At 43.7% G+C, this 288,358-nt stretch overlaps 6 protein-coding genes, 3 long non-coding RNA genes, 1 other non-coding gene and 1 pseudogene across 20 annotated transcripts; 4 read left to right on the forward strand and 7 right to left on the reverse strand.

Moving 5' to 3' along the window:
• The first annotated feature begins 1,283 nt into the window (after positions 1–1,283).
• Positions 1,284–27,846, forward strand: Sack1a (scaffolding CK1 anchoring protein A). 2 transcript variants are annotated; one of them, XM_048457336.3, is made up of 4 exons: positions 1,288–2,294; positions 10,908–11,075; positions 12,984–13,108; positions 26,468–27,846. In XM_048457336.3, the coding sequence occupies exons 1-4, from the start codon at positions 1,815–1,817 to the stop codon at positions 27,003–27,005; spliced, it is 1,311 nt and encodes a 436-aa protein (XP_048313293.2). In that variant the 5' UTR covers positions 1,288–1,814; the 3' UTR covers positions 27,006–27,846. The 2 variants fall into 2 exon arrangements, with proteins under 2 accessions (XP_085535090.2, XP_048313293.2); XM_085678964.2 differs by lacking the exon at positions 10,908–11,075 and having other exon boundaries at positions 1,284–2,294.
• Positions 12,627–27,289, reverse strand: LOC125415162 (uncharacterized). The gene is made up of 2 exons (XR_007236541.3): positions 27,165–27,289; positions 12,627–15,495 (listed from the first exon to the last, which is right to left on the reverse strand). It is a non-coding gene; the product is annotated as an uncharacterized LOC125415162 (long non-coding RNA).
• Positions 27,847–42,198: 14,352 nt separating the features above from the next.
• C19H8orf76 (chromosome 19 C8orf76 homolog) lies at positions 42,199–60,451 on the reverse strand. Of its 4 annotated transcripts, XM_085678961.2 has the most exons (7): positions 60,219–60,448; positions 59,232–59,315; positions 58,276–58,371; positions 57,322–57,465; positions 53,513–53,964; positions 49,596–49,728; positions 42,199–42,509 (listed from the first exon to the last, which is right to left on the reverse strand). In XM_085678961.2, exons 1-7 carry the CDS (start codon positions 60,333–60,335, stop codon positions 42,312–42,314), a joined length of 1,224 nt encoding a protein of 407 aa, XP_085535087.2. In that variant the 5' UTR covers positions 60,336–60,448; the 3' UTR covers positions 42,199–42,311. The 4 variants fall into 4 exon arrangements, with proteins under 4 accessions (XP_085535087.2, XP_085535088.2, XP_048313221.3 ...); XM_085678962.2 differs by lacking the exon at positions 57,322–57,465 and having other exon boundaries at positions 60,219–60,451; XM_048457264.3 differs by lacking the exon at positions 59,232–59,315 and having other exon boundaries at positions 60,219–60,446.
• Positions 60,452–74,723: 14,272 nt separating this feature from the next.
• Positions 74,724–106,662, reverse strand: Zhx1 (zinc fingers and homeoboxes 1). 3 transcript variants are annotated; one of them, XM_048457088.3, is made up of 4 exons: positions 106,387–106,662; positions 97,600–97,713; positions 80,035–82,914; positions 74,724–76,520 (listed from the first exon to the last, which is right to left on the reverse strand). In XM_048457088.3, exon 3 carries the CDS (start codon positions 82,693–82,695, stop codon positions 80,038–80,040), a length of 2,658 nt encoding a protein of 885 aa, XP_048313045.1. In that variant the 5' UTR covers positions 82,696–82,914; positions 97,600–97,713; positions 106,387–106,662; the 3' UTR covers positions 74,724–76,520; positions 80,035–80,037. The 3 variants fall into 3 exon arrangements, with proteins under 3 accessions (XP_048313045.1, XP_085535086.1, XP_048313049.1); XM_085678960.2 differs by lacking the exon at positions 106,387–106,662 and adding an exon at positions 87,501–87,649; XM_048457092.3 differs by lacking the exon at positions 106,387–106,662 and adding an exon at positions 96,866–96,962.
• Positions 76,889–77,025, reverse strand: LOC125415287 (small nucleolar RNA SNORA40; annotated as a pseudogene).
• Positions 106,663–111,451: 4,789 nt separating the features above from the next.
• On the reverse strand, positions 111,452–112,909 carry LOC148118908 (uncharacterized). Its single transcript, XR_015735561.1, has 3 exons — positions 112,706–112,909; positions 112,168–112,293; positions 111,452–111,716 (listed from the first exon to the last, which is right to left on the reverse strand). It is a non-coding gene; the product is annotated as an uncharacterized LOC148118908 (long non-coding RNA).
• Positions 112,910–125,335: 12,426 nt separating this feature from the next.
• Atad2 (ATPase family AAA domain containing 2) lies at positions 125,336–169,797 on the reverse strand. Its single transcript, XM_048457099.3, has 28 exons — positions 169,515–169,797; positions 165,053–165,204; positions 162,378–162,427; positions 160,731–160,896; positions 160,148–160,250; positions 159,867–159,954; positions 158,297–158,443; positions 157,112–157,229; positions 153,062–153,166; positions 151,019–151,127; positions 150,568–150,683; positions 149,292–149,466; positions 147,724–147,812; positions 142,093–142,252; positions 140,822–140,912; positions 139,198–139,512; positions 138,978–139,110; positions 137,966–138,152; positions 137,172–137,357; positions 134,538–134,673; positions 132,840–133,036; positions 131,980–132,139; positions 129,926–130,048; positions 129,676–129,819; positions 128,455–128,823; positions 127,489–127,622; positions 126,822–126,950; positions 125,336–125,910 (listed from the first exon to the last, which is right to left on the reverse strand). Exons 1-28 carry the CDS (start codon positions 169,674–169,676, stop codon positions 125,866–125,868), a joined length of 4,089 nt encoding a protein of 1,362 aa, XP_048313056.3. The 5' UTR covers positions 169,677–169,797; the 3' UTR covers positions 125,336–125,865.
• A 6,732-nt stretch (positions 169,798–176,529) lies between these two features.
• Ntaq1 (N-terminal glutamine amidase 1) lies at positions 176,530–191,632 on the forward strand. 5 transcript variants are annotated; one of them, XM_048457209.3, is made up of 6 exons: positions 176,541–176,760; positions 183,756–183,855; positions 185,488–185,538; positions 188,877–189,025; positions 189,949–190,073; positions 190,864–191,632. In XM_048457209.3, the coding sequence occupies exons 1-6, from the start codon at positions 176,672–176,674 to the stop codon at positions 190,971–190,973; spliced, it is 624 nt and encodes a 207-aa protein (XP_048313166.1). In that variant the 5' UTR covers positions 176,541–176,671; the 3' UTR covers positions 190,974–191,632. The 5 variants fall into 5 exon arrangements, with proteins under 5 accessions (XP_048313169.1, XP_048313167.1, XP_048313166.1 ...); XM_048457211.3 differs by lacking the exon at positions 176,541–176,760 and adding an exon at positions 176,875–177,007; XM_085678959.2 differs by lacking the exon at positions 176,541–176,760 and adding an exon at positions 178,371–178,390.
• On the forward strand, positions 181,143–181,270 carry LOC125415288 (small nucleolar RNA SNORA11). The gene has a single exon (XR_007236603.2). It is a non-coding gene; the product is annotated as a small nucleolar RNA SNORA11 (small nucleolar RNA).
• Positions 191,633–210,956: 19,324 nt separating the features above from the next.
• Positions 210,957–251,654, reverse strand: Fbxo32 (F-box protein 32). The gene is made up of 9 exons (XM_048457200.3): positions 251,520–251,654; positions 244,980–245,092; positions 244,029–244,078; positions 243,045–243,137; positions 228,048–228,141; positions 227,059–227,243; positions 219,635–219,817; positions 218,018–218,161; positions 210,957–216,775 (listed from the first exon to the last, which is right to left on the reverse strand). Exons 1-9 carry the CDS (start codon positions 251,633–251,635, stop codon positions 216,686–216,688), a joined length of 1,068 nt encoding a protein of 355 aa, XP_048313157.2. The 5' UTR covers positions 251,636–251,654; the 3' UTR covers positions 210,957–216,685.
• On the forward strand, positions 250,465–252,839 carry LOC146891097 (uncharacterized). The gene is made up of 2 exons (XR_014998043.2): positions 250,465–250,699; positions 251,561–252,839. It is a non-coding gene; the product is annotated as an uncharacterized LOC146891097 (long non-coding RNA).
• The last annotated feature ends 35,519 nt before the right edge of the window (positions 252,840–288,358 follow it).

Consider the following 288,358-nt stretch of genomic DNA (forward strand, 5'->3'; position numbering starts at 1 on the left):
AGATAACGGTGGGAGGGGACATGAGAGGGACCCAGGAGTCAGAAAGAGGGAGACGGTTATGATGGGAAAGAGAAACAAGTCCACTTCCAGGAGCAAGAAGGGAGATGGCAGAAAGCCAAGGAGGGATTAGTGGGTTTGTCCTCAGGAGACAGGGACGGAGGGAAGAGAGAAGCTGAAACAAAGGGAGGCGTGTCTGGACTGTGAATTGGACTCTTTCGCTGTCTGTCCTAAGAGGAAAAAAATTCCTTTTAAAATTGTTTTTCTTGTCTCTGGATTGGACTCTGATTTAAACATGTGGCTGTCCTGCTGGACCAAGCCACCTGGGCCACTTTTCTACAGTCCTAGGTTCCTGGGTCTGTCTTCCTCCAGAGAGAAGCAATGCCGAAGAGGCGCCGGCTCTTCCCCTCATTCCAACTCCTCAACATAAACACACGATTGGAGTTTCCTGGCACAGGTCCTCAGCAGGTATTGCCAGAGCCTGGCACTGTCCTCCAGTGTCACCACTCCCACAGTTACATTTTCCTGTCACTGCCTGCCACTTCGTCATCACAGGGTTGCACTTAGTGGACTCTCAGGCTGGTGGGGTGCCGGGGTAAACCCGGGCAGGCTTGAGAGACCCTCCATCACTGATAGATGACAGGCAGGCCGGGTGCCAGGGTAAACCCGGGCGTGAGAGACCCTCAGTCACGGTTAGACAACAGGCAGGCCGGTAAGACACTTCGGACCCCTCAGCCTCCAGGTAGGAAAGCAGAGATGTGACCCTATCTTAACACACAGAGAACCGAGCCCTAGGTGTGTTCTATCATGTCCAGGAACCCCAGATGGCCACAACAGTGACCTACGAGTTAACCTGTCCAAGACAAGTGTCCTTCCCTTCTGTTTAATTCCCCGTCCCTCTCCACATTGGCTCTCTGGAGTTCCCTTCCAAGCAAGACACCTTTGCCCTAGCCCTCCTCTTAGCCCATTTCCTGTAGAACCCAATCTGAGAAAGGCAGGCTTCCAGCTGTTCCTTCCATCCCTCCACTGGCCTGGATCTGGTCTCGAGAGAAAGCACAGGTTACTTCTGCAGAGGTCACAGAGTTCATTCGCAAATGAATCCCTGCCTCCGGTCACGGGTTCCCAGGCCAGGAAGTAGCTTGAACAGCAACCATACTTCCCAAAGGTCAGCTTGAGCCCCGGACTTGGAAACTCTTTGCAGACTGAGAAAACAGGATAATGGCAAATTCTAGACAAAGAGACATCAAGAAGGGAACATGCACGGGAAGGAGGGGTTTTTGTTGCCCTTATATGAACCCATCAGAGTTTGAGCCGAGAAGCCAACAGGGAACCAGAGCACAGTGATCCTGGCTCCTGTCTATCCCTTGGGCTGGTGGCGTTGGGGGTCCGGGGTGAGGGAGGAGCAGTTCCTCACTGTAACAAAGGCCCGAGGGACTCCAGGCTCTCAGAGTTGTGCAACTAAGTGGGAAAGCCTGCTCAGCCTGCGGCTGAAGCGGAGGAAATATCCCGTGGTTGATTGTGCCAAGGCGGCGACTGATCCAGCCCCTAGCCTGCGGGCAGGGCGGTGACCCTCCGAGATAAGCCAATCCCTGGGCTGCAGGTGAGGATCCTGGAGAAGCCTTGTTGGGGCAGAGGGAATCAGTTCTCCAAATAGGCAAGAGGTGAGGAAGGGATTCTGCAGGCCAGTATGGGAAGGAAGCCCGGAGCTTCCTAGAAATACCTAGAGCCCGGTCCCTCCCTGGTATTGTCTGCCATTCTCCCTACATCCTGAAGAGCTCCAGGGCTGGCCTCCCCCAGCGACTGAGGGACACAGCAGCATGAGCCGGTCAAGGCATGTGGGCAAGATCCGGAAACGTCTGGAAGATGTCAAGAACCAGTGGATCCGGCCAGCCAGAGCTGACTTTAGCGACAATGAGAGTGCCCGGCTGGCCACAGACGCCCTCTTGGATGGGGGTCCTGAGGCTTATTGGCACACTCTCAACCAAGAAGGAGAGGTAGACTTCCTGTCCTCGGCGGAGGCCCAGTACATCCAGGCCCAGGCCAAGGAGCCCCCCAGTGGCCCAGATCCAGCAGGAGGGGCTGAGGCAGGTTCCAAAGGACCTGACTCCTGCTCTGTACAGTCCGGCACCTACTTCCCCGTGGCTTCGGAAGGCAGCGAACCGGCTCTGCTGCACAACTGGACCTTGGCTGAGAAGCCCTACCTGAGGGAAAAGTCCAGCGCCACCGTGTACTTCCAAACGGACAAGCACAACAACATCAGAGATTTGGTCCGCCGCTGCATCTCCCGGGCCAGCCAGGTACCCACGCCGAGCTGGTGTCTGCTTGGCCATGGGCGGGGAACAGGGCTGGTAGAACAGGGTGAGGGGCTGCGTCCTGTTCTCGCGGGTTTGCCCCTGGAGCCCAGACCCCTGATCCCTGTTACAGCCTAGATCCTAGGCCATTGAGCCCATCCCTGGCACTACAATCTCCTGTGTGGGAAGAGTAAGTTTCTTTGCCTGCTCTGGTCTCACCACCTGTCGCTCAACCCTAAGTCCAGTCCGCTGCAGATTCTGCGGTCTCTGGCCTCCGGCTTCAGAGCTCTGTACACGCTACCTGGTGCCTCACCCTCCTTGCTTTTCATTTGGTTCATGCTACTCTTAGCTCCGGGCTCCCAAATGAAGGGTGGAGGTACTTCATGAGGGTATACCCTTGTCCTACCCCCCCCCACCTCTGTTTAGACCTGGCTGCCCACGAGTGACATGTGGCCCTTGTTTTTGTTTGTTTTGTTTTGCTTTGCTTTGTTTTTTCAAGACAGGGTTTCTCTGTGGCCTTGTGGCCCCTGTACCAGGCGGCGCTAAAGGGAAAAAAAAGAAAGAAAGAAAAGAAAAGGTGTGTGAAGAGGGTCAGAGAAACTTTCCCTTTTGCCAGAGGGCCATTGTTTTAATAAGACAGTGAGGTAGACTCAGAAAATTCCTTCAGAACAAGGACCCAGTTGATAGGACTCCAGGCATCAGTGGAGATGGGGCAGGAGGTCCCAGTGCCCCTGGGCACTCACGCCTGCAGTGGCCGCCCCTGCCGACTGAGGATTGGGTAGAGGGGCTCACTTTCTGGTATCTCTTCTTTTCCACAGGGTTGTGGGTGCCCGCCCTACTCCTTCCTGAAACTGCAGGGCAGAAAATCTGTCATCCAGGGTTGGGGGGTGTGGCTCTGTGGTAGAGTGGTTGTTTAGCATATACGAGGTCCTGAGTTTAATGGATCCCCAGTATCACTGGTGGGGGAGGAAGCAATCATATTGTCTTGTTGTTCTGTTTTGTTTTTCAAGGTTTCTCAGTGCAGCCTTGGTTGTCCTGGAACTTGTTCTGTAGGCCAGGCTGGCCTCAAACTCAGAGAGATCTGCCTGCTCTATCTCTCTCTCTCTCTCTCCCTTCTCTCCCTTGCTACCCTTGCCCCCACTGTGTTAGTCTCTGTCTCATAAAGCATACACTGACATTTGTGCTCACTTGTGGCTGTGGTCCTGGGCTCATGCCAGGATCCCCTCCCAGGCTCAACACTGTGAAGTCTTAAAGTTCTGGGGAAAGTCACCAAGGCTGAGGGCCTGGAGGGTTGTGAGGGAAACAGAGTTCTGGAAAATTAAATGGCAGTGGGTGGAGCCACTGTGTGGCAGAACTACTTGGAGACTGTATTTCATGACATGGGGGCATCGGCAGTTGACAGGTGGGTGTTGGGAACCTGGGAAGCCTAGGGCTGCTCTGTGACACCTCAGGCAAGTGCTTTGACCTCTTGGGGCTCAGCACCATGCTGAACTGAGATCCCTTTGGCCTGTCGCTGAGTGTGCTGCCTCTGGTCTCTTGGTGACTGCTGGTGCTCTCCTAAGGGAGGGACTTGTGTGCAGGGAATCCTTGGCCTCAGCACCGGCTTCAGGGCCAGTGTAGCACCCTGGAAAGAAACCACAGCTCACTGGAAAACACAGCTCTCTGTCTGAGTCTCGCTACACCCTTCCTTCCTTCTTCCTGCCTGACAGAATCTCTGCCTTCTGAGGCCCAAGCCCCACTAATGTTCTTTGTATGACACTGCACGTTGTGGATCTTAGGAAACTTGAAAATCATCCCAAAGTGTGGACTTTCAGGTCCACTTAATTGGTCAAGAGGCCTGGATTCTCTGGAGTGAGTGACTGTGACCTCTTTGGCTGGGTTCTCCTAAATGTCCTGTTGGCCTACGACTTCCTAGGCTTTGGTCAACTTATTGCCTTCCTGTGGTTGCTTTTGTGATACCCTTCACACATGCAAAGCTCTTGTGAGCACACGAGCACACATTCCAACACACACACACACACGAAAGCTCAGGGGTAGCCTGTTCCCGCAGAGATGGATAGATCACACACAAGAGAGAGAGAGAGAAAGAGAGAGAAAGAGAGAGAGAGAGGAAGGAGGAGGAGGAGGAAGAGGAAGAAGAAGAAGAAGAAGAAGAAGAAGAAGAAGAAGAAGAAGAAGAAGAAGAAGAAGAAGAAGAAGGTGGCTCAGAGGTGGCCTGTTCCCACAGAGATGATGGCAGACATGGATAGATCACACACACATAGAAATACACACACACACACACACACACACAGAGAGAGAGAGAGAGAGAGAGAGAGAGAGAGAGAAGGCTCAGGGGTGACCTGTTCCCACAGAGGTGATGGCAGAGATGGATGGATGATGGACAGGCTATCATAGAAACAGACTAAGAACAGGGAAGAAAACTGGGCTTGGGTTCTGCCATCTCCTGTAACTGCAGCCCCGAGAGGAAAGGGAGACAGGCTGAGGCACATCCCACTCTAGAGCATTCCCCATCCTAAGAATCAGGACCCGCCCTCCTTCCTTCCCTTTCTGCCGGATTCCTTCACTCTACCCAGCGTGGTGCAGCAGAGCAAAGCTGAACTCTCCTTGCCTTGGGGAAGTCCCTGTCAACTGCCTCCCGCTGTGGGAGAGGACTGGAGTATGCCACGGGTCAAGCGGCAGGTGGGGCTCAGCCTGTTTGGGAGACAATGACTAAGGCAGGGTGCTGAGAAGAGGTGGCCTCTGAGCGTCAAAGGCTGAGTAGCAGTTTTCCAGGAGAGAAGGAAGGGAGAATTCCAGGCAGAGAGAAGTTAGGTGCAAAGGTCAGGAGGGTCAGAGGGTGTGTGTGTGTCCTGGAGGTGGGGAGATCTCAAGGAGTTGGGAAGAGACAAGGATGAAGGCTGCAAGGCCCAAAACTGTGTTGTGCCTTGTTGGGCCGAAGAGTGAGAATAGTAATTCCCAGGCTGGGTCACAAGTCTCTGAGGGACCCTGGGGACTTTGCAGCAGTTCTGTAATGCTCTGTCCTTTCTAAGTACTTACCTGTGTGAAAAAAAATAGGATTTATTTTTTTCCCTGCTGTAGAATCTCATGTAGTTTCTGATGGACCTGTTTCTACCCTGCAAGCACCAGGATGACAGGCGGGTACCACCACACCCAGTTCATGCACTGCTAGGAATCGAACGCAGGTCTTCGTGCACGCTAGGCAATCCCTCTATCAATGGAGCGACACCTTAATCCCACCCCCGAAAGATTATTTTCCATGCTTCTACTCACAGGGCTGGGCAGCAGGCTGAGGCAGGGGATTGGAGACGCTACGGGGCTTTGGAGGCATTCATAGATCAGCAAAAATGTGGAGCATCAGGGCTGGGGGCTGCTTAGCGCGTGTGAGGTCCTCGCTGGGGTTTGCTTAGCGCGTGTGAGGTCCTCGCGTTGGCCCCCAGCAATGCACACAAACATACAATATATGAAGAGCAAGATCATGCTGCTTGAAAATAGTTATTTCCTGAAACCTGTTGTTTAAAAATAGTTTTTGTTTGTTTGGTTGGTTGGGTTTTTTGTTGTTGTTGTTGTTTTGTTTTGTTTTTTGGTTTTGTTTTTTTTTTTTTGAGACACGGTTTCTCTGTAGCTTTAGAGCCTGTCCTGGAACTAGCTCCTGTAGACCAGGCTGGCCTCGAACTCACAGAGATCCGCCTGCCTCTGCCTCCCGAGTGCTGGGATTAAAGGTGTGAGCCACCGCTGCCAGGAAGAAGACACTCTGTGTAAGTTCAGGGCCAGCAGATAAACTGAGGCAGAGATAAAATAGGGTTGTGTTTCCGACGGGAAAACAGAACTGGAATGTTTCTTTTAATTCTAGACTATTCCTTCCTTACCCCTCCGTCCCTCAGGCTATCACTGATGTGCACAAACAGACAGCTGGACAAAAGGAGATTCAGAGTCCTGGTGGGCATGGACCAGGATGAGGACACAGGTTTCCAGAATGAGGTGTGGGTAGCTCTGATTACATCCCAGCCCTGTGGTTGTGAAAAGCTGCCTGCACCCATGGCTCCTCCCTGGGAAGCTGGGGGACTGGTCAAGTTGAGGAAGTCACATGAGACAAACCTTTGGCTAATAGTAGATGCTCAGCGAACCTTTGCTGTTGTTAGTGATCTGTTAAAGGCATGCTCACTGAAAGAGCCTAGAAAAGTCAGAGCGCAGAGCGGTGCTGAGGGTCCCCAGTGCCTATCTGCAACCAGCTCTGACCTCACCATCATCACCTCCCAGCCCTGCCCTTCTACGGGTGAAGTATTTCCAGCCTGAGAATCTCCCAGAGCCAAGAATTGGAGTCCACACTGTTTGGAGCAGGCACTGCGTCGTGTGACTTGTATACATACCTTCCATGTCTTCAATGATGCAGGTTTCTGGAGCCAACTTGCAAGGCTTTGCTTGCAACACATCCTCCTCCTTTAGCATGGGCTGCACAAGGGGCTTCCTTCTCTTTTCTGCTAACCTCATGGAGCCATAATGATCCATCTGGCATTGAGAACCAAAACATAGCCACTTGTTCCAGTTCTTTTGGTTTATGCCATAGATGAGCAGGCATTAATTTTAACCCTCTTCTCTAACCTGGATTAAAGCAGCATCCTTGCATGAGGCTTTTCTAACGTTGCCTATACCTCCTTGCCAACTATACATTTGGAATAAGAACAATACTTTAACCTTATGTTAAAACACCTATCTTTCTCTTTGTTTTTGCTGTTATCTTCATTACTGGGCTTGTTAGACCCACCTGGCATGGTGGCTACTTTTCTTGATTGAGCTGTGTTTTGTGGGTAAGGAACTGAGGTCCAGAAAGGTTGGGTGGCTTGTTCAGGCTGTACAGAAACTGACGACATGATCACTCCGTGCTATGGGAAGGCTTTATTGTAGACGTAAGAAGGAGAAGAGCCAGATGCATCCAGAAGAATCCAGAGCAGAGGGAGGAAGTAAACTGAACGATGCCAGCAGACTGACCATGGAGAGAGGAGGGAGAATAGAGCGAGCATAGTGAGACTACTAGCAAGGGCAGGAGCTTTGCACAGTGAGAGAAGCTGAGTCTAAGAAGGTTGAGTAGCTTGGGGGAGAGAAGGGCCGGGAGACCGGTGAAGGCCCTTTTAAATGTCTAACAAGTACCTGTGCTCGTGTGCTCGAGTAGAGGCGGGGGGAGCCTGGGGGCTAGCATGGACCTTGATATGAGATTGGTGCCAGAGGTAATTGTTAATTGGAGAGCTGTGTGTCCCCGTTGCTGGAGGTAAGGGAAATGGCTCTTTTTGATAGGTAGGAACAGGCTTCACAGAGTCCCGAGGAACGCTGGCTTTTAACCGACTGCCAGGAATCCTCCTACAGCCCAGCTCAAGCTCAGTTCTGGATATTTGGACTGCCTTTTGGAGTCTGGGGAAATTAGAGTTTCCTTTGGACCTGACAGACTAACGCTGATAGTTTCCAGCAGGTCCTCTCCGTGTGTGGACCCTCTGTTACTTTCCAGGGCTACCAGAACAGCTTGCAGCAGAGTTGGTGGCTTAGAGCAACGGGAAATTATTTTCTCACAGTTCTGGAAGCCAAAAGGTGGGTGGCACCTGCTGGGCCAGGCTTTCTCCAGACTCTGGGAAGGATCCTTGCTCACTGCACCCAGTCTCCGGAGGCTCCAGGCCTCTGATTACCCAGCTCAGATCTTGGCCTCTGTCTTCACACAGCCTCTTCCTCTTCTGCTTGCTTCTCTCCTCTGCTGTCTTTTATGTGGGCACAGGGCCTATGCAGCCCAGGCTGTCCCAGGCCCTGTGACCTTCCTGCCGCAGCTAAAACGCCCAGTCTTGTCACCCCACATTCTCTGTTACGTCTTGGCATTGAATCTAGGGCCCCCTGAGTAATCTAGGAAGAACTCTCCTTGATATTTCTCACTTCATTCCATCTGTGAAGACTTTTTAGCAAATAAGGTCTCAATTTGTGTGTGTGTGTGTGTGTGTGTGTGTGTGTGTCTGTGTGTACACACCCATACATTTTTTGGGGGGTTGGGGAGGAACCATAGTTCAATCCACTCCACCATCTTCAGTGACACCTCCCCACCCCAGCCACCATATAGGGAATTTAAAAATAGTAATTCAAGCCAGTTACTGGCCTCAAATTAATCCTGCTGGAAGCCCATTCCAACAGGAAGCAAATAAAATAAGCCCAGATGTTGTACAGCCCCGTTTTAGGAAGCGTCCACAGCACAAATCAAGATGCTTTGTTTTATAAATGAGTCCCTTCTGTCCCTTTCTCACCAGCACTGTCTCAGAGGGACATCTCTGCCACCCTCAAAAGGGTGTGCTCTCTTCTGTCTGTGCCTTTGAAAGGCAGTGTTTATCTCACGGCAGAGAAAGAAGACCCTGGCCATTTGGGCTCTTCTACGTTTAGTTTACAGACTTCTGTCTGTGTGACACCAGCCACAGTTCTAATGGATTCTGAGCCTCATTGCTCAAGAGCAAGTTCTCCATTGCCCCTTCTCTGGCACAGATACCCACATCAGCTAAGTAGTCATCCCCACACAGGGCCCAGTCACCTCCTTGGCTCACTAATGAGATGACGTATTCTCTTTCTCTGCTACCTCCCAGTTGTGGATGCTTTCAAAACAAACAACAGAAAACCCATCGTCACAGGGCACACTGACACAGGCTTGTAATCCCAGCCCTTGGAGGCTGATGTGGAAAGACTGCAAGTCAGTGCTTGCCTTGGCTGCATGGTGGGACTCAAAGCAAGATGAAATAAAGAACACACACACACACACCCATACGATGTTTATGTGTATTGTGGGTAAGACAATGAAACAACATTGTTATGACTATGTTAGTTACTTGGCTCAACACTCTGACAAAATACCTAATAGAAACCAGTCCGAAACGTTCTACGACTTCCCCAAGCTCACCCCAACCTGGCATATGAGCCTGTGGGGGACAATTCCCTGGCAAACAGCAACACCTAATGTTGAAGAAGAAGCTCTCCGTACCCTGCTGTCATGACTACCAGTTTGGCTTAATCTGTCTGTGACGTTCACCAGACAGTCATCGTGGAAGATGAGGATTGGGGTTATTTTGCTTTTTCTTTTTTTCACTTTGTTTATTGCTAACACATTTGTTGACCACTTATTATTCAGCGACCTTATTCAGATCACACAGGTGCCACTGTGTCTTGCAGTTTTAACACCATCATCAGGATTATCTTTTTAAATGGCTTCCTAATAATGGAATTGCCACTACACCGCAACTTAGGTATTAGGAAGAAGTCCAACAAAGGAGAAGATCTGTTGTCATCCTTTGTGGAAAGGTCAGAGGTAGCTTGGCACAGAGGTATACCCCTGTGATCCCAACCTCAGGAGCTGAGACAGGATGACGGATTTGGCTTCAGGTATGGCTGGAAGCAGGTGTTTGGGTGCTACCGAGGATCCATGCCCACTACCTGGTCTTGCTTTCTCCCGGCTGGCTTCATTTTCATGCATGCTTCCCACAGGAGGCCATACACTGAATACCAGAGTCTGTAGTGTGCCAGCTCCGAATTAAAGCAAGTAAGCAGGGGAGCAAACAAATAAATAAATCCCTCCTTTCCTCAAGGGCTCCAACAAAAGACCAAGACCAGCGTTCATTAGAACAGTGGATGGCGTGACCATCTCTGGACCCCCCTCTGATCAGGAAGGGATGTGGTCCTCTCATTGCTCCGGCCTTGGTCTCAGGTTCTGCCCATGACCAGTGATTACCAGCAGCTCCGTTCAAATTGCATTGGTAGAGAGTAGAGAGGGAAGGTGATCCCTTCATGTCTAATTGGGGTGCTGTTGACAGAAGGAGGAGGAATGGGAATTTGGCAGGCAGGGACCCTTCCATCATATCCTTTGTGGGACGTTTCAGGAAAGTTCTAAAGAGACTGACGATGCAGAGGCTTCTGGGAGACCAAGATTCCTTCATCCCATTGGGGCAGCTCTCTCTGATCTAGTTTAAGTATGGTTCTTCCACATGGGATTGTGTTGTGTATGAAGTGAGGACTCTGGGGGAAGGGGAGCACTTAGGGGACAGTGAGATCGCTCAGCAGGTAAAGAGGGTTGCTGCCGAGCCAAGGAATTGGGAACCACGTAATAGATGGAGAGAATCAACTTAACAAGTTGTCTACATACACACAGTGGCACACTTGTGTACACACATAGCAAGCGAGCAAGCAAGTGAGAGAGAGAAGGAAGGAGAAACAGAAATAAAGGAAATCATAAAGAGATTAAGAACATTTAAAAAGCAGTGGTCATATGTGCCGTCTACCTCCAAATGGTTGAGACTACTCGATGTTCTTCTTTGTCTCCTCTAAGCCTGTTAAGTTGCTGGTTTGGTTTTCTTTCACCTCCCTCCTCCCCTCCCAGCTTTTCCCCTCAGCACTTCTCGCTCCAGCATAAGCACAGAGACATGTGCCTAGGTCGGTGTGATGGGGCCAAGATGGGGCAGGACCTCCACTTAGGCTCGCCCTTCCCCTTCCTCTGATCCTGCCAGTCAGACCCTCCCCTATTCCCTCCCCACTCCCCGACTCCGGCTCCCTGAGACCCTGATAGTGCTGGCCTGACCTCTCTGGTAACGGAGTCCTCTCTCCCTGGCCCAGGTCCTGGCCATCCTGATGGATGTCTTCACAGACGTGGAGATCTTCTGTGACATCCTAGAGGCAGCCAACAAGCGAGGGGTATTCGTCTGTGTGCTGCTGGACCAGGGAGGGCTGAGGCTCTTCCAGGAGATGTGTGACAAAGTCCAGATCTCTGATACTCATCTCAAGGTAGGGGCTCAGTGACAGTTCTAACGGATGCCCTGTGTCCATCAGATAGAACGGTGGCAGCTCACGCCCCATCTCCATATCTCAAGAAGGCTTACTTCTTGCTCAAATTTCTACATAGACCAACCAGTCCTCTTTGGTCTTATACTCTCTTCTAAGGTGTATGGGGTTGAGAAAGAGGACTGGAGACTTCTGAAGGCTATTATTAGGCCCTGACCTGGATGAGGTGTTCATCATTTCTATCTATAATCCTTTGTCCTGGAAGGAATGGATGTATAGGGCCTGAGATGTTTCAGGGCACCATGACTACCCAGGAAAGAGGCTACATTTTTCTCTCTTCCTCTCAGCTTCAGAAACAAAGTTTATATGCCTCATAGCACAGGGCAACCCCAAGGACCAGGAGGATGTGTCTTGAACTCCCTGATCCCAACAGAAAGTTGATGCTCTTAGTTTAACTAGATCTTCCTCTAGGTACACACATACATACTTCCCTCTTCTGGCAGGAGAAACACAGAGATAAGAATTTAATTAGTCATGCAAATTTGGGAGCATTGAATCGAAGTCAAAAGAAAACCCAGCCATAACTTTCATGAATAGATCTGGCTGAACAGCCAAAGGATGATCGTCTGGGTTCCTTTTATATCCCCCTCTCAACTCAAACACATCAGCCTCCAAAATACCGCCCCCACCATACACACACTGCCTGGGAGGCAACTTAGTTCAGGGATTCCTCCTGATGTCACTGTCTACAACCAGAGTTTGCCTGACCTTCCCTGCGCCTCTACTCCTTAACAAAAGGTCATTATAATAGACTGAGAGTCCATGCAGGCCTTGCCATCATGGACCGCACCTGCAGAGCAGTGCCTATGTCCTCTTGCCGCTAAGATGCTGGGAGGAGCTTCTAGAGGCACTGGAGTGCTCTTCCTGGAGATTGGAGGCCATGGACAGGCATTGGTGGGGTCCTGGCAGTATTCCACAACCCTTGGCCATAAACCTAAAGGAAATTCCCACGCACTCCCTGCTTTGATGTTTATAAAGTCTTCCATGGGGTCCAGCTGAGGCATGGACACCAGATACTGCCAGGAAGATAAGATACAGAGTTAAGATTGAGGTCGTGAACACACCTTTTCCCCAAATGGTCCAGGGTCCACGGTGGCCTTCACAATACTGCTTCCTCTTGCTATACTAGGCCAGCTCTCTGGCCAGCTTAGTAAGGAACTCAGGCCACTAAAGCCACCTATGGACTTGCTCCTTGATAATTCAAACCTTTTGTGGTCCATGAAGGCCTACACTAGTGCTCCTTGGTCATCAAACCTCATCTTTCTTTTATTTGCTTTCTTATTTCTTGTTGGAATTCTACCGTTTCCCCCCCAGTTACCATCTATTGCCAGAGCAAAGGCGGGGGGGGGGACTTAGAAAACTAGGCCAACAAAAAATGTAAATAATACAAAATCTCTCCAAGCTTAGATAAAATCTTGGTGAACATCCTTCCAATTTCCTATGCAAATTGTCTCGGCGTGTTTGGGTTGCTATAGCAGACTGTCGTAGACTGGGTGGCCGAGAAACAACTGAGATTTATTTCTCACCGTTCTGGAGGCAGAGAAATCTAAGATCAAGATGTCTACAAATTCAGTGTTTGGTGAGGCTCTCCGCCTTGTTTGTAAATGCCTGTCTTGCCGTGTCTTCTTCATATGGCGTACAGAATGGGGAACTCTCCAATCTGTTACACGGGGCACTAATCCCTTTACGAGGCTCCACCTTTAGGAGCCAATTACGTCCCAAAGGCCGTGGAATCACTGCATTGGAGATTAGGTTTCAACATAGAATGGGGGGGGCATGTTCCATCATAGCCCAGATGTTTATCAATAAACACACAGATAATAAATGTCACCTCTGCTTTGCCTCCAACAGAACATTTCTATCCGGAGTGTGGAAGGGGAGGTGTATTGTGCCAAGTCAGGCAGGAAATTTGCCGGCCAAATCCAAGAGAAATTCATCATCTCAGACTGGAGATTTGTCTTATCCGGATCATACAGGTGAGTGCTGGTTTCAGCCGCTATCACGGCTTACTGGCAGAGAGGGGCTGAGTGGTGCCAACTGGACCCCAACTGCTCCCAGGGTATATATCTTCTCCCTGTCCTGGAGTTCATCAAATAAATGGAGTGAGAAGCGAGAAATGGGGCTCCTCCCTGGTCCTGAAACCAGACACAGAATTCTCTTTTTACCTCGCGAGTCTCTTAGGAATTGTTATAAAGTCGTGGATTTGTTGTGTGACATGATCCGTTTTGCTTTTATTTTTTTTACGTTGTATATGTGAGTGCATGCGCATGTGTATCACGGAGGGGGGGGCTATTTATAGAGGCCAGAGATTGCTTTGTCTTCTTCCTGGCTCTCCCCCTGATCTTCTGAGACAGGGTCTCTCACCATGGTTACATTGGCCCACCAGGAAGTTCCAGGAAGCTTCCTGACTTTATCTTCCCTTGGTTGGTTTACTGACACATGGGACCACACTTGGCTTTTCCACATGGGCGCTAGGGACCCTAAATGAGGCCCGCATTGCTTACACAGTAGGCTCTTCACGAACTGAACCATCTCCCTGTCCTCTAACCTTTTATGATTTCAGTGTAAGCAATGTATTGAGATTTATTGATTCACACACAGTTCACCTCCTTGAATGTGCTGTGTGGTTCTCCTTAGCTTGTTTACAGTGTTGCTTAGCCATCGTCACCACAGTCAATTACGGTCACAAGATGCCCTTTCTATTGGCAGTCGCCGCCTTGTTCCTTCAGCACTGTTGGTTCCCTAGGCAACCACAGATCTACTTCCTGTTTCAGTGACTTGGTCTCACCTAGACTTTTTGTATGAAAAATTATATATATACATGAGGCCTCCTGTGACAGGTTTCTTTCACTCAGCATAGTGTTTTTGTTTGGTTGTTTGTTTGTTTGTTTGTTTTCGAGACAGAGTTTCTCTGTAGCTTTGGCGCCTGTCTTGGAGCTAGGTTTTATAGACCAGGCTGGACTCGAACTCACAGAGATCTGCCTGCTTCTGCCTCCTGAGTGCTGGGATTAAAGGCGTGCGCCACCACTGCCAGGCTCAGATTATACTTTTTATGGTATTGATGTCACTAATATTTGCATAGCATCTCAATCTACTTGTGTAGTTATAACAAAAATGCCATAGGCTGGGTAGCATATGAATACTATAAATTAGTCCTGAAGGCTGGGAAGCCCAGGGTAAAACTAGTAGCCAACCTAGTGCCCAACAAAGGCCTATTTCCTGGCTCTCAGACATTGTCTTTTTATAAGCAGTCCTTGATACCTGTCATCTAGGCAAAACCCCAAAAGATCAGAAACTGATTTTTTTACTGAGAAGACCTTGGAGTACCACCCTGAAGATCTGTGTTCCATCTCATCTTCAGCCAGCAGATTGTAGAGCAAAGGGGAGCAAAGTCCGTCACTCACAGTTAGTCTTGCCCGTCTGACAGAGGGTCTGCCCTCTGGACAAGTGGTCCACCTTGTCTCTGAGATTCTGCCTCTTCTCACCCGGATCTCTCTATGGAGTAGGAGGGAAGGCTCCCAGATATCAAGGCCACTAAGACTTTTATTCCGCTTGGGCCTGGTGTTTAGTACTTAGATTGAAAGTTAACTCAGGAACAACATATTAGCAGGGTGTAGCTGCTAAGCTGCAGGTAGGTTCCTTCCTACACAGCGAAGCATAAATGTGCTTTTGTAATACATACTAGGAAATGCCCATAGCATTTTTACTAAGAAAAATTGTTCACACCACCCCCACCCTCCACACATACACATCAGCAAAAGGGATGAGGGAGTTCTCTGGAGTCTTTTTTGTAAAGGCTCGCCTCTATTGGTTACTGAGTAAGCTCCCTGTAGTCATTTTTGTAGGGACACACCTCTGTTGGTTCCTGAGCAAACTCCCTGTAGTTTGTGTTTGTTTTCTTCTTTGTTTGTTTTGCTTTGGTAAGGGCACGCCTCTATTGATTACTGAGCAAGCCGTTTGTAGTCATTGCTGTAGGGACACGCCCGCCATTGGTTACTTTCCTTGTCTGTATGTGTAACATCTGGTGGGTAGGTTCATCAACTCTCTTGCTGCTGGGACCCAACACGAAGACGCTTAAGTGAGAGGAGGTTTGTTCTGGCTCATAGTCAAGGGAAGATAGAGCTGCAGGGGCTTGAGGCATCTGGTCACAGTGCATGCAGAGCCCAGAAGCAGAGAGTTATGAATGCTGACAGCTGGCCTTCTCCTTTTTCTGTAGCCCAGGAACATAACGGCACCACCATAGTTAAGGTGGACCGTCCCACCTCCATTAACCTCGTTCAGTTAACGCCTCCCAGGCTTGACCACGGTCTTGTCTCTTGTGGGATTCACCGTCCTGTCAAGCTAACATTAGCCTCCATGGGGTCTGGAAGGAGATAGATGCTCATGTTAAAAGCAGGGCAGGGATGTAATCCCTTAATGGCTGACTCCTCCCCCCAGCAACTGCCTTTCTTTCTTGGCCCCAATTTCTAAAGGTTCCACAACCTCCCAAAATAATGCCACCATCTGGGGGACCAGAATTCCAACAGAAGAGCCCCTGGAAGGCATTTCAGATTCAAACCATGACAGGCATTTAATCTCATGAGTGCTCCACCCTGGAGAACCAATCACTGTCTGACACCCCGCTCCTCCACTCCAGTCTCATTAAGGGTTGGAGTTTTTAACTTGTGAATTTGGGAGAGACATCAACACCGAGTTCTAACACAAACCTCCCTTTTCCCAGATCCTTTGTATTAGCCAGCGTTCTTACAGCGAACTATCAGAGGCTACTGTGAAACCAATCAGGAGCCGCGCTGTGTTGTTAAGGGGCCACACTGTTAGACGCTGTTATTAAGGCTACGTCTCTTACAAGAATAAGTTTCTGCTTCCTAAACCTAATGTATCCTGCAAACAATGTGTGACTCCATGACGTATGGCCGCCCCTTGCTAAAAACTCCTGCACCTGTGAGATATGAGTGCCCTTTCACCTAACAAAAATGTGTCTACCCAGAAACCTTCCTGATGCCCCTTCCATGTGATGTGGTCTTGCTCTTAGCTACTCCACAGGCGGTAGCCTGGAGTCCTGCATCCCCCCCCGCCACCCCCCAGCACTATTCTGTCCAGGTGCTAACAGCCAATTATCCTAGGCAGCTGTTCTCTATCAATCCTAACCCTTCCCCTGAAAGGAACTTCAAAACCCAGCCTGGCTTTGGGAGAGGCAGCTGGCCGGCCAACTCTAAATACAGCTTGCTTGCTTTCATCAGACAATCATGGAATTGGTTTCGTTTTGGTTTTTGTTTTTTTTTTTTTCCAGGTCTAACTTTATACAAAGAAAAGTTGTCTTTGGTTCGCAGTTTGGGAAGGTTAGCCTGGCCTCTGGTGAAGGTGGTACAGGATAACTGGGGTGTGAGGGGAAGCCAACGCTCACGTCAGAAACCTAGGCGAGAACCAGAGGAAAGGCAGAGTCACGCTGGGTTTTTGATCACTATTTTATTCGTGTAGAAGGTCCTTTTGCTTCTGTGCATGTCTGTGTACCACATGGTGCCCGGTGCCTGGAGAGGCCAGAAGGGCATCAGATCCCCTGAACTGGAGTTAAAGATGGCTGTGAGCCATCATGTGGTCCTCTGGGAAAGCGTCCAGTGCCATTTCTCCAGCTTGCCCACGATGCCTTTTAAGGGCATAGCTCCCAGTTATCTAAGGTTCTCTACTTAAGCCCCACCTCCTGTAGTTTGTTTACCTAGGGAGGTGAACTATCAGTCTGGGGAACAGGCCTTAATGCATGCGTCTTTGGCAGACATATCCAAACTATAGCACCATTATGTTCAAACTTTCTGTTTTGTCAAAATAGGACAGTTGCCCCTGTTAGAAAAATATGCCTAAAGTAAGGAAGGCATCTGTAGTTGGGTTCTTTATTCCAACTATTATTATTATTACATTAAAATTCACGTAACATGAAATTAATCATTTCAAAATGTTGAATTCAGTGGCAGTTATTAGAGTCACAACCCTGCACAATCATCACCATTTAGTTATGAAATTTTTTCATCACCCCCCCAACAAAACTCCGTACCCCTTAAGAAGTCACTCTCATTTTCCTTCCTCCCCACCCCTAGAGGCCACCAGGCTGTGCTTTGCATGAATTTACTTCTCTAGGCATTTTATAGATGAGCCAGGCACTATGTGGTATTTTGTGACTGGATTTTATTTAATACAGTGTTTGGGGGATTCTACCAGCTGTGACGTGCCTCGGTGTGTCACCCCTCTTAGAGCTGAGCAGTGTTCCACCGTGTGGATGGATCACAGCTTGCTCAACCATTCGCCCTCTACAGGGATGTCCCTGTCCCCAGCATCTAACTGCAGAAGGTCTGGAAATCTCACCCAGGTCCTTTCCTTTTCCAGCCGGGGCTCTGTGTCCGTGGAAGCAGAGGTGATTTAGCTAATGGCTGAAGAGCTGACAGTTACTCTAACCTGATATAGAAATAGAGCACACCAATAAAATGTGCCTTCTAGAACCCATCAGCAGCTCTCCTTCCGCATGACCAGTTATTGCAGGGATGATGAAGAAGATGGCCTCCAAAGCATTGTGTCCCACCAGGGTTCCCTCGCTGGGGGAGAGGCAGGATGAAGCTGTGGTACCAGAGAAGGGTCTCACCTCCCAGGAAGTTTTGATTATTTATCTCACTATTGAGTCATCTGTGTAAGCAAGGGCACAGGGGAAACCCCTGAACTATACCACTCTGTGGATAGAAAGAAGGGTTTATTGGGTCAAACTGCCAAGACTGTCTCTCCTTGCATGTGTGTGTGTGTGTGTGTGTGTGTGTGTGTGTGTGTGTGTGTTCGCAGGTGTTAGGGGAGTTGGGTACAGTCCAGCATCTCCTGGGAGGTGGCATGGAGACTTGGATCTATTGCAGGCTTGCTTGAGTTCATTGCTGGAGATCATTGTCGGCAGGGCACAGACAAGGGAAGTAATGACTTTTCCCAACAGACACCAGCTTCCCACGGTTTCTGGGGAATGCTGAGTTTAGGTTTTGTTGATCTGCTAGCAGTCCTCTGTTTGCCCAGACAGAGTACAGCCTAAGCTGAACTCAGACCTTCAGGGGTTGCCGCTGTCACCAGTATCACTGTTCGGGGGGCCCTCTTTGGACCTAACAATCTACATACTTCTCGGATTTTGTTTCATCTTTTCTATAAAATGTCACCACGACTAGCAAAAGAAGTGAGAAGAAACTAAGAATTTTTTCTCGCCCCAGTTCTGACTAGAACTGTAAGTAAATTCACCTCCCTTTGCTAATTCCTGTCTGCTGGTTTTCTTTCGCTATGACTGCAAGGCACAGACCTCAGATTCCAGACTCTGCTAGCCGGTTTGGGAGAACCGGTCAGGAGTGTGTATTCCTCGCTGGCCCGTCAACCCTGCAGTTGGAGTCCTCGGGATTTCCAGCGGCTGCTGGGATCCTGGAATGTCCCCTTCCCAGTGCAGTGCTGGTTGTGTATAAGTGCGTCTCGTGGATAAACTGGTTAAGGAAAAGGCTCTTCTTTTTCTGACTTGCTCTTCATTTGGAAAAACTCTTTGGTTTTGTAGTTTGTAAACTCTCACGGTCTGTCCTTTCTCTGTGCAGTCGGCACTCATTTGTGAAGAGGTTCAAGAGGACCCAGGGACACTTGGAATGTTTACCGCGTAGGGGCCTCTTCTGTTTCATTTGAAAACTGTGCAGTAAAGATTGCACGCCTAGACCTTTGCAGCACTTGGTTCTACGTGTGATCTATCTGTTGTTGTGGAATAAAGATTCCGCATCTGGGCCTTAAGTAGCAGTGTGGACAATCTCCCTTGGATTGTAGGGTATTCATTTGAGCTATTTTCCATTTTGAGTCTATAAGCTTTGTACCTGGCTGGGGCCGGATCTGAGCAGACAGTGAGTTCTGGGTTGATTAACAGATAGCCACTGACAAAAACTTGGCCTACCCTTCACATTCCTGAGAGTCACTTAATAACCTAAGGATACTTTCTTATTTTATTAATTAATTTTTTTCATTTATTTTACATCCCAACCACAGTTTCCCCTCCCTCTTCTCCTCCCATTCCCTCCCCCTGCCTCCGCTCTGCTTCCCCATCCACTCCTCCTCTGTTCAGAAAGGGGCAGGCCTCCCATAGGTGTCAACAAAGCATAGCATATCAAGTTGAGGTAGGACTAAGCCCCTCCCCTTGTATTAAGACTGAGGGAGGTGGCCCAGTATGAGGAATAGGTTCCTGAAAGCCAGCCAAAGCATTAGGGACAGTCCCTGTTCCCACTATTAGGAGTCCCACAAGCAGACCAAGCTGCATAACTGTCACACACATGTCGAGAGCCTAGGTCTGTCCCACGCAGGCTCCCCAGTTGTTGGTCCAGAGTCTCTGAGCTCCTATGAGTCCGGGTTAGTTGTTTCTGTGGGTTCCCTTGGGAGACCCTTTCTTTTTACATTTCTTCTTTAGAGATCATTTTTGGCATGCTGAATTTAGGTAATTTTATGTGTTGGTCTGATATGCTTTTCGCTATGATGATTGAGAAAGGCAAAGTTCTGGTGCCTTCGAAGCGGTCCTGTTGGGAGACAGGATGCTCTCTGCCCGCTCCTGGTGACTCTAGCTGACTGGAGCTGTGGCATTGCTGTCGGATTTCTGACCCCAGACGGAGTGGCCTCACGAGGAATCTCATCAGGAGAGCCTGTGTCAGTCCTGGATGCAAGGGGCTTCAATATCTTGCTGCACACAAGGGCCTAGTCAGCTACTCTACACCCCTGGGTGTAAGGATGTCGGGAGACACCTAAAGAGGGGCATTTAGCGTATGATGGCGCTCTGGAAAGAAGTGCCCACCAAGCAGCATAGCTTATTGACCCAAAATATTTTCCTACCACCGATTTCTTCAACTATCCTGAGACCCCAACCAAAAGGAGCTCAAGACAGCTAAACTTAAATCTAAGGCCATATTTGCTGAAAATATTAACTAGCCTCCTCCAGACGCTGTGTTTCTTTACTCTTCATATTACTGAAGTTGCTATTCTTTTTTATTTATTTTAAATTTTTTCTAAACAATCTTTTTTATTTAACATACCAATTCCAGTTCCCCCTCCCTCCCCTCCTCCCACTCCTGCTACCCCACCCCCACCCATTTCTCAGAGAAGGTAAGGCTTCCCACAGAGAGTCAACAAATTCTGTCACATCACATGAAGGCAGGACCAAGGCCTTCCCCCTGTATCTAGACTAAGTAAGATATCCCTTCAAAGGGAATGGGTTCCAAAAATTCAGTTCAGGCACCAGTGATAAATCCAGGACCTGTTGCCAGTGCCCCCTCACACTGCCCAAGTCACACATAAAGTTGCTATTCTTGGTATATCCTATTTAAAATGTTTTTGCATCTATGTGTAGGCATTTTTGCATCATTTTTAGACTGTAGTTAGGATGTTAAATAATTTTACAAGCTACTCCCTCAGAATGTCTGTCTTCCTGTTTCTGTTTCTTCTGCCATCTCTTCTAAACACCGGTTTTCCAGGGCCTCTTCCATCTACCACAAGCTCGAGAAAGGATCTAGGAGCATTGTCCTAGGAAATGTGCGTGACGAGATCAAAAATAAAACCAAACAAAAATAGATGCTGTTGCTAAAGGGGCTGAGAGACTCTTAACTAAAGGAGATCAGACTGGGCCTGTGCCGTCCTGTGCCGTGCTGGGCCACCGCCTTTAGTGTCAAGGGAAACACAATCTCCTCTGATCTTCAGCTTCTCAAAATGTGGACCATTTCATCCTCTAATCCCCGAACTGGCACTGTGTTCCTTCTGAACTAAGTAGGCTTAATCTTCTGTGTCACACCTTCCCTCAGAGGAAGGAGCACTTGCGCTTGCTGGCTCATGTTCCTGCTCTGTGCGCTCCCCTCTCGGCTGCTTCCTCAGCCACGCAAAACGGAACAAGGCTCCATTAGGTTGTTGGGAAGATCAAGCACATGACAAGCGCGGATACTTAACTGCCTGACGGGGCTGCACAAAAAGGTTTGTTGAAGACGTTGGTATTAGGGCAGCCATGATGACTCAGCAGGTAAAGACACGTTTCACATACTCCTGATGACCTCAGTTCTGTTTCTGGAACTCTGAGAATTGGCCCCTGACCTCCATACAGTGCTGTCTGTGGTATGCAGAGGCACACACATACATGTCAGCACACACACACACACACACACACACACACACACACACACACTTTTTTATTTAAATGACTGTGATGATAGATGTAGTGGCTCATGCATTGCTGTAATCCCAGCACCCAGAGTGCTGAGGCAGGAGAATTGCTATGAGTTCTGGGCAGCGTGGGCTACAGAGTGAGACCCTGCCTCAAAACAAAAACAAACTGGCACGTGCATTCTCATGTTCTGTGTCTCATGTTCTGTGCTGGCCTTAGCTCCAGGTGGGGTTCATTTGCAAAGTGAGCTTGTCTCCTCAGCCCAGCACACCTAGGTCTCCCATACGGAGTGATCTGACCTCTCTAATGGGTTCTGCTGAGTAAGAAAAAGGCTGTGATTATTATGAGCACACTAACTGAATGACTTGTAGAGCATTATTCCAGGAGGCAAGGCCCCTTCTTGCGCCTCATCCCTTCTTGGGGCTTGCCGGAAGAAAGTACCAGAGAGCATGGCCAGGTTTCCCAAGGCAACACTGGACATACGTCCACTGGACCTAACGCTAAGAGCTCTTTCCTAGTGCCAGTCTGGGGAAGGGCAGAGTCAGGCTGTTTACTCTGAACCTGTTTGGGCTGTAGAGCAGAGGGCGGGGTGAGAAGCAGGGCGAATGTGGAGGTCCCCGGGAGTTTCTGGGAACCAGGCTTAACTGCTCTGCATTGGTTGGAGCTGTGGGCTTGATGGAGTGAGCAGGGTCAGATGAGAATCCAGGTAAGGTTGCTTCGGTTTGGGACACTCGGACTGAACCCAGGGTGTCGTGCGCGCGCTAACCAAACACTCTACCGCTGAGCTATATCTGCAGCGTTCTTTTTACCTTTTATTTATTTTTTTTATGTTTTTGGTTTTTTGAGACAGGGTTTCTCTGTAGCTTTGGAGCCTGTCCTGGAATTAGCTCTTGTAGACCAGACTGGCCTCAAATTTACAGAGATTCACCTGCCTTTGCCTCTCGAGTGCTGGAATTAAAGGCGTGCGCCACCACCGCCCGGCTTTACTTTTTATTTTCATACAAGATCAAAATTAACTGCTCAGTCTAGCCTTGAACGGTCTTCCTTCCTTCCTCGGCCTCCGAAGGAGCTGAGATGAAAGGCCCGTGAAACCAGGTAAGGTTTTAACAAACACTAAAAACCGTGAACTACTTTTGATTTAGAGAATGGCTTTGTACAGTGTCTGGGATTTTCTCCTCAAGATGAACTTTGGCCACTTATTGCCCAACAGCCGTTCTCCTGGGTATATAGCAAGAGAAACTTGTTCCCGTGTACGTGGGAGACACACATGTGAAGGCTGAGATAGTACTGTGGATGACGGGGCAACCCAGTGCCTACCTAATCGGTGAACCAGCCAACGGGGCAGTATGCAACAGTCAAAAAGGCACAGCAAGACACAACAGTGTGGACACATCCTAGCAATGTAATACTAAAAGAAAAATCCTAGAAGATTGCATATATGTTTAAAAACAACTAAATATTTACTTTTAAGAATAAATAGATGTGGGGGCTGGAGAGATGGCTCAGAGGTTAAGAGCATTGCCTGCTCTTCCAAAGGTCCTGAGTTCAATTCCCAGCAACCACATGGTGGCTCACAACCATCTGTAATGGGGTCTGGTGCCCTCTTCTGGCCTGCAGGCATACACACAGACAGAATATTGTATACATAATAAATAAATAAATATTTTTTAAAAAATTAAAAAAAAAAGAATAAATAGATGTATATAACATTATTCTAACTATGGACTAAGAAAGCAGGGTTTGGTGGTATGGTTTGAATCCAAAATGCCCCCCACACACACAACAGGCTGCTGTTTTGGACACTGATTCCCTAAGGTATTGGTGCTGTTTGGGAGGGTTATGGAAGCCGTAGGGGGTGGGGCCTAGGTGGTAGAACTGGTCTAACTGAGGTTCGCCTTTGAAGGTTCTGGCCTGGCCCTGGCCCCAGCTCTGGCTGGCTTTCTCTGCCTCCTAGTCCACCATCATATGAGCATCCGCCACAAGTTCCAGCCTCCGTGAACACAGCGGTGCCTTCCCTGTGACACACTAACATCCTTGGCACCGTGAGCAAAACCAAAGCTTTGTCCCCGGAGCTGTTTCTAACCGTTTTGGTCACAGCGATGAAACAGAAATTAACACGGATGCTGTACACAGGACACATTCCACTGACCTTTTCCTAGCTCAGGACCCTATGCCGAGGCTGCTGGGAGGGCCATGCCACTGAGTGTGGGTTATGAGTCAGAGCCTAGGCTGGTGAGACGGCTCAGTGGCCTAATGACCTGAGTTCTGTCCCCAAAAACCAACCAGTGGAAAGAGAGAACCAGCTCCTGAAAGTTGTCCTGTGACCATCACATGTGTGCTGTAGCAGGTCCCCGCCTGCACTCGTATATGTATCATACACACATGCACAATAATAATAAATAAACAAGATTGTAAAGGCAGTGAGTGTTCGCTTCCACAGTGCTGATAACATCGTGTAAAACAGGAGAAGAAATAGATGCGTGAATTAAATGGGCCCTTAATAGGCCAGGAAGGAGAGTGGACTACCGGACAAAGATTAGGAAGCTTTGCCTTCAGGGCCGAGACTCAGCAGACAGAAGAGGTCATTCCTTCCCCTGGGCTTAGTCAGAGAAGTGTAGGAGCCCAGTGAACAGGGAGCAGAGTGTGCAGGGACACACGGGGGATGGAGGGGCAAGATGGGCCTAAAACAGCCTCTGAGTTGCTACCCTTATGGGAGCTGAACGATCCTTTTACAGGGGTCACATATCAGGCATCCTATATATCAGATATTTACATTATGATTCATAACAGTAGAAAATTATAGTTACAAAGTAGCAATGAAAATAATTTTATGGGGGGGGGGGGTAGTGTCACCACAGCATGAGGAACTGTATTAAAAGGGTCGCTGCGTTAGGAAGGTTGAGAGCCGCTGGCCTGAGAAGTTCCTAGGGCGTCATTGGGCTTGTTTTGTGGAATGAGGTACACACCTATGTGTCTCGATCTTGTCTGATTCCAAACAGCACTGCAAGATTGGTTTCTCAGTCTAAGCCAAGCCTGGTTGTTCACCTCCTCCCCTGCGCTCACCCTCAGAGGCTGACATCTCCAGCTGTGGGTGCTTCTGGGTGGGAGGAGAGGTTTAAGCAAAGCATCCCGATTGTTCCAAAGATTATCCTGGCTTGTGTGAGCCTGTTCACGGTACAGGGAAACGCAGCTGGGGTCTGGGGCCAAGGCTGGGCAGCAAGGCAGGCAAGCAGAAGGCTGGGAGCAGAGGCCCTTCCTTGGAAGCCTCTCTCTCCTCAGCTCTGGCACTGCCACACCTTGGGGACTCTGGCTTTTTCTGACTATCCCCCTGCACTGTTCCCTACCCTAGGGATGGCCCCTTTGAGAAAGTAGCCTTCTCTTGACAGGCCATCTCTCCTGCCCTCAGCTTCTTAGGAAATCGAAAAGGTTTTCCATCCAAGGTCGAAAAGCATTTGCTAAAATAAGAGAATCATAAAAATAAGGCATGAGTACTTCGAGTATTTTGCTTCCACTTCAAACCCCTAAAGCGGGAGCCAAGACCTGTCTGCAAAGGTGGCCGTCCCTGGATGTCCGGGTGAATTTCTTTCATAAACTGCAGCTGTAGTTTCTCAGGTTCCTGTGGGCTCACCCTGCCTTCCACTGTGCACTGTTCCGGAGCAAAATGGGCTAAGTCTTCATTCAAGAGCATTCGTTGTTTGTTTTTGTTTGGTGGGGTCTTGTTGTATAGCCCAGCTAGCCTGGAACTGCACCCTCCCTCTTCATCGTCGCTGAGATAAAAGGCCAGTGCCACCTCTCTGGGCCTGAGGGGCAGTTAGGTTCTCATGGGAACACATCAGGTACACCCAACATTCGGGGCCCCTTTTTGCCTGTTTGGGGAGCTATTTTCCTAGCTGATGTCTGTTGGTAGGAAGCAGGTGCCTCATCTTACAGATGGGAACACTGAAGGCCCCCAATACTGGCTCCACCAGGTGACCCCTCCGAGCAGAATGGAGGTAGAGAGGACTCAGATCATGCTCAGCCATTTTCTTTCTTTTTTTTTAATTAATTTTATTGAGCTCTACATTTTTCTCTGCTCCCCTTTCCTTCGCCCTCCCCTTAACCCTCTCCCATGGCCCCATGCTCCCAATTTACTCAGGAGATCTTGTCTTTTTCTACTTCCCATGTAGATTAGATCCATGTATGTCTCTCTTAGGGTCCTCATTGTTGTCTAGGTTCTCTGGGATTGTGATTTCTAGGCTGGTTTTCTTTGCTTTGTGTTTAAAAACAACTTATGAGTACATGTGATAATTGTCTTTCTGGGTCTGGGTTACCTCACTCGAAATAATGTTTTCTAGTTCTATCCATTTGCCTGCAAATTTCAGGATGTCATTATTTTTTTCTGCTATGTAGTACTCCATTGTATAAATGTACCACATTTTCCTTATCCATTCTTCAGTCGAGGGGCATTTAGGTTGTTTCCAGGTTCTGACTATGATAAACAATGCTGTTATGAACATAGTTGAGCATGTGTCCTTGTGGCACAGTTGAGCATCCTTTGGATATATACCCAAAAGTGGTATTACTGAGTCTTGAGGAAGGTTGTTTCCTGATTTTCTGAGAAATTGCCATACAAATATTCAAAAGGGCTGTACCAGCTTGCACTCCCACCAGCAATGGAGGAGTGTTCCCTTTACCACACATCCTCTCCAGCATAAGTTGTCATCAGTGTTTTTGATCTTGGCCATTCTTATAGGTGTAAAATGGAATCACAGAGTTGTTTTGATGTGCATTTCTCATTCAGCCATTTTCTAACCCTTGAGGGGTAGTGATCTCTCTCTCTCTCTCTCTCTCTCTCTCTCTCTGTGTGTGTGTGTGTGTGTGTGTGTGTGTGTGTGTGTGTATGTGTGTATGGATAGCTCATTGAGTAGATGTGTTGGGGGCATTAGGAACCTTGAAGCCAAAGACTGATTCTGACACCTCAGTGACTCTTTTGCAAGCATGTCCTGGTCTCTGGGTCTCAGTGCTGCCATTTGCAAAAAGGAAGACAAAGCTATGCAGGGTTTACAAAACCAATTTTCAGAGCTTCTGCTCGGTTGAAATGTGCCTGTTTGAGCAGTGGCCACGGTGACCGGCTCACGCCAATCCAACACTGATGCCGTGATTCTGTCTCCTCCCCCTCCAGTTTCTCTTGGCTCTGTGGACACGTGCACAGGAGCATCCTCTCCAAGTTCACCGGCCAGGCAGTGGAGCTGTTTGATGAAGAGTTCCGACGCCTCTATGCCTCCTCCAAGCCTGTGATGGGCCTGAAGTCCCCGAGGCTAGTGGCCCCGCTCCAGCCCAGCAAGGGTCCGGGAGCCTCCAATGGTCGCCTCAGTGGAAGCAGCGGCTCTGCCAGTGACCGCACCTCTTCTAACCCCTTCAGTAGCCTGTCAGCCGGCAGCAATCCCCTCAACCACAGTCTGTCCATATCCTCAGGGCCGGCCAGCCCCCTGACCCCCATCGCACCTGTGGCTCCAAGGCTTCAACCCTATCACGGTCCCCGGAGAGCCATGGCCCCACAGGCCTTATTGGTCCCCATGAGGCCCTATGAAGGATCACCTGTTCCCTACAGCACCTTCATGGCCTATAGGCCCACGCGGTTGCAGCTGCAGCAGCTCGGCCTGGTACCCAGGGCTATTCACCCCTGGGGGCCTCTTCTACAGGCCTTGCCTCATTTTTGAAGGGTCCTTTCCCCTCATCGACTTCCTGGTGGGGGGGGGTGAGAATTAGGCACTGCTAAATTTTCTGATGCAAAGGCTGTGCCTTAGCAACCAATAGGATTGAGCCTGATCCCCTATGAGCTAAAAGCACTGGTTGGGGAGAGGGGGATTATTACCTACCTCTAAATATTCCCAGGTCTGAGACCATCCACTTGACAAACTGTATCAGCTCCTTGGTTTTCCTCAGTAGGCCTAGATAACCAGCCCCTTCTAGAAGATTCCAGGGAGGCAGTCGAGAGCCCTCAATGACAAAATGTGACTGAGAACCCCTGTCTTCTAGAGGTCATCCTGGACTTTGAATATTGATGTCGACATAAAGCAAACATGGGTAGATGTTTGATCAAAGGGGCCACTCCCCCAAAGACCCAGAGAGGGAAGATGAACAAGCATGAGAACATTCTGGATGTTTCTGGTAGGAAATGCCCCTCCCTGTTAAATGTCTTAAAGCTGGAGTTCCCCGGACCTGATGGATTAGTAATGAGACCCCAGAAACTGTCTGTGATTATGAGGGGCTCTCTGAAGCTACAGCCAGCAGGAATGGAACAACCTGATTCCAGAAGGCTTTTTAACAGACTCTGATTCTTGCGTAAGAGAACCCTGGCCCGGAAGGCCTGGAAGCCTGGGCTGGCTGCAGGGACTTGAGTTGTCATGGCTACGTATGGCCTTCAGCAGGGCCCCGGGCAGCCTTGGATAACTTCTCAAAGGTTCAGCTGGCCCAGGGCAAGCGCCTGCCTCTAGCTCTGGAGTCTCTGCTTATTCTGTTGATACCCTGAGAAATAAATGTGGAACCCTCTCAAGGCCACCATTAGTTCCTTCCTAAAGAATGTGACCGATGTACACCTCTACTGGGGTAGCTGAGGGGAGGGAGGAGATGCGTTTACAAGATAAGCCCCAGGCTAGTCCAGCCAAAAGAAGGCAGGAACCTGGGACCTTGATCACACACACACACACACACACACACACACTCCTGCTAGTCATAACCCATCACAGCAAAACCCTGGGCTTTACTGACAAGGGCTTAGCAGCCCTAGGAATAGACCCCTCTTTCCTCCTGTACCCTATTCCTGACAGCTATAGCGCACTCATTTCCAACCCATCCATCCCTCTGCTCTTATTTACCAACACTCCTGCCAAAGGAGGGCCACTCTGGTTTCTTTCCAATTCTGTTCCCACCCTCCCTTTACTTTGTTCTCTCTTAGTTCCAACAATTGAAAAAAAAAAAGGAAAAAAAAAGAAAACTCGTATTTGAATTCTGATTTTTTTTCAAGACAGATTTCTCTGTGTAACAGTTCTTGCTGTCCTGGAACTCATTTTGTAGATCAAGCTGACCTCAAACTCACAGAGATCTTCCTGCCTCTGTCTACCAAGTGCTGGGATTAAAGGCATGTGCCACCACTGCCTGGCAGATTCTGATTTTTTTTTATATACACAGAATATGAAGGTTTATTTCAAAAAAGACTGTTTTTTTTAGTTATATATGTAGTGTGTGTATGTGTGTGTGTGTGCACACGCGCGTGTGTGTGCGTGTACATGCACAGAGGACATGTGTGGTGGTCAGGTCTTTTTTTCCACCATGTGGGGCCCAGGGATCAAAGACAGGCCTTCAGGGTTGGTGGCAAGTTCCTCTTAACTCTCTGAACCATCTTACCAGGTAGCCCCAAGGCTGCTGTTACCCTCCTGACATTCGGGTGAATATAGAATTACCAGGCCTGGATGAGTTCTAAACTGAATTTCACAGTTGACTAAGAAAGTTAAAATGAGAGAAAGCTCACGGGGTAACAAAAACTCCTGGAGTCTTCCTTCTAAGGCCTGCTGATGTATGCTGGAAAGAACTCAGCCCTGGAGAAAGAAGAACCTTCCAGCTCCTGGCCACTCCTAGCCAGAAGTTTCCCTGTGCTCTGCCTCTATGTCAGGCTATTCAAAATGTACAACATCTGCTCTGTTGAGCCCTCATAGTTGGTGACAACCTGCTGCCTGGGAGGTAGGGCCAGCCTTGCTCTGATTAGTGGCATGGCAGAGCCTGTAGTTTCAACCGGAAGGACTTGGAAGGTTGAAGCCCTCCTCTGCCTGCTTCGCGTCTGCGGCAACAACGATCCACAGAACACACACACACACACACACACACACACACACACACCCCACCACCCCCACCCCCGCCCAGTCCCACCACCTGCCTTGCAATGGAGAGATAACATCAAGGAACAAGCCTATGTTATTTAAGCGACTGGGAGGTACGAAGTTTCTTTTATATCACAGTCCAGTTTAACCTGACCAATAAGACCTCTGAGACCCCTGGCTTGATGGAGAGACATTCTCTGGGGGTGGTTTGAGCTCCCTTCTAGAGACCTGACTCCCAGCACTGACCAACCAAAGTTTTCAGCGCCTGGCAGCGGATGATGGAAAATCAGATCCAGAATACTACATCTAAATTTCAAGTCTTGCCAAAAGCGCGATATCAGAGCTGCGGCTCTTGGCCACAAGGAGCAGAGGGAGGAGCTGAATCCCCAGCTGAATTCTATTCAGAGAGCTTGGGATCTGAGTCGGCAGTGGGCTAACAGCTGGGGAAAGAGCAACACTAGCTTGCCACCTCCCACCAGCAGACTTGACAGGGAAGCAGAGACAAAGACAGTCTCTTCAGGAACTCGGTCTTGCCCCCTGATCACGTGGTCAGTCATATTTTATAAATATTTTTAGCTATTCTTTGACAATTTCAAACATGTAAACAATGCAACTTGATCATACATGCTCCAGTCACCAGCTCCCAGGAACTACTGAGTCCATATGGTGCTGCTGGCCGGTTGGAATGTTGGCTATTCTTGCCGGCTTGATCTTAGGTCTTGTGCAAGTAAGCATAGCTACAGTGAGTCTGTGGGTGAGATTGGTCATGCTGTGCCCAGAAGACGGCATTTCACAATGCTTCTCCCTATCCTCTGGCTCTGCCTCCTCTCCCATAACGTTCCCTGAGTCTTGCAGTGTGTGTGTGTGTGTGTGTGTGTGTGTGTGTGTGTGTGTGTGTGTGTTGATGTAAATGTCCCATTTAAGGATGAGCACTCAACAGTAATTTATTCTCATGAGTCTCTGCCTTTACTGGTGACCATGGCAAAGAGGCAGAGAGAAGTTTCCCTAGCCAAGACTGACTTGTGAATACAAACACCAACAGTCACAATGCCATTAGACAACATGACAATAGCAAACAAGAGTAGGCTCCCCCTAAGGCCTATGGTCTCTCCAGTCATGATCTCGATAAAGTTTACGGTACCAGGTATGAATTCCGTCCTGTGGAGCAGCCTTCAAATCCTGATGGCTCAAAAGCTGTTGGTTACCCCCATAACCTTTGTGCCGCTATTGTACCAGTGGGCACATCTCTCCTGGCAGGCTGATAGAATAGGATTAGGGGTTGTCTGCCGGTGTAACGTTAATGTTTTTTCTCCCCACCCCTCACCCCTGCAACCTTCACAACACCTTGCAGCTCAGTGATAGCTAGCCATCAGGAAGGAAGTCTTCAGGTCAGCTTAAGCTTGATTCTTCTGTATCGTAAAGCCAAAGCATGTTGTGTCATAAGCAATAAGGTCTTACCATCTAGTTCTGGTAGGCAACCAAGAGCAATGGCGATAAACCTATACTTTTGGGGGAGGCTCTGGGGCCTCTCTGGACAACAACTTCTAGGGAGGCATCCTACTCCTGGCACTGAGATTTTCTCAGACATATTTCTGAACCTTGTGCCTGAACCCCTCTCATGACCCCTCTTGCGTTCTTTCTTTCTCCAAATGTCTGGACACAGTGACCCTTGGAACCCTGAGTGGAGCCCGTATTTGCTGGTACAAATCCTGTCTGTACTCCTCTAGAAGCTGAGGTAACTCAACATGCAGGACACTGACAGTGTGCACATGCTAAGGTATTACTAATATGCACGTACAGCTTTCATACTGAAATACCAATATGGTTTTATAGCGTGGAATACAAAGGCGCACATACCCATCCGTCCCCTACCGCTTTCATGCTATATTTAGTTCTACTTGGGGTTATAATCCTTTCTGGGTCTCCTTCCCTAGGGCCTGCTTGTTGGAGCACTCCTTAAATGGTAGTCTCTACTGCAGAGTGAAGTTCAACAATGGTACCTGGACATCCTTCATGGGCACAGCTCTCTGCCCTGAGAGCCCAGGATTAGTAGGAAGGACCTACCCATGAAGACCACCAGAAATTCCAGAAGAAAATGAAAAGAACGGCAGGATTTTTTAGTTGTAGCGGGTCCTACAGAAGGCGGTGCGTCCCCCATGAGAAGGCCCTCACTGACTGGGCACGTTGGCGGCTAATGACCACATGCTTCTAGAATCTTCTCTCCTTGACAGTGTCTGTTGCAATCATTGGTCTTCATACAACGCTGACCTTGTATTGCTCCATCTACACTGTAAGAGCCCACAGACCAAGAGTGTCTCTGCAGCCCTGACAGGCCAGCAGCAATGCCCTGTCTAGTCCACAGGTTGTCAAGCTTCCTCAGTCGAGTGCTGGTGGGAAGATTTCCTCCAGCAGGGCCATGGCAGCCCCAAGACTGCCTCAACGGGTCAGGAAGAAGGAGCTCCCACCTTGGTGTGACTTCACAGCTTGCCCTGCTGGCCTGTCGCCAAAGCAGCTTCTTCAAATGCTTCGTTTTCTGGACTGGACCCAAGAAGCTGTCGGACACAGAGGAACTGTCAGTCAGTTTCTCAGCTTCCTCCTCGAGAGTGTCTGTGTGTCAGAAAAACTGTTATTCGGAATGTAAACACTGCAGACACACGCAGACAAGCGAAGATACAAGCCCTCTTCGCCGTCATTCAATGTGTCCTAAGGTAAATTGTGCTCCTCACAGCCCTCGGCCGTCCTCCCTCTGCAGAGCTGGGGAAGATGGCCGGGCAGTGTTGAGCAGTGTACAGACAGAAGTCCTGTGTGGATGGCTATAGCACAGTGGTACCGTGCGTGCACAGGGCTGAGGGCGGCCTCTTCACGGTCTTCCCCCAAGATGGGAGAGAGAGTCTCTGCCTAGTGGCCTTTGCTTGGGAACAGATTTCTAGATGTTCCCACTGAAATAGGTACCTGTGAAGATGCCCAGGCTCCCTGCAATCCAGTCTCCTGGCTCCCCTGAGCAGCACCATCCAGGCCTCTCCATTGAGTGTTGAGAAAAAAGCCAGGCAAACACTGGAAGCAAGGGAAGTGCTACACGCCAAGTCAAAAGGGCACGTGAGGAACCCACGGTGTTGACGACAATGTCCTCTCACCGGACTAGAAGCCACTGTGATGTAAATATCGCTGACCGGGCAACCTCAACAGCAAGCGATTTATTTTCTTCCAGTTCTGAAGTCTGAGATCAAGTGCCACCCGAATTGGACCCCCAGTGGCCTCACTCCTTTGCGGAAGACTCTGGTCCTTCTGCAAACACCTGCGTCGGTGGAGCTTGGTCCTCAACTTGGATGGAAAGACACCAAGGAGACTGGTAAAGGCCTCTGGTGATGTCTGTGAGGGCTTCGTGGGTGGTTCCGTGAAGGCTGTGATCAGCCAGTGATCGAATCCACCGAAGAATCCGGACTTCGAGAAGATTACTGAGAGGTGATGGAAGTCAGTCTTGTTGGACAAAGGAGGCGCATGGAAATGTGGGGGTGTAAGGGCGGTACCCCCAGTAGTCCCAGGAACTTGAATACTTGGTCCACACTTGGTGGCACTGTTTGGGAGGCTTAGGAAGTGTGGCCTTGTTGGAGGAAGTATGTCACCAGGAGTGGGCTTTGAGAGCTCAAAGGCCTTGCATCATTCCTGGCATGCGCTCTGCTTCCTGCTTGAGTCTAAGATGTGAGCTCCCCCCCCCCCCCCCGCTCTGTTTCAGGTGCCCCAGCTACCCTCCTTTTCCTCCATCGCCATGGCTCCTCAGCCTCTGGAACCATAAACCCAAGTGAACTCTTTGTCCTCTAAGTTACCTCGGCCATGGTGTTTTCCCACAGGCCTAGAAAAGGAACTAATATGGGGGACATGTCTTTAAAAGAATGCCTTGCCTGAGTCTCAGCCCCCGCCCCTCTTTCTCTCTCTTTCCCATAAGGTGAGCAGTTCTGCTCTGTCTCACCATGGTGTTCTGCCTCACAGAAACAACAGAACTAGCTTACTACAGGCTGTAACCTCTGAAACCCAAAATACATTCTTTCTCCCTTAAGGCTTTTTTTAAAAAGGCTTTTTGTCATTCATAGCTACAAAAAAAAAAAACCCACAAGATTACTTCAACATGCCTGTCCCTAAATGCCCTTCTAAGTATACTAGTCAAATTGGAAAGAGTGGGAAGAGCTGGGTGCCAAGATGATAAGGGGTTGGCTCAAAAAGGTTAATTTTATGTGTTGACATGACTAGATTGTGGGATACACAGATGTTTGGTAAGACATTATTCTGGATGTTTCTGGTTGGGATTAACTCCTCGACTTAGAAAAGTAGGTTTCCCCCCTCAGTGTGGGTAGGCCTCATCTTGTCCGCTGAAGCCAAAAGCAATAAAAAGATCACCCTTGAGCAGCCAAGAGAGAACTCTGGTGGCCTTCAACCTAAAGCATCACTTTTTCTTTTTAACCTGACCTAAAACCGTTCCTTGGCCATGAGCCTGTGGCGTGCATCCAGAAGCTACACTGTTAGCTCTCACTGGCAGAGGATCCTGAAGGTCTTGGCACTCACTAGTCCCCTTGATCACATGACTTGGTGTTTTATTAGCTAGTCATTCTTTCTGTCTCTGTCACCCTCTCCCCCTCGCTCCCCTCTTGCCTATTGGTTCTGTTTCTCTGGAGAATCTTGACTAATTTTAACTAGATTAACTGGCAGATTTTTATACTGTGGATTTAAAGGTCCTACCTCTAAGCAGTCGTGTTTTGAGGCACTAGGGGTTAGGGCCTTACAGCAGGAATGTGGGGGCATACCACTTAGACCCTAACAGATCGGCCTCTTATGGAGGTTCAGGTGCCAGAGGAGGCCTGACTCATCTACCCCAAGGCAAGTGTAACATGAGTGGCCTACTTGTTTGTTGGGGTTTTCTGTCCTGCTCGGTTCCCACCGCTGTTTAGCCCCAAAGAAAAATCACACAAAGATCTCTATAAGTTATAAAGCTGATTGGCCCATTAGGTCAGGCTTCTTACTGGCTAACTCTCACATCTTGATTAACCCATTTTTCTGATCTATTTTAGCCATGTGGCTCAGTATCTTTTTCAGTGGGACAGGTCACATCCTGCTGCTTCAGTGATCTGGGCAGGAGTGGCAGGAATCAGCTTCCTCCTCCCCAGAATTCTTCTGCTCTCTTTGCATCATTTCCATTTCCTGTCTGGTTTTCCGACCTACACCTCCTGCCTGGCCAATCAGCGTTTATTTAAAACATGATTGACAAAATAAAGACAATTCTTCCGTACCAGCAAGGATGTGGAGTAAGGGAAACATTCCTCCTTTGTTGGTGGGAGAGCAAACTTGCACAATCACTATGGAAATCAATATGGTGGTTCCTCAGAAAATTGGGAATTGATCTACCTCAAGATTCCCACTCTTGGGCATATACCCAAAGGATGCTCCATCCTACCACAAAGACACTTGCTCAACTATGTTCATAGCAGCATTATTTATAATAGCCAGAACCTGGAAACAGCCTAGACGTCCCTCAATCAAAGAAAATGTGGTACATTTACACAGTGGAGTATTACTCCACAGTTTAATGACATCATGAAATTTGAAGGCAAATGGATGGAACTAGAAAAAAATTATTCTGAGAGAGGTAACCCAGACCCAGAAAGACAAACACAGTATGTACTCACCTATAGCTGGATATTAGCTGTTAAGTAATTGATAACCATGCTTGCTGTAAAATAATCCTCTTGTACACTGTAAAAATTTGTCACTCAAATTGGTTTAGTGAAACGCTGATTGGCCAGTAGCCAGGCAGGAAGTGTAGGCAGGGAAACTAATTTAAGGATGATGGGAAAGAGAAGGGCAGAGTCATGAGTCACCAGCCAGATGCAGAGAGAGCAGGAGATGAACGTACCATGCTAATAAAGGAATAGCCGCATGACAGAGTGTGGAATCCATAAGGAATATGGGCTAACAAACTGTACGAGCTAGTCAGTAATATGCCTGAGCTATAACTGAGCATTCATAATTAATATAAGCCTCTGTGGGGTAATTTGGGAAGTGACTGACAAGTTTTAGGGAACAGGTGGTCAGGATAGGGAATGATCTATTCTGCATGCTATAATCCACAGACTCAGACCTAGACAAAGAGGGCTCTAAGAGGAATGCATGGATCTGCTTGGGAAGGGGACATGGAATAGATTTTGTGAGTGGACTGGGGCAGGGGATGAGACCAGGAGGGATCAGGTTGAAGGGGAATGGAGTGAGAGAGTACTAGGCCAGGCGACTGGAATGGGAGGGCATTGAGGAGGAGGTGTAGTGTGGAAATCCAGGCAGTAGAAACTCCCAGGAGGCTATGGGGGTGACCCAGGATTCCTACTATTGGAGGATTTGGAGCCTAAGCCCATGCTCAGTGACCATCAAGGCTTCCAGGAGAGGGACTGGGACACCAACCGAGCCACAAAACCTGACCTACAACCTGTCCCCCATGCAAGAGGTCCTAAGGCAGTGGAGACACAGAATGTGGGAGCAGCCAACCAATAACTGGTCAGATTTGAGGTCCACACCATGAACCCATGCCGGACACTGCCTGGATGGTTGGATAGCCTAGAGATCTTTGATAGAAAAAAAAATCAGCAAAATGACTCCTAATGATATTCTGCTTTATTCGTAGATCAGTGCCTAGCCCAATCGTCAGCAATCTCAGGATTAGAGAAGCTAAGGCAGAAAGGTCAAATTCACCAGCCTGTGCTACATAGCAAGTTCCAGGCCAGCTTAGGCCATATAGCAAGACCCTGTCTGAAAAAACCAAAGCAAGGGCTAGAGAGATGGCTCAGAGGCTAAGAACACTGGTTGTTCTTCCAGAGGTCCTGAGTTCAATTCAATTCACAGCAACCACATGGTGGCTCATGACCATCTATAGTGAGATCTGGTGCCCTCTTCTGGCTTACAGACAGAACACTATATACGTAATAAATAATCCAATCTTAAAAAAAAAAAAAAAGCAAAGGATTACTCCTGGCAGCTATTCCTCCGATACACGTTGGTCCGGAAACTGAAGGAAGGACCCAGGACTGTTCTAGAAATCCATGACTTCCTAGTCTGGGGCAGGGATACCTGTCAAAGGGCAGAGCCAAGAGTGCCATTCTGGGACTCCTCACTGTAATAGCAACTCAGAGACTCAAGGAGGAAATCATCTCCTACCTGGATGTTCTATCCCATGCTCTGAGGGCCTGATGCCTGCGTTTAGTCTCCAGGAGACAGAAACATGTTCTTGTCAGTATGTTGGCATCAAGATCCTGGAACTGCCACGCTTGTGTTTCCCGAGCTTTCTTAGTCTGAGGGAGACAGGGCTGGACTTGAGGAAACACAGGCCGTGAGGTATAAAAATGAGAGTCCAGCCCCAGTTTAGGCAGGAAGACCCTGCCAGACAGTGGGCACAGACCTGGGAAAGAGTCCGGCTGTATTCTAAGTTTGGTGGGAAACTTCTAGAGACTGACAAAATCTACAACTCTCTAGGACCTTGAGGCCCTTTGGGCAGCTGGACTTTACCTCCACTTTCCTCAGTGTGGACATTCATGTCTGGGCCCAGAAAACATGCATCTCTTGAAGTTCAAAGACCATTTAATATTTGGAAGGTAAACTACATTAAGCAGCTGGAGTGATTACTTTTCTTATTTCGGTGACAAAGTCTGTTACAAAAACAGCTTAGAAGGAAAGACTTACTCTAGTTCACAGATTGAAGCACAGTCCATCCTAATGGGGACGGCTTGGTGGGGGAGCATGAAGCAGCTGGTCACGTGGCATCCGCAGTTAAGAAGCAGAGAGAGATGGATGCTGTCTCCTTTATACTCAGTCAGGGAGCCCCCCAAGCCATAGGACGGGGCTGCCTGTAGGCGGGGGTTTTTTGTTGGGATCTTGATCAGCTCTGTTCTTCCAGCCACATTCCAAGTAATCATTCAGAGACTTAGTATGAATTATAAATACTTGGTCAATAGCTCAGGCTTATTACTAACTAGCTTCTATAACTTAAATTAACCCATTTCTATTAATCTATGTGCTGCCCCAAAGCTCATGGCTTTTACCTCTCCAGGATGTCATGTTTCTTTTCTGTCTGTCTGGTGACTCCTCTGACTTCCCACTTCTTCCCAGCATTCTCTCTGTTCCAAAAAACCTACCTAGCTATCGACCAATCAGTTTTGGTTTTTAGACAAGGTTTCTCTGTAGCTTTGGAGCCTGTCCTGGAACTAGCTCTTGTAGCCCAGGCTGGCCTCGAACTCACAGATATCTGCCTGCCTCTGCCTCCCGAGTGCTGGGATTAAAGGCGTGTGTCGCCACTACCACCTGGCTGGTCAATCAGCTTTTTAATAACGATGAGAGCAATATATATTTACAATGTGCAAAGATTGTTCCACACAACTGCCTACGTTCAAGGCGGGGCATACCTCAAGTAAACCTTACTAGAAACATGGGCAGACATGCCCAAGATTTGTTTCCAAGGTTCAGATTGACAATCAATGCTCATAATTACAGCATTACACTGCAAAGACTCTTGCTCAACCATGTTCATAGCGACTTTCTTCATAGTATCCAGAAACTGGAAACAGCCTAGAGGTCCCTCATCCAAAGGGACAACCCTAAACTAGCCCTGCCCCTGTCCAAAACCTCCCATAGCCACTGCTTCAGAATCAGGTCAGACTTAGCCTGGTGTTGACAATTTACAGTGTGGAGCTGGCTCAACTGTCCCGACACCTCAGCACCCACCTTTCCTTCCCACCAATCCGGCTGGCACCTTTCCTTCCCACCAATCCGGCTGGCCAGCCTTCCTTTCCCCCAGGCCTCTCCTCTTCCGTACCTCAGCTGAGGGTTCCGATGCCGCTGTCTCTCATTGCCCACTGAGCCTGCTACATTTTTTCCCTTCTTCCAAAATCCAGCTCAGACATTCTCCTCCCAGAACCTTCAATGAAAGCTGCAGCCTCCTCTGTTTCTGCCCTATCCAGACCCTCCGTCCTCTCCTCCATTCTTCCTGATGGGATACTCACAAATGCTGGGAACGTCTTTGACACTGGTGGCCTGACTCTGCAGGGACTGGCTTCTGACTTTCAATCCCACCGTACCTCGGGTGGCCTTTTCCAGGGGCTGACACTCTAGCAAGGCAGCAGCGGGGAAGCTGGGCTTCACCATAAAGGGCAAACAAAAGAGTGTTTTATTTACTCTTATGCTCTGCCTAGGAATAATTCCAGAGTGCATTGTTGATTCTAGTTCCCATGGGCACTGGGAAAAGCACGGGGCACTGTAACATTGGAACATGGGCCTGGAAAATGTAGGGTTTGGGAACACTTTGAGATCCTTAGGAAGAAAACAAGGGTTGTGTGTAGGATCATAGGGGAGAATGTTCCCAGTAGAGGCAACTGGATGGGCAGAGAGCTAGGAATTGGGGGGGGGGTCTTAGAGAACCCAGGAATGCGAACAAGAGCCCCAGAGCTAGTACCAAGGGGAGCAGAGGGAGCTGGGGTGCAAGCTATGTGCAAGGTCACTATATAGGACTTCATGGCCTTCCTGACAACTTTGATAATGACTTCTGTGAGATGCTAGCTTCAGTTTGAAGCTTGCAGATGGATAAGAAGGTAAGAAGACATTTCCCAGCTCAAACAACCAGTGTTAGGGAGGTCAGTCCTCAGAGTCGGTATAGGACGCTCCCAGACACCAAATCTCAGCACCAAGGAGACTTACTACCCAGGAAAGGGCAAGCAGGGGGTCAGAGGAGCCTACAAAGGCAGATGGCAGGCAGTAGCAACAGCAAACAGGTGTTTTTTGCTTTTTTTTAAAGCAAAAAGCAGGGAGTCTGTGTTAGGAAGGGTGAGTTGGTAAATCCTGATTGGACAAATTAGCCAAACAGTGAATTTCGTTTATTTACTTTCTCTTAAGATTTATTTTGTTTATGCACATTGGTGTCTTGTCTGCAAGTGTGCCTGTGTGAGTGTCAGATCCCCTGAAACCGGAGTTACAAACAATTGTGAGCTGGCACGTGGGTGCTGGGAATTGAACCCTGGCCTTCTGGAAGAGCAGCCAGTGCTCTTAGCTACCGAACCATCTCTCCGGCTCCAAACAGTGAATTTTGATTGTTGGACTTTGATATTTGTCTCAAGAATGAGTCAGTGGCCAAATAATGGAATGGACCATGGAGGCTGGCTTTAGGAACGTAATCTAATGGTTTCAGTAAGGGACAAAGCATGTATGCCATGCTCGGCCAACTAGCATCCTTCCACCAGTTCCGAGTCCCATCTGGGAGAACGGACTGAAGTGAGGACATCTAAGCGTACCAGAGGTCAGTGACAGTTAGTCCTCATTGCCAGCCTGACAGAATTTGGAATCCCCGAGGTTACACACCCTTGGGTGTGTCTGAGGGGGCTGGCTTTCCAAGAGAAGTTTAACTGAGGAGGGGAACAGGTGGTAACTGTGTTCTGCACCATCACGGGGTGGATGGAGACAGGGAACTGAGCACACACCCCGTCTCTCTGCTTCCTTCCTGGCCGCCTCCCACTCCAGCCCCCAGACCTCCACTGCCATGGTGGACTGTGTTCTCCAACTCAGAGCCCAAATGAACCTTTCCCACTTTCAAGGCTTCTGGTCAGGTATTTGATTACCATAAGTAACCAACTCTTTGTCCCGCCCTAGCTGGAGAGGAGTCACACATGCAGCAGCTACACACTCCCTTCAAGGGATTCATACATTGGCAAGAGGGTGGAGGTGTGTGAACAGACAGCGGCGGGGCCCCTGTGGCTGCAGCGTCATCGTCCGACTCAGTACCTTCCCCATCCGTGCTGGAAATGATCGTGGTAACTCGGGTGATGAAACCCAGGTACCCTGGCCTCCTCATGCCTCACCCATCCTCAGTGACAGCTGAAGCTTTGGAGCTGGATGAGTCTGGTTCTCACACCAACACCCCACTGCCAGGAAGGTGCGGTGGGAGTAAGCTGTTCACAAGATGTCATGGAAACCACCAGGCCACCGGATGTAGGAGGGAGGTCTGGGAGGGGGAGCCAAAGAGTGAAGGCTTGAAGTACAGGTGAAGCTGACAGGGACCAGGGTGGGGTTGGAGCCTAGGTCTGGGGGAGAACAGGAAGCATTCCTAGGAAACCCCGGCATACAAGGCAAGAGGATTCGGCTACAGAAAGAGAAATAGCTGGGTACTGAAATTGCTTCAGCCCTGTACCAGATCTAAGGGACATTAGCTTTAGTGCAAACCCAAAGTATCAGCAATCCTTCAAAGTGATTTTTTTAGTAAAATGCCCGGCATTCTTCCCTGGGGACAGAAGTGTGAACTAGGAAGTCTCTCGCTTTACAAAATGTTGGTTCTATCATAGAAAACAGTCATGAAAATAACGAACAGAGGCTGGAGAGATGGCTCAGTGGTTAAGAACACTGACTGCTCTTCCAGAGGACCCGGGCTTAATTCCCAGCAACCACATGGCAGGTCACAACTGTCTGTAATTCTAGTTCCAGGAGACCCAACACTCACGGCAAAACACCAATGAATGTAAAATATAAATAAATAAATATTTTTAAAAAAGAAAGAAAATAACGAACAGTAAGGGACTAGCAAGGGAGGTCAAAAAAAAGAGGGGATCCTAGCATCATTTGGGGATCAGGAAGACTTATAGGAAACCAAACCTGTGAACTGGCTACCTGCGGAAGATGGAGAGGGGTCCATCGGAAGGGTAAAGGAATCGAGGACAGGAAAGCTCCAAGCAGCCACACCTACACTCGGAGGGGCATGGCAGACGGTGATCCACTGCTAGACCTCCAACTCCAGCCCGTGTCTCCCCAGAATCATACAATGAGTGACGCACAGTAAGCGCTCAATAAGCGATGGCGGAATGGGTGCCCCTTACTTAACTGTCTTTAGAACTGCAGTGCCTGTTAATCGTATGGTCTTTTGTTTCCCCACTGAGAGACTAAACTTGAACTTGCGGGTCATGCTGACCACTCCACTGAGAGTCCCTTGTCTGTCTGGGAAAGGAAGAGCGAAGGTGCAGCCAGTCAGAAGGATGGGAGGGAAGCCTGGGGCCTGCACCTGGGGGCTGGAATCAGCACTCCACTGAAGTCTGCATAAAAGACAGCACGGGGCGAGGGTTACCTTATCACAGCCACTAGAAAAGAGCGACTCCACCCTGGATAATCCCTTGAATGAGAAAATGACCCTTTGTAAATGCCGACAATTTTAGGAACTGTAAGGGTATGACAGAGAGCCAAGCTGCTCACGCATCCTAGCAACCTGGACTTCCTACACCCAGGGTTCTCCTGGAGGACAAGCCGGTTACGTGACTTACAGTAACGCACATTCACAGTGTGACAGGAAGCATTCCTGTGTGCCCACAACCTCTTTAGGACCTGGAGGCAAAAGTAGCTGACACAAATGTGCCCAGGCTCATCCTGCCTACTGGGCCCTGAGTGATGGGATCCGGTCTGACTCAAGGGCATCCTGTCTTCTGTCAGCATCCAGGAAGTCAGCAAGGCAAAGAGCCTTCACAGCTCTTGACACACCCTGTTTACTCTTCCATTTCAGTGTTCTGGGTCATTTCTAAGGGATGCACCCGAGCTAGATTCTTGCAGTATAGTAATAGACTAAGACACCTAAAGAGCCTCCTGCTAGGGCCCGCGTATGAAATCCCCAGAGTCACTGCTGAGGTCTTGGAGAGGCAATAGACACTTTAGGGGGTGGGTCCTGGCTGGAGGAAGTAGGCTCCTGCGGGCACATCCTTGAGGGCTGTGTTGTTCCAGGCTCTCCTCTGTCTCCCTCTGCTTCCTGGCCACCGTGGCTGAGCCCGGTCCTCACTGTGCTGGACAGAAACCTTTGAAGCCATCAGTCACACCCAACCCTCACTTAAAGTCTGACAGCAGCAGCAAGAAGAGCTAGCCCAATCCCGTATCACTCTCCCAAGAGCTGCCTACTAAGTTGGCAGAGACAAAGACAGTCCTTGAGGGTATTAAAAACACGAAAATAAATAATGAAACTGAAAACAGTTGCAATCACCTGGGAGAGAGGTTTTTATAAACAATATAAAATCGTCTTTATTTCAGTTTTCCATGATTACACAGATCTCCCTAAAGTAAACAAGGACAGTACGGCGCACGATGTTTGGGTCCTGCCGTGCTTTTCTAAGCCGTGATCTGTAGCTCTGCGTGGCACTGATTTTCCAAGGGGCAGAAACGGTCTTTGATTTTTCCAAACCACTTGTCTTCAAATTCTTTGGAGGATGCAATCACCAAGGCAGCCAGGGCTGCAGGGCCAACACACTTCACCTCTGAATGAACTTCGTCTTTTAGTTTTTCTGGGACAATATCTTCCCCCATAGCCTGGAATAAGAGAGGAGGGGGTGAGAGTACCCAGTTAAAGGGGCAGCAGACACAGAACGAGAGATTATTTACCAGTTGTTTCCACACTCACCCTCCCCGGTAATCAAATCCCTGCATCCTCCGGTGGCAGCTGCCTCACCTGGGCTCCTGGGAGCATTGATTCAACCCTTTCATGTCAGACTGCTCTGTGGCAGAGCACCTGTGGGCTTCTCCCTCCTGGTCAGAGGCTGAGACTGAAAAGCTAGCGAGAGAGCTTAGGGTATGGTGTGAGTCTGGATCTCCTCTGTGTTCTCCCAAAGAAGTCAAAGGCAGCAAAGAATCAAGCAACAAGACACTATGTACACCTCTCACTGACCACAGTCAAGGCTCTCTAGAGCCTTAGCACACTTCTGATAAAGGTACACTACTGCTCCCTCCTGGTCACAATCGAACTGCAGGGACACACTCAAACCCTGGATTCCGGCCTAGTGTCTCTTTGAAGAGTGTCTAGAGAGCCTTCATGTATTAAGTGACCCTTTGGCAATGACGGTGATCAGAATGAAGTCCTGACAACTGCCACACTATCCAAAATGAGCATTTACACAGCCTCCAGCAGGGACGCTCACTGTACCAGGAACTGGAGACACTAACATAAGGCTCTGCCAACCTTGAGATCTCATGTGGCCATGAAAACCGCAAGTACAGCCAAAGAATGGCTCTTCGTAAACTACATGTTTGTGTGTGCACATGTGTGCATATGTGTGTGGTATATGGCTGCGTGTGCATGTGTGTGTGAGCATATGCACCCTTGCTTGTGCGTGGCAAATTCAAATAAAGAATTCTGCTGCCACTCTCGGCCTTCACTCCCTGGAGGCAGCCTCTAACTGAGCCTGGCTGTTCTGGCTAGGCTGGCTGGCCAGGAGGCTCTCAGAACCACCTTCTCGTTTCCCAATGCTAGAGTTAATGCATTTGCAAACATGCTTGGTTTACGTGGGGATTCGAACTCAGGCCCTCCTGCTTGTGTTATAGCTCTTCTCTGCCAAGCCACCTCCCTAGCCCCAAATAACACATTTTGGAGGTAATTGCCAATGAGATACTGTGTTTATTTATTAAATTTATTTACTAATTCTGAGGGTTTTTTTTTTATTACTTCAATGCCTCTGAAATCATGAGCTGATATGTCACATTATAAATGGCATAATCTTTCTCTTCCAGTGGCTGATCATAATGATGTCTCTCACAAGTGACATCTCTTGGATTTGATGAAAGTCAGTTTTTAATTATTTAAAGACAGGGTCTCTCTATTTTGTCCTGGCTGGCCTCAAACTCACTCTGTAGACCAGAAAAGTCCTGAACTCACAGAGATCCACCTGTCTCTGCCTCCCATATGCTGGAATTAAAGGAATGTAAAAGCAGGCCTAGTCTTAAAAGCATTATTGTTAGCCAGGCATGGAGGCCAGTCTGGTCTACAGAGTAAGTTCCAGGACAGTCTGGTCTACACAGAGAAACTCTGTCTCAAAAAACCAAAAGCAAGAGGAGAGAAAAAAAAAAGTCCAGCTTGAGTTCCTGTCTTGACTTCCTTTGATGACAGCAATATAGAAGTGTAAGCTGAATAAGCCCTTTCCTCCCCAAGTTGCTCTGGTCATGGGGTTTCCTCACAGCAGTCACTCTAAGGCACTTACCCTCCAAATCTTATTTTAATAACTATTTTCAAAAAGAATACAGGCAATCACATCCACTTAGACTTCAATGACAGTGCTTTCATTAATTAGGGTTACAGTTACCAACTACTATGGGAAGTGTATTTATTTCCTAGCTATAGAAACAAATTATAAAAGCCTCCATTTAAATCTGTGTGTTCACATGGGTGCACGTGTGAACATGTGAAGAAGAGACGTCAACCCTGAGTGTCATTCATCGGGCACCTCTGTCTGGGTTTTTAGACAAAGTCTCTCACTTGGCCTAGAAGCCACCTCAGGGCATGCTAGTTGGCAAGCTCCAAGGGTCCGCCTGCCTCTGCCTCCCAGTACAGGCACCACCACACCCACCTATTGTTTTTTTAATGTGTATTCTGGGAATGAGATAGGAAGAATGCAAAGAGAGAAAGAAGGAGAGAAGGAAGAAAAGCCAGGCACGCGGACATGCATCTGTAGATCTGACTGCTCTGGAGGCTGAGGCAGGAAGATCCCTGACCCCTGGACAGCACAGGTTGTCAGGTGACGTCACACAGCAACAAGAAGAGGAATAACACCTGGCAACGACAACAAATACACAGTGTTTCTTAAAGGAACAATGTCAGATGCACACAGGTGGAGGGAAGCACTCTCATGGGAGAAGCACTGATGTTGAGCTGAGGGCCAAGTAGACAGGTGTCCACAGCTACTCTAACTAGCGGACCAGTGTCCACGGCTACTCTAACTAGCGGACCGGTGTCCACGGCTACTCTAACTAGCGGACCGGTGTCCACGGCTACTCTAACTAGCGGACCGGTGTCCACGGCTACTCTAACTAGCGGACCGGTGTCCACGGCTACTCTAACTAACGGACCGGTGTCCACGGCTACTCTAACTAGCGGACCGGTGTCCACGGCTACTCTAACTAGCGGACCGGTGTCCACGGCTACTCTAACTAGCGGACCGGTGTCCACGGCTACTCTAACTAGCGGACCGGTGTCCACGGCTACTCTAACTAGCGGACCGGTGTCCACGGCTACTCTAACTAGCGGACCGGTGTCCACGGCTACTCTAACTAGCGGACCGGTGTCCACGGCTACTCTAACTAACGGACCGGTGTCCACGGCTACTCTAACTAGCGGACAGGTGTCCACGGCTACTCTAACTAGCGGACAGGTGTCCACGGCTACTCTAACTAGCGGACCGGTGTCCACGGCTACTCTAACTAGCGGACCGGTGTCCACGGCTACTCTAACTAGCGGACAGGTGTCCATGGCTACTCTAACTAGCAGACAGGTGTCCACGGCTACTCTAACTAGTGGACAGGTGTCCATGGCTACTCTAACTAGCGGACAGGTGTCCACAGCTACTCTAACTAGCGGACAGGTGTCCACGGCTACTCTAACTAGTGGACAGGTGTCCATGGCTACTCTAACTAGCGGACAGGTGTCCACGGCTACTCTAACTAGCGGACAGGTGTCCATGGCTACTCTAACTAGCGGACCGGTGTCCATAGCTACTCTAACTAGCGGACAGGTGTCCATGGCTACTCTAACTAGCGGACAGGTGTCCATAGCTACTCTAACTAGCGGACAGGTGTCCATGGCTACTCTAACTAGCGGACAGGTGTCTATAGCTACTCTAACTAGCAGACAGGTGTCCATGGCTACTCTAACTAGCGGACAGGTGTCCATGGCTACTCTAACTAGCGGACAGGTGTCCATGGCTACTCTAACTAGCGGACCAGTGTCCATGGCTACTCTAACTAGCGGACAGGTGTCCATAGCTACTCTAACTAGCGGACAGGTGTCCATGGCTACTCTAACTAGCGGACAGGTGTCCATAGCTACTCTAACTAGCGGACAGGTGTCCATGGCTACTATAACTAGCGGACCAGTGTCCATGGCTACTCTAACTAGCGGACCGGTGTCCACGGCTACTCTAACTAGCGGACAGGTGTCCATAGCTACTCTAACTAGCGGACAGGTGTCCATAGCTACTCTAACTAGCGGACAGGTGTCCATAGCTACTCTAACTAGCGGACAGGTGTCCACGGCTACTCTAACTAGCGGACAGGTGTCCACGGCTACTCTAACTAGCGGACAGGTGTCCATGGCTACTCTAACTAGCGGACAGGTGTCCATAGCTACTCTAACTAGCGGACAGGTGTCCATGGCTACTCTAACTAGAGGACAGATGTCTATAGCTACTCTAACTAGCAGACAGGTGTCCATGGCTACTCTAACTAGCGGACCAGTGTCCATGGCTACTCTAACTAGCGGACAGGTGTCCATAGCTACTCTAACTAGCGGACAGGTGTCCATGGCTACTCTAACTAGCGGACAGGTGTCCATAGCTACTCTAACTAGCGGACAGGTGTCCATGGCTACTCTAACTAGCGGACCAGTGTCCATGGCTACTCTAACTAGCGGACCGGTGTCCACGGCTACTCTAACTAGCGGACAGGTGTCCATAGCTACTCTAACTAGCGGACAGGTGTCCATAGCTACTCTAACTAGCGGACAGGTGTCCATAGCTACTCTAACTAGCGGACCAGTGTCCATGGCTACTCTAACTAGCGGACCGGTGTCCACGGATACTCTAACTAGCGGACAGGTGTCCATAGCTACTCTAACTAGCGGACAGGTGTCCATGGCTACTCTAACTAGCGGACAGGTGTCCATAGCTACTCTAACTAGCAGACAGGTGTCCACAGCTACTCTAACTAGCGGACAGGTGTCCACAGCTACTCTAACTAGTGTCCGCGGCTACTCTAACTAGCGGACAGGTGTCCACAGCTACTCTAACTAGCGGACCGGTGTCTACGGCTACTCTAACTAGCAGACAGGTGTCCACGGCTACTCTAACTAGCGGACAGGTGTCCACGGCTACTCTAACTAGCGGACCGGTGTCCACGGCTACTCTAACTAGCAGACAGGTGTCCAAGGCTACTCTAACTAGCGGACAGGTGTCCACGGCTACTCTAACTAGCGGACAGGTGTTCATGGCTACTCTAACTAGCGGACAGGTGTCCATGGCTACTCTAACTAGCGGACAGATGTCCATGGCTACTCTAACTAGCGGACAGGTGTCCACGGCTACTCTAACTAGCGGACAGGTGTCCATGGCTACTCTAACTAGTAGACAGGTGTCCACGGCTACTCTAACTAGTGGACAGGTGTCCATAGCTACTCTAACTAGCGGACAGGTGTCCATGGCTACTCTAACTAGCGGACAGGTGTCCATGGCTACTCTAACTAGCGGACAGGTGTCCATGGCTACTCTAACTAGTGGACAGGTGTCCATGGCTACTCTAACTAGTAGACAGGTGTCCACGGCTACTCTAACTAACGGACAGGTGTCCACGGCTACTCTAACTAGTGGACAGGTGTCCATAGCTACTCTAACTAGTGGACAGGTGTCCATAGCTACTCTAACTAGCGGACAGGTGTCCATGGCTACTCTAACTAGTGGACAGGTGTCCATAGCTACTCTAACTAGTAGACAGGTGTCCATAGCTACTCTAACTAGTAGACAGGTGTTCATGGCTACTCTAACTAGCGGACAGGTGTCCATAGCTACTCTAACTAGTGGACAGGTGTCCATAGCTACTCTAACTAGCGGACAGGTGTCCACAGCTACTCTAACTAGTGGAGAGGTGTCCATGGCTACTCTAACTAGTGGACAGGTTTCCATGGCTACTCTAACTAGCGGACAGGTGTCCATGGCTACTCTAACTAGCAGACAGGTGTCCATAGCTACTCTAACTAGCGGACAGGTGTCCATGGCTACTCTAACTAGCGGACAGGTGTCCATAGCTACTCTAACTAGCGGACAGGTGTCCACAGCTACTCTAACTAGTGGACAGGTGTCCATAGCTACTCTAACTAGTAGACAGGTGTTCATGGCTACTCTAACTAGCGGACAGGTGTCCATGGCTACTCTAACTAGTGGACAGGTGTCCATAGCTACTCTAACTAGCGGACAGGTGTCCACAGCTACTCTAACTAGTAGACAGGTGTCCATGGCTACTCTAACTAGCGGACAGGTGTCCACAGCTACTCTAACTAGTAGACAGGTGTCCATGGCTACTCTAACTAACGGACAGGTGTCCATGGCTACTCTACCTAGCAGACAGGTGTCCATGGCTACTCTAACTAGCGGACAGGTGTCCATGGCTACTCTAACTAGTGGACAGGTGTCCATAGCTACTCTAACTAGCGGACAGGTGTCCACAGCTACTCTAACTAGTAGACAGGTGTCCATGGCTACTCTAACTAGCGGACAGGTGTCCACAGCTACTCTAACTAGTAGACAGGTGTCCATGGCTACTCTAACTAGAGGACAGATGTCTATAGCTACTCTAACTAGCAGACCAGTGTTCATGGCTACTCTAACTAGCGGACAGGTGTCCACAGTTACTCTAACTAGCGGACCAGTGTCCATGGCTACTCTTACTAGCGGACCAGTGTCCGTACCTGTGCAGTTTTATATGCCTTCCCTCCACTCATCCTAACAGCCAGTCAAGAGGGGCAGAACTGGAGTTGAGGCTTAGAGAGGCTGTGGCTCTCTGAGGTTATAACAGTGACAGACTGTGTGGGCCAGATGTGAAAAGTGTTTTCTCTGCTCTGTCTACCCTGTCACTTCCTGGATGTTTACAGAGAAATGAAAATGTCACTTTTCAGCCCCTGTCGGCCCTTTCTAAAGCTGGCTTTTGTAGAGAAAGCTGTTGAAGGATGCATTGGAAGACTATGTGCTCAAGCGCTCCTGCTTCCTTTCCGTACACTCGACAGTGTCTGGTCCCAAGAAACCCCAGACAGATGGCTAACATGTCACTTAGGATGCTCAAGTGGACAGGCGCTAATGTGACGTGAGATGTCCTTCTGTATATTTGTTGCTTTTACTGGCTAACGAATAAAGCTTCTTTGACCTATGGCAGGGCAGAATATAGCCAGGATGGAAGAGATATATAGAGAAAGAGTAGGCAGAGTCAAAGAGACACCAGGTAGCTGCCGAAGGAGACAGACACTATGTACCTGCCCGAGAAGCAAGAGATAACAAGCCTTGTGGTAAAATATAAAATAATAGAAATGGGTTCATTTAAGATGTAAGAGTTAGTTAATAAGAAGCCTGAGCTAATAGACCAAATTGTGTTGTAATTAATATAGTTTCTGTGTGCTTATTTGGGTCTAGGCGGCTGGGAAACAAGTGAGCAGTCTCCATTTACACTAATGAACGTTGGCAAGAACAAGAAAAGAGATACACAGCAGGGGAATGATGATAAAGGGCCACTTGGATGACTCGGGCAACCCAAAGGCACACAATGAAGGGACACCGAAGTCCTCCAGGAGGAGATGAGGTCTGGACCTGCTCTGGTGTGGGAACAGCGCAAGTCAGCACAAGGCTCTGCTCTGCATAGACCCAGGATACGCACCTCTTCCATCAACAGCAAAGCATCTGCAGGGAAGTTGAGCTTCTTCACTTTCTCTGCAATTTCCTGCTGAGTCCTCAGGTTCCTCTCCAAAGCAAATGACATTTGCTGAGACTGGGTGAGCTGAAGCAAGAGCCTGAAAAACCAGAAAGTCTCGGCGTAAGAGGCTCTGCCATAGGGCAGCAGAGTCAGGCACTCGGCATCTGTGAGTCTGCACGCTGCACTAGGACCATCCCCGAGTCCCTAGACTTCAACTCTGAATAAGCTGCCTCCCTTTACATCTTATTCTAAAACAAAGGACTAGAACTCAAGGGACTGGGGCAAATCTCAAGTCTGAGGGTAGCAGAGTCCACAGTGAGTCTTTATCTCAAAAACAGTAAGGAAAGTCGGCAGGCAGGCAGGCAGCTGAAAGCAAAAACAACTGAGAAAAGCTTTCTGTCCTGGATCTGTTCCCAGATGCTGACATCTCTGACTCCACGGAAACTGAACCCCAAGGACTACTTAGCTTCGCTGGCACACCTGAATACCAAAACAGGACCAAACCTCTGACAACCACTTCACAACGGCCTTACTATGGATGTCCCCAGGGATCCTAACCTGGTCTCTTCAGCCATTCATCCCTTCTTCAGAGCTCAACTCCCCATTCTAATGAGGAGCTCGGGCTGGATGTTCCACGGGCACCCAGGTTTCAGTACATCAAGATGAAGTCATTCTTCCTTGAACCCTGATCTGCCCTGCCTACCCTTTTGTATGCTCCATCTCAGCAAATAGCATCCAAGCCACCTCTGCACCCATGGCACTCTTGGGAGTCTCCTCCTCCCCATCCCCATGCTTCCCATATAGTCGCTGGTCGCCAAGTTCCATCTGTTCTGTAATGACACTGTGTTCTACTGCTATTACCACTGCACTAGTCCAGGTCAGATCCCGTCACTGATGACCACTGCCTCTCCACTACTGTCCAAAGTCCCAAATGGCCACTTCTAGCCCCCCCCACCCCCACCTCTGCTCACACTCCAATTCAAAGCTTATGAATACTCGCTGGGCCTTCAAGAACAGGACTGAATCTTAATGACACCTAAGCCAGGGTGGCAGCGCATGGCATGGCCTTTGCACTGGAAAGGCTGAAGACGAAGGCATCCAAGCTCCGGGACAACCTTGACTACCCGGTGAGCCTCAAAATCAACCAAGGAACAAAATGGGAAAAGTCTTAAGCTAATAAAAACCAAACACAATGAAAATGCTTAATAGCTAGCATTCACCAACAGCTAGCATTCACCAATAGCTAGCATTCACCAACAGCTAGCATTCACCAATAGCTAGCAGCATTCACCAATTCCTTGCTTCAGACCTGGCACTGCACTAGGTACACTAGATAACTTTAATTCCACACCCTCAAGAAGCAGGCATTTCCACCGTTCCTCCTCCTGTCAAGATGAGGAACATGTGGCCCAGAGTTTATGTAATTTGTACAAGGCCAGACAGCTGGCCAGCAGAATAGTCAGGCTCACGGGGTCAGGATCATAGGGAGAGGCAATTATTTGAAAGGATTAAGACATGTGGCCTTGTTGGAGTAGATATGGCTTTATTGGAAGAATTGTGTCACTGGGGGTGGGTTCTGAGGTTTTGGAAATCCAAGCAGGCCCAGGGTCTCTCTCTTTCTCCTGCTCAGAATGTAGAACTCTGAGCTCTCTCCAGCACCACGTCTGCCTGTGTGCCGCCATGCTTCCCGCCATGATAATGGACCAAACCTCTGACCCTGTAAGAGTTGCGTGCTCATGGTATCTTTTCAAGGGTGATAGAACCCTAAGACATCGCCAGCCATGTGACTGCTCCTCTAAGTCTCCTAGCTGAGCTTTTCTCTGTCTCACAAGAGCAACCCCTTCCTCACCTGAGAAACAGCTCATGGGGGACCACGACAGCACCGGGACCCACGGACTGCACAGGTGCGGGGCTGTGGGGCCAGAAACCGATCCCAACATGCAGCCCAGAGAGTCAGGGGGAGCAGGATGAAAGAACTGCACAGTGCACCCCGTGCTTGGCGGCCGGCTGCTGAGCACTCCTCCCCAGGAACAGTCAGAGGAGCACAGCCCTGGAAAAGGCTGGTTCTTCCCTCCGGCTGGTCTCCGTGGTATTCTGCTTACACCAGGACGCAGCCCTCAGCAGCTGTGTGCCAGTCACGGGCTACATGTATAATTTCCTCAACACAGTGACTGAAGCAAGGAAAGAGACTCTTGGTTTGGTTTTATTGTTTTGCTTTGCTTTGTTTTTTTTTTTAAAACCATCTTTATGAACCTTGCACCAAGAACCTTGCACCAAGCAGGTGCCTGGCATATGTGCTTCTGAACAAAAGTGGCATAGTCACTAGGCATGGTGGCACTCATCTTTGATTCCGGCCCTTGGGAGGCAGAGGCAGTAGATCTTTACGAATTTGAGGCTAGCCTGGTCTACACAAGTGAGGCTTGTCAAGTCTACATAGTGAGACTCTGTGCACAAAACAAAGAACAAAAGTGACAGTCAATGATAATTAGGCATCTGCTAATTTTTTTCTAATTCTTAGTTAAATGGATTCTCCAGAATTAAGCAAAAACATCTGTGCTCACCAGTGTCTGCTTCTTCACTGACAAATCACAGTCCTGGTCAAAGACGTTCCTTCTTCCCTTTCTCTCAAATCCATATATTGGAAGGATCCCAAGTAGTTGGTGTCCCCAGAAGCTAGCACAGGAAGGCTCTGTGGCATGAACTAAGCACTAAGCACTATGTACTGTGCACCAAGCACTGTGTGCTCATTATTAACACTGAGTGCAAGAGCAGGCTTTCTTCAGATTTTTGCCAGACACAAACAAGAAAGCCCTTCTGTAGAAACGACTCTTTCCCTCTGAAATGTGTGCATTTTAATTGCTCATCACAGACTTTGTTTCCAATCTTAACACTCTATCTGGAGTAACAACAAGAGCTGTATTTTATTTGCTTTTTGTTTCTTTTAAGACAGGGCACTGACCACTGGGCAACATCTGCCTCCTGCCTCCACCACCTCCCGACGCTCCTGGGGTGGCACTGGCTGTTTTCCCTGTGCTGACTCCCATCACATGGGACTGGGGTTTCCAATCTACAAGTGCAGGGGAAGGTTTCTTCAGTGACCACCGCCTTAGTTTTTCAGAGGTCTAACCTGTCCTCCCTCAAGCCCCCAACTATGAGACTTTGTTCAGTTGAGTCGGGGTCTCACTACATAGTTCAGGCTGGCTTTAAACTCATGATCCTCCTGGCTCAGGCTCCCAAGTGCTGGAATTTCAAGTCTATACCAATAGTATTATGAAATGTTTTAACATTTATTTGTGTACTATTGTGGCTTAGTATTCATTTCCCCAATGGTGGAGCTTTCTTGTAACAACAGAACATTAGAAACCATCATGTCAGCTTCTTAATCACTGTAATAGAGTAGTGCGTATCATGAATGTCCAAGTATCTTTGGGGCATCTAAGTTCAGAGTGCTTCAGATATATGCCAGATAGGTCATATGGTAGCTTTATTTTTGGCTTTTGTTTTAGGGTAGATTTGTTTGTTTGTTTGAGACAGGGTCTCTCTTCATAGCCCCAGCTGTCCTGAAACTCTCGATATAGACCAGGCTGACCTCAAACTCACAGAGATCTACCTGTTTCTGCCTCCCGAATGCTGGGATTAAAGGCAAGCACACCAGGCTCCTGCTTGGTTTTATTATATTATTTTTGGAACCCCACACTGATTTCTAAGTGGCTGCTCTAGTCTAAATGCTCACCAGCCTTGTATGGGATTCCTCATTCCCTACATACCAAGGATGCCAACCTTAAAAATTAACTTAAACAAACAAGTCTTTCCTCCCTTCAAACAAAACCCACCCTTCTCCAACCGTATCCTGTGTGCTGACGTAGTCTTTCTTGGCTTACCTGGTGCGAATCAGAGAGGCGCATGCTTTCACCCGAGCCTCCATCCAAGCTGCCTCTCTCCGTTGTGCCAGACAGTTCTGCGTATTCTTTGGAGACTTTTCAGCCTTCTTTTCAGCCTTACAGTCACTTGCTTCCACAGAAAGCACTGCACTCTCAGGCAAGGGTGCTGGGAAGCACAAAAGACGGCCTGTTCCAGAGTGCACAGTGGAGGAAGCCATGGCTTTGTTACTCGAGGGGTCACTTGTCTGTCCCCAAGATGACGTACACAGGTCTGGCCCTGGACTCAGGTATGCCTCTGCCAATCTCCACCAGCCCCAAGGGTTCAGGGGATGCAGGGAAATCAATTTTTGTAGGCACAGAATTGTCTTCTCCAAACTCTGCAAACTGGAAAAAACAGCCAAGTGGAGATAGAGCACCGTGGTGAGATGGTCCGTGTTGGTTGCTTTATTTTCCTAAGAAAAGGAACAAAAACTCTTAACTACAAAATGTTTTCATATAAAAACGAAAGCACCTAAAAGCCCAAGTTGCATGTTATAAATTGGAAGTTCTTAAGTGCTAAATGGGCCAAGTGAACTTAATATTTCCACAGACTTTGTGTTTTAAACCATAACCTAGGGCCAGTAACAGGGCTCAGCAGATAAAGGTATCTGCAGCCAAATCTAATAAAATGAGCTTGATCCCTCAAACATACATGGTGGAAAAGAAAACAGACTCCATATGAACGCTGTGACTAGCTGGCACATGCACAAATGTGCACACATGTACACACAAATATCAAACCATAAGCCTAGAAAACGATTCAGCAAATGGTCTCCAGAAACTCCTAGATACCTGTCCTAAGGTTTCTATTGCTGTGAAGGGACACCATGACCATGGAAACTCTTATAAAGGAAAACATTTCATTGATGTTGGCTTATAGTTCAGAGGTTTAGTCCATTATCGTCATAGTGGGTGATAGAGCGGCATGCAGGCAGACAAGGTGCTGGAGAAGAAGCTGGAAGTTCTACATCTTGATCCGCAAACAGCAGAAGCAACTCTGAGCGTAGCTTAAGCATAGGAGACCTCAAAGCCCACTCCCACAGTGACACACTTCCTCCAACAAGGCCACACCTCCTAATAGTGCCACTCCCTGTGGGGGCCATTTTCTTTCAAACCCAGTGCCATAACGCAGCAACACATGTGTAAGTGGCCTGACAATGCTCAACACCAAAAATATAAACGCCACGGATTGTTCAACTCTCACCGTAGTCCTGCTCTGGTTATCTGGCGTCGGGCTGACGAGGGCTGAACTTGTGATGCTCAGTCACAGCACTTGGAGCATCTAAGGACAGTTCTAGACTGTACTACTTAGGTGGAGAAGACCTCATAAGCTGGCTTCCTATATGGAGAAATGGGAAAAGAGAGCCTGCTAGCAACTCTGCCCCACATTTGCCTTGGCTGCCAGAAGAGGCCGTCATATCAGTGACCCCCTCCATCGCGTCACACAGCCTCACTGCAGCCCAGAGACACAGAGCCAGTGGCCACGGAGAGCGGACTCTGAAACCACACGCTGAGCACATCACTCCTGCTGAGTCATGTCTGCTACAGTGATGAGGTCTGATGTGGACTTTCTTACTAGGTACTGGTCTAATGGTTTCATTTTAACATTTCAGGGTTTTTAAACCCCAAGGTAATTTCCTTGAGGATTTGAAGAAATCCCATCCGTATCTTTGACTTGGCTTGAGACTTCTTACTCAGGACAACTCTGAAGCTCTCAGCTTGTTACTGAACCCAAATGCCTTCCCTGCTGACCATGGCAGCAGGAGGTGCTCCGCTTCCTTCTGACTTCCTTTCAGAGTCTCCTCCAGAGCCATCATCTCTCACCTACCCTGCCATACAGCAAATGCCCTGTGGGTTACAGAAAAGGGTCCACTTTTTCCAAGTTAGTCAGCAGAGAGCAGACGGCAGAGTGAAACTACCTTCGACCTGATGTGAGATCTAAGGGAAGGCCAGCCTGTCCAGGTCACATTCCTGCACAGAACCAAACCGAGTGTCAGAGGCCAAACTACCCAGTCCGCGCTCCACAGGAAACACTACCGCAGGAAGTGGAAGCCGGCTGAGTTCTAGGAGCATTCCTATGCTGAGAGGGAAGCTACGAAACAGACCCACCTAACTTATTTGGTGACACCAGCCTGCCTTGCTTTAACTACTTCTATTGCTTACGGTTTTCCCTTCCTTGAAGGGCCACTAAGAGCCCTGGGTTCAATCCTGAGTTACGGTATACGTCTAGCACAGATGTTACCTAACTGCTGAACAATGATTCTAAAGTCAGGCTGTGCCTTTCTGAGCTGGCTTAGTGTGTGAAGGTGCCTGCTGCCAAGCCTGAGTTCAACCCTGGCAATCACACGGTAGAAGGACAGACTAATTCCCTCCAGTTGTCAACCCCTGGCAATCACACGGTAGAAGGACAGACTAACTAATTCCTTCCAGTTGTCTTCTGACCTCCTCTAAGTAAATAAACAACATGGAAAAACAGTATTTTAATTATGCCCTTTATTTTATTTGTAATAAGAACATGTTTGAACAATCTCCTTCAGCTCCTGTCTATAATGCACTCTATTATTCAAACTACGTTGCCACTGGGAAGGCAGCTGTATGTTAGCGTGAAGTAGGTGCCACACACAGGCCGTGATCCCCCCACAGACACACTTTTTTAAACAGGGTACGTATGTATATATGTGTAGCCTAGACTGACTGGCCTTGAACTTGTGATGCTCCTATCACAACCTTCTGAGTGTTGCAATTACAAACACTCATCAGTATTCTGGGCTCTAGACTATGATTTAGATAACATGATTAATAAAGTTTACTGGTGTGGTAATCTGAATATAATTGGCCCCCTAACCCCAAAGGGAGGGCACTACTGGGGAGTGCGGCCCTGCTGGAGGAAGTGTGTCACGCAGAGGCGGGCTTTGAGGTCTCTCCTGCTCAGGCTTTACTCAGTGAGACCCTCAGACAACCTCCTGTTGCCTCCAAGACATAGGACTCTTGGCTCCTTCTCCAGCACATGTCCGCCTGCACGCTGCCATGCTCCCAGCCGTGATGATAATGGACTGAACCTCTGAACCGTAAACAAGCCACCCAATGAAATGTTTTCCTTTACAAGAGGAAAACATTTGCCGTGGTCATGGTGTCTCTTCAGAGCAATAGAAACCCTATCTAAGACAACTGGTATGCTAAACCAATAAGGGTTTGATGGCATAGTAGGTATGTCCCTCTTTGTACATTAAATTCCATCTGAATGTGTTTCAGGGATTAAAACTTGAACAATGGGAACTAGAGACGATTCAGTGGTTAAGAGCTCTTGTTGCTCTTGCAGAGGACCCAGGTTTGGTTCCCAGTACCCACACTGCGTAGCTTACAACCAGCTGTACTCCAGCTCCCGGGGGATCCAGTGTCTCTAGGCTCCTCAGTACCTGCCCTCCATGTTCATACCCCACACTTGAACCCCAACACATATATAAACACATAATTAAAATTTAAAATATACCTTTGAAAAAAATCTAAAAAAAACTCACTCATAATCCTACCACTCTGAGTATATATGCCTCATAAAAATAAAATTTATAAAAATAAGATTTCTAAGCAATAATTCTCATCTTAGCAAAGGAAGAATATTCCAAGCACATCTATTATTGAAGCTCTGAGCTTCAGGTCAGGAATGACACTGCTGATAGTTTCCTTCTGTAATCCCAGCTCTCAATTCTGCTTTTAGCAGGAAGTTTGCTTTTCAGGGAGTAAAGGACGCTGATGTCCCCGGAGACACTCACCAAGTTTGCTGCAATCTCCAGCGCTTCCTGGTGTCTCCCCAGGTGAGCCAGACACCGAGCCTGGCCTTCCTGGACATCCCTTTTCATGGCAAAATTGGTAGATGGCAACTGTTCAGAGATGCTGGAGTATTCCCGCAGAGCTTTCTGGCAATTATTAGAAGAAAGAAGGGAAGGATAAAGAGGGTGGGGAGAGAATCTAGTGCAGAGATGACCGTTCCCTGTGCAGAAAGTATTATAACCGACCCCTCCAATGACCTACGGGAGACCTAAGTGTTTCAACCAGGACTATTGTTTTTCTAAAAGGCAGAGACAGAATGGCTACGGGACATAATGTCTACAACTATGGTAAGTATCACAGTATTAGAGCTAGTACATTATAGAGGCAAACAGAATAGGTGTTGAGTCCTGGATTGACTGGGACACGTGTGTGTGTGTGTGTGTGTGTGTGTGTGTGTATAGGTTAATTAATCTGAACATGAACTCACGGGGATCCACCTGCCTCTGCCTCCACCTCCCAAGCATTGTGACTGAAGGCATATACCACAAGGCCCAGTTATATACCTTATTAATATTTACATAATATGAAATGGGACATATATGTGAAGCACTCTGGAATCCAATTGCTCATTCTTCCCTTTTCCTGTACATTTTGGGGTATTCTGTCCCTGTGACGCACTGGAGGGTCACACATGAGTCCATATAAAGCCTGGGGAAGCAGACAGATAGGAACTCCCAATATTTTTTGGTTGGAATTATAAAAAAAAAAAAAACATAGTATGGACCCCATAGAAAAGACCAAGACTTAGGCTCCTAAGATCATCTACAGGCATCACGGAAGACTAACTCCCTCTCCACGGAGCACACTCCGACCTTGGCACATGCTCGTTACACGTGCGATTTAGTAGAACAAGCACCCATCACAACCATCGTAGTCTGGCGTGTGTTGACTCCCACCTCGTATTCCCGTCGTCGGTAGGCCAGGTCCCCTCTAAATTTCTTGAGAGTGAGAACTTCGGAGTCATCGCCACTCTCCATCTCTCCATTAAACCACTAGAAATCAAGAAGATGGCGTTTATGAGGAAGAGCGAAGCTAGGCTTTTCCACTTCGTGATCAAAAGCAACTCCCATAATACAACTATTAACTGCCAAGGACAGATTGCTTCAGGATGAGACTCAAGAGAAGACAGTGGACACAGAGTGGCTATATTTTATTTGGTTTTTGGAACAGGGTCTCATTATCTGCACCCCAAGTGTTGAGATTACAGACATGACCACACAGACCAAATGGCAGGCAGTTGTATGTGCAGTATATGTGTGTGTGCAGGTGTGTGGATGCTCTGCCTGGGTGGTGGAAGGGCCAGAAATCAATGCCATTTGTCTTTCTCCATCAGTCTCCATCTTATTATTTCAAGACAGGGTCTCTCACTGAACCTGGAGCCTGCCATTTGGCTAGACTGGCTGCCAGCAAGCCCCAGGATGCTCCTGTCTCCACTTTCCAGGACCGGTTGCCATACTCAGTTTTTCACACGGGTACCCAGGTCTGCAGGCTTCATATCAAACACTGCCCACTGAGCCCCGCCCCCCCCAGCCACCAATGACAATCTTAAGGATGGCTCGACTTTTTAAAAACATTTTTTAATTTATTATATATGTGAGGTTAGATCCATGCCACAGTGCACTTGTGGAGGTCAGGACACTCTTTGCTGAAGTCGGTTCTATCCTTCTATCGTGTGGGTTCTGGTGACAGAAGTTGGGAGAAAAGAAAAAAGAAATAAAGAAAAGGAAAAAAAGCACACACATTTTCAACCACATCCTGTATGGTGCCAAAGACTTTTAAAGTGTTATCTGGGGCTGGAGAGATGGCTCAGCTGTTAAAGGCTAGGCTCACAACCAAAAATATAAAGTGTTACCTGTTTTCTTTTAGAGGAACGAAGTGAAAAGGGACTGGCAATCCTGTGCACAAGCCACGCGAGGTTGTGGTTATGGCGACGGTGCTGTGGTGAAAACGTCACACTGGCACACAGAGAATCCAAGCAAAGGAAAGAGGGGTCTGGGCACCCCAGACAGACTCGGGAGAATCTCAAGACCTGCCTCTAAGAACGCTTCCCTCTTCTGGTTTAAACCCCCTACATATAAAGTGAGTCTGAGATTTAACTCCCAGAGAAATAAAACAAAAAAGGACGAAATGCATTCTGTATGCCCAAAGAAGCGTCTCCTACTCCATTTTACAACAAAACCCGCTGAGGCTGAAGAAAGTCTGTCTCTAAATTCTGTTGACTCAAATGTAGTTAGCACATTCTGATGGCTTGGCTGTATTTCTAAAACACTTCACTAAGTACCAAGACTCATCACAAGCTTGCTAAATTAGTTTCTCTCCTTCTCCGAGTCATCACGGTAGGGAAAACTTGGTTCTGTTCTTCAAACACCGTGTGACTCAAGCAAGACAAGATATTTGAACCACAGTTAGCTTCAGCACTCAGAAACTATCGAGTCGCGTACTGCTTTTAACTAGCCAGTCCCAACTTCTTAACAATAATATAGAAACCTCCATCCCATTTTCATTACCCTACTAGGAAACGATGGAACAAAACCGGCTTTAAATTATTTTATTTTTCCAAGCAGCCAGCTGGCCTGCAAGAATGCGCAGTTGATCACCTGGGCGGGGCTGGAGGCAGTGAGCTGTTGTGGGGCACTAGCCGGGGCCGGCCAGCGGGACGTACTGGCCAGGGGAGAGGGGGGAAGGGGAGCAAAGGGGGGAGGCGCAGAAACCACGAGGCTGGGAGAGCGAGGCGGCCGTGCTTACAAGCCCCGGCTCCAGGGCGGCTAGACAGTGACGGTGGCTGGCCTCGCCGCAGACAGGCTCCGGTGCGGGGCGGCAAGGAGGCCAGCCGTCTCACCTGCGGCTCGCAGAGCTTGGCGCCGTAGGGCGCGGGCGGCTCGGGCCGCCGTTCCGGCCTCTGCTCGAACACTGAGTCCTCAAATTCGCCGCCGAGCACCCAGCAACCGGCCTCCATCGCGTGTGCACGCAGCCAGGCCCAGGAAGGAGATGACACCTAAAGCGGCCCCCAGGTTCCAAAATGCGACGCAGGAGCCAGGCACCGAGACGATGTGGTGCTTAGAGCGGCGCTGGCACGCAGCCCGCCCAGAAGCGGTGGGCTGTCGGCCAGAGCGTAGAATTCTGGGAGTAGTAGTCTTTCAGCGGCCGCGCATAGTGTTGTTATCCCAAACTGGAGCAGAAATTATTACCGGACTCTCGGGCTTCTAGAAGCACACAACAAAGGCTTTGACTTTTCCGTGTCGGGAGCTGGATAGAATACTCTCCCTGCGTACCTCGAAAAGTCGGGGTCCCTAAGGGAGCCGGTTAACTTGTTAAGGGCCAGTTTTAAACACTGGCTGTATTCTCATTGTGTTACCCGCCCCCACCCCCATTTTATTTTGTATTTTCTGTCTTCTCCCAATAACAACTGCGAAAAAGGCAGTGATTCCTGTTTTGTAAGCGAAAATATTGGACTTGAAGAGATCATGTAAACGAGCTGTCTCTAGAGACCAGAACTCCTCACGTGCTTATAAAAAATTAGACATGGAAATTTAGACTCAATCAGACTAGCAGAATTTTGAGACTTTCAACAAACAGCTTGACTCTAGAAAGTAAAGGCTGTGGAAAAACCACTAATGCAGAGCCGGTTATGAAGCTTTTTGTTTTTCCTGGCTCTTGATCCTCTTCCACCATTTGTCTTGCAGGGTTCTTTCTCTTATGGACAACCTAAGCCACCTCCCTCAGTTTTGAAATCCATCTGCTCATAACACACAATGTGGAACCTAGCTTCGTATTCAACAGCCTCATTGGAAGACTCCACTTAGGCAGCTTCCAGGCGGTAGCTACTACTGATGGATTCATCCAGGGGAAGTCCATTTTTAACAGCGGGGGGGGGGGGGGGAGTGTTATTTTGTTTTCTCATCAGAAATGCAATACTCCATATTAAGAAAAATTTGGATTTGGATACTGTGAAAAAAAATAAAATAAATTCATAATACTATCACGAAGGGGGGAAATGAGATCCTAAAAAGAGTGAGAGATTTGCCCTAATTCTGGTATGCATCTTAGAAGGCAATACACAGTACTGAAGGCTGCAAGAACCTTGTGTGTCTGGCTTCACGATCCTTGTCTCACTAGCTGTTCAGCCCAGTATGTAAAATGGGTATTGATTAAAATAAGGCTCATAAAGCTTGTCAGGTGGCCAGAGAGTAACATGTATTCATTCAAAATCCCTGCTTCAGGAGAGCCTAGAAACAGAGCAAAGGAGGCAAGGGGATTTCTTGTAGTCTTTTCTTTATGAAAGCTGTTTGTTCTCAGAATTTCTTCCCTCCTGCTCTGAAGCCAGCTAGCTCTAGCCTCCTGTCCAGCAACTACCTGAGCTAGCTTGTGCTGAGAAGGCAGCAAGTTGTTTTAGGGTTACATGTGGGTGATAGCATCTGTGGTATGGTCTATCTGGACACTGTGAATATATATTGTTCTTACTGGTTGATAAAGATGCTTCAGTGTGTGGCAAGGCAAGATAGAGCCAGGAGGAGAAATCCAAGCAGAGACACAGGAGAAGAAGGGCGGAGTCTGGGAGATGACCGCCAGCCATGGAGGAAATAAGACAATGAGAAAATGAGGTAAAGCCAGAGGCCAAGGGGAGATACACAGATTAACAGAAATGGCTTAATTTAAATGTCAGAGCTAACTAGTAATAAGCCTGAGCCATTGGCCAAGCATTTATAATTAATGTTAAGTCTCTGAGCGGTTATTTAAGAACTGGTAGGTGGGAAAGAAACCGCAAGTTACAAATAGCACCCCATTTAAAGAGAGAGAAACCTGTGATTACAGATAGTTCTTTGCCCTTTGGAATCAAGATTCCTGGGCTCAGTAGTTTCCAACTTTTTGCCACTAAGAACCTCCTTGGCTACTTAAGTCCCACAACCATGGCAGATTTGTGTACAAAATAAAGCTATGTTTATTGACTAATAATTGCTTCCCTTTCCGTTGAAAAACTAAACCCAAATCCTAACAGCCAGACCAAACTTCTAACCAGCTTGAGTCTACCAGCATTGCCTTGGTGTATGATAGAATTTCGGTCAAAAGTGAGAATGTAGTTGTTAGGACCTTGAGAAGCCTGATAGACAGCAAACTAATTAGAATTAGGAATTTTCTGATAATACAGTTTGAATCCCCTACTGCAGTTTGTTGCAAGATATTTGATTACACTATGTAAAGATATGTCACTGCGATTGGTTTAATAAAAAGCTAAGTGATCAATAAGAAGGTAGGAGGTATAGGTGGGACTTCTAGATAGAGAGAGCTCTGGGAGGAAGAAAGGCAGAGTCACCAGCCAGACACCGAGGAAGCAGGACATGTATACGGGGAAAAGCTATGAGCTACATAACAGCAATTAGATCAATAGAAATGTTTTAATTTAAGTTTTAAGAGCTAGTTAGAAACAAGCCTAAGCGAAGGCTGAGCTTTAGTAATTAGTAAGAAGTCTCTATGTCATTATTTGGGAGCTGGCTGGTGGGACTGAGAAAGGACTCACTACAGCAGTTGAGGAGCCAGGGTCTGGGAACCTGAGTTGCAAAACACTGCCTCACGTGATAAGCCCAAGATAGTAAATCAATAAAACATGAGGGCATCAGACACTGTAACAGTTAAATCTATGCATGTCACAACCATAAAATTATTTTCAATGATACTTCATAACTTTAATCTTGCGACTGTTATGAATCATAATGTAAATATTTTTGGAGATACTGGATTATCAAAGGGGTTGAGGCCCACAGGTTGAGAATCACTAGGTTAGAGAGTAAACAGGATTTCTACAACTATCAAACTGAGTGGCTGTGATTTTTAAAAACTGTTCCTATAGCTTAATAGCTATAAAAATCTTATTTTTGATTGAGGTGCCTGCTTGAGTTGCTCATCACAAGGCAGCTGCCCCGTTTCCAGGCAACACTCTGCCCTATTATCTCCCCACTGTGGCACTCCATGCACTGTAGACAGTGGGAGGGTTGGACACTGTCTTTCTTCACCCTTAGAAACCTAGCTCCCATATAAGGCCTTGGCCAGAGCAGTTTAATCAATGCCTGCTAAACGGATGGGTGATTGTAAATGAGGGGCAGTAAGGAAGGCAGGAAAAGTCTTCTCACCTGTGGCTCTCGTGATGGTGTCCTACCTGTGATCTGGGGAGAAGAGAGCCAGTGTTTCCCTACAAAAGTGCTCCCCGGTCTAGACCATGAGTCTACCCTGCTTGTACCCCATGACCTTAAGTGAACCCTGCTCTCCAGCCTTCTGTTCTCAATAGGCCTATCATAGTCAACCCTCAGTCTTTCCCTTCTCTTGCAACCCTCCTTGTCCTAACCGGGTACCAACTCACCATTTCCTTTATTAGGAAGCCACCCTACCCCCAGTGTCCTTTAGCTGTCTGATTGGTTCCAAGAATCCTTTCCTGACCTCCCCTTCTCTCAGCCTGACTCCCATTGCCATCCAGGTTCATGCACCACCACATCCAGGGCACTTTGCATTTCCAAAGGTTGGGGTTGAGGCTTTTGTTTGTTCGTTGTTTGTTTTGTTTTGTCTAATGCTCACTTGTCAGTCACCCACAGTAGACCAGGAGCTCATTTAGGCCCCAACTAGGTCACTCACATCTATGTCTGCAGCATAGTCAAAAGGTATGTTACTTTGGAGAAGAGGTTTTGCTTTTGTTTCCACGGGAAATGAGAGACTGTGGATTCATTCTTGGTTACGAAAAATAAGGTTTGATTGAAGAAGACCCCCTGAAAAGTCTCTAGTGGGAGCAGATGGCCCAGATGATCCAATGTTTCAGAGCACTTCTGCTGCAGTTTCCTCTGAGTTCTACATCCAGAAGAACCTCAAGACTGCAGGCCGAGATGATCCAGCCTCACAGAATACTCCAGTCAGGACTTGACCATAATCCTAAATTTTCTTTAGGTACCCATAATGTTATCAGCACCCCAAATCAGAAGAAAGTAAGTAGCCTAGAAAACTAAGCCTACATTCCCAAAAAATGGATTATAGATATTTGTCTTTGTTTGTTTAGAGTATTGGTTACAGTTTTTTATTGATAATGCTCAGAGAAAAAAACTAAACAAAGTAGATTAGATTCAGAGTTCTTGTTTTGAAAAGTGAAAAAGGGAAAGTGCTGTGGGACAATGGTCTTGCACCCTGTAAAGATTTGTCACTCATTTTGGGTTTTTTTGGCTAGTAGCCAGGCAGGAAGTATAGGCGGGATGACCAGACTAGGAGAATTCTGGGACGAGGAAAGGCTCAGTCTACAGTCACCAGCCAGATGGAGAGGAAGCAAGATGAGAATGCCCCACTGAGTAAGGTACCAAGCCACATGGCTAAACATAGATAAGAATTATGGATTAATTTAAGTTGTAAGAGCTAGTTAATAATAAGCCTGAACTAACAAGCCAATCAGTTTATAATTAATATAAGCCTTTGTGTGTTTTGTTGGAACTGAACAGCTGTGGGACCAGGCAGAACAGAAACTTCCATCTACAAATGGCACCCAATGTGGGATGATAGAAGTATTTTTCTTAATTTGCCAAATGTAAATTGACTAAATATAGTAACTATAATTTTTGCTTAATGACTGTTTTGTATATGTAATTTTACTAAGTTAAAGTTAAAGCCTTACTTTTAAATTAGACAGAAAAGGAGAGAAGATGTAGGATGTCCTTTTGTATATGTCTTGCTTTTATTGGTTGATGAATAAAGATTTTTGGCCAATGGCTTAGCAGAGTAAAGCCAGGCAGGAAATTATATATACGCACACACACATGCACTTACGCATACACACACACACACACACACACACACTCACACACACGAGAGAAAGAAGGCAGAAGAGAAAGAAGGCAGAGTCAGGCAGAGTCAAACAAATGCTATGTAGCTGCCAAAGGAGAAGGATGCCAGAACCTTACCAGTAAGCCACAGCTCTTGTGGCAATACACAGATTAATAGAAATGGGTTAATTTAAGATATGAGAGCTAGCTAGGAACATGCCTGAGCCATTGGCCAAACAGTGTTATAATAGTTTTTATGTGATTATTCGGGTTTGGGTGACCAGGAAACAAACGTGCAATCTCTGTTTACATATATCATATATATTATTCTTGCTTCCATGTAAGTTCTACTTTAGGAAGAGACAAATAATAATTAGTCTGTGTTCTCAGTGCGTGGCCTTGCCTCCTAGATACAGAAAATGCAGAAAAACCCTCATTATAAATTATTAGATATGTCTATTCTAACTGCCGGGATTTATAAAAGATCCATTTACTTTATATAACCTGAAATTTTGACTAAAAAGCAGTGGGTGTTATTTGAAAGTGTTTTTTTAAAAACTACCAACTTTTAAAGTCTTGGGACAGATGATTAGTCAAGACAAAATATCACAAAGGCTGAGAGTGTAACATGAGGGGGCTGGCTTGTTTGTGTCTGGCCCCCAGCTATTTAGTCCCAGAGAAAAATCACACTGAGATCTCTATAAGTTATAAAGCTGATTGGTCCTTTAGGTCAGGCTTCTTACTGGCTAACTCTCACATCTTGATTAACCCATTTTTCTGATCTATGTTAGCCATGTGGCTCAGTACCTTTTTCAGCTGGCAGATCACATCCTGTTGCTTCGGTGATCTGGGCAGGAGTGGGAGGAATCAACTTCTTCCTCCCCAGAATTCTCCTGCTCTCCTTGCATCATTTCCACTTCCTGTCTGGTTTCCCCGCCTACACCTCCTGCCCGACCAATCAGCGTTTATTTAAAACATGATTGACAGAATACAGACAATTCCCCCGCACCACTTCCCCCTCTTTTCTTTTTTTTTTAAAAAAAAAAAAAAGGAAAATATCCATAGTCCATTTTTTGGGAATGTGGGTGTAGTATTCCAGGCTACTTCCTGCTGGTTGGGGGCTCTGATAATCTTATGGGAACCTAAAGAAAATTTAGAGTTATAATCAAGTCCTGACTGGAGTATCCTGGGAGTCTTGGTCATCTCATGCAGCAGTCTTGAATCTGTTCTGGATTTGTAGAATTTAGACATCTGTGCCATCTGTTCCTACTGGAGATTGCTCAGGTGGTCTCCCTTGGTCAAAGATGATTTTTCTTAACCCTGAATAAATCCAGAGCCTCTCATTTTCTCTGGAAACAAAAGCAAAATCTCTTCTCTAATGTAACATACCTTTTGACTTCAATTTTGAAGCCAAGGTATTTTCAAAATACCTATCTTGGATTAATTCTGAAGCATTTATAAGCAAGTATCTTTTAGCAGCTGTTGCTCCTTCATCAGCATTCAAACAATTTAAAGTATCAAGATTCTCCATGTATTTTCCATCTTTACGTGACTTTATTTTAACCTCTATTTCTTTTATTTTCACTTTTAACTTTTGGCTTTTTGAGACAGGTTCTCTGCATATCTTTGTCCTGGAATAACTCTGTAGACCAGGCTATCTTTGAACTCGCAGAGATATGTCTGTCTCTGCCTCCTAGGCTACCCGTTCTTTCTTTCTTTCTTTTTTTTTTTTAACTCTGAGAACCCTTAGCCTGTATATATTTTTAACACAATGTAAGCCATTTAGAGGTTTTCTTACTCTTTGAATCTCTCTTTACTGTATATCTCTCTTTTTCTGACCACATGGGCCTTTAATTTGCTAAGGAATATGGAGAAAACAATAGTCAAAAGCTCTTAAGGCATTTCAAGGTCCTTGCCAGGAAGCAAGCTGCAACAGTGTTTCCATAGTCTGGACTGCTTGCTTGAAAGAGTCAGAATTTTCCCTGGCAGGATGGCCCAGAAAGCTGGCATTTTAAAACAGCGTAGCTTTTTTCCTGCTATGACTGAAAACTGAAATGCTTTACTCTAGTCTTTCCCAAGCTTTTTCAGGCTTTCTGTCGATGCAGTTATCCATGTGGGCACCATTATATAACATGGGGGGGCTGTTTATTATTTGGGTTTTCTGTGCCTCCCAGTACCCCACAGCTGTTTAGTCCCAGAGAAAATCAACCACAGAGGACTCAGTAAGTTATAAAGCTGATTGGCCCTTTAGGTCAGGCTTCTTACTGGCTAACTCTCACATCTTGATTAACCCATTTTTCTGATCTATGTTAGCCATGTGGCTCAGTACCTTTTTCAGCTGGCAGATCACATCCTGCTGCTTCAGTGATCTGGGCAGGAGTGGGAGGAATCAACTTCTTCCTCTCCAGAATTCTCCTGCTCTCCTTGCAACATTTCCACTTCCTGTCTGGTTTCCCCGCCTACACCTCCTGCCCGGCCAATCAGCGATTATTTAAAACATGATTGACAGAATACAGACAATTCTCCCGCACCATGAGAGGAAGGAACGGCATAGATTCTTTGTAAATTCAAAAGTTCTTGTGCATTTGGGAGATGTGGGAAAGCTATGCATATGCCCCAAGCAAGATGTGTGTACAGAAAAGACACAGGAGGTAAGCTCTTCATCTGGGTGGTTCTAGCTTAGTCCAAGCCTGGCTAAGTGTCAGAGTGTTCCAGAATGCTCAAAGACTGGGGTATTTTTGGCCTTTTATTTTCCCCTTCATGTCTTCTTTCATAATTTTAAAATAAATTTTATTTTAAGCATTATTATATAAAAACACATTGAGAGAAAATTTCCCTTTCTTTCTGGTTTTTTTTTCTCCTTTTTTTAAATCAGTGTTTCTTTCCCTAATAGATGCGTGCCTGGAATTTGCTCTGTGGTCCAATCTGACCTTACCCTCTTGCTTCTACCTCCTAAGTGCTGGTGTAAGTAGAGCATGCCCATAAACAGAACACCTCTCTGTTCTGTCTTTAAACATGGTATTAGAGGTTACAGCCAAAGTAATTAGACAAGTAGAGTAAATTAGAGGCACTAAACTGAAAAGATCTATTCACAGATGACAGAATCCTTTGTGTAGAAAAAAGTCCAATAAGCCCACAAGAAAGCGGGTAGATCTAATAAATAAACTGGGTAAGATGCAACTTACCACATCAAACAAAAATGACTTGCATAATTCCAGGAGCTGGAAAGATAATGTACCATTGTAATAGTGTACTGCTTCTGCACAGGATCCTAGCTCAATTACCAAAACCCAGAGTGGGTGGTTCAGTTGGCACCCAGACTCACATGTACATTTGCACACACACACACACACACACACACACACACACACACACACACTAAACTAAACTAAAAGGGAAAGCAATCCCATTAATATCAAGATCTAACAGAATAAAATATATAGGAGTAAGTCAAAAGTGAAAGACTTTCACACTAAAAACTATAAAACATTCCTGAAAGAAATTTAGTAAGACCAAATACATAGAATGGCAAATATCCTGTGTGCAGACAGGAAGCCCCAACATCATTAGCATGTTATTGCTACTCAAAGAAATCTATAGAATCAGCATAATCTCTATCAACTGTTCAACCATCTGTTTTAAAATGGAGAAGTCAGTTCTCAAATTTACATGGAATTGCAAAGGGAGCTAAAAAGAACTCCAATCCCCAAAGAAAAAAATTTAAATTTATTTACTAATCTTCTATGTGTGAGGGGTCACAAATAAAGGTCCAAGAAAAACTCGGTCCTCTCTTTCTACCATGTGGCTCTGGGGATCAAACTTAGGAAATGAGGACTTGCAGCAAGTGCCTTTATCCATGAGCCATCCCCACCAGCCCACAAACAAAAATCACAGAAAAGACAATTGCTAGACTTGTACTCCTGATTTCAAAACTTATTACAAATCTACAAAAATTTAAGTGGTTCAAGGCTAGTATAAGGCCAGAAATATATACCAACAGGATAGCATTAAAAGTCCAGAAAAGAAGCCCTTCAAGAATATAATCAATTAATATTTGACAAGGGTGCAAAGTTCGTTCAATGGGGGAAAAACGGTAGCTTCAACAGACAGTTCTGAGACAACTAGATTATCATTTGCAAAAGAAATAAGTTAGAAATAGCAGAGCAAACTGGATCTCTATATGTACAAGAATTAGAGTCATAACTCACTCTGCAGGCAAGCACACACTCACAGACACAGACAGACACACACAAATTCAAATGTATCAGACCTTAATTTGGAGGAAGGAGATGGCTCAGCTGTTAATGGTTTTGAAACATGAGTACCTAAGTTTGTCCTCCAGCACTAGGTTAAATAAATATTTTTATTTAATTTTTAAAAAGTAACCAGGTACAGCAACAGTAGCTTGATATCACAGCACTGGGGAGGCAAAGTTAGACGGATTCCAGGGCCTTGCTGGCCAGCCAATCTAGACCAATTATTGAACTTGAGGTTCAGTAAGACCCCTCTCAAGAGGTAAGCTGGAGGTCTGACAAGAATGCATAAGTAACAGGTACTTGCTACCAAAACTGACCTGAGTTCAATCCCCAGGCCCCACATGGTGGAAGGAGAGAATCGGTGCCTGCAAGTTGTCCTTTGACTTCCACGAGTGCGCTGCAGTTTATGCACTCATGAGCAAATTAAACACGCAGGAAATACTAAAATAAAAGTGTTTAATGTGGACCGTGACTGAAGAAGACATCTCCACACACAACACATGAACAAATACACACATACACACAACAGCTCTAAAACTCTGAGACTGTAGAGAGACAACTTCAAGATAGACAAATAGGCGCAAACTTTCTGGAAAGGTGGGTGGTCCACACCTTTAATCCCAGCACTCAGGAGGCAGAGGTAAGTGGATCTCTGTAGGTTCAATGCCAGCCTGATCTACAAAGTGAGTTAGGGCAACCAGGACTGTTACAGTGAAGCCCTGTCTCAAAAACCAAACAAACAAACAAACAAAAGAGTTCCATTATCAAAGGATGTAAAGAATGTATAATCTCAAGAACTGATGGGCTTGCATGGAGATCAAACGCAGCTTCAGGGCACAAGAAAACCATCAGAACAAGAGACAGCTTACAGAATAGGTGAAAATCTTTGCAAATCATACATCTGACAGAGAATTGATACCTAGAATCTACAGATTCCAAAAGCTAAACAAACAACATATTCACTCATCAGATAAATATAAATAAAAACATTGAGACTCTTGTTTCATCTCTGCCGAAAAGGCTATTATCAATAAAACAAGAGGGACTGAAGAGATGGGTCAGTGGTTAGGATCACTGGCTTCTCTTACAGAGAACCTGGGTTTGATGCCCAGCACTCAAGTGACAGAAGACAACTGTCTATAATTCCAGTTCCTGACCATTGGCCTCCAGGGGCACTGAGCACTGGTGTGGTGCATTTACATAGATGCAGACAAAACACGCCTGTATTTGTTTATTTATTTTGTTTCATTTTTCATGACATGGCTTCTCTGTATAGCCCTTTCTGTCCTGGAACTTGATTTATAGACCAGGCTGGCCTCCAACTCAGAGATTTGCCTGCCTTTGTTCCTGAGTGCTGGGATTAAATGTGTGCACCACCAAGCCGAGTTCGCCCACACATAAGAAGAAAAGGAGGAGGAGAAAGAGGAGGAGGAAGAAGAAGAAGAATTGAGGAAGATGCCTGAGGTATACAACACAAGTAAATAATTTTTTGAAAGAAAGAACAACAAATGCTTATGAGGTCATGGGGAAAGAAACCCTTTCTATACTGCTAGTGTGAATACAAATCGGTTCAGTCAATATGGAAATCATTAGGGAAGTTCCTTACAAAGCCTAACTGTTTGGTCCGCTAGATGGCTCAGAGAAGTGCGTGCTGTGCACAGGGGACTGACAACCCAAGGTTGATCCCTAATTCCACGAAGTGGCAGCGAAGAACAACTCCTAAGAGTTGTCCTCTTACCTATACACATGCATGCCATGGCGCGCACACACCTGCACTTACACACACACACACACACACACACACTCAGAGGGAGGGGAGATGGAGAGATGGGGGTTAAAAATATATTAACTGCCATGAACCATTCCTGGGTATACCCAGAGAAATCTAAGTTAGCACACCACAGAACACCATGTTTATTGACATTCCATTCACAACAGCCAAGTTGTGCAACCAGCCTGGATGGCCATTGACAGATGAACCATTAAAAATGTGACATATATACTACTCAGCTGTAGAGAAGAATAAAATTCTGTCATTTTCAGGAAAATAGGTAGAACTTGAGATCTTCATGTTAGGCAAAACAAGCTAGACTCAAACTAATACTGCACATTTCTCTCATAAGCAGAATCTAGTTTTAACACAAATACATATATAACATGAATGAGGGAGGGGCCTCAAGTGGGAAGGAGGAGATCTAAAAGGAGAGGAAAGAGAACAAGAGAGGATAAGGAGGGAACACAAAATATCATAGATTGTCTGATGTGTAATAGAGATTTAAATATACACGTGACATGAAAAGTGAAAAAGGACTGTGTGTGGGGAGAGGTAAAGCAAGAAGTGGGGAAGAATATGAGTGATGGACAAATACGAGCAAGGTATAATGATAGATACATATGGAAATGTCATAACGGGGCTAGCAAGATGGTTCAACCGGAGGCGGTGCTTGCTGCCAAGCCTGATGACTGAGTTCAACCCATGGGACCCACAGATCAGAAGGAAAGAACTGGTTCCTAAAAGGTGTCCTCTGACTGCTATACATGCACCAATGCGTACACTAGATAAACAAATAAATGAATAAGAATGCCATAATTAAAGCCATTGTTTTATATGCTATACTTTTAAGAGAAAATTATGATTTAAAAAAAGAAAAATAGTGGGGTTGGACACCTTACTCCATAACATATACAAAACTAACTAGGAATGGTTTAAGAACCTAAATACAAGACCCAAAAATCATAAAACACTTAAGAAAAATATATGGATTGATATTGGCTTTTATACATGTTAAAAGCATGAACAATAATAAATTGAAAATGAGACTCACAAAAATTTTAAATCTGTGCATTATCAATAAAAACTACAACCCAACACAAAGGGAAAATTACATCTGATTCTCACTATTCTCAATGGTGATGTTCCACAAAAGCACATTAGAATTACTGAATAGGGGTTGGAGAGATGACCCAATAGTTAAGAGCATGTACTACTCTTTAGACAACCTGAGTTCAGTTCCCAGTACCCACAACTGCCTTTAGCTCCAGCTCCAGGAAATCTAATGCTCTGACCTCTTAGGAGACCTGCATGTGTGTGTACTCTGTGTACCAACACAGAGACATACATATGCATAATAAAAAATTAATAAAAACCAATCTTAAAAGAGAATACTAAACAAGAAGATGTGGTGATGCATGCATTTGACCTTGAGAAGTAGGGGCAAGGAGGATGAAGAATTCAAGTCATCCTTGGCTATGCAGTAAGTTGAAAGCCAGCCTGAGCTACATGAAACACTGTTTCAAAATCAAATCAGAAAACAAAATACAAGCTTCTGACCCTTCCATATTTTCATCAGTCTCTAAACTTGTTGTATGTATTTCTGTTAAAGACACCTTAGTTAACATACAGTATTGATTAATTAACACTGGAAGAATGGCTAGCAGCATGGTAGCTTCCGCTGGAATTAAGCTTAGCTAGCATGCACTCCACCACATGACACAAGGCAGGCTTACTGCATTTACTAGGCAGCACTCCAGCATTACATTCAGGAACTATTCTAAACAATAAAATTACCAGCAAAATGTGCAAGTATACTAAGCCTAACATGACACTACAGAAAGGCTGTTTCTTTGCACTAAGAGTTGACTTAGCTGACCTCAGCTGGGAATGTGCTCACAGACAACTCAGATGTTTTGCTATTCTGTACACATAGACGAAGAGCCACACGCGTGCACTGAGTATTGAGTTAGGGTTTGCTAATAAATTTTAATGGGTAGGAGCATCTGCATATACGGCATCCACAAATAATGAGGACTGGCTATATTTGCAAACTATCTCAGATAAGACTTTATTTTTTTTTAAATATTTATTTATTTATTATGTATACAATATTCTGTCTGTGTATATGCCTGCTGGCCAGAAGAGGGCACCAGATCTCATTACAGATGGTTGTGAGCCACCATGTGGTTGCTGGGAATTGAACTCAGGACCTTTGGAAGAGTAGGCAATGCTCTTAACCTCTGAGCCATTTCTCCAGCCCTCAGATAAGACTTTAAATGGCAGATTATACAAAGCATTTCTAGAACAAAAAGGTAAACCAATTAAAAAACTGGGCAAAGGACGTGAACAGACATTTACCAAAAAAGGTATACAAGTGGTTGTCATCACACGAAAAGATGATGTCACTATGGAAATGTCAATCAAAAGCACAATGCTATACTTCACATCCAAGGTGACTATCAGACTATCATTTTGTTCCCTACTTCATGTCAACTATGTAATACTTTTAGTGGCTGAAGGTAACAGGTATTGGAAAAAATGTGAGAAAGTAGATTCCTTCTATATTGCTGTTGATGTGTAAAATGCTTAAGATGCTGGGGAAAACATTTTAGTGCTGTGTAAATGAGTTGGTGATTGCTCAGAAAGTTAAGCAGATATAATGCTAGGTATGGGGCCACACTCCTGTAACCCTAGCACACAAAATGAGGAAACAATAGAATTTCGGGTTCTAAGCCAGCCTGAGCAATGCAATGAGTTGGAGACCAATCTGGAATGGGCTTAATTTTTTTTTTTTTTAAATTAAGCATAGGCTGGGCAGTGGTGGCGCATGTCTTTAATCCCAGCACTCGGGAGACAGAGGTAGGAGGATCTCTATGAGTTTGAGGCCAGCCTGGTCTACAAGAGCTAGTTCCAGGACAGGCACCAAAAACTCCAGAGAAACCTGTCTCAAAAATTCAAAAAAAAAATAAGCATAGAATTTATCATATAATTCAAAGTACTACTCCAAGATGTATATCTGAACAAACTGAAAACAGGACTCAAAGGTCAGAATTCATTGCAACATTATTCGCAATAACGTGAAGGCAAAAACAACCCAAGCATACATCAACAGATGATAGCCAAAAGTTAGTGCACAATTCAGCCATCAAAAGGAAATGTTATGATATATGCCACAACATAGATGACCTTAAAAACATTATGCTAAGGGAAATAAGGCAGACACAGAAGAAAACCCTGTGTATTTCCACTCACTTGGAATATCAAGTATAGGCAAAGTCATAGAGCAGGAAGTAGAGCAGAGGTCATCAGGAGCTGAGGATGTGGAGTTATTGCTTAATGGTTACAAATCTCTGTATGGGGTGATGAAAAGGTTTTGGAAATAACACTGATGTTGTGTAACACTGTGAATATAATTTAGTGCCATTAAACTGTACACTTAAAATTATAACAGCAAATTCTGTGCATATTTTACTACATTTTTTAAAACACTAGCTCAACAAAATTGAAAAAAAATCACTCAAAACTGCTTATTATTGCTAACTTTTATTTTGTATTCAAGGACACAGTCAACCAGGAAAGAAAGGCTCTTTTGCGTTGTCAAATAAATGTTTAAAAACTAGCAAACATCAGAGCAGACTTCCATCTAGCCTGCCAGAGAGATGGGAAATCATGGTGTTATTTGCAGCTATACAAAGTTAGTACAGCACAAAAGAAACATAATGTAAATATATTCAAATCCTTCATCTCCAATCCTTGACATTTTAAGGATTGGATCTTGAGAACAGTGAAATTATACTGTCAAATAAAACTCAGACCACATTAGCAATGGTTTTAAAAAGGAAGCAATTTAATCATTATAACACAGAGTATTTAAGAAGTGTTTAGATGTGTAAAAGAAAAACAGCTTAGTGCATTCAACTGTTACAGTCCTTACATCACTTCTTTTTTAAAAAAGTTAACAGTAGTATGAAAAAAGCCACCCACAAAGCCTGCTGTCTGAGTGAAGAAATCAGCAAATTGCAGCATTTGGGAATTGCTAATAAAGCTATAGTTAAAAAATAAAAAGTTTATAAAAATGAAAGCAGCATGCATATTCAAGGCTTTTTCATAACAGTTTCATTAGCTGACAAACATTTAACCAAGAGCTTAGTATTTATTATTCATTAAATTAGAAAACAAACTGGCCAAACCTACCACATGTGATCATTCAAAAATATATTTTTTGAAGTCCAATCTAATTAAACTGACTGCTCTGTGAGGAAAGCACATTTTGAAAGGTGGTCCTATGATCACAGAAGAAAGGGGCCTTTTCCAACATGAATGGCAGCACCGTCTTCAATTACAAGTCAGTAGGAACCGAGTCCCCTGATACAGCAGGCACCATTAACATCCCGATTCTTACAGGAAAAGCTAATTTTTAACTCATTAGGATCAGTTCAGAATTTTTTTTTGTTGTTGTTCACTGAAATCGTTACACAAGGTAGAATCTCATGGAAAGATAATCTTGCAAAATCTGTTCTGCACCTGTCTGGCATTGCGGACCCGCACACCCGGAAGAACGCACTGCATGTATTCGACGGTGGGACTGTCCCACATGTTTGGAACAGTATTTGGCGTTTCTTCCCCATTAAGTTCTTTTTCCCTTTGGGCTGATGCTGACAGAAAGCAGTCACAATACTGCAAGTGGAAAGAGTGATTTATCAGAGTGTTTAGAGGAGCGTGCAGTCACGAAGGACAGCAAGTCTTCCTGTTCCAACATAATACTCCAGGATGTTTTTACACTGCAAACTGGACAAGCCTATTACAACTTTTAATTTTGGTGTAGGACCTGATAAATAAGACACATAAGTAAACAACGGTGTGGCTCCCCCTCCCATTTCTAAGAACTTTTACTCTGAAAATGTTTGGTCACTCAAAGCTGTGAGCTTAATCACATGTCCAAGAAAACGGGCAACACTGCCTACTTCACACAGCTGTAAGCTGGACTACAAGTGAGGACAAGCTCTAGTGGTCATTAACCCCTTAGAAAGTCAAAGATTCACAAAGTTTCCATCCTAGCAGAATAAAAACGGACTGTATTAAAATCTCACTTTTTACAAGTTGTTTTTAATTAGCGTTCTATTTACATTGCAGACCTTCCCCCGACTGCAGCAGTTTGACTTTGGCACGACATCAAGTTCCATTTCTTTTGGACATTGGATCCTGTTTTGAGAGTATGTATGCCCCAAAGTACGCATTTTCAGTGTCATCAAGGATTGGGCCCATTCACAGTAATTCAGACATCTTGAGCTGAAGAGCTTATTCTCCTTCGGAACTTTAAGTAGCTATAAAAGAAAAAAAAACAACAACAAAAACAAAACCCTGAAACTTTTGCTTTTAGAATAAAAATAGGCAGTTAGCCACAAATACATTTCGCATCCTCTTTAACAGTGAGGTCACTTACCACACACACCTCACAGTGCAATGTGTGTAAACCATTTGTATGTCCTAAATGTGCCACATTTGCTTTTACACATACGCCTTTCTGTAATCATTTATAAAATTATTAGTAGGAAGATATTTATTGTCAGTATTTGTAACATGAAATCCAAAGATGATCTATAATATTTGTTTGTACACAAGACTAGCATGTGAAAAAGATATATGTATATGCATATATATACATATTTCATGTTCTGCAGTATCTTTTTATCATATTCCTTCGTGTATTTATCAAAGTTCATATTAAGCAATGAGTTCTGGGTTGTAAAAGGGGAATTATTTTTGTACCTGTCTTTTGTGGCTTTGCCCAGTTGTAATGACTATTTGGGGAAGGTTCAGGTAAGCACTTTTGTAAGTTGAACCACATTTTGTTTTTTGTTTGTTTGTTTGTTTTTTATATTTATTTATTTATTATGTATACAATATTCTGTCTGTGTGTATGCCTGCAGGCCAGAAGAGGGCACCAGACCCCATTACGGATGGTTGAGATCCACCATGTGGTTGCTGGGAATTGAACTCAGGACCTTTGGAAGAGCAGGCAATGCTCTTAACCTCTGAGCCATCTCTCCAGCTCTTGAACCACATTTTAAACAAAACTTTTAAGAGGAAACCTATGCTGAATACTTTGGCAAGTGTTTTTTAAATGAATTATACCATGCTGATTAATGTTTTTATAATTTTATACTTCCAAGTATTTCTTAAATTGTGTATATGGATGTATGCTGTGCACATGTTCATGTGAGGGGTGCACATGCCCCATGCATATGTGCCAGCTGTTGGTAGGTGTCGCGGTGTTCCTCAGCTGCTTTTCATCTTAGTTTCAGTGACAGGCTCTCTCAGTAAAGCCAACAGAGCTCTGATTCAGCTACCCTGGCTGGCCAGTAAACTCCAGGGACCCACCTTTTTCCACCCTCTCTCCTAAGTGCTGGGGTTACAAGGGCCAGCTTCTGCACCCATAGATAGGTATTGGGAGTCTGAACTCAGGAAAACACTTTACCACTGATCCACTTTCCCAGCCCTGATATATATATATATATTTATATTTAAATATAAATATATTTTTATATTTATATAAATATATTTGCTTTAAATATATATATATATTTAAAGCAAAGGATACATATACCACACACAATATAAACTTTTGAAAAAAAAGTTTCACGTGAACTTTATGACCATAATTAGTATCCATAATCATGTTACTATATAATTGAAGGTCAGATCCAAGTAACCTGTATGGAAAAGCTCACCTACTTTTAGACAATTACAACTCCCCAGAAAATGACTGCAAAGGCTGCAACAACAATTCACTGCAGCAACAAATTTGCTGATTTAATCTTGGCTGAGTACACATTCTTGTGTTTAGCAATAAAAAAAAAGCCTGTTACAAATATTCTATGCATCTAGGTCAGAACAAAGCCTGTCCAGAAGTCTTCTGACACGAGGAAGTGGAGGACTGGGTTTCAGGGTAAAGCTACAAAACGCTTGAGCTTCCTATGACCTAAAATGATGACACAATGTTCTATGATCTGCAATGAGACTTACACTGTGATGTAAATGAGTGGAGCTCAGTTCTTCTTCCCTTCTGTCTTAAGAGTGTTAGTGAGAAGAAAGCTAGAGAGAAAACTGTTAGCAATAGGACTAGTGTGTAGCCTTTATTAAGGCCTCTATAAACAATTGCTAAAATAAACAAATCAGGAAGATGCCACTCGGGAATTAAGAAAATACTGTATAGAATAAGAGAGCATGCAAGTAGGTTAGAGAGAAAATAAGTAACTATGCTCATATACAAAATAAAGTCTACACTTCCTTTCCTCCCTCAGTATTTGAGAACACTACAGTAATTTCTGACAAGACACTATTTGAGCTACAAAGAGACAAACACAAGCATTTCATGACAACTACATTGTTTTCAAAACAGTGTGCTTTTATTCTGGAATACTCCCAAAACAAAGAACAGAAAAGAATAAAACGATGTTCTTGAATTCCACAAGAATAAAGAATTGAAGTCCCTGGCTGAGAATGCATGAACAATCCCCCAGTTCAAACCCCACTATGGGAAACTTAAATAGAAAGAACTGAAGTCCTAACTTCAGGTAACTGCTTGCAAATACAGTACATTTTAAATTTAATCTTTAATCTATTAAGGAACATGCCAACACTTTTGCAATTTAAACCATATTTGTTTGCACTTTTAAGAAGACTACAGAGATTTTATATTGCTTTAAGAGAGGGCCTTGCTATGTAGCCCAGGCTAGCCTCAAACTTGAACTCCATTTCTTAATGTTAGGATTATGAAAATATGGAGCCACATCCAGCAGGAAATTTAATTTCTTTAAAACCAAACATAGTACTTATAGATATTTTGGGTGAGTGAGTTAATTTATATCAAATAGCAAATCTGTTTTCTGCCTTTTGATCTTTATGAAAAAGAATTTATATTGTGGCTGCTCAAAAACAGATGCCACTGAAGCGCACACGAGTTTACACAGGACCTAGAACAGGAAGACCTTTGTCTTTTAAGAGAAAAAGATACCAAGTGTATAACAGATCTTAAACTCCAGCTGAAAGGCTGTTAATGTTTAGGGCAATGGAGAAAAAAAGCACCTACTTTTATTCAGGTTTTCTAAAACCCATCTGTCCTTGTGCCTGTGGTCGCTCCCTCAGTACACCTGTCCTCTTTGTTTTTTTTTTATTGTCCCCTTACACAGGCAAAAATGAAGCATTAGTAGAAAGAAGGTTACAAGAAATACCTTTATTATCTTTAGTGTTTGTTTCCCATTTCCCTTCTTACTTCCTTTCAAAACAAACTAAAATGTTTTGTATGAAAAATAAATAATTAAAGGGACATTAAGACATTAAAACCTGTATAATACAATTACCAAGCTACATATCATAATAATACATGTCAGGACTAGTGGCACCTAATCTCATTAGGAAAAAAAAGTTTAGTGAAAAAATTAGTAGAAATGAAGATGAGGGCTAGGGAGATGGCTCAGGTCACTAAAGTACTTTTATAAAGCATAAGAATCTGAGTTCAGATCCAAGAACCCTCATAGGAGTCATGCACAGCAGTGTACACCTGTATTCCTAGCTCAGATGAAGAGGGAGGTGGATTCTTAGAGCTCCCTGGCCACACAGTATTGCTAAATCAGTGAGCTTCAGGTTCAGAGAGGGATGCTATCCAAAAATATATAGAGGAAAATAGAGGAAGACTCTGGCCTACACACACACACACTTGCATGTACACACACATATGCACATATATAACACACACAAGTGAAGATGACTGAACCAATAAGGTGGCTGTTAAAATATATGTATGACTGATGATGAATACAAAGTCTAAACACTTACATTTCAGTCATCTGATTTAGAAAGCTTCCGCTTCACATGCCGTGGGGGTTCCCAAGTGTCACTATCATCTGTCTCTTCTTCATCTTCTTCCTGATCATCAATAACTTCTTCTTCCTCCTCATTTTCCTCAAATAATTCTATACCTAACTCAGATCTTCTCTGTCTTTCTGCAAACCACTCTCTGACCTGCTCATAGCCCATGTGTGATCTGTTGACAAGTTCATCAAGGTCTTGCTCATTAAGAAATTTGTGCTTCAGGTAATAATCCTTAAGTATTGCCGTTCCAGTTTTAAACTTTATGAGTGTTGGTACCCTGTCCCAGGTGTTCATTCTTTTGCCTCCTCTAGGTCTCCCACGTGGTCTGCCTCTGCCCCGTCCTTTGGGTCTGCCTCTCCCTCTTTTCCTAAGGGAAGAAAGACCATTCAAACTACTTGAATTGGAGCTTTGATAGTAGTAGTACCATTTCAAGTTTCCATTCTTCCAAGCATAACGGGTGTCCCCAAACCAACTAACTATGTCTGTTCTGGCAAGCCCACTTTCCTCAGCCAACTTGTCATACTCTTCTGGTGATGGCCACTGTGTTCGGACAAATGCACTTTTAAGCATGTGCAGTTGCTCTGGTGTTTTCTTACATATCTTGCCTGTACCTCCCGACTTAGGTGCAACTGCTTCATCTGCAGGCGAGTTTTCTCCAGGCTCCTCTTTGGAACTCCCTACATTACTTTCTCCGGGCTCTTCTTTGGAACTCCCTACATTACTTTCATCTACTTCTTTTTTCTCAGCCTTTAAAGCTTTTGTTTTCTTCTTCTCTGTAAACCAAGCATCAATTTCTCTTCTAGTAAGTTTGGTTTGCGCTCTTAACCTATTTAATTCTTCATCTGTAAGCACAGAACTGTTGAGAAAACTTGCTTGAAGGACACGAAGTTGCTCTGCAGTTTTCTCCTTAAACTTCTGGGGAGCAAAGTCAGGAAAGGGATTCCAGGATTGTTTTGGCTGTGTAGTAACTGCAGCTGGGGGTTCTGGGGTTTCATCACTGGAGTCTATAATGATAGTGGCAGAGGAGTCATTATTGAGATGTAAGCACTGATTACTCTTTGAATTTCTCTGGTTGTACCTTGTATCACTAAACCATTTTTTAATCTCGCCTTTAGTAAGGCCTGTTATTTTCATGAGCCTAATGATTTCTGAGTCGTGGGGAAACTGGTTTTTAAGATAGCTAACTTTCAGTTCTGCCAGTTGTTCTTTAGTCTTTTTGGCTCGAATACCAAATGAATCTGGGTTCACTAGTGCAGCCTCAGGTCTGACACTTGGCGATGCTGGAACTGCTGCTGTGGCTGCTTTTGTTTCTGTAGCAGGCTGAGCAGCAGGTACTTGACTCTTTTGTACATTTGTTTGATTTGGAACCCCTGCCACTGTCAGGGCGATAGGTGCTGTTACTGGCAAGGTGTTTGCTCCAGCTACTTGAGTAAGAACCAGACCTGGCTGACCAACTATTTGGCATGTCTGTAAAATAGACGGTAACCCATTGTTCCCTGTGGAAATGTGTGTAGGAATAACAGTTATGGTCTGAGGTACAGTATGTACTGTTCCATTGAATTGTTTCCTCCTTGCCTCCTCTACTTCTTCAGGAGTCCAACTAACACCATGCTTTAAACGTTGGGCTGAAAACCAGATCTTGATCTGTTCCTCTGTATATTTTGCTTGAGCAGAAAGAACTGTAATTTCTGACATTGTAGGATAAGGGAATTTGTTGTAGGTATTGAGTAGAAGGGGATTGTTATCCAATGCAGCATTGTAGGTAGGAATGCTATTAACAGGGATTAAGACTTTAGGAACCAAGTTCGAATTCTGCTGAGCAGACACTGCAGTGATCACCTGTGCTAACCCAGGAAGAACAGCGGAGGGCGTCACTACTGTGCTAGCAGGATTGGGATGCACTCTGCTGATGGTGGAAGTACTTGTATTGGATTCTGGAGCTGAAGAAGTCGCACTTTCTACATTTTCTTCCCGGCTTACTTTTACGCCATTCTCTTTCTCGTCAGGGGTGTCCTCCGCTGAGTTATGATGGACTGTAATCCGTTTGTTTTCTACCTTATTTTTCATCATTTTCATGATGGGAGTTTTACTGATGGAGATTCCCGAAGAAGAAACATCTATGGATTCTCCATGCTCTGAATTCTCCTCTTTAACAAAACTACCATCAAAAGTCAGATCATTTATTGTTTGTTCAAAGATTGTCTGGTTATTACGCTTCACCATAGTCAGCTTAAAATTTTCTTCTCCTGGGTGGTATTTCAGATTATGCTCAGAAAGTGCATCATACCTTTTGGTAAGAAAATTGCATTCAACACAAACATAGGATGAATTCAGGACAACATTAGGATGCTCTGAATCTACATGGAAAGTAAACATATTTAGATCTGGAGTTTGAAAAGTACAATATTTACATTCATAGCCCCCTTCCACTTTTTTATTTTGCTGATTGTCAGAATCCACAGACTCATAAACTTCTTCATCACTGGAGACACTCTCTGCTTTAGCATTCTCTACGGGGGTAAGGACAGGAGGACCTTCATCCAAATCTGATATCAACTCAAGGTCTGGATCCTGATCACTGGCAAGGACCATGCAAGGTGTTGTTGATTTTCGTCTGCTTGACATTTTGATTTTAGGGGGTAAAGATCAGTGGTGATTTAAAAGCACTGGGGCTTAAAACTGGAATCCTTCATTTGAAAACAGTGGCTTCTGGCTCTTCAAGTCCACTTTTGTGCTCCGCAAGTCTCATTAGTAGCATTTCCATGGTGCAATCAAGTAAAAAGCTTAGTTGGCAGATAAAACACTGCTGAGCTGTTGAAATGTGTGAAGCACAACTCCAACCACCTACATCGGAATAAATTTAAAATGAGTGACTATGATTTGAATAAATTTATGTTACTATATGTACTTAGGCTGTGGCATAAGTCAGTTATACAGATCTACACTGTAAATCAGGGATCAGGAAAAAAGGGCTCTGAGAATCTTAACAGATGTCTGTCTCCAAGCCAACACATTGAAGACCATGTGATACTTACGGGTCAAACCCAAGTGTGTTTATTTGACTCCTTCAGTCAGCTAGATGGTAGAAAACTGGAGAAGGAGCCTTCTCCGGAAGCACACCGTTACCAGTGTAAAGTGCCCCTGCTAACAAGGAAGGAACTGTACAGGCAGCTACAGTGGCATCTATACAAATTAAAACCATCGACTAGGTCTTCTTCCTACTCGCCTGTTTGGGCTCAATGCTGACAGAAGAGAGCTGAAGTTCCTTAAGGCGTATGCATTTCCCTTCACTCTCTGGCCCCAACCTCACTTTTCTGCTTCATCTCTTGCCATCTTCTTCCTTTTTCCCATGTCCTTGGGAAATGATGGTCATTCCAGGAACACCTGATGTACTTTCACGATTTTACTCAGGCTGTTCTCAATTCCAGGACACTTGTTTGTACACTTGGTGTAATGTCTTCCTGCATTGTAAATCACCTCTTCTATTTATTTCCAGTCTATTGCTAACTACATTGCCCCAGACCCCTGCTACCATTTCTTTTCCACTCCCTATCTATATCTGCATCTCTGTGGTCTCCTTATTAGTGATACTGTGTCCTGTTCTTTTTTTCTCCCCAGTAACAACTTTGTTATGATAAAGGTCTCCAAAACTCTATACAAAGCAAAAGACCTCAGTATCTTCAATTTAACACTTTCTCAGCTGAGCTGCTCTGGTTGACCTCTCATTCATGTTTGACTGACAGTGCAAACAAGAAGTCAGTACTGAAGCAGGTCATCACAGTCGATTAACCTGAACTGGTAGGAATAGGAAAGGAGTTCCAGAGAACCTAACTGGGCTAGAGCATATAGTATAGTCAATAACCGCTGCAACTCACAATATGATGCTTGAAAATCACTGAATTTTATATTGAAATAGGTGGAGCTCATAGTATGTGAATTATAGCTCAATAAACCTTTAAATGCTTTATTTTATTTTATCTTATTTTATTTTTGTTTTTCAAGACAGGGTTTCTCTGGCTGTCCCAGAACTTACTCTGTAGACCAGGCTGGCCTTGAACTCAAAGATCTGCCTGCCTCTCACTCCCAAGTGAGAGTGGGATTAAAGGTGTGTGCCATCACTTCATGGCTATAAACCTTTAAATTAAAAAAAATTCTAATAAACTTGCAATCAAAATATTTAAAGTAAAATTTAAGTAAAAAAGGTTTATGTGTTTCTGAAGTCTAAACCAAATTCAAATAAATACAATTAGTGGTTATACTTATTTGCCACCAGAATTTCAAGTGATTTTCATATATTAGCATCATCCTGTCATAGCTGAAGGAAAAGGAGTCCACTTCAAAGACCTTATAAGAAAGTATGCTGATAATAATTTTCAGGAAACGAAGCTGTATGCCCTGATTTGAAGGTGTTAAGACTTCTTACATCTGATCATTCAGAAACGAACTACACATTCATTGGACAGATACAAGCAGCACATTAAAAATTTGTATTAAAGATCCCTAACAACGAGCATTAACTTAGTTATACATAGTATTAACAGTCCAAATCTCCACTCTTAAAAATTAAATCATGGGGGCTAGAGACATGGCTCAGAGAACTGGCTGCTCTTCAAGAGGTATTGAGTTCAATTCCCAGCAACCACATGGTGGCTCACAACCATCCATGATCTGGTGCCCTCTTCTGACATGGAGGCACACATGCAGGTAGAACACTGTATACATAATAAATAAATAAATAAATAAATGTAAAAAAATTAAATCATGGGCTGGAGAGATGGCTCAGTGGTTAAGAGTACTGATTGTTCTTCCAGAGGACCCAAGTTCAATACCCAGCATCCACATGGTGGTTCAAGACCAACTGTAACTACAGTTCCAGAGGATCCAATGTCCTCTTCTGGTTTCTGTGGACACTGCATGCATGTAGTGCACAAATATCCATGTAGGCAAAACAACAATATGTATAAAATAAATAAATCTAAGAAAATGGGAAAAAATTGCAAGAAATTGTATAGATACGGAGGTCATTATGTTAAATAATGTAAAATAAGCTAGAGCAACTGCATATTTTCTCTCATATGTAGAATCAGGCTTTAAAGTGTTGTGAGTACATGTATGTATATACACATATATGAAAACAGACCGTACACATATATAAGGCTATGTAGGTTGTCATGAAATGTCATGAATGTTGGTGTGTCATGAAAGTATAATGGAAACCATGAGCAGAAAGAAACGATTCTTAAGGGAAAGAAGGAAAGAGGGGGTGGTGGGGTATGTGTAGCAGGAAAGCATTAGGGAAGACTGTCTGGAGATAGGAGACCAACAAGAGGGCGTTATGGGGAAAGCACAGTGAGAGCTGGGTATGAATAAGAACAAACTATAATAACCTGTAGAGATGGAGAGATGGCTCAGAGGTTAAGAGCATTGCCTGCTCTTCCAAAGGTCCTGAGTTCAATTCCCAGCAACCACATGGTGGCTCACAACCATCTGTAATGGGGTCTAGTGTCCTCTTCTGGCCTGCAGGCATACACGCAGAAAGAATATTGTATACATAATAAACAAATAAAGAACATGTATGTATGAAAGTACCATTTTAAAATGTGTTTTCCTATAAAACTCTTTATTTGTAAGAGATTATAAAGAAATCTCTGAAATTCAAACTATTTAGCTCTTATAAACTAGTATCTCCTAACCAAATAGTAATCATCGGTATTTCAAGCTGTCAATCACACAGTTATTTGACAGCTGTTTATCATTAAAAATGGGATTCTCATGGTGAATGACAACAATGAGACTCTGGGTTCAATCTCCAGAACCAGAAAAAAGAGAAGCAGCAGCAGTTGCCAAGTGGAAGAGCAATGCATCAACATGAGGATACTGCAGAAGGGCAGGGAGTGAGCTACCTTGTGACTTCATTCTCCTGTCGCAGAAAGAGGCTGGGATGAACTAACAGCTGGAAATCAAAGACAAAGAGGTTTATTTTCTGAAAGCAGTAGCTGTCAAAATTGAAGTTTTAAGGAAAGGAGCCCTTTCTTCAAACAAAATTACTCTAAGAAACCAAAATGTAAGTCAAATTCTGTTTATTAATGTACAAAACTAAATATCATCATATAAAGTGAAATAATCAATCTCAGAAAGACAAATATCCCCATGTTTTATATTCTTTGTGGGTGCTAAGTTTTATACAGAAACATAAAATTTATTTAATTTAAATAAGACATAGAATAGAAGCAAAACTAATTGGGAGATTGGATGGGAATAGCAGGAGGTGGGGTTGAGAAAGAACAGGAGGGTTGAACATGGTCAAAACACTTGGTAAACAAATATGAAAATGTCTTTTTAAATATATTGCCATATACAATGAGTATATGTCAATAAATACATTTCAGTCAGGCAGTGGTGGCGCACGCCTTTAATCCCAGCATTTGGGAGGCAGAGGCAGGTGGATCTCTGTGAGTTTGAGGCCAGCCTGGTCTACAAGAGCTAGTTCCAGAACAGACTCCAAAGCTACAGAGAAACCCTGTCTTGGAAAAAAAAAAAACATTAAAAAAAATACATTTTAAGGCGAGAAACAGAGTAGCTGGCTGACTGAAGGAGACAGAGGCTAAACTACTCCTGACTTAAATAGTCCAGGATCCCAGGATCCCACTTCTATCTCTGAAGGGTTCTAAGAGGTATTTGAAAATCTATGTCTTACAAACTTGAAACACTTTCAAAACAATGTATCAATTTCATCCAAATCATCTCTTTATGCCACTACTGTGCATGTTATCTGAAGACAATCGAGAGTGAATTCAGTGTGACTTTCAGTTAGCTGAAGAAGGCAGACCAAAGGGAGGCTGACATTGGAAGGCCAAAAGTTTGAGGCCAGCCTGAGCAATTCAGCAAAACTGATTAAAAATAAAGTGTCAACTAAACAAAGTGAGGGTGGGTAAGACTTGCTCTCAGTGGTAAGAGCACTCACCTAGCCCACAGGAGAAGGGAGAAGCAGAACCCAGGGAATCTAGGGGTAGAAGCAAAGCAGTAGTCAGAAGAGCCGCAGGAGAGCCTGAGTAGCCCAGGCCCCTTTACCTTTCTGACTCTTCAGAAAAAGATTCAACTTTTGGGGTTAATGTCTTTTTTTTTTTTAAGGTTTACTTATTTTCATGCTTCATTGGTGTTTTGCCTGCAAATATGTCTGTGTGAGGATGTCAAATTCAGCTGCCAGGTGAGTGCTGAGAACTGAACCCGGGTCCTCTGGAAGAGCAGCTAGTGCTCTTAACCACTGAGCCATCTCCCAGCTCTTAACTTCATATTTTTTTAATCTTATATAGCACATAATAAGAATATGCTATCAAATTTTTACTTTTACTTCTTTTTCTATCAACTCACTAATTCAGATTGGTAAGTAAAAATTTAAGCAGATCGAAACAAATTTTACTTATCCTTACATTTAGAATACGTGCACTCGTAGACATCCGGAGACAATTTGCAGGAGTTGATGCTCTCCTCCCACTGTGTGGGATACAGGGACCAATTCAGACCATCGGGCTTGGCAGCAAGCACTTTTACCCAATGAGTCATCTTGCCAGTTCTAGATCTAAACAAATTTTATAAGCTTAAGGACTTTTACTAAAGTCGTGAAAAATATATTTATGCTAGGTTATAATCTAGTAATCTATATCAAAGTTGTACTCTTGCCTCTGAAAATATTGACCTTAGAAACATATATAATTTAGTTGGGCAGTGGAGGCACACGCCTTTAATCCCAGCACTCGGGGGGGGGGGGGGGGGGGGGCAGAGGCAGGCAGATCTCTGTGAGTTCAAGGCCAGCCTGGTCTACAGAGCAAGTTTCAGGACAGGAGCCAAAGCTACAGAGAAACCCTGTCTTGACAAACAAACAAACAAACAAAAATCTACAGAGTGAGTTCCAGGGCAGCCAGGACTGTTACACAAAGAAACTCTGTCTCAAAAAAAACAAAACAAACAAACAAACTACAATTCAATTCAAGTTACTAAAAAGAAAGGTTAAAGAGAGAGAAAGAGAGAGAGAGAGAGAGAGAGAGAGAGAGAGAGAGAGACTGAAGAATTGGCTTAGTCATTAAGACTACTTGCTGACTTCCAGAGGACCCAAGTTTGATTCCCAACTTGAGCCATATTAGGTGGCTCACAACAATCAGTAACTTCAACTCTTCAGTTCAGACTAAGAAGGTTGTGTTTGGGAATATGTGTATCTATACATGTATACTTAGAAGCATGTGAAAATTGAATGAAATTTATGCCCTGGCAATGCTGAAGCATGCATGGGAAGCCTGTATATAGCAGTTCTGTTGAAGTTGTCATATTGGGTTTCATGGTTGATGAGGATGACTGACCAGGTCTCTTCCTCAAGAGGGCACCAGCTCTCATTACAGATGGTTGTGAACCAACACGAGGTTGCTGGGAATTGAACCCAGGACCTTTGGAAGATCAGGCAGTGCTCTTAATTGCTGAGGCATCTCTCCATGTAGCAACAATTAAAAGAAAGACCATGAATTTGAAAGAAAGCAAAAAGGGGCATGTGGGAGGTTTTGGAGAGAGTTAAGAGAGGGGAGAAATGATGTAATTATATCATAAACTCAAAAATAAAAATGGGGGGGAAGCTCACATTGTTCCCAGTTCACATCTGTCTCATGACTGTGGGTCAGATGTAAGCTACTGCTCTAGAACAATACATGCCTGCTTGTACCACCCGCCCCCTGCCATGACGGTCATGGACTTTCACCCCTGGAACTGAGTAAGGATTCAGCTCAGCATGCTGGCACAAACTTATAAATTAAAAATTTGTTTTTAGTGTATCTGGTGTTTGTATGGTTTTCATACTAATGATGGCATGATGGTCCCTGGAAGGTCATGCCTGAATACCACTGGAAGGACCTCCAGGGGAACATGTGCCTGACAAGAGTGTAGCAGGCTGGTTCATCTTGTCTTTTGTTGTTGTTGCTGTGGTTGTTGTTGTTCATGCTCTGTGATACAAGTGTATCTGTCAACTTTACTACTTCTAGAATTAACTAAAATATAAAGTGGAAAAAAAAACCAACTTGCTTTTATAAATTGATTTGGTCATGGTGTTTTATCCCAACAATACAAAAGTAACTAGACAGTTGTTAAGAAAATATGAGAATCCCTACTCCCCCCAAAGATTCAAGATTTGGTCAGATGATTCAAATCTGCACCTGAATTTAACAGAAATTCTAAACAGAATTTCTAAAGAAGAAAGTCATACACAGATTAATAAATTCATAAAGCTATGTATTTCTTCAAAAATTTTATTTAATAATATGTGGAATGTCAACCATGTGCCAGGTACTGTGCATGCACTAGGGATGTAGAGGTGACCAAGACAGACTGCCTCTGTTCAGTCATTAGCAGTGTAGTAAGGAAAACTGACAGTCAAACATTACTTGGAATAGGGATTTTTCTTTTGGTTTTTTTTTTAGATTTATTTATTTTTGTACACAGTGTTCTGTCTGCACATATGCCTGCAGGTCAGAAGAGGGCATCAGATGATTGTAAACCACCATGTGGGTACTGGGAATTGAACTCAGGTCCTCTGGAAGACAGTCAGTGCTCTTAACCACTGAGCCATCTCTCCAACCCCAACTTGAAATAATTCTGATCAACAACAAGAGAATAAGCAGGAACTATATAAAAGCACAGCACAGGAGTCTACCTCTAGGGAAATAGGAATAGCCTTTCTCAAAGACAAACAGTAAGAGTTTCTTCACAGCTCATCTACAGTAAGAGTTTAACTGATACTATCTTTCAGTCTCTCAAAAAAGCTTTTAGACAGGGCTGGAGAGATGGCTCAGAGGATAAGAGCACTGGCCACACCTCCAAAGGTTCTGAGTTCAATTCCTAGCAACCCCATGGTAGTTCACAACCATCTGTAATGAGATATGGTGCCCTCTTCTGGCCTGCAGGGACATATGCAGGCAGATCACTGTATACTTAATAAAAACAAATAAATCTTTAAAAAAAAAAAAAGCAGAGCGGGAGGGGATTGGGAGAAGGGAAGGAAGTGTAAATAATTGAATGGAAAAATAAAAATTTTAAAAAAGCATATTATAATTTTTTTCTTTTTGAAAGTAACTTAGCTGATAAGATACAAATTGAATTAAAAGTCAGGAATAAAAATCACTACTATGAAGCCAGGTGCATGCATGTAATCCCTGCACTTGAGAATCAGGAGTTCAATGTCATCCTCTGCTACAGTTTGTAACATGTGACTTGTGGTGGTTTGAAAGAAAGTGGCCCCCAAATTGAGGGGCACTATTAGGAGGTGTAGCCTTGTTGGAGTAGGTCTTGTTGGAGGAATGTATCACTGTGGAGGTGGGCTTTGAAGTCTCATATATGTTCAAGTCATGCCCAATGAGACTATTCACATCCTGTTGTCTGCAAGATGTAGCACTCTCAGCCACCTCTCCAGCACCATGTCTGCCTGTATGCTACCATGTCCCACCATGATGGTAACGAACTGAACCTCTGAACTGTAAGCGAACCACCACAATGAAATGTTTTTCTTTATAGGAGTTGCCATGGTTGCTGAGCATTGATGGGACATGCCTTTAATCCCAGGACTTGGGAGGCAGAGACAGGCCTGTGAGTTTAAGATATGGTTGTATCTTAGGGTTTCTATTACTGTGATGAGACATCATGACCACTTTTTTTTAAAAAAAAATATTAAATAGGTGGAGAGATCGGTCAGTGGATAAAGCACTTGCCACAGGAACATGAAAACCAGAGTTCAGATCACTGGAAACCCCAAAAGGTGGGTAGGCAAGGAGGCCCACCTGAAATCCCAGCATTACATATATACACAAAATGTTATTACAATAGTATGGTACCAATTAATCTCTGATGTCATTACATGCAATGATACTGACACAGAAAAACTGCTATAGAGAAATCACTATATTAGTGAAATACCTCCTCCTCTGTTTGGAGTTCAGCTAAAAGTGGCTCCAAACCAATCTCAGAGCCTTGTACTACTTACTATGGAAAGTAGTTAGAGGTCAGCTTCATTGGGCCCTACAACACTGGGCCCTAAAACACAGTAAAAAGTATCTAAAAATATCAAGCACTATATGTACAATTACTTTTGGAAACTGTTTCCAGTTCATAGAGCCAAAGAGAAACAGTTTTTAAAAGCTGTTCAAATCAGTTGTTATACTGCTATTAAAAAATGATAACAGCAAGGCACATGGAATTTTATCCAAATGATGTTTTTTAATCTAAATGAAATTTACATTATATTAATTATAATTAAGAAAATATATACTTTTGGACAAAGACTATATGAAAATATTTAAAAATGAGCTTTTCATGTTACAGGTGGAATGTTTATGATATTTATATATTTTCCTTAATATTGTTCGATATTGTTTTTCTATAAAATATAACAAATAATAGTTTTAAGGACTTAAAATTGCAAACAGAAAGTAATTTATTTTATGTTTGTGTTAGTTCTGACCTAGTATCAACTAAATAAGCAAGTTTTTTATTGAAGCAGGGTCTTGCTACAAAAGACTGGCAAAAAACGTAAAATCCCTCTGCCTTAGCCACCTGACCTCACTTCACATTGAGCACTAAGATTATAGGGCATGACAAGTTCAAGCTGGAAACAATTTCTCTTTTTATTTTTAAGGCAAAAAAAAGTTACACAAAGTTTTTCAAGAGGTAGAAGGAATCAACCCCCCATCACGTATATTCAGGTATATTTTAGGACATTTTTTTTTATCTAGTTCTAAAAGCCCTCAAAATCACCCATATTATCTAGGATGTAGATCTGGCCAAGCCAGTTTCTATCTGCATCCTGGCTCCTTGAGGGTAAGATGCTTCTCAACCAACTCATGATTCTGAACTCACTGAAATAATTACAAAAACGTTTCTCTACAGAAAGACTCAACAAAAGCAAAATGTGTTTCATCACAGCATAAAAATGCCAGGAGTTCTTATACAAGAAAGAATGTGTTTTCTACATTCTTTCCACTATATCTCTAGGAACCAACAAAGAGAATATTAAGAGCTCAGAAATGTTTATAAACTTGTTTTTTAAAAAAAAAGTCTTTAAGGGGATAGAGAAGTAACTCAATTGGTAGAATGCTTGCCAAGTGGTGCGGGAGAATTGTTTGTATTCTGTCAATCATGTTTTAAATAAATGCTGATTGGTCAGGCAGGAGGTGTAGGTGGGAAAACCAGACAGGAAGTGGAAACGATGCAAGGAGAGCAGGAGAATTCTGGGGAGGAGGAAGCTGATTCCTCCCACTCCTGCCCAGACCACCGAAGCAGCAGGATGTGAGCTGCCCCACTGAAAAAGGTACTGAGCCACATGGCTAACATAGATCAGAAAAATGGGTTTATCAAGATGAGAGCATTAGCTAATAAGAAGCCTGACCTAAAGGGCCAATCAGCTTTATAACTTATAGAGATCTTTGTGTGATTTCCTCTGAGACTAAACAGCTGGGGGGCCTGGCGAGACAGAAAACACAAACAAGCAGGTCCCCTCATGTTACAGCCAAGCATGCGTCAAATCCTGAATTGGCTTCCCAGACAGGTATAGTGGCATGCACCTGTAATCCCAGCACTCTGGAAATAGGTGAAGATTATAAACTCAAGGTCATCCCTGCCCTCAAAAGAAGCCCGGATACAAGAGACCCTGTCTCGTGTTTGGGGAGGTATCTGGAGAGATGGCTAAGCAACTAAGTGCACTGGTGCTCTTCCAAAGGTCCTGGGTCTATGTAGTGCCCACACAGTGACTCACAGCATCTGTAACTCCCTTTTAGCACATCTAGGACCCTCTTCTAGTTTCTATGGGTACCAGGCATGAAAGTGGTAGGCAACATACATACATATAGACAAAACAATCATACACATAAAAAATGTAAAAGCCTTTAATATGTGTGCACATTTCACTTTGAATGCTCACTTATACAAAAACATTGAATACACTGTGTTTTGCAAGTGTAATTTGAACTGAGAAACATGTCTTCTGCTCTGTAAAAAAACTAACATGACATAATACAGTTTCAAAATATTAAAAAGTAAGGTTTTTTTCACATAGAAAGTGGGTAGATTTGGGATGGAGAGATGGCTCAGAGTTTAAAATCTCTAGTTGCTCTTCTAGAGAACCCATGTTTGGTTCCCAGAACCCACATGGAAACTCACAAACATCTGTACTTCAGTTCCAGGGGATCCAATGTCCTCCTCTGGCCTCCACAGGCACCAGATGCACACACAGTGTAAAAACATACATGTAGAAAAAAATACTCATATTCATTAAATAAAAATAAATATTAAAAAATTTAACTAAACTAAAATTAACCAAATGTAAAATTTAACTAAATTCTGTGCTTCTAATAAAAACGTTAAATGTTCTTAAAATGTTTATAAATTAGACAAAGTCATAGCTGCACTGAATTCCCAATTTTTTTTGTCTTGTATTTCAAACTAAATGGTTAACAGATAATATAGTATGATGGCCTACTTAGTCACAAAAGGTATTATTTTGGTAAGATTATATATGAATAAAAAATATTTTATATCAAATATGGGTGAAATAAAAATATATTTTAGAAGATGGTATGGTTTGTTATCATTCAAATTATTATTCAAATTAATTTTTATCTAGCATCTATTAAATAAACAAATTATAACTAAATAATAAATTTATTATTTGTATTTAGTTTTTATTATTATATTTATCTTATACAATAAATATTTATGTTCATTTATTATTTACAACTAAATAATAGATTCTTTAGTAATATTTAATAATTTTAATAATATTTAATAATTATTTAATAAATAATAAAGTCTTTTTAAACTTTCTTTAAAGATTTTATTTATTTTTATGTACATTGGTATTATGTACATATGGTATACATATATATCAATGCGAAGGTGCTAGATTCACTGGAATTAGAGTGGCAGACAGTTGTGAGCTGCCATGTTGGGAATTGAACCTGGGTTTTCTGAAACAGTAGCCAGTGCTCTTAACTGCTGAGCCATCTCTCCAGCCCAATAAAACTGTCTTAAGTAAAATTATATGCACTAGAAATCCTTTGAAATTTTCATTCATATCGATTTCCAGGAAAATTCTCTATGTTCCACTTAGTTTTACCTTTTTTTCTCTGAGTCAGACAGAACTCTATTTGGCTAGCTAAAAAGATATACTTCCACATGTTTTACTTTCACATTCAAAGTAAAAATTACAAATCTGGTAAGATTACAAAATGTTTAAAACAATATACAAAGAATAATGGGATCCAGTTAAGACAAAAGGTATCCACCGTACTTAAACAAGAAAGACAAACAGACCTGCAGAAAGGTATCATGGCTTTCATATATTTAAAGTGGTTTCCCATTTAAAATGTAAACATATAAATAGTCCAATTCTTAAAAATATTATATCACGAATTTGACAACACAAATGTGTAACAATCTGGGGTAGTTTGAATGTAACTGGCCTCCATAAGCTTCTGTTGAGGTAGGGATGGCCTTGTTGGAGGAGGTCTGTCACAGTAGGGGTGGGCCTTAAAGTTTCCTATGCTTTCTTTGCTCAGTGTCCTGTTTCCTTCTGATCAAGATATAGCCAGCACCATGTCTGCCTGAAGGCTGCCATTCTTCCTGCCATGATAATAATGGACTGAAACTCTGAAACTCTAAGCTGCTACCTCAATTAAATGTTTTCATTTATAAGAGCTGCCGTAGTCATGGTTTCTCTTCATAGCAATAGAAACCCTAAGATACAATTCAAAAAATTTTAATATTACTGGCAGTTAGAATCATTACCAAGAAGATAAATCTCAAGAAAATGTCAAAACCAAAAGGAGCTTTTGGTTTAAATACTTTTAAAGTATTAAAGTGACTACTAGAAAGACAGAAATGGATAGGACACAAGTGAAGGCTAATTTCAGAGGGTCCCTTTGCTAATGCTTATGAAGGTTGAAAGGCAAGAAACTCTCATTGCTACCTGGTTTTGTTTAAACGGAGAATGGACCTTAATGACATTGAAGACTAAAGAATACAAGTTGGACAGGGTCCTGCTAGAAAGCTCTGCCCAGACTGGCCAAGAAAACTCTCTCTAGGACATAACAGCCCAGTTTGCATCTGCCGGCTGGGAGGTAGGGAGGTGTGCTACACTGAGTGACATAAAATGGCTCTACATGAAAACTGACTTGTTGATAGTGTGTGAATGTGACCAAAAGTGCTTGTCTGCTGTAGAGTTTTCCTAGTATTTGCAAGAAGGTGGCTGTATCTTTCACACAAGAATGCTATCCTTAGATCTGAGAAAGGCAACTTTTTTAAATTATTTATTTATATTTTATGCACATTGGTGTTTTGCCATGAGTGTTGGGTCTCCTGGAACTAGAATTACAGACAGTTGTGAGTTGCCATGTGGGTGCTGGGAATTGAACCCGGGTCCTCTGGAAGAACAGTCAGTGCTCTTAACCACTGAGCCATCTCCCCAGCCCCGAGAAAGGCAACTTTTAAGAAGCTGGAAAATCATTCATCTGTCCATGATAGTCCCTGTTTATAAAATAAGGCAACTATTACCTATTTCACTGAGGATATGTTTATTTGACTTTAAAAAAAATATTTAAAATAACACTGAACAACTATACTAAACTATTTCAAGCATATAGTATATAATCCAATGTTTCCTGTAAAAGCCAAAATTAGATAAAATATATTAGAATGTAAAGTACAGTCAAATAATTAAAAATTAGTACAGTTAATATAAATAAATGTACAATGTCTAATTTGCATAATTATAATTCACTATTATCAGTGGCCTAAATATTTACAATATATTTTCAGGTATTTATGTCTTAAAGTTATTTTTTAATTGCATTTCTTTTTTTTTTAAAGATTTATTTTATACTCATTGGTGTTTTGCCTTCAAGTATGTTTGTGTGAGGGTGTCAGATCCTCTGGAACTGGAGTCACAGACAGTTGTAAGATGCCACGTGGGTGTAGGAACTTGAACTCAGGTCTTCTGGAAGAGCAGCTATTGCTCTTAACTGCCTTAATTACATTTCTTTACTTTCAGTCTGTGAGCATGTGTGCCACAGAAATATGTCAATGTCAAAGGACAACTTGCAAGAGTGGTCCTCTCCTTCTACAGTGTGGGTCTCTGAGATCAAACTCAGGTCATCAGGCTTTACAAGTGACTGAGCCATTTCACTGACCTTGAATTTTTGTTTCGTTTTGGTTTTTGTTTTAAGGCAGGTCTCACTATGTAATCCTGGCAGGCCTGGAATTTGCTTTGTAGAACAGGCTGGTCTCAAACACAAGAGATTCCCTTTGTCTGTGCCTCCCAAACTCTGGGATTAAAGGCACCATGCCTGGTTATCTTTTTAAATATAGACAACAGAGTAGTAAAATATTTAGATCGATTTCCCCACATTAAAGGTCCTTCTCTGATGATGCTCCTTTGTCTTTGTACTACATTATTAGAGCATCTGGTGTAATGCCTGACATATGGCAGATTTTGGAAAATATTGGTTGAAAAATAAATTGTAAATACCCTAAATAAGATGTGTTATGAGGGACTACAGAGACGGTTCAGCGGTTAAGAGCACTTGCTCTTCTTGCAGAAGCCTCAGGTTAGGTTCTTATCATTCATGGCAAGGAGCTCACAACCACCTGTAACTTCACTTCCAGGGGATATGTCACCCTCTCCTGGGCTGCACAGGCCTGCACACACATAGTGCACTTATATACTCAGGCACGCGCACACACACACAAAATTAATCTTCAAAAAATAACTTACGGGACTGGAGAGATGGCTCAGCAGTTACGATCACCTGACTGCTCTTCCAGAGGTCCTGAGTTCAATTCCCAGTAACCACATGGTGGCTCACAACCATCTATAATGGGATCAAATTTCTTCTGGTGTGCATAAAGACAGAACACTCATATACATAAAATACATGAATAAATAAGTTTTTAATACAATTTTTCTCATTTTACATAACTATCCCCATTCCTACTCCCTCCCCTCCTCTAGAAGATTAATAAATGCTCTTTTTTTGGTTGGGGGGAATTTGGGACAGACTATGTTGCCCTGGCTGACCTAGAACTCTTTGTAGATCAGTTTGACCTTGAACTCACAGAGCTCTGCCTGCCTCTGCCTCCCAAGTGCTGGGATTAAAGGCGAGTGCCACCACGCCCGGCTACAGTAAGTGACCACTGAGCCACTCTCTAGTCCTCAGCTGTTATTTTAAGGAAAGTGATAGATAGATAGATAGATAGATAGATAGATAGATAGATAGATAGATAGATAGATAGATAGATAGAGACTGACTCTTTTTTTAAAGATTGTGTATATATGTGTAGACACACACACACACACACACACTCTCCCAGAGGTAAAAAGAAGGCATAAGATCCCCTGGAATCTGGAGGAGAGGCAGCTTTGTAAACATTAGCAAATACAGTATTGTGAACTCTTCAGTGAGTACATCTATACTGGGGCTTTGCCATCCCTGAATAATGAATACATACCTGCCATAGCTTCCTCAGAATTTTGTTCATTAAAGCGGAAGGTTATCCCTTCAAATGAGGTACTTGGCTCAGGCCATCATCACAGATAGTCCCAAAGTAGCTAGCAGTCTTCTCCTACAAAGAAAAATATACTATTACTTTATTTTTCTAGATATTACTTAGACTTATTAACTATTACAGTTTAGGTCTAGGTTTTTTTCTTTAGGTGTTTTAATTCTGGAGGAAGACATTTCCTCATAAAAATTAATATAAATACATATATATGCACATGCATATATATAAATGCTGAAATCAATATTGATAAGAAACACAATTTTTTAAAGGTGCTTTAAAAATTTATTTAAACAGAACTCGGTAACTATTATATTATTTTAATAAAATTCCAAAATTCTTGTGACAAGATTAGTGACAGAAGCAGCATGAAAGGAAGAGGACTTATTTTGGCTCAGTTTTACGGTGGCGAAGGAATATCAGCATCCATGGCTACAGGCACATGAAGAGATTTGCTCACACATCCATAAACCCAGAAAAGTTCAGGAAGGCTGGCTGGGCTACATAAAAGCCAGAGACCCACTTCCTCCAGTTAGGCCCTATCTACTAAAGGTTCCACAACCTCTCAGAATAGCACTACCCCAAGTGTTCAAATCCATGAGCCTAATAGGACATCTTTAAGTCATATGAGTTTTTAATTAGAAAGTTGCTACAAAATAGCATTTCAGGTGTTGTCAAGTATTAGTATTGTAAAATCAAATAATCAGAATTAGCCAGGCAGGTGGTGCACATCTTTAATCCTAGCACTTGAGAGGCAGAGACAGGTCAGCCTGGTCTACAAAGTGAGTTCCAGGACAGCCAGAGCTGTAACACAAAGAAACCCTGTCTCAAAAAACCAAAACAAACAAATAAATAAAAACTTGAATTGCCCCTCATGGTAGTGCATGGCTTAAACCCCAGCACTTGGGAAGCAGAGGCAGTCGGACCTCTATGAGTCCAAGGGCAGCTGAATCTACATAACGATTTCTAGGTTATTCAGTTACTTAGTGAGAGACCTTGTCACATACAAAGAAATATTTTAATTTATCATTCTCTGAAAATTCAAACTAATCTCTAAAAATGTTTGGTCTATTTCCAAGAGTACCTAATTCACTTGGAAACTTTTAATAAAAACTACAACTGCTTCTTTTATTAGAATAACAGAAGTACTTTTGAGGGTGGAAATTTTTTTTTGCTGTTCTTAAAGCAGTTACTCTAAAACACAGAAAAACAGAAAATCATATTTTATTTTCTCAAATACCTTCTTATTCCTGCTAATGTTATATACAAGCTTATAAAGAGTCTTCTTAAGAAATAATAGCTGGGCCGTGGTGGTGCACGCTTTTAATCCCAGGACTCTGAAGGCAGAGGTAGGCGGATCTCTGTGAGTTTGAGGCCAACTTGGTTTAGAGAGCAAGTTTCAGGACAGAGCCAAAGCTACAGTGAAACCCTGTCTCGACAAACAAACAAAAATCTACAGAGTTCCAGGGCAGCCAGGGCTGTTATACAGAAAAGCCCTGTCTCGAAAAACCAAAACAATAATAATGGTAATGATAATAACGTAAATATATTAAAACATCCACTTTTTTGTTTTGTTTTAATTTTTTCAGACAGGGTTTCTCTGTGTAACAGTTCTGGATGTTCTGGGACTCACTCTGTAGACCAGGTTGGCCTTGAACTCACTAAGATCCACCTGCCTCTACCTCCCAAGTGATGGGATTAATGGTGTGCACCACCACAGCCCACAAAACACCTACTTGTAAAACTCCTAAATTGAGTAAAAGCTTAGACCAAATAACTTCACTACTTTCATGAAACGTAAAAGAGCATTTTCCTGGCAGACCTAGTGAAGCACTGTATTCTCTCTGTAGTTTAGGTCCCTACGATTTTGTTTTCTAGAATTCCCATATTTAGCTACTCCCTAACATCCATCTATAGGACAGGGACTAGAAAATAGAAAACAGCTGCCAAAGAGGGAGGTCATCTTCAAAAGTGAATTATTAATACTGTAAGAAATTGGTAACCAAGTGAAGTTCATTCTTAAATCACATCGAAAGGGCAAGATGTTCTACTGAACGAGAGCCTCTTGAGCTGCCAAGACACATGAGGGCACAGAGCAACAGAGGCACAACAGATGAGTGTTTTGATTCTTCTGAATGAAAACCACATTTGTCTGATGCCATTCTAGTTCCCATACAGAAATTCCTTGAAGACATTTCTCTCTAATTCAGAGTATGTTTTTAAATTTAGGGTGAGTGTGTTTCAGAAAATAAAGAGCTCCACCACATATATTATATAATAAAAAAGAATACGCTGTTCTGGCAGTAGATATAAAGACCTAAGAGTCTGGGCTCTGGAACAAGTGGGATGCAAATCCCAACACTGTCACTCACTACCTGCTCGGTTTTAGACAAGCGGCTCTGCCTGTCGGTGCCTCGGCCTCCTCATCCATTCAGTGGAGCAAATGATAGTGCTTTGCAAACCAGGCTGTTGTGAGGATTGGAGAAGAAATAGGCTTAGTTTATAGACCATTTTCTGGTACTGGTAAGACCACAATGAAGTTTGTTTGGATTTTATTGAGGTATCACTGACAAGTTATATGATGAAGCTTTTGTTTAAAATTGGATCAGTGCTATTAAATTATAAAATATTTTTAAAATCTAGGTAATAATAATAGTATGCTGTACTCCCCATTTATATTCCTGATATATTAATACAAGTTTGTTTTAAGTAGACAAACAATATGCAATATGTCACAACTCAACTCCCTATACAGGTACATAAATAATGTTATGGTAATGAGAAGAAATTGTAAGTACCTAATTTTTACACTCCCACATACAATTCAAGCCCAGTGAAGTGGTTTGGGTTTTGTGGGGTGGGGGTGGGGTAGCAGAGTTGTTGTGTAGCCCTGGCTGTCTTGGATCTCTGTAGACCAGGCTGGTCTGGAATTCACAAAGATCCGCCTGCCTCTGCCTCCTGAGTGCCGGATTAAGGGTCTGCTCCACAGTCACCTGGTCAGTATAACAACCTTTTTCACAAAAATTAGGCTGTGAAAGGATTTAGGACAGCAGGAAGGCATAATTATGAATGAATATCTACAAACAAATCAAAGCTTCCTAATCCTTTCCATAACAATCGAAAAGGAGAAAGAAATACATATTTAGGAAGAGGAAAATGGGGAGTTAAATCATGTAATAAATATTAAGTCACTCTAAACTAATGACAGCTATTATTTACTACTTAACTTATTTGGGAGGATGCCATTGCCATGTGCAGAGGTCAGCTTCTGGGAGTCTGCTCCCCTCCCACCATGTAGGCTCGGGGATAAAATCTGGTTTGGCTTTACAGCAAGTGTCTTTACCAACTGAGCCTTTATTTTAAATTATATATATATATATATATATATATATATATATATATATATGTACTGTTTAATGCTGTATTTTAAAAAATGAGCCCTGATATGAATTTTTAAAATTCTAAGTCTAAAAACTGAAAATTAAAACACTATAAAATAATTTGGTCAGGGATGCAGTTACTAGAGCACTCAGCATACACAAAGCCTTGGATTCAATCCCCAGCACAGCATAAACTGGGCCTTACAGAACACAACTGTAACCCTAGAATTTTTAGAAAGGGGAACCAGGAAGATCAGTTTAACGTCCTCCTTGGCTACATATGGAGCTTGAGGCCAGGTTGGGCTACATGACACCAGAAAGAAAAAGAAAGAAAGGAAGGAAGGAAGGAAGGAAGGAAGGAAGGAAGGAAGGAAGGAAGGAAAGAGAGAGAAGGAAAGAAAGAAAAAATAAATAAAAATAAAAAAAGGTATTCAAACTTTAGCCATATATCTTTAATTTCAACACTCAGGAGGTAGGACTGGAAGTCCCAGGCCAGCCTGAGCTACATAGCAAGGCTATGTCTTTAAAACACACAGAAATAAACCAGGCGGTGATGGCGTACACCTTTAATCATACTACTTGGGAGGCAGAGGCAGGTGGATTTCTGTGAGTTTGAGGCCAGCCTAGTCTACAAGAGCTAGTTTCAGGACAGCTAGGACTGTTACAAAGAGAAACCCCATCTCGAAAAACAAAAACAAAACAAACAACAACAACAACAAAAAAAACCACACACAGAGAAATAAACATTTATTCAGCTAACTTCCTTGAGCAAACTTCATTCTGAAATAGCCCATATATATTTGTTTCCTAAAATTTATCGTTGTAAAATTTATCATTAGGCCAAAGGTACATATCAATTAAATAGTTTTGTGTGTGTCTGTGTGTGTATGTGTCTTCATGACTCTTAAATATATTAAAGAATACTGATGATATGGAGCTGAAGAGATGGCTTGGCAGTTGGGAGTACTGGCTGTTCTTCCTGAGGACCTGGGTTCAGTTCCCAGCACCCACATGGCAGCTCACAACTGCCTGTGACTCCAGTTCCAGGATATCTGACACCGTCACAACAATGTACATAAAACAAAATTAAATAAATTACTTTTTAAAAAGAATATTGATTATATAAAATGTCAGGATTAACTACCTTTTAAGAACAAAATCTGAGCCAGTTATGGTAGTACACATCTGGAATCCCAGCATTTATTGAGGAAAGTTGGAGACAAGTTTGAGTTACATTGTAATTTTTTAAAATTTATTTACTTTTAAAATTATGTGCATTGGTGTTTTGCCTTGGGTATTGGGTCCCCTGAAACTGGAGTTACGGATAGTTGTGAGCTACCATGTGGGTGCTGGGAACTGAACCTGGGTCTTCTAGAAGAGCAATAAGTGCTCTTAACTGCTGAGCCATCTCTCCAGCCCCTACATTGTAATTTTAAAGTTCTCCTGAGTCCTGAGTTAATACAATGAGACCACTCAAAAAGTAAAAAACTAAAATAAACAAATAAAATTTAATGAGCAAAACCCGGTAAGCACATAAACTTTTTGTATATTTATATAAAAGTCTTATAAAATATAGATTTCCAAAATGTAAACTTAAATGTACATTTTGATTCATATATAAGTCATCAACTTTATTCAGGCAAATCTGGTTTTTTATGACTAGGATATATCAGAGCAACAAGGATACAAAGATATTAGAGTGATATTACAAAAACACTAGCTGTTATTTAAGAGCCAGTATCAAAGCTCTAAAAGTAAATATAATTTAAATTACTTTTAAGATTGCACAGGATAAATTTAAAGAACTTTATTTTTGGAAAAATTAAAAGTAAATATGCTTTGATAATGTAAAGAGTTATAGTGATTGTTTTATGTATAATAGGGCTGGGAAGATGGCTGTGTTGGTAAAGTGCTTCCTGCACAAGTATGAACATCCGCCTTCCATCCCCAGCACCTCTATAAAAAGCCAGGCACTATAAGGTACACCACAGTCCCAGCGCTGGAGGGCAACAAGGGATCCCTGTGGTTTGTTGGTCAGTCAGCATAGCCAATTCAGCAAGCTTCAGGTTCAATGAAATACTATATCTCAAAAAATAAAGTAGAGAGTGTCTGAGAAAGACATCCAATGTTGACCTGTAGCTTCTACATGCACCTACATACAAATGCATGCACACACACAAATATGGGTAATACTGGCTATTATCCTAAATAATAAATACAACTATCCAAGCATCCTCCTGAATAATTGCATTAACTACAATGCTTACTTAAAACTAGATCAGTACTGAACTTTCAACATGTTTAAGATTCAAAGAAGCAGGGTCTTAGGAACCCAAATCTACAATGGTAAAAAATAAAAGAGCTATTTCCTCAAATGCATTTGTGATCAATTTAATTATTTTAATAGGATTTTCATTTAAGTATTAAACCATAACTTGGAGTAAAGTAAATCTCAACTATAACATCTTCCATTCGATGTAAAAAAAAAAATACAATGTGGGGACTAAGCACATTTTTTACTAAGAAACAGAGTAAAAGGGAATGCTTGGGCTGGAGCAAGGGCTCAGCAGTTAGGAGCACTGACTTCTTTTCCAAAGGATCCCCAAGACCCACATGGTGGGTCACATCTATCTGTAACTCCAGTTCCAAGGGATCCAACGCCCTCTTCTGGCCTCTGAGGGCACTGCACACCATCATGCACAGACACATGTAGGCAAAACACCCAAACATAAACAATACAGTAATTTTTAAAAAAGAGTGCATGACAATAAAAAGCAAAATATTTCATTATATCACCTTTCCATCTGAATGTGAATTAAACAAAATAGGAAAACTCTGAAACAAGCCTCCGCTTCTACACTATTAACTACGTTAGTGAAAAGCAGAGTGCTGCTCCTTCCAAGCAAAAGCAAGAACCATGAAAGGCGAAACCATTGTGACATCTTTCATGTCCTACCCTCCCACCCAGCGAAAAGCAAGCTCAGCTGTGAGTGAGACGAAACTACTGATGAGCATCTTCCATGCAGACACATTTATGTTTTCAGCCTTAGCATATTTTCAAACCATCTGGCATCTATGCCTCTCTGGTTTGCCAGACTAATCTGTTCAGAACTGAGTAGAACACTAGAGCTGTATGCACTGCGGAGAAACCAAGGAAGAGCACACAGTTAGAGGACTGTTCCGGATGCTGGGCCATAAGCTAGTTATACTCGACCTGTATCTTTAAAACATTTCCACCGAAAACATTAAGCTCTTTTGAATACAAGAACGGCTCAGGACATCTGTATGAATCATAACTGTCATCAGCTTTCCAAGTCACTAGGGTTGATTTTTTTATCATTTTAATCTAAGCAGCCAAACGAAACATATATTATATGTATATGTATATATATATATATATATAATCTAAGGGCCAGCGAGGTGGCTCCATAGGTAAAAGCATTTGCCATCAAGCCTGACAACTTGAGTCTGGTCCTCAGAACCTACACAGTGCGTGGAGAGGCAATTCCTGAAAGTTGTCCTCTGACCTCCACATGCATACAGTAGGATGGGTACACAACTGCAGCACATGGACGCAGACAATAATAAATGTACATTATTAGTATCTAAGCTTAGCTGAAATGGTGGTACACACTTGCAATCCCAGCATTGAGGAGGCAGAGGCAAGAGGACTGCCATGATTTCAAGGCCAGTCTAGGCTATGTTTCGAAACGTGGTGCAAAATCGAAGATAATACATTTTACCTTGCCTAAAATTGGTCTGCATACCCTTAAAATACTTGGAGGAAGGGGAGAGAAACCAAGAGAACAAATGTTCATGGATGTCCTTTTCCTTATATGCCCTGTTACCAAACTACTGTAGTTGGCAGCACTCACCCTTCACTAAATCTGGAATCAGAATCGCTTCTTTAGAACTTGAAATCTACGTGCCAAAAGCCCTGTTAGAACAAACTTTTAGCAGTCCCCATTACCAGTTTAAAATAATGACTATTTCAGGGCAATTTTATAAAGAAACAGATAATTACTACTGCACACAAATTAAAGCTTTAGTGCAAAGATTGAGATACACTGACAAGCACCACAAACAAAAATGTGTACGTATATCACCCCGCAACACGCACCTATTCTTCCTGGGGGAGGACGGGCTCTTAAGGGTTTTCATTGGCTATCACACTGACCTCTGAGAGAACTGCTTCTTCGAGTTACATGGAATCCCACCCTAATCACGTCACAAATTTTCAATCAGTCTTATAATTTCCTCCTAAATAGTATCCCTTCCCGGTTTTGTTTGTTTTTGTCTTTTAAAGAAGGTCTGGGAACAGAAAAGTGCTGTGGTATTTATTCTACTCCAGCCCTGCTTCTTCCCTATGTCGAGTTTCCCAATTGCTTTTCCCAGAGGTTTGATCCCTAAACTAAGGACAGCAAACAGAATCTTTTCCTTGGGTTTTGCTCGCTCCTTCCTGGTACCCTTGGAGTACCGAAACAAAGAATTGCAAGCCCCTTCACTTGGAACTTCGGTGTGAATACACCGGGAAGAGCTTCTGTCAGGGCTTGGCTTCCCACCATCAGACCCCAAGTTCTTTTTATTTCCTCTTCCTAGCCATCCATCTCCCTCAAGGTATCAGCACATCGAACTCCCTTTAAGACCCACGGCTTGGAGATTCCTCTGGGCCATCAGCCTCCATCCCCGGCCCAGTTCATGCACTCCCCGTACCTCTACAGAAAGAGACAGTGTGTTTCCGCCCTCTTTAATTAACTTCTCCCCTAAAATCCTGGTCTTCCTCAAAATCGCGCTATACTTCTTAGGGATGCAACTCGGAGTCTCCCCGGCTGAGGTTTCCCGAGGCTCCGACCCCAAAGCCAGCGCACTCCGGTCCAGCAGGAGACCCTCTGCTGACTCTGCCGAGGGGCTGCGCCGCGTCCCCAACGAGGTGGCCCCGCGCCTCCGGAGGCCGAAACCGGAGTTAGGGTCCGCCGTCCCAGAGGCGTCCTCCCCCAGGGAGACTGGCACCCCAGCCCCTCAGCACCCCCAAGTTACTCACTGCTCTCCCAAACCCCCCGCCCCGAGCTTCGTACTCGCTCTGACACTCCCGGGAGCTCCCGGGAGCTGCGAAGCTGTCGGCCGCGGGCGCCTCCCCGCTGCGGGGCAGGCCCGGTCCTCCGGGTCCGATGCCGCGCGCCCCAACGCTGTGGGCTGGGTCTATGGGGCGGGGGTGGGGGGGTCTCTGCCCCGGGGCTGCCCGTCCCGTGCCAGCGCCCGCGCTTCTCGGCTTCCCCAGACGCCACGAGCTCCGGCTCGGCTTCCACCCGCGGCCCCGCGCCCGCGGCCCCAGTACCCAGCCGGCTCGCGCAGCTACCTGCAGGGGCCGCCGCGCCTCAGCGCCTCGCCGCCGCCATCTTGCATTTCAGAGCGACTGCACTTTTCAGGGAGTCAACTCTGACCTGTGAACCCTAACCCCGGAACCACTCGGAGGGCCCTCGGGCGGGGGGTCCCCCACGGAGCTCTGTGGCCCGGCAGGAGCAAGACGCTCTCGAGCCAGGGTGCGAGGGATACTCTCGTTCCTGAGCCTCCTGGGACCGCAAGGAGGAGCCAGCCGAGGCGGGGCAAGCCGGCTCCCCACTCGAGGACTTCGCCGCTCCTCTGGGATGCGACCCAGGCCGCTCCCCCCCAGAGCCCGGCGCTGCGGGAGGTGTGCGCCGTCCCGCCCTCTGTCAGCAAGAGCCACGCCCCCTGTCAGGAGGGACCACGCCTCTGTCCCAAGAAGTCACGCCCAGCCAGGCGAGGCCCCGCCTTCTGGCCTCTCGCGGCCCCGCCCCTCGCAGGCAATTGCTCCGCCCGTTGTCGTCAGCAGCTGGCTCCCGCCTCCCGCGACCTCCTGTCACTTTCTTCCATTGAAACTGCCTTGGCCTTCCGAAACCCCGGGAACCCGACTCCCAAGACCCCGCCCCCTAGATACCACTCCCACTATCGCTCTCTCCGCCCCCCCTTGGGCGTGCCCTCTGCATTCCAGCCGCGCCCCTCCCGCTGTCAACAGTCCCGCGCTCCTGTCAGCTGCGGCTCCACCTCTTCTCGCCCGAGTCCAGCAGGAGCCTCAGCTCCAGCTTCGGACAGGAAAAGTTGAGTGTGGCCCCGCTTGGAGCCTCCCGCCTCTGCCTCCTGTCGCAGTCCCACGTCCTCCTGCTGCGAGCCGCTCACTGACGCCGAGCTCTCGGTGGGCACCAGCCCTACAGCGTGGCCAGCTGAGGCTCTCATCATCTTCCCCACCTCCTCTTCTCTTCATTGTTACAATGATTATACAAATGAAGGCAAAAAGAAACCACGTACTCAGAGTGTATTCACGGCCCGGTCATAAGAGAACTCTTTGGCGCCTGGATGTTTAGTTCCCACCCTCATCCCAATCATGGACCCCTTTGTGCTTTGTTAGCAGAACTCCACCAAGCCACACCAATCCTAAAATCTGCAATCTGCAGTTGTTTGAAGGGAAGGCCTGGCTGCTCAAATCGACGTGCACAGTATTTAGTTGCTCCCTAATTCTAAAACTTGCTACACCGAGACTTAATGATCTCACCAGTTGAGGTACTCAAGTCTGTCCTACCCTAAAGCAATTTAACGGCACTTTAGCTTCTTGGAACTAAATTCAGAATGTAAACTACTTATAGAAATGACTTAAGAAATCAATGTAATTTTTAATAAGAACAAAAATAGGAAGTAGTTTATATATACTCCACAATGTGTTTAAATGCTCTTATCCATAATAAGAAAAATACAAGACAAAAAGTCTCTCTCTCTCTTTCTCTCTCTCTCTCTCTCTCTCTCTCTCACACACACACACACACACACACACACACACACACACACAGAGTTTGTGCTCACCCAGAGACAGTTCCAGGTCCACTGAGAATCCCAGCTCAGTATTTAACTCCGAGCGAAGAAATATTTCAAATATAGAAATTCATTCTTTTGTTCACGCATTCAACCACTGCCTTTTTGAGCACCACATGTGCGGAGCACTGTAGGAGACGTGAAGCTGAGTTAGGCCATCCAGTTGTCCTCTGGTACCTAAAAGGGGCTGTTCCAGAACCTTCCAGGATACCAAAATCGAGGGTTTGTTCAAGCCCCTTAGATAAACAATTGTGGCATTTGCATAAAATCCGTGCGTGTGCCCCCGTGTCGCTTACATCATCTCTACTACACGATGTCAATGCCAGGCAAAGTGCTGCCCTGCTGTAACAGGTTAGCATACCGTGACAAGGAGAAAAGTCGGTGCAGTCAGCAGAGATGCAGCATTTTTCCGGAACATTTTGGATCCACAGTTGGTTGAATCGTAGATATGGAAACCATGGATCCGGAAGGCTGTGTTCTGGCTTCCAGGCGCTCACAGACTAGACGCTAAGCACAAACATGCTCATAAAACACATCAAAGTGAAAAGCGAGAAGAGGGAGAAACAGAGGCGGTGGAGACATATGGTCTTCACCTCTCTTCCCTAATCCCCCCTCCCCGTTCTCCTTTTTAGCACCAATTTATAGTCTCCGTCTTTCTCTCTAAAGTAGTCAGCCTGCTTCATTCCCTGAAGCCAACAGCCCAGAAGCCTCCCAATTTAAGGTCACTCCCACCGGGCACTTCTGTCCAGGGAAACAATTTCAATGGCACAGTGCTGGGAACAGTATCCCTGGCTGAAGTGCTGCCAATTATCTGGCACCCGTGCACAAAGCAAGACTGTTACCAGCACTTAGGGAAAAAAAAAGGTTGCAGACTTAAGCAATATGCATATATGTTTCCATAGCAGATTGTGCCAGCCCACATAAATCTGTCTAGAGACGATGCTTACAGAGTAACTTGTTTTTATTAAAATAAACTCATTTATAAAAATTGTAAATATGACGGATTTTAACAGCTGCGCAGCTCCAGAAGTAAGTTTTACCCATGGGTTGGCACAGTGAGAAGTCTGGAGCTTTTATGCATAAGCCTGGCAGTTTGTCATACACAGAGTGGCATGACGAAACTTCAGGGCTGTTAGAGATGAGAAGTCATTCAGGGGGTTTTGAAAGTACAGCCCCCTTTGCTCTTCATAGCCTCTGCCACCTTTGGAACAGTGGCGACAGTGTTAGTAGGAAATAAAGCACTCTGAATAAAAAGTGGCAAGTACCCGGCTGATCTCGAAGAGCAGGCTTCCAGCCGCTCTGTTGGTAGACGCTTCCTTCTGTTGTTCCTTTCTTTCTTTCTTCTCTTTGTGAAAAAGCCGTTTTTCAAACATGATACCATGAAACAGGCCAAAAAGACATCAAACTAAGATATTTTAAACATTTGACTACAGTTAGGGCAGTCTGAGAAATTTGCCTTCGCAAAAATGTCCTACAATTCTCTGATGGCTAGTTCAGAAGGTGAACAAAATTGGTCATGCTGAATGTTGCTCCCCCGAACACACTTTCAAATAGGCCAACTCCTTCAACTGCATGTTCTGGGTAAATAATAAGCCTATGATAAAGCAGTAGAAATAAGCAGACCTGAAAAACAAAACAGGAGTGGTTTTTTTGGTTTTTTTTGTTTTGTTTTGAGACAGGGTCAGTGGTCTGGGAACTCATTAGGTAGATTAGGCTGGCCTTGAACTCACAGAGGTCAGTCTAACTCTGCCTCCTGAGTGCTGGGATTAAAGGTGTGTGCCACCACACCTGGCTTGAAAAACAGCAACTTTTTTTTTAAAGATTTATTTATTTATTTATACAGTGTTCTGTCTGCATGTATGTCTACAGGCCAGAGGAGGGCACCAGATCTCATTACAGATGGTTGTGAGCCACCATGTGGTTGCTGGGAATTGAACTAGGGACCTTTGGAAGAACAGCCAGTGCTCTTAACCTCTGAGCCATCTCCCCAGCCTCCAGCAACTTTTTAAAAAATCTGTGGAAATATGCATGACTACTGAAAAAAGAAACTAAACTACACATCATTCAATATGGTGTTAGAGCTTCTTCCTGGACCTGGTAATTAAAGGTCAGAAAATAAACTTTCATCCTGTCTTCCTGAAGTGTAGTGTGTGTGTGTGTGTGTGTGTGTGTGTGTGTGTGTGTGTGTGTCTATGTGTGTGTGTGTGTGTGTGTGTGTGTCTGTGTGTGTGTGTCTATGTGTGTGTGTGTGTGTGTGTCTAAAATCTTAGAGCTAGGCATAGTAGTTCATGCCTGTGATTCTAGCCTGGTCTACAATGTAAGCTGTAGCTTCCAGGCCAGACCAGACCATGTCTTAAAAAGAACCAAAATTTTAAAAGCTTAAGACACAGATAGCCTTAGGGAAACAATACAATTAGGAACTAGGAAATACAATGATTCTCTGTTTCAAAGTCTTAGCAGAGGATGCCAAGTAGCAGTTCTTAAATTTTAGGGTACATGAATATGATTAGGACACTTTACTTAAAAAAAAAAAATAGGTGGTCATACCTGTTATTCCTTTTGATCTCTGGTCCCTTTAAGGGGCAAGCCACGCCCACTCCCAGCGACTTCTGACCTCTCGTTGCCATCTTGGCCTCTTTCTTTTCTGTCTCTTGGAGTGTGCACATGTGTTTCTGTCTTTCTCTCTCCCTTTCTTTCTGTTTCTGTCTTTCTTTCTTTCCCTCTCCTTCTCCTTCTCCCTCTCCCTTTCTCTCTCTCTCTCTCTCTCTCTCTCTCTCTCTCTCTCTCTCTCTCTCTCTTTCTCTCTCTCTGTCCCCCTTCCCTTTTCCTCCATAACCCCCTGAATAAATATTTCAATTTCATTCTACATGTCCATGTCTCTATCTCCTACCTGCCTGCCATGTGCCTGCCTGCCCACAGCCAGCCACTCTCCCAGGATGCACTCCCGCTGGCCGCCTGTTCACATGGTCCCTGGGGATCTTGCAGGGACCCACAGCTGTCTCTGCCGGACTAGTGGCTGCTCTGCGAGCCTGCCAGGGTCATGTCAGCATTTTTAAAGGAATATTAATACCCACCCCACTCCTGGTACAAAATGAAAATTTAATGGGACTCAGATGAGGTTGTGAATTTGCTTTTGACATGCAGCTGTGGTAACATATAATTAAACTAAGACTTCATGTTAATAAATATTGGTCTAGGGGCTAGAGAGAGAACTCAGTGGTTAAGAGTACCTACTTGCTGGGGCTGGAGAGATGGCTCACTGGTTAAGAGCACTGACTGTTCTTCCAGAGGTTCTGAGTTCAATTTCCAGCAACCACATGGTGGCTCATAGCCATCTATAATGAGATCTGGTGCCCTCTCCTGGCATGCAAGCATCCATGGAAGGAATGTGGTATACATAATAAACAAATAAATATTAAAAAAAAAAAGAGTACCTACTGCTTATCCCAAGCCAGCAGGATACGAACGGGGTCCCTGATAAACCTAGTGGAGAGGAATGAAAGGAGACAAGAAACACGAGAAATGACAGCAAGACAGGATTTCTGATCAAGCCGTCTAGTTTATTATTTCCTTAGAAGCTGTTATGTAGCAAACGGGCAAAGGGGGGAAGGGAAAGGTGTCAGGAGGAAGGAAAGGGTGTCAGGAAGCTCAGGTCTGCTGGAATTCAGGTCCAGAGACATCCCCAGCTGATAAGTAAATACTGAGGGTCTGTGATTATTGACGAACAAAGGAAAATGCTAATGAGTTCTGGAGCCTGGATCCTGCAGGTCCAGGAGATAAGATGCCAGGTTGATTTCCTAGACCCTACAGAGGGGAGAGGTAAACATTTTTCTTAACTTGTGAGCTTAAGATGGCTGTGAACAAAATGCAGATCTCAAAATACAGGTCTTTGCTTCCAGCAACTGTTCTTCCAAAGGACCTGAGCTCAATTCTCAGCACCCATCTGGTGACTCAAAATCATCTGGAGATATCTTCTTCTAGCCTCCATCGGCACCAGGCATACACGTGGTGTACAGATATCATGCATGCAAAACACTCATACACATAAAATAATAATGATAACAATAAAAGAAATGTTGGTCTAAATGCTCATGATTAACAGAAAACTGTGTTCTAAAAGAAACACCTGAAGAATATAAGATACAGAAAGTCCCCATCTCTGAGTAGAAAAACCCATCCCTAAAATTGTCGGTGATGAGGGGGTCAACATGGGAAAGGAAACTCTACTTGTTGCCAAGAACTTTCAAACACTTACAGACTTGCATTTCCCATGAAATCTCACAGCTCGACAAATTCTGGGTGTTTTCGATGTGTTGTCTCACTTTAAGTTCTGGATGTCTGTGAGGTCGATGGTGCCTTTTGCAGTCAGCATATGAGGAAGCTGATGTTGGAAGAAGTTAAAATGCGATTAAATAAATAAACTGGAATCCGAATCCATCCTGATCGGTCCTACAACCTAACGTTGCACACACAGCTCCGAAGAAGGCAACAGCTGCATTATTCAAGTCCCGTACACACAGAATAGAAGGAAATATATGGGCATTAAAGTCAGAATGGTTACTGTCCAAGTACCTAAATCCTCTGCCACTTGCTAACTATATCCAACTGTAGTTGCATAACTAACTCACCAAAGCAAGCTGCTGAAAAAACCAAGCGCCGGGTGTGAGATACAGCTTAGGGGTAGAGTGCTTGTCCAGAAGGCACAAGACCCTGAGTGCTATTTCAGCACTGCACAGAGATACCAAATGGTCTTTAAGTCATTAGACTGGGGGAAAGCTGAATAGTTTGCTTACCTGGACTGGGTCTGAGTGATCTTGGTTGATGGTCTCTGCTCCTGTCTCTGCAGTGAGCAGGTAGGCTGTCTGAGGGATTGCTCGGTCTGAGAAGACTGCATTTGTGTGACTTGGAGGTGCATCTAGAATGGCCTCAGTCACACTAGCAGTGGTCGCAGGTTTGACTAGTCATGCACTTGCATAGCTTGGACTCATTCCCATGCAGTCATAGGAGCCCAAATAAGCAAGAAGCAGGGTTCAGAGGCTCTTGAAGGTCGTTTATGCCTCCTCCTACTGGCTGTCACCCCCAGTCGTGGGCCAGCCCGGACTCCACCTCTTAGTAAGTACAGCCGCACAGCTGCACTGTCAGAATAAAGGCCTAATAGATCTATGTTTGTCATCAAGTGTACCACACTCTGGGATCAAGTCAGACTTCTTGTCTTTGTTTGTTTTCACTCATGTGCAAAATTAAGATAGCACTACATCTGACGGATCTATTCTATCTTGAAGGGTGCAAAGGGCCAGGTTTAGCCTAACATCTCAGAAAACCTTAGCTATGCTGATGCTAATGTCCTCTAAGGCCTCTCAAGCTGGACAGTCTTGGGGATCTGCCAGGACGAGGGGAAAGGAGGCCAACATGTCTTCCCTTGGGGAAGGATACTGACTGTGCTGCCCTTGGTTTCCTTCCAGCTGACGGTCCTGTAGGTATGAGAGACGAGCATCCATATGAGCTAGCTCAATCAGGGGCCAAAGCTCTCTGCATGTCCTTTCTAAACTCACCTCTCCTAATCCCTTTCAAGATTCCTCCACAAACCTGGCTCGGTGGCACACACCTTTCAGGCCAGTATTCGGGAGGCAAAGACCAGTGCATCGTTGAGATGGACACCAGCCTGGTCTACAAAGCAAATTTCAGGACTGGAGAGATGGCCCAGTGGTTAAGAGCACAGCCTGCTCTTTCTAGAGGTTCTGAGTTCAATTCCCAGTAATCACATGGTGGCTCACAACCATCTATACTGAGATCTGGTTCCCTCTTCTGACCTGCCAGCATATATGTAGGCAGAGCACTGTATACATAATAAATAAATAAATCTTTTTTTAAAAAGCAAATTTCAGTATAGTCAGGGCTACACAGAGAAACCCTGTCTCAAAAAAACAAACACTACAAATAGACAGACTTCTCTAAATGTATAATAACATAATAAATAAATAAATCTTTTTAAGAAAAAGCAAATTTCAGAACAGTCAGGCCTACACAGAGAAACCCTGTCTCAAAAACAAATGAACACTACAAATAGGCAAACTTCTCTAAATGGCTGGGACAGTAGCTCAGTCAGTAAAGTACAAGCATGAGGACCTAAGTTCAGACTTATAACATAACCTGGACCTTTAGTACTTGGTAGGGGGGACACAAGAGATAGATTCCCTGGCTAGCATGTCTAGCCAAATTAGACAGCTCTGGACCCAGTGAGAGACTAACTCACAAAACAAGGCAGAGTGCAGTGGAATACACTCGTTGTTGACCTCTGACCTTCACACGCATGTGCATGTGATACACAAACCAAAAACCCTCTAGAATATGGGTAGAACCCAGTGTTGTGTCTTGGTTATGAAGTTTCCGTTTTCCCCATTAGGTAGCGCTATTGAGAGACAACTGGATCAGGAAACATTAAATTCATCAATGGATCAATCTATCAATGAATTCATAGCTGAATGGGCTAGCAGAAGGAAGAATCCGGTCACTAGGCCCTGTCTTCAAAGGATCTGTCTTCCTGCTGTCTCTCCCTGGCTTCTTAGCTGTCAGGAAGTAGACAACCTCCTCTGCTACCAGCTCTTCTCTCCTTAGGCCATAATACATAGGCTCATGGTTGAAGCAGTAAGGCAGACTCTAGCAAGGGTCAGAGAGGCAGAGGTAGGTGGATCTTGCTCTATAGACCATTCTGACCTCAAACTCAGAGATCCACCGACCTCTGCCTCCTGAGTACTGGGATTACAGGCACTGCCTGGCAAAACAAAACAAAAACAAACAAACAAACAACAACCAAAAAACAAAAAAAAAACTGTTTGGTTTTGTTTTTATTTTTCTTTTTACTATTTGACAGTAAGGCGATTTCCAATATGAGAGGAGGCTGTGGTGCACGTCCAGGAGATGTGAGCTGCTGTGTAACTGGCTCTCCAGTTGTCTTCCAAAACTTCCCTTGCTTGCATGTGTCCTCCCAGGGCCACACAAGCCTTCTTTTTCTCCCTAAGATTGCCTGTTCCTCTTGCTGTCGCTGATTGGACTAACTTTTCTTCTCAGTGCTAGGGGCTGAACTTAGGATTTCATCCATGCTAATCAGCAAGCTGCCTCCCATTGAGCTACATTCCTAGACCATAAAGGACAATAAACACAGACTACCCTCTTCTAAAAGATCAATTCAAAATAGACTGTGGGCACACATGTAAAATGTAAAACCACAACATTCCTAGGAAATGAAATAGTGGGGAGCCTAGATACTATTGGTGTTTTTTCTTTGTGGGGGGGTGATGTCTAATGACCTTTTAAAGAAAAATGTACTGGAATGTACAGGTTCTCTGCCCCCCACCCCTGCCGCTCTGGCTAGAATCTGCCTTAATAACCTCATTTTAACTCATCTCTGCAAAATAACCTGACCCTAAACATGAGCGTGTACGGCAGCACAGGGGGTTAGGAGTTAACCTGTGAGTTCTGGAGGAGGCAGAATTCAGCTGGAAACAATGGGAAAACAGTTACCATCACACAAGGTAGAAGGAGGTGGTGTGTCTGTTCTTACCATTACAACACCAAGGTGTCTGTCTCGGCTCTGTGTCAGGTAGAACACAGGTCTGCCCTCGGTTCCTGAGAAGTGTCCCTTAGCTATTTATTGACCCTGTCTGTTATTTGTAAATGAGCCTTTTTTAGCAACTCAAGTCCAGGGCTAGGTAGTGACACTGGATACTTTTCAAGACTTTTTACATTATAACCCCCACCTCCTGTTTTGAGAATTTTGCAACAAGGTCTCCATGTATAGTCTAGGCTAGCCTTGAACTGACAAGCCTCCTCCTTGTGCTTCTGCCTACCAAATGCTGGACTTGTAGGCATGCACCACCATCTTGCCTTTGTTTTAAATTACATGAAATCAAATTGCATTTTATGGCTCATGTCAGCGTTTGTTCAACCCTACTTAAGATAGTAAAAACACCTGATGCTTAAAGACAAACATCTGTGTTCTATCCCCACTTCCAACGAATTATTCCGATTTCTTTGGTGTAAAGAAAAAAACAGAGGCTGTGTTTCATTTCAGGTGATCTGACACCTTCACACAGATATACATGCAAGCAAAGGAGTGCACCCAAAATAAAAATAAATTAAAAGAAGAAACAACAACAAAACACAGAACAGAGGGTTCATATATATTTTCCCTTTCTCCCAAACTATGAGTATTTCATTTTATTTTCAGGTTGGCTATTTTTGGATGAAAGAAAGTGTTAGGTTATCTCTTTCTTCTCCTGCAAGACTACCTGGGCTAAGGAGATAAAGACAGAGCCTTTTGGGATAGAATGGCACGCTAGTGACTGTATTTCATACGACTGTGAGGTGAAAGTTCAGCTGAAACCACAGAATTCATGTGAGAGCGGTAATTTACATTTTTCCTAGTGAGGTGGGGAGCCTGGAAAATTTTAAGAAACAGAAAACACACATATGCTGTGGTCCTAAATATAAAGTGTATTAAACTGAGTGAAAAAATTAATTACAGAACGTAAGATTGAGGGTAACTTATTTTCTTCCTAAATAATTAAAGTAAAAGCTTGTCTTTTTTTTTCAAGACTCTGATTTTCCTAAATACTCACCCCAGTAAATAGCTATAATTAGGATTCATCACACGTAATCAGTTTGCAAATTATTTCATGAATACATTATCTATTGCTACGGTCCTTTTTTTATTCCACTGTTCCACAATGGGCTTTTAAAGCTCATGCTTGTGGCTCACAATGTCCACATGTCCAGGGCATCCATATCCGGCTCACTTTGATCCGTGAAGCATTTTCGTCCCACCTCTTTGAAATCGTTTTGATTGGGCAGGAGCTCTGAAGACAGAAGTCTTCCAAGGACCCCCTCACTGCATGCTAAGTGTTGTTTTCTGATTCCCAGCCAGAGCAATGACGACGCTGGCAAAGTAGGTTACTCAAACGTAAGCAGTTTCATGTCCAACCTTTGCACGTTAAAATTATACATCTTAAACACGTTTCTTTTTCTTTGTTTTAAAGCAGGCTCCAAGCACTGCATGGTTATAAAACAAAACAATTTTTACAATGGGAAGAAATTTGAAAATGGAGGAAAACAATGCTGGTTTGTGAAGTTCAACAGCCGAGTGTTATGGTTTGAATCTGGAAGGTCGGGGGCTTTGAGAGCTAGGATCTAGCTTGAACTAGTCAATAGAAGTCAGTGTTTGAGGCATGCTATACCCCCCTGCCCCTTCCTGGGACCCTCTGCTCTTTGCTGTGCTGTGATATGGATAGCCACCCTATTCTTTTCTCCGACTCAGAGGCACAGGACTCAGCAACCACGTAGGGACGGAATCTTTTGAAACAGTGGCTCAGGATAAATCTTCCCTCCCTTGTTTCTGTGAGGTATTTTGGTCATAGAGACACAAAAGTAACAAATACACCAAAACCTGAAGTATATAAACAAAAACATTGTAGCTCTTACTAGGTACTTAGTATCTTTCAACTTCCATAAATGGAGTAGACTAGGTCAGGCTCTTCCTAAAACAGCCCTAAGCAAAGGACTGCAAAAAGTAAGCGGTTTCTTTGGTAGGTGACACACCTCTACGGGAGAGATGACACAAGAAAAAGAAGCTCCAGTTCTAAGGTAGCTGACACCCTCTTCTGGCCTCTCGGGGGCACTGTACACATGTGGTATACAGATAACTGTGCAGGCAAAACATCCATACATCCAAAGTTTTAAGAAGTAAAAAAAAGGAGGAAAAGAAGAGGAGGAAGAGGAAGAAGTGGGGTCTCAAGTCACACAGGCCTAGGTTTGAGTCCTGCTTTTTCCTCTTTTGTGTGACAGTGCCCAAATGACTTAAGCTAAGCCTGTTTCCTTATTTGTAAAGTGGAAATGATATTAGAACCCACCCTCTAATCCTTATGAGGACTTTGGTGAGGATCAATGGATTGGCTGTAGACCATAGATGAGGTGAGACTTCCCTGTATTACAGAAGCGGCACAGATACATGTTAGAGATGGTGTTGGCGAGTTGTGACTTTGTTTTCAGTGACAGAAAACCCAGGTTGACTTCCAGGCTCACACTTTCTTATAATCTGAGTTTTACACAGAACAGACTAAATTATGCAACACTGGCCTCTCCACCGAGGCTAAGTGAACATGGGCATTTTTGGGTGTGGGGAGCTACTGATTGATTGAGACAGGATCTCAGTCGTCCCAGATGACTTCAGTACTCAGAGAATGACCTTGAAATCCTAATGCCCTTACTACCTCCCAAGTGTTGGAATTACAGGTGTGGGCCACTGTGCCAGGTGCATACAGTGCTAGAAATTGAACCCAGGGCTCCATTCATGCTAAGCACATACTCTACCAACTGGGCCCTGAGGCCCATAGGGCTCTCAATTGACAGAAGAAACTCACCAAGCTTGGTGTCTCGGCTTTGTTGAGTCACACTTACGACAACTATTCTAAGAACTGCCAATGATTTGGAGGAGTCCCGGTTCTCTTACACTACGTTTTGAGTTTTCCAACCACCTTCTCAAAAATAGGCCCTTTTCTGGGCAGTGGTGGCACGTGCCTTTTAATCCCAGCACTCAGGAGGCAGATGCAGGTGGATTCTCTGTAGGTTCGAGGTCAGCCTGGTCTATAAGAGCTAGTTCCAGGACAGGCCCCCAACACAGAGAAACCCTGTCTCAAAAAAACAAACAACAGTTGGGAAGTGGTGGCACATGCCTTTAATTCCAGCACTCAGGAGGCAGAGGCAGGTGAATCTCTGTGAGTTCGAGGCCAGCCAGCTCTACAAGAGCTAGTTCCAGGACAGATTCCAAAGCTACACAGAGAAACCCTGTCTCGAAAAATAAAAAATAAAAAAGGGGGGTGGACTTAAAATGCTTGACCTTTTACCATCATTACTTCCAATCAAAACTCCTCTAGTATACTGCTACTATGATGTCAGTATTAATTCAGTTAACTAGCTAATACTTATTGTGTACTTTTTTGTTCATAGTCTTCTGGGAGTGTGTAACTTGGGAGGAAACTGTTACAATGCTCTGTGATGGGGCAAGGTACAGCCAGAAAATAAACAGAAACTACACCTCATAAGACAGATACAAAATTACTGATGACTGGACCTGTGGAAAAGCAGCCTACAGTGGGAAGACCCTTCACACCATTCCATAGCTGTTACGTCTGACAAGACCTCATGGAGGAGGAGCTGTGCACCACAGCCTATTATTATTACAGGTGGAAGGTAGCATCAAGAGGGCAGAGAGAGAGAGAGAGAGAGAGAGAGAGAGAGAGAGAGAGAGAGAGAGAGAGAGAGAGGTTAAAGTGTTTATTCTCATTCTCTCCAAGCTTTCTGTGCACAGGTCAATCCCCTCGTCTGATTCTGCAAGGGTAGCCGAATCAGTGTGTTTTTGCCCTTTCAGTAACGACTCTGTTCTTGCTCTTTTGGGCTTAGGGGTAGTAGCTAGCAATGCGCACATACAGTTTTAAATGCTCACCGCTGGTACTGATCCATGTCAATAGAGTAATATAGTAACTAACATCATACATGAACCCAGAGCAAAGCAAAACAAACCCCTTTGGTTATTTGTATTTTGGAATCATGTGCGTCTTGAGGATATAAAATGATATGCCCACTATGAGAGGACAGCATGGTGGTTCCTCAGACACCAGGAGTGCTAAATAATGCATTCTCTAGGCATATGCACAGGCGAAAGCAGGATCTTAGATCACATGACTTACACAAAAAGGTAGAGGTAACCCAGGTATTTATCGATGAATGAATTTTGGTTTTATGTTGCTTTAATAAAATACCTGACTCTTGGGCCAGTGAGATGGCTTGGAGTCACTTGCTGCCAAACCTGACAGTCTGAATTCAGTCCACAGGACTGACATGGCAGAATAGCACCATCTTTTTTTTTCTTTCTCCCAAAACAGGGTTTCTCTGGGTAGCCTTGACAGTCCTGGAACACTCTATAGATCAGACTAGTCATGAACTAATAAAGATCCGCCTGCCTCTGTCTTTCGAGTGCTTGGGATTAAAGGTGTGCACCACCACCACCCTTTGAAGTTGTCCTGACCTCTACCCTCCACAAGCGGTGGCAAAGTGTCCACACATAATAAATAAGCAATATAATATAAAAAAAAAAACACAAAAATCTGTTTTTTCATAGAAAATGTTTATTTTAGCTCAATTTTGGAGCAGCTATGTATGTCTGCATGGCAGATGGCAGCACTTGATGGGGGCATGTGAAGTAAGAGTAGCTATGCCACATAGGCTAACCATATGATGTGGCTTCATTGACAAGTTGCCTTCTGATAACTCCTTAGTCCAGCAAGATTTAACCCACTCTTCAAAGAGGCCTCCAAGACCTAATTATTTCCAAGTAGACACTCCTGAAAGATCTAATGCCTTGACCCCTTTTATTGGGGGCCAAGCTTCCAGCACACAAACCTTGGGGAACACAGTATATCTAATCATTACAAAAGAACCAGCAAATGTGCTACATAGAATATTCTTCCTTTAAAAAGCGGAAATTCTGATTCAGGCTATAAGAATCAGCCCTTAGGACATTATTCTGTAGTAAAATATGCCACCACAGAAAACAAATATTGTATGCTTTCAATTATAGTGGGTAGAGTAGTAAAAATTCATAGGCAGAAAGTAAGTTAGCAGTGGTCAGGGGCTGGGGAGGTGTTCTAGTTTCATTTCCATGGCTATCACAAAATACCATGATAAAAATCAACTGATATTAGGTGAAATCCAGGTCCTCATCCATGCTTTCCTGTCAAGCACTGAGTTATATTCTTAGCAGGTCTGTTGGGGAACAAAATTTGACATGTTTTTTTCCCCGAGACAGTTTCTCTGTGTAACAGTCCTGGCTATCCTGGAATTTACTTTGTAGACCAGGCTGGCCTCAAACTCACTAAGATCCACCTGCCTCTGCTCCCCCCCCCACACACCAAGTGCTAGGATTAAAGGCATGTACCACCACTGCCCAGTCTTGATCTTAAAATTCTTATAGAAATCTAAAAGCTATAGAATGACCAAAATATCACACACACACACACACACACACACACACACACACACATTACCAAGAAGAACTAATAAATGTTGTAGCTTTCAATTATAAAGCTACAGCAATCAATACAGTGCTATAGCAGTCAAATAGATCAACAGAATACAAGAGTCTAGAAACAATCAAAACTAGTTTCTACAAAGGTTCAAAGGCAACTCAGCAGAGGAAAGAACTTCAGCACAGGGTTATTTTTCAAAACACATTTCCCAGTGACCCAGAGCTTGCTGGACTTGCCCTGGTATTCAGGTCATAAGGGTTTTATTCTGGACAAAGAATGTAACACTCCAGGCAGGTCCTAGAGATTAGGGCAAAGATGGTGGGGAAGGGAGCATTTTGAGGTGACTGGAGTAAGGTGTCCATCAGACTGACTACTCACTGATGCCTCCCATTAAGGGAAAAGTCCAGATGTCCCCAGTTTTCAGGTGAGACCAGAAACTGGCAGCCTTTCTGCCACTGTCAATAGCCCTACTAGTGGATCTACCTACCTACCTACCTACCTACCTACCTACCTACCTACCTACCTACCTACTTACTGACCTTTACATCTTTGGAACAATCTTCACCATGCACTGTTTCCAAGGTGGGCCTTACCAAACTTTCCTTCAAAAAGAAGTTTGATTGCTTTCACGTGGCTCTTGTGGTGCAGCCTGTTACTCTGCCAAGGCAGCTTTTGTCTAGTCCACCTGATCACGCTTTGTCCCATGTGCTCAAGAACTTGGTGACTCCGGACCTTTCCATGTTTACTTCCTGTTGCTCTTACAACAGATGATGAGTGATGCTTTCAGACTCTGAGCATCCAAACCAGTCTCCAGGCTGTGCCTCAGCTGGGTGGTAAGAGTGCTCACTTAGAATGTGTGAGGCCTTGACTTAAATTCACAGAACAGAAAGTTCCAATATAGTTTCTTATATGCCTTTACTGTCTATGAATTACATTTCCCTATAGATAATAGACACACCGGAGAATCACAAAGGAAGGCCACTCACTGAAGTCTAGATGCAGTTAAAAGTTTGAACTGTGACCTCCTAAAGTCATCATGAGGGGGCCAGTTGGACTTTTATAATAAAATGGGAACCCAGGTTCCATCCTTAATTTTCTCATAATCCTAGACAGCTTTTGGGAGTCCTGACCATTATTCCATATGCATTCAGCCCATAGCCAGGTAAGAGCTTTCCTAGAACTCGGGCACTTTCCTCTGTAGGTCACTGGCTGCAATTTTGTCACTTACCCACATTTTGCTACAATGGAGTTGTACTTACAGCTATTAAGATCAAGATAAAGGGAGGGAGGAGTTCAGGTCATTGGCAATCTTTTCTTAATGACTAGTCTAATCTAAGCAAGTTTTCACTTCTGTAACACACCCATCATGTTGCAATATTCCAGTTGTATCACCTGAGCAACAAATGTTCTGTCCATGAGTGCTGCATTGAACAGGAATATGAAATAAAATCAATTAACCCTACAGCATCCTTACTGGGAATCTTGACAGAATTAACTAGAAGCAAGCATAACTCTTTCACAGAGTAGCAAAAGAATAATTTCTCAGTAAGTCTTGAGAACACCATATCAGTTAGTGATTAAGATCAATCAACTCAGACTTGATGTAAACAACTGTGACCTGGTCACTTCCAAAAATTCATAATCCTAGTCTGCTCTTGAGAAAAAAACAGACTATTTCAGGAATATCTTCTAGAATACTCCTCAATGCTCCTAGGCTGCCAGGGGTTAGAAAGAACACCCAACCCATTGGGTTGACATACGATTCCTTTACATAAAGTACGTGGTCTGAATTTTGATGCAAAAGTCTTAAAAATTTTAAAGTTAAACTTTCTCAACTCTGCTGCTAACACTTCAGGTGCCAATTGTGGATTGTAGAGTCAAAGATCATGATCTACTCAACGATGTCATCACTGAATTATAGTTTTAGCTCTTTAGCTCAGGCTTGCTTCTTTTCTGTCTGCTGGTTTCTATGTAAAATGACGCAAGGATTCAGTTTCATTCTTTTGTATGTGGACATCCTTTCCCCATCTCATAAACTTGGTCATTTTTTGTTAAAGTCATTTTACTGGGTATTTTGGCTTCTGGACTTTCAGTCCTTTGTAGGTGTAGACTGATCTTTTGTCCCAGCAGTCCAACATGAATAATCACACAGAAACTTATATTAATCACAAAACTGCTTAGTCGATAGCTTAGGCATATTCCTAGCTATCTCTAACATCTTAAATTAACCCATTTTTATTAATCTGTGGACCATGAGGCTGTGGCCTATGGATAAGGGTTCTAGTGCCTATCTCCTTCGGCAACTAAATGACATCTCCCTGACTCCGCCTACTCTCTCTCATATCTATATTCTGCCCTGCTATAGCCTGAAGCTGCTTCTTTATTAACCAATGGTAATAAAACATATTCATAACACACAGAGGAGAATCCCACATCAGTCTTCTCCCATAGATTTGTTTGTCCTTCCTCAGGGATGTTTCCTCAGCAGATGCTGTTGGTTTCAAAACCAGGACACCACTATCTGAGGTTCTTTGGTTTACTTCATGACTAACTAGGGTGAGCAGTTTTCCTCTAGGCCTTACAGCAGTAAAGCCAACTAAGCATTGCTTATAACCTTCAAAATGGCAAGCCAAAATAAATCTTTCCCATTCTGATTCTTAAAATAATCAAACTGAATAACTTTCTAACTTCTTTTATGGATTACATATTAGCAATGTATAGAAACAGCTGTTTTTTAACTTTTTCTTGAAGTGATTCACTCACTCATTGGCTCTACCAGCTTCTTTTAAATTTCTTAGTTCCCTAAATGAGATTGTACAAAAAAACTCTGGGTTATCTTTCTTCTTTTCAAATTTGAATACATTTTCTTTCTTTTTCTTAATTGCTCTAAATTTAGCTGGTATCTTTTTAGCAAGAAAAAAGTTAACAATCTATCTGGGATTTTTAAAGTGTACTTAGGAATGTAGACTTACCATTTTCAAAATCTAATGTCACAGAAAGTGTATTCTAGTCTTTAAAGAACGAATGTAAACATAAACATTCCAATGTTAATGGTCATTAGGCTGGATCTAAAGTACTATTTAAGCCTCCTGCCTCACCTCCTGAGTACCCAAAGCCCACTGCCACTGCATTTGGCATGCCAACAGCATTTTAATGTACGTACTAGTACATGAAAGAACAGCTGTATTTGTTTTACACTGACCGACCAACTGACCTACCTGATGTCTATGTAGCCTTTGTTGTCCCAAAATACTGAAGACCAGATTGGCCTTGAACATGAGGCAATCTTCCTACCTTTACTCCTTAAGGGCTGGGATTATATAAGAGCCATGATGCTTTGCTGTCCTATCCTTACTCAGTTTTTAAACTGAGGAAGGGGCAGCAAGATGGCCCAGTATATAAAGGCACTTACCATAAAGTCTAATAATCCAGATTTGATTATCATTTGATCCCTAGAATTAGTGTAAAGGTGGAAGAAAGACTCCACAGAACTGTCCTGACTTACATGTGTGTGTTATGATGAATACTCACTCACAATGTTTTTCTAAAGAACTAAAAACAAACTAAGCATTTAACTTTAAAATTTATTATAAAAGATGCACAATGAAAGGATACATCTGAAATAAATTATAATAAACATCAGCAAAAACTATTATGTATAATCCCTTTGTTTATTTATTTTTGCTTTTTTTGAGATAGTTTCAAGTAGCCAGGCTGGGCTCAAACTTACTGTATAGCTAATGAATGACCTTGAACTCCTGATCTTCCTGTCTCTGCCTCCAGGGCTGAGATCACAGATGTATTCAGTCACACTCAATTTGTACAATATTTAGTAATATGCACATGTTCAACTGTTATCAGTGTTTGGCATTTTTAATAGGTATATAAGGCAGCATCTATTAATTAAGGTATCTAAATTACTGAATCTTAGAAATCTTTTAAATATCCACATAATAAAACTATACAAAAATCTAAACTCTTGACCTAAGTATGTGCCCAGTGTACACTGAGTCTGGTTCCATCCTTACCATCATATCACCAGCAAACCACAGCCTCTCACTTTAGTTATCATTTTCTATTCCTCTCAAACTTTCCAGCAGATACTGTTCTGTAAGCAAAGGCCTTAATGTCCCACCGAATACTGTAAAGAAGCAAATGGCTTCAACTTTAAGAAAGAAATGTATTTTTGGTATCAGCAATACAAAATTCACATTTATAGTTATATATGCACATAAAAAGAATTTATAGAATATAATTTAAATACAATGGTAGAAAGATAAACAGTTGTCAAATATAAAACTAGTCACTTGTCATTTGTTGTATATATAATTACAAAGTAAACGATACATTTTTAAATCTTTATTAGCTCAAAATAGAACCATAAAAATGTTTACTTAAAAACATTAATCTTTATATTAAGTACAGAATTGTATTTGAGGCCCCTTACAAATCACAACTTTAATTTTGGCAGACGGAGAAAGGTATTAGAGGAAAACAAAGACAGAGATGGCAAAAATACAACAAATACAATTCTAATCTAATACAATAACCTACTAGGAAGGGTCAAATTAAAAGTGCTTTTCTAACAACAACAAAAAATCCAGTGCTGCTAAATTATTATTAAATGCCACAAAATATTACCAAAATAGCTTTAACATAGGACAAACTAGAACTATTACTATTGTTACAGTGTTTTAGTTAAACAAAATCCAAGACTTATCAGTTATCTTACCACATGTACATAAATATCAGGAAATTTAAAATACTTTTACTATTTTAATCTTTTCTTGAAGATACAAGATTTAATTTATCTTGCATCAGTTATGTCCAAAGACAAACAGGAATTGAAAATAAAAATACTTGATGCAATGACATCATAATCTGGAACAATTGAAGTTTTCTACCACTTGCTCCATTTTCTATGTGAAAAGAAGGGAAAAAAAAGTTAAGTTTCAATACTTCATTCATTTAAATTCCTCGTAAGTTATTGGTACTTATATATGATTTAAACAATAGTATATACACATACATATCCTAGCATACTAAATAAATACTACACACATCCTCCCCATATACTAGGTGGGTGTACTGGCAACATAAGTAGCCTTTAACATGTATTTTTCCAAATTAATACTCCTATCCCTTCTATAAAGATCAAGTAAAGACAAGTGGGCTACCTCTGTCTTGAGAATGAGTTCTTACTATATCACCAGACTGGACTAAACTTGATTGCTGTGCTTCAGCTGCCCAAATCTGGGATTAGAGATGTACACCACCATACCTGCCTTAAACACTTAGGGAGAAAATGCTATTTTAAAATAAGCTATATATCTACTAAAACATACAAAATATTTTTCAGTTTTATCGATACTAAGGAGCCACTACTTATTATTATAGAGACAACCTAATGAAGTTCTAGACTTGTGATACATATCCTTCATATAATGGTCTTTGAATTAGTATTTTTTGGTTTTGAGATAGTTTTTTTGTAGCCAAGCTGGCCTTGAACATACTATATAATAGACGATCTTAAACTCTGATCCTCCCAGATACTGTTACTGCACCTTGGTCGGTCTTTAAATTTTTATAAGTTAAAGGTTTCAGATATTTTTAATGGCGATATTATATGGCAAAAGGAGCATAAAATGTTTCGAGTTAGCCAGGCATGGTGGTACACATCTTGAATCCCAGTACCGGGAAGGCCTAAGTAGAGGGTAGATCTCTATGAGTTTGAAGCCAGCCTGGTCTACATGAGTTTCAAACAATTAGTGCTACATAGGGAGACCCTGTCTAAAAATAAACAAAAAATAGTTTTATGTCAAAACTTTACCTGAACAAGAATTGTTTTGTCATAGTCCCTGCGATGCTCATAAATACACTGGCTGATTACTGCATACAAGTTTTCCAGCTGGAATATATTATATTCCTGACTTTTCTTAACAACAGTCCTCAAAAGATTCTAAAAGAAAACAAGCATATGTGTCAGATTAATTCCTTGCAATAAGTTTTTGCTTAGTGAACTGCTATAAAGGCAGAATGTAGGCAGACTAACTCACTGCAGAGACATGGCAGCTTCTGGCAATGATTGTTTTACATTTCCTTTATTCTGTAGCACCAGTCTTGGCCCTGGGTAACTCTTATTATTCCCAAACTACAGCATAAGTGGCTAATTTCAATTGTATACACAAACATCTCCAGACAAAATTTTTCAATAATCTATTTAAATATTTAAGGTGTGCTATGTGCATGCCCGCTGCCCAAAAGTGAGAAGAGGGGGCTGGATCCCAGCAGACTGAGTTTAGAGCCACCATGTGGGTGTTGGGGATTAAACCTAGGTCCTTAAATGCTCTTAACCTGAGCCAATTCTCCATGTCAGAAGAGATTTTTCTGAAGGACAAGGAAGCTAAAAGGGACCTGTTAATTTACTATTAGTCTGTAAGCCAGTGTGCGAGGAAGAGAAAAATGCCTAATAAAAGCATTATTTCAGCTTAACATACTTTTAACTGCTTATGGTCCACAACAAGTGAAGGAGTAGGCTGAGAGAGAATCGCCAGAGCCTTCTCTACGCTGATGAGATGCTGCTGCTCTACCTGAGACCGTCTAGCTCGAGTCATTCGCAGAATACACATTTCTAGAGTAAAAGATCAAACAATTATTGTTTGGTTCACAAACATAATGCCTAAGGCAAATAATAATTACATTAATAACAGAATATGTACTTAGGACACAAGCACCGATTTTGGGTTAATCTTTTCGCTGTAGGGTTATGACATGCCATTTGCATTAAAAAATGCGTATGGTTTAAGAAGTATTTGGCTGGTTGTGGTAATCCCTCCTGATCTACATGAATTCTAGATCAGTCGAAGCTACTTAGTTAAACTTTGTCTCAAAGCAAACAAACAAACCCCACCAGAAACATAACACTATCAGAAATAATTCCTCAAATTAAATATTTAGGAAATTCTGCAACAAGTACCTTGAAATTGGTAAGAAGGTCTTTCTCTTAACAATTAATAGGATCTGATTACTAGAGAAATCAATATTAAGCTGGGTGCGGTGGTATAATCTCCTATTTGATCAAAGTCTTTTTAAGTCTTTGCCCATTTACTTGACTCATTTAGTATTCCTTATGTAGTATATGGCTGGGAGGAAAGTGTGCATCTTTGCTTCCCTCTTCCCATATCCCCACCCTCTGCACATGGGTTAGAAGTTGGCTTCCATTCTCTTCTGTGCAGTAGTTTGCTCTAATACTGTGGTTGCACTCAATTAATTAAAAATTTTGAGATTTTATTTTTACTATACGTATACATGCATGTTTGGCTTATTAGATGAAAGGTTAAAGTAAAAATAATGCTATTTTTCTACTTAGTTATCATTTGTGCTCTGAAAGACTCAAAAAACAACGAATTGGTGTGACTTGTTTAGGAGTTGAGTAAAGGTATATTTACCTTTTAAGGACTTACCTTTTGATTCATTTTCATCAGGAATCTCTATGACCTGGGAGCTAGAAGTATCTCCATTACAATCAATTCTATCTTTTCTCAGTTCTGTACACTCTGTAGTTTGATTAGATTCTTCAAGTTCATTCTCAATATTAGAGATACTTGAGTTATTTTTCAAATCTATGTTGCTTTCAGAAGCATTTTGCTTCTCACTTTCTTCTATTGAAGACTCTCCGGTATTTCCAAGCTCAGTGTGTTCTGCACTTGTATGCTGACTTTCCTCTGTATCACTCCTGATTTGATTGTCTTTTGCTTGTGAAAGTTTCCTTCGCTTTACCTTGTTATCTACATGCCACTTTGACTTACTACGAATTTTCCTCTTCAGCTGAGCTTTAAGGAATTTAACAAAAGAAAAAGGTAAAGAATACGTAACAATTAAGTTTTAAGGAAGAGTTTAAAAAGAAAAAAAAAAGGTGAAAAAGTAAAGAAGTCAAGAAACCATAGTACTTTCACATGGCTAGAATACAGAAACAGTGAAGCACTGTGATAAGATGGAAAGGTTTCAGCGGCACACGCCCTTAATCCCAGAAGAGGCCAGTCTGGTCCACAAAGTGAGTTCCAGGACAGCCAGGGATACAGAGAAACCCTGTCTCAACAAAAACAAAACAAAACCAAACCAAAACAAACACCTGAGCAACGATATGTGAAAAAAACTAAATAACCGAAAGGTAAGAGTTAAAATAGCCTACGCTCACATAGCTAAAATATTCTGACCATATTAGAATTTCAGTCTGATGAGGTTAGCTACCATTAACATCTTCACTTTACAATGGAAGAAACAAAAGTATAAAGAACTTAAATAATCTGTCTAAGGTAGATACAGTAAGACTGTGCTTCATTGTCTTGGGAAGAGGTGAAACTTAACAGAAATTACAACAGGAGAACTTAGGGTAAACTTGAAAGATCATTATGGAAATGGAATTACTAGAACTTGGGAGATAACTGATTGGGTTGTAAAAAGAGGCAAACTTCAGCACAACACTAAGACTTTGTCGCTGAACGACTAACTGTATTGGCCGAAATGCACACTAAAGAGAACAATTTAGCTATTTTGCAGTTTAGTTGCTTGAATATCAGCGAAACAGATGCAATTTAGTGTATTAATAAAGCAAAGTGCAAGACAGAGGACATGGAGAGAATATGAAAGAACTTCACCAATGAAAATTACTCAAGAGTACTTACCAGGGGTGCTGCAAGCCACAGGAGTACAAGGTGCCTTTAGCTTTTCATTTTGCTCTTGATCTGACTTTTTATCACCAGTAGAAGTAGAATTTTGCTTTGGCATGACATGGTAATAAGATGGCGCATATTTGGAGGAGCTACAACCTTATAAACAGATAAGTTTTCAAAATTATTTCCAGAACTCAAAATCTTGCAAAGAATGAAAGGATTTATTTAAAGCATCTTCTTCAAAGCCCAAGCATTTCTCTACCTCTTTTCTTCCTAGATTCCTGAATTTCTTCACAAAGTTGCTCAAAGTCTTCATCAAGCTCTTCTTTAATTATTGCATAGGCAGTGTCTCTTAAAGCACAGGCTCTATGCCTAATAAGACGATCTGAGAAATAAGGAAATATAATTCTTAATATTTTTCCAAAAGTAAATTTAATATTTTGGGTAAAAATATTCCTCAACTTCATATGAAGAGTAATTTTACTAGAACCTTTATATTCTGGTTTAGGTGATAACCTAATGATTTGGATATCTGATTCAGTAATATTGTAGCCCATATCCAAAGTATTTTTCTGTGCTCTATTAAGATTCAAAATACCAGAAAAAGGGCAAGGTATATAGCTCAGCGTGCTTTTAATTATTTTAAGGAATTTTCAAATATATCTTTAATGCCAGCATAGGGGACTGGAAGAGGGAAGCAGGAGGAGCTCATGGTCACTCTCAGCTACAGCCAGGTCAAGGCCAACCTGAGCTACACCATATTAACAGGGGCCTAGCATTCTTTAATCCCAACACTGGGGAAGCAGAGGTAGACAGATCTGAGTTTTAGGCAAGTAAGGGCTATACTGTGAGACCCAGTCACAAACAACTCCAAAAGAACCATATCCTCCCCCTTCTTCTCTCTCTCTCTCTCTCTCTCTCTCTCTCTCTCACACACACACACACACACACACACACACACACACACACACACACACACGTTGTTTAATCCTTGCTATTCTGGAACTCACTCTGTAGATATACTATGCTGGCCTCAAACTCAAAGATCCGCCTGACTCTGTCTCCCAAGTGGTGGGATTGAAAGGTGTATACCACCACCGCCTTGCAAAAGGAATTTTTAATAGTTCCCTACATAAATCATTCTAAGCACTACATTGTAGAGGTCTAATGATAGCCCAATTAACTCTATACACACAAGTATGTATACACACGCATGCACACACACACCCCTTTAATATTACTATTAATATTAGGCAAGTATTACACTCCATTACTTATGCAATAAAAATGTGTCCAGGCCTAAAAACACATGCCTATAATCCCAGTCATGAGAGGCAAAGACAGGAATACTGTCTCAAAACAGCAAAAAAAAAGTATGTTTTAACTACACTTTGAGAGATGGCTCAGTTAAGAGCACTGGCTGCTCTTCCAGAGGGCCCAACTCCCAGAACATATAAGGCAGCTCACAACTATCGGTAAATTCAGTTCCAGGGAATTGGACACTCTCATACAGATACACATGCAGGCAAAACACCAATGCATATAAAATAATAAATCATTTTTTTTTAAAAAAGGGGAAATACTTTGAAATCTTAAAGGGAATACTTTGAAATTCATTTTATTAGTGTTTATCTTTCCACTTTCAAGAAGCATAAACAAGCTAATTCATCTCATTAGTGTAGTTGTTCTCAACCTAGTGGATTACGACCTCACAGAGGTTGAATATCAGACATCTTGAATATCAAATACTTACATTACAATTCACAACAGCAGCAAAATTACAGTTATGAAGTAGCAACAAAATAATTTTATGGTTGAGGGCCAGCAAAACTTGAGGAACTATATTAAAGGCTGAGGACCACTGCATTAAAGGATATATCGTGTGGTTAATATTTTGGAACGTGAGTGAAAAAAAGTGCATTCAAATTCTTTCCTTGTCTGTTCCTGGTACTGTGACCCTGAATAAAGTTTTACTCTTTCCAAATTATACCTTTCTCAGCTGTAGAATGGGATACGGCTATTATGAGAACTACATAATTTAAAAAAAAATTTTTTTAACCCGACATTAAAAAACAAACCATCAGCTGGGCGGTAGTGCTGCAAGCCTTTAATCAAAGAACTCAGGAGGCAGGGGCAGGCAAATCTCTGTGAGTTCGAGGCCAGCCTGGTTTATAAGAGCTAGTTCCAAGACAGGCTCCAAAGCAACACAGTGAAACCCTGTCTCGAAAAAACAAAAACAAACATAAAAACCCATCAACCCTTATTAAATGTTAGGAGCCCCACACCACCCCTGAAAAGAAATTCACTAATGCTCACCTCCAGGATCTCGATCTGGATTGTATTCTAAAGCATTACTACAGATTAGATCAATATCCCTCAAATAGTCTTTCACAGTCAAATACTTATGTAAATCAATTTTACTGATTACAGATGAAAGGTCCATTGGTTGCTTTATCACAGTGATATAATCAGGAACCTAAAATTCAAGCAAATGACCAAATCACTTAATAAACTCTACACATAAAAATAATTAAGTTTTTCGGCAAGGGCAATACAGAGGAAATAGTATAAATAAGGATACTATGAATATTTTTGTTCTATTTCAATCTATTTCTGCTTTATATTTAGTTCTATTTTTGGTAAGTTATATTCTCCAGTAATATACACTATTTTGTTCCTCATGCCAACTGCAATCCATTCTTCAATGTTGACTTAAGAAAGGACTCTGCAAAATACTGCGAGACAAACCTGTAATCCAGCATTCAGGATGCTCAGAAAGGAGGATTTTTGAGCTCCACTGTAGCCTAGACTACATGGTAATTCCAGGACAGCGAGAATGGACTACAAAGCCAGTTCCTGTTTCAAAAACCAAAAACCTGACTCTAAGCTCAATTTTGATTCTATATATAGTGGTAATACCATGTGGAATTAAAACATTGTCAAATTTCTTTTGTTTAGATGGGTAGAAAAGCTAACTGTTCTCTGCAACAAAGTATAGATTAGATAGCTCTTTAAAGTCCATACTGCTTAGGACACTAAGTTCATGTGTCCATATAGAGAAATCAAGTTCAGAGTAGAGCAGAATACCTACATGAACTATTCAAACTTTCTGCTTTTTTTCTTAAAAAATCATTATGGCTTACACATATTTCATCCAGAGAGGAAATTAGTAATACCTCATCAGGATCAACAGGCTTGGTAAAGACTCGGAATCGCTTATCAATAGCAAGCCTATGTGTGACATTTCTTAAGAAAATCCTGAGTTCTCTAAATGTATCTTCTTCTTGTTCTTCCAGCTGTTTAACTTCTTCTGCTGTCAGCGGTCTTGGTTCAGGTGGTGGTGCTACTGGGAGTACCTCCAAGGCCTGCAAAACTTCATGTGGATGGAAGATTTTAGTTAATACCCTCCACAAAATGGAGGGTAACAAATGACTCAAATCATACAGAATAAGACTCTGAGGGACTATTTTCTTTACAACTGATAGGAAACCAAGAATTTAGTCTCTATCCCTACATACATTCCAGAAATAACTGTAATTTACAAACTTTGAAAATACATATTTTTTTTGGGGGGGGGGGGTTGAGACACGGTTTCTCGGTAGCTTTGGTGCCTGTCCTGGAACTAGATCTTGTAGACCAGTCTGGCCTCGAACTCACAGAGATCCGCCTGCCTCTACCTTTTGAGTGCTGGTATTAGAGATGTGTGCCGCCACTGCCCGGCAAAAATACATCATTCCTAAAACAAGAATATTTTAACTATGAAAAGTCTTTAGTTTGTAAACTAATGGAAAAAAATGTGATGCTCCAAATATATCAAATTTTAATTTAATTTCCTGTAAGGAAGTAAGACAATGGATATTTAGGATTAAAAGAAGAAATGATAAAGGGGACTGGAGGTAGCTTGGTGAGGAAAGGTGCCTGCCATCTAGTCCCATGATTTGAGTTCCAGGAGTGACTTCTATAAGCTATCTTCTAACCTGTGCATGCACACACATAGAAAAATAAAAAATAATCTAAGCCAGGCAGTGGTGGCACACACCTTTAGTCCAAACACTTGGGAGGCAGAGGCAAGCAGAGTTCTTTGAGTTCAAGGTCAGCCTGGTCTATGGAGTGAGTTCTAGGACAGCCAAGGCCTAAAGGCCTAAAGGCCTAAAGGCCAAAGAAACCATGCCTCGAAAAACAAAGAAATGAGGGGCGTCCTCTCTCAAGAAAGAGTCCAACAGTTAGGAGCTTCTGTTGATCCTGCAGTGGACCCTGGCTCATTCCCAGCACTGATATCCCTAACTAGCCCCAAGTTAAGTAACTCTTTAGGCAGCAAGGAAGGATAAAGATAAACTTTACAAGAACCCAAAGTGAAACTGTGACACTGTGTGTATGTTAAAAAGTTTAAAAACCAAACACAAAACAGAAAAAGGTGGTGGTACTATAGGTAAGAACTAGTACTAGAGCTGGAGAGGTTGCTCAGTGGTTAAGACTACATCCTGCACTCACTTCCCAGAACACAAATCAGGTGACTCACAACTGCTTAAAACTCTAGTTCCAAGGGATTCAGCTACCCTAGTCTGACCTTCACCAGCACCAGCTCTCATGTGAGTATACCTCTACACAATTAAAAATAATCTTGAAAACAAAAAACACAGTTCTAAAAATGAGCCTGGAAGAACAGTCTGGGGCTATTCTATGAAACACCTTATGTGCCTTAAAAACGTTTTAGTCCATTTTAGCAGGAAGCAGAGGTATTTTAAACAGTAAACATGTCACCTTCATAATGGAGGGTTTGAGTTTGTGCTATCAGGTAAATGTCAATTGTATTAGCTGTTACTTACTTAGTTCCATTTTCTTAAAAATATTCTCTACTAGCTGAAATAACTAACCTGCTTTCTTTTTTGACACAGGCGGCTTTGCAGCTTGTTTTAAAATCAAGTCTTCAAAAAATTTGGTCCGTTCTTCCTTATCTGGTAACTGGACATTAAAAATCTCTCCATAATCATGGGTAAACAATTCTTGTACCTTAAAAAAATAGATAACATATACAGAATATTCATATATGCAAACACAATGTACATTACTGCACTTAATCCAACAGTATGTTAAACATATATTTTTAATTAAAAGTCTTTTAAAAGTAGATAGAGGTTGGGGGAGATTATTATGACATTATTTTTCATCTTTGCATCTACCATAAGTTATAAGAATCTAATAGCATTCCTGCATAACATAGCTATCCCACTTGTGAGCACTTTTCTCTTTTTCAGAGGTCATAAGGATAGAAACCAGGGTCTTGGGTATGCTGTATTACAGATGAGTCCAGCACTTACACCACTAAATGTAAAAATGAAATACTATCCATATATAAATTATGGTCTAATCACTGATTTACTGAAAACCAGAAAGTTAAAAGCTGAATGGTTTATTCACACAAATTATTCATTCAAAAATAAGCAATTCCTAGGTGTCGGCGTCACGCACCTTTACTTTCAGCACTCAGAAGACAGGTGGATCTCTGAGTTCAAGGCCAGCATAGTCTATTGAGAAAGTACCAAGACAGACAAAGCTACACTACACAGAGAAATCTTGTATTGAAAAATACTAAAAAAAAAAAAAAAAAAAAAAAAAGCAATTCCTCATCCTGTGCCACACCCCTACAAAAATGTACCGGAATATACTTCAGAGTTTACAATACAAAAAGGGAGTTTAAACAGAAGTATCCTCTATGAGTGGATGCTACTGTTCCCAGAAGATAAGGTAATAAAATGAAAATCTCAGTGCCAGGAACATGATATCTCCCTACAAATTACTAGTCAGTGAGGCCTCAAAGGAACAAGAACAAAACAAACAAAACCCCACAAACCAGGGCCATTGCTCTTGGTTTGGTTTGTGTACCATAACTGGATGGTAAGACTCTGTCTACCACTGAAGACATCACTCAATTAAATAAACATAACACATCACTGTCAAAAAACATCAACCTGAAAACTCTGAGGAAACTCTACTTACTGGCTAGCTTACATAGTGTCAGAAGGCGCTATGTAGGCAGCTAAGGCAGAAAATCATAAATGTTCTTCTCACTAGGCCCACTACAACACTGACCTGATAGCAATAGTGAGTGATATGATGGTTATGGGAGTAACCAGATACTATCTGTTTGGATATAAAATCTGCTCCACAGAAGAGTTTTACTGTCTGGTATTGTAAATCTGATCAAAAGCCTAGAATTAAAAAGATCATAGGCCTTAGCGGGGAACCTACTATTGTTTTGATAAGTAGCTATGTTGTCAAACTGCATTCTAAATATTTATATCTATACCCATAGATTTATATAGCTCTCAACTTTGGTCAGAGAAGCTTTATACAGTGGGTAGAGCTTAATACATAGATTCTTAATTGGTCTAAGTACTGAGTATAAGCAACTGTGAATATTAAGCTACAGATGGGGTCATCTGTATCAATCTCCTACCATTAAGCTCACATATGGGGAGAACTGTGAATGCTTATCTTTGGACATGATGTGGCAGTTGCACACATCAACTCACAATAGATGTGGTTTTACCTGCCCATCAAAATTTCAGCATGAATGGGGAGGTACCTCTGAGGTCTTTCCTACTGGATAAGGGTCTTCTTTTGAGAGAAAGGCCACTGGTAGGTTGCTCATGCCCTAGTGGATGGCCACATATCCACGCATACATGAATAGCAATAATTAGACTCACAGGGCTACTAACAAAAATTTTAAGTCACGAAATCGAGAGGTAGATGAGGTAGGTAGTAGCACAAGTAGGAGGGGTCATAGCAGATTGATGTGATCAATACATATGGCATAAATATATCAAATCTTCAAAGAGTAAGAAACAGCAAAAAATCTTTTTGCTGATAAACTATAGCTTAGTGGCAGAGTGCCTGGTTGTCATGTACTAGGTATTCTATTTGATGTCTGGCCTGGGCCTCCCCCAAAAATCACACTTGTTGCCAAAAGTGTAATCTCACTATCTTTAATGAAAGAAAAAAAGAGAGACAGAAACATCCAAAATACCTATCACAGGGATTCAGACTTACAGGTTATAACTCATTACAAGATAATGAAAAGAACATGCAACCCATAAAGGAAGATGTTAAAGATTGAGTAATTCAGAAGGCACATTGAAGGCCAGTGGTGGTAGCGCACACCTTTAATCCCAACACTTGGAAGGAAGAGGCAGGTGGATCTCTGAGTTCCAGGCCAGCCAGGCTATGCAGAGTAAACATCTTGAATAAAACAAAACAAAATCAACAACAAAGAAAGACAACACACTGGAAAGTAAACATAGAATAACAGTTTGTCACACAACACTATTTCTGTAACAAAAAAAGTATCATTTTACCACACATGCACATTCTAAACAGTAAGCACATAACACAAACAACTAACAATGGTGTATTTGATAAAGACTATTTATTGATTCATTTACTTCAGTAGCACTTGAAATTTTACAGTGTAAAACTTAAATAGCACCCTCTCCCCCGAATAGGTTACCTCTTCAGGCAAAGATGAATATGGTTTGTCAGAAGTTGCAAGTAGTAAAACTGGAGCAAATGAAGGTATATTCTGTAACAATGTCATAAACGTGGCTTTGAGCGTTGGTCCAACTATTTCCCACCACAAGTGGATATGTGGGACATAGACTATGCTAGGTGCTGTTCTCTTAGCTTCACGAATCATCTAATAAGGAAATTAAATCACATGGTTGCAAAGTCAACACACAAGTAATACCAGCGCAACAACTTCTCAGAATTTTCACATAAAACTTTCAAAGTTCTTGAATTCTGCTTTCAAAAGACCCTTACAACTCTTTTAAAGTTTTAATAAAAGCTCCATGTGGGGAAAAACAATTTATTCAAGCAATTAGGAAATAGGCCAAGAAAACTACAAGACTATTCTGCTGCATAACCAAGGTTAAGGAATATAAATATAAAAGTTTTATGTTTACAGATTAAATCTAACATAACAATAGAAACAGCAGAATATTTGTATACTGACAGTCATTGTCTTAAGAACTTCAGTTCTCACAATAGTCAAATTATTATCTCATACCTTGCAACAGGAAAAAAATGAATTTAGACATCTTATAACTCACCCAAAGTCATACAGATGCTAAGTGGTAGATGTGAGAAATAAAACATATACTATAACTAAACAATTATACAATTTTATTTTGTAAACTTTAAGTCAGATTTCTTTTTTTCAAAATTCAAGTTCAAAAACAGTAACCCTAAATTTTGTCTCAGAATAACTGCTTTATTTTATAACTTGTTGGCTGGAAAACTTACCTGAGAACACGTCTCTTCAGGAGATGTAGTACTGATGCCAAAAAGAACAGGAATGTCTAATGTATATACAGTAAATTTTTCCAAAGCATGGATGACAGCTGGTGCCAAGTGAGAACTCTGTCCAAATCCTGGTTCTCCCACTATTAATAATCTTGGCCGAAAAGACATAGGTTGGTAACAAGCGTTTCTGAAAAAAATTAATAAGCTGTATTTTGGAGAAAAATTTAAATGTTTCCCTTAAATTGACAATTACAAATCTTCAGAAGCCTTGCCCATGTGATTAGTCAATTATAACATGGCTGAGTTAGCAATGATTGTCCCAGATTTAAGAATACTTTTACATCATGACCGCTGTAACACATTTTGAATTTTTCTTCTTCTTTTTTTTAAGATAGAGTTTCACTACGTAGCTTTGGCTGTCCTAGAACTCAATAAAGCATATTAGGCTGGCCTCAAACTCCTAAAAGATCCACCTGCTCGTCACCCAAGTGTGGGATTAGCGGTGTATGTCTTTACACCTGACCAAAATTTGCTACTTAAAAATGTATGTGCATGAGTACTGAATACATGTTTGTACCACCCATATACAATGCCTGTGAGGCCAGAAAACGTTATGAACCCTAGAACTGGAGTCACATGGTTATGAGCTACCATGTGGTTACTGGGAAATGAACCCAGGTTCTCTGGAAGAGCAGCCAGGAACACTAAGTACCTCTACTGGGACTGGGTCTCTTACTGATCTGGAGCTCACCAATAAGGTTAGCCTGGGAGTTAGTGAGCCCAGGAATCCTGGCTTCCCAGTACTGGAATTACAAAAACACACCACCATTCTCAGCACTAGATTTTCATGTTTGTAAATGCATGCACTTAACCAATAGAGTCCTCTCACCAGCCCTGATATTTTAACTTAAATAAAAAGCTGATTGGCTATCATCTTTCACCTTGTCAGACAAATTTCACTTAGTTTTATGGAATTTACAAACCAAAACATTCATTTGCTGGGAAAACATACCTATTTAAATGAAGAAAATTTAAATTTTCTTTTGCCTGATTAAAGGTCTTTTGAGAAAGTCCATTTTCATACACCGATGGTATATCATCATCGCTGTATGCCAAATCACTTTCTAGCAAAGGGCAAGCACCATCTACAAAATAATAATAAAAAACCTATCCATTAGTAATTTTTCTTTGTCATACTTTTCTTTCTTTCAGTGGTCAATCAAGTCTTATACCTGAATTTAAATCTTTGTTTGTTCTAACTTCCACATGTGGAAACACTTTCTGTAGGGCTTCTAAGATCATATGAACAGTATTTTGCAGAAGTGGTTTCACAATGGCAGACAGTGCCTGTCCAGGTGATGTCACAGCTCTCTGGGAAGCTGGTATTATCTTCTGCATAGCCATCTCAAAATCCTTAGCTGAGATATTAATTGAAGAGAGATCCAACTGCAGCTTCTCACTGGTGGTGTAGATCTGTGGGTACCGGCGACGTAGGGCACATAAAGCAGCTTCGGCACATATTGACTTGATATCTGCACCACAGTATCCTATCCCAATAAACCAAGGGGGGGAAAAAGCAAAATCCTCAAGTAAAATTTAAAAATTAAGTCTTAACTAAAATTTTTATAAAGTGAACTGAGATGGCTTCAACACATCAGTAACTTGTGAATGAAACATGCAAGCACTAAGTAAGAGCAAGAATTCTGTTGTGTTTTTTATTTTTACTCTGTGATCTTTCAAGACTCACTTATACTCTGCGGAGAATTCTTCATCTGTCCAGTGGTAATACTGTCTAATTAACAGGAATATCACTGTTTTCATAGCTAATCTGTTCTCAAATTCCTTCAATGATCAATCTGTCCATTTTTAAAAAGACTTATTTTAATTATGTGTATGTCTATGTGAAGGGATGTGCACATGAGTACACATACCCATGGAGGCCAGAAATCCCAGGGTACTGGATTCCTTGGAGCTGGAGCTACAGAGCTGTGAGCCACCTTGTCTTAGGTTCTGCAAACAGAACTAGAGACCTCTGAAAGAGCAGTATGTACTTGTAACAACTAAGCTATCTCTCTAGCCCTCAATTTTCTGACCTTTAAATTCTAATTTTTTGAGAAAAGGAATCATTATATACCCATGGCTGACCTGATACTCACTATGCATGCCAATCCTACCTCAGTTTCCCAAGGGCTGGGGATACAGGAATATGTTGCTACACCTTGGACAGGATCTATACTCTAATATCTAGGATCTTGGAGGGTAATACATGCCACAAAGGAGATAGAAACAAATGATCCCTTCCTTTTCAGATGAGCTCTTCCTTCTTGTGCAGTTGAGGATGGCCATAAACACGCAGTCTGCCTTCATCCGTCACTACTAGCACTGCATATGTGTGCTGCTGAATCTAGTTACATCTGTTGTTTTGTTGTGCATGACTACAGGTATATAGAGGTCAGAGGATAACTTATTTCCTCCTATCTTCATGTATGTTCCAGGGATTTAACTCAGGTTATCGGGCTTGAACTGCAAGCAACTTTATCCACTAGGTCATCTCCTCAGTCTTTTAAATCTAAACTTCAGGGCTGGAGAGATGGCTCAGAGGTTAAGAGCATTGCCTGCTCTTCCAAAGGTCCTGAGTTTAAGTCCCAGCAACCACATGGTGGCTCACAACCATCTGTAATGGGGTCTGGTGCCCTCTTCTGGTCTGCAGGCATACACACAGACAGAATATTGTATACATAATACATAAATAAATATTAAATAAATAAATAAACCTAAACTTCAAGGCAAGACCCAATTTGTTCCATCTTTGAAATGAACACAACATTTTTCACATGTCCTCAAAACAATATTTACCAACGCAGTTTTCTGCTAATTCTTCTAGAAATATATCCAGTGGTTTAGGATTCCAATCTCTTGTATGAATCTTCAGAATCTCCTTTCGAGCCTGTGGGGGAAAAAAACTCTAATTTTAATTTTTCATACCGATAATGAAGTTAAGTTAAAGTAACCAAGACCTAATATAAGTATAAGACCACAAAAACGAGGAAAAAGATGAACCTGTAAGCATTTAACAAAATTAAGCAGATTTCCAAGTAATGTGCCCAAGTTATATTCATCATTTATGTAAATTTAAAAATAAAACAAAATATTGCTCATTCTGGAGTACATTAAGTATTAAGAATACTGACAACCCTACTCAGTTTCTTTGTTAAGAATATATATTTTTTCAATTCTAATTTGTCTGTAAGTGGGTATGTGTACCTGAGTACAGGTGCTTTTAGATTCAAGAGGGTGTTGTATTCCCCAGCTGGAGTTACAGGTGGTCCCAGGCCACCTGAAGCAGGTGTTGGGGACCTAACTTGGGTCCTCTGACAAAGAAAGCACTCTTAACCCCCAGCCATTACTACAGCCCTACTCATATTTTATTATAAGCTTCTCAAAAGCATTAAATGGCTTTAGCCTAATTATTGCAGTACAAGGGTGTTCAGGAAAAAGTCACAGCTAATGAGCTGGCTAAGGACTAATTAAGCTACTAAAATGGAAGGATATGTTTAACTTAAAACAATTTTAAGAGCAGTCAGGAAGGGAGATATGCTTAAAGAAAATAAATGACTTCTACTGACTTCTTTTGAACAATCATGACATCAAAGTAAAGTCTTCAAGTTTTTACTGTATCAAAACTTGTTGGGCTGGAGAGATGGTTTAGCAGTTAAGAGCACTGGCCGCTCTTCCAGGTCCTGAGTACAATCCCCAGCAACCACATGGAGGCTCACAACCATCTGTAATGAGATCTAGAGCCCTCTTATGGGATGCAGGCAAACATGCAGACAGAACACTGCATACATAATAAATAAATAAAATCTTTAAATAACAACAACAAAAAAACTTGTTAGTGGGAGTAGAAAACAGCTCAGCGGATTACGGCACTTGTAACCAAACTTGATGAGCTGAGTTCTACCCACCGAACCCACACAGTACAGGGAGAAAATTGACTCCAAGTTGTTTTCTGATTTTCACACCTGCACTGTGGCACAAACACTCCCTGCCTATTTCCCTACCCATCATAAAAAGGGATGTAATTGTACAAAATCATTAAAAATAAAAAGTATTTAAAACTTTCTTACGTCTTTATCAGGTAGACTAAAAAGGAATTCTCTGTCAAATCGACCAGGCCTTCGTAACGCAGGGTCTATGGAATCTAGTCTGTTGGTAGCTCCAATGACTACAATTTCTCCTCTGCTGTCCAAACCATCCATAAGAGCTAACAGTGTTGAAACAATAGAACTAAACATAAAAATAAGAAAATAAATTAGCGTTATGAACAAAGAGTCTATTACTCAGAAATATTTCTTTTGGTAAGGTTTAATGTACAAACATGCAAAGGAATTTTCTTATGGGACCTAGCTACTTTTCAATGGAAAACAAAACACAGGGAAACTAGAGAGATGGCTCAAGGGTTTAAGAACCCTTGCTGAGAAAGAGGACCAAGAGTTCAAATTTTCCTTAAAAAAACCCATATAGAAGTCAGGTATCACTGAGAATGTTTATGGCCTCAGCATTGTGAAACAAAAGATAAGTGAAGGGCTGGAGAGATGGCTCAGTGGTTAAGAGCATTGCCTGCTCTTCCAAAGGTCCTGAGTTCAATCCCCAGCAACCACATGGAGGCTCACAACCATCTGTAATGAGGTCTGGTGCCCTCTTCTGGCCTTCAGGCACACACAGAATATTGTATACATCATAAATAAATAAATAAATAAAAAAGATAAGTGAATCACCAAAGCTCACTGGCTCACCAGTTAATCTAGCCAAGCAGTGAGAGAATCTGTCTCAAAACTAATGAGGGCTGAGGGGATGGCTCAGTAGTTATAGTGCTTGCTTTGCAAGGTTAAGAATTGGAGTTTAGATCCCCAGAACACACTCAATAGCCAGGATGAGTGTGGCAAACTTGCTTATAATTTCTGATAGAAAGCAACCTTGATTGAAGGAGTCATTATGGGGCTAGCAAGAAACCTGGCACTAGAGAAATTCCCAGGAGTCCACAAGGATGATCCCAGCTAAGACCCTAAGCAATTGTGGAGAGGGGGCCCGAACTGGCCTTGCCCTGTAGTCTGACTGATGAGTATCTTAAATGTCATCATAAAACCTTCATCCAGGAACTGAAGGAAGCAGGTACAGAGATCTATAGCAGAACACTGGGCTGAGTTCCCAAAGTCCAGTCAAAGAGAGGTAAGAGTGATAATATGAGCAAAGGGGTAAAGACCATGATACCCACTGAAACAGCTTATCTAAGTCTGTGGGAGCTCACAGACTCTGGTCCGACCGTGAGGGAGCCAGCATAGGAACAAACTAGGCCCTCTGAATGTGGGTGACAGTTGTATGGCTGGGGCATACTTTGGGGTCACTGGCAGTGAGACCAAGATTTATCCCTACTGGCTGTAATGGCTTTTTGGAGCCCATTGTAGGGGAATTTGAAGGGATACCTTGTTCAACCTAGATAGAGTGGGGAGGGCCTTAGTCTTGCCTCAAAGCAATGTGCTAGGCTTTGTTGACTTCCCATTGGAAGCCTTACCCTCTAAGAAGTGGATAGGAGGTAGGTGAAGGGAGCAGGAGGAGGGGAGTGAGTGGGAACTGAGATTGGTATGTAAAATACAAAAAGATAGGTTTTTTTAAAAAAAATTAATAAAAAAGATCATCAAAAAGCATAGGCATCTGTTGATGTAGCTCATTGATAATATCTTGCTAAAAGCACAGGCAATACAAGAGTAAGAACAACCTGATACATTTTATGTAAGTACTTCATGAAAGTAACCTTTTACCCCAAAGTGAGTAACAATACTCTTGCATCATCTAATACCCAGTTTTTTCAGTTACCCCCTAACTTTTGCAGTAGTGAGGATCCATCCTCTTGCCCTGTGAATTTAGGCAAGCTCTACATCACTGAGTTATACCCCAAACCCCTAAAAGTATCTTTCATGCTTGATTTGTTCAATTCAAGATCCGTAAGACCCAAATACCGCGTGTGGCCATTTGTACCTCAAATCCATAGCATTTTATGTTCCCCTCCTCCACACCATTTTTTGTTGAAAAATTAAAGTCATTTGTGGCCTAAAATTTGCTTTCTATGTTCTGGATTGGGCTGACTGCTTGCTGATGGGGTCATTTCAACTTACTGTTCTTTCATATTCTCTTGTAAAACAATACAGAGACCCCAGAAGCTTAGTTGGTGCAGGTTAAATGTCTCATAGGCTGTGATTTCTACTCAATTGCTGTGGCAGGTACATGCTATCAGTTTCTCACTTAAGACCAGTTTCATGAGGTTGTTTCCCACATCTATTTCCCTGATTTTATATTTGGGATAGGGGTGTGGCAAGAAGCACTGACAGAGTCAGTGCTTGATCTAACCAAGTCTGGCTTTGAACTCCTGATCTTCCTCTAAATTCCAAGCACTGAAATTACAGGTTTGTGCCACTATGCCTGGCTCCCTTCAAATTTATTAACTAATATTATTTCAACTATTGAATTACCCCAAATTATAATATGTGTAAGATAAGAAATGTTTGCTTCAATTTTCAGAGTAACAGTTGGTGAAGAGGCAACAATAGAGGTGATCAACTGAACTGAACAAAATTTGTTTTTTAAAGTTTTTTTTCTGTAAACTTTTACAGTCATTATTTTTGATATAAATTGTCCTACATCAGCTAACTGGAACCCTCCCAAGATTTAACTCCTCAGCTTTCCTTTTTCAGTGCTGCAATCTGTTCTAACCTGCTATTATAACAGTGTTCTCAAGCCATCTTAGCATTCAGTTACTTTTTTCCTTAGTAATAGAAAATTCATATTGAGTTCCTGTTATTTCAGATTAAAAAGAGGGGGGGATCTTTTGGTTTGAGACGACATCTTGCTTTGCAACTGAGTCTGGCCTCAAACTCACAATGTAGCAGTCTAAGACGACCTTGAATTTATGGCAACCTTCTTGCTTTAGCCTTCAGAGTACTGGCACTGCAGGCATTTGATACCAGATATGGCCTTGCTAAAATTTGGTGTTCTAATTATTAATATTTTAAATATAAATAAAAAACTGAGGGCTGGAGAGACGGCACAGTGGTTAAAAACATATTGCTCTTCCAGAAAACCCTGGTTCAATTCCTAATAACCATACCAGGTAGCTTATAACAAGCCTGTATGTAACTCCAGCTCCAGAAGACCCAACAACTGTGGCTTCTGCTGGCACACACACACAACATATACTACTCACACACATTATCTTAAAAATCTTTTTAAAAAACAAACAAGTACTGTGTGTGTGTGCATGCTACAGAACCCATGGAAGTCAGTCTGTTATCTCCTTCTACTGTGAGTTCCAGGGATCAACTACAAATTACTCTTATGCCTTGAGTGCATATTCCGTCATCTTTGCAGGATCTAATGCTTGGAATTTTATACTCATGAAAGTCTTACTTCCTAACATCATTCAAATACTTACTTGTAATGTCCTACATGTTAAGGCACAAAAGTTTGATTTTTTTTCTTTACTTTAAATCAGGGCTGGTCTCAAACTTGCACCTACGGCTTGCACATTTGAAGGTGTGCACTATTATGCCTAGATAGTTTTGTCTTTAATGTACTAAATTCTTTAAAAAAAAATATAAAACCTAGAAATGTTTACTGCAAATTTTTGAGCTTTTGAGAAAGGAAAATTCAAATACTAAATTTCCGTTAAAATATGCATGTAAGTATTTGAAATGAAATATTCCTACTTGTTAAAATTACTCTATTTTTTAGTTAAAACTTATCTGATCTTTTTATAAAACTACCTCAAAATATAGTACTCAATTCACTTAATTGTAAACTATAGGACTATTAAATGTTTCTCCCAACACAATAAAAACAGTGGATAATGTTTTATATAAAGTTCATATGATTACTAAAAAGAATTCACAAATAAAATCTATCATGTCATTTAAAATAATCAGTTAACATAGCAATAAACTGTCATTAAGGCCAGTTATCTATCTATCTATCTATCTATCTATCTATCTATCTATCTGGTATTAGAAAAGCAAAACCTACCTATTAACTACATGATTAAATCTTGCTCATCTCCTACATTATATATAAAACTACTGATGTATTTGAAGACATGCAATGTGGTTTAGGGTATCTCAAAAAAATGGGCAATCACATGCAAATTGTGATACCATTTGAAAAGAAGCTCTGAAAAACTAAAGCTGACTTGGAACTGAAAATAACTTATGGCTGGGAAATGTGGTTCAGTTTCTCTGCATAATATGTTTGAGGCCCTGGGTTCACTCCTAACACTTCTAAGAGTTGGTATATTTGTAGGTTCTCTTCTAATACTGGAGAAAAAGTGTCAGGCCCCAAAGAAACCCTGGCTAAATCTAGTCTCACTTACTACCTATGGCCCCTCCTAGTCCTTCTCATTTTGGGACATGGTTCTTTTGGCCTCTTGGCCCTTTTTCTCTGTCCCTCGCTCATTCTCCCCATCTCTCCTCTTACAGCCTGGTTCAGTTTGGACCTCTGGCTGAATTCTCCCTCATATCTACAATACAACCCTTCTCAATCATACACAGGAGCAGTCATGTCCTTATTTTCATTCAAAAAGTACAACTTTTCTATCGTTTGCTTTGTTTTCAAGACAAGGTTTCTCTACATATCCCTGGCTCTCCTGGAACTCAGTTTGTAGACCAGGCTGGCCTTGAACCCAGAGATCCATCTACCTGCCTCTGCCTCTTGAGTGATGGGATTAAAGGTTTGCACCACCACATGTAGCTCATTTTTTTTTCCTTATCTTTAAAATGAGGTTTGGTATTCTTATCTTAAATCAGCAGAATTATTCTAGGAGATATTTTTATTTAGCCCAGGTATCCCCTTAAAAACCATTTGGGGCATAGTTCTCTTGGCCCTCTCTCCAGTCTCTCCCTGGGTCTCCTCTCAATGCCTGGTTCAGTCTAGACCCTTTCAGATGCCACCTGTGGTGATTTGAATAAGAATGGCCTCCATAGATTCATATATCTGAATGTTTAAGTCACCAGGAAGTAGAACTGTTTGAAAGGTTTAGAAGGATTAGGAGGTGTGGCCTTGTTGAAGGAAGTGGGCTTTGGAGTTTCCAAAGTCCATCCAAGAATCAGTCACTTTCTACCTGCTGCTTGTGGATCCAGTGCCTGATTGCACACCATCATGTTCCTTGCCATAAAAGACTAACCTCTGGAACTATAAGCAAGTCCCCAAAATTAAATGCCTTCCTTAATAAAAGTTGCTTCGGTCATGGTGTCTCTTCACAGCAACAGTGACTAAAAGACACCTGAGGACTGGGAATATATCTCAGTGGTAAAGCACTTGAACAGCAAGCTTAAGGCCCCGGAATAGTCCCCAGTACTGAAGGAAGTTTAAAAAGGACAGCATCTGCACTAGTTTGCAACATTTAAGATATTTAAATACTTGAGCATAAAACTTGAGAAAGAAAATCGAATTATTAGGTCTAATCGTAGACAGGCTAGAACTACAAATAACTGGCTTCATCAGCCACATTCTATATCACAGCCTTATTCTGACCAATGGCCTGTGAATATATTTGGGTTTTAAGTCATATCTTCTATAACCAAGATGTTAAAACTATTGATAACAACCTGATTTTCAGAATAGGCTCACTTTAAATATATGTATGCATTTGGGTTTCTTTCACCATTTAATACTTATCTTTCATATAACAGCAACACAAATCAGTCACGTTTTACCTGTGAATCTGATCTTGCCTGCTAGATCGTACTGGAGCCAAACCATCTATTTCATCAAAGAAAATAATTGCTGGGCGCATCTGATAGGCCTAAAAGAGGGTTCAGGAGTCCTGTGTCAACATTTTAATCTATTTTCATTCAAATTTGCAAAGAACATATAATTTACAAATCAGAATATATATACACATACCCTTTTCAATCTATTTTCATTCAGTCTTGCTTACCAGAATGTCATGCATAACTATTTTATAAGACTGATATAAATCTCAAAAACAGTTTTTAGAACTTTACATATATACATTATATTAACATAATCTTATTTGCATTTTCTTCTGAAAACATCCAAAATATTCTAGTAGTTAAGTATCTTAGATTTCATACAGCTATAGTTACTGGACATACAGAAAAAACTTCATCACTGTCTATAAAGACAAATAATGGAGGATAGTAACACTCTCCCTCTATGTAAGGTAGAAAAATATCACTCAATAAAATGCCAAATTTAAAAAAAGAATCTTAGTAAAACGAAATGAAAACTTAGCTCTAAAAAGGTGTTCAAAAAGATTGTCAGTGTCAGGCATGGTGGTGGCACATCTTTAATCCCAGCATTTGGGAAGCAGAGCTCTGATTTCAAGTCTAGCCTGGTCTATCTACATAATGAGTTTCAGGACAGCCAAGGGCTACATAGATCATGCCTTAAAAGCAAAAACAAAAACAAAATCCCCTTCAGCAGTACGCCCCAGTAGAGCAGAATGCATTATTTTACGATGTACCTTCAATACAAGCTGGCATATGAAACTGAAAGCTATTCTAGGAAAGAATTACATTCAGTTTCCATACTGTAAAATAATTTATTACCATTAAATTCCTCAGGAGGAGATTATTTCTCCTCCTTTACTAGGTATGAGCTCTAATACTTCTAAGAACTAAAATTCAATTACTCCTATCTCTATATAAAGTTGTTTGCTGTAGGTCAGCATTAAGAAATATTGACACTACAAAAAAAAAAAAGAGTAAAGACATTGCTGCTAATGTGATTCAAGATGGCATTTCAAGTTGGCAGTCAAACTTGGCAGTACTGTCTATGTGGTGCTAGCTTCAGAGGCAAGAAGGGTGCAAGACCAGAGGGGAGGGGTCATGGATCCTTACTCTATAATGTCAGAGCAGCTGAGACCAGGAAACGTGGCAGGGGAGTTCCTGGGAGTTCCCTCAGAGGGCAAGAGGCTGAAAGACCACCTTTTGAAACTGAAGCCAAGGTTGTAACATTTTGGATACCCCAAAATGTTAGAGATGCCAGAGCTGTGACATCTGATAAAGGGAACTACATACAAGGAGCGGGACCAATCCAAGAGAGAATTTTTAAGATATGAACTCCCAGCTTCCTATTCCTGCCACCATGCCTGCTACTTGCTGCTGTGCCTCCCCACCATGATGGACTCTTATCCCTCTGGAATGGTAAGTCTATGGTAAGTCCAGAGTAAACCTTCTTCCATTAAAAAAGAAAATAAAATCCTCATACACTTGAATCTGTAGATTAAAATCTATATAGGTCAATTTTAATATCATACCTGATCAAATAGCAATCGCAGCTGTCTTTCCGATTCTCCAACCCATTTACTCAGACAATCAGCACCCTTCCTCATGAAAAATGCCACTCTTTTATCCCCTTGACTGCACTCATTGGCAAGTGCTCTAGCAACCAATGTCTTTCCAGTTCCAGGTGGACCATAAAACAAGCAACCTCTGTAAAACACATTAAACACTTTTAGTATTAAATTAAAAGGTAGACTACTGAAACAAAAATTAAAAATCACTCTCATAACCACTTTAGTTAATTAAAAATATTAAACAATTGAAGCAGTTTCACTATACAAAGAAAGTACAGGTTAAAACTTTGGGAGTTAATAACAATACAATAAGATTAATCAGAAACTAAATAAAACCTTTTTAAAAACATTGTCCTTTACTACTGGATCATGCACATCATACATATATTATATTACCTTGCATATATAATCAAGAAACACAATCATATAATTCTCTCTTGATTTCGTAATGGAGGAGATAGTATTTCAAAGAGAAACATACAGAAAATTGGTGTGTATTGGTTTAAAAACATATTAGTAATTATATGTGTGACTAGAAGACGACTCTGTAGAGCTAGTTCTCTCTTTCCACCTTTACAATGGTTTTAGGGATCAAACTCAGGCTGCCAGGCTTGTGATTAGGGGCACTTGATGCTCTTCCAGAAGACCAGCTCCCAGCATTCAAGTCTGGTGGCTCACAAGCAGTCTGTAACTCCAGCTCTAGCAACACAATGACTTCTGGCGTCCACAGGCACCTCCCACACAGGTGGCACACAAATAAAATTAATTTTAAAAGGGAAACTAGGAACTAGCACATTAAAAGGGGTTAATCAGCAAAAAGTTTAAGAGGACGGGGGAATGACGTAACCAGTAAAAGTGCTGGCTACATAAGTTTGAGCATCTCAGTTCAAATTCCCAGAACACACACATGCAGAAAGCTGGTTGAGGTTATGTGTACACCTGTGATACCAGTGTTGTGGGAGATGGGATAAAAGTACTGCTAGAGCATGCTGGTTGGCAGTCTAGCTCCAGATTCAGTGAGAGCCTGTCTCAAAGGAATAAGGTGGCAAGTATCAGAGCAGACACCTGACATCTGCCTCTGGCCTCCATATGCGTGCATGTGCACCTGCACCTACACATCCACTTACATCTCTCACACATGCAAAATTTAAGTAAAATCTGTAAAGCTGTAAGAAGTCAGAGAAGCAACAGTAGCACACACACATTATGGCCACAAGAAAAAGCACATTTAGGCTACCTTGGTGGTTGAATTTTAAACTTCTCAAAGACTTCTGGATAAAGTAAAGGAAACACCACCATCTCTTTTAGTGCTGCAATATGATTGGACAGGCCACCAACACTATCAAATCGTACCTGGAATGAAATAGGACACAGATCTGAGTTAAAATTAAAACACTGCCCTATTATCTCACAATCAACTGATTAACTGTAGTATTTCCAATTTTTAAAAAAAATGTTTATTTTGTATGTCACCATGTGTAAGTTGGGAATCAAACTCAGGTCCTCTGCAAGAGCAAAAAATGCTAAAAAGGCTGAGCCATCTCTCCAACTCCCCAAAATTTGTTTTTAAAATGTATAAAGATTTAAGTTCCTGATAAGAAAAAAAATCTTTTTTTAAAAAAATTTAAAACAAAAGTAAAGTGAAGAAAATTACACCTCAAGTTAAGCACAAATTTTAAAATACTCACTGAAGAATCTAGTTGCATTGGATCAACATCAGCAAGGTTTGCTCCAATTTTCATTCGATCTTTATAAATCCCTCTTATTTCATCTTTCCGAAAATTCAGTGGAAGGCACCTATTAAAAAAACACATGCACACACATGCACAAATACACACACAAACACAAACATATATATAAAAAGTCACACATCAGATCATCTCTTCCCTAAATTACATATCACAATTATTATTTTTCTTCTTTAAAAATGTTTGGGGTTGGGGAAAATGGCTCAGTAAGTAAAGTACTTGTTGCCAAAATGGAGGACAGGAGTTTAGCAAACTCCGAAATATATAGAATCTGGGTAGAGATGGCAGGCCCACCATAATCTCAGGATCCCCAGAGCAAGCTAGTTAGCCAGACTAGCCCCAAGACTGAGCCCCTGTTCAGTGAGAGACCCTGTCTCAAAACACAAAGTGGAGACTGACTATGGAACCCGCCCAGTGTCAACCTTCATTCAGATTCTACACAAACACGTGGTTGCTATATGGCATGATGGTAGGTGCCTGCAATCCCAGCACTTGGAAAATCAGGAGTTCAAGCTCCTAAATGACATAAAATAAGTTCTAGGCCAGCCTGAGTTATGTTAGACCTTGTCTCAAGAACAATAATCAACCAAACAACCCAACCCTCCTGATTCAAACATTACTTTCTGCTTGAAAATACTTTATTATGATGGGCTGGAGAGATGGCTCAGCGGTTAAGAGCATTGCCTGCTCTTCCAAAGGTCCTGAGTTCAATTCCCAGCAACCACATGGTGGCTCACAATCATCTGTAATGAGGTCTGGTGCCCTCTTCTGGCCTTCAGGCATACACGCAGAAAGAACATTGTATACACAATAAATAAATAAATATTAAAAAAAGAAAATACTTTATTATTAGAATTCAATATTGTATTCATACCTACCCACCTAGCTATAAATGAGAACAATCCTTGAATTGGTGAGAATGTGGACTTACTACAATTGAAAATAATCTTTCAGTTTCAATTAAAAAATTTCCAATTTGTTTAAAAAATTTTAAATGAAAAAAAATTATTCCCCCAAGCTAATGTTCACCAAGTTAATATTAAAATCTATTACAATCCCCTTTACCACCTTGGGGTCTGCAGAGACCTGCTGGGATCAGGACTTCTAAAGGCAAATATATCTGAAAGGCTGTGGTACAAGGCCATTTTTTGTGGGCTCTAAGGGCTCTAGAATCAAAAAGAACATATGGCTCCTTTTAAAGCTGAAGGTGTTTATGCCTGAGATGAAAATGATTCTACTTAGGCAAGAGATGTGCTAATGTGTATAAAGCCAAAAATAAAACATGGTTCCTGGAGTCAAACTGAGCAAAAGCAGTAATCTTGGGTAAGGTAACTTGGGCTTATGTAAACCCATTGGCATGATACCTGCCAAATTCTGATGCAACCTTCTTACATGTGTGTGATACTGAACCCTGACAGATTTAAACTAATGAAAAGTATATAAATAAGTGTGGATTTGTGCTTTAGGACAAAAAAAAAAAAAGATCTAATATACTGGTATAGAAAAAAACAAAACTGTAACCATATGTTCTATTCTGTCATTTGTCTTAACTATAGATATTTCTAGTTAGGCAGTTTGCTTTGTGTTAACCTCTGGTGCAACATTTTAATCAGTTAGGCTGTACTTATTCATAAATTATACTACTTTCTCGTCATATAAAAAGGTATCTGAGGACCAGCAGCTTGGCACATGAGTAATTTCTGGAACCCACACAAGCAGAAGGAGAAAACAACTAAATCAAGTCCTTTGACCTCCACAGGCCATAGTATGCACATGTCCTGTGCCACAAAATAAATATATAATTTTCAGGAAAAATTATTTTTAAATATATTTGATAGTTTTATAACACATCCATTCCATCTCTTCTCCCAAATTTTTGTTTTTGTTGCGATCAGGCTTACCACATAGCCCAGGCTGGCCCTAGAACTCTTAAGCCCCAAAGCACTTAAAGGTGCAAGTCACCACACCAGGGTCTGAGCTCACCTGTTAGTAGCTCTATTTCGGTTCCTTTTTCTTCTCCTCTCAAAGTGCTCATCTTCAGAAGAGGAAGAGGAAGTAGAGTCACTACTGTGGATTGCGTGCCTTCGCCTAAACAGGGAAACTGAAATCATGATGAGGGAAACAGGAAAACGGCAGAGGACATAAGCATCAAAAATATCTAATGATCTAAAAAGACTTGTGTAAATTTAACATTTTCTCTAAAACAATGAAGCAAGCTTTGTTGGCTAATTTCTGGGGTAAAGACACAACCAAGAGAAAGGGAAGAAAAACAAGAGGCTAGAGCTGACCATCAAATGTTCATTAACATTAAAGAAAATGTCGGCAGTGAGTTCTTAGTCTTGAAACAGGGTCTCTGTGTAGTCCTGACTGAAATGAAACTCACTATGTAGATCAGATGGGCCTTAAACTGAGATCGACCTGCCTATGTTTCCCAAGTGCTGAGAGTAAAGGCCAGTGGCATCAGGCCTGGCTGAACATGCATGTTTAATATTATATAAAGTTTTACATTAGAAATTACCTATTTTTGAAATGACAAGTATTTTTTTTTTAAAAAAAATACTTTTAATCAAAGAAAAAAGCTATCAAGAAAGAAGGGTAAGCAAGATTGCTCACTGGGTAAGAGTGCCTATCACCAAAGCTAAACATATGCGTTTTAATTCCTGAGACCCATAAAATGAAAGCAGAGAGCCGACTTCCTCAAATTGTCCTGACCTTCCTATGTGCATAAACATACACTGGCACAGACTAAACATTTATAAAATGCTATGAGGTCTAAGAGTATACCTTAGTAGTAGAACGTTTACTTTTTTGACATGAAGGAAGCCCTGGGAAATAGTAAAGAATAAGATGGTGCCAGGAATAGTGGAATACACCTTTAATCCCAGCACTAGGGAAGACAGAGACAGGATAATCTCTTGAGTTCAAGATCAGTGAGTTCCAGGACAGCCAGAGGCACACAGTAAGACCCTATCTTCAAAAAACAAAAAGCAGGCAGTGGTGGCGCATGCCTTTAATCCCAGTACTTGGGAGGCAGAGATGGGCAGATCTCTGAGTTCAAGGTCAGCCTGGTCTACAAGAGCTAGCTAGTTCCAGGGACAGCTAGGACTGTTACACAGAGAAACCCTGTCTCTAAAAATAGAAAACAAAATAAAAAAGAATGGCCTTTTATTTAAAGTATGTTGTCAACTCTATCACCTAACTGCTAAGCATAGTATGGAACTCCAGTTTTCTTACAAAATAATATGTGATTAAGTTTTTAGATTAGTCAGCAAATAACAAGCCAAGTTCTACAAATACACAGGAAAAATGCCTTTGGACAGTTGCAAAGACTCACAGAAAGAAAGAAAATCTGCCTGAGAAAACTTTAACCATTCTATTGGCTTAGAAGCTACAACTTTCTCTCAGTTAAAATATAATGAGTGGGGGCTGGAGAGATGGCTCAGTGGTTAAGAGCACTGACTCCTCTTCCAGAGGACCAGGGTTCAATTCTCAGCACCCACATGGCAGCTCACAACTGTCTGAAGATCCAGTTCCAGGGGATCTGACACCTCCATACCAATGCACATAAAAGTTAAATAAACTATAAGAAATGTTTAAAAAAATATAATGAGTGAATTAAAATATAATGAGTAAGCAAGTATTTTTAGACACAAAAGGATCACAATCTTTTATAACATTATCTATACAACCCATGTCTAGAATCTATCTTTAAAAAGACTGGGCTGGAGAAATGCCTTAGAGTTAAGAGTTCTTCCGGAGGGCCTGGGTTTGATTATCAGTACTCACATAAAGGCTTTTAACTGTCTGGACTCTAGTCCCAGGGGATCTGATAACTTCTCTAGTCTCAACAGGTATTGCACAAAAGATGAACAGATTCATGCACAGGCAAAACACCCCCACACAAAATAAACCTCTATAAAACAGCACAAAGCAATTTATGGTCTCTATACCATTCACTGTGATTGTTCATAGTTTTTAACAGGAATGCTAACATCTACGGGTTACATGATAACCCTTGTAAATATTTCTTCAAAAAATCTGAAATTTCAAACACAAATGGTCTCTAGAGTTTTGAGTAAGGGCTTGTAATGCCAGACTAAACAAGAAAATAACCCGCTAATGATCTGTATACCCAAGACCATTTCTGTGACATCCTGCAGTCAAAATTATCTAGCGTAAGCCTGCATATTTAGTAATATTGCCAACACTCTAACATATTCTCACTATATGTAAACTTACCATATATTCATAGAAGCAAAACACATTTCACAGTTTGAAGAAATGTCAGATTTACTGACTGTTTTCCATATACCCATCTGACATATTTATTTCTCACCACCTACTTCTCCAACTATGATGTGTGGATCCCAGGGCCTTGCATATGTTAAGCAAATGCTCTACCACAGAGATACACCAATCAGCCTTCTCATTTAATCTTAACTAAAATTCTGGACAATATACATTAGTAGTAGGCTCATTTTATTTTATAGTCAGGGTCAGTGAGGTTCAACTGGTTTAAACCTCAGAATAAGTCAATGATGTTGTTTAAATTCAAACCTACATCTTTTCCAAAAAGACAAATACTATTGGTGGTTTCTAGCTTATCTCACAAACCAGTAAAAGTTGTAAGCAAACAACAAACCTTGTGGACCAACATAAGGTATTGTTTTGTAAATAAAAGAACCCTGACCCCAAAGGCTTATCTATGAAGTTTATCACCAGATGGTGAACTATTGAGAAGTAACGAGATCATAACAATGTTTGGCCTCATCAATGGATTAGTCTGTTTATAAATGAATGGACCATTAGAAAGTGAAACCTAGACTGAGGAAATAGGTCACAGGGAATGTGTCTTGGAAGAATTTTTGAAATGGTCTTACTAAGTTGACTAGCCTAGTCTTGAACTTGCTCTGTTGCCCAGGCAGGACTTTTAATGTCAACTTAAAATACCTCTGCCTTAGTATCCAGCTGGGAATAGAGGACCAAACCACCAGGTCTAGCTTTTAACAGCATTCTAAAGTGTTCACGAGAATACCGAAAACGCAGAATCCTTCAAGTATAACTGATCTTGAGAAATGACCTTCCTGCTCCTCATTCTTCAGGGTTAGGTGAAAGGGATGATGAAAAAATAAAGTCATAATGTCTACTCATGATGCTGACAAAATCAGAAAGCCTAAGGACACAATTAGACTTATTTTTCATAAAAGAAATGACTCCTTAACACTTAAAGTTTCTGCTTGCAGGACCAACGCATGACCAGATCACTTACAGATTCTGAGAGCTGTTTAAACAGCTGAAATCTACGATTTCAGTTTTACTTCTGAAAATTAAAGGTATCTCGCATACCAGTATCATTCTTGTTTCCTTTGCTATTTATAAGCCATGTAATACTACTCAAACTCTGGTTATCCTAATTTATCAGAAAATCTTATATTACTCAAGATGGGAAAATAAGTATAAGTTACCTCTGTAAACTTAAATCTGAAAGAAAACAACTGTTGGGATATAAAAGAAAAAGAAATCCTCTAGTGAAAAAGACCACTTTTTTTTTCCCAAAAAAATATAAGAGAAATAAACTATAAAACAGATCCAGAAAAAAGGGTGGCCTGTGTCATGATTGAGTCTATAAGTTATATAACTTAGACTATTTAACATGGTGGGAGTTGATGCTTGTGGCAGTATATAAAGAAAGGCTACAGTCTAAATGCAAAATTTAAATGAAATAATCTTTATAAAATATTTAACATAGAGCCTAAACTACAATATACACCAAGTCAAAGCAGATCTATTATTCAATGTGGTACAATGGAGTAAACTATCTTACCAAGTAGTTACTAATACTTTCTATTAATGAAAGCAAAAGCAAAACCAGTCACTGGCAAAGGGATTTAGAGCCCTAAATGCAGAGCAGAGCTCTTCCATGTATGAAATTCTAGAATTCCGTCCTAATACACTCAATCCAAAGATTCTAGAATCTTGCCACAACATAGCCAATTATGGTATCACAAATCAATCACTATTTCAGAACTTAACCTGTTTAGTCGTTTACAATAGGGACTTCTTGGTCCTGTAGAAGATAGTCGGTATCTTGGTCTTGCAGGAGAAGCTGGGCCACTATAAAATATGTTGGGCTTTCTCTGGTGACGAGGTTCTAGAAAAAGAAATATGAGTATATATAATGTAAAATATACTAAGAAATTTGTTCTTTAAATACTAACAAATGTGCTGCTTTCCATGAAAATGCTAGTAAGTATGTAAAGAATATTTTACTAATGTCATTTATCTATGGGGTTGATAGTAAAAGTATGTAGTAGGGGGCTGGAGACACAGTTCAGTAGTAAAGAACACTTGCTTTGAGAAGACCTGAGTTCCAGTCCCAGTACACCCTGAGTAACGTACAACCACCTGTAACTCAAATTACAGGGATTCAACACCCTTTTGGCCTCCATGGGCACTTGCGTGCAGGTGCAGTACATGGACTCATACTGACACGCATAAACAAACAAGTATAAATTACATATAGGACAACCAAGATACACAACACACTAGCCATATACAGTCATTACGATTATCCATGTATAACAGATATTGCTTCCCCTGACCATAAAAGCTCACAAGTTATTGATGTTTGGTATTAACAAAAATCAAAAGCATCTTATCGTTATAAACATAAGATCAGAAAAAAAAAAGATAAAAAATAAAATCTCAAAATAGGTCAAATATTTGTTTTGTTCAAGGCAATATTTAACTCTTTTTATATTTAACCAGGCAGAGGTGGTGCCTTTAACCTCAGCACTTAGGAAGCAGAGGCAGGGGGTAAGTTCAAGGGCAGCCTGGTCTACATAGGGAGTTCCAGGACAGCCAAGACTGTTACACAGATAACCCCTGTCTCGAAAAAAATCAAAAAAGGAAGGAAGGAAGGACAAACAATGGGATAAACTACCCTTTCATATCTAATTTAGAATAGAGTAACAACAATGAACAAATCAGGGCTGGTGAGATGAATTCTACAAAGACTGCCTGATAACATGAGTATGAGTCCACAAGACCCACATAGTAGAAGGTAACTGATTTCACCCCCGTGCACCACGGCATGTGCGCACACACACCCCACACAGAGTAGATAAGTGCAATAAAAAATGTTTAAGAAAGAACAGGACAGGAAAAGTAAGGTACTACCAATCTATCTTTCTCCTGAAAGATCACTACAGTACTTACTTTCCAGTGGTGCTTGGTAGTAAACAGTTGCTTTTCTCTGCCTAAGATAGTATCGTTTTTGATTATCTTCTTCTCCATCTTCATCATCATCATCTTCTTCATCTTCACCATCATCCTCCTCTTGCTCTTCACCCTCTTCAGATGATTCTACAATTAAGAATATACACAGGGGCCAATGAAATGTCTCAGCAGGTAAGAGTAACTGCCACCAAACTGACAAACTGAGTTCTATGCCCAGAACCCACAAAGTCAGAAAAAAGCCCCACAAATTGTCCTCTGACCTCCACATGCACTTAGCACCCCCACCCAAAATAAACACACTAAGTTTACAAAAGAAATGCGTCCAATACACTCACCAAAAGGTTAACAATTTTTAACACTGGGAGCTAGGAGAGAAAGGGATCTCCCAGGGAAGAAAGATCATTTAAAACTTTACCCACTTTTCCATTATTCATAGACAGAATTTGCAACATTAAGAATTTTTCAAAATTAAAGTAAAAATTATAGAATTAAAACTTAGAAGCCAGGTTTGGAAGCACATGCCTTTAATTTCAGTACTCAGGAGACAGAGGCAAGCAATTCTCTACAAATTTGAAGAACTCCAGCCTGGTCTATATAGTAAGTACGAGGCCACCAAGGTATAAGAAAAAATTAAGCCATAAAGTTTGAAAACTAATGCTAGTAAATACCACATTAAAGTTTACAATGTTCTCAGAAATCTCGACATAAAACAACTTTACCTAAAACTCTCAAGTTCATGTATACTGATAGGTACCTAGTTCTCTGGCTATGGGAATTACATAAGTCTAATAAATGCTTTTATGATATAAGATAGCCTCCACCGATGTTTAAAATATATTTGAGAAAACTGCTTTCACTCAAGAGAAAACAGAAAATGTTAAGCCTCAAAATTAGTAGTAAAATTAACTTTAATAGATGGATGGCGGTAGTGCAAGACTTTAATCCCAACACTTTAGGCAGAGGCAGGCAGAGCTCTGTGAGTTTGAGATCACCCTGGTCTACAGAGTGAGTTTCAGAGTTACAGAGAAACCCTATCTTAAAAAGCCAAAAGAATGAATTAGTAACGACTTTAATCATTTTAACTAAGATTGAGATATATGATAAACTGTAGTTTTATTATACAAGCAAACCAATTATTACCTTAAAACTGTTGATTTTAGTTACTTTCTCCAACAAAACACACTATCCTGTTTTGAGCTCTCCCTTGTCAACACTTATTTAAATTATAACCACAACTACTGCAAACTACAATGTCAATTTGAGGGCTGGAGAGGTGGCTCAGAGGCTAAGAGCACTGACTGACTGCTCTTCAAGTGGTCCTGAGCTTAATTCCTAGCAACCACATGGTGGTGGCTCACAACCATCTGTAATGAGATCTGGTGCCCTCTATTGGCCTATAGGATATATGTAGGTAGATTACTGTATATGTAATAAATAAATAAATCTTTAAAAAATAAGTCAATCTGAATAATAAAGCTATTTCTTAAGTTAAAAATGCTTAAATTTGAAGCCAGAAAACAGATTTAAACAACAACAAAAATACACTAACCCACACTGCCATCTTGGTTATCAGTTGTTTCTTCATCGGCCTGTTGAATAGCCTTCCGCTTTCCTCTTGTGTACATATAAGGATTGCTCTACAAATGTTCAAATAAAATCCATTAACATTTAGTATATGTTCACACAAAAGTTATTTTTTAAAGGAAGACCCAACTATAAACAAATTCTAGCAGTAATTTTTGAATATAACAAATGTTGAACAAAATGATTAATTACTACCTTTAAATGGATTATGCACTAAACAGGGATTAAGTCACCACCGAATCTTACCTCTTCTGCTTCATTAAACACTCCCAAATCTTCAAGTTTTTTCATCCGCTGTCGACGCATCTTTTTCATGTCATCCATCTTCTGAAGTACAGCTTCAGCAGTGCTTTAAAAAATAGTAATAAAAATATTTCAGCAAGAAGCACTGACTTAACTTGGTAAAATATTCAAACACTTCTCTCCATTAACTTAAACACACAAACAGAATAAAGGGTTACCAAAAGCCATTCTCCTGCATGTTTCACATAAATCAAACAGATTACAGTATTCAGGACAGGGTCAGGGGTGTAGCTCAATAGTATTGCACTTCCCTGGCATACACAAAATAGATATTCAATCCCTAATAGAATATCTATTTGGATAGATATTCAAATCTGCGGGAAAAGGGAGGCGGAAGTCATAGTGGTGGCAGATACCTTTGGTCCTAGTACTTAGTAGGCAGAAGCAGGCAAATCTGAGTTCAAGGGCAGCCAGCTACACCGTTTTTGTGTGTTGTGTGTGTGGGGGTGTTAGTAAAAACTCACAATCTGTCTTGAATATAGATTGTTCCAGATACATAGTTTTGATCTTAAGCATTTGTACTTACTTTGTTATAAGCTTGTCAAATAGCACAGACTGGTTCACAGTACTGTAACGACTTCTAATCCTACAACTTCTTCGAACTTCAACATCTCCATTCTGTTCACGCAAATGTTCTGTACTCTGAGCAATGTTTCTATTCCTCAATGAGTGAGTAACTGAAATAACTTTGTCTTCATAGATGTGTACAGAAAAACATAATAAGCATTAGCAAAACAACTTGAAAATGCACAGGACAGCTACTTTAATACAGCAAAATTATACCACCTCAAACTTGTTTTTCTAGAAAAAATTTTAAGTTACAACATATCCCTATGGTATGAGCTAATGCACTTCAGAGAAGAAATGTCATATAAAGACTTGTATCAGACAGTTTAAAGCAGCTTGCGATAGTTCTATCAAAAGAAGATGAGATAGAGCTAGGTGTAGCAGAGCATGCCTGCAATTCCCCACCATCAAGAAGCTCAGGCAGATCCTGAGTTTTTTAAAAGATCAGCTTGGGTAGTAAATCATGGCATATTCATAACAGAATCTACCCAGCCACAAACGTAGCCACATAGACAACCACTTAATTAATTTTGTTGAATGAAATGATATAAAATATCCTGCATGATTTAGCTTACATAAACCTCTAGGTAATGCAAACTAATCTACAGCAACAGAAAACAAGCCAGGCAGTGGTGGTGCACACCTTTAATCTCAGCATTTAGGAACCAGAGGCAGGTGGATCTCTGAGTTCTAGGCCACCCTGGTCTACAGAGCTAGTTCCAGGACAGTCAGGGCTACTCAGAGAAACCCTGTCTCTGCGGGAGCAAAAAAGAACATTGGTGATTACTTTGGAACCAGAGGGCAAGGCAGGAATTGGAAGAGTCAAGATAGATTATATAAGAGTGTCTTAGTCACTGTTCTATTGCTGTGACAAGACAGCATGACCAAGGCAACTCTTAACCACCACCACCCCTGCAAAACATGAAAGCATTTAACTGGGGGACTGCTTAGTGTAAGAGGTTTAGTCCATTATTATCATGGACTGGAGCATGATGGCATGCAGGCAGTTTGCTGAAGCAGTAGCTAAGAGCAACATCTTTTTTTTTTAATATTTATTTAATTACTATGTATACAATATTCTGTCTGTGTGTATGTCTGCAGGCCATAAGAGGGCACTAGACCTCATTACAGATGGTTGTGAGCCACCATGTGGTTGCTGGGAATTGAACTCAGGACCTTTGGAAGAGCAGGCAATGCTCTTAACCTCTGAGCCATCTCTCCAGCCCTAAGAGCAACATCTTGTTCACTAGATGGAGAAAGGGAAACTTTTGAAACCTCTAAAGCCCACCCCAAGTGTCAGTTACTTCTCCTAAGGCCATATCTTCTAATCATCCTAATTCTATCAGAGTTCCGCCCCCTGGAGATTTAGCATTCAAACATAGGAGCCTATAGCGGCCATTCTTATTCAAACCACCACAGGTGTTTGAAGAAACTTTTAAGGGTAAAGGGTATCTTTACTATATTAGTATATAATGGCTTCTTTTACATACTATGTCAAACCTAACAAAGTACACACTTTATGCAAGGCTATTATACGTGCTCCAATCGACCTATAAACATTATGAACCACGTTTTAAAAAGCTGAAGTGCTGTTAGCACAACTTACCTTCTTTGCACTCTTCTTTTTTTTTATCAGCCTGCTGTCGAGCCAACTGCCTATATAAAAAATATGTTAAATGAATTAAAAATAATATTGACAAGATATTTAAATCCTACATTCTATACAACAAGCTAAGGTGGAAAGTTAAGTCAAAAAATTAAAAAACTCAAGACACTTAAAAAATCCAAGAAACATTATAAACATCTACATGTTATGATTAAACAAATGTTTATTTTGAATTCAATGACTAATCCATTTATTTTTGTTTTTTGCGACAAGGTCTCACATTGTAGCCCAGTTTGTATGTAAACTAATGGCAATACTCCCGCTTTAGCCTTCATTTTTATTTATTTTTAATTACGTGTTTGTATATGTGGAGTCCCTAAGAAGGTGTTGGATAGTCTGGAGCTGAAGTTACAGACTATTTTGAGACTCCTTATATGGCTGCTAGGCATTGCATTTGTGTCTTAGTTGCGGAGAAATATCTCCAGCACCAGTGTGCACTACCACACTGCCTACTAACTCGTAGACAAACAGAAAAATCAAGTCAAAGCATCTCATTTGATATAAGAAATGAAATTCTTGGACTAAATATTTAAGTAGTTGAAGAAAACATTGCATAAAAGCATGCTTCACACATATCCATAGCAATCTAATAACCTTGAGAAATTTAGAATTCTAAAGAGAATTAATGGCCCTTAGAGATATGTTAATTGTTTTCTATGAACAGTTGCTTGCTTGAAACTAATCCCAGCATTTGAGAAACTGGATCAAGCAGATCACCAGAGAATGCTCACAAACTAAGAAAGCTAAGGCACACTGATTTCTGGGTGCAAGGACAGCCTGGTCTATAATATCAAGGACAGCCAGGGATTTACAGGGAGAGCTTGTCTCAAAAAGTAAATCATGAATAAAAACAAAGGGACAACCACGAGTTCAAGGCCAGCTTTGAGTGAATAATGAATTTGAGGCAAGGCTCAAGTAGAGAATTGTCTGAAACTAAACATCCACTCCACGCAATCAATCAATCAATAAAAATTTGGTGTAGAAAGTCTACTGAATGGGGAGGGAGGAATCAAGCCTAAAAATCAGGACTCCATCATCTTTCAAATCCTATAAATATTAGCTTAAATTTATGGGCATTATTCTCCATAAGCACAAACATTATTCTTTAAAATGAAACAAGGACTAGAATACAGTTCAGTGGGGGGAGGGGACCACATCCTAGTTATGTCTAAAAGGTCTGGGTTCTATTTTCAGCATCAAAAACAAAGAAAGAAAATAAAAAAAAATATACAAATCAACACAGTACCTGCTGCACAAGCATGAAGATCTGAGTTTGGATTCCCAGTACCCGACTAAAAGCTGGGAGTATTATAGCACAGCTATATTATCAACACTGGGGTTGGGGTGGAGGTGGGCTGAAACAGGCAGATCTCCAGGTTACTGACTAGCTAGCCTGGCTGAAGTGATGAGTTCCAGGCTCACTGAGAATTCCTACCTTAAAATAAGGTAGAGAGCTGTGGAAGACACCCAACATGGACATCTGGTCTACAAAAATTCATGCATGCCCCTACACACGTTTTGGTTTGCATACACCAAAACATGATCTCATCCTACACAAACATAAAAGAAAACTTTCTAGAACACTTCACCCATATATCCTTTGAAATGTGTGAATAGTATTAACTCCGTACCTTTCTTGGGACACAGGTAAAACCAAAGAGAAAATAAAGGTTTTTAATTTAAAGCAGGGCTAGTAAGATGACTCAGTGGGTAAAAGCACCTGACACCACAAGGCTGTTGACCTCAGTTTAATCCCTGGAATCAACATAGGGGAAGGAAAAAGTTGTCATCTGCATGTATACACGCTCAATCAATAAGCATAAGGAAAAAAAGGTTTGAAAGGTTTGAGTAATTCATTGAGTTAGTTTAGGCTGGTAAATTTTCGTTCTCAAGGAGTCCTGCCCATCAAACCATGTAAAACACTTCTGAAGTAATTAAAGTAGTAATTTTTTTGTTGCTATCTTACTGAAACAGATGGGTTTTTAATTTTACAGAAATTATTAACTTTTTTGTGAAGTAGCTGGATAGTCTATATAATATTCTTCAGCCATTCTGTGCCTGACAAAACCATTGGATACTGTGGCATCAAAGCAGCCATATGGGAATAAGCCCACGGAGCCAACAAAATCTGTAAAACCAGGTGGCTGCACTTCAACGCCTATGAACTTAATTTCCTAGGAAAATGCATATACAAGCTAAAACATTTCACAAATCTCATGTATTCCCTGAAGACCACTGGTGTGCTCTCTGGATTCTAGTCAAGCACACCATGATCAAAGAGATAGATAGATAGATAGATAGATCTTTCAGACACAAAGAGATGGAAAATGTGGTAAAAAGGAATGAAAACAAGTTACAATATAGGGTGCTGTCAACAATGAAAAGGGAAAGAGCAGGAAGAGTATATCATCAAGAGACCCTGTGGAGAACAAAGAGGACCCTCCACATCAATCTCTGGCCTCCACATGCATCCACATCCACAGACCTGCCTACACACTCACATGCACAACACATGTAAAGTAGTAAATACATAAAGTAAAATGGAAAAAAAAATCAAGTTTAAAAAATATTATTTCAAAAGCAATTTGAATTAGTGGTCAAACATCTTGTATTACCTTGTAAAATGTCTGCCATTAGTAGTGTGTTTCTCTGTTCTTTCCATATTCTTATCAGAACTAGAATCTGAAGAAATCTGTTCTTTTTTCCTCAAAGATCTTAAAGAATGCGTATGGCGGTACCTTTCAACTCCCTTAACTGAGGAGCCATCCTTTAAGAAAAATTAAGAATGTCGTTATAAGTTTGACTTTATTAGTTAAGGCCAACTTTAAGTCCTAAGAATCTTCTCTGATTATAAGTTAGTAATAGTTGTTTTTAGTTTCTCCAAGAAACAATAACTCAAACAATTATTTCATTACAAGAATCAGTAAAGGCTATGGAACTTAAAATACAGCATTTACTACCAGGCCTGGTAGGTGGTGATCAGAAGTTCAAGGTCATCCTCAGTTACAGATGTGAGGCTGAGCTGGAAATACCCATACCAAAGAATATATAAGGTCAGCTAGGTGCTTCAATGTTAAAAAGAATTCGCTTCCAAGTCTGAAGATCTGAATTAAAATCCCAGGACCCAAATGGTGGATGAGAACAGACTCTTACAAGTACAAGTTGTCCTGATTTCCTCATGTACACATACACACACACAAAAAAAAAATTAAATTAAAACGTACATATGTATATATCAAAAGGAACTACCAACGGAATAAAAAGGCAACCCACTGAATGGGAGAAAATATATCTACTATATACACACAATATTTCTTCTTTTGATTTATTGAGTTATGGGGCACTGATGGCACTCGCCTTTAATCTCAGCACTCAGGAGACAGAGGCAGGTGAATCTTGGTGAGTTAAAGTTCAGCCTGTTCTACAAAGCAAGTTCCAAGGCAGCTAGGACTGTTACACAGAGAAAACCTGTCTCAAAAACAAACAAACAAATGAAATATTGAACTGGTCAGTAATGGCATACACCTTTAATCCTAGCACTTGGGAGGTAGAGGCAGGTGGATCTCTTTGAGTTCAAGGCTACCCTAGTCTACAGGCCAACCAGGGCTATTACACAGAGAAACCCTGTGTGATTATTTTATTTGTGCTATAGAACAAAGCTTGCCTGAAGATCAGAGTGTGGAGCTAGTCACACTGGTTAGCAAAGGAAGGCAACAGATAGTTCTCCCAAAAAAATACAGCTAGCCAATAAATGGAAATATGCTTAACATCGTTAGTCATTACTGAAATGCAAATAAAGCAACGATATATCATCTTACACTTAATAGAATATTTATCTTCCCCCTCCCCAAGCCAGGTATGGTGGTGGAACACATTTTTAATTCCAACACTTGAGACCTGGACAAGGCTAGGTTGGTCCAGGACAGCCAAGGCTATACCAAACAAACAAACAAACAAACAAAACAAAACAAACAAAAAAAACCACAAAAACCCACTCTATCATGAATAACAAACAAAGATTTTGAAAAATGGCATACATGGCTGGCTGGGCCATGCTTGCCTAGCTTACTCAAACTCCACAAAAGTGTAGGTGAATACAACCCAAAGTTCTTGTACAATCAACACCCCCCACACATATACACATATACCTGGTTCTACTACCCAGCCTTAACTGGTTCTTCACAAACAAAAACCCCCAAATTTCCTGATATCAAAAAGTTACAGACTTGTCAAAGCACAAAAATTGATAATGGCTAGTTAACTCATAAGAAAAAAACAAAACAAAACCCAACCCGGGCAGTGGTGGCACAAGCATTTAATCCCAGCACGCAGGAGGCAAGACAGGCGTATCTCTTTGAGTTCAAAGCCAACCTGGTCTACAAAAGCTAGTTCCAGGATAGGCTCCAAAGATAGAGAGAAACCCTGTTTCGAAAAACCAAAACCAAACCAAACCAAAAAACACCCACAAATCCCAACCGATAGATACCAGCCAAAATGTCAAAGCAGCAGTGCATTAAGGGCTGCAGTGATGTTGGCTCAGAAACAAACAAACAAACAAACAAACCTATTTCAAGCTTGGGCTGGACAGAATGGCTCATACAAAGAGGTTCTGCTATCGACAATGTGGTGATTGAGAATACACCATCAGTTTCACAAGCACAACAAGAAGTGTTCCCTTCAGGCACTCAAAGAAATCCAGAAATTTGGCATGAAGGAGATGGTGATTCCAGACGTACACACTGACAACAGGAACATTCCACATCACATTTGTCCAGAAAATGTAATGCAGGTGAGGATTCACCAAACAAATTACATACTGGTAACTTAAGCGCCCCCTACCACATTAAAAAACCTACAGTCAATGTAGATGAGAACTAACCTGCTCAAAGTCAAACAATGTTACAGAAATGCCTCAAATAAATAAGTAAATAAAAGGAAAAAGAGAAAAAGATGCTATGTAGTTATGGGTCACCCTCAGTACCTTCTGGATTTAAAGGTACTCTACTATTAAACCAAGAAAAGTCAAATTAATGAATTAGAATGACTATATTTAACTACCTGAAGAAGTACCATTTCTACCATCTGTTGATAAATAAAACTGAGAATTAGGAAGTTTTCAAATATCAGGGTAATGGGAGTTTAAGTCTTTGAAACATACATTTGATTTCAAGGACCAGACTGAATACAAAGCCTCCACATTAGAAAGCTTTTCAGACACAAAGCAATCCTATTCTTGGTACTGATGGGGTTTGTAATAGGAATCTGTTATCTTTAAGAACTACTCATTTCTCCAAACCCAACCTAACACTTCCTAACTAATCAGAAGACCTACAACAGTGTCTTGATTTATAGAAGAGAGGAAGATTTTATTTCAAAAAGATGGTATGTGGTCAGGCGGTGGTGCATGCCCTTAATACCAGCACTCCCCAGCACCAAGCAGGCAGATCTTTGTGAGTTCCAGGCCAGCCTGGTCTACATAGTGAGTTCCAAGACAACCAGAGCCACACACACACACACACAAAATATCCTATTACATTGACAAAAAGCCAGGCAGTGGTGGCTGATGCCTTTAATCCCAGCACTCAGAAGGCAGGCAGATCTCTGTGAGTTTGAAGCCAACCTGGTCTATCAAAGCTAGATCCAGGACAGGCTCCAAAGCTACAGAGAAACCCTGTCTTGAAAAACCATAAATAAATAAATAGCTAAAATATATAGTGTAAACGCTGGCCCAGAGACTATCCTCTTCCTCCTACATTTCAAGGGCTCTCCCTCCATATGGTATGGATGGCCTGTATCTAATGCTTAGCTAACAACTTTGTGAATAAGGGCAACACAATGTGCCATGCTCTGTTCTAGAATACAGTGCTAACAGAAAAATAAAACAAACACGCCCCTATAGAGTTACATTTGATTTAGGGAGAAATATAAACAAGAAAAGTTAAGCTATCCTAGAAGGTTATAATCACTACAACAGCGGGCAGAATAAAAGATCACGTTCCGAGTAAGAAATGTTTATCCTACCCAGACCTCTGCCCATTCCTGCACCTGAGACTCAAATACTCAGACCCCAATACAAGACCAACACTGTATCAACTAAGTGGGCACTGCTGTCTGTGTTACTGCCACCCCAGCGCTCCTACCCGTCTTTCTGACTTCCAGGCTCCTGACTAGATCTCCGGTCCTATTTTTCCTACTGCCACAGTGACCCTCACTGCAACGAGACCATCACTACCTGTTTCGGTAACTTCACTGTGGCTTCCTTAACCTCAACCTTTTTGGTGACCGCCGTCCCCTTCCTCCACTGCCAAAGTCGGCAGAAGTCTTTGGGACTCCGACTTCAAAAGTCGCACTGGTAGGCAAGTCGCACTAGATAGGCAAGAAGCATTTGATGCGAGGTCTCTTTTCTTTGCAAACATCCCCTGTAGCTACTGTGGCTGCGGCACGGCGAGCCAGGACAGCAGAGATCCGGGAGGCAGAAAAGTCTAAGTTCCAACTTCAGAACTTCCTACTGCTCTCCTGTTGATCTTTCTGGGGTGCATTTCTGTATCTGTCACACGGTTGTCATCACTAACAGGCCCTCTAAGGCTTGTCACGAGACTTAAAAGGGCACACGAAGTGTTGGTGGCCGTCCCTCCACATTATGAAACCTGAGATTTCACTCCGCCGAGGTCCTGATCATGGAACCTCCCTGGACCGTAAATGGAGGGCAGTGGAGTCTGAGATACCGGCTGTGCTCGCGCTCCCTAAAATGTCCCTGTGCACGCGCGCGAGCAGTCAGCAACCTCGGGGTCGCACTCTCCCGACTGACGCGAAACGGGGACGCAGCCGGGGAAGTGGGGGGGGCGGGGAAGCGGCCCCAAACCACCTCGGCTCGGCCCTACGCGCCACTTCGGCTCTGGCGGGCCCTGGTTTCCTCCTGCGTAGAAAGAGGTGGCGACCAACTGCTCAGCCCGCTTCCAGTCAGATCTGTCTCACCGGAACCTTGGAACCTTCCAGCACCCCTGCGCTGCACGCCGGTCCCCCTCGGCGCGGCTCCACCCCGGGTCCAAGGATTTCCCGCCCCAGGCCGGTACTCACCGCGGTGGGGACCAGGGATTTCCCCGCGGCTCGGGGCGAGCCGGGCCGCCTTCGGCCGCTATCCTTCAGGCTGAGGAACTCGTTGGACAGGTCCAGAGAGTCGGTGGCCGAAGAGGTGGTGGAGCGACTGTGCAGCTCCAGGCTGCTGCGGAGGACCACCATGGTGTCCCGCTGCGGGAGCCGGAATCCGTTGTGAGGGAGAGGGTGCGGAGCTCCAGGAAGATATCGCCTCTCAGGCGCTGGCGCGCTCTGAATTCTGGCGCCACAAACTGCGCTCCCAGAGGCCTCAGAGGACGCGCGCGCGCGGAATCCCTCCGCCGCCGGCCCCGCCCCCGGCCTCCGGCCCCGCCCCCTCCGCCGCTCCGAGACCAACAACCCGAGACTCTCCTCCCTTCTGCTGAGAGCCGGAGCCTATGCCGACGTGAGCTGGGACTCAAGCGAGCCGCGTGGAGCGCTCAACAGGAACTTGAGACTTCTTTCTTCCTTCTATAGTTCCGGCTCACCGCCTTCAGTGGAGGGAGACAGAGAGAGCTGTGAAGCGTCCTGTTTGGAATTTTGGCGCGTGGATTTGGAGGTCCTCTTTGGCCAGCTGCCGGCTACTTCCCGCCATCTAGCCTTCAAACGCAAAATAAATAAATAAATAAAATTTTAAAAAGTCCCTAGAGCACTTTGACTTTGAGACTGAAGAGCTTTTTGTTGATGAACGAATGAAAATAAATTAACTACCGGAAAGAAAGAAAACCTAATGGTCCTTAAAGAAAACTAAAAGAGTTGACAATAACTATTGGGATAGACAATCATACAATACATACCAGGGATAGAAACTGCAAAAATCTTATATTTTTAAAAGCTGCTAACTTGCTGTAAACTGTTAAAGACAATTAAGACATGCATGTTAATGGTCAGTCACCTTATAAATGATGGAATTCTTTAATGTGCTCAGAACTATGTAATCATGCTAAGTACAAATATAACTCATTTACAGAGACAAACTTTAGCCTTCTGTATATGTTGTCAAGGTTAAGCCTAAAACATAAAAATAAGTGTTTTTGTTTTTTTTTTTTGTCAGGTACTTAATAGATTAGATGACAACACTGCAGAATGCTTCACCCTCCACCAGGTCCACCAGGTCCCTGTCCAAATTGTGGGTACTGTTTGGTTGCCTGCTGTACTCTGCCATGCAAAAGTAGTTCTGTTCCCCAAAATTCTTCTGAAAGACTGCTGCTCAGTCTTTGAGGCTGCTGCTTGGAGTGCTGGTGCAAGACAGAGAATCTCTGCCACAAATAAGGTCATGTTGGAGTAGCCCAGGATGACTGTCCAGGTAGCAAGCAAATCTTGGTCGTTTTTAATTAATACAGAGGCCATTTGGCATAAAAAATTAAATTTAAAAGTCCTGCAAAACAAGTGATGTATAAATACCTCAATTTGATAAGAACAGACATCATTGAGCTTCTAACCTTTCCAGCTCTGCTTCTTTCTCTCTTTCCTTCCTTTTTTTTTTTTTTGTTTTCTGTTTTTCAAGAAAGGGTTTCTTTTTAAAAAAAAAATATTTATTTATTTATTTATTATGTATACAATATTCTGTCTGTGTATACGCCTGCAGGCCATAAGAGGGCACCAGGCCTCATTACGATGGTTGTGAGCCACCATGTGGTTGCTGGGAATTGAACTCAGGACCTTTGGAAGAGCAGGTAATGCTCTTAACCGCTGAGCCATCTCTCCAGCCCAAGACAGGGTTTCTTTGTGTAGCCCTGGTTTTAGCTCTGTAGATCAAGCTGACCTCAAACTCAGAGATCCGCCTGCCTCTGCCTCCCAAATGCTAGGATTAAAGGTGTGCACCACCTCCACCCAGTGGTTTTCTCTCTCTCTCTCTCTCTCTCTCTCTCTCTTTATTTATTTATTTATTTTTTGAAACAGAGTTTCTCTGTAACTTTGGAATTTGTCTGGGAACTAGCTCTCATAGACCAGTCTGGCCTCGAACTCACAGAGATCTGCCTGCTTCTGCCTCCCGAGTGCTGGGATTAAACGCATGTGCCTCCACTGCCCGGCAGTATTCTCTTTCTTAATAAACATTTTCTGCATGTCCCTGGCCCAATTCTTTGTTCCGAGACAAAAGAAACAGGAAATCCTGATGGGCATTTGTTGGACCCTGATTTCCATCTGTAATACCACTGCTTTCCATCAGCCTGAGTGCTGGCACTACATGCCTGTACCATCACGCCCATTTTATGTGGTGCTACGGATTAAATCAAGGGCTTCTTTCATGGTAGGTAAACATTCTACCAAATGAGGTACATCTCCAGCCACCTGCATTCTAATTAAAAAGGATTTATGCCAGCCATAATGCTTAGCCTTTGCTCGGAGAATGAGACAATTTCAAAGTGATGCCGGTTTTTGCATAGGGTACTGTAATGAGCATGGAAACAGATTCCTCTGAATGAACAAATAAAGGGGAATCTGTAGTGCAGATAGAGCAGGAAATTTATAGAGTAAGAATGAATGCAACCTGGTGTAATGGACAAGCATTTCTTCTTGTGTGTGGTGTGGAAAATTGCTAAGGTGAAATATTTAGAGGACATTTGTCCACTTGAAGGCTACCACACCCATCTGGCCCTGCCAGATGGGGAGGCTGCACACAGCAACCTTGGTAAGGAAGTAATCTTGCCACACGAGAGGGACCCCCACCCTTCTGTGGCCAGTCGATACTGATAACCTAGGACATCTGGTTATTGGAAGGATCAAACGTGAGGCAGCTTCAAACTGGCATAAAAAGAGAGGGCAGAAGCAGGGCAGTTATGTTACTTCTCACAATGGCCTAGGCATCAAGCCTCGTGGAAAGAGAGATCCTCTAAGCCTGCCTCCCGAATAGCAGAAAGATTTAACACCTTGCCTAAACATTTAATGCTCTGTCTCCCGAGTACAGAACTTCATCTCCCGAAAGTAGACATTTTACGCCTTGCATCCCGAATGCAAAGCCTCATTTCCTGAGAGTAAACATCGAAGAAGGTCTGTCTCCCGAGAACAGACAAGACACTCTGCCTTCCCGACTGCAGACAGAACTCTCTGCCTTCCCGAGCATAGGCAGAACGTTTTTTGCCTTCCAAGACCAGGCCACAGACTGGAATTGATGTAGCACCTGATAGCAACCTAAGAGCAGGACATCGAAACCTTATCTCCCAAGTGCAGACTGTGGACGGGGTCAAGAGTTAGCCTCGCTGTCCAGCCCCCAGCGCGGTCAGACGTCCAGCCTGAAGAAATTCAAAAAGCCCTTTTTAAGCTGAAGAATATTAGGTCATATGATGCTATTTAATGCGTGCACGAAATGTTAAGAAAAGAGCATAAATGTGTTAATACATATGTTAGTATATGGGATGTTAAGAGATATCTTATAGATAAGTGTTAAGTTGTATTAAGTTTAAGAAGTGTTTTATAGGTAATGGATAAGTTGTATTGAGGTTAAGAAGTGTTTTATGGATAAGTGATGTTAGATTAAGGTTATAAATTGGTTTTATGTATTAGGATTAGTAGGATTAATAATTGTGATATTGAATTGCCTGTGTGTTGCCCATCATCAATCCCCCAGGCCTATTAAGATTGTAAACTCCATTGATGCCTTGGATATTGAAGTAGCTAGTAAAGAATCATAAAAACAATTCTCTTGCTTGGTCTGGTTACTCATGGCTCTCTGGGGAGAAGGGCATAGAGTCCTCATAGGTATTACTCGAAAAGAACCTGGAGCTGAAGTCCCTCAGCTTGGAACAGGTACGTAGTCACATGATTCCAACATAGAAACCCCTAGCTGTGAGAGACTTAACAAAACATTAGCATAGTTTCTAAGAGCTGTGGCAGTAGGATGACTTCCCCTCCCTTCTTTCACCCCCATTAAAATGACCGCTTGGAAATTCTACTATTTGTTCTTGCCAACAGTTAATGATAGGCCCTGCCTGGCCTTCCACCCCACCCAAACACTTACTAAAAAGATCTTACAATTGTCAGTACGTATCTTTGACAATTCAGAAGTCTCTCTTAAGGACCCAAGAACCATTTGAAAGAGAATCAGCAGGAAGGGATATGGTTAACTCTTGAAGTCTCTGTGAGAGGACTGTACTTCAGAGAGCTGTGACGTCCGTGGTTATGTGCCGACAATAACTTGATGTGAGAAAATTGGTAAAGCCTTTGTATCTGTCTTGAACACCAGAGTGTTGGGATTGTTTTAAGGTGCACCAAAGCCTTGAGAACTCAGTTTAACCAACAATACATACAAACTCAATCCTTGTAGCACACCTATTTAGAAAACAGCATTGTAAACTTTATTTTACAGATGTGGAAACTGAGGCACAGGAATTAGGATGGTGAAGAAGTAACTCTGCTCAAGGGCACACACACTCATAGAACCTGCTAGATAAATTCAAAATCTAGGTATGGTGGTGTGGGCCTGCAATTCTACCACTCAGGTGATAGCCAGTGAGGGCCATATGAGACCCTGTCTCACCACCACCTTTGCACACAACCTCCAAAATAACCAAGAGACAACACAGATTAGGCAGCAACTGAAACTACAGACTAGCCGGGTGGTGGTGGCGCACGTCTTTAATCCCAGCACTCAGGAGGCAGAGGCAGATGGATCTCTGTGAGTTCGAGGCCAGCCTGGTCTACAAGAGGTAGTTCCAGGACAGGTTCCCAAAGCTACAGAGAAACCCTGTCATGAAAAAACAAAACAAAACCAAAAAGGAAAGAAACTACAGAGACAAATGTGTGCATCTAAGGCAGGCGCAGAGGACCCAAGACGTAACAGATTTGACAGTGGTTCCGCTCTATCTCTTTGAGGGAGGCTTGTCTTGTCTATGAGAAGGCAGATCAATTTGCTGGTACGGCAAGTGTGGGGTGATGTGCAGGTGCTGGCCTGAAAGGCAACCCCCAGAACGTGGTGGTTTTTTGTGTGTGTGTCGGGGGGTGTTGGACAGTGTGTGGGTCAGTCAGCAACCTGTGAAGGCACCTGAGTTTGAAAAGCAGAGGTGATACCCACAGCACCCGGGACAAGAGTACTAGGGACGGAAGAAAGAGACCAGAAGGTCCCTGTGTGACCTTACTGGCCACCCACAACCGTGTGCAGGCCTCCCCGAGCTCTGGTTTCTGCGTCCAGAGGGTGGAAGAAAGACTAAACCTTCAAGGTCACATACACTAGCTGTGGTGCCTTCCTAGAGACTGCAGGGAGCCTCTTTCTGAGAAAGATTAACTTCAGGCTCACTTTTTACTAAACCAGAACAGTTAAGTTTAATGACCTTCCCTCCCCACCCCCCAGAGCCTCCTTTGAAGCCCAATATTCAAGCTGAAGCAATAAATTGGTAACAGACACAAACACAGTTGTGGGTTTTTTGTTGTTTTTGTAGGATTTATGGGTTTTGGAAGGCAATTACCATTCACCAATATACCACCAGCACAGCACTTTATGGGTTTTGGGACTCGTGAGGTTGAGAGTCTGTGGGTGGCCTATAAACCAAGTTTAAGAATTACAGTTTTTTCTTTCTTTCTTTTTCTTTTTTGTAGGGAAGTTCCCTGAGCAATTACATATGTTCAGTGCAAGCACAGGAAACTAGCAAGTCTAAAGAGACAGTTCTTCATGCCCTTCATTCACTATGAATAAATAGTTTTGATAATTGGTGTCTTTCTTTCTGCAAATAAATATGATTAATACAGAATGCTATCCAGACTCTTTTTTCCTTTTTTTTTTCTTTTGGTTTTTGAGACAGGGTTTCTCTGTGTAAACAGTCCTAGATGTTCTGGAACTGGCTTTGTAGACCAGACTGGCCTTGAACTCACTGAGATTCACTCACCTCTGACTTCCAAGAGCTAGGATTTTTTTTTTTTTTTTTAGGATCTATTATTCTTTTTTTTTTAGGATTTTTTTTAAAGAAAAATTCTTATGTAGCTCTAGTCTGCTACTATGTAGTTCAAGCTAGTCTTGCACTCAAAGCAATCCTCCTGCCTCAGTCTCCTGCTTGCAGGGATTATAGGGGCCCAGCACACCTGTTTAAAACTTTTTTACTTACTAGATCAGTCTGTCTTTCTATATATAGATACATTATAAATATCTAAAATCAAAAAGAAATTAAGTAACAATATGATGAGATTTCGGTGCAATCCCTCGAGTAGGTTTTTCTTTTTTCTAGGTTCTGGTTTCGCGTTCTAAAGCTTCAGCTTTCATTCCCAACCGGCTCTTTAGAGTCGCTTCTGGTTCCACACAGCTGTGTAGTATAGCGAGAGTTCCTGCAGATTTCCGTGGTTGGTTTGAGTCCAGAGAGTTAGCACGTGGCCTTGACCTGTCTTTTGCGACCGCTGTTTCTGGGTCCGGCACCTTTCGGTGTGGCGGTGTGAAGTCTGTAAATCTTATCTGAGCGATCTAAAGGTTCAAAGGCTACGCAAATCTTGGTTACGGAGGACTTTGGGAGCTTCAGATAAGAGGTTTTGGTATGCGGAAACTGACTTGCTAGAAGGTACAATAATAAAGGAGCCCTTGCTAAGCTACAGGCCGTCAGTTCGCTAGAGGCTGACTCTCCAGTTCATCCTGGAGTGTCTCTGTTTCTTCTTTCCACCGCCACGCAGGAACCCAACACAGCTGGCAACCTCAGCAGGGGTTGAAGGGGTGTCAGTAAGCTCATTCAACACTTCAACACCAAGCAGTCCCCACCTAATGGCGACTAGGTTCACGCAACACAGCGCACGAACCCCAGCTTGGCTTGGGCGGGGAGGGGGAGACCCTCACAGTGAAGCCCACTGTGCCACAGGCTCCACCCATCATGTAAGGTCTGACGAGAACCACACAGATCTTGGAACCCTAGGATATGTGCTCCCCCTGCACCCTCTCTTCCAACTCCATCTCAACCCCAGCCCGGGCTCCACCCACTCCCTAAGTCCCGCCCACCGGAACCACGCAGTTTTCTACATCCCGGACTCCGCCCTCACGCTACACTGGGTCCCGCCCTCCCGCCCCCACGCTGCACTGGGTCCCGCCCACCTGGCCCCGCCCACCCGGCTCTGGGCTTCTTCATCCGGAAGGCGCTCTTAGCGGTCCTGGCTCTGTCCTTTCCGCCTGGCGACCTGGCAGCGACTGCTGCCAGCGGTTTGTGTGCTTTTTGTGTGAGCCACAGCTTCGGGCCATGGAGGGGGACGGCCCCGCCGCTACGGCCCCGCAGTACCAGTCGGCCTGTCCTACGCGGGACGCATGTGTCTACAGCAGCTGCTATTGGTGAGAGAGAGCGCGGGCGCGGTGCCGCCACCAAAAGCTTCCTCCTCCCGGCCCTCTCTCGAGCGCCGGGCGGGCCTACGCTGCCGGGATTTGGCGTTTGGGAACGCACCCCTGGTCTCCTTAGCTGAGCCTGGGTGGAGTTGAAGGGATGACGGCAGTCCGCGCGTCTTGGTGCCTGGGAACAAAAAAGGGGAGTTAGGCTGTTGACCCTGGGTAACTGCAGAAGTCCGTGTGGTTTCAGAATGAGGTACAGGTCATTTTTAATTTATAAGACAAATGAAAACACAGAGTTTGATGTAGCGGGAAATCCAGCCAAGCAACAGTACCGCTATCCTGATCACTGTACTTGCGTAATGATAATGGTTGCATTTGTACTGTCCTTGCCGTATGCCGAACATTGTCTTGGGTGTTTCGTGTAAATGAACTCAGTTGAACTCCACAGTCACCCCAAGAGGCAGGTACTGTTGTGATCGCAGCTTTAGAGAACCCCGAGGCACGGAAAGCATGGTACGGCTGTTTTACTCAAGGCCCAGACTGTGAGGCTAGTGTCCTAGGCTGCCTCTGCAGCTCAAACACTGTTCTCTTCCTTTCCTTGTGTAGGAACGTCTTTCCCAACCCAAGTGCAACTTTAGGGTCATCTAAATCTACTTCTTACCCCCTTCACTTGGTCACTCAACCAATGATACTAAGAATTTACGTTTATTCAACTGTGATCACAAGTAGCCCAAGTCCAAGTGCTTGCAGTGATTCTCAACCTTCCTCATGCTGCGACCCTTTAATACGGTTCCTCATGTTGTGGTGACCCCCAACCATAAGATTATTTCGTTGCTACTTCCTAACTGTAATTTTGCTATTGTTATGAATCATGATGCAAATACCTGATAATGCAAGATACCTGATGCGGCCACCCGTGAGGTTGTGACCTGCAGGTTGAGCCCTGCTGGAAGACTGTTGCCTTGGAGACAGGTTACGCCAGTACACAGGCTGAGCTGTGGAATCACTGGTTTGTCCCATGCCACACCACTGAGTGGTGGAATGAAATCTGGAGTCTGTGTGATGGTTCGAGTCCTGAGAGCTGTTGCATTGTATATCTGCCCCGCCTGGTTCCCAAGTTCTGCTGGCTTTTACCCAAAGCGTTGGCTCTGTTTCTTTCATTTATTCAGTAAATATTTCTTAGGGATGTGAGACATACGTTGGGTGATTCCCAGCACCAAGGATAGAGCAGTGAATAAATCGATAAGTTTCTTGGCAAGATCTCAGTATTCTTTTTGTTTGTTTTCGAGACAGGGTTTCTCCGTGTCACGGGCTTAGTCATCCTGGACCTAGCTCTTGTAGATCAGGCTGGCCTTGAACGCACAGAGATCCTCCTGCCTCCCGAGTGCTGATGATAAGGGCTATAAGAACAGCAGGATGAGAGAAAAGATGGTGATCAATACTGCTTTGTATTAGGATATTTAAGGAAGACGTTGTTGGTAAGGTGATACCGAACGCAGGAAAGAGGGTGGGAGCTTTGTAAACATTAGAAGAAGATTGTGTCAGGCAGGGAGCACAGCGAGCACAGAAGCCCAGGGAAGGATGCCGTATTTCCAGGAGCCATAAAGAATGCAGTGTCTGGTGGAAGAGCAATGAGGTAACTGATCTCCTTTTGGCCCCTTCAGCCTCAGCAGAGCCTTCCTCTGCCATCACGGGGACTATTCCAGTTGCTTTCTAGTAGGTCACTTCTCTGTGATGGTTCATACTGTCGATTTGACAGGGTCTTGAATCCCCCACGAGACAAACCTGTGGGGCATATCTGTGAAGGAGTTTCTCGGCTGGGTTGAGATGGAAGATCCACCCAAATGTGGTCAGCTACATTCCATCAGGCTGGACTGATGATGTCCCAGTCTGAATAGAAAGGAGAAGCAGAGCACCAGTGTTTATGTTTCCCAGACTTCGGATGCAATGTGACCAGCTGCTTCATGCTTTCCCCACTGTCAGACCGAGACCTATTCTTCCCTAAGATGATGCTAGCTGAGCAGTGGTGGCACATGCCTTTAATCCCAGCCCTCGGAGGCAGTCAAATCTCTGAGTTCCAGGCCAGCCTGTTCTATAGAATTAGTTCCAGGATAACCAGGGCTACACAGAGAAACCCTGTCAAACAAACAAGCAAACAAAAATGTTGCCATAGCAACGGAAAAAGTAATTAACATTCTTCCACCCATGCATCTTTATCCTTTGGTGGTTTCCTACTGCTCAAAAGTATTCTAAATTTGAATGTGTTGAGAATCATCTGAGAGCTTGTAAAATCTGTCCATTTTAGGGTACTACCCCAGAGAGTTTGGACTTACAGGGGGTACAGTGGAGGAGTGTAAGGCTGCTTTGTTGATCTTTACTTTCTTTTATTATTATTTTTTAACGTGTATGGGTGTTTTGCTTGCATATCCATCCTTCTACTATATGTGTGACTGGCACCCAAGGAGGCTAGTAAGATCCCCAGAGACAGGGTTTAGTGCTGAGTCCTTGGGAAGAGCAGCCAGTGCCTTTAACCGCTGAATCATCTCTCAAAACACCTCCCCCGCTTTTTTTTTTTTAAGACAGGATCTCACTATCTGTCCTAAAACTTGCTATGTAAACCAGGCCGGCCTCCAAGTCACAGAGATGTGCCCACCCCCTCCTCCTGAGTGCTGGGATTAAAGGCCTGTGCCACCATGCCAGGCTTGCTGATCCTATTTTGTGGAATATTCTTAGCGATAACAAAGTCCATCTGCGTATCACCGGCTATCTGGTTTATTTGTTCAAGGCTTGTGTTTTTCCAACCTCATTTTGAACCTATTGCAGGGTTATCAGTCTTGGCTCTGTTGGCATTTTGAGTATCAAACCTTTGTTCCATTAATTTTAACACTTCCTGGCCTGTATCAGATAGATGCTATTACCAGTTTCCCCCAAGTTGTGACACACAAACATCTCTAGACATTGCTTGTCCTACTGTGATTGGCATATCAGTAGGCACACCTGACGGCATTTGTTTCTCCAGGTTCTTTTAACTTGAAATAAATGTTGCCTCTGTTGTGTTCTGGTAGGTGTAACTTACCAGATCCCACTTAATGATAAGTATTGAACCACCTAGGGTCCTGAGCTTGTCTTGCACGCCGTTGAGATGCTTTCCACCCCCAGCATTTCACTTCCATTTGTGTTGCTGGGGACTAGGGCTGCTCGCCTGGGTCTACTTCTCTGAATTCAGTTCATGGGTAATGGCTGCGACAGTCTGGGCCCTTCTGTTGCTTTGTTAGCCTTTTTGCTGTGGATAAGATCAGCTAATACCCTGGAGATGCTATTATCATATCCCTCTGTCTTATTTTCCCATTTAACAGTTACGTAGATGCCAGAATCTGTAACATACAGAGCACTTTCTATTCCCGCTACTGCTCCTAGGATTTCCAAATATAAGGACCTCACTCCTACCTGACTCAAACATCAAAAGTTCTGTGAAAGGGTGGGGAGAGAGAAGACTAAGCTGTTAAGAACAGTGCTCATCAGAAGACTACAGTTTGATTCCCAGCAGCCGCATGGTGGCTCACACTGTCCATAGTACCAGTTGCAGGAGATCTGATGCCCCCTTCTGACCTCCTCAGGTACTGCACAGATGTGGTACACAGGCATACATGCAGGCATGACATCCCTACGCATAAAATAAATCTTTATTTTTTAAAAAAAATGTTCATGAGTTGTGTGTGGTGGCTCATGTCTGTAGGACTAACACCCATAGGCAGAGGCCAGGGGGTTAACCTCAAGTTTGAGTCTGGCCTAGGTTTCATAGCAAGTTCCAGGGCAGACCCTGTTTCAGATATCAAACAACAGAAATTTCATGATATTCCTTAACTTAGTGTTAAGTTGTATTACTGAAAAAATAATCGATGGCTGGGTCTAGTGTCTTTTAATCCTAACACCCAAGAGGAGGCAGAGGCAGGAGGATATTCATGAGTTTGAGGCTAGCCTGATCTTCATAGTGAGTTCCATGCCAGTCAGAGCTGCATAGTGAGACCCTATCTCAGAAAAAGGAATGCTTAGTTTTATTATTATTTTTACCCTATATAACATTCACAGAACTTTGAAAAATACTGAGCAGTGTGTATTCAAGCCATATCATGTATGGTGCCTACTAATGGTGCTTATGGACTCATGAGCTCTGGAGTAACTCCAGACCCGCCTGTAAGATAGCGACGGGGCCAGGAGAGACTGCTGACCTCTACCTCTGCTGTTCATCTTTTGAGGCTCTTTTCATCATCTAAGCACTTAGCTGTGCTTTGTGTCTCCTGTGTTCTTGAAGGTCCTTGGGGTGAAGTTCAAAATTCCTGTAGACCAGACCAACACGTGTCTTCTCAGAACCTGGATAGAAATTGAATGGGGTGTGCTCAGAGCAGGGGGCCTGGAGAATGGCTTCTCTGTTTACAACACACCCGAGAAGAATCTGGGACCATTGTAATGAGGGGCACAGCACTGTGTTCTCTCTGGGAGCAGATCCCCTACATGAATTTCCCCAATTCATTCATGTGGCTTCCAGGAAAAACCAGTGGGACAGGACACAGTATTAGAGAAGATGCTCCAGGATTTAGCTGAGGAGGCAGGCCACTGTCTAGAGCATAGTCAGGTTCGTGTGTGAGGAGTCCATGGTGGTCTCAGGAATAAAGCCCGAGGCTGAGTTCTCTTTCACTACATGGATCCCCAGGCTTGTCCTTTACCCCTTGAGCTATCTTGCCATCCCGAACCTTTTTTACAGTGGTATTTGGGGGGAGCTAAAGGTACTTCAGCAGTTGTGAGCTGCAGTGTGGGTGCTGAGAATCAAACTAGGGCCCTCTGTAAAAGCTGTAGGTGCTCTTAACCACCAAGCCATTTCTCCAGCCCTATTTATTTTTGAAACAAGGTCTTACTATGTGGCTCAGCCTGGCTTTGAACTTGCAGAGTTCTCGCTGCCTCCCAAGTACTGGGACTAAAGCTGTGTACCACCTTTCTGACTGAAGGGAGTTTTGGAGCATCCCACCCCATACTGGAATTGCAGGCCTGTTCCACCATGACCTGCTAACTTTCCACTTAATCAGTGGAGAAGGAAAGGCGCAGAGAGGTCTCATGAGTAACTGGGAGAGAATGCAGGACTTGACCCTGCTGGCCTTCTGCTTCCTAATCCAGGCCTCTCTGCTGTCAGGAGAACACAGTACACTATCTTAGGTTATTGTGAACTGTGGCGGATGCTTGAACTTAGGGATTGAATTTCGTTCCATCGCCTTGATGTTGACTGCTTGAAAATATTTACGTGCATACGTATGTACGTACGTATGTCTGTCTGTCTGTCTCTAATTATACAATTAAAAAGGCTCTAAACCAGACATGGAGCATGTGTATAGTCCCAAGAACTCAAAAGGTCATCGGAAGTTTATAGCCAGTCTGGTCTACACAGTGAGTTCCAGGTCAGCCCAGGTCTACACCATGAGACACTGTTTCAAAAAGAAAGGAAGGAAGGGAATGCAGTCTGTATAAACATGCCATCATATAGTTTGTGAACTACAATTAAGGGACTAAATTCTATCTCAAATTTAATAAAAAAATATCCTGTCATGGGCCTGGTGGTAGTGGCACATGCCTTTAATCCCAGCACTTGAGAGGCAGAGGCAGGTGAATCTCTGAGTTCAAGACCAGCCTATTTTACGGAGAGAGTTCCAGGACAACTACTTCGGTTACACAGAGAAACCCTGTCTCGAAAACAAAGCAAATAAGCAAAAGAATCCTGTCACATTTCTCAGACAAATGGGGAAATGTTAACTGGGATTTGTGGAGGGTTACGGTATGGTGTGAGAATGTACATTTTACAGAAGAAACACGTGGCTGCTTAGAGAAGCCAGAGAGTACAAACCTATAGCACGAATAATAAAAGCCCAGAAACAGGCAGGATTTAAGCTGAAGATCAGACAAGCCAAACAGCCAAACCACTAGAGAAGTCTTACCTCTACCACGGCTGGATGGCTGCAGACTGAGCCTCGAGCCTCTGTCTCCTGTTTTATATTCCCCTCTAGTGGTAGAATTAAAGGCATGACTCTCTAGTACTGATATTAAAGGTGTGAGCCACCACCACCTGAATCTGTTTCTGCATTGATTTTTGTGTAGCCCAGGGTAGCCTTGAATTCATAGAGATCCATCTGCCTCTGTCTCAAATCCTGGGATTAAAGGTGTGTGATACCACTGTCTGGCCTCTAGTGGCTTAGTTTTACCTTCTTATCTACAGGCAAGCTTTATTTATTAAAACATAAGTAAAATATTACTATACAAAGCTGCTTTTCTTCTTAGTGGTTGAATTAGATTTCAGTGGTTTCTCGGCTTCTGGAATCCTGGCATAGTGTTTTGCTGGCCACAGTCTCAGTCTTCAGTGGTGGGTGTGGTCCCTCTGTCTGGACCAAACACAGTACAGTTTGGCTAACATCTTCTTCATTGGTGAGTATGATTTGTCTATCTAGACATGTGTACACGGTATAGGTTGATTAGTAGCTTCAGTGACAGATGTGGTCTGTCTGTCTGGATGTGCACAGTACAGGTTGGCTAGAGGCTTCTTCAGTAGTGGGAATGGACCCTCTGTCTGGGTGTGTACACAGTACAGGTTGGCTAGCAGCTTCTTCAGTAGTGAGCATGGTCCCTCTGTCTGAGTGTGTATACACAGTGCAGTTTGACTAGCAGCTTCTTCAGAGGGGAGTATGGTCCCTCTGTCTGGAAGTGTGCACAATATAGGTAGAGTAGCAGCTTCTTCAGTGCTGGGTGTGGTTCCTCTGTCTGGACATGTGCACAGTACAGGTTGGCTAGCAGCTTGTTGACTGTGCTTTAGAGGAGAATCATTGTTAGTCAGCAGTCAGATGAGTGGTCAAGGTCTTTCCCAATTATATCCTCACCATTCTTTTGTTTACATTCAAAAGACATGGCATGTTCACTTGTAATTATATAGTTTAAACAATTGTTTGTTTTGTTTTCTTTTTCAGTGAGGAAAACATTTGGAAACTCTGTGAATACATCAAAACCCACAACCAGTACCCCTTGGAAGAGTACTCCGCTGTCTTCATATCAAATGAGAGGAAGATGGTAAGTTGGTAAGTGATGACAGTGGAAATGAGATTGAGACCTCAGAAGCTAAGGGCAGTATGGAAGCTCTCCTGTTCTAAAATGTGCTTTGTAATAGCCTTTCAAACAGCTCTTTTTCTTTCTTCATTAAATTTGATTTAGAGGAATTTAGTCCCTTGAAGGTGATGAAGTATGTGATGGCATGTTTATACAGACTGCATTTCCTTCCTTCCTTTCTTTTTGAGACAGTGTCTCATACCGTTGCCCTTGGATGACCCGGAGCTCTAGTGTAGACTAGACTGACCACAAATTCGTGGTGACCTCCTGAATACTGGGATTGTAGGCGTGCTCCACTCTGGCTTAGAGCTTTTTAAATTGTATAATTAGAGCCATATAATAGATTTGAAGGAAAGATTTGTCTCTGAAGTTTGACGAGAGCTGGAGTGAACTTCCATGAAGCATTAGAAGAAGCCCTTTGTGTTTTATAAAGTACCTTTGTTGTCTTGTTTGGGGCTAATAGAAGTTCTATGAAATAGGCAAGGTGTAGACAACTTTCTTTCTTTTCTTTTCTTTTATTTTATTGACATGACTTTTGTTTTGGAGACCCGCTAGCCTCACTCTCATTATGTAGCTGAGGCTGGGATTTCAGCCTGTATCTCCATGAACTGCTAACTTTCTCCTCTTATCGGTGAAGAAGGAAAGATACAGAGAGGTCTCGTGAATAACTGAGAGAGAAGGTAGGACTTGACCCTGCTGGCCTTCTGCTTCCTAATCCAGGCCCCTCTGCTCTCTGGAGAACACTGTGCACTATCTGAAGTTCTTGTGAGCTCTCACTAGCACTTAGGACCTAAATTTTATTCTTTCACCTTGATGTTCATTGCTTAGAAACATAAACATTTTTGATTTTAGAATTGAATTTAGTTAACTTATTTATTTATCCTGAGAGATAGGGTCTCACTATGTAGCCCTGACTGGCTTCAAACTCAAAGAGAGCCACCTACCTCTGCTTTTGAGTGTTGGGATTAAAGGTGTGTGCAACTAAGTGTGCTTGGCTGATTTCTTCCTTCCTTCCTTCCTTCCTTCCTTCCTTCCTTCCTTCCTTCCTTCCTTCCCTCCCTCCCTCCCTCCCTCCCTCCCTCCCTCCCTTCCTCCCTTCCTCCCTTCCTCCCTCCCTTCCTTCCTTCCTTTCTTTCTTAATGTGTACAGGTGTTTTGCCTACATACATGTTTGTGTACCTTGTGTGCACTGTGCCTGCAGAGGCCAGGACGGGTTGGATCCCCTGGCCCTGGAGTTACAGATGTTTGTTAGCTGCCATGTGGCTGCTCGGAGCAAATCCTAGGTCTCCTGCAAGAGCAACAGGTGCTAAACTGCTGTACCATCTCTGCAGTCCATTTAGGAATAGCTTTTTATTCACCAGTGTATTGGTGTAGAGAATCTACAAGGATTTTTTTGTTTGTTTGTTTATGTTTTTCAAGACGGTTTCTCTGTAGCTTTGGAACCTGTCCTGGAACTTGCTCTGCAGACCAGACTGATCTCAAACTCACAGAGATCCACCTGTCTCTGCCTCCCGAGTGCGGGAATTAAAGGCATGTGCCACCACCGCCCTGCTAAGAAGACTTTGAATGAAACCCTTACGTATCCTATATTTTGTAGGTACCTATTTGGAAACAGCAGGCAAGACCTGGGAATGGACCTGTAATCTGGGTAAGATGGCCATTTAAGAGCCTCTAATGCATTGTTCCTTGTGGCCTCTGAGTGACCAGTGTGCTGTGGTAAAGCAGAATTGAAGGCACACTGGAGATAGGCTATGACAGTTATTAATAAAAGGATCTTTTGAGAATGGATATTATTCTGTCTGTGGTAGAAGCACTATGGGACATGTATTTTTCCACCTTTTGTTTTGGGATCTGTAATGGTTTGTATATGAAATGTGCCCTGTAGGCTTGTGTGTTTGAATTCCTGGTCCCCCAGCTGGTGATGCTGTTCTGTGAGATTGTGGAATGTATGAGACCTGAGGCCTAGTTAGTAGAAGTGTGTCACTGGGAATGGCCTTGAAGGTGGTACCTGTTCTCTTATTCTCTGCCTTCCAGCCTGTCATCACGTGAGGAACAGTTGTCTTATATTCCTGCTGCCATGGACAATTACTCCCATCATTGTGCCTTCCCCGTAGAGTTGGTAGACTGTAGTTTCTTGTTGTGGGATATTTGTACACTGTGTGAAGATGGATTGCTGTGCTTGGTGTAATAAAAAGCTGAACAGCCAATAGCTAGGCAGGAGGTATAGGCGGGATTTCCGGGGAGAGAAAGGAAGATGTGGAGGAATCCAGGCCAGGCGTATGAGAGAAGCCAGGAAACACAGAGGAAACAGGAGGTACAGATGGAAGAGAGATGACATCATGTGATAGAGCGTAGGTTAATTTAAGTGGGTTAAGTTAAAAGAGTTAGTTAGGAACAAGCCTAAGCTATAGGCTGAGCTTTCATAATCAATAAGAAGTCTCCATGTCATTACTTGGGAGCTGGCTGGTTGGACAGAAGAAGACTCTATAGTCTCTGAAACCATGAACCCAAACAAACATTTCCTCACTTCCTTGTTTCTATCAGGTGTGGTTATGGAGCAGGGGGTGTTGACTAGTCGGGAGTTACACAGGGAGTCCGAGGCAGTCTCTTTTCTAGGCAGTCTTGGGTTGTGGAATTTTACTCTAGCTAGGCAAAGATGTGTTACATTTGTTTATGCTGCATTTGTTTAACTGTTAAAGATGTGTTGCTGTTTTATCTTGCCTGCCTTAGGCACCTGACTGGTCTAATAAAAAATTGAATGGCCAGTAGCTAGGCAGCAGAGGGATAGATGGGGCTGGCGGGCAGAGAGATTAAGTAGGAGGAATCTAGGCTCTAGAGAGAGGAGACAGAGAAGAGAACAGGGAGAAAGAAAGGGAGATGCTTGGGGCTGGCCAGCCAGACATGGAGGAAGCGGTGGAAGCGGGACATAGAATGAAAGAAAGGTAAAAGCCCCAAAGCAAAACATAAATGAAGAGAAACGGGTTAAATTAGCTTATAAGAACTAGCAAGAGACGAGCCTAGGCTAAGATCGAGCATTCATAACTAATATTAAGTCTCCATGTCTTAATTTGGGATCTGGTTGGTGGCCCAGAGAAAGCCTGCTACATAACAGTCTTGGCTGACCTGAATCTTTCATTTTTCCTGTCCTACCTCCCAAGTGCTGAGATTAAAGGCATAGACCATCATATCTGATTTATAGTAATGTTTATAAATGTCCAGTGTAGGAGAAAAATTTGTGATTTCCCAGTCTTGTATCTTTTCTGCACTAGGAACTTTTTACATATAACCTAGATGCACGTTTGATTTATCTGGAGACCAGTTAAAAGTATAAGTGCCATGTTAGTTTATCTGGAGAAGGGATCAAGATTTAGTATCCTCTTTTTTAGTATTTAACTTATTATTTGTTTACTGCATGTATGTGTGCACATGTGCGTGCCTGTGCAGAGGTGTGTGCAGAGGTGAGAACACCACCTTGACATGTTGACTCTCACCTGCTTTGCTGAGGTGAGTCTTTTGCTTCTGCGGCTGTCCTGCAGACTCTAGCTGGCTGGCCTGTGAGCTTCCAGGCTTACAGATGGTCAACACCACATCCGCAGACTTTTTACGTGGGTTCCAGGGACGGAACTTGAGCTGTCAGACTTTCATGACTAGTTCCTTTTCCTACTGAGTCCTCCACGGCGCGAGATTTAGTATTCTTAACTAATTCCTAGGTAAATGTGACTGAAAAACAGGGTTGTTGTGGAGGGGAATGTAAGGGTCATCAGACCGGGGAGGAAGTCGGCTGTCAGAGGGGCAGCAGCTCCTAGCTCATCTGGAGGGAGAGAGTGTACTTGGTGGATTCCATCTCTGCTTTCCTTAATTGCAGTGGGAGCTGAAGGTCGACTGTCTTTCCCATCTCATAGGTCAAAGCAGCACTAGTATTCTGTGTAAACTATGGTGTGCTGTAAGAATGTCTGGTGCTGGTAGCGTAATTTTAGACTGAAAATCATTTTGGTGTATTTTCTCCATGAGAGCATTTTTCCTGGGTTTGAAGCACCAGCCTGCACACATGCTCCTTGAGAACCCTATGGTGGTCCTAGCCATCAGCTGGTGTTAGCAGTGCCCTGTGTCTGGAAGTGAGAGCGGGAGGCAGCACCTGTTCCGTCGCCGAGCAGGGCGGTGGGAGCTGTCTTTATTTTCCTCCTTCAATGGCTGCAATGAGAGCTTGATGGCTTTGTTTTAATTTAGTTTTTTTAAATAATTTATTTTTATTTCACGTGCTTTCATGTTTTGCCTGCATATATAAGTGTGAAGGTGTCGGATAACCTGAAACTGGAGTTACAGGCAGTTGTGAGCTGCCATGTGGGTGCTAGGAATTGAACCTGGGTCCTCTGGAAGAGCAATCAGTGCTCTTAACCACTGAACCATCTCTCCAGCTCCCTTAATTTTTTCTTTTAATTAGAAAAGTAATAAAAACTGGAAATTAGTGTCCTCTTCAGGCTACACTTAGGAAGACCCCTCTGTTGGGAGTTTGGGGGGACAGTCACTTTCACTACCCTTAGGAGACTATGCTGTTGGCTTTAACACATTTTTTTTTGTGGGACATTAACTATCCAAAGTGAGGATGAAGATCTATGTAGACTTCTGAATTTATATGTGTGAAATGAATGCATATATACTTTCAAATGCACATGTGTGTCTTTACATAACCAAACTTTAAAATATAATACAGTTTTTAAAATATAAAACAGTTTTTCTGTTCATTTATAGAACATGGGCTATCCACATACCTATGGGTCAGACGCTTTCATTGTTCAGCCATTTTCCAGTCACTGGACAGTTTTCTGTTTGGGCGGTTTTGTCTTTTATTATTTTGTTTGGCTGTTACAAGGAGGGTGATATTAGTCCGATAGCTGCTTTCTTGCTAATGCCTGTGCCCTGGTCCTGCAGTGCTGGCACTGACTGTCCTGCACTAACTAGGTTAACCTCAGTGATTATTGTTCCTAGGATTACCATGTCATCCTGCTTCATGTGTCCAGTGAAGGACAGAGCTTCATTTATGATCTTGACACTATTTTGCCATTTCCCTGCCCTTTCGACATTTACGTAGAAGATGCCCTTAAGTCTGATGATGACATTCATCCACAGTTTAGGAGGTGAGGAAATTCAGTACAAAGTTACTGACTTTCTGAAGTAAGACTTGGTGATTATGCAGAAGTCCTTCTGTCCCTCCCTCCCTTCCTCCCTCTCTCCCTCCCTCCCTTGTCTTTTCCTCTCTTCCACTCTCCTCCCCGCTCCTCCCCGCTCCTCTTTCCTCTTCATCTCCATCCTCCTATTTCCTCATTATTGATGTGCTTGCTCTACAAGAGTTTAAGAGTATCTCAAGGCTCTAAAGGCTTTATGTAAAAGGTGGTGTTACAAACATTAGTGCCATGAGGGCCAGCCAGGCCTGAAGACTGGACTTCCATCCCTTGGATCCACGTAGTGGAAAGAGAGAATTGATGTCTATAGGTTATTTCTGACCACACACACGTGCGTGCACACACTCACTCACTCACACACACACACACACACACACACACACACGCACACATACTCAAATAAATATGTTTAAAAAGTGAGCGTGATGATCATAGACCAGACTGGCCTTGAACTCAGAGGTCTGTCTGCCTCTGCCTCCTGAGTGCTGGGATTAAGTGCACCACCTCCACCCTGCCAGATTTTTATCTTGATTGCTGGAGTATGGCTAGAGCATGGCTGATGTTGTCAAACTCAAGAAAATTAAAAGGCAACAACAAAAACAAACAAAAAAACCTATCCTTTGCCCCTCCCCCCCTTTGCAATTGAGTAAATAAAAACAGCTGGATAGATTTACTCTTATACTTTTATAGCCTTGGGTTTCAGTCTTTTCCTTCATCTGATTAAACAGGTAATCAGCCATGTACATGTTGTGCACTAGTAGAGTGCAGAAATTCTTGAGCAGTTTTGTGCATGCCATAGAAAGAGTCCATTGTAGGAATGAGTTAGAACGCCAGCCACGATACCTCCCTGATATAAGTGTATATTGATTTATCTGCAGGAAATTTAGAGTGGTTCGTGCTGATTCCTACTTGAAGAACTTTGCTTCTGACCGGTCTCACATGAAAGATTCCAGTGGGAACTGGAGAGAGCCTCCTCCAGAGTACCCCTGCATTGAAACTGTCGGTGAGCCAAGGGTGTCCTTTCAGGGGCTTCTGCCTGGTCGCTGCTCAGATCAGTGTTTCCCTTAGTCAGTTTTTGGATAAGCTCCCCGAGTGGTGAGGATTAGTGGATTCAGGAATCGAGGCACAGAGAACAGGACTGGAGGGCAAAAGCACTCTTGGGGGGAATGAGTGCTGGGGCACAGAGCCGTGATGTAGCAAACTGCTCGGTTATTGGCTGTATCTGCTGGGATTCTGGCATCACATCTGTGTGTCACATAATAGCGCTATCAGTAGCACATTGCCGTGGCGGAGTTTCATGGACTGTAAAAGCCATCCCCAGTGCATCCTTCTGGCGTGGGAAGAGCCATTTTAGTAACCTTGTACTAAAGCCTGCCTCAAGAGAGCTTTATCACAGCTCTTGCTTCCTTTCTGTACTTCTGAGCAGCGGTCCAGTTGAGGATGCCCTTTGACTGTTGCTCAGCGGTCATGTGCTTTTGACACATTATCTGTGACTGGAAGTCATTCACAGCATTCCAGTTATGGGTGAGATCATCCCTTCACGCAGTCTACAGGAAAGCACCCGCAGGCTGTGCAGGCTTCTGCAGAAACAGCAGGGGCATCACTAGCTCTCTGAGGAAGAAAGAAGTAGTTAGCGTATTTGGAGGGGGTGGCCATTTAAGAGGAGTGCTGTGTGTTTGAGGTGCAGACATCGCAGAAGTGATCTTGAGCCCTTGCTCATTTAAATGGGTTCCTCATCTCTTCTGTTGCTGCTCACCTGTGTCAGCAGACATTTCTTTCCTGTTCTTTTCTAGACTCCAAAATGAACCTGAATGACTTCATCAGCATGGATCCTGAAGTAGGATGGGGAGCTATCTACACGCTGTCAGAGTTTGTACATCGGTTCAGCAGTAAAAACTGCTGAACCTGATTCTAAAATGTGGGACTGGAGAGGTTCTAGGCTATGAATAAGCTGTCTTTTCATGGTACATGTACTTTAGAGGTATATTTTTTCTTATTAAATTTGAGTGGAAACATTAATGAATGCAAATATAAATGAATGTTCTCGCTCCCCACCCCCCCTTTTTTTGGCTTGGGAAGCTATCCCGGAGTTCTGTCTCCAACCCTAAGTTAGTCAGTCCCCAGCCTCAGACACAGACAAACAAGTAAAATAAAATCTTTCCTATTGATATGCCACATACAGCATATAGTCGCTAAGATATTCCCATGACTTACTTGTTTAGATGTGCGGTAACCTAGGCCAGCAATTACTTTTGTTAAACTAAAAGTGTGGACTTGGAGCCAGCTCCTGTTTGCTCCCTCTGCTTCCTGTCCTGCTAGACTCTAAACTCCTTGAGCAGAGGGTTGTGGCCTTGACTCTGAGAACCTCTGTTACCCATTAGAGGTACCTGTAAAATATTCCAGAGACAGCTCTGCTGCTCGGAAAGGATGCTATTGTGAGCTGAATCAGCTATAAGTATTAGTCTTTTTGGACTATGATGTTTAAAAAAGTTGCAGATATTTTGACTGAGTGTTATTTGGCCCATTTATATGCATAGTTTAAATAAAATTGACTTAAAATTAGTTTTGTTTTTGACGATTTTGTGGCTTTCTTTTTTCTGAGGTGAAGTTGAGCAGTGTTGGTAACTGAATTCAGGGCCTTGTATGTGTGGCAAGTACTGTACCACCGAGGTACCCCTGTCACTCTTCTTATGTGTATGTGCTTGCGTGTGTGTGTATGTGTGTGTGTGTGCGCGTGCGCACGTGTTCACCATCTTCTTCAGTGACTGTCCTTCTTATTTTAGGGGGAAGGTCTCGCTGATTGGGCTAAACTGCCTGTCCAGTAAACCCTGGGACTCCTCTTGTCTGTCCCCTCAGCTTGGGGTTATAGGCACATGCTGCCCAGCTTGGCTTTCTGTGTGAGCTGGGGTTGAACTCAAGTTCACATACTTATGGACTTAACCACTTTACTGACAACCATCGGTCCCTGTCCTCTTTATGTACTCGTGATCAGAAATACCTGAGAATGTCCCTGTCATAGATAAAAACATTGCGTTAAATACATTTAGCACACCTGCCTTCTTGAAGATACCTTAGGAATTTAACTTCAGTCTTATAATTTTAAATAAAGATTTTGTATGAAAGATGAAAGGAATAGTTATAATGTCTCTCATTCGTAGTTCTGCTGTAAAATTAAAAACCATTCTCTTTTGAGACAATCTATTGTGGAACATATGCTGGCCTGGTAGTATTCCCTGTGAAGTCTGGGCTGGTCTTGAACTCATGACATTCTTTTGCTCCAGCATCCTGAGTGCTCCACCACACCCAGCTTAATGAGCAGTTTCTTACAGTTAAGTATATATAAACTTTTGCTTGTAGATCAGTTTTCTATTTAATAAAATTTTCATTTGACAGGAGTCCTCTGCCTTGTTCTGTGACAGTGATTTACTCAGGGGTCTTGTTAGGTTAGGAAATGTCACTTCCCCATTGGGTTCCTATGTTTAGGAAGCCATTGACCTTTTATATAAGAACAGGGAAATGTCTTTTTTTTCTTTGTGTGTGGTAATGGGTACATATGGGTATATGTGGAGACCAGAAGTCAACTTTTGATGTCATTCTTCAGTAACTGTCCACCATTGTCTCTCACTGGGACTGACTGGCTAATTCTGCTAGCTTGATTGACCAGCGAACTTCAAGGATCTTCCTGCCTCTGCCTCCCCTGGTTGGTATTACAAGTGGAATCCTACCTTACCTGACTCTTAAAATTTTTTTTAGCTGGCCGGTAGTGAGTGGCTCATGCCTTTAATTCCAGTGCTCGGGAGGCAGAGGCAGATGGATCTCTGTGAGTTCAAGACCAGGCTGGTCTACAGAGAGAGTTGCAGGACAGGCTCAGAAGCTAAAGAGAAAAGAAACTCTGACTCAGAAAACAAACAAACAAAACAAAAGATCTGGAGATATGGTTATTATCAGTTGATAACATATCATTCTTGCAGAGGATCTGAGTTTCATTCCTAGTACCCATAGCAGGCAGCTTACAACTGTCTGTAACTCCGGAGAATGCTTATAACTTCAGGTATGTGTGCGTGTGTGTGTGTGCGCGCACACACACACACACACACACACACAAATAAGTAATCATAAAATATTTTTAAATTCAATATTTTAATGGGGGTGTCCCAATTCAGCACCAGCACCTGGGAAATAAGTGATCAAACACTGGCAACTCAATTCTGTTTCTTTTTGCAAGACTTACACCATCCTTTTACAGACAGGTTCTTCATGCCTTAACTCCAAGCTTTATTCTACCTTTTGGTATGAAGTGCATGTTACAGATCACTTTTGCAGATAGCAAAGGACACCAGGGAATTGGCTTAATTACTTTTATTCTTTCATTCTTGGTAAACATCTAGTTCCAGCTCCTGGTCGGAAACATGGATGTAAAGCTTTGTCTGGTGTCTCATACTGAGACTCACGGACACAATGTTTTCTCCCTTCCCTTTAAGCTAACCAAATAGCCCAGTGTTGGAGGGTGAACTGGAGACTGCCTTCCCCATCATCTTGCACATCAGCAGGTGTCTCATGGAGCATGACTTTTAACAATACCTGTTTTTATCAAGGGAGGAGTACTAGCAACATTTCACTTCAAGTCAATAGATAGCATTCCTGAGGTTTCCATGGGGACCTGAGGCTTAGAACAATTTCTGGGAAGAACGTTGGAAGCAAAACGAAGGGCAGGATGTTAACACAGTCGTACCGTGCTGGTCCACATCTCTCCTGCAGATGTGTGATATATATATATATATATATATATATATATATATATATATATATATATGCGTCACCCCATCAAGACCCACAGGATACGGAGCTACATTCAAGCTCTCTGCAACCAGATGCTGAGATCTTGTCCCTGTATGCAGATTACAAGGAAAGAAAATGTCCTACTTCAGTCGTAGCTCTCCATTACTGCTTGACACTTGCTGATCCAGGAAGCCTCTTGTCTCCCTCGACTGCCTCACCCGATAGAGTTGTTTTGAGGCTCAAATGATACTGTATAGTTGGGGGGAGAGAACTTGGATGCCGAATGTCTTCCTCCACTTATTGAAGCAGGATCTCTTGTTGAATCCAGTGTGGTTTGGGGTGGGGGGCTCACTTTTGCCTCCCTGCTGGGGAGGATTCTAGGGTCCAAATTCTTGGTTCTGTGGTTTCTGTTGGCTGTGATGAAGCCCTGTGACCAAAAGCAATTTGGGGAGAAAAGGATGTATTTCACTTATGCGTCTTCCATGTTATTATAGTTCCATTTTACAGTTTATCATTGAAGGCAGGCAGGGCAGGAGCCTGGAGGCAGGGGCTGTTGCAGAGGTCATGGAAGGGTACTGATTACTGGCTTGCTCAGCCAGCCTTTTCTTTTCTTTTTTTTTTTTTTTTCCAAGTAAAAAGATTTTTTTTAAAGATTTACTGCCAATTGAACTCAGGTCTTCTGGAAGAGTAGCTGGTGCTTTTAACCACTGAGCCATCCCTCCAGCCCTCGAACTGCTTTCTTATAGAACCCAGGACTACCAACCCACAATGGGCTGGGCCCTCCCCCATTAATCACTAATTAGGAAAATGCCCTCTAGGCTTGCCTACAGCCTGATCTCATGGAGGCAATTTTTCAGTTGAGGATCCTTCCACAGATAACTAGCTTCTGTCAAGTTGACCTAAAACTAGTCAGTAAATCCTCATGCTTGTATGGATCCAGGGAGCCATCTCTCCAGCCCAGATAAAACACTTTGAATTGCCAGGAGCCTCATAGGTGTTGGTTACCTGTAAACTGTGGTGTACATGAACTCATTTAATCCTCAGACTACAACATAAGACACTATCATTTTCTCCCTGTTAGAGACAGGAAAACCAAGGCACAGTAATGTAAAATAACATACCCAAAGCTACACAAGTGGTGACTGACAAAAACCCATATATATATATATATATATATGTGTGTGTGTGTGTGTGTGTGTGTGTGTGTGTGTGTGTGTGTGTGTGTTATACCTACAAGCGTGCCTGTGTACCATATGCATGCTGTGCCTGCAGAGATGAGAAGAGGGCCTTGGATCCTGGAACTGAAGTTCCAGCCATCAGGTGGGGTCTGGGAGTCAAACCCCTGCAAGGCCAGTGAGTGCTCTTAACTGCTGAGCTGTCTCTCCAGTCCCTCAGTTCTACTTCACATTCTGTAATCAACTTCACCATGACTTTGGCTACTTGGTGGCGCATGCCTTGTAACTCAGCAATTGGAAGACGGAGGCAGGGGCATCAAGAGTCCAGTGTCCTTCCCGTCTACACAGCAAGCTTGACAATGGTCTATAAGACTCTTTAAAACCCCCCAAAAGATGTCTTCAGTGGGGCTTGAATTCAAGTCTCCAGCATCTATGTGAAAGATAGGTATGATGGACCATGTCTTTAACCCTAGCATTCGGGGGTGCAGAGACAGGTGGATCCTAGGGGCTGCCTAGCCTGGCTGAATCTGCAAGCTCCAGGTTCAATCAGAAACTCTGTCTCAAAAAATAGACTGGTACGCTATTGAAGTGTTGAGCTCTGGCTTCTACATGTGCACACCCCTACACACACGCACACCCCTACACACACACACACACACACACACACACACACACACACACACCGGCAACACCCTCCAAAGCAAAGAAATGTTAAAGAAACCTCCCCTTAAGTATGCATTTACCCACTTAAACTTTTTAAAAAATGAATATAAATTTTGTCCTCCCTTTTTTGAGACTGGGTCTCACTGTGTATCCCTGAATGTCATGGAACTTTCTTTGTGGACTGAAGCCATGTGCCCGACCCGAACACAAGTATTTTAACAAGTGCAGCTTTAACTACTTTCTGCAGTTCAAATTTCATTAATCAAAAGCAGGAGAAGCTACGCCACACTTGTTCTGTTTTTCTGCTGTTAGCAAGACTTTTTTTTTTTTTTTTGGTTGCATTTTCTTAAGAGGCTCTCCTGTGGCCCAGGTTGGCCTCAGCTCATCACATAACCCTCAGAATTTAGTCTTGCACTACCATCCCTGCTCTTATGCAATGGTAGGGATCCGCTCGGAACTCTGTATGCTCACACTCTACCCACGAGCTTCCCCGTCAGTCCTTTGCTAGCTTGTTCATTGGTTCTGACCATTCTGACTTGGCTGCAAGGTAAGACCTTTGGACAGCTAAGGCACTGACCGTGTACTTCTACAGTGTGTGTTCCTATGCCCTGAACAACTTGGAGCTGCCATTCAGCACAGAAAGGCTCAGAAGAACCTGAGCTCATACACAGAGAGGGAACCTGGATAGCAGGTAAGCCAGATAGGACAATCAGACTCTTCCCTACTGTTCACTCCACACCATACTTCAGGGTTGTTACTGTTTTTGTCCATAAATAAAACTTTATTGAGCATTGATAATAGGTCACTGTCGCATACCTTATAAAACTAAACATCACATTGTCTTGGCAAAGTAACTGGACTTTAGGCTGTCTGTGAGAAAAATACAGATTCAGGAACTCATGTAGCTTATCAGGATTCATTTCATTTCTTGTGGACAAACAGCCTGTGAATCTGACCTTTGCTCCTGCGGACTGGCACGGTACTGTTGAGTAACCTACATGGAAAGTCCACTGCACGTGACTGAAAGCTGGTAACCATGTAGCAATAGGGACATTTTACGTCCATAAAATAAGAGATTGGGCTCTGAATTAGCCATTTCTTAAGTTTTTTTCCTTTTTCAAGGATGGATGTTTCAGATCTCTAGCCAAAGGCATGGTGATCTTTTTTGCAAACCCAGCTACCAAAGATCTCTCATCATCATTTTTTTTGAGTTTAATGTAAATACTACAGTCCTGATACTGGATTGCAGGGATTTCTTTTTTTTTTTTTTTTAAGATTTATTTATTATGTACACAACATTCCTTCCATGTATGCTTGCATGCCAGAAGAGGGCGCCGGATCTCATTATAGATGGCTGTGAGCCACCAAGTGATTGCTGGGAATTGAACTCAGGACCTCTGGGAGAGCAGTCAGTGCTCTTAACCTCTGAGCCATCTCTCCAGCCCATGCAGGGGTTTCTTACATGTCAGTGACTTAATTGGGTGTCTGAGAATTCAGTTTTGACAGCACTTGTTGTTTGAGTCAGAGCCCATGGGTTAAGGTCTCACCTGTAACCTACGTACTACTTCAAATGCCAATCACAACTAGTAGGTTATTATATACCCTTCGCCCTTCTGACTTGCCTGCTATAAGTTGAGGTTCCTATGACTTCTTCTCGAGTCTGATAAATTTGCTAGGGTGGTTCATGGAATTTAGGGATGCACTGAACATTGTCTGGGTCTGATGAAGCATGGAGCTGAGTGGCGGGTGGAAAGGTAGGTATGGAAGGATGAAAATGAATGGCACAGGGGAAGCCATACAGGGCGGGATTGGGAATGGTCCCTAGGATGGGAGGTTTTACCTCTGGGCATTCAGTCATGTGCAGCTCACCTCAGGGGTCTGAATCTGCTTGGGTTTACAAAAGAATCACCATTCCATGAACATAAAATGTCCAAGGTGTTAGGAGATTGCCACGGTTTTCAGTCATGCTCAGTAGAGTTCTTTGACTGTGCCAACCTCCCATGACACACACGTCCATTAGTCCAGGGGCTCTGTGAACCCAACAGTGCAGGGTATTTTATTTTTGGATTTTTGAGACAGGACTTCTCTTTCATGCCTCTGGCTGTTCGGGAACTCACTTTGTAGACCAGGCTGGCTTTGAACTCACGTAGATCCACCTGCCTCTGCCTCCCAAGGGCTAGGATTAAAGGTGTACGTCACCACCACCTGGCTGGGATTTTTTTTTTTTTAATGAGATACAGATTTTTCTCCATTTTCAGTCCTCTTTCTCGGGAGGATGTGGGGAGGGGCTGAAAACACCAGTGATCTGGACTTGTGGCGATGAGGTCCCATCCAGGAGCTCAGGAGAGTCTCTACTGTAGAAGCAGAGCGTGGTGGTGGCTCCTGCCTCTACTCCCAGCACTCAGGAGGCTGAGGCAGCAAGAACTGTGTCAAACTGGGCTACAGAGTGAGACCCATCCTCAAAAAGCCTTAGAACAAAAGACACTCCAGGAGATCCCGGGAAACGCACGAGAATGATATCAGGGTGAGAGACTAGATGGGAGACTGAAAGATTGTTCTAGGACCTCTTCTGTCTACAGGGCCTTTAGGAGCTCTGTGTCAGTAACCTGAACTCAGCCTGGACCCAGACCAGAGATTAGAACAGTGTTGGTTTTTTTTTCTTTTTTTTAAAAAAATATTTATTTATTTATTATGTATATAATATTCTGTCTACATATACGCCTGAGGCCAGAAGAGGGCACCAGATCTCAGTACAGATGGTTGTGAGCCACCATGTGGTTGCTGGGAATTGAACTCAGGACCTTTGGAAGAGCAGGCAATGCTCTTAACCGCTGAGCCATCTCTCCAGCCCCTATTTTTTTTTTCTTGTAGTATTTCTATTGCTTAGAAACAGGGGCTCTGTGGTAAGAACTGAAGATAGGCACTACTAGTATTTACAGTTTTTAGCATTTCATGGCAGATGTTGTGATTTCTCCAGTACGACTTGAAAAGAGCACCTTGGAATCCATGATGATAGCTGATGCTGGGCAGGTACTCACTTGGCCCCAGGAACTACCAAAAGCTTGTATGTGAACAGATAATCTCTATATTAACTTTATGAAATAGGAATTGCTGTCCCTGTTTTTTTCAGATGAGGAAATAGACTCTGTTCACCCAGAGCAGTTAGTATAGAATATGATTTGAACGGGGCTCTGGCTTGAGAATTACTGCATCCTAAGACAATGGTCCAGTTACATCAGAACAGATCACTGGGCCCTCTCAGGTCCTCTTTAATCTCGGTCCAGTTATCATTCCCATCTCAGAGGTACAGAAGCTGTGCTTTAAGGGCAACTGAAGCCAGGCAGTGGTGGTGCATGCCTTTAATTCCAATACTCGGGAGACAGAGGCAGACAAATCTTTGTGAGTTCGAGGCCAGCCTGGTCTACAGAGCAAGTTCTGGGACAGTCAGGACTGTTAGACAGCTAGAGAAACCTTGTCACAAAAAAAAAAAAAATCAACCTCCTTACCCCAGAAAAGAGGTTACCAAGCTTATAAGCAACATCGGATTGTGTCCCAGAGTGTCAGTCTCCAAAGATCATGCCCGTCACAGGCAAGGCTAAGATAGCTCCTCCAACCCTGGCCTTTCTGCAGCCATGTCTTCCCTTCACCCCCAAACTGAGACTTAGGTTTTCACACCATGGAGGTTAAGTGGGAGTGATACTGTTAGGGCTTGGGAGTGGGTATGTTATAAAAAGTACGACTGTTTGGAAACAGGACCCTACTCTGTGGCCCAGAATGGCTTGTGACTCTTGATCCCCTTCAGTCTCGTACCACTTTGGTCATCTTCTCTGAAAGTCTCTGAGCCTTGCTTTCTCACTGTGAAGTCTGGTTTTGAAATCCATTTCGGTGAATGCGTTTTGCTCTCTTGGTACACAAGGGGGAGCATCCGGCCTAGGAATGAGAACCCTGGAGGGGGTGAAACTTCTCGCTCTTGGCAGGAAAGAACTCTCTTGCTCTTAGTTGGAAACCCTTTGTTTCCCCCTGAGCAAACTGAAAGTGGCTTACAGACATCATGAAACTTCACGTACAAGGATAATGATGGTATTATCATGTCTATGAAGTTCAGTACTTACACAGCAGTATGGAGTGTGGTCAAATGTCTCCCAGAATCTCCAAGGTCATCATCCTCTTCTTCCTTTTTCTTTTCTTCTTCTTCATGAGGGTTTCTTTGTGTAGCCTTGGCTGTCCTGAAACTTGCTTTATAGACCAGGCTGGCCTTGAACTCACAGAGATCCGCCTGCCTCTGCCTGCTGAGTGCTGGGATTAAATGTGCGCACCACAACCCTGCCTCTTCTTCCTGTTTAAAGAGTGATCTTTATTTGTGTGTATGTACCTGTTTGTATATGCTTGCCTTTAATCCGAGCATTTGGGAGGGAGGAGGAGGGGGATCTGAATTTGAGGCTAGTCTGGTCTATACAGAGTCCTAGGCCAGCTGTGGCTACATAGTGATTTTCTGTCTCAAACAAAACAATAAAAATGTGTTTTCCAGAAAAATTGTGTATTCAAAACAATAATTACCAGATATTTTATGAAGCAGAAGACAGAAGAAGAACAAAAAGTAAACATGTGGTGGGATGGGGTAGGGGTAGGCCTGGGAGGAGCTGACGGCGAATATGATCAAAGCTCATTGTATACAAATTATTAGACTCTGAATTGGTAAATATTATATTTTTTAAAAAATCAACATATCCAGTCTATAAGCATTTGCTAGTACAAAACTTATTTGGGGTTAAAATCTGCATAATAAACTGAATATATTTTATATATATTATATTTATACATATGATGTCCTTTATATGTGTTGCTTTTATTGGTTGATGGATAAAGCTGTTCTGGCCAATGGCTTAGCAGAGTAAAGCTAAGTGGGAAATGCGAACAGAGATATATAGTCAGTGAAGCCAAAGGAGAAAGATGCCAAAACATTACCAGTGAGCCACAGCCTCATGGTGATGCATAGATTAATAGAAATATGTTAATTTAAGATTTAAGAGCTAGCTAGGAATATGCCTGAGCCATTGGCCAAACAATGATACAATTAATACAGTTTCTGTGTGATTATTTGGGTCTGGGTAACTGGGAAACAAAAGTATAGACTCTGTTCTTTCTTTTCTTTTCTGTCTGTCTGTCTGTCTTTCTTTCTTTCTTTTCTTTCTTTCTTTCTTTTTTTTTTTTTTTGAGGCAGGGTTTCTCTGTAGTTTTGGAGCCTGTCCTAGAACTAGCACTTGTAGACCAGGCTGGCCTTGAACTCACAGAGATCCGCCTATCTCTGCCTCCCAAGTGCTGGGATTAAAGGCATGTACCACCACTGCCTGGCTACAGACTCTGTTTACAAATGGCACCCACCATTGGACCTAAACCCACAACCCTGAGATTAAGAGTCTTTCATATATATTTTAAAGGCTTGCATGAGTGCTCTATGTGCATGTATACCTTTATGTCAGAAGACGGCATCAGATCCCACTAGAAGTAATAGTGAGCCACCATGTGGTTGCTGGTAATTGAACTCAGGAGTCCTTCCTAAGAAAAACTACTGTAAGCTATATCGAAGTGACTTTGAAAATCTAGGGAAAGGCCAGATGTGGTAATGCATGCCTTTAATTTCACCAATCAGGAGGCAGAGTGGGTGGGTGGCTTTCTTGTAGGTTGAGACCTTGTATCTAAAACAACACTTGCCCCCTCAAAAAAAAAACAAATAAAAACTGTGGGGGAAACTACATTAACATTATCAAGGGGCAAATATATTCTTAGGGGGTAAAAAAATATTCTTTATTCCTGCACTGAAATACGGCTTCAAAGGGCTTAATGGAAAAAGTGGCAATGAAGGCAAAAAATCCTGCTTCAGAGGAGTCATTGAACAAAGGTAGAAACCTGCAATTTTCCTGTGGCCACATTCATATTTAACCTGCTCTTTTTAACCTGATGATGGGACTCACAGCTAATGCTTATGAGATCTGTGTCTAGACAGTTGAGCAAAACAGGAAATGAGTTACATTGTCATAGCTTCAGAGAATTTAACTTCATGTTTTTCCTCTCAAAGCTGGGCCTTCTTTTTAAAAAAGCATTCCTTCTCTCCAGAGAATTTTGGGGCATTTAAGGAAGTATAGTCATTTAGGGCTGCTCTCAGGGAGCGCAGCTAGCTATTTTGGAAAAGGAAATAAGACCACGATTTTTTGGTGCTTGAACCATAAACTCAACACTGCCACTGGAAAGAACATGTTTACTGACTTCTTCTGGATGAGTTCATAGCAGACTCTGATACTGTGCTCCAAGGGCAAGTTCAGCCTGATGACTCAGTCTCCATCTGAACATAGTATGCTGCCTTCAGTTCACCAGACAAGGTAGCTAACACTATTGGGATACTTTCTGTGTGCCAAACATTGAACTAGTCAAAACATTGCGTTATTATATCATTGTAGTTGGCTTTATGTTGCTGTGATTAATTTTTATATTATAGACCAGGCTGGCCTCAAACTCACAGAGATCCGCCTATCTGTGCCTCCCAAGTGCTGGGATTAAAGATGTGCACCATTACTGCTGGCTATGGACTCTATTTACAAATGGCACTCAACATGGGGCCCAGTGATAGTGGTACACTCCTTCAATCCCAGCACTAAAGAGACAGAGGCAGGCAAATCTCTGTGAGTTCAAGGCCAACCTAGTCTACAGAGCTAGTTCCAGGATAGGCTCCAAAGCTATAGAGAAACCCTATCTCAAAAACAACAACAACAAAACCAAAACCAACCAAATAAATAAACTGTTAATTAGACAGGATAATGCTATTTATGAGACCATAGTCATGTTCTGGTCAGGGCAGCCTGAGTTGTTTTTTTTTTTCCCCACTACAACACTGATCAATGTTTCAAACAAATTTCTAGCTAAATCTTACATCATAAATTAACCAATTTTTATTATTTTATATTTTATCATGAGGCTTGCAATTTGTTACCTCTTGCTTCTTGGGCAGCTACATGGTGTCTACCTCCTTTGGCAGCTACATGGCATTTCCCTGACTCTGACTACTCTCTTTATATATCTCTTCCAGCCTGGCTATATTCTGCCCTACCATAGACCAAAGCCGCTTTATTCATTAACTAATAAAAGAAACATATATACAGAAGGACATCCCACATAGTCTCCCCTTTTATGTCTAAATATAAAGTAAGGTTTTAACTTTAACATAGTAAAATTACATGTAACAAAACAGATATCAAGCAAGAATTATAATATTTAGTTTATTTGTATCTGGCAAAATTAACGAAAATATACTATCATCTATTTTATCTTTGTGAGTCTAAAGTTTCATATTTAATTTATCTTTTATTATAACTAAGGAAAACTATAACTATCTGTCTTCAACTTTTCAAAGACCCCAGAAGAATATACTATTTCCTAAGTAAACAGGAAATGCATTGTAAGCGACTCCCAAAGTTCTTGAACTGACAGAGACATCTTGCTGCCTGGACAGTCACCCAAAGTTCTTCTGTAATGTTGGGCCATCCATCTTCAGCCTGCAGGCACATAGTATCCAGTAGACTTTTCCATGAAGCAGGAAATTCGAAGATCTGTTCTGCCTTGTAATGGCAAAGTTCATCAGTTCCTTTCTTCTGTGTCATGCAGAATGTCTAGTTCCTCTGTGAAGCAGGAAGTCTGAAGGACCATTCCATCTTTTGGAAAGTTCTGCAGTCATTTTTCTGTGGGTCCTACATGTCCAGTTCATACAACATACCATCAAGAAAACCAGGCAAGAGCAGTTTCTTGTCCAAATGGCTAGCCTTGTCACATTGAAGGCAAATTCCATAACAAGTTTCTTCAATGCCCATCAACCTCTAAAGTAATTGGTGCTGTCAGAAGCAGACATGTCTCATTGTCAAGAAAAATCTTAAAACATTTTAAATGCCATATTCCATAGGTCTTTGAAGTGTTGAATATTATTTATCTAATATAGATCTGTATATTATAGGTGACTATATTAATCTGTATTTCTTAACTATAACATTTTTAAATGAGCTGCACAAACACAATATCTTAAATAAGAGCAGAAATACATATACACAGTGTAGCAAATCAACCTTAAATCTTTATCAATAGCAAGATCCATGCCAATGCAAAGTATTCATCTCTATATCATATCCCCCTTTAAATGAAAACAAACATTTATAAACAATCATTTTGGAAATTTGGGCATAGTTTTCTTCAAACTACTTCCTGCTGTTTGTTGGGCCAAGTATTTTTAGCGTTTACAGAGACCTTTCGGGGAGGTTTGTTCCATCAAACCACATTAGCCTGGAAGCAATCCACAAGTTTTCATATTCTGTGGAAACAAAAGTGAAACCTCTTTTCCAAAGTAGCATATCCTTAGACTCAAATTTTGAAGTTTATGTGTTGTTTTAGCTTAGCAGCCTGTACAATGAAATGTCTCTCTGTACTTAGCTCATTTACAGTAAAAAAATTCAAAGAAAACACAATAATATACATAATCAAGACTCTCTGTGTATATCCCATCTTTATATGGCTTATTTTTCTTTACTCCTTTAATCTATGACTGTCTGTAATATTTTATATTACTTTTACTGTCACTTTAATGACGGTTTTATATTTTAAAACTGTTTCTTTTTATAACTGTCTATACTCTTTTTCTTCTCTCTCCCAAGTCTATGAACATTTTTTAAACACACTGTGTCTCATTCAGAGGCTTATTTTTTTCTGAATCTGTCTTTATTGCATATCTGTAATCATTTTCTGACCAGCGGTCATGGCTAGGACCAACTCCTCGGCCCTGCCTGTTGGTTCTGCCCCATTCAGCATGGTGGAGGTATGTTTACCACCTCTGCCAGCCATGTTCACTGCCTCAGCTCCTGGGGTGTAGCGTGTGTATGTCTTTATTAAGCAACTAGTAGCACTCTGCTCACAAACTCCATTTAAGTGCAGGACCTCCCCAAAGAGCCAGAGTTTATACGAATTAAAGGAATTGTGCCTCTGCGTGCCTCTAGCAAACAGAGCTCACCCGAGAAAATGCTGCTACCATGAGGTCATGCTTAACTCTGTTCTTTTGTGTCTAGAATTCCTTCCCAAGCTCTCTCAGGTTTTATGTGGATGTAGTTGGCCCACATAGGTGCCATTTTGTAAATGGAGACTGTGCGCTAGTTTCCCAGCCTCCCAGACCCGAGTAATCTCACCGAACTATATTAATTACAACACTGCTTGGCCAGTGTCTCAGGCATATTTCTAGCTAGCTCTTACACATTAAATTAATCCATTTCTATTATTTTATATTTTTATCACAAGGTTTGTGGTTTGTCACCTCTTGCTTCTTGGGCACCTACATGGTGTCTGCCTCCTTTAGCAGCTACATGACATTTCAGGGCAGCCTGATTCTGATGATTCTGATGGTTGAATACAAATAGATGTTTTTGTGTGACATGGCTAGGGATGTTGGCTGCCTTTCAGAGAGAGCTTCCATTTTGCAGGCAGATGGGGCTGTTGTCCACATTTTCCTCTCCAGCCATGAGCCTACAAAGGAGCAGTTACAGACTAGCATTCTTTTGGGGCCAGGGTGGGGAGTGGGGAGTGGTGGTGGTTATGTAAACACCTGAGTAAGCTCGCTGATCCAGGTCTCACTTTTAGGACCAGAAATTCACCTCTGAAGGGTGTGGCATTCAGTTCTGAACAGCTGCCTGGATGAAGGGCAAGCCTTGATCTGAGAAGACGAGCAGGGTGTGAGGTTGGAGAATCAATGTGACAGGATTGGCCCCTTGTCACATGACATGCTCAGGACCCTTGAATGAGTTATGCCCTTTTCTATTTTGAATTTGGATTGAATAATTCCTGTGAATGTTTTTAAAGTCCAGAGCCAGATTACTGAGTTGTGAGTTATTTTAGGATAATGTTTTATCAGTCTCTGTTTTGGAAAAAGCGGTTGTGCCTTTGCATTCCCAGGAGGACCCAGCAAGACTGTCCGTGCTTCCCCCTCCAGCCCACAGGGGTGTGGATCCTGGGCTCACAGGGCCTCAGTCTGAATGAATCCCACTTCTACTGTGTGCTTCTGAGTGAGCTGTGCATGCTCCCTGTGCCTCAACTTCTTCCTCTCAAAAATGTGGCCCAGAGACAGACCCTAGTTAGCAGACTCTAGAGGATCAAGCATATATGCTTAGGCTAGTGCCTCACCACCCCAACACTAAAGTGAATGACTACAGTATTAATCAATCGGCTTTTCAGTTTACTATGCTAGGTGCCTACCTGCTTACCTCCCTCCCCTCCTGCTCTGTTGTGTGTGTGTGTGTATGTGTATTGTTGTTGTTGTTGTTGTTTGAGACAGAGTATCTCTATATAGCTCTGACTCTCCTGGAGCTCACTATATAGACCAGACTGTCCTTGAATTCACAGAAACCCACAGGCTTCTGCTTCTCAGTGCCTGGACGAAAGGTCTGTGCACCGTGCTTGGCTAGGTGCTTTTCTCGTTTCCCTAGCTATCCTGTAAGTACATGCTACTTTCACCCCGTGTTGTGTATGAGGACAGGTGCAGGAAAGCTGATTCAATAAGCACATTAGATGTCATTGTGTCTACCCTATACCATGTACATACCTGATTGCAGGATATTGGTTTTTAAAATTTTTGGTTAGCATACAAATAGTAGGTCTCATTATGACATTTTATATATACAATCTGTATAATACATAGGTATATGTATATACATGCACATATACATATATGGACTTATTTACCCTCTATTATCTGTCCTTTTCCTTCCTTCACTCTTTCACCTCCTTTCCTCCATAGTTCCCCTTCTGTTTTCAACATGCACATGCATGCGCGCGCGAGCACACATACACACACACACACAAACACACACTGTTCAATCTAGCTTCTGAATATGAGCAAAAATATGATACTTTTTTCTCCCTATTAGACAGTAGACTACTGTATATATTACTTTATATATACCTAGCTTCACCCCGTGAGTACATGGGGCTCTCAACTATGACTTACTGCCTTTTTGTTTCTTTGTTCAGATTTTCACATCAGGTTACATATGTAGCCTAGGCTAGGATTGATTTGTTGTTACTCTCCTTCTTCACCTGCCTGAGTGCTTGGGTTGAGGATCACAGTAACCAGTTTGTTTTCTCTGAGAAAGGATCTTTCCAGGGTGGCTTCACACTTAGCTCTTCTGCCTTAGTGCTTCTTTCCTACCCCCTCAGTGCTGTGCACCATAGTTTTCTTCTCTCTTACCCCCATCAGTGCTGTGCACCATAGCTTTCTTGCTGTCTTACCCCCCTCAGTGCTGTGCACCATAGTTTTCTTGCTGTCTTTTTTTTTTCTAAAGTGTTGGGTTTCAACTCAATCATAGGGCCCTTTCCAAGTCTCATTCTTTCCCCCAATGACTTTCAAGTAAGATCTGGCAACTTTTTAGCTCTTAAAACATAAATTTGGTTTAATCTTTTAAAAAATGATGTTTTGAGCTGAAGAGATGGCTCAGCGGTTAAGAGCACTGACTGCTCTTCCAAAGGTCCTGAGTTCAATTCCCAGCAACCACATGGTGGCTCACAACCATCTGTAATAAGATCTGGTGCTCTCTTGAGGTCAGTCATCCTCATGAACTTAGACCATGAAATCCAATATGGACAAGTTCAACAGAACTGTCATACCATATATGGTCTGCCCACGCATGTTTCAGCATTGCCAGGGCAGAAGAAGAAGAAGAAGAAGAAGAAGAAGAAGAAGAAGAAGAAGAGGAAGAGGAAGAGGAAGAGGAAGAGGAAGAGGAAGAAAAAGAAGAAGAAAAAGAAGAAGAAAAGAAGAAGAAGAAGAAGAAGAAGAAGAAGAAGAAGAAGAAGAAGAAGAAGAAGAAGAAGAAGAAGAAGAAGAAGAAGTTGTTTTTTGATTGTTTTATCACTGGTTTAAACAATATGCAGAAACTAGCACCATAGGGGGGTCATATGCTGTCTGTTATTTCTTAGGCCCATAAGACAAAGCAGAGAACACAAATTGGACCTCATGAATAATAATGGGTGCTTCTAAGAAATGTACTCCAAGCTGGATAACCACACACTTGCATCTTACCATACCTACTCAGGTCACAGACGCTGTTGTCCCACCCATTCTGCAGATGAGAACTGAGGTTCATCAAGGTCTCGCACGCACACTGTCCACTGCAACTAGAGGCATGGGCTGGCTCTACTGTCTGCTGATGCTCTGTTGCCTCTTAGAAGGAAGCAGGGGCTGTGCAGAATGGTTCTGAAGCGCAGAAAAGGCTGGCGAGTAAAATATAACGAAAACAGTCGGAGGCAAGTTTGGGAAGTGCAGGAAGGGTGAGTTGTACACACTTTCATGTGGGCGGAGAGTGACTCTGCTGTCACACTCGATGGCATCTGCCAAGTATGATTTCTCAGGATGTGGTGCTTGGCTGAGCTCCTCTTCTAGCCACTAGATTCCACCCCCTCTGCCCTTTTCTCCTGGCCCCTGTGCCCTGAGAAGCCTCCTTTAGACTTTCCCTATCCTCCTACTCTTTCTAGGAGGCTGTCTGAGTCAGGTGCTGCAAGAGACTAGCGATGGGCTGTCTCTCTGTACATGTACAAAAAAAACAACCACATAAGTAAATCATTTTTAAAGATTATTTCTTTAACGCATGTTATATGCACATGTGCATGGATAATTTGCAGGAATTGGTTTCCCCCTTCCACCACGTGAATCCTAGGATCAAACTCAGGTTGTCAAGCTTGGTGGCAAGTACTGAGCCATCTTACTGGCTGCTCTCTTTATATATATTTATCTATATCTCGATTTTAATATACATATTATTAAAAAAACATTTTATCCCTTAAATACCTCTACCGCTCCTTCTCCTTCTTCCTGTATTTGTACTTAGATCAAGTGTTCATTAAATCAGTATCTCTTATTAATTATGCCCAGACTTTATTAGTATTTTCTTTCTCCACTGTCTGAGGCTAGAATTACAGGTGAACCTTTGTGCTCATTTGGCAGTCACGTGGGTTCTGGGAATCTGAACCCCAGTGTCTTGCTCAGCAAATGCTTTAACTGCAGAGTTACTGATTGCCCCTCCTCCTCCTCCTTCTCTTCTTCCTCCTCCTCCTCCTTCTTTGGTTTTTTGAGACAGTAGCTTTGGGGCCTGTCCTGGAACTAACTCTTTTAGACCAGGCTGGCCTCAAACTCACAGAGATCCTCCTGCCTCTGCAGCCCAAGTGCTGGGATTAAAGGTGTGTGCCATTACCATCTAACGTGATTGCTCTAATTGTACTTTTTATGTCAACTTTTTTTTTTTTTAAGGAGAATTGTGACAGGACTGGGATACATTTCAAAGTTAAAGGTATCAAATACAAGATTCACTGGTGAGGATCCCAAGCAAGCCACAGAAAACTGAATGAGAGTCCTCAGCTCAGTTCTTAAACTGTTGTTGCTCAGTGAATAATAATAACTGGTAATATCTCTTGAATTCCTATTACTGTCAGGCTCCAGGAACTTCACATATATTACTTTGGTAAATTTTATTGTGTCTTGAATGTGAACTGTCCCCTGTGGGCTCATGATTTTGAACTCTTGGGTCCGCAGCTGCTGGTGGTGTTTTGTACGGTTGGGAAACCTTTAGCAGGTAATAGACCCTTGCTAGAGGATGTGGGTCACTAGGGATGGCCTTAAAGCCTGGCCCTGTGCCATCCCTGATGTTTTTCAGCTGTGCATGCTAATGGCTGCACGCCTATCCTGGCGTGATGAACCGTATCCCTTCCTAAAGTGTAAGCTGAAATAAGCCCCTCTCACCGTAAGTTGCTCTGCTCAGATATTTGCTCACAACAATGAGGAAAGCATCTAATATATTCCTCACCTGTGAGAAATAGGTACTGTAGATGAGAGCCTTGGAGAGCATGACTACAGGGCAGATCAATCAGAACTTCCCCGATGTGGGGAGGTTAGAAGGCTGGAAGTTCCCAGCCATTTTTAAAGCTATCTTTAGCTTCTTTAATGACCGTTTACTACCCACCGCTGTATGTGACCTAACACCCTTGTGAGCGTTAGATAAGCCCTTTGGAATGTAGGAAGGGACTCTCTCGCAGCGTCTACCAATCCAGAAGCTAGGAATGCCAGCAGACAGCATCTGAAACCTGTAATAGGGATCTCCTCACTTTCCTGTAACCCACCTTCCTGATTCCAATGTATTTGAAAAATGACTTGATGCATGACTTCTATGAGCACAGAAACTTCATGAAAACACTGCCACGCTGGAATGTGGAATTTGGAGTAAACTAAATCTGTGTTCCTGGGTTATGGTCACCGTATTTGGTTCACAATAAACTCTCACCTCCTTTGAGGTTAGAACTGTGTTGTTGTTGCTTAATCTTTTTATTTGTTTTCTTTTAAGATTTTATTTATTTATTATGTATACAGTTCTTTGCCTATATATATATATATATATATATATATATATATATATATATATGCCATTACAGATGGTTGAGAGCCACCATGTGGTTGCTGGGAATTGAACTCAGGACTTTTGTAAGAGCAATCAGTGCTCTTAACCGCTGAGCCATCTCTCCAACCCCCAGGACTGTGTTTCTTGCATTGACATCTTACTATTGATATCTTAGAGACTGCAACAGAGGGAGTTATAGAAAGGGGTAACAAGCCACCTTGCAGGCCAGAGCTGGGTCTGTGAATCTAACCTCTTGCTTTCTGAAACATTTTAACCCTTCTTCAGAGGCAGGGTAACAGCTCCCTTGGAGAGGCCTGTGCTGAGCTTGCCTCAAACAGCGCTTTATGATTCCATTCAGATCACACATTGCAAATGACTTTTATTTACTTGCTGTATTTTTGGGGGGATGCCATCCTTCTGGTTAGAACCTGAACTCCATCAAGGCAGAGATCATGTCTGTCTTGTTCATCATCCTGTTCTGTGTTTTGCACAGATCTAGCAAACAGTAACTGTTCTGTAAGTGCTTGTTGGTGAATAAATGACAATTACTTCAGAATTCATTTTCTCCCAGTACTCCTACAATACAATCAATGCATGGAAACATCCCATTTAAACATAACAGTGTAGTTTGGACTCTGGTTGGTGTTCAACCGCAAGCTTATTTTTCTATTCATTCCCTGGAAATTTTATTATTGTGGTAATAAATTTCACTCCCAGAAGACAAAAGATACACATAAAAATATAAATCCAGGTGCATAAAATAATAAGCCAAACTGAACTGACAGACACCAAAAATATACCAGGGTGTATTGTTGGAAAAAACATTTATTGCAATTCAGTGTCAAAAAATGTTTACAAAAATATGCCACTGTCTGGTACAAACAACTATAAAAAAGTCCGTTCATCATGCAAGAAAGGTGTGCAAATAAGTTATACAGGACTCAGATGATTTAATATTAAACAATCAGTTTTGCATGTAATCAGTCTAACCTTATACATTTAGTTAAAATATCCCACCCATTCTACTATTTTTCTTTAAAAAGTACACTTAAAGCTTCTAAGCTTAGACATGGACTATAATATACACTCTCTTTAGCCAGGGTGACTGGCATTTGGTAGTATAAAGATGGCACCAAAGGCTCCCAAATATGGAGCAGGGATTGGAGCCATCTGTTAAACAGCCTTGCGCACAGTTAACAAACATGTCTATTACACTCGCAGACAGAGTCATTTTCAGTAATGTTGACGCATATAGAGCATTCAAAACTCTGAATTTGGAGTTCGAATGTAGCCATCCATTTCCAGCCAATTGGAGAGGGACTAAGTTTAGAGCACTTTCTCAAGAAGCTTTGCTTGCTGAAGTCAAGGACACTTTGAAAAAGGCGCACCAGATAAAAGTCATGGCTATCACCATCCCTCGCCTTATGAGATAAATTCTGCTAAATGCAAACAAGGTTGAACAGAGTGAACTCCCACCAGATAAAACCTCACTGGATCTTATAGTGGGGATCACCGGTGAAAGGAACAGGAAGGACGAAGGATGGATTAATGTACCTTTCCATTTCAGGGGTACCAGCAGGAACGAGGTCAACACTTAACTATTCTTTGTGTACATTTGTACATGCATGCATGCGCACATGTATACATGCATGCATGCTAGTATGCCTGTATGTGGGTGCACATGCATTTGGAGGTCAGGGCAGATATTGGGCATCTTCCTGGATCTCTGTCCACTTTTCTTCTTGAGGCAGGGTCTCTCACTGAGCCTGGGTATCTGGTATCTATCACTTGATTCTTTAAACTGGCTGGCCCATCAACTCCCCATGCACCGAAGATCATGCTTGGCTTTGACAAGGAATTCATTTGATGGGGAACTCAGGTCCCCATGCTTCCGTAGCAGGCACTTTATCAACCAGCTATCTCCCCAGGACCCTGTATCTATTCCTGTAAGGGAATGATGTAAAAACCCAAGGGAAAGACGAATTTGTTAAAGCATGCCGTCTGCTTCCTGCTGTTTTTGAAACAAGGCCTTGCTATGTAGCCCAGGCTAGAAGTCCAGTTCTCCCGCCTCTGCAGATTACAGGTGTGCACCACACACCTGGCATGCTAGCTGCTTCCTACTAAGCAGGCTGTGCTCAGTGGAATGCCGTGGTAGCAGCAGAATGAGAGGGTGTGAAAATGAAAAGGGACGTCTTAGCTTTTCTGGTAAGAATCAGACTTAGAAGGTTTGGAAGACTTGGTGGCAGATTCCCATCATGGGATGGCCTCCCAAGCCTCCCACAGTGAGGGTCTTTGGAAGAATCTACAAGTGTTGTGAATCTACGGATACCCACAAGGTGCTCAGGGTGGGAGGTGGAATCACAGCTCTGGCACCAGGAAGCTCCAGGTCTCTGTTCAACTCTGTTGACTTCCCAAGGAGTGCAGAGGAAGGCTCCCACCTGCCCCCCAATTCTGGAAAGGCTTCCTCATCTTGAAAGGCAGAAACATCGGACTGCATTCTCTAACAACCCTTCTTGGTCTAAAGTCTGGGGTGGGAATCTCCTTCATTTAGAAAATCAAAGGTGGTTTTGTTGTTGTTGTTGTATTCTGTTTCAGCAAAGCAGAGAAGAAAATATTTACAGAAAATATAGACGTTAGAAGAATTACTACCTTGTTTGTTGAAGTCATAGATGGCCCATTATACATCAAAGAGTAACATCCCTGTGTTTGCCCAGAGGTTCAGGGTGTTTCTGAGTCTGTTTAAGCACTAACGGGTTTCAAGCCAGCATCCAGTCAGAAGAGATGGTTCACAGGCTCAGATAGTTGGAAACAGATTAAAAAAAAAAAACAACAACAACAGATGTCAACATAGAAAATGATAGAGTTTAGTTAAAAAATGCACACATAAAATTACAGTCAAAAATTCACACATAAAATTTAGAGTGTTTGCACAGCAAGATGTTATTGCCCCACAGCCAGGCAGAAAAATATAAACCCAGGTGCATGTTTTATAATAAACATTGTTTCCAATGCGGAGAACCATATATTGCTAAACGTCTCCTGCGGCGACTTCTCTCTCTGTGAATCATACCAACTGCTTAGACAAACCAAATTCCCAACCTTTTCTCTTCCATGGTAAACAATAAAAGTAAGGTGTCTGTGTCAATAGCAGCCTCCTCACCTGAGGCCACAAGGATGAGCCACCCACCAGCTCGCTTCACGGTCACAAGGAGATGGGATCGTCAGCTGAGAGCTTTTGCAGCGCAAGTACCTTGTCCAGACCACTTCCACCTGAAACTGGCCATTACTAGTCAGAAAGTTCTCCCAGCTTATGGGCTCAGGATCCCACCTCGTGCTTCTGATCCTTTCTGCCACCCCTTCTCCCCCATTCGACTGACACACCTGTCCACTCAACCACGCTGAGTAATGACCCGAGCCAGTTGGCAGTATCACTGGGCTGATTCTTTTTTCTTTTACTGGCTCTTGCTACAAAAGGAGCATTCCTAAACTCTATACGGAATGGTTCTCTCTCTTCAGAGACTCTCAGCTGATTGTTCTTAAGTAAGTTTTGATTCACCATCTCCCTGGGTTTGCTCATATGACTTGGACAGAACCTTTTCCCTCTTGCTGTCTGAATGACTTCAGAGTGGGCATAACTCAAGTTCTGTTTTACAAGATACAAAGGAGGGACAGGAAGGTGCAGTAGGAGAGAGAAAGCAGATTTCTTCTTTGTGTTGGAAAAATTCTTCGAGCAATTTCTATATCCACACTCCTCTCACTTTTGTAGCAGCTTGGGCCAGGGATTCTTAGTCTTTGTGTCTTAGGTCTGGGAGTCCTGGGTGGGTTTGCCAAGAGGAATTCTATAGACTTATTCATGTTCTAGGAGCAAAACTTTTTAAGTCCTGTCACTTATGTGAGGCTCTGGTCATGCCCTAATATGGATAACTTGCCTGCTCTTCTCTCTCTATTGCTCCTCCCTGCCACACATCAAAGACATTTCATTACTCCTCCTCCCCCACTCCCTCTCCACCTGCCAATCCTTCCTATTTTCTACTAACCAGTGAAAGTGACCCATACATGTTCCTTTTTCCTTTTCCATCCTAAATCAATTCTTGAGCTGTGTCGCATACCATATCCAATGACACCAAGGTTCATGGAGGATCTGCAGGCACCTAGCCAACATTTCAAAAAGCTGCGACCTCACTGCTCGGGGTCAGGGTCATTTTACACAGAGCCAGATGGTTGCCTGGGGCATGTATGATGTATGCCTTTGTGCACTGCTGACACTCCCGGAGACTGGCTCGCCAGTTTTCTGCTGGCACTTCAAAGCAGGCAAAGTTGCTGGAACTGTAAATAAACCCCAAAGTCCCAACACCTTCCCATCTCTAAACAACTTGACAAAGCGGTGGTAAGAACATGTGAAAAGGCCATGAGCCCCTAACCTTAACAGTGTCACTTAGAGCCACTGTTTCCAGAGCTTTCCATAGCAATGGCATACCCAGCTCCACCCCACATTTACAGAAGGTGAGGTATTGTAGAGAGTCTGACAATTATGGAAAAAGTGTCTTCCTTCTTTCTTTCCTTCCTTCCTTTCTTCCTTCTTTCCTTCCTTCCTTCCTTCCTTCCTTCCTTCCTTCCTTCCTTCCTTCCTTCCTTCCCTTTCCTTTCTTTTCTTTCCTAGTCTAAGCCCTTAATGTAAAAATAATTCTGGGGAGAAGAGTTAAAAAAAAAAAAGCAAAAAACTAAAAAAGCACAAAACCAAATAGAAAAACCCTTAGCTGTTACAGGTTTGTAGTCTCTAAAGTTCAACTTTATACATCAAATCTTATTCTTTTACATTTCCCTTTTCTCATTACGGGCCTCTGAATTCAACTTAATTTCCCCCTCAAGGAAGAAGGAAATAGGGAGAACTTTTGGTGTAAGTACATATATTGCAAACCAGGGAACCCTGCAGACTCCACCTGCCCACACGGCACTGACCTGGGGGTACTCTATTACTGAAGGCAGAGGTGTTGACTGTCCCTTGTTTTTATGTATGCTCGGTCACCTTTCCTTTCTTTCGAGGACCACCCCAAGCACCAATGCTTCAGGATACACAATACCTCACTTAACATCTATGTGGACACATTCCTACCTCTGATTATTTACCAAGGATGTGCATAGTGGTAGTTTTATTTGGAGATTTTTTTTTTAAAGCAAATACAACTGCAAATATATGTACATTGTAGAAAAGCAACACTCTATAAAAAATAAAAAATAACATTTCCCCCACCCCAGGAATTAACTCCTGAAGTCCTGAGATTTGCTTTCTTCCACAGTGTTCATATCTCTGCTTTGCAAGACCCCCTGGGATCCTTTGTCTTTTACCTCTCTTTGTTTTAACTCAGTCCTGGAACAAGCTTAAGATGAACTCAGCTCCCTATCTAGCTGGAACTCCCGGCTTCCTTTTCAATCACGCATGTGAAAAGCCCCCATTCAGGATGACTCAAGTTTGATGTTAAAACCTAAAGAAGAGAAAGAGCCTCAGCTCAACAGCCCGCCAAGAGGAAGCAGCAGCTATCAGAATGCTTAATTGGCTGGTGTGAAAAAGTCTCTCTCAAGCCTCAGTTCTTGGGCTCCATTAAGTTCACAGACATTCACTAATCCATGAAGATACCCAGACAAGCCCAGAAGTTAAGGTAGAGGAGAGTAGAGTTAAATCAGGAGTGCCAAGCCACCATCTACAGGTGCCCAATTCTAGTTCTTCGTGACTTCTGCTGGAGCTGTTTGTAAGCTGGCCTTCTGGTTCCGTACATGAGCTACAACATGGAAGGAGAAAAGGTGTAGATTGGGAGCATAGAGGGGAAGGGAAGTCAGAACCAAGAAGAGGGTTGTTTCTAGTAGCCTTCCCATCTGAGACCTCCTCATAGATGAAAGAACTTACATGAAACACAGACATTGCCCGCTAGATAATGCACGCTGCCAGAGAGCACGCTACGCTTTTAGAGGTAGACCATTGTGTGGCATCTTCGTAGGATAAGGCCTTATGCCTGCGTAGGTGTCCGATGGATGGGTGGACTTCTTTGCCTGTTCAAAACAAATCCCAAATCCAAACCCCAAGCCCAAGGATTCCTCAGTTGTAGCGTTCATTCTCCGTCTTTCTCATTTTGTCTTAACAACACTATCACATTGTAAACAGAATGTTCTGTCTTGTATTTGAGTTTTGTGTTTTTTTCTTCCTAGGGAACTAGGAAGTTTCCATGAACATCAGGAGGACTCCGTTTTCACGGCAGACATAGAGTTCTCGCCCTTATAGTCTCACTGGCAAAGTCTTGGGGGAAAAAAGTCTATTTACAGTATTTCTGCTTTTCCGTACCAGTTCTAGTGTGAAGTTCACATTTGTAATTCCTATTGGCAGCTTCGTCTCTTCCCTCCGACATCTTCTCAGTGACTTCGTTCACAAGTTTCAAGCCAGTGCTTACAATGTACACTATTTACAAATGAAGTCTCTGAATTCCCAGCCATCCGATCAGCGGGGAGTGGAGGGGACCATGTGAAGTGCCGTCAAGTGGCGGGATTCAGAACTTAAACAAGTTGATGAAGTCCTGGGGGGAGAGCGAGACGGAGCAGCTCTCTGGGTTGTTGGCTGTGCACGGGTGGTCAGTGCCCTGAAAATAGCATCATGGTTAGATCCGAGTTCTCAGTGGCAGCTCCCTGGCTCTCTCGGGCCTTGCCTAATCTCTTAGCAACTCTGTCAAGAATGCCACTGCAGGGGCTGGAGAGGTGGTTCAGTGGTTAAGAGCAGGTACTGCTCTTGCTGAGGACCCAAGTTCTGGTCTTGTATGTGGGTCAAGTGGCTCACAACCACCTGTAGCTTCAGCTCCAAGGTATCAGACACCATCTTCCAGCCTCTGCAGGCACCCCTCTTGTATGCACATAACCACGCCTAAACATGTATGCATGTTTATGATTAAAAATGCCAATAAATCTTAGAAGCAAAAGAATGTCACCGAATTCAGGGGGTGAGTGGAGTGGCTGGTATGTGACCGTAAGGACCTGTGTTTGGATTCCCAGTACCCACATGAAAGATGGGCATGGAGGCGGGCATCCTGTAACCCTAGCACTGGGGGTGAAGCAGAGCAGATGGGGCTTTGGAGCTTATTGGCGGGCTAGTCTAGCCAATGTGGTGTGTTCCAGGTTCAGCTGTTTTGTTTTTTTTTTTTTTAAGGTGGTGAGCTACTGATGAAAAAGGAGACTGTGACTTCAGGCCTCCATTCTCACGGGCTCATATGTGCACACATACATGTGCATACACAAACACATCTGCACATACTATCCCTCCCCTCCAAAGGGATTCCACAGCACTGAGAAGCTGAAGAATTCGTGTTTGCCTATGTGTTTCCCTGTGCACACAAAGATAGAATATGTAGTAAGCGGGTTTCTGAGAGAAACCAACATAAGGGGTGGAGGAAATGGAGGGAAATGAAGGCCTTGGAGCTGCTCTCCCCTGTCCAAGTGCTGCATGGATTTCACTCTCCTCTTAGGTTGAGGGCCGAGATAGGAAAGAACAGGGAAGAGCTGGCCTCATGTTGCTGCCACTGTTGGCACTTACGCCCCAGGCTCAGGGAAACCAGGGCTGGAGGCAGAGACTGAAGCACAGGCCATGGAGAGTGTTGTTTAAAGGCTTGCTCTTCGGCTTGCACGGCCAACTTCGTTGCCACAGCCCGGCAGTGGTACTACTCAGTCAGCTGGGCCCTTCCACCACAATTACCAATCCAGAAAATGTCACACAGCCTTGCCCACAAGCCAATTTTGCGGGGGACGTTTTCTAAACTGCGGTTCCCTTTTCCGAAAGGATGCTAGCTCGTGTCAAGCTGACACCACCCTAGCCAGCGCAGGCGCATGCATACCTTCCAAGAGAGGATGTGGCAGTGTCTGCAGAGCTGCAGGGTGTCCCCATACTGCTCTCTCCTTGGGTAACATCGGATCAGCTTAAAATACATCTTCTTCCAATCCAGCTGTCCTTTGTCCGACAAGATCAATCGCTTGCGGATCTGAAAATCAAATGGGGAAAAGTAATTTCCGGGGAGTCCACCAAGAGGATCGTTTGGGGTTTTCTGGTTCCGAAGATTTCTGCTCCCACTCCTAGAAAGGCCCAGGAAAGCAGCTTGCTTAGCTCTCCCTGCTTACTGGGTGCTGTTTAACCCGCTTTCAGAAGAAACAGGGAACTACGCTTTCCTAGTGATTGCGTACAGGGCCTTCGACTGGTCCTTCAAAGCTTAGGCCGCTCCCATAAGCCACTTCAATCTTTTCTTCGCTGTCGACCTGGACAATTATTTCTAGGAAGATGCAGTGACTAGCGTTAGGGCTTGTTATTCTTCTGCTCTGGTTTTTTTTAAGGGCAAACCACGCCTACTCCCAGCCACTTCTGACCTCCCTCATCGCCATCTTAACTCTTTCTGTTCTGTCCCTCTCTCTTGGCGTGTGCACACGTGTCTCTGTTTTTCTCTATGTTTATCTCCATGTCTCTCTGTCTCCCTCTTCTTTAAGTAATAAATATTCAGCTTTATGTTTACCCTTACGTCTATTTATTATGTCCTGTACGCCTTTTATCCACCAACTCCACCCGCCAGCTCTGCCACTCGCCGCGTGGAACCTGCACCCGTTCTGGCGGCAGCCTCTGCCTGGACTAGCCTGCCTCGGTCACCCGCCAACATATTATCTTTTAAAGAACAATAGGGCTCTATTTTATTTTATGTTTAATATCAGTGGCTTCATGAAAAGAACCTGTTGAATTAGTGCACAGATGAAGAAAATGGCAAAACAACCCTGGATGTGGAACAGGTTTAGAGGGCACCCTAGGGCGTCTGTGGGCCCAATTCAAATGTAGGGTCAGCTGTCTCAGCCTAGGGGTCACTTCACGAATCTGAATACACCAGTTGGTCACTTGTGGCCTTGGTCTCTTCACCTGTTTGAAGGGGGCACAATAATATCTACCCTTCCTGGGTAGGGAAGATGAAAAGAAACACTCTTCATAAAAGTGCTTGAATATACAGCACCATAACAAGGTCTTTTTAATTTTTTTTTTTAACGAGCTGTAAAATGTAATTTGGGGTAAGGGTTTATTTTTCCCTTATCAAGACAATGATGACAATGACAAGGAACCAAAAAACAAAAAATACACATTGACTTAGGAATGCTACTTGTAGGTAGTGACCCCACAGGGGTCGCCTAAGACCATTAGAAAACACAGATATGTAGGCTGTGATTCATAACAGTAGCAAAATGACAACTGGGAAGGATCAAGGAAAATAATTTGATGGTTGGGGGTCACCACAACGTGAGGAACTGTACTGAAGGGTCGAAGCATTAGGAAGGTTGAGAACCATGGTCTGAAACTGTTGCTTTCTAGTAAACCAGACATTCCAGGAGGCAGGCAGCCCTGCCTCATGCTGGAAAAGGATGGGTCTTTTCAGGGTAGGGGCAGATCAGGGAGCACGAGGAGCGGGCCACTGGGCTTCACTGACCTGTCGTTCTGAGAAGTGGTACTGGCAGAGTCTCTTCCACAGCAGCCGGTCCTCACTGAGCACAAGAAGGTCTGGGGCTGCCTGGCCCAGGCTGACCAGGTCCCGCCCATCACTCAGCCGCTGCATGATGTTCAGTTGCAAGCACACAGGCAGGTCCGTGAATGTGAGGCCTTTGAAGGCAGGCTGCAGAGAGAAGGCCAGATGATAAGCCGGGTGTTAGAGAAGAGCCATTTTCTTGTCATAACTTGCTCCCAGAATGCCACGGTCCCCAGATCCTACAGTCTCAAGCTGGCTTATCAACAGCTAGATTCCCAAAGCTGGATGCTCCTGGTCCAACAGGTAGAAGCAAGACCAACGGCAGAGCCTCCAGAGGACAGCCCAGCGTGACTTTGCTGACTGCAGCCTGCAGGCTTTCCCTGTCCTTGCAACCTTCTGCTCTAAAAAGACTCCCAAAACAGCCTATGTTGGACTCCTTTTATTATATTTTTCTTTTTCTGAGACAGGGTTTCTCTGTATAGCCTTGGCTGTCCTGGAACTCACTTTGTAGACTAGTCTAGCCTCAAACTCAAGAAATCCACCTGCCTCTGCCCCCCAAGGGCTGGGATCAAAGGTGTGTGTCACCACCATCACCCTGCTATAGTTTTCTAGAATTTTTGAAAATTTCATGTAAGTAAACAATGAAATATGATACTATCTACCACATTTCCTTCTTCTAACCCCCCTGTACCCAACGGGTCCCTCTCAACTTCAAGTCCTTTTAAAAGATTGATTTTTATTCTATGTGTAAGAGTGTTTGTCTGTAAATGCACCATGCCTTGTGCTGCAGAGGTCAGAGGAGGGTGTTGAATCCATCGGAACTGCGGTTATGGATGGTCATGAGCTGTCCTGTGGGTGCTAGGAACTAAACCCAGCTCCTTTGCAAGAGCCACAAGGGCTCTTAACCACTGAGCCATTTCTCGAGCCCCTCATGTTTGTTTGTTTGTTTGCCTGGATAACTCTTTAAGTACAATTAGTGCCGCCCATGTGTGCATGGTGTGGGGCCACCCATTGGAGCATGGGAGCACATTGGATTTTTCTGTTTTGTTAGTGTCAATATTCAAGACTCACTGCCTTTCAAAAGTGCCACCGCTCTGATGGGTGGCCCAGGCGGACACCTGGCCTCCCATCTCACTGTCCTCTGTGATTTCAGATCGGTCCACTTTAGTGCACTCTCTGGCACCCAAACCAAATCTTGCTTACCGATGCACAATGCCCTCACCCACCTGGCCTTCCTTCTCTGTCTCTCAAGCCTACTTCAAACCCATCGCCATTAGGTATGCTGGTCCTCGCCTTTAATCCCAGCATTTGGGAGGTAGAGAGAGGAGGTGTGTGCGCTCATGGCCAGCTTGGTGGACATAGCAAGGTCTAGGACAGCCAGAGCTACATAGAGAGACCCTGTCTCCAAAAACCAAGAACCGAATACCCAACAAAGAAAAACAAAACTCGGGAGCTGGAGAGATGGCTCAGTGGGTTAAGAGCACTGGCAGGTCCTCCAGAGGACTTGGGTTCAATTCCCAGCACCCACCTGGCAGCTCACAACTGTCTGTAACTCCAGTTCCAGGGGATATAATACCTTCATACCAATGCACATAAAATAAAGTTAAATAAATTATTTAAAAAAACAAAACCAAAACTCAACCATTTCTTTTGACCACCTTTTCTGCCTATGTATCCCCCGCTTAGGTCTCCTTCACTGTACCTTCTTAGAACTCCTAGGAGCTCCCTCAGTGACTGTCTGCAACCTTCCCTCCTTTCAGCACAACCCCTTTCTTAAGAAAGGCTGAATGGAGCATTCCTTTCAGAACCTAAGGCCCTTGACAAGAGGGGGTTGGCTTTGTTTCACTGTTGTGTCCTGGTGTCCACAATGTTTGGCACATCATAAGCACCCAGTAAATATTAGTGCAATGGATTAAGTCCAAATAGTTGAACAGGAAAAAAAAAGAATAACACAAAGACCTTGTGCTTGTACATGTGTTTGTGTGTGTGTGTGTGTATGTGTGTGTTTGTATGTGTGTGTGTGTTTACAGGACTATATGGCAGTACTTATATGCATCTGTGTGGGTTTGTGTTTGCATTTATAAATATGTATGTTTGTGCATTTGTGTTTGTGTGTATATGTTTGTGCATACACTGGGAATGGCTGGCCCCCAAACCTTTGAGCTAAGCTCCACTGTAACTGAGGACACCAGGGAACATTTAATTTAAAAATTTCTAAATTTATCCTACAAATATGAGTGTTTTGCCTGCATATAGGTATGTACACCACATGTGTACTTGATGCCCATGGAGATCAGAAGGTATTGGGTCCTCTTAAACTAGAGTTACAGATGGTTGTGAACCACCATGTGGGTAGTGGGAACAGAACCTGGGTCTTCTGCAGAGCAATAGTGCTCTCAACTGCTGAGTGATCTCTCTAGCCCCTCCAGGGGATGTTTTAAAAACTGCTCATTTACATATAAAACACACCTGCAATCAACCTTGAGCTTCTGAAGGAACTTCCACTATACCCTCAAACTTATATTTAAAAACTGCTCATTTACCACTATACCCTCAAACTTCTATTTAAAAACTGCTCATTTACATACAAAACACACCTGCAATCAACCTTGAGCTTCTGCAGGAACTCCCACTACACCCTCAAACTTATATTTGAGCCCCTTCTTATTTTAAAATTTGATCATCTCAAGATACCGCACCTAGACCTATATCCTTGACGGCAGGACCTAGCTTGTAGGCCTTGGAGACTAATCCAGCACAAACAGCCCTTGGGGCGCTTACTGGACAGGCACAGAGGAAAAATAATAATAGGGATTATTTTTCTCATCAAATTGCTGGGGCAGAACCTGTAGGAAGCACAGCAAAGCCCAAACACATGGGGACTCCAGGAACTACTTGGTATCAGCCTCATTAGGATGATGCCATTGATCTTGCCAATCCCCGGGTAGACTAGACAGAAACTGGTGGGAAGAGAGGTCACAGAAGGAGGTCTTAATGCGAGCTGCTGAGGAGAATGGATGTGGCAAGGGAGGACTGTGATGGGGGCAAACAGCATCCTGGGAAGTCTGGGTCTCAGTTTCCCCAGCTCCCAAAGACTGTGTTTAGAATACTGAAGATTCCTCTAGCCCTAATGATCGTAGGCCTGCAGCCACTCAGGCCTCCTGTTTCAGAAGTGTCTGTGACTTGACAATTTTTACTGCTCACTTCTACCCCAGGCTGTTGGGCTGAACTCAATTGGTTTGCAACATTCAGGCCTTTGTGTGACCGCAGAAAGCCCTAGACCTATTTGTCGTTCATCATCTGCTGTTGATCATATGAGCTAATAAAACTGCCACGGGATTTTCTTTTTGTTTCCAGCACTTCAAAGCCTCTACTTTTTTGGTTAAAACTCCCAGGCCAATTATTACATTAACTCCTATTAAAGGCAAGTTGGCTTGGCAGAGTTTGCTCTGTCAGATTTTCAAACCTGAACTTTTCCAAAACCCTTGCCCAGACCTCGTGCCAAGCCCTTATGCCTGATAAATGGTTAACTGCTTACATGCCTTCTCCCTTTCGAATATAAACATATGAAAGGGAAAATATGTCACTCTTGCAGCCTTAGTCAAGCATTTGGCTGAACTCCATTTTGTCTACCCCAGCCCCCATTTTCCAAAACATTGCTTTGCCCACAGCACTGTAATTATATTTTACTTTTCCCCCTACAAACCAGTTCTCTTAATTTCATCCTTCATCCTTTATTCTTATATAAGTTACATTTACAAATAAAAACTGGCTTGAAAGAATTAGATATGAAGATTTCTAAGGCAAACAAGGTTCTGTGCTGAGACCACAGTGGCAGATCGTGGGCAAAGAGGGAAGCATTTACTACAAAAGGCATTTTAGTATTTTCATGGATTAATATTCTTTTCTTTCTGAGAAACACAGAAATCACCATCCAGACTGAAGTGATTTGACTGTTCTTGTTCCCTCACTGTCCCCCCACTCCCTCATCCCCCTGCCCCAGGATCTTATAGCCGAGGCTGGGTTCAGATTTTTTTCTATAGTTGAGGATGACCTTGAACTCCCCATTCTCCTGCCTCCACTTCCCAAGTGTGCTGAGATCACAAGCCCCATAACAGTTGGGGATTTACGTGGGAAGCTCTTCTTCACAGCTCTCAGAACAGCACAACTCAGAGCCCCCTAGTGGGTTCAGGAAAGGATCAGCATAGCCTCTGGGAGCAGCCTGTTCTGGAGTCTGATGTCAGACATCCTGGTACAGAGGCCCCAACACAGTTCCACCCTGTCCTCCATTTACTTGGCTTCTACATCCTTGAATTCAATGAACCACATATGGAAACTACTGAGAGAAAAATGCATCTGAACTCACAGCATAGAGACTTTCTTGTCCTCCTGCCCTACGCACACAGCATCCCATAAGGTATTAGAATTGGGCTAGAGATGACTTGCAGGGCAGAGGAGGGTGCATGCAGGCTAAGCATAGTCACTATGCCACTGTATACAAGATACTTGAGCATCCATAGTATCCTTGGGGTGTCTCTGAATCCATCCTCTGTGGAGACTGAGGATGGTTTCTCTCAATTACAAAACAAGGAAATGAGTATCTTTGCAGTGGGGCTGGGTATAAGCGATGAGTTAATACCAAGAAGTACTTAGCACAGGACCCAGTAAGTTCCAGTCATTTACCCTAATTACAATTAATTACAAGATAAGTTAATTATCACATGGGAAGGCCTTACAGTGTGTGTGCAGGCAAGCCCTTGATCATAACACCTAATACATCTATAATAATGCTTCCTACACACCAGGCCCCGCTCCAGCTGCTATCTGTAGGCTGGTTTATGCAATCTCACACCTATGTTCAATCTCACATGGGGATAGGAAAGAGCTGGGCATGTCTGCCTCTCGTTTCCAAATGAGGAAAGTGAAGAAGCATGGGGAGACTGAGGAACTGTCTGAATCTTGCAGTTGGTATAATTTACCACTGTCATCCATAATCTCGGACAATATTCTCCATTCATGCTCCCCAGAACCCCAACATGTACTTCAGCAGACAGGTTGGTGGGGAGCTGTCTCTTCAAACTAACATTCATCTCTTCAGCTAAAATCTACTGACTGCTTGCGCCAGGTATGGAGCAGAAGATAAATGTCTTCTCCTTTGGAGATTGGAAAGCAGGGGATGGAGACAGATGTATATGCACATGAGAGCCTTCTGGCTGATCAGAACTATTCTGAAGAAGACTGATCGTGGCTGTAAGAGATGGGATGAACCCAGCAGACTGTGAGCCAGAAGGCCCTGAAGGGTGTGTAGAGGAGTGTGGGGTTCTACTGGAGCACACCAAGCAGATGTTAGAGGGGGGATGAGCTTCGGGGCTGGATCTCTTAAGCAGAGGATTTCATTGGATTAAAATGTTTTTGTTTTTTTTTTTTTTAAATAAGCTGAATCAGTGGATAAATAGTTGGAAGAAAACTAGATGGGGAAGAGTTTAGAAGCCACTGATGTTAAGCACGCTTTGCCGTTTTAGGAATCAATAGTCCCAGCTTCTGACTTTGACCTAATTGTTGTGTAGTGTTGGGAAGGACACTGGACTCCTCTGGTCCCCACTTCAATACCATCCTATGGAAGGGTAATAGTAATTACAATGGCTGCCTCTCAAGAGTATTTGGGGCCAAGCAAGAAGGGTTTTAAGGAAGTAAGGTCATGAGAATGCAAAGAATGGGAGACCTGGGTAGGAGACAAACTCATCTGAGGTGGTTAGAGGGAGCATAGCCCAAGGTAGCTTGAGGGGAGACAGCCTTGGAGCAAGCCTTGTTAGTTTCTTTCATTCGTTGGGAATTGTCTCTGGGGAATAAGATGGGAAGTATTCAGTCCAGGCCACAGAGAATGCTGGAAATCAGGTAGCAGGTTGATGTGAGTTTTCTGGGATTGAGGAATGGAATTCTGGTCTTAACTGTACGTGGCTAAGCTATTGCTCTACTTCAGAGAGGAGACTGGAATAAATTATTAAAATTATACTGTTCATAATAAATGCTTAAGTTTTCTTAAAACAATCCAACAATGGGGATAATTTCTGAAAGATGACCTACATTTGGGCTCTACTCAGCTCTTTGCATGCATGTGCTTGCAGGCACGGGCATGTGTGTGCATACACATGAGTATGTGGGTGTGTCCAAGCAGGGTTGTTAGAGCCTAAATAACACCAAGGAAGCCATGGAACAAGAGATTTCTAATTATTCCTTCCGCTTCAGAATTTAAGAAACCAAGGGGCAGAAAGATCATTCACTGTGAAGAAAGAATGTGCTTTTTGGAAACGTCCTACAGCAAGGGAACTGTTTAGAAGTCACAGGGTTTCCTCCATGTCACCTTCACCTGATATATGCTGCAGTTCCAAACTGTGTGGGTCCCGGAAGCCACTTAACCAGCCCGGTGTGCGATTAGATAAGTAGCCAAGTGTTGTGTGAGCTTCCCGAGTGTGCCTGTCCATTAGCGAGTCCCGAGAGATTACGCCAGCAACGTTCACACAGTTCTGTGCGTGCCTTAGTCTCCCGCCCCCATTGCCATTAATAGGATGGGAGCCCACAGTGAGTTTTTATTCTGAAAGCCAAGAGAAATGTCTGCTATATGAAGTCCTATGCTGGTAACATAGAGGCTTTGAGTGAGTCCAGTTAGTATTTTCTGACATGTGTGTTCAGGCTTGGTTCAAATGGCCTTTGTCATCAACTACCATTAATGGGACTGAGAGTCTAAAAGGCTGGTGGTACCAGCTCCCTAAGCCACTGTCTTCTGGGTTCTATTGTACTGAAGGCAGCGTCCCCAGTCCACAAACAGCTCATTCTTTTTGAGGAAAGGAGCAGAGAGCTCCCCTAAGCCCCACTGAAGACTTCAGCAGACAGCCAACATCCCTTCCCTGACAGTTCTCCGTTTTGTTTTTATTTTTTTTATAAATAAAGATTTATTTATTATGTATACAATGTTCTGCCTTCATGTGTCCCTGCAGGCCAGAAGTTGGCACCAGATTTTATTACAGGTGGTTGTGAGCCACCATGTGATTGCTGGGAATTGAACTCAGGACCTCTGGAAGAATCAGGTTAAGTATTCTTAACCACTGACCCATCTCTCCAGCCCCGCTTTTATTTTTTGTTGTTGTTGCATGGTGTTACAGTTGGCTATCATCTTTAACATCCCTTCCACCTGTTTTGCCAAGTTCTTTTTCCCACTCCCCCTTTATCGGGGTGCCCCTCATACCGCCTACCACGCTCAGCCCCAGGATGAGGCATCGATTCAGAAGCAACCTGTTGCTGTATCACCAGAGAGGCTGTCATGCTCTGGAGTTCTGCTCAGTGTCTGAGCGGGGGAAGCCACAGTGGGGTGAGTGGGGGCTTGCACTCACCCTGGTGATCTGGATGCTGCTCAGCTGCTGCTGCCAGTGTAGAATGGTCTCCATCCGATACACCCACATGTTAATGTTGCCCACGAGCACAGACTTGCCCACTCTCTGGACCAGTGTGCATAAGGACGTGTAGAGGGTCTGAAGAAGTTCCCTTATGAGTCTTATGTTTTGCTGGTCCTCAAGAACTTGAGTGGAAAGAAGAAAAAAGGAATATCAAAGTCACATTATGGGGACCATGCATGACACAAGTGGTCTTTTCTTCTTTGTTGTCTACTCCTATGACTGGGCACTGTCTCTTAGGATGCCATCTTCTGTCTCACCCGTGTTTATCTATACTCAGGTAATGGGTAGAGTTTCCATTAATCTAGGTCCCTCTTTGTTCTCTTCTCCTGGGTTTCTAAAGAGCTCTCCTGTTTCAATTGCTTCACCAGTGCCAAGGGTCCACCTGATCAGAACGCAGCTTTTTTGTTCAGCAGCTGACATGTTTTTGGGTGACCAATGGAAGGCTGCAGTTTGGGGGTTCAGAAGGTCGAGTTCGAACCCTGCCTGGCTAATTTCTAGATGACCACAGGCCATTCATGTCTCATACGTATCAGTCCCCCCATGTGTAAAATGACTCAGTGGAGCCAGAGGTCTAAGATCATCGCTCGTTCAGCCTGTGCCTCAATCCCATGTCCTAGGAATATCGAAGCTCCAAGGTGAAGGGTGGGGCACATGTTCTCATGGAGAAGCCAGTCAAACTGAAAGCAAACAAACAGAGGATCCTAAAGAGAGAACTAGAGGGCAGTGGTCTTGTTCCTTGCCAAGGGCCCGGGTGGTACCTTTCTCCTGAGCTGGAAGCGAGGACCCCTGGGATTCAGCCGCCATTGTTCATCCCCATCCAATCACGCTCCTTTAAATCTACTTGACGTGCTACTTGATGAGAAAGCCCACCTGCCTGCTCCCACGCCTATCAGGAGGGCTGAGAGAGGGCGGGCGGCAGAGCTCACCTTTCAGCACTACTTTTTCCAAGATGTTCAAGAAGTTCTTCTGGGCGATGCCACTCAGGGATGTGAGCTGTGACTTTGCTATCAGTTCCAACAGCTGTGGGTAAAAATAGAAGTTGCCAGGCTTAGAATACAGGGATATTTTTCTCCTCTAATCTTCACTTTTGAGTCACATGACACGCAGATACAGATTGACGGGGGGGGGAGAGAGAGAGAGATAAATGGCAGGCAGGGCCACCCAGGCAATAGGACGCAGATGCTTCCAGTGAAAGACAAATGGCGGTAACTCAAAACTAGGAACCAGGTTGAATATTTAATTACCTTCTTTCCTTTATATATAAAGGGTTTGGGCTTCGGCCAGTGCTAATCCATTCTATTTGGTCCACTGGAAAGAAGAGCTGACAGTATTCTGAAGGGAACAGAACCTCCCGTGACCCGTGAGCACAGGAGTTCTGCACAGTCACCTCCAGGGGGAACTGTTCTTGCCCTGGCTTGAACTTTCATCCACTGGCACCCACTGCTCTCAAGGCACAGCAAAGCCTGTGTTTGATGGCCATTGCTTGAGCCAAGGAAGGGCTGATTCTTTTCTGGACACTGTCTGCTTTCTCATGTTCAATAAACCTGCCTGGTTAGACTCCTTTGCTGCATTTACCTTTTTTTTAAGTTTTATTTTATTTCTATAGAAAGATGGCAAGAAAGAGAAACTGAAGGGTGCACAGTATGTCTGTCTATTTCTCCCCAGAGGCACAAAGGAGAACCCTCATAACTCTTAGATTTTATGGAGTCTTATTTAAAATTTTATTTTACACGTAGGAGTGTTTTGCCTAAAAGTGTGTAAGTGTACCATATGTGTGCCTGGTGCCCCTGGAGGCCAGAAGAGGGCATCAGAATCCCTGGAACTAGAGTTACAGTGAGTTCCAGGACAGCCAGGGCTACCCAGAAAAATCCTGTCTTGAAGAATCAAACCAACCAATCAGCAAAGTAAAGATACTTGATGTCGAGCCTGATGACCTGAACTTGATCCCCAAAGATTTGATTGTTGAAAAATAAAATGACAAGGATCTTGGAGATCATATAGTTCAACCCACTTCTCAGATGGATCAAGTGAGGCTCAAGAGTACCACCAGGGCCGGTGAAATGGCTTAGCAGGTGAAGATACTTGCTGTCAAGCCTGATGATCTGAACTTGATCCCCAAAGGCACATACGACAGAAGTAAAGAACTGTTAGTTGTTCTCTGACCACCACACATGTGCCCACACACAGGCACGCACACACACAATAAATAAATGGAACAAAAATTTTGACGAAGACTCTAAACTCTATGAGCGAATCTCACAGCCTGCAGGAGGACTCAGCTGTATTTTCACCACAAAGGAAAGTGGGAGCACGCACTGTCTGTCTCAAAGAAACACCACACCAAAAGGTTGTTGTAAAGGCCAAGCAACTAATTTCTTCAGAAGACAAATCAAATCCTCAAGAAAAATGACACAGACTCAGGCTCAGTACACTGGACTCAGAAAACCAAGACCCCAGTAAGACAAGAGACATGAGGGAGGTAACAGAGGTGGCTATGACCATAACACATCATTTACATGTACAACAATATCATAATTAAATTTATTATTATGTGTAATTAATATATTCTAATTTAATATATTCTAATTCTAAAAGGAAAGAGAAAAGAGAAAACTAAAACCCCCCTTCCGTCTCATTTTTTGAACTCTGCCCCTAGAAAACATTCTCAATGGAACCCTGGCTTTCCCATCAGAAAATTAACCAGGCTCTCCTTTGAGCTGGGACAAAATTTTCAGGTTTTTTTTTTGTTTGTTTGTTTTTGCGACAGGACCTCACACAGTCCAGGCTGGCCTCAGACTTACTACAAAGCTAAGGATGTGCTTGAACTTCCGATCCTCTGTTCTCTATCTCTTTAGAACTGGGATTGCTGGTGCATCCTGCCATGCTTGGTTTACGAGCTGCTGGAAATTAAATTCTAGCCTTTGTGCATGCCCAAACAAATATCCTACCAACCGAGAGAGTCTTGGCCCCAGGAAGCTTTCCAAGAGCATTTCATCGGACCAGGCCCCTGCCTGATTTAATCAATGGATATGACACAGTATGGGATGCTGGAATCAAGGCAAAAGGAAGAAAACAGAGTAAACCCTCAAATACTTCACTGCCAAAACAAAACAATATGGGAACACAAGAAAATAAAAGCAGGATTGCAGAGGAGGACAAACTTTGGACCTATATCTTAGGTGGGTCAGGGCACCTCCGTGTCCCAGGCACTTACTGAAACATTTTGTCTCCTTTGGACCCTTGTCAAACCACATATAGACCTAGTTCCTTCAACATAATTTTACTTTAAATTGGAAAAAAGAGTTTTAAACCTCAAAAGTCTTCCTGCTGGGTTTGGTATCTTTGACGTGTGCAGGGGGTGGCATGGCCTCTTGACTCAGTAGAGGAGGAGGAGGAGGAGGAGGAGGAAGAGGAAGAGGAGGAAGAGGAAGAGGAAGAAGAGGAAGAGGAGGAGGAGGAGGAGGAGGTGACGCTGATGTGTTGTGCTTAGTGCTAGAGACCTACACTCAGATGCCAGGGGCTGACAAGAGTGACACAGACTGTCAAGGCATCAGAACACACCACACCCGGGTGGACGTTCTGTCCATCCCTAGTGACCACAGCTCTCCGTGCCTGTCTGGTTTAGTTCAGCCACCAATCGGCACGTGACGGCGAAAAGGGGAACACAAACCTTTCATTTTCTCCCTGGGCAACAGCAGGCTGTAGAAAGCCAGGCTGAGGTTTATTAATACCCGGAGCGTCACATGACTAGCATAAAGCAAGACGAAAGGAAACAAAAGCCTGGAGCCTGGAGCCTGTTCCTGTGGGGCAGGCGGCTGAGCCCTGTGACTCATCTGGGGGTAGGAGGTGAGGCAGGGGGCAGCCTGCGATCAGGCAGAAACACATCCGTAACAGGTGCCATGTGACCCCCAGCTCACCAGGGTGCCATGTGACCCCCAGCTCACCAGGGTGTCATTATTAACCTCACTAAAAGGGCACCGGTCACAAAGAGACATAAATAAATAAATAAAAAAAAACCCCCAAACAACCCTCCTCTGCAGCAGGCCCTGACTGTGCATCTAGGGAACCTCTGCAGAGTGTGCATTGAGGGGAAGCAAAAAGCTTTGGGCTGGCTGGTAGTATCTTCCTTAACTGGGAGGGGGAGGGACAGAGCAGCAAATTCTGTCAACAGACAGCAGGGTGACATGTCAACTCTTCTCTCACCCTAACTGCAGGGAAAGTCCCTGCTGTGACTGCTAGGGCAGCTGTGGAGCCCTGGAACAGGAGAGCCGGATTCTCGATCCGGCTGACCTTTATAACTGTCATTCATTTAGCAAGAATCTCTGTGTCCGCTCTGTCCTAGCCCTGAGACAGATGACAGGGAATGATGACAAACACGTGACCCCCGGACGCACGGAGTTTATCGTCTAGTCATGAACACCAACAAAAGACGACCTACGGGATTGTTAGGAGAATCAAATGAGACAAAAACAAAAACTTACTGTGAGTACCAACCATAAAGCGTTACTGCCACTACGAAAGCTCTTTTCCCCAATTCCAGTCTTAAGGAGTAGGCAAACTTTTGTAAAGGACCAAACTTTTTTTACTTTTGGTATTTTTAGACAAGAGTTTTTCTGTGTCACAGCCCTGGCAGGCCTTGAACTTATGGAAATCTACCTGCTTCTGCCTCCTGAATGCTGGAATTAAAGTCGTGCACCACCACGCCTGGCCCCCGAATAGTGATTGAAACAGTAGGTGTTTTAAGGGTGGTGGGTCATTCAGTTTTTATACTACAAATGCCCTGCAATTGTAACACAAGTAACCATAGGCATTATGTAAATCAATGTGTACCATGTGTATATCAATAAAACTTTATTTAGAGAAACCAGTGAAGATCTAGATGGAGTCCTGCAATTACTTCTGGTACACATCATAGAGATTCTAAGTGAAGGTCCCAGAGTCTAACTGTTTTGTATGCCAGAATCTACTTTAGAATTGTTGTGAAGAACAAATAGTTCATTAAGCACTCACAATATGCCAGGAGTATATATTTAGTAGCTTCTTATTATTACTATTATTATCATTATTATTATTGGATTTTTTAAAGAGAAGGTTTCACTGTATAGCCTTGACTGTCCTGGAACTTGCTCTGTAGACCAGGCTGACCTCGAACTCACAGAGATTCGCCTGCCTCTGCCTCCCGAGTGCTGGGATTAAAGGCTTGTGCCATCACCACATGACTACTTAGTAGCTTATTGTCATCAGCTTTTCATCATAAAACAGAAAAGACAGCTAGATAAAATTATTGCCAGGATTATTGCCAGGAAAAAATAGTGAACTAGCACGGTGAAAGCACAGCTTGTTTAAAGACTCTGTGTCAATTGTACATGTGATCAACTAAAAGCTTTCTGATTTCAGTACTCCTCTGCCATCTTTCCCTGTGGTGCTCTTCACAGCTCTCTGCTGACACAGTTCATGACTTGCAGAGGTGCTGCCACCACGAAGTCATACTTTGCTAACAACGACGGATATTTATGGTGTGCAGAGATGGTGCCACACAGCTCACCTGCGTGGTCTTGGTTTTCACGACAAAGAGGTTAAGCTCCCCATGTGACAAAGAAAGACGCTAAGGCTCAGGGCTGTCAAGTAGCAGTAGTAAATTAGGGAGTCAATACTTAAGTCCAGATACGTTTAACAGAAAATATGTGTTTTTGTAGCATTCAGGACCCCACTGCGAAGGATAACCAATAATTTGGTATTGGTATGTAGAGCCAGATTTTATCTATTTATTTATTTATTTGGTAGCTTTGGAGCCTTTCCTAAAACTCGCTTTGTAGACCAGGCTGGCCTCGAACTCACAGAGATCTGCCTGCCTCTGCCTCCTGAGTGCTGGGATTAAAAGCATGCGCCACCACTGGCCACCCTCAAATTTGATTCTAACAATTGTAGCAATATCATGACTTGTCATTGTCTGGGGAAAGAATCCAGAAACTTTCTATCAACAGTGTGCTATGACTGGCGGTCAGCTTCCATGCTGAAGTGAAATAATGACCCCCAAATGTTCTAACACAGCTAGAAAGAGGCCGTGGCTTAGGGTCACCTTCTTACATCCATACAACTTTACTGCCAAGAACCAGTAGACAGTGTCATGTGGCACCAACAATGAGGGAAGAATCTATCGTTTTTTGCTGTTAAGAAAGCTGTTTGCCCCAGAGAGTAGGTTTGTATCCTGAAGTTTGTTTACCAGATGACGGAGCCAATTGGCTTGTTTGCCCTTAGCCACAAGAGAAGGGGGAGAGTAGAGGAAAATGTCTTGTTGGGAAGGAGCTGTTTTCTGCTGGCAAATTTGAGTTCAGGTGCCAGCAATTTGTGGCTGCGTTGAAAGAGAGGCAGGAGGAGGAGAAGGGGAACAGGGCATCAAGCTGTGGGCTGCTCCTGAATGCCACGATGTCACTGTGAGTGGAGGTGGGCAGTGTGGGGATGGGCCACTGTGTGAGGACTCGCCGTGCAGGCAAAGAGTGAAGCTTTGCTACTGGAGGAGGGGGTGGCCACAAACCAAACCACATCCTGCCATTCAGCCTCAACCCATGCTAGGTTTGGAGACGATGAGTTGGAGAAAAATCGATGTGGCAAGCAAAGCTCCGTAGCAAATCTCAGAGTGGGTATCAACCACAGCCTGACGTGACGTTTGGAGAACCGCTGGGCGAAAGCAATTTCCCTCCCGTCATCCTTACTCGAAGACAGGTCTCCTCTGCAATTCATCTAGCCTAGCACTTCTACGTAAATTTATTAGCATCAATGTATATGTTATGTGTGGGTGTACCGCTGCGTGTGAATGGATGAATGGACATCAAAGAACACTGCAAGTGGATATTAAAGAAAAACTTGGAGTTGGTTTGATTCTCCACTTTCACCTTTATGTGAACTGAAATTCAGGTCATCATCAGGCTTGGTGGCAAGTGCCTTTACCAGCTGAACTATCTTGCTAGCCCAGAACTAATAAAATATATATATATTTATAGCCATTTCCCCACTCAAAATCCTCAGATGACTTCTCTCTGCATTTAGGAAAACCTACAAGCTCCTTTTCACAACTGACAAGATCTTCCTGGGTCTACTCCCTGTCTGTCCCCAGCCTCCTTTTGCATAGTGGCCCCAAACTCGTTCTGTCCCTGTGATATGTCCAACTGCATTCGCTGTACAGGTTAAGTTCATCCATTTGTGGGGCTCCTGCCACGTTTTTACATGCGTGGCTCCATCTCAACCCTCAGGCCTTACTTCAGACCTTGCTTGGGTGATCACGCCTGACGTCTTACACAAAGACCAACCTCCTCCGCCATCTTGCTTTCCTGACTCCTCACTCTTCCTTTATGCACAGTTTCACTGGCCTTCACACACTCTCTGCCTGACCAATGAGAAGGTCTGCCTCCAAGCCCTAGAGGGACCCTGGTTTGCTACCTTGCCCCTGCTTAGTACATGCCAGTTGCCCCCCCACATATTGGGTTTTTCTACATTCGTCTTTGAAAATCAAAGAATATTACTTCTGGAAGTGATCTGGAAACAGGTGACCCAAATGCCGTGGTGTTTGGGTTAAGACACTTCACGAGAGCCAAATGACATGATTCTAGATTGCCTGAATGTCCAGGTTGGGGTTTATATGGTGTCCGAGTGGGGCCCCCGGAGTGTTACAAGGGGCTTGGGAGGAAGTTACCTACCAGGAAAAGCATCTCAAACCCTCCCTTAAGGGCAGGCAGCCTGGCCTCTATAAGGATGCGGATAGTCAAGTCTTCAGGAGAATTGCTAAAAATAGCAGCTTCCCCTTCCTGTCAGTTTCAAGGTCAACAAATAGAGGCTGACCATGCATATTCTATCTCATGAGGGATATTGTTAGTACTATATATGAACATATTTGTGTCTTGGCTGTGTGTGGTGGTGCATGCCTTAATCCCAGCACCTGGGAGTAGAAACAGTTGGATCTCCGTGAGTTCAAGGCCAGCCTGGCCAACGCAGAGACCTTGTCTCCAACAAACAAGCAAGCAAACAAACTGTATTAGAAAGGATAGATTTGTGTCCAGATTCTTCCATCTCTTAGGAAGAGGCCTTCCATAACTTGCTTGGAAAATCTGCTGGCGTGATCAAAAACAGAGAAGAGTTCCAGCCTCAAGCAGCCTAGGCTATGCCTCACGTGCTCAGGACCCGAGCCTGGTGTCCACTGTAATCAGCTTTCAGTGACATTAGGCAGCAACGCAGCCTGCACCGAGTGCTGTGTACCTTCCAGGATTCTTATTTACTCAGTGGATAATACAGATCACAAAGCTGGAAAGTTCTGTCCTGACTTTGAGCTTGAACACTGGCAGGTTGTGAGGAGGAAAAATTTCATGCCCATTAATCATCTCTGGGCATGTCAAGATTGGGTAAATATTATTTCCCAGTGAAACAGCCCTTGAACTAAGAGAGTTAAAATAACGAGGCGGGCCAAGTTTACATGAATTAATTGTATCCTCAGCCAAGAGAAACTTGTCTCTCCATCTTTCGTCTATCCTAGTTACTCGGCAACTTACAAAGGGTCCCTGACTGCTGCTGTATGGGTCTGAGCAGCCATGGCTTCCTCAGTGACATTGTTTAAACTGAGAGCCCCAGCTCTTCCAGAGTGGCCTTGTCTACCCCAGAATGACCCACCTCTCCCTATGGTTCTATGGGGCTGACGGTGGCACCATCCTCCATCTTGATCCACCATCATCCCCTTCACTTCTGTCCCTTATCATCTCTGGGTTTCCACACACACAATTTGTTCCCACAAGCCTTCTTCTACCTGCTTCTTCATCTGGCCAAATCCTGGCCAACCAGGAAGGAAGCATCTCAGGTTCTACTTTTCAAGAAGGCATATCCAATGCTCCTAGACAGTACCAAACTCAACCGATTGCTTACATAGCTATGCTTTGATTTTGTCAGGGCCAAATGTACCCAGCAGCAGAGGGTAGGTTCCCCACAATTCTCAACCGGCTAAGGCACATTGGTATATGGGTTCAATTCATGACTCCAAAAGTACTTACTTGAAGCCATTTGCTACGTACAGGATATAGCAAGAGGTTGATGTGAACTCTTTCCTCCTTGACATTGGAGACCTTTTACGGAATCGGGAGGCCTTTGAGCTCTACATCACAGTGTAGTATCAGTACCTTCATGAGCATCCTTCTTGGACGGGCACTAAATTCATACTTAAAATTCAGTTCATCTGTTCACTGTATAGCACATTCCGACTCAGCCTCAAATCCAAGGTGGATTTCAGTAAAAAATATATTTCTAAGGTCTATGTTAGCATGCATCTAGATTCTGAGTCCTCATACAAAAAAAGCATATTTTTGACTCAGGAATTGCTAGAGCGGCACAAGAAAAGTCATTTAGAAAAAAATGGAAATATAGCAATTCAAATAATTTCTGAGAGTCATTTCAAGATAGGGCCATGCCACTGCTGTTGCTGGTCTCCTTTCCTCCATTTCGGACACCACTAGTTTCCAGCCCCTGACGGCTGAGGCCACCCTCCATCTCAGGAAGGCCACCAAGTGTGTGAGGCACCAAATTAATCCAAGGTTACTGTGGCTGAGGAACCTGCAATGAGGAGCCAGGCAATTATGCATATCACAACCCACTGGGGCTTGGCATCGGCATGCCCTAATTTCAGTACTGGGTTTAAATTTGACTCATTGGGTCATACTCGGTCTTTTGTTTGCCAAACCACCCATCAACTTAAACTAAAACATGTTTTTGGAAATGCTTTTTAGGGGTTGTAGGAATGCAGCAACTTGTAGAAGTATTCAAATAGACTTAGGGTAGCGGTGTGGTCAAAAATAAGAATGTGCCTTGAGGTTGTGATGTTCTTTGCTGCAGAGGGACACAAGAGAGTGGGGCTATAGGCTTTCTTTGTCCTTCCCGCCTCACTGGTCCACAGGGGCCAGTTTAACCCAATCAGGAAGTAGGTATTCAAGTCCCGCATGGACTTCCTGGGTTGATAATTGCAGCCCTAGTTGCCAGGTGGCTGGTCCCATAGAAGAACTCAGAACGATGGTCAAAGTTATCCTGGCATCATGGTCTTTTCCCGTGACCTTGTGTCTATGTGCATGCAAATAGTTATGTGATATAAAAAAGAAGGCAGAGGGCAGCATGATGGTGCAACAGGTAAAGATGCTCGCTGCACACAAGCCTCATGACCTGAGTTCAGTCTCTGGAACCCACCATGGATGCCCAAAAGTTGTCCTGTGACCTCCATGCATGTATTGCAGCAGGTATAGGCTTGCACTCACCTGCACACACCACACATCTCTCTCTCTCTCTCTCTCTCTCTCTCTCTCTCACACACACACACACACACACACAACACCACACCACACCATAAAAGAAAGGAGACCCCATTCTGCATGTCTCCATTTGAGCCTATGGTGGAGGGCACCGACTACAGAACCATAGGACAGAGGACCAGGTTTAGATCTCCTCTTCTGGGCTAGGCAACCTTGAACAAAGCACTCGATTCCCTGACCTTTGCTTTCTCATCTTCAAAATGAGTTCACTACATCTGCCCACTGAACAGCCTGACAATTTTCAAAGAAGAAAAGGCAGACAGGGTTTGGATCAGTGAACCGCAAAGAGATGACCGGTAACTGATTTAATGTCTAAAGCTGCCACACATTATGACTTATTAAAATAATGCCTTCCAGCATTCTCTATTCCTTGCATTTTTTCTTCCCCCTGGATCCCTTCTGTCTATCGGATGACGTCACATGAAGAAGCCTCCCTCACACTTTAAGACTCTTCTTGAGTCTGCTTTCTTGTTTAGGCATAGCTAACCGAACCATCATCACCAACGCTCATCCATGTCTTTGGCACGAATAATAATGAATATCTCATTTGCTGTTAACTACATGAGAGAGAGTGGGGGGTGTCTATGACCATCACTGCCATTTTACAGGGGGAATGACAGACGTTTGCCCAAGATCATCTGAAAACTGTGCATGGCAACAGCTTCACCTGGTCCTGTATGCTGAGGCACACTCAGGTGCTCCATCCAGACTGAACAGTCTAGTCAATGATCTCGGATAGACACGAGCCCTGCCTGCCTTCTCTAGTCTCATTGAGTTTTACTGCGCCTCAAGACCTGCTCAAAGCCCCGCTTTCTCCTTCCTGGTAGTCTTTACTGGATCAGCTGCTCACACGATCCCACTCCTGAGACGTAAGCTACCTCCTCTATGCTATCTATCTACTCTTCATAGGTCATCTCCTCTACAGGCTAGCACCTCATCAGACACGCTGAAATGCTGGATGATGGTGATATGGCTCAGGGGACCGCAGCACATATTTCCCAAATCACCAACATATTTCACAAATCACAAATCAGATGGGACAGTAGAGGTCAGGAAAAAAAAAATTAAAGGATAGTGAATGTTTCAGGCTTGCGGGCTACAAGAACTGTCACTCAACTGTGAATCCAATTTCTACTTAGCACAGAAAGAGCCAAAGACAGTATGGAACAAATGGGCACAGCTGCCTCCAGTAAAACTGCATGGACACTGATATTTGGGGTGTGCATAATTTTAAGGTCTTATTAATTATTATAGTTCTTTCTTCCTTTGTTCTTTTTGCTTTTTCAAAACAGGGTTTCTTAGTACCTATGGAGCCTGTCCTGGAACTTGTTCTGCAGACCAGGTTGGCCTTGAACTCACAGAGATTCACCTGTCTCTGCTTCCCGAGTGCTGGGATTAAATGTGTGTGCCACCACTGCCCGGCATTATTATATTTCTTTAATTTATAAAATATTTGAAAAATATACAAACCATTCTTGGCTTGTGGTGCATACAAACACAGCGGGAGACCAGACTGGCCCAAGGAGCTTGCCCTGTTCCTACTGTTGCCCTCAGATGATGTCATGTCTATTTACTGTTTATCACTCTTATGTATTTACTTCACATCAATAGGAATACACACATTATACACATATGAGTGTACAGAAAAACTTTTTTTCAGTGCTGGGGCTAGAACCCAGGGTATTACATACACTAGGCAAGTGCCCTACCATGGAGCCATAGCTGCAGCCTTAGACTATGTTTTATTGATGCTACAAAGTTTTAACTTAATTCTGTTTTATCCCAATAATGTAGATTCCCCCCCCCCCCCGCTTGGAGACAGTTCTGTTTTTATCATATATAATCTTGCTTTGCTTTAAAAGCATTTATTTATTTAAGTTTTTCATGATAGGTTTCTCTGTAGCTTTTGGAGCCTGTCCTAGAACCAGCTCTTGTAGACCAGACTGGCCTCAAACTCACAGAGATCCGCCTGCCTCTGCCTCCCAAATGCTGGGATTATAGGCGTGCACCACCACCGCCCGGCTTTATTTTTTCTTTTGTGTGTATGCAATGTGTGTGTACCTGCAAATGTATAGAGGGTACAGGACAACTTTTCTCTCTTCCATCTGCCTTTGAGGCAGGGTCTCTCTCATCTCTTTTAAAATTTTTTTTTAAAAAAAACATCTATAGTGGTGTGTGTGGTGTGTGAGCATGTGTGTGTGAACCGACATGGTTCATGCTTACCATGCTGTACTTACAGAGATCAAAGAACAATCACAGAGTCAGTCTCTCCTTCCATCATGTGGGTTCAGGGAACTGAATTCCCCTTACCAGGTTTCTGTAGCAAGTGACTTTACCTGGTGAGTAGCCTCCCATCCCTAATAACACAGTCATCTTAAGTGACTCACTGAGGAAAGGGGTTGCTAGGCAACTGTTGGTGTTTACTAACATCAAGCCTAGCTGCAGAGGAAGGAGCTTTTAAAATGTTCAGTCATTCTCAGCACCTCAGAAGTCCTACTGCAAATAGGCAAATCTTTAACTGTTCTCATCTGCAAAACCAGACTCCCCATCTTAACCACTCAGGAGAGATGGCTGCACATATGTAGATTGCAGAGACTCACAGGCGACATTTCCATATCCTTTACCTTTATCTTCACACTGCATTTCTCCATTCTCACAGAGATACCCTGATTCAGGGATAGCCCTCGCAGCTCCACAGTTTAGAGGATCAAAGCAATGGATTTACGGAAGGTACCAGAGCTAATAAATAGGGCTTAGATCTTGAGCCCCATCATGCATTACAGGTGGCCCACAGTCCACACACTCCAGAAGTCATAGCCAGAATTTGATGCTGTGCATCTTGTTTAAAAGTTCATTATGCAGAATCAAAGTACACATATTTTTAAAAAATGTTTTTTGAGGCTTTTATTATTTCTTTCTCCTGTCAGAGGCACCATATTTTTAAAAGTGGCTCTTGGGCTGACAAGATGGCTTAGTGGTTAAACGTTCTTAACTGAGCCCTATGACTTCATTTTCTTCCCTGGGACCCGCAGTGGAAAGGGAAAACCAGCTCTTGAAAGCTGTCCTCTGACCTCCACATACATACACTAAATAAATAAACACAGGAAAAGGGTATTGTTGTTGTTGCTTAAAGTTCATTCTGTAAAATACAACATTTGGGCTCTAAATGAAATAAATTCCTGAATTAGTCTGTAGACTCTAAAACTCACTGGGATTTCCCTAGCAGATATTTTTAAAATGCCAATACCTACACACAACCTGCAATTAATAACTCAGAAGCTCTTGGGGCAGGTGACCTATACCTACTGGCTTCTTAAGTGACTATACGCAACCAATGCTGAGATTTGCTGCATTCTCTGGCCTTGGTGTCCAGGCAGGAAGCTGCTATTCCTAGCTACCAATCTCCAACTCTCTTTCATGGGGACTCAACAGTAGTCTTGATAAGCAGGCACCCATTATTTAATCAATATTAATGTAATAATATTAATCATAATTGATGCCATATAATCAACCAATTTAATATAATTAATCAATTTTAGTAATCAATATGAGCAATTAATATTAATTAATATTAGTGGCTGAGTCTGTATAGCTGGCTCTCATCTGCAGAATTCACCCATGTGCAAAAATATCACCATGTTTCCACACCTTCCCTTTGAAACCATGGACACCCCTTTTATGGAAGAGGACACTAAGTGGAGCTTGACTTTCAGGACATTTACATTAAGCCTTTGCTTACAAAGAACCCAGGGAAGCAAACACAAGCATGAGCTGTTAAGACATCCAGTTCTCAAATCTGCACTAAGTTCCTTCCACAGCCCTGTGCCCTCAGATAAATCAGTCACCTGGGCATACCGTTTGTTTACATGGAAATAATCCAAGCGCCTGCATTTCATAGGAACACTGAAAAGATTAAAGGTTAAAAGAAAATGTATGCAGCTGTGTTATAATCTGGGCCCTCTGCTTTATTTCTTTTGAAAAGAAAAGTAGGGGGAAGGAACGCCGTTTAAAACCAGATCATTTTGATGATCGATTTGTAACACGTAATCAGATCTGAGTGTCTCCTCTAACACAGATGATGGAAACTATTCATATTCTTAGCCACAGAAGTTTCCAGATCTCCCTGGGACTAATTCCAACCAGCCAGACTAGTCTGTAGGCATTGTGAGGACTAGGTGACCTCTCTAAACCAGCAGAGTCATGCAGAATGACAGGAACATTTTACCCAAGAAGGGCTCTTATTTTTATCCCTCTTGGCCTGAAGAAGGGCTCAGCCAGAGAGAGAACAGAACTGCTCATGCGTCATGGGCTCGGCTCAGGCCTTCCAACCTGCTTGAAGGCCTGGGCTTTTGCCAAGTCATTCTGCACAGCAGTCTGTATCTCCCCAGATGACAGGTGAATGAACCAGGCCTCAAGGGGGCTTGCATGTCATCACCCTGGCTGAGCTTCTGCGGTCATCTGACCGTGTGATGGGGCACTGAGAAGCTGGACAACCCAGAAAAAGAAAACAAACGCTTAACCAAGTAACACCCACAGGTGGAAATTCCCTCCAACTTCACAGCCCCAAACCTAAACAGCTGCTTCTTACTGGGGCAAACCATCAACAAAAAATGTACAAGGAAGTGTGTGAGTGCACGTGTGCATGTGTGCGTGCGTGTGTAAAACAATCACTCAAACAGACTCAACACCTTCCAAGTCATGTTAGCCTCACTAGTGCTACTTCCTTCATTATTAATACTTTGCTAATATTATTTGTTTTTTCAAAATAGGGTTTAAAATAGAAATCAACAGACCCCAAGGGCACAGTGTCAGACTTAGGTAGATGGAGACTCAGTATGGGATGGGAGGCCTGGGAAGGCCGCACTGAGGGGCTCTGAGCCCAACCATTGTATATACCCAGTAAAGCAGGCCTTGATGTGTCCCTGAGTCAGCTGAAGCAGGAGCGTGAGAACAATCAGGTTTCCACACAAGCCTAATTTGGGGCTTATTTCCTGAGAATCCCTCCTTTACTGCTGTTGCTGCCTGCTCCACGTTTCCATTGAGACAGGGAGGAGGTATGGGAGGACCAGGAGTGAATTTTCACTTGGGGTGACGGACTGACTTACAGATTCACTGAGGGATTATGGCACTGCATGTCGGGGGAGGGGTCCATCTCAGAGATAACACCACAGTTGTTACCATCGAGACCCTCAAGTACTGGGGATTGGGGAAGCCATATTGCAAAGAGTTGTTTTCTGCTTGCCCTGAACCCTCAGGGTCATGAAAATCTCTCTCTCTCTCTCTCTCTTTCTCCCTCTCCCTGCTTTTCTCCCTCCCTTCTTCCCTCCCTCCACCCCCTCTCCCTTGAAACTAGGACAACATGAATGTTTTTGTGGGGTTTTGGTTTTGGTCTTTTGAGACAGGGTTTGTCTGTGTATCACTGGCTGTCTTGACTGGCTCTGTAGACCAGGCTGACCTTGAACTCAGAGATCTACCTGCCTCTGCCTCCTGAGTGTGGGATTAAAAGCATAGGTCACTACCACCCAGCCCAGTCTGAATGTTAATGATTCAAATCAAGAGTCTGGATTATCTGGGGCTTTCGAGACTTACCCTTACTACGTAGTTGAATCTTCTGGAATCCAGGATGGCGGTTGAGAAGTCCAGTCTGTTGAAAGCCTCCCCGAGAGTGCAATACCCATGGCGCTGCATGTGAGTGAGACAGAGGCACACGTTACTCCTGCCACACACAGGTTATGCTCCAGCGCCCTCCGCAGGGACTCTGCTGAACCATCTGGGCCCATCTTAGAGGACTGGGTTTTGCCTTCCCTTCTGCATCCAAATTCCAGGAGACACAGTTGGAGGGTGCAGCCCACATCTTCTTCAGCTGGAGACTAACCTGTGGACTATCTCTTTTCCAGGCTAGTACCACCCTAGCTCTCTACAGACGCTAGTCTGGGAGGGCTAACGTACAGTGCATCACAGGGAACAGAGGATATGCCATTTGGGAGTATGACAGTATCTCTCACACAAAGAAGCGATCGGGTCTCCCTGCCCCCATGGTGACATCACCCTGCACCCACTGGTGTGCTTTGCTTTGTAAGGAAGAAATCAAGTTCTGAACGCTTAGTGTTTATACACAGAGAACCGGGAATACAGAGTTCTGGCATATCATCTCACTCTGTCCTAAGTTCCTGGGTGATTTGGGTTTGTCCCTGATCCACCCTCTCTGGGGCTGATGCCATAAGAGAAACGGGGTGTTTTCCAAGGTCCCTGAAAGAAACAGGAATGCTGCCACTCTATCAATACTGCCCCATGCTCCAGTGAGCAAACTGCCTGTTTTCTCCAGTACCACAGAAGGCAGCTAGAACAAGGACCTGAACCTGCCTACAGCACAAAGAGCAGGCTCTGAAAACACCTGTCGGATTTAGTGGTTAGGCATCTCAAAGGTCTGAAGAACGCCCTTCCCCCACCCTGAGAAAGCTGATCCCTTCCCACCTCCTGTTAGACATAAAGGACTGGTTTTGGTCCAATGGCTCTCTTGGGAGGGTACGGCATTACTAACCATGGCGTCTTAGTAAGCGGATGGGTACTCACCTCTTTAGTACTTCCTTTGTGAACATAGATCCATTTTTCTTGATGGAAATCTACAGAGGCCAAAAACGAAACAGAAACGTATCTGAACAATCTGTAGCAGGCCTAAGATTTTAAATATGACTCATTTTTTTTATTTATCCCAAAGTTTAAAATGTTTTGACAAAAAAGACTTCAACAGTCTAGGAGGATGAAAATGTTCAATTTTAATAGAGCCTTGTATCCTCTGCCAACACGTAAGTATCTAGACCATGTGACTTCAGATTTATGCAAGAGGGGCATATCCATTTTCCTCTTTTGTCCTTTTATTTATTTCATCTTGAGACAGAGTCTACGCATCCTACATTGGCCTCCAACTCTTCTACCTCTGGAGACCCACGATGCGCAGTTCACTGGCTACTGAGGATGAATCCAGGCCTTTGTGCAGTGAGGCAAGCACTGAGCTATATCCTTAGCCTTACAATTCTATTTTCAAAGCCTCAAAACCCGGTTGAAAATCAAAGCGCTGCTGGAATGGATTCAGCTGTAGCCCTGTCCTGCAGCTATCTTACCAATGTCAAAGGCAAGTGACAAGCAGGGATGCGCTCAACTGGCAAGGGCTTTTGAACAGTAAAGAATATGCTAATTTCGCTCGTGAGATGCACAGTTGAGTTTGTGGAAGCAAAGATCCCAGAAACCTCAACTAGTGACAGAACCATTCATAAGATTCTTCCAATAGCCTTTTCTTTTCTTTGGGCACAGGGTCTCAAGGCTTTGGATTTGTTATGTAGCAAGGATGGTGGCCTCAAACTTCTGATCCTGCTGCTGGGCTGACCTTCACCCAGGGTCACTATGCCTAATTATGCAGCGCCAACGGATTGAACCCAGGACTCTGTGCATCCCAGGCAGGCACTCTGCCAACTGAGCTATGTCCCCAGACACCCTTTCTTCTTATATGCAAAACAAATGGCTTACACTGAGTTTTGGTTTTGCTGTTCAGTATGTCCTTCTTTCTCTTCTTGGCTGCAACATCATAGTTCAGGCTGTTGAAAAGATTCTCCTTATTGTACACATCCTTGCTGCAGTAACTGGAAGGGAGGAGAAAAGGGATGCAAAAGTCATACTTCCACAGATAACTCAGTGGATTATAAAACACACCAACACGTGCTTTCCAGACAAAACAAAACAATAAAATCATCTTTAAAAAAAAAAAAAAAAGAGTCCATACAGCAATGGTTCTCAACCTTTCTAATTCCGGGACCTTTTAATACAGTTTCGCATGCTGTGGAGAACCCCCACCCATAAAATGATCTTGTTGCTACTTCATAACTGTAATTTTACTACTGTTATGAGTTGTAAGGTAAATATCTGACATGCGACCCCGTGAAAGGGTCCTTTGGCCCCCAAAGGGGTTGTGACCCACAGGTTGAGAACCACCGCCACACAGGCACACGCACAGACTTCTTTTAGTAAAAATATCATCATCTCCATGCGGAAGGCAGGGATGGGGGCTTGTGTTTCTTTTGAATCCCCTAACAGGGCCTTCCATTATAATTTGATACAGAACACTATACTCTTTAAGAGTGAGCGATGCAGTCTGTTACAGTATCACTTTCAACAAAAGTGCTGAACAGGGGAGGGAGATGGCTGGTGTCATTGTGTTGTACAATGCCTGCCTTTGCAAGAGGCAGAGCATCGATTCCAAGCTGCCGTGGCTCCTTCCTTCCCTTTCCACCATCCTCCCTCCTTCCTATTGTCTCCAATCCTCAATCCCTTCTCTCTTTTTGAGACAGGGTCTCACTATGTAGACCAGGCTGGCCTCAAACTCTTAGAGTTCCACCTGCCTCTGTCTCCCCAGTGCTGGCATTAAAGCTGTGGGCCACCATGCCTGATATCTTTTTTGGTTTTGTTTTTCAAGGCCGGGTTTCTCTGTGAAACAGTCCTGGCTGTCCTGAAACTCACCCTGTAGACCAGGCTGGCTTTGAATTCAGAGTGAGATCCTCTTGCCTCTGCCTCCCAAGAGCTAGGCCTTTCTCTTCTTCTTAAGACAAGATTTTACCGTGTCGCTCAGGCTGGCCTTGAATGACTATATAGTACAGGCTGGTTTTGAACACACTGTTCCTCTGTCTCAGTCTCCTGAGCACTGAGTGTACAGAACGCTGGGACTGCAGGCATGTGCTATCACATCCTGCCCTTCTCTTTATAAACAGTTTTATTGGGCTATAAATCACATATTATGCACGTCATCCATTTTAACGTATAACCAAGCTGCTTTAGCTAGCGTGTTCCTGTGCTGTCTTTAAAACATGATCACTATTACAAAACTCTGAGCTTCAAACTCCCCTTCCAGCAGGTATTTTGCATACAACGCTCATTGTTTAGGTTTCTAGGCCTCAGACTGAATGGTTAAAGTATCCTAACAGAAACTAGGAAAAATGCATAATTCATAACTTAGAGGGTTTGAAAAGACACCAAACACACTTATCCAATTCATAGGTCACTAAAGGGTGGGTAGATCCAACTTTGGCTAGCTGCCTATTTTCTTCAGCAGGCTGAGGTATCAGGGGAGTAAGGGTGACTGTCTCACAATTTAAAGAAAATCCCTGAATACTTTCTGCAAGAATGATGGGGAAGAAATACTAAAATTAAACAAGAAAATGGGTTCCCTGCCTCTTTTCTGTTTTTGTTTTTTGAGACAGGTTTTCTCTGTGTAGCCCCCCTTGTCTTGGAACTCACTCTGCAGTCCATGCTGACCTTGAACTCAGATATCCACCTGCCTCTGCCTTCTGAGTGCTGAGATTAAAGGCGTGCGCTGCCACTACCAAGCCCCCTGCTTCTTTCAACCCCCAAGAGGCAGGCAGGATTTATAACAGCAACCCGTACAAATCAGGGGCGAATGTCCACTAAGATAGGAAGAGTCCCTTAATTGCAGAATTTAGAATGTGATTTGATTTAAATCTCTTTTGGGGGATGAATAGAAGCATATATGTTCTCCTCTATTTCTGGCTTTGTGTAAATGAGAGAAGGGACAAGAAGGCCACAAACTGTCCGGTATTCTTTCAGTGCAAATACTGTCTCAGTAAGTAGAACGTGTCTTAGTAGATTACTAAAATGCTGACACCACCCGCTAGGTACTCTGTGCTGCTTTCAGAACTTGCAGTGAAAATCCTGACAGGCCACCAGTCAACCATTTATTGAGTTCCCTGATGTCTTTCGCCTTCTCTTTTTCATTCAGGGAAACAGGATATTTTTAGGCCTCAGAATGTGTGTTGCAGAGATGCCTCTCTCAGAGCCACTTGTCCGAGTGAGCCAAGGGTGAATGTTTTGGGTCAGGCTTTGTACAGCTCCAGAGTGTGTGTTTGTCTTGTCTGCATGGCTTTGGGGGTACAGGGGACAGAGTCACTGATGAGGTGATGTTCTGCTTCCAGTCAGCAGAAAGAAAGGAACGGAACAAAGACCAGAACTCTGAGACTCAGAGGCTAACCTAAAGAATGTCAATCAAAGCCGAGGGAGAGGAAAGGATGGAGAATCACTTGAGTGATCTGTGATGTCCCAAAGCTTCAGAAAACAAAGCTAGAACATTCTGTGGGCAAAAATACCACGGGAAGGCTTAGTTTTAAAGAAATACACACAGAGCCCCACAGCCCTACAAACTACAGTAAAAACTCCATACCTAGGGAACAACAAACAAAGCTATCTTCTTGTAAGTCATACATATAGGGGCTGCAGCAGCTTTTACGGATAGCGACCATGCTCTATAATGTTTAACCACCGGCCACACCTCATCTTACGCTTTTCTAATGGACAGGGTTCGAGGGAATTCAGCACTTGTTTTGTTCACAGATGCTACAATGAGCTACTTTAAGCCGGAGTGACTCATTTCCAAAGCCAAATCGAGAAGAATTTCACACCATTGATGATGCTCTCTCGATGCAGAGTGTAGAAGAGTTTTACCCACAGGGAAACCCTATACATCTCATCTCATTTTGTATTAGGTTTGAATGCTGGAGGCTGGGCTTGGAAGCAAGGCTGTGAATTCATTTGTGTTGTCTGCTTATGTTTTCTCTTAAGCAATAATCTATTCAGTGGCTATTTTGAGACTTCAGTTATGTCTATTTCCAGGAAATGCAAAAATCAATGGAAAATTACAACTCAAATGTTTAACAACAAAAATGACCACCGTTTGCAAATTACAGCACATATAAAAATATATTTAAAATAAGTAAAACTACCTCAAGGAGCCTGCCTTTCTCACCAAATGCAACAATAGTCAGTGAGTTGTTACTTTGTAACTACTTCTTACTAACCTTGCTGTTTATAGGCCTAGGGCAAGAATAAGGAAAAAGTCCTCCTCCACCCAGCACCCACATTACCAACAAACACATAGAAACTACTATAAAGTAAGTGCAGAAAAGGTGGAAAGATTCCAAAATATTACCATTTTGGCAGCAGATAAAGGTGGGGATAGGAAATACGATCTTTATTTATTTCATCTGTAACTAAGATAAACATTTAATAAAACCATGTCCTGACCCAAAGTAGTCCTATAGTCTTGCTTATGGCCAGTGAGGTTTCGATGTTTATTTGCACAAAGTCATATCTAGGTTGCCAAACTTCAAAGGACTACTTCCTGGATTGCTTTGGAGACACAGGCTAGCGCACGGAGCCTTTTACAATACTGCCTCGCACAGAGCAAGTACTCATAAAAATATCTCTACTATTATTTTTATTCAAGGCATAAAGACCAACTTCCTCCTTCCTGGGCCAGCCTTAGCAACCCACAGTTTGTATCACTGGAATGGGCTTTTAACTACAGAAGTCCAGGCTTGGAGAAGGGACTTGAGATTACTCATCCTGGGGCTGGGGTGCGGCAGGGGTGGCTGGGGAAGAGGCAGTGTGGGCCATCTCAGCCACCACTTCCTTGAAGCATTCTTGGATCACTCCAGCTCATACAATGTTCCTTCCTTGAAATTCTCATCTGCCTCACTTGCCATCCCTCCTTTAGCTTACCGGTCCAATGATTTAGGGGCCAGCTTTAAGCTCATCAAAAGTTGGGGATCTCAGGAGGCATCTGACTGCTTTGAGACTAACATTTGGCTGTTGGAGGACAGGGCCGTGGACCACAGGGACAATGGCTAGCAGAGTCTAGAACAGGTGTACTGCGTAGGCAAGTCAGGGTTCACACTAAACAATAACCCCCCCCCCCCCAAAGCATGCCTCTCTTCACTCCTGCTGGGTGACTCTCAGGATGGCCTATGGAATCAGAGAAGCGGCCTACCCCTTGGGTAGCTCAGCTTACAACTACTCACCTTCTCCTACAAAGGCCCCACCTTTTGTTTTCGGAGAACAAGAGAGGATATTCAAGCTCACCTGTGTAGCCAGGCACAGGGCCCAAACCTTACATCACAGCAAAGCCAAGCCGGGGGAAACAGTGGGATATTTGAGATCACAAAGCCAGACCTCAGAAAGGCCACTGCTTTTAAGAAGTTGGCAGACTCTTGAGCTAAGGAAGGAGGGGATTGTTTACGGTTGCTGAGGGAAAAAAATACCCGTCAACAGCCAGCTGCTCTTCTGAGGGGCGGATGACAAAATCGGTCCTCAAGTGTGACTCAGCAGAGGACTGCAGGTGGTCACTACGTTGGTCACTGCTGAGCCAATGATGACAGAGAGGGCGATAGCTTCAATTCACAGGTGTGATAGGCCAGAGAAGGGGGTCAGGAAGGGATACAGTGCCAGCCTCCTTCAAACTTCAGGGACAAGTTTAACTAATCTTCAGGTTTTCTGCAATAGGAAGAGTGGGGTATCTCTATTTCTGTAGTCTATCTCGTAGAGAGAGCAAGAACAGAGCGCGTATCCAGATGGACTGCGGTCTCTCCACTTTAGATCTGGACCTGCTGAACACAGTGGGCTGTTGTCCTGTTTTATTGGGGCAAGTCACTGTGATGAAGCTGGCTCAACCCCTGCAGCATCACGGCTGGGACGAAGCTGAGCTTTTTATACAGAAACCAAGGGCTGAGATATTAAATTCTGGCTCCTAAGGTGGATAGTTTCAAGGAGCAGAAAGCTTCTGGTTTACTCCCTGCTCTCTTAGTTGAGGAAGAAGTACTAGGTATAACTGTTAAATCATTCTCTGGAAAAACCGTAAGGTGACAACAGTTGGTAATTTATCCGATTTTTTGCGAATAAGATTTCTTTACAGTGTTCTAAATTCCCCTGGGGCTGCCTCAAAGGACCGAACACAAAGGCTAATTAATATATTGGGTTCTCCTGAAAGGCCCTGAGTTCAATGGTTCGTTTCACCTCATTAAGAGACAAAGGGAATTTAAGCATTACGAATCACAATCAAGCTGGAGACCGTGGAGGTCAAGTTGCCCATCCAACAACAGTTTCTTGATAATTGCCAAACCTCTATTCAAACAACCATCAAGCCTCACTCGGTGGGACCTGGCAAGCTCACAGAACTCTGTTAAGTCCGTTTAAGGATGTAGGGGTGTGTGTGGGTGTTAATCAAAGGCTAGTGGGAGGGGAAGGCACCCAAGAGTGACCTCAACTGCACCAGCCCCCTCTGGACACACTTTCAGCATGTTCCCCGGGTGTCTCAGGCGGTCAGCTGCTCAGGTTGGGGGTTGATTCTCAACCTGGTAATTTATGAGTGCGTTCCGACCTAAGATTTTCCACCAGGCGACAGAGCTCAGGTGAGACGCCAAGTCTGGGTGGTCTTTCTGCAGCAGGCAGGCACCGCTAGGGATGGGAGTGTGCTCGCTGTGCAGAGACTGACTGGGAAGGGCCACGGAGGAAGCAGGTGCAAGTGCCTGGTCCTTCCTGAAGCCGAGCGTTGTGCGTGGGTGCGTGCGTGTGTGTTTCATCCCTCCCTCCCCCCCACTTCAGCCCCTAAGCATTACCACCACCAGCCACTCCGCAAGTCTGCCCAAGAAGGCTGCTGTCCCAGGGCCCATCGGCTGCCCCTCCCAGTTACTCTTTTTTTTTTTTTTTCGGCCCACTCAGCAGTCGATTGTGTGTGGGAAGAGCCTTTGTGCACTCAGGGCAGGGCCCACGACTAGACCCACCATCCGGCGGCTCGTGACTACCGTGCTTGTTCTCCTTGGGTCCTGTCACAGGCAGGGAAAGGCACACAACCAACTCGTTAGTGCCCACTTAAAGCAGTAACTTCAATTTCAGGGTCTGAAGGCAGAGTCCCTGCGTTGTGCGCTTGGGTTCAAGAAGTGTTTAGGAACATGATCCCCAGTTGCCAGACTGAGGAATCCCGGGTTCTGTATGGAATCTTTTTCTCTGGGAGACACTGACCTTGGTCAGTAAGAGACACCAAATTAACCATCTCTGGTGTTCTGGCGATCTTTGCAGAAATCCGGGCATCTCACTCCTGCCTCCTCAACCGGAGGCCCCCTCTTTATCCTGGCCCAACCCTGCTTGCCTTCCTTCATCTGCTCCTGCGCTCCCACCCCCAGATCAGCTAAGGTCGGTTTTGTGGGGCTGGAAGTTGGAGAATGTCCTCACCTGCTGAGGTCGCTCACGAAGCTGCCGCTTTTTTCATCCAGGAAGCGCTTCCAGCCGTCGGCTGTCTTCACCCAGCTCTGGCCCGGGGACCGCCAGTCCTGCCCAAGGAACGGCATGGCACCAAGTGCGGACGCGACCGACGGGCAGGATGGATTGATAGCCGGGGACCGGCCTAGCTGGCCCTGGGGATGAGCCGCGCTGGAAAGATGCTGGGGGAACTCAGGCGGCGACTAGGACAAGTGTGGGGAACTGATGTGCAGGACTGTGGGTCTGGGGTGGGCGCGGGGGTCCCTGGACTCGCAGAGGGCGCAGGCGCTGGGAAGGGTCTCGTATCGCGTCGGACTCCGGGAATGCTGCGCCGCTGCCGGGGCGCAGTATTTATCCCGGGCCTCTGCCCCGGCTCTTTGTTGCCGGAAGAGCCGCCTGCTCTTAGCCCGGCCCCCCCACGGGTCCCGAGGCCACGTGGCTTTGTTTATGGGCTCGCCTTGTTTTCCGAGGCGCCCGCGGCTCTCGCTCGGCTCGCGGTTGCACAACCTTGAGCCCGTGGAAATTTGAAGCCGTGTGGTCAAGCCAGATGTCTCGCTGTCCCTCGGTCCCCTGGCACCTCTGTACCCCCTCCTTACCCCCCTTCCCAGCTGCTGCCACCGAGACTCCGGCCCTGTACTCGGCACTAAGTCCTCCCCACGGCTTTCGGACTAGCCAGATGCTGCTAGGAAGCCAGATCAGAGGTTTGGGAACCATCAATCTCTAGGTGTTTGGGAACGTCCGTAGGCAGATCAGCCTAGGAGAGGCCAGAATGTCAGGGGCAGGGTAGGGGCGCAGTCTTTGAACCTCTGACTGCCAGTACCAACTCCAGGCGCCAGGGTGTGCTAAGGGGAGGAGGGGACCCGGTGCGGCAGGAGTGGGGAGGGACAGCCCCCACCCCTTCCGCCTTAAAGCTGTCATCGATGCGTGTGCTGTCAGGCTCGACTCCCCGCCCCCATCCCCGCCCCCAGTGGCAAAAAATGGGGAAAAGAGGAGGAGGCCCTGCAGCGTCTGGACCCCAAGGCGTGGAAGTAAAGAGCTGAGACAGTCCTGGGTCCCACCCCGGGAACCCTGAGCAAACAACAAGCTGGCGACTGAGGCGCCTGGTCAGAACGACGCTGCCAGTGCCGTGGAGTCAGAAAAGGTCTCTGGCTATGCTCACTGTACCTGCTCTAGTGCCCCAGGGCTGCGCGTTTATCCCCGTGGAATCTTTAGAGCCCTCCTCTCTCACCCTTTCTGCAGTTCAGTTCTCGGTGTCTTTTGGCCTCTAGCAATAAAGTCCTACCCAGGGTCTTATGTCGACTTTCTTCTCAACTCAGGGTCATCTTCCCCTTTCTGCAGAATATAAACTCCCTTTTGTTCTAGAGACATCTCAGTCCAGTGTCTTGCTACCAGGCCCAGAATTGGCTGCTCATTACCATTCTCTCTCTCCTCCCCCACCCGTGTGTGTGTGTGTGTGTGTGTGTGTGTGTGTGTGTGTGTGTATGTGTGTGTGTGCGCGCGCGCGCGCGCGTATGTAGAGGCCAGAAGTTAGTATCAGGTATCTTCTATAACTTTGGGCCTTATTTATTTTTGAGACCTACTTGCTGAAGCTGGGGCTCATCTATTGGCTAGACTGGCTAGGATAAAGGAATAGTGCATTGTGGGGTTTTTTTTTTTAACATGGGTGCTGGGGATCTGAACTCAGGTCCTTATGACTGCTCACCAAGACCTTCTCACCGAGATGTCTCCCTACCAATCATCTCTGCAGCCTCTCCACGGCCCATTCTTGTGTGAACAAGTGCCTACTGCAGCAGGGTGGGGTGGCTTCCTATTTCCTTCACTGGCCTCGCTAGTTAGACCCCTAAAGTTCTATTCATCTGGTGCCTACGGTGGCACCAGGGAGGAGCAGTAAAAAACCCCTTGCTAGAGAATGAGCTTCCCGCACTCTTCTTCCACACCCCTGCCTCTGTAGCCATGGGCAGTGTCTCTTCCTCTGTGCACTGAAGCTGGGTAAAGCCGCCGAGGAACTGAGTGTGCCTAAGTGGGCCCTGTGTTGCAAGGGGGAAGGAGATGTTTTTAATAAAGTCTGTCTTCAAGTAGCCAGGATTTTCTGATTTTGGTTTCCCACCATAAATAATTTATTAGTGCGGCAATAGTAAAAGTGACTTGTAAAAGCCTCGCAGAAGATCCAAACAAATGTTCAACAGTGATGGGGCTAAGAGATGAGGTCTGGGTTTTCTTGGAGGGGAGCTGATACGGGTATGGAAACACCAGGGCTGTGATGTTAAAGATGCAGGGGGCGACTTCCAGGAGGAAGCCGCAGAGGTCTGGAAGGCCAAGGATTTGAATTCTAAGTTTGCTAAGACAGCTTACATTTCGCTGGGTGAACAGCCAAAGGCTCCACTTACTCAAGACGATGGTGCAGGGGATGCCTGTCTTTCGGACTGTTTAGAGAGGACAGTAGTTGGGTTTTTAAGTGCCATTTCTTCCCTCTCTATTATAGTGATATGTATCCACGCGCTTACTGGCCTCTTGCAGGGGAGTGGAGAAAGCCTTGGGTGGACATGTACATAACAGTTGAAATCCTGAACGTATGTCGCTAGCGTGCTTACCGCTATGTCAAGGGCCCCAGTGCATTGGACCCATGGGAGTGATAAAACCTTCTCCAGGTTAGGCTCAGGAAATTGGCGGTTTCTTCCCATGTGTTGTGTCACAGTTTCCTCCAAGACTGAAACATCCCATACTGCAGGTAAGCTCTTCAAGCAAGTAGGTCAATAATTCAAAATAGCTTCAGGAAATCCCTGAAACTGCCCAGGTTCACTAGGCCCCGCCCTGCCAGAGTAAGCAATAAAGACTGCTGAGAGTCACTCTCAGAGAAGTCAAGGTATGAGCAGGAGACTCCACCTAGCCAAGCTACAGAAATGACTCTGAGATCAGACAGGATGCCCGGGAGCAACGGAGACCACCGAGCAGCCTGGAAGAGGTTTAGAGCAGAGGAACTTGGAAAGGACCCTTTCCAACCTGCTGCACAGCCTGAAGTCTGTGCAGTGTGTTCGAAGTTCCCCTCTTTGTTCCCTGTCACCTGTGCTGGGGTGGACCTGGTGATGCAGCTGTCTCTGAGTCACTTCTGCTCCTGGAACTAACCTCTCACCCATATTCCTGCAAGTGCTCCCAATAACACTCATTGGTTTACCAAGCTGGCCTTTGGTGGTATCCATACTTTGTTCTGTCACGGGCTCCCTCTCTAGACATGTGTGTAGTGTCTCCCCGCCCCCCCCAAAAAGTTTTGTCACATAACACTATGGCCCAAGTATGAGTATTTATGAATAACTGACCAGTGTGTATAAAACTATCAACCACAGCTTCCTCCCCTGGAATGACTACAGCTGAGAGACTGCTTTCCTTCAGAGACCTTCCACTGAGACCAGGAAAGCCTGCCTCGGAGGTTTATACAACCAACCTGCCTCCTTGATTCAGATGTACAAAGTGAAGGCTGAGTTTCTGGGCTGCTTCTGTGGTTGCTGCAGCTCCATCAGAATTCATGGCTCGGCCTACCCACGCCCAGATGTTCGCTACCTGTGCCTGTGCATCCTTTCTTCATTCTCTTACCACCCCCAGTCTAGTTTTCAGAACCAAAGCCGCGCACGGCGTGGCAACATCTTAATGGGCAAAATATTGATGGAGGAGGGTTAACTGTCTATGTGTTACTTTCATTGGTTAATAAAGAAACTGCCTTGGTTTTTGATAGGACAACAGCTTGCTTAGGTGGAGTAGACAGAACAGAATGCTGGGAAGAAGGAAAGTGAGTCAGACGCCATGACTCTCCTCTCCGAGACAGCCGCAAGTTAGAATCCTCCTGGTAAGCCACCACCTCGTGGTGCTACACAGATTATTAGAAATGGGTTAGATCAATATGTAAGAGTTAGCCAATAAGAGGCTACAGATAATGGGCCAAGCAGTGTTTAAATGAATACAGTTTCTGTGTAATTATTTTGGGTAAAGCTAGCTGGGTGGGTGGTGGGAAGCGGCCCGCCGCTCCTTCTACAATATATAACCTTTGAGTTATTGGCCATGTGACTTGCTTGGGCCAATGGAATACATGGTAGGAACGTGTGATGAGAGTAGAGGTTACTTGCCTAGGGGCTTGAGAGCTCCTGTTTCTACCATGCGGTACCCTGGCTAGTCACTCTCTGAACTGCATGAGTGGTACCATACGTCCTGGGATGTGACACATGAAACAGGTATCCCTGTTATCCTACACATGTTAGCAAGAAGTAAATGTTCCCTGTAGAATGCTGCTGAGATTTGTTTGTTCCACAACATTATCATCTCAATAGTGGGGGAAAGGAGCCCCCAAGACCAAGTTCTCAGCACAAAGGAGATTAATTTGTCCGAGAGGAACAGAGGTCAGGGAATAAGAGACAAAGACAGGAGATAGAGGATGGGGGGGGAACAAGGGAGAGGGGCAAGGATATTGTTCTGAAGGGACAAAGGACTGCCTCTGGATAGAGAGGAGACAGATGCGGGACAGAGGAAAATTGTAGTGCCTGTACTACAGGACAGTGTGCAAGCTGGGAACTAAGCTGGAGGCTTAAAAACACACGCACACACAGACATAGACATGAGGACACGGGTCATCTTGGACACAAGAATGCCCACTTTATTGTGCTCAGGGGCAGCTTACAGAGGGCTCTGGCCACGCCCCAGCATTCCGCATCTTTCAGCTGCAGAATCATCAGAACCTACTCCCCTGCCATCAGGGTCTCGTGCTCAGAGCAGAGAAAAACAAGTTGTTTACAAGAAATTCAGGGTCTGGTGATCCACAGTCCCCAACATATCCTTCTTTTCTAAATAATTAGACCGCGAGTTTGGACTGGCATGGGCGTGGCACAAATATGATAGCAAGAAGTTGAAAAATGCCTTAGCAAACATGCTCATTTTAAGTATTCAATGCTGGTACCGGCTACCGGATAGTCACAGCAGCCATCTGGCCGATGGCAATTCCAGAGTGGCCACGAAGAAGGCAGTAGCCTTGACAATAGCGGCCACCCACGGTGATCCAGAAGTCTTGGCCAGGATGGCTCCACCTGGCCAGGCAATGCACCTTCCGAAGCCCACCGCTCGGGAAGATCCAAGAATGCAGATCCAGGAACTGCAGCCGCGTCTGGGCCTCTTCGTGAACACTCACAGCAGTCAGCTGCCTCCCTTGCAAAGCTCTGCCCCAGCCGCCACCTCTCTGCTCGTGGGGACTCCAGAAAGCAGGCCCATACTCGGGAATTGTGGAAGGGACCTGAGCTCGCCACCTGCATGCCTGCACTCTGCTGGTCGGGCCCACAAAGTCGGACAGGCTCCTGAGCCCCACTTAAATAATCGGTTAGGGAATTTGGGCATAGCTCTCTCCCCAGACTACTTCCTGCTGTTTGGGGGTGCTGTATCTTTGGGGGTATTCACAGCGGCATTTCAGAGGATCTAGGCAATCAAACCACACCAGTCTAGAAGAAATCCACAGGTCCTCATCGTCTGTGGAAACAAAAGCAGAGCCTCTTTTCCAAAGCAACATATCCTTAGGCCCATATTTTAAAGTCAAAATACCTTTTTTTAAAGCAGTTCTCAGACTCAAATGTCTTTCTCCAGCCAAAAATAAAAACCAAAAGAAAACACAATAATCCAAATTCTCTGTGCACCTTCCATCCTTACATGGCTTATACTCTGTCTCTTTAAAGACTTATGCAAACACACATAACACACATACCCATCTACAACCCACCCTCACCATTTCCAAGGGCGATCTCGCTGAGGGCCTCCACTTGTAAAACTACACTGGTTCCATTCCATGCTCTACTTGCTATGCTATGGGAACTAGGCTGAAAATTTAAAATCATACACACAGTCAGAGACAGACAGACAGAGACGGCCAGATGGGGCCATGGAGATATCCTTGAGACAAGAATGCCAAGAATGCCCCCTTTATTTGTGCTCAGGGGCATCTTACATAGGACTCTGGCCACGCCCCAGCTCTCGGGATCTTTCAGCTGCAGACTCATCAGAACCCACTCCCCTGCCATCAGGGTCTCGTGCTCAGAGCAGAGGAAAACAAGTTGTTTACAGAAAATTCAGGGTCTGGTGGTCCACAGTCCCCAAAAGAAAATGACAGTTTATAAAAGTAAAAGGGGAAACCACATGTTAGGATGAGGTGTTTAATTTTAACTGAGCATGTTAATTAGGTGAGCCAAAGGGGGCTTTTGATTGCTGATCATCAATACTTTGATAGCGGAACCTTGGTAGGCAAAGATGGGGAGGAGGAAGTGGCCAAATAAGGGACTAGACCTTGGTGACTTGCTTTAGGAATGTAATTTAGCAGTTTAGCCAGGCAGAGGGAAGGGGGAAGAAGGACAAAGCCTGCCAGAGCCATGCTCGCTGTACTCCAGCCAGCCAGAGTCCCTGCAGCTCACTGTTAGGAAGAACCAAGTGGCTGAAACTGACGGACTTTTATTTTAATCTCTAAAATTCAACAAAAGTTTAAACAATCTCATTTCCCCCTCTCCTCCCTCCCTCCTTCCCTTCTGTTCTCCTACATCTCTTCCTCCCTTCCTTTCTGGCTAAGGACTAAACTCCAGGAGCCTCAGTGTTTGCCTTGAGTCCTTCAGCTTTCTCCTTAAAAACACATTTTTACATTCATGAGTGTGGATGTGTGTGTGTGTGTATGTGATTGTATGTCATGTGTATGTTCTGGAGGAGGCAAGAAGAGGGTGTCAGATTTCTTGGAGCTAGAGTTACAGGCAGTTGTAATGGGTACTGGGAACTTAGTTTAGGTCTTCTGGAAGAGCAGACTGTGCTCTTAAATACAGAACTACCTCTTTAGCTCAAGCCTACTCCATCTATCATACTTGAACTCAGACTACTTTGGATGTGATGCTGGGGCTTTTTAAGATGGAGAACTTGTTGGGCTGTGTCTAGTCGCAACTCGGCTGCCTTCACATTTGATGCTGTACTAACTGTATGAGAACCGTGACTGGAAGCCCTCTTCTAGCTGCACATTTGGGAATCACCAAAGAAGACCTGTGGATGCTCCAGCGGTAGGCCAAAGATACAGAGGTGGATGCAGAATTGGAGGCTCTCGCCAGGTACAGTCCTGCTTGGACTTGGTGCCATTACCCCACTACCTGCCACGATGCATGATGCATTGCAGGCATCCAATTAATAAGTCAACAGATGCTGGCCTGACCTGGAAGGCTGCTACTCCCATGGTTTCCACCTGTGGTCATTTTATTAGGGATTTTGTAATAGTGTCTTACCCTTGACCTCACTGCGACCTTTTCTACCAGAGATGTCTTACACATTCGTGAGGAAAAGAGAGAAAGTGGTTAAAGAGGGCTTTTTAGAAAACACTCCTGTGGATGTGCTATTCTACTGATGGTTGATGCTGGCCATGCTGGGGACATGGCTGAGTGCTTTGCCAACCCAGTCCTGCTTAGCCATCCTCACAGACCTGTGATCTAGGAGAAACAGGCCCAGACTACTTTTTTTTTTTCCCCAAAGCTTTAGTGGAGTGACTTCTCACTGAAGTACAATGGTATTTTGTTATTTTTTTTCATAGTCTCTGTTTCTGAAAGGGTGTTATTGTTTTAAAATGTGAAACATACTTATCAGCCAGTGTTGTGAGTTAAAAATAACTTGCTGGTCGGGTGAGTGGGGCAGGGGCGAGAAGCCACTGGATCTGTCCAGGTTATTGACTTCGGCAGACACGAGCTGGACCTGCTGGTGTGTCACAGGGATGCATGTTTAATGTCACAACCATTTGCACCTGGCCTTACAGCCCTTTGGTCCAGGGTGGGGCACCCTTAAAGCAGTGTGAAATATTTCTGCAGAGTGTGTTTTAGCAGGACTGGCCAGCCGTGAGTTATTTTGGAGGCTTTGGCTGCTGTAAGCTCTGCCAGCTAAACTCGAGTCAGTCAGACATATGTCACTGAAAATATCCTCATTACTTTAATGAGGATCACTTGGCATTCCTCAAGCGTGGGCCTGGCTCTGTTTAGGAGAAAGAGTCAAGAGTGTGTTTGTTATAGCTCATTCTTTCATAGAACAATTTGTTGTTGTTGTTGTTGAAAACTCTTTTTACTATTTAAACATTTTAGTTACATTTATTTATTTGTTTGCTTATTTTTGCACACCAGGGCCCAAGTGTGGAGGTCAAGAGGACATTTTGTGAGAGTTGGCTCTCTCTCCTGTACAGGATGGGTGTTTAGGTCCTGGGGAATCGAACTCAAGTCATCAGGCTTGGTGGCAAGCACCTTTACTTGCTAAGCCATCTTGCTGGCCCTCTTTTTGTTCTTGCAGAGGTAGTCAGAAAGAGTTAGAGACAAGGCGAACTTTTATATAATCAAGGAAGTAGGTAAAACATTCACATTGATGGAAGGGCACACTTCTATCAGTAGCTTATTATTCTCTTTCTTTTAAAACTAAGTTTTGTGGGACTGGAGAGATGGCTCAGTGGTTAAGAGTGCGTACTGCTTGTGGTGGTTTGAATGAAAATGGCCTCATAGGCTCATAGGGAGTGGTATTATTTGAAAGGATTAGGGCATGTGGCCTCATTGGGGTAGGTGTGGCCTGGTTGGAGGAAGTGTGTCACTGGGGGTGGACTTTGAAGTTTCAGAAGCTGAAGCCAGGACTAGTGGCTCACTCTCTCTTCCCGCTGCCTGGCAATCCAAGTGTAGGACTCCAGCACCATGTCTGCCTGTGTGCCTCCATGCTTCCTGCCATGATGATAAGGGACTAAATCTCTGACTCTGTAAGCCGGTCCCAATTAAATGTTTTCCTTTATAAGAGTTGCGCTGGTCATAGTGTCTCTTCACAGGACACTGACTAAGACACTGCTCTCGCCCTGGATACAAGTTTGGTCTCTGGCGCCCATCTTGGTGGCTCACAACTGCCTGTAACTCCATCTCCGGAGGAATCTAATGCCGCTGTCTTCTGAGGGCACCTGAACTCATGTGTGCCTACCCCTCCCCACACATACATGCTTACCTAAAAATCAAATAAATCTTTAAAACCTGTTTTATTATTTATTTATTTTATGGGACAGGGTTTCATGTAGTCCAAACTAGCCTTAAAAATATCAGTGTAGCTAAGATCAGCTTTGAAAATTCCTGATCCTCTAGCCTCTACCTCCCAAGTTTTGGGGTTACAGGTGTGCACCAACATAGCACTTAAAACCATGTTTTCAAATAAAGTTTGTTTTGGATATTGTTTGCTATGGATGCATTGCTCTTAAAAACAAAATTAGTACATGGTACTGATTAAATCTAGACTTGATAATCCTCCAAATGATATTTGGAATTGTTGGACAAGAAATTTCAGCTCTGAGATCTCACAGTTACAAATCCAGCTTGGGCTGAAATTCACGTAACAAAGTGTCTGGTGACTCACTTAGCACCGAAAATGTATATGCAGGTGTGCCAGCTAGCTGTTCTTACCCCCTCCTTACAGATGGAGATACTGAGCCATAGGTGTTATAGTTTAGGGGCGCCGAGAATGAATCACGACGTACAACAAAGCCCACTATGGAAGTTTATGGATAGGGTATGAAAAGAGGGGTTCGTGGAGGCCTGCCTCTGAAAGGAATGTGGTGGAGAATCGGGCGCCCCATTTCCTGCCTCCACTTGCTATCTCCAACTCACTTTTTATAATAAACAAAAGGGAAGAATGTTAGCATTTCCGATAGTCAGCCCAGGGTCCTATGGCTGTGCATGACTTGTCAATACTCAGGCAAATACTTAGTCAGCCCAGGGCCTTAAGACCGTTAAGTCACTGTGTAATTTATGTGTATGTGTTATGTGGCTACCAAAGTTTGTACTGCACTAAGCCCCTTAAAAAAAAAAAGCTCAGCTCCCTGGTTTCTCTCTCTCTCTCTCTCTCTCTCTCTCTCTCTCTCTCTCTCTCTCTCCCTCTCTCCCTCCCTCCCTCCCTCCCTCTCCCTTCCCTCCTTCCCTCCCCCCCCTCCCCACCCCCCCACTTCTCTTTCAGAGGCAGGCCTCCACGACCCTTCCATTTCCACAAACTTCCACGTGGGTTTGTTGTACATTGTGGTTTGTGTTCACCACCGATAGACTACACAATAGGTGTGAAAGTGACTAGCAGTTTGCTTAAAGATCTCAACACTATCTAAAATAAGCTTAGCCCCAAGAAGGTCCACAGAGCAGGGACTCACTCACCAAGGGACAAGGTGATTTCACAGCAGCCCTGGGAGTTGGGTGTCAATAATGGAACCCAGGACTCAGGAATGCCAGGCAAGCGCTCTGTATCCCCAGCCTGGCTTGTTATCACCACCTGTTGTGACTAGTTGACCTTACTGAGTCTTTGGTGAGTCGGGTTAAGTGTGTTCCCCGTGTGAGTCAGCTCCGTGTTTATGGACTCAGAGAAGTCATATAACCTGTTTGTGGTGCTGAGTTTATATTTGTACATATGCTACAGAGACAATTTTTTTTGTCTGTTTGTTTTTGTTTTGTTTATGTTGTCTTGAGACAGGGTTTCACTGTTTAGCTCTGGCTTTCCTGGAACTTGCTTTGTAGACCAGGCTGAACCTGATCTTACAGAGATCAACCTGCCTCAGCCTCCTGAGTGTGGGGATTGAAGGCATGCAGCTTTTTTTAAAACCCATTTATTTATGTATTTATTAAAGTTTTACATTTATTTTACATACCAACCACAGTTCCCTCTCTTGCCTCTCCTCTCGTTCCCTTCCGCTCCTACTTTCTCTATCCCCCCGATCCACTCCTCAGAAAGGGGCAGGCCTCCCGTGGGAGTCAACAAAGCATGGTCTATCAAGTTGAGGCAGAACCAAGTTCCTCCCCACTGCATCCCCCATAGGAAATAGGTTCCAGAAAGTCAACTCATGTGCTAGGGACAAGTCCTGGACCCCTCGTAGGGGCCCCACATGGAGACAATTCCTTGACACCATCGGAAGGTTGATTTTTGACAGAATTTTTCACTCAGGAACAAATCATTATCATCTCCAGTCTCCCTGGGTGTGCTGCCTGGCAGACTCGTAACTTTTCAGTCTCTTGGTACACACATCTTGCTTCCTATTGGATACCAGGAGCCTACACATACGTGAGCTTGGAGTGTTGAGAGCTGTGTTTGCAAGTTGAGCTCAGCAGTCGCAACCTACAGAACCATTTCACCTCTTCCTCAGTAAGAACAAAACAAGCCCAGGGTTTCTCTTAGGCGGCGGAACATTCACTTAAGAAAGAAGAAAAGTTACGAAGGCGTACAGAACATTCGTCTTCCTTTCCGCCTTGAATACAGCCTGAGAAGTCAGGTCCCTTCGGGGACACATTATTATTATTATTATTATTTTTTATGAGATGTCACCATGTAGCCCAGATTGGCCTCAATCCCACAATTCCCTGGCCACAGCCTCCCAAGTAATGGGATTACAGACATGAACTACCACACCTAGCTAACGATCTTTATGTTCCAGTTAAAGAAATAATTACTAAATAAACTAGTGTAGAGGAAGATTAGAAGCAAAGCATCAAAGATTAGGAAAGTTTGCTTCGCAAAGTTGTTCACAACTGTATTTTATTTCTGTTTTATGTGTATGATGCTTTGCCATGTGTCTATGCACCTCATGCATGCCTGGTGCCCACAGAGAGCAGAATAGGACACCAGAGCTCCAGGCACTGGAGTTTCACGTGGCTGTGGTAGGTGCTAGGAATTGAGTCCTGGTCTTCTGCAGGTGCAACCAGCGCTCCCTCCAGTCCCTCACACCAACCTTTAGATAAGGCAGTTCTCTTGCATCCTTTCATGTAGCTCTCTTCTAACAGAATCAGGGTTTGCTTTGGTAGAATTCACCTACTTCTCTTTCCAAGACGCCTTCTGCAGGGCAAGTTCACAGTTAGTTGACTGCAGATAGAGCAAAGTGAATTCTTCCCCTCCATCACCTACCTCATTCTGAGACCAGAAAAGAACATACCACCTTCCTCTAAGCCTGCATTTCTTTCCCACATACAGCAAAATAATAGGACCATAGTATGAATTAACTACTTTCCAATTTCCTATTCTTAAGAACAAAACCTGTGCTTTTTTTTGTTTGTTTGTTTGTCTTATCTGACTGTCTTTTTTTTTTCAAAGTTTATTAAATTATAAAAGTTTCCATTTCCGCCCCTCCTCCCAACACCCTCCCACTCCCCCCACTCCCCCTCCTCCTCCCTCTCCATCCCTAAGAGCAGTCAGGGCTTCCAGCCCTGTGGAAAGTTCAAGTTCCTCCCCGCTCCCTCCAGGTCCAGGAAGGTGAGTATCCAAACAGACTGGATCCCAAAAATCCAGTATATGCAGAGGAAACAAGTCCCAGTGTCATTGTCAATGGCTTTTCAGAAAGACTCTGGGCCAGCCACATTCAGAGAATCCGGCTACATTCAGAGAATCTGGTTGGATCACATGCTCGTTCAGTCCAAGTCCAACTGGCCTTGGTGAACTCTCATTAGATCAGTCCCCTTGTATCAGTGGGTGATCGCACCCCTCGTGGTCCTGATTTCCTTTCTCATGTTCTTCCTCCTTCTGCTCCTCATTTGGACCATGGGGGGCTCAGTCCGGTCTCCAATGTGGGTCTCCGTCTGTATCGCCATCCATCGTCGGATGAAGGTTCAAAGAAGGTCTTGCCTTCTTTGCTCACGTTCTCTTTCCTCTGCTTCTCATTTGGACCTAGGGAGTTAAGTCCAATGTTCCAATGTGAGTCTCTGTCTCAATCTCCATCCATCGCCAGATGAAGGTTCTGGGACTCTTGTCTATTTCCAATCTCCAGGAGGATAACTACATGGTTTTCTTCAGGTTCACCTTCTTATTTAGCTTCTCTAGGATCACGAATAATAGGCTCAAAGACCTTTAATTATGGCTAGAATCCACTAATGAGTGAAAACATACCATATTCCTCTTTTTGGGTCTGGCTTACCTCACTCAGTAAAGCGTTTTCTATTTCCATCCATTTGCATGCAAAATTCAAGATGTCATTGTTTTTTACCGCTGAGTAAAACTCTAATGTGTATATGTTCCACACCTTCTTTAATCATTCTTTTATTGAGGGGCACCTAGGTTGTTTCCAGGTTCTGGCTATTACAAATAGTGCTGCTATGAACATAGTTGAACAAATGCTTTTGTGGTATGTTAGGGCATCTCTTGGGTATATTCCCAAGAGTGGAATTGCTGGGTCTTGAGGGAGGTTGACTCCCAGTTTCCTGAGAAACCGCCACACTGATTTCCACAGTGGCTGCACAAGTTTGCATTCCCACCAACAATGGATGAGAGTTCCCCTCTCTCCACATTCTCTCCAGCATAGACTATCATTGGTGTTTTTGACTTTAGCTAATCTGACCGGTGTAAAATGGTATCTCATAGTTGTTTTGATTTGCATTTCCCTGATTGCTAAGGATGTTGAGCATGACCTTAAGAGTCTTTTGGCCATTTGAAGTTCTTCTGTTGAGAATTCTCTGTTCAGATCAGCACCCCATTTTTTTTAATTGGGTTAATTAGAGTTTTATTGTCTAGTTTCTTGAGTTCTTTGTATATTTTGGAGATCAGGCCTTTGTCTGATGAGGGGTTGGTGAAGATCTTCTCCCAGTCAGAAGGTAGCCTTTTTGTCTTACTGACGGTGTCCTTTGCTTTACAGAAGCTTCTCAGTTTCAGGAGGTCCCATTTATTCATTGATTCTCTTATTGTCTGGGGGACACATTATTTTTAACCAACCTTTACTGCTCACAGTCGTTGAAGAAATAATTTAGTCTTTTAAACATCTGCTTTTCTGAAAATGGCAGTCTATAAAAGCCCTTGATTTTTGTCTTCGGGCTGTATCTTCACTATGAGCTGGGGTGTAGTTTGTATCCTCTACCCTCTCCTTCTCAGCTTCCGATGGCCCAAACAGGGGGAGTGATTATCTTGGCTTCTGGCTTCAATCATTTTACAGGTAGGAAATTTTATGGTTCAGCCCCATTTATTCATCGTCAAGCCGTGCAGGGTGTTCCTGGCAGTGTTCTCACACTCCTTAAGGAACACAAGCACGCAGGGGAGTCCTGAGGTTGCAAGGAGAGAGCGCTGTGTGAGTCTGTGTATCTAAAGCAGTGTGACCCAGGCAGCAAGAGCAGTAGGTACAGGAGTTACTGGACACCCGGGAGGACTTGTCATGGTTCGACTCATTACTGTCCCCTATAGGCTCATGTTCTGAGCCCGTGGTCCCCACCTTGTGTTGTTTGGAGACAGTGGGGGCTTTAGAAGATAGCGAATGGCTGGTGGAAATAGGACTTTATGGGTGAGCCTTTGAGGACAATACCCACCCCTGCTTTCTGACCTGCACTCTGCTTCTTGACCTACTCATGTGTGAGGAGATTCTGACATGTGCTCTCACAAGCACAAATCTCCACCCCACCCTCCATGATCTACTGAAATCCTTCCCCAAACCATGATATAAAACAAAACGTTCCTTCCCTTGGTTGTTTCTGTCACAATGACATGAAAGCAACTGATACAGGGCCAAATCAACTATCCCAGCCTGGACCAGTCGGAGGAACCTTGCCAGACTTGCTCCTGAGTTAGGTATGCAAGGCAGGGTTGGAACTGCCAAGCGGCTGGAGATGAGGCTGGGAATAGGGTGGGCGTTCTGGGTAGAGGCATTGAGGACAGCAAAGCATGGGCCTGGTGAAGGAGAAAACATGAGACAGGGAGTGTGGATATGCATGGATCGCAAAAGGGACAGGCTGTGTCACTGAACGTGGAGTTCACTGATAGGATGACTGGCCAGAGAGCTCCAGAGATCTGCCTGTCTTTGCTGCTCAGCAAGGGATTACAGATGTGTGCCGTCATGCGTGTCTCTTAAGTGGGTGCTGGGGATCTGAACTCGGGTCTTTCTGTTTTTATAGCTTACAGAGATACTTGTCATCCCTATTATTATAATAATATTATTATTACTTATGCAAAGCAGTAGTACTGCTTCTACTATTACTACTGTTTTTACTATAGTAAAAACTACCTGATTATGACTCATTTTCTTTCCCGATTGTGGGGGTGTCTCACTGCATGCAGTCTTGGTGAGGGGTCTTCCTCACCTGCAAGTCCTCTAAAGGGATGAGATCTTCCTGCTCCTTGCTGTAATTCACCCTGAGGCAGGCAGATGACTGGGCTTTAACTAAACACACATTCTCCAGGGAATGGAAGCAAGGAGGCTGGTAGTTCCATGTTGGGGGTCTTCCTATAGCATCCCTGGAGAGGTGTTGGGCGTAAATGGGTCTTGCTGCAGTATCAGTATCTGCTATAGTCCTTACTTTCTGGTCTTGGAGGGTCTCTCAGTTCCTATCTGTTTTCTAAATCTGTTGTTGACTTGGTGAATTCCAATAGTCTGATATTCAAATCTTGGTGTATGAGAGAGCCAGGGGCTAGGGTAACAGGCACAGTGCACTAGGCATGCAAGACTGAAGACTGGAGTTTGATCCCCAAACCCCAAAGCAGGATGCAGTAGGTCACACCTGTAGTCCTAGCACTCTTACACGGATGGGGACTGGAGATTCACCCAGGAGTTCATGGGCTAGCTGGCCCTGGAGTACACAGCTCAGCAGCAGAAACAAGAGAGGCCTGCCTCGACAAGGTGGGAGCCCAGGAACAATTCCTGAAAGTTGTTCTCCGACCTCCACACACACACACACTGCAGCATGCTCATGCCCTCCCCCAGTGAATAAGTAAGTAAGTAAATCATTAATCAAACAAGAGAGAGCAAGGATTGACTTGAAAACAAAAACCAAAAAAGGTGGAGAGATAGAGAGCCCTAGGAAGAAATTTATTCTACATAGAGGAGGATTGGGATTGGTGATGTAACTGCTGTTAAGCAGTCTGGAGGGGGCTTTGGTCATCTTGGTTTTCTCCCTAGTATCACCTCTAAAGAAACAAGAACACTGAGTTTGCCCTGCGAGTCACCATCTAAGAACTTTCTAGATCATGAACTTCCTAAGAGCAGCTGAGAAATACCTAAATGTTGGCTTGCTGTCCTATAGAGTACAGTTAAATATGGTGTTTCCTCATACACAGAATGCAGACCTGGAGGTTGGTGTAGTAGCTCCTCACCGTCAGACTATTCTACCCAATGCCCTACTTTGGATATCTTAGGTTCCCATCATCACAACATTGGGTTCTAGTTTCTGCAAGGAAACACAGACATAGTCTATTAAGCCTGAAGCTGTAATTGCCCCCTGGTCATTTTAAGTTCCCTATTCCACTGGACCAAGAAGTCACTGTAGTGACTGTAGTAGTGATTGAACTTCATCATCAAGAACAATTAGGTTACTGCTACTCAACAATGACAAAACCGATCCCAGATATGGAGGACTATACACCATTACGACGCTCTGTGGAAAACCGTGATAACTCAGTAAATAAAAAGACTAGCACTGGGCACAGGACAGGGCTTATTCCACCTGCTCAAAACTCCAGCCTTCTGATGGGCTGAGGATGAGGAGTAGGTGGAGTGGATGGAGAAAGAAGAAGCTATAGCTGTTGATCTTGGTCCTGTGACCAGCTTCTGAGGAGCCTTGTCTTGTCTGACTTACTTTGCAGACGCTTTTATGAAGTTATGTTCTGATGAAATGATCACAAGTTGAAAATTTCATTAAGTCAAACTACTCGCAAAATGCCTAGTTTTCCTAATGTCATGGCTCAGTTTACCCCACCTAATCAAGCTTAGTGCAATGGGCCTGCCATTCAATACAAATCCTATTGTATGATAAAGTGCTAGGCTCCTCATAGTGTTTCTTGAGTACAGTGCACCTTGTGTTGGAGAGCTGACTGGGAACTGCTGCTTCACCCAGCTGATGAGGGAAGATTGTCCTGCATATCGATAGCTTGAGAAATCCAAGCATTACTGCTTTTTGTTTTATTGTAAAGTTATGTTAAATCTGGCACCTGGTTTTAACTGAACAGAGCAGTTTTCCTTCCCCGTAGGATGTGTGGTAGTATATATTGGAAGGGCAAGAGTCCTTATGAGAGCTGGGTGGTGATGGTGCACACCTTTAATCCCAGCACTCAGAAGGCAGAGGCAGGCAGATCTCTGTAAGTTCAAGGCCAGCGACTTGAGTTCCAGGACAGCCAAAGCTACACAGAGAAACCCTGTCTTGAAAAAAACAAAACAAAATGAGTTCTTATGACATTTAAATGAATTTGCTCTATATACGTCTGATTTATGTGTAGCTCTCAAAGAGGAATTCATGCTAAGAGTAATATAAAATAAGGAAGGAGCTGTTTCAAAGGTCCAATTTAGCTCAGAAACTTAGCCAGATGTACTTTACTCCCAGGTCAGTTATTAAAAAAAAATAAGTCTATGCCATAAATGAACAGATTGGTTTCTGCCAATGTGGGAGAGGGCAGCTGCTTTCTTCGCTATTCTCAGTTGACTGGCCTTGTGTTGTGATCCTTGGGGTCTGCAGAACATGTGAACAACCCTATGTGTGAATTCGAGCTGTCACTAATTACCAGTGTGATTGTGTGCAATTTCAGCCAACGCTCTGTCTTTGAAGACTCTCATGTGTGAAGCTAACACTAACTTTCACTTATTTGTCTCACAAATACTTGTTGCTTGTTTGCTGTGTGTTAGTGCTGGACACATCAGAACTATAAGACTGAGGGGGGAAAGAAAGCTAAGTGGCTAAAAACTCAAACCAAAACAAAATCCTAAACAACATGAACGCAGAAACCAAACCACCCTCTAACAAACCTACTTAGGACACTGCCCCTGTGGTTCAACAACTTTGGATCTAGAGAGCTACTTCCCAGAGTTGTAATGATGTTGATGAAGCAGAAGGCATTGGTAGATGCTTCAGAAGTGCTAGGTACTGTGATCGTGACTTGAAGAGGCAGACCTGTAGTAGTAAAATATAACACGTGAAAATAGCAACGAAAGGCAGATAGGGTATTGTTCTTTAAACGATGTTTATGTTGGCGGGTGACCGAGGCAGGCTAGTCCAGGCAGAGGCTGCCACCAGAATGGGTGCAGGTTCCACGCGGCGAGTGGCAGAGCTGGCGGGTGGAGTTGGTGGATAAAAGGCGTACAAAACATAATAAATAGACGTAAGGGTAAACATAAAGCTAAATGTTTATTACTTAAAGAAGAGGGAGACATTTATTACTTAAAGAAGAGGGAGACAGAGAGACATGGAGAGAAACATAGGGAGAGACAGAGACACGTGTGCACACGCCAAGAGACGGGGGACAGAAAGAGAGAGAGTTAAGATGGTGGCGAGGGAGGTCAGAAGTGGCTGGGAGTGGGCGTGGTTAGCTCTTAAAGGGACCAGACCCAAAGGAAATTTTATTAGCCAGGGTCCTAGAGTTTATAGAAATCTATCTATCTATCTATCTATCTATCTATCTATCTATCTATCTATCTATGAGATTTATTAGACTGGGGTAAAGGCTGTGTTCCAGCTAATCCAACAATGGCTGTCTACCAACATAAGTCCCTATCATCCGGTAATTCTTCAGTCCATGAGGCTGGATGTCTCAACTGTTCTTCAGTATACACCAGAATCCCAAAGAAGTAGGCTCTGATGCCAGTGAAGGAATGAACTGCTTGTGAGAGCAAGCAGACCAAGAGAGAGCGTACCTCCTTATTTCATATCCCCTATGTAAGATGCCATCAGAAGGTATGACTCGGGTCTTCTCACCTCAAAAGATCCAGATTAGTAGATCTCCCCACTTCAAATGATTTAGTTAGAAAAAGATCCCTCACAGGTGTGCCTACCCATTTGGGTTTTAGTTAATTCCAGATGTAGTCAAGGTGACAACCTAGAATAGCCATCCCAGAAATCATGGAGGGTTTAAATGAGAAGAAGAGCCTTGATCCCCAAAAACATTGAAATCAGTTTGCCTGGGGAGGAGCTGTACTGATGTACACACTGGGATTGAGCGAGAAGACGAGGTAGGGCCAATTGCAAAGGCTGACTACTGTCATGTGACTTCTTTGCTGAGTACCGGGGCAGAATGCATTTTGGGGTCAGGCAAACCTCTTTCATGGTGCTTGGCTTCAGAACATCAGAGACATGTTGCAGCCAGCGTGTATCCATCCTTGCAGGTGGGACCCTCCATCCTGAATGTAAACTGTGTTAAAGGTTGAGTTGTATTAGAGCTCTGAGGGCAGGAAACCTGCCTGCTTCTGGGGTTGCTATGTATCAGGAGATCACACCTTATTTTACTCTTCGTATTTAAGTAAATCAAAAAGAAGAAAGGTCAAAGAGAGACTAACAGTCGAAGACATGTTTATTAAGCACATACACTACACAGTACTCACTGGCAGCTGTGGGTGATGCAGCTCCTCTGAGGGATGAAGTGAGCTCACCCTGTGGTCAAGGACACGCCTCTGCCGTGAAGTATAGTTGGCCCCTTCCCTCTGAGGCTCTTAGAAGCTGCAGTTTTGTTTGTTTGTTTCTAGACTGATGTTTTCTAGATGGCACATTAATCAGGATGCCTGTAGCAGACAGCATCATCAGATGGGCAGGTGAGAACGGTCAAGGATGCTGATAAAATATGGGCACGGTAAAGGAGACAGAATGGGGATCGTGAAACACTCAGATCTGGGCTACAGGATAGGTGGAGGGAACAGTTCAGGAACCTTGCGGAAGAGGGCTCCTCATGGTGAGGGTCTCTAGATAGGAGCTGTGGTGTAGCTAGCTTTTTCTTTTACTCTTTGGGAACCCACCACTTAGCTCCTAAATAGATACACAGAGACTTATTCTTACTTATGAATGCCTGACCTTAGCTTGGCTTGTTTCTGGCCAGCTTTTCTAACTTAATTTATCCGGTTTCTCTTTAATTACGTTTTGCCTCTAGCTTTTAACTTTTCTTTATTCTATATATCTTTCTTCCCTTCTTACTCCATGGCTGGGTGTGTGACTGGTGCCTGGTATCCTCTTCTCCTTTTCTTGCCCCTGGCTCTTCTCCCAGATTTCTCCTTCTGTTTATTCCCTCTGCCTGCCTGCTTGCCCTGCCTGGCTACCTATTGGCCATTCAGTTCTTTATTAGACCAATCAGGTGTTTTAGACAGGCAAAGTAACACAGTTGTACAGAGATAAGCAAGTGCAACATAAAAGAATGCGACACATCTTTGCATCATTAAACAGGTATTCCACAGCATAAATGACTGTAACACATCTTAAACTAATATCCCACAACACTGTGTTACGTGCTGGAAGGATGCAACCATGTCCCAGTGACTTAGGAGAAAGGAGTCAAGAAACTTCACCCCCACTCTCCTTTCCAACTTCTTGCTGGTGGCTCCACTGGTAAAACCCACCCAGGTGCTGGAGGTCCAACCAGCCCAATCATTTGGGGTTTTCAGAGTCAGCCTCCTGAGGCACACTGGAGGCAGAGAAAGTCAGCATTGGATCCAAAAAAGCAAGGGTAGGTATTTGGCCCAGCTACACAGGAGTGAAGAGGCACTTGGACTCCTTGGCCCTGGTTCGCGTTGTTTGCCTTTCCTTTGCTGACATGCCAAAAGCAGCAGCCCCTTCCATGTCCCATGAATCCTGCACAGTTTCCTGCAGGAAGAGCATGCACGGTTAGCAGGCCTGGACTGCATAAGTGGCGGAACGGAGACCTCTTGTCTCTGGCTACTCCGACATCCATTTTCTCTTTCAGCAACATTTTCCTTGGTTACATCACCCAGTTTGGATACTTCCATAGTTCTTTGGTCAAGCCGTGTCATTTGGCTCTGATACCTGTGTTCTAGAACAGCCTGTTGGGCTGGTAGTGTCATTTTGATAGATGGCTACACATATGCAGTTATATATATATTAGAGTTATTATAATATTATCCCAGAGTGGCATATGGACCAAAAGACAGTGATGGAATGGCAGTGGTGCCAATGTGTGGGTTTTGATGTAACTATCATGTTAGCACAGCGGAAGTGCCTGGCAGAAACAGCCAGAGGGGAAAAAAATTTATTTTTGTTTGCAATTTCAGAGGGATTTCAGTCCATCCCAGAGGCAGGGAAGAGTGGCTCAGTCAGTGGTGGTGGGAGTGTGAGGCAGTGACTGTTCACATTTTCACAGACCAGGAAGCAGAGTGAGAAGGTTGGAAATCAGGGGCCAGGCTATAAAGGTCAAAGGCCTATACCCACTGACCTGATTCTGCTGGCCCAACTCCACCTCCGCAAGAATCCATAGCTTAAAATAGTGGCACAACCTGGAGACCAGGTCCTTAAAACAGGAGCCTGTGAGGCACATCCCGGGTTGGAGTCACTATGGTAGTGAAGGCGCTTAGCACAGCCTGACCTCGTGACACGTGACACCAATCTAGCCAATAAGGAGCAATTGCAGGCACCTGGCTGGTAAGAGTAGGAATGCCCATTTGCAGGCGTTGCAGGGAGGGTGGGTCACACGTCTATAGCTTGTGATAGTCGGGTTGCCCAGGACTGCTGTGACTAGCCTAGAGAACAGGACCCCTGGAGACGTAAAACCAGGGTTGTCAGCTCAGTCCACTTTACCCAGGATCCTACTGCTTTTGAAACTTGAGTCTCACAGCCGAGGGATCCCTCAGTCCTGGGCTGACCGGGACAGCTGGTCACCTAGACTAGAAAGTGAGAGTAGAGCCTGATAATGTTATTGGAGTTTCCAGATCCAGCCTTGTCTGTGAACTTTCGCTGGTTTCAAATGGGTCCTCAGGCACTAGCTGCTCTGTGCACAGAAACATCTGTGTGCCCTTCTAGACAGTTCTTGGGGTTGTTTTTTTTTTCTTTTCTTTTTTTTTTTTTTTTTGATCTTCAAGATGAGTAGCCGAATATTTTTAACATTCTCTTCCAGTCTCATAAAAGCTGTGTATCTGTATCAGACTAGCCTTGCGACCTCCCCTTCTTCCCATTGGCCATTAAAAAAAAAACCCACCTCAAAACAAAGAAGAAAAGAGCAAATCTTCTGTCCAGTGTGTTCCGAGATGCAAGCAATGAGTTCGAGCCGATCTTATCGGCTTGTAGCTTAGCTTTTTCCTAGATGAAAGCAAGGGCCATTAAAAATATCTGCTTGGAATTTTTTATATGAGACCGGGGCTGGGGCATGAGGCATGAAGCGGTATTTATTGTGCTTGTAATAATGCTCAACAGCCGGGAACCTTCAAGAAATTAGTTGCTCCCAGGACAGGAACCACTCTCAGGGTTGAGCCTCTGCAGGGCAAAACCTGGGACGGGATGTTTTCTGAATCCTAGGTCCCCAGAACAGAAAGGGAGCCACCCTGGGAGTTCTGGGTCCTAGAGTAACAGCAGCGTAGCTCAGGGGTTCAGAGCTGATGGTCTATATGATGGGGTACATCAACCGTAGGGTTGTCCTTGACCTGTGCTGCCCAAGGCAGTCTTTCTCAGTCCTTTCTATTTCTACTTATTCCTTACGTTGTATCTTAACTATCTTCCTAAAAGATGTGTCTCTGTGCATAGTGTCCATATATGTATGTGTTTACCTGTGTCTGTTTCTGTGTGCATACATGTGTATGCATGGGCCTTAGGTTGATGTTGGGAAACTTTCTCCACTGATTTCCACCTTATTTGTTGAGGTAGTGTCTCTCAGTCCAGCCTAAATAGCTAGTCTCACTCACCAGCTTTCTCTGGGGACCCCTGTCTCTGCCTTTCAATGTTGGAATTGAAGGTGGGCCACTATGCCCACTTGGCATTTCCCTGATGTTTATCTGAACTCTAGTTTTCTCAAGCAAGTGTTTTAACTGCTGGGCCGTCGCTCTAGCCCTGAATCTTAACCATCTTTAGGGATGTCTTTCTGATATCTGACCTCTGACCTCTGAAAGAGACCATGGCAGACTAAAATGGCTATTTGCTAAGCACCCCACCTCATCTTCCCTTTTTGGAAACAAGTTCCGTTGCTCCTCGAAGGAAGGGTTCTCCCGTTCCCTGCGGTTCTAGTGGGGCTGTTCACCATAGTACCCACCCCCCACCTCCCAGGGCTTGCCATGTAACCAGGCAAGCCAGTCTTTTCCAGTGTAGGAATGGGTACGTAAGCAGACATGTGACCTAAGGAGGGTCGATTAGTCTTCTTTGGGACTGAGCTAGTGAGACAAAGATAGTGGGAAGGTCTATTGATAAGGTTGCTAAACTGAAGAGTGGGGACCCAGTTACCGGAGGGAAACTGTCGGCCTCAGGTTCCGTAAGGGAAAGCAGTGATGTCTTGTGGAATAAGAATGAGTCCTCCTTTCAAATATGCCCTCGTATGATAAAATTCTTCCCTTTAAAGTGTATAGGTTTTTGCTTTGTTTCGTTTTTTAGTATACTCGTAAGTTAGCACAAACAGTGCTACTATTATCTTTTGGACATTTTCACACCACCAAAACTTATAAGTCATTCTCCATTCTGTCATTTCTTAGGCCTTGAGAAATAATAATCTTTCTATCTTGGTGTGGGAGAATTGTCTGTATTCTGTCAATCATATTTTAATAAAACGCTGATTGGCCAGGCAGGCAGTATAGGTGGGAAAGCCAGACAGGAAGTACGGGTGGAGCAAAGAGACTGGGAGTATTCTGGGAAAACAGGAAGCTCCCTCCGCCATTCCTGCACAGACCACCGAAGAGGCAACATGTAAGCTGTCACACTGAGAAAGGTACTGACCCATGTGGCTAACATAGATGATAATAATGGATTAATATAAGTTACAAGGACTAATAAGTAGCCTGACCTAATGGGCCAATCAGCTTTATAACTTATTGAGTTCTCTGTGTGATTGATTTTCTTTGGGATATACTGGTTGTGGGGTACCGGGTGGGACAGAAACACCAACAAGTTGGTCCTCGTACTACACTATCTCTCTGGATTTGCCTATTCTGAGCATGTCATATAAATGGAATCATGTGTTGTGTGGTGTTTGTGCCTGACCTTTTCCCCCTCTTAGTGCAATGTTTTCAAGGTTCCATATTGTCACATACTGTCATTTCATTCCTTTATACAACTAAACATTTCCTTATAAGGATATGTCATACATCAATTGGTGAAGATTTACCTTTTTGTGCAAATTATGATAACTCTGATAATTTTCATAGAAAAGCTACCATCATAAATTACTTGTGCAATGATTTATTTGTTGAACTTACATATCTCACTATCAATCTCTGAGTGCCGAAGAGATGGGTCAGTGTCTGGCAATTAGTAGATGCTCAGTAATTACATATTTTCTGACTAAATGAATAAAAGGCACCGTGATGCCACCACAGTACAGACAAATAAAGTCGGAGTAAATTAACTTGTTCAAGCCATGTATCATATTCATCTGCCATACTCCCGAATACGAACAATGGAAATCAACACTGGGTGTCTTGAGATGTCAGAAAGATGCAGGCTTAGAAAATGAATTCCAGCAAGGGAAGTGTGATGGCAATCTTTGGTCGTCAACTTGACACGCCTGGGAAGAAGAATCATCCGTGGAGGAATTGACTTCATAACATTGGTCTGTAAGCATGTCTTTGGGGCCGTTTTCCTGACTGCTGATGGATAAGGGAGGGTCCATCTGACTATGGGCAGCGCCACCCCCTGGAAGGTTGCTCTGGGCTGTATAGGGAAGCTAGCTGAGCAAGAACAGGATAAGTAAGTGTTCCTCTATGGTCTCTGCTTTAGTTCTCACTCCAGGTTCCTGCCTTGAGTCCCTGTTTTGCATTTCCTAGATGAGGAGGTGTAGAGTGTAAGCTTTCCCTTCTGGGTTGGTTTGGGACATGATGTTCCTCACAGCAGCAGAAAATAAAGTAGGACGGAAGGGAGGATGGCAGATTAGACCAGGCCAAAATCATGATGAAAAGCAGCCTACATTGCTGACGTCTGCTGAACAGCATACTCTGGGCTATCACTGTCTTTGGATGCAAACTGTGGTTGCTGCTTCTGCTATTTTTTGCCCTCAGCAGGATGCCTGCTGAGGCCTCTGAGGCTTTGAGTCCTTTGCTTCGGATTAAAACTGTAGGCCTTCATGATTGGCTGCGACTTAGCTGCAAGAGAAGCAGGAAGAGTGGGTTTCTTAATGCTCTTGTTGTTTTCGGTATGTGAAATGGGTAAATGGGTACATTGATCCCCAGATTCAATGTGGAGAATTCTCTAGAGCAGTGAGGTTGGTAGAAAAAAGTTAACTGTAGTGATAGAGAGAGCATAGTGTCTCTCCATATTGAACACATCACAATTGCTTGATAATATGTGACCAAATGTCCAATCCTCTGAACATTCTGGTCAAATGAAAACATTGTTGCTTTCCATCTATTTTCCACTCTCAAAAAGTCAGGTGTCAAAGCTACAACATGTCATTATGCTTTCCAGGTGTATTCATTTCTTATCTTAAAAAAGTCTGGCTGGGCAGTGGTGGCACATGCCTTTAATCCCAACACTTGGAAGGCAGAGGCAAGTGGATCTCTGTGAGTTCAAGGCCAGCCTGCTCTACAGATTGAATTCCAGGACAACCAAAGCTACACAGAGAAACCTTGTCTCAAAAAAAGGTCTGCTAGAATAGTATCTTTTTAAATGTAAGAGTTGATTGATTTGAAAAACAGAAGCCAAATAAAATTTAAAATCTCTAGAAAAAAAAAACCCATGAAGACTGTAGCCACTGGCGTGTCCATACTTTTGAGATTTGTGGTGGGGGTAAGAGTGGAGGAGGGTTAGCTGGAAGAGGGTCTCCCCAATTCTTCAGATGTCAAGAGTTGTGGCCTAATGGCTTATGAGTCTGGTGTCAGTTCTTAACTTGACAAAATCTAGAATCATCTGGGGGCTGGGCCTCTGAACAGGCCTGTGATGTCTTTAGCATACTGATATGAGAAGGCAGGACTATTTCCTGCACAAAGAATCCTGGACTGTGTCAGTGGGAAGAGGAGGCAGGGTAGCATGCTTCCATTGCTGCTTTCTGATGTGATGGGTGGTGTGTGACCAGCTACTCCAGGCTCCTGATGCTTAGACTTCCCTGTAACCTGGAACTGTGAGCTACCATGAACTGTTCCCCCTAAGGTACTTCTGTCAGAGTATTATATGACAGCAGCAGGAGGAGAAACGGAGACCCCACCTTTCCACAGTTCACCTTCTGTCTCAAAGGGGAGCGTGCTGAGAAGCCCATGATTTGCTGTGTTCAGTGCCCAGGACTCCCTAGGAGTGAACTCTCATCACTGCCTCTTCTTGGCTTCAAGAGCATCCTGCTCTTGCCATGTGCCTGGTGCTCATGGTGGAGGAGATGTGCCACATGAGAGGTATCGTCCTGAATCGGGCATTCTTTAGTTAGACTAGTGTGAAAATGCACCCACTCTCTTGGGCCTCTGAGCACATGGATAATTGAGCAGTATAATTATCTAAACTATTAACAAGATGCCAGGCTGCCTGAATTTTAGCCAAGGTGCATCGTGTTTACTAGAAAGGAATTTCAGAGAACCAAACCATCTCTCATTATTATCCTGGGTGTTCGAGTGGGAAGTGCTTGGAGAGAATTCTCTTCCACTTTGCGGAGGAAGAAACTGGGACCTGAGGGGCAAGGAACTTGCTTGGAATATTTTGTCCCTGTGAGTGAGTGAGTGAGTGTGTGGTATGTGTGTGTGTGTGTGTGTGTGTGTGTGTGTGTATGTGAGGCATGTGTGTGTATACATATTTTGTAGATGTGTGGGCACGTGCGTGTGGGTTTATGTGCATGTGTATTCCTGTGCTTGTGGAGGCCCAAGGTCAGGAATCATCCTCGATCACTCTTCCACCTATTATTGAGTCAGGCTCTCTCAATCAAACCCAGAGCTCAACGATTGTCAGTCTTACTACTTATTCTAAGTGTCTCTTTTTTGTCACCTGAGAGTGGAATTATAGGGATGCTCTCTCTCTCTCTCTCTCTCTCTCTCTCTCTCTCACACACACACACACACACACACACACACACACACACACACACGGCTCAGTCCTCACACTCACCTGACAAGCGCTTTAATCACTGAGCCATCTTCCAAGCTCCCTTGCTTGGAGTCTTATGGCACAATAGCTGTAGCCTCAAGGCAAAACTTTGACTCTGCATTTCTAAAGGGATGTTAAAAATAAGAAAATATTCCTCACCAACTTGTTATGGCACCAAAAAGGGAAATATGTATGGAAGCATTTTTTTTTAAAAATATTAGGTATGTTTAACAGAAATTGAACAAAATCCTTTGTCTATTTCCCAATTTCTTCAACTGTTCAATAGGCATAATAATATTTGCTCTTTTCATCAGGTTGAGTGAGGACTAACTAAGTTAAAATTTGTCAATAGCCTGGGCTAGAACTCCAAGCTCTGTGTGCATCACGCATGCTAACTGTTATTTCGACTCTCACGCCCCAAGGAGCCTTCAGTGAGATGCTGCTATTTGACTGATAAGAGCTACTTGAGTGCTTAACTTACTCTGTTTCAGATCGTCTTGTCAGAAAGTCTTCAAAAAGTGAGACCTCGCTGTCTTATTTATTTTAATTGTATGTGTATGAGTGCTTGCCTACATATACGCATGTGCACTCTGTGTTGTGTGTAACTGATGCCTGCAGGACAGAAGGCAGCAGATCCTCTGGAACTGGAGTTGAGATGGCTGTGAACTGCCACATGGGTGTTGGGAACTGAACCCATCTCCTCTGCAAAAGCTACCAGTGCTCTTAACAACTGAACCAGCTCTCCAGACCCCCACTGGCCTGACCCATTTTAAAGTTTTTTTTATTAATTTTTACTTATTCTTTGAGAATTTCATATAGTATATTTTGATGATATTTGTTTCCTTCTCCCAACTATTTCCAGGTCTTCCCTCCCCCAACTTCATGTTCTTTTTCTCTTTAAATAGTGGTTTCAGTCATGGTGGGGAATGGGAGCCTAGCTATATCAACTGTTTGAGCAGGTAGACTGAGGTACGGTCATTTGGTATGAAGTTGTCTGAGGCAAAGGAAGGTAAGTTAGGCGTATAAAACACACTTCGTATCGGAGTATTTTCCACCTTATGACATGTGTATCAGGATGTCATTATAAGTTGAGGAGTAAAAGTTAAATCTGGAGAGTAAAAGTTAAGCCTGCAGACTCTTAAGTAAGAATCCTGAGTTCAAGGGCCAATTTATGAGATCTTGGTTGAGTTGTTTGATGGGTCTGAGTTTTAGTTGTTTTTTCCTCTCCCCTGTGTAGAGTTGGTCGATGTGAAGAGTCAATCAGATCACGAACATAAACTACTTAGCACTGTTTGTCGCCTTGTGAGTTCCTGGTAGGGTCTGCCTGTTGTCAGAGGCCACTTGTTCGTTCCCCGCTGTCCAGACCTGAAATAATCACTCAGAAACTATATCATTTCCAATACTGTTTGACCAATAGCTTAAGCGCATTTCTCGCTGACTCTTACATCCTAAACTAACCCATCTTCATTAATCTGTGCATCACCACGAGGTCGTGGCCTACCAGCAAAGTTTCAACAGAGGCATCTGTCTTCTGTGGCAGCTACATGGCTTCTCTCTAACTCTGCCTACTCTCTCTCTCTCTATCTTTTCCAGCCTGGCTATATTCTGTTAAGTCATTGGCCGAAAGCAGCTTCTTTGTTAACCAATGTCAATTAAATATTCATAGCATACAGAGGGAATCCCACATCAACTGCCTACCACACAATCATTGGAAGGTTCTGTCATTCTTTGAGATCCTGGTAGGGACTGGATATTGTAAAAACCACCAGAAAGTTCTTGCGTCTATAGTGACCCACCCCAAATATCACCTTCTTTCTTCCATGTTCTTTGTCTTTTCTTTTGAAGTCAAGAAATAAGTTTTGAGTGACTGTAAATTCTGTTGGATTGAATGTTGGTAAATCAAGAACTATCTTTTCTCTCACTGTGTAATGTGTTCATGTAATTCCAAGGGCAGAATTTATAAGGAGCCTTCAGGACATCAGGTGACGCTCGTCTCTAACTTCCTTACTGTGAGGGAAGGAATCAGTGTGGCTTCTCAGGAGTTAGTTCTTACTCTCTGACCATAATGTAGCCTGAGTTCTGGGAGGTCCAGGACAGACAATACCCACCCAAAGCAGAAGCAGCTTTTTCAGAAAAAGAAAAACATGCCCAACATCTCATTTTATCTGGTTGCATCGGGGAATGTGTTTTCCTTGGAGGTAAGTTAAAGAAGAAGCAACCACACCATCCACACAAAGTAAGAAGTAATAAAAAAAATTCTTGGTAACCAAAACCTGGTGAGTGAGGGTTCAAAGTCACAGGTGGAGTGCCATTAGATATATCATAAAAAGACACAGAGAGTGTGGAGAACTTGGCCATGGGTTATGACATGTTTACAAGACTGAGTAAGTGCTTTTACAGGCCTGCTTCTCATGACTTGGCAGATGGGAGGCAGCTCTAGATAATGTTCTATTCGGTCTCCTAGAGAGGAATGGAAATAAGGGTGGCAGGAGATAGACGCTGTGTATCTGGTGCCTGTAGAGTAAGTGAACACGTGGCCTTGAGCAAGAGTGCCAGTCCCTTCTCCTAGGATTTTATCTCAAGGGTCTTCGTGTTTGTGGGCAGTGGTCTTTCTGAAAAGAGGAGCCTTGGAGGGGTTCAATTCCAGGCTGTTGCTCTAGACCATAGAGCCTTTGGGACATTGGTAATGGAGCTCTTTGCCTTCCATTCTGGTCCTCCCAAACTCAAACCTTGTCGTCTGGTGGCCTTCCTCATTGCTGACCATCCAGTCCTCCAGCAGTGTGTTTTCTCAGGCTTTCTTTTGCTGGGTTTTCTGCCTTAGCCATCTTCCTATTCATTGAGTCATTTGTCAGCTAACGACATTACCTTAGTATTAATAATATCACCATGTGATGAGTACTTCTACAGGCTTGTTGTAGGTGTTTTACAAACCCAGAGGCAAATACCCTTAATTATTAAATATGCAATATCATTATATATATATATATATATATATATATATATATATATATATACAGAGAGAGAGAGAGAGAGAGAGAGAGAGAGAGAGAGAGAGAGAGAGAGAGAGCGCCTCACTGTGTAGCCTTGGCTGGCCTGGAACTCATATGTGGATCAAGCTAGCTTCAAACTCACAGAAATCCACCTGCCTCTGTCACCTTGAGTTCTGGGATTAAAGGAATGAGCCAGCACATGCCCTCCTGGCAGCATTCTTACCTAGTGTTCATGAGAAAAGATAAATCCTCTTCTCTTTGTTTGGTTACGTGACATTCTTAGTCTGCTTGTAACAGAACGTTTTAGACTTGATGATTAATACAGAAAGGTGATTTCTGTCTCCCAGTCCTAGAGTCCGGGAAGACCAAGATCAAGGGCTGGCAGAGTGACTGGCTGGTGAGCATTCCTTCCACTGCGAAGATGGTGGCTTGTAGTTGTGGCCTCACACCGTGGAAGGCGAAGTAGAAACTAAGCTACTTGCCCCCTTAAGTGCTCTAGGAAAGGTACTTATTCCATCCGTGAGAGAGGAGCCCCTTCTCCTAATGTTCCCATCTCTTGACTTTGCAAATTACTTTTCAACGTGAATTTTACGGGGACACAAATAGTTAAAACTGTAGCATTTGGCTTGTTTAGAATTGCAAAGTTAGGTGTATGGAGAGCCAGAAAGTAAGTGTGTGTGTGTGTGAGGGTTTGTGTGTGTATGTGGGGGAAGGGTTTGTGTGTGTATGTGTATGGGAGAGTGTATGTGTGTGTGTGTGTGGGGGGGGTCCTGACCACTGCTCTAGACTCACAATGTTTTAGATGTGGGGTTTCACAGCTATTCCATGACTCCACCAAACTGTGACTTCCCCCTACAGGTATATCTTCAAGGTACCAGGGGAGACACAGGGCTACTCATCCAAGTCAGATTAAGAAGAAACAAAGGAGCAGGGGGAATTTATGGGCTCAAGTCCTCGAGAAGACCAGGGTGGATCTGGATTGCAGGAACAGCTGGCCCCTGTGTCATCCTCTTTCCATTTCAAATCCTTGCTCACACAGCCTGGTTTTAATTTCTGGGGACTTCCATGCGACAAAAACAGTCACTGGTGCTTCCTCGTTATCTCTGTCCTCCGAGCTGGTGATCCGAGAAAAACAAACAAACAAGCAATCAAACAAAAACCTAAATGGATTTTAGTGTCCAAATATCTGACAAAAAGTAACTTGGGGAAGGAAGGATTTATTCTGCTCAGAGTCTGAAGGGACACAGCTCACCATGCCTTGAGAAGAAAGCATTTTATCTACACCCAGGAAGTGGAAAATGTATAAGAAATAGATCCAGGCTACAACACTTCAAACTTGTCCTCAGTGAGTCACTTCCTCTAGTAAAGCTTTAGAAGATCCCACAATCTTCCAATACAGCACCAACAGATCGGGACCAAGTGTTCAAACACACGAACCCGCGGGGGACGTTTCACCTTCACACTGCAACAGGAGGGCATTAAAATTTCAACCCAAGCACACAAATGACAGGATTGGTCTGGCTTGTTCTGAAACAACAGCTCCATTCAGGAGAATCCTGATTGGCACCATCTCTGGGACGGTCCGGTGCCCTCTGCCCTTCTTCTAGAGTAGCGGAATTTCCACCATGGTTGCCTGTAGTAGGAAGGCTAGTGCCCTCATCCGCCAAACATGTGCATGTTATCCCCCAGAGCCAATGTGTATGTTAAGTTCCCTGGCGGGAGAGGGGCATGAAGGTTGAAGAGTAAATGAAGGATGCTGATCAGGCAGCTTTAAACGAAGAAGTGATTCTAGACTATAGATGTTCATTACAGCTACACTGTCCTTTAGCAGCTAGAAAAAAAATCCAAGACAGGTGTTTTCTCCGGAGCTGTACCTGGATGCAGCCTAGACTCTGGACCTATAGCACAGTAGACATGCACTATTTTCAGCTACTGAATGGTATGCATTTGTTCAACAGCAACAGGAGACTCTCATTAAAATGTCACTGCTCAGGCTTCCTTGCATTCAAGTGTGGCTGTGGCTGGGTCCTGGGTCCAAGAGGAGCAGGTACGTGGGTGCTCCTGGGAATCTCTTCTAAGCTGTTGCTAGATCTGAATGTCACTTGGGCCACCGGGATAAAGGCACACACTACAGAGGATAGAGGTGTGAGCTGGGAGCAGCAGAGTCCCAAGACCAGGCTTGGAATTTTTAATGCCATGTTTTGAGCAAGAAATAAACGTCTCTCTTACTCAAGTCACTGTCATTTTGGTTATGCCCAAAACTCATAGCTGGAGCAGTCCTGGTGGCTGTAGAAAGTAAAGACAGTGGCACAGAAGTTCAGAGTCTCAACAGGGTCCCTTCCACACTGAAAGAGAGAGTATCTTTATGGTGTTTGGTGATGGGTCAGGGTTGTTCTGTCTCCTTCTCTGCCCCCGGTAGCTTTTCTATTGGATGACATGGTCTTAGTGTTATAGCCCTCACCTCTGTCCTGTCTCTTGCCCTTGCTACGGGTGTCCAATTTTAGGCAACAGATCTATAGCCATTCTGAACTGACTTGACCCTGTGGCTCTCTGGACTCTGCATGGCCTGGAAGAGTTAGCCTTGACCTAGTTCTGGCCCCAGGAAACTCGCTATCCCCGACATTGACTGGCTTCCCAGTGCACCTCACCCAGAGGGAGTGCAATAAGAACGCTTCCTTTTCCCTCTTTCTTGGTGTAAGGTCTTGATAAGTATCCTAGGCTAGTCTTGAGCCTCCATCCTCCTGCCTCCACCTCCTGAGTGCACAGATAAAGGTACATGTCATCAGTACTTAACAGCGTGGAAGACCCAACCTTAACATCAAGTGTGATTTCAGATAACATCATAGTTTTGTTTACTGAGCACTTAACTGAGGACAGCAAATGTTTGAGCTTTAACTTCATCTGATTGCCAGATATGAGGACGTGAGGGCTGGTGTCACTTCCGGAAGTCGTGAAAGCTGTATTAGCAGAGAAGTTAATGGATTTAAGGTCGCTCAGCTGCGAAGGGTCAGAGCCAGCATATAAACCAGGCAGTGCCAATCTGAGGCTCACGTTGTGATGTTACCTGTATCGCCTATCGCCTGAGCTTAGCTGCTTTTGTCGTCTGGGTGACACTTAACAACTGTTGAGCCGGTTGTGATAATGGCCCAGGGTTGCCACGTGTGGTTGGGTGGACACGAGCATGGTGCTGCTGTGCAGGTGAGCGCCATTCATAAGTCATCGTGTTAATTGTACTCCGGAGTTCTGCAGTGCAGTTGTATGTGGTCACTCAGGGCCTGTGTAAATCAGTACCAAGAGGTCACAGAGAAATGTCAGGAGCTCTGCCTGGAAGTCCCCTCAGTCAGAAAGTTAGGCGCTTGTTCTTTTTCAAAGTCACCTGCAGAGGGGTTTGGGCCTATGACTGCTCTGGGTACTGAATGGAGACCCTAGGCCACCTGACATATTTTTCCTCCCTCCCTCCCTTCCTCCCTCCCTCCCTCCCTCCCTCCCTTCCTCCCTCCCTCCCTCCCTCCATTCCTCCCTCTCTCCTTTCTTCCTCCTCTTCCTTCTTTCCTGGCTGCGTCCCACCACCTGGCTCCCGGCTGATGTGGGAGAATTGTCTGTATTCTGTCAATCATATTTTAATAAAACGCTGATTGGCCAGGCAGGCAGTATAGGCGGGAAAACCAGACAGGAAGTAGAGGTGATGCAATGAGAACAGGAGAATTCTGGGAAGCAGAGAAGTTCCTCAGCCACTCCTGCGCAGACCACCGAAGAGGCAGCATGTAACTTGCCCAGCTGAGAAAAGGTACGGAGCCATGTGCTAAAATAGATAAGGATAATGGGGTAACATAAGTTATAAGAGCTAATAAGTAGCCTGACCTAATGGGCCAATCAGTTTATAACCTTATGGAATCTTGTGAGTGATTTTCTTTGTTGCTTGCCGGCTGTTGGGGTACTGGGAGGGACAGAAACCCCAACAAGCCGGCCCTCATGTTACATATGGCGCCCAGACGTGGATAACTGAATCCACAGAAAGCCTGAGAAAGCTTGGGAAAGAATAGAATAAAGCACATTTTCTTGGTAGCAGCAATTTCTCAGGTCTGCTCTGCTTGCTAGAGGCAAGCAAGTGCTCTCATCTTAGAGAGGCTTCCTGACTCAGCTTTAGCTGCAAAACCTCGCAGCTCATTAAGAGGTCCTGCCACGAAACACTTAAACGGTGTTGTTGAAAAGCTGAACGCATGCTTTTTTGTTTTCAGCCATAGCAGGAAAAAAGCTGCGCTGTTTTAAAATGCCGGCTTTCTGGGCTGTCCTGCCAGGGCAATCTCTGACTCTTTCAGACAGGCAGTCTGACTGAGTGTGGTCTGTGAGCAGAATGCTGCAACTTGCTTGCTAGCAAGGACCTTGAAACGCCATAGAGTTGTGGCAGTGAACACAGTTCTGGCTGGTATCTCAGCCATGAGGCTGGAGAGCTAAGAAATGAGATGGATCTAGCCGTCAAAGCCACGGCTCTCCATATTGCTTAGTAAATTAAAGGCTCATGTAGTCAGAAAAAGAGAGATACAGTAAAGAGAGATTCAAAGAGGAAAAAACCTCTAAATTGTTTACTATGTGTTAAAAATACATGCAGGTTAAAGGTTAAAGTTCTTAGGGTAAAAAGGGAAGAAAGAGAGTAGTTGGGTGTGGTAGAACACACCATTAATCCCAATGCCTGGGAGGCAGAGGTACTTTGACCTCTGAGACTTTAAGGGACAGAGGTAGTTGACCTCTGTGAGTTCAAGGTGCGGTAGCACACACCTTTAATCCTAGCACTGGGGAAGCAGAGACACGTGGATCTCTGTGAGTTCAAGGTGTGGTAGCATATACCTTTAATCCCAGTACTGGGGAGGCAGAGACAGGAGGATCTCTGAGTTCAAGGACAGCCTGGTCTACAGAGTTATTCCAGGACAAAGATATACAGAGAACCAGTCTCAAAAAGTAAAAGTAAAAATAGGAAGAAATAGAGGTTAAAATAAAGATGGAAAATATACAGAGAATCTTGATACTGTATGCTATTATGCTCTCTTTGAATTGTTTGAATGCTGAGGCAGAAACAACAGCTGCTAAAGGACTTTTGTTTATAAATGCTGCTGAACTAATCCAAGATAGGTATTTTGAAAATACCTTGGCTTCAAAATTGAAGTCAAAAGGTATGTTACTTTGGAGAAGAGATTTTGCTTTTGTTTCCACAGAAAATGAGAGGCTCTGGATTTATTCAGAGTTAAGAAAAATCATCTTTGGCCAAGGAAGACCTCCTGAGCAATCTCCGGTAGGAAGAGATGGCCCAGATGACAGAGTTCTACATCCAGAACAGATTCAAGACTGCTGCCTGAGATGATCAAGACTCACAGGATACTCCAGTCAGGACTTGATTATAACTTTAAATTTTCTTTAGGTCCCCATAAGATCATCAGCGCCCCCAACCAGCAGGAAGTAGCCTGAAATACTACGCCCACATTCCCAACAAATGGACTATGGGTATTTTCCTTTGTTTAAAAAAAAAGAGGGAAATGATGTGGGAGAATTGTCTGTATTCTGTCAATCATATTTTAATAAAACGCTGATTGGCCAGGCAGGCAGTATAGGCGGGAAAACCAGACAGGAAGTAGAGGTGATGCAATGAGAACAGGAGAATTCTGGGAAGCAGAGAAGTTCCTCAGCCACTCCTGCGCAGACCACCGAAGAGGCAGCATGTAACTTGCCCAGCTGAGAAAAGGTACGGAGCCATGTGCTAAAATAGATAAGGATAATGGGGTAACATAAGTTATAAGAGCTAATAAGTAGCCTGACCTAATGGGCCAATCAGTTTATAACCTTATGGAATCTTGTGAGTGATTTTCTTTGTTGCTTGCCGGCTGTTGGGGTACTGGGAGGGACAGAAACCCCAACAAGCCGGCCCTCATGTTACACCCGGCTGTCCAGCTAACTTAACCCCCGAAATTCCCACACCAAAATTGTATTAATTAGATTGATGCCTGGCCCATTGTCTCTAGCCTCTTATTGGCTAACTCTCACATCTTGATTTAGCTCATTTCTATTAAATCTGTGTATCACCATGTGATTGTGGCTTACTGGCAAGAGTTTAACCTATGTCTGTCTAGGGCAGGAGAATCATGGCGTCTGCCACACTTCCCTTCTTCCCAGCATCCTGTTCTGTCTACTATGCCCACCTAAGGGCTGCCCTATCAAAAGGCCAAGACAGTTTCTTTATTCAACCAACGAAAGCAGAAGGACCTCCTACACCAATAAGCCAGGTTGGCCACAAACTTGTGGCAGTTTTCTTGCCTCAGCCTCCAAAGTGCCAGAATTACAGACATGAGTCACCACACTGCCCTTGTCTTCGTGGGAAAGGATTCTGCACAAGGCACAAACCTCTGGGAAAGAGAGCCATGAGTAGTCCCCAGCGGACAGGTGACTGAGGTGCTTAGCCTCTTTGACCTTGGCTATGACAACATAGAGCCCTAACACCACATCTGCCTTCAGAGTGTCCCTTGCATCCAGCATATTGGTACTGCCTTTTCCTCTCAGCCCTTGTGATGGCAGGCACAGTTGCTAGGACTTCGAGATGTTTTCTTAATTTTATTTAAGAATTAAAAAAGGAACCAGTGTTGCAAACCCGCTGATCTAAAATGTCTGTTTCTTTGAGCCAGTGTAGAAGGCTGATGATGGTTCTCTGTTCACCATGGTGTCTGGTTAGAGGAAAGACCATGTCTCTATAGATGTTGGAACTTGAAGGATCCTTGAAATAATCTGGTCCTTTTCCCTATAAAAGAGGAAAATATGAACTCTAATGTCACTAGAGAGCATGGAACTATTTACTGCTAATCAGGTTTCGAATCCAAGTCTCTTGAATTTTGGTTCCCTTTTCTTTCATTTACAACACTGTAGCCTCACATATAACCGTGGCTCTATCACTCACTCTGTG

This window comes from Myodes glareolus, chromosome 19 (genome assembly GCF_982192425.1).
Source record: "Myodes glareolus chromosome 19, mMyoGla1.1, whole genome shotgun sequence".
In the NCBI taxonomy this organism is placed as follows: domain Eukaryota; kingdom Metazoa; phylum Chordata; class Mammalia; order Rodentia; family Cricetidae; genus Myodes; species Myodes glareolus.

Bases quoted from the DNA above. Each gene is read 5' to 3' on its own strand.
- Sack1a (XM_048457336.3), top strand. From the start codon at position 1,815: ATGAGCCGGTCAAGGCATGTGGGCAAGATCCGGAAACGTCTGGAAGAT. The intron at 2,295-10,907 runs GTACCCACGCCG...TCCCTGGCCCAG, and splicing joins GCATCTCCCGGGCCAGCCAG to GTCCTGGCCATCCTGATGGA. The intron at 11,076-12,983 runs GTAGGGGCTCAG...TGCCTCCAACAG, and splicing joins TCTCTGATACTCATCTCAAG to AACATTTCTATCCGGAGTGT.
- C19H8orf76 (XM_085678961.2), bottom strand. From the start codon at position 60,335: ATGGAGGCCGGTTGCTGGGTGCTCGGCGGCGAATTTGAGGACTCAGTG. The intron at 49,729-53,512 runs GTAAGCCAAGAA...CTGGTTTTTCAG, and splicing joins GCCTCTCTGATTCGCACCAG to GCTCTTGCTTCAGCTCACCC. The intron at 42,510-49,595 runs GTGCGTATCCTG...CTCTTATTCCAG, and splicing joins CTTTGCTGTTGATGGAAGAG to GCTATGGGGGAAGATATTGT.
- Zhx1 (XM_048457088.3), bottom strand. From the start codon at position 82,695: ATGTCAAGCAGACGAAAATCAACAACACCTTGCATGGTCCTTGCCAGT.
- Atad2 (XM_048457099.3), bottom strand. From the start codon at position 169,676: ATGGTGGTCCTCCGCAGCAGCCTGGAGCTGCACAGTCGCTCCACCACC. The intron at 140,913-142,092 runs GTAAGAAAGTTT...TTTCCCCCACAG, and splicing joins TTAGTCTACCTGATAAAGAC to GCTCGAAAGGAGATTCTGAA. The intron at 138,153-138,977 runs GTATGTTTTCCC...AATTTTTTTCAG, and splicing joins AATTTTCTTCATTTAAATAG to AAACGCTTGTTACCAACCTA.
- Ntaq1 (XM_048457209.3), top strand. From the start codon at position 176,672: ATGGAGGGGGACGGCCCCGCCGCTACGGCCCCGCAGTACCAGTCGGCC. The intron at 185,539-188,876 runs GTAAGATGGCCA...TATTGTTCCTAG, and splicing joins GGAATGGACCTGTAATCTGG to GATTACCATGTCATCCTGCT. The intron at 189,026-189,948 runs GTGAGGAAATTC...ATTTATCTGCAG, and splicing joins ATTCATCCACAGTTTAGGAG to GAAATTTAGAGTGGTTCGTG.
- Fbxo32 (XM_048457200.3), bottom strand. From the start codon at position 251,635: ATGCCGTTCCTTGGGCAGGACTGGCGGTCCCCGGGCCAGAGCTGGGTG. The intron at 227,244-228,047 runs GTGAGCTCTGCC...TTTCCACTCAAG, and splicing joins GGAAAAAGTAGTGCTGAAAG to TTCTTGAGGACCAGCAAAAC. The intron at 218,162-219,634 runs GTCAGTGAAGCC...TTTGATTTTCAG, and splicing joins ACCACTTCTCAGAACGACAG to ATCCGCAAGCGATTGATCTT.